General features: G+C 42.3%; 2 protein-coding genes across 18 annotated transcripts; one reads left to right on the top strand and one right to left on the bottom strand.

The window, feature by feature from the left end:
• The first annotated feature begins 114,213 nt into the window (after positions 1-114,213).
• LNX1 (ligand of numb-protein X 1) lies at positions 114,214-220,359 on the top strand. Of its 9 annotated transcripts, XM_066995864.1 has the most exons (14): positions 114,214-114,390; positions 142,696-142,838; positions 152,881-153,033; positions 156,967-157,444; positions 186,536-186,777; positions 188,381-188,536; positions 193,542-193,697; positions 197,188-197,390; positions 199,274-199,645; positions 204,492-204,626; positions 210,189-210,366; positions 211,731-211,947; positions 218,745-218,903; positions 219,662-220,359. In XM_066995864.1, the coding sequence occupies exons 4-14, from the start codon at positions 157,062-157,064 to the stop codon at positions 219,795-219,797; spliced, it is 2,337 nt and encodes a 778-aa protein (XP_066851965.1). In that variant the 5' UTR covers positions 114,214-114,390; positions 142,696-142,838; positions 152,881-153,033; positions 156,967-157,061; the 3' UTR covers positions 219,798-220,359. The 9 variants fall into 9 exon arrangements, with proteins under 9 accessions (XP_066851965.1, XP_066851967.1, XP_013028219.3 ...); XM_066995866.1 differs by lacking the exon at positions 152,881-153,033; XM_013172765.3 differs by lacking the exon at positions 114,214-114,390 and having other exon boundaries at positions 142,631-142,838.
• An 885-nt stretch (positions 220,360-221,244) lies between these two features.
• FIP1L1 (factor interacting with PAPOLA and CPSF1) lies at positions 221,245-274,419 on the bottom strand. 9 transcript variants are annotated; one of them, XM_066995870.1, is made up of 19 exons: positions 274,101-274,419; positions 273,430-273,469; positions 270,923-270,980; positions 268,082-268,185; positions 265,806-265,870; positions 264,677-264,784; positions 263,662-263,792; positions 263,307-263,375; positions 260,568-260,677; positions 258,033-258,140; positions 250,469-250,562; positions 249,276-249,429; positions 248,810-248,833; positions 244,058-244,084; positions 243,470-243,524; positions 241,663-241,718; positions 234,329-234,533; positions 222,284-222,421; positions 221,245-221,570 (listed from the first exon to the last, which is right to left on the bottom strand). In XM_066995870.1, the coding sequence occupies exons 1-19, from the start codon at positions 274,180-274,182 to the stop codon at positions 221,423-221,425; spliced, it is 1,776 nt and encodes a 591-aa protein (XP_066851971.1). In that variant the 5' UTR covers positions 274,183-274,419; the 3' UTR covers positions 221,245-221,422. The 9 variants fall into 9 exon arrangements, with proteins under 9 accessions (XP_066851971.1, XP_066851970.1, XP_066851972.1 ...); XM_066995869.1 differs by having other exon boundaries at positions 234,329-234,554; positions 274,101-274,418; XM_066995871.1 differs by lacking the exon at positions 248,810-248,833 and having other exon boundaries at positions 234,329-234,554; positions 274,101-274,418.
• Positions 274,420-274,839: the final 420 nt, after the last annotated feature.

The following is a 274,839-nucleotide window of genomic DNA, read 5'->3' as shown; positions in this document are numbered from 1 at the left end:
GTTTCAAAAGTTATGCCTGCTCATGACAAATGCAGTTTTCAGGTTTTGAAAGTAACATTCTTTTTATGATTTTCAGTCTGTGCTAAGAAAATCCTACAATACTTTGTCTTGCTATAGCTATAAACATGGAAGAATTTTGATCAAAGGAGACTATTTTAACAGCTGTCTTTCAAGGCAACATGTGCAGCTCTCTTGGCAGCTTCAGCTATTAAATTTTGAAGAAAACAGAAGTCTTTGCATGTCTAAGGTGTCAAAAATATTGATTGTATTGCCTTTCCTTAGTGCTTACTGGGATCTCAAAGCCATGGTCAGGTAATAAAAGAGCCCTGCAGCAGGAACTCTTAATTTAGTTCAAAGAGATCAGAATGATTCCCCCCATTTTTTTATTTTTTATTTTTTTAAGTATTCATAATCTACCTTCTCCAGTTATTTGTCAACAGAGGTAGAATTTTATTTTCTTGGTTAAGCATGGTCTGGGATTAGTTACGGGAGAAAAGGAAGGACTGTTGCTCTTTTTGCCAAAGCAGGGAAGAGGGACTCCCCTCCCATTACCTTTTCACAGCCAGGGAAATGAACACTTCCATTATGCTGGACAATGAGGAGCAGAAGTAGCAGGTGGCGACTGCTACTAATCAGGAAGTTAAGTAATAGCAGTACTTGAGCACTTTCTAAAGGATTACTGTTTAAGGGAAGATTTGTCCCCTATCTAGGCACCACTGGAAAGAAAACAGAGTGAGAAAGATGAAAAGGTGCCTATTAGTTACAGATTTTCCATCCCCTCCCCAGCTCCACCCCCCCACACACACACCCACGTACACACTCTGCCCACTGCCCTCCCTCCCCTGCCCCAAAGTGTTCAAATTACTCTAGCAGACATCCCGTAAACCCATAAGAATAGGTTCTCCACTTAATCCAGCCCCTGCTCCTTCTTCCCCACATAGAAGAAGGCCAGCCTTTGCCTACACACACTGGCTGGTGCCCCTGTGATCCGTTGCTTGGCTGACCAGAAAGAAAAAATTGGCACAATTTTTACACTACCTGTAACCACACTTTTTGGCACTGAAGGAACAGAAAGCTATTATTGACATTTTTAGTCCAGAAATTACATATTATCTGACAGATACCCATAAAGAGGCCTAGATTTGCTGAAGAGGTGCAACCATATGTCCCAAACCCGTCTCTGCAAGGTGCCACTAGCTAGTATTTCACGTACCTTCTTGAATTTATCCACAGGTCACAGCTACCTCAAGTGTTTTGTGAGCTCTTTTTGGGGGGTGTCTTTTTAGACTACACTCAGTGGGGCTGAGGTTTTTAATTCTTGGATCAATACAGGGCCATTCCTTCATGTCATGAACTGCACTTTTTCGGGTCACACCTCTGGACTAATGCAATTTCTACAAATCAGGTATGACCCCTGGGCCTGGCTGTACTGCCAGCATGTACTGCAAGCACAAAAGACTATCCTGAAGATCACCAAGTACAGAGCCCTCTACATTAGCCGCAGCTCCTCCAGGACAAAACCCTTTTAAAAATACTGTTTGCTCCAGCCATTTTAGTACCACTGTTTGCTTTCTTATGTGTTGACATGGTGGCTTAGCTTCCTCACAACATTTTTGTCTCAAAGATCATTATTTTCTTTTCCAAGAGTCCTATGAACAGACTGATTGTACTTCATCAATTTTAAATTTTGACCGTCTGCCAATTGCTTTCACATCTAAAGCCAATCAAAATTAAGAAGATTCAGAAAACAGTAAAAGAGGAGCACATCCACTTCAAAAAAGGTTACCCAACTGTTAGTTGCTGTTGTTTCATTTTGTCTCGGGCTTTATAATGATGGCTTTCAGCATCTTGGCTCCACTCACGGGTCCTGGTTTAAGACCCAGCTCTGTGCCCACCCTTCCCTGGGGCAGAGGCACACAAGCAGGCTGCTGTGCGGCTCCGCATTTGCATTCGGTCCCGCGCTGACTCCAGATTCCCCTCTTATGAACAATTGCCAAGATGCCTTTTGCATTTGTATGTGGGGACTTCACTTTCACAGCTGCTGATTATTGTAAATAACATGACTTAGAAATGCCATAGAAGGGCTGTAGATTTTAACAGATGTCTAATTTTGCTTGATTTAATTGACTAAAGGTAAGCCTGATGGTTGGTTACAGATATGTCATGATCAAGACTCTAACCTAGTTGCATGCCAGAGAACAAATGAATACACATAATAACTAAGGCTGAATGTTGCTTAGCTTCTCAGGATGGAAATTATTCATGCTGTAACACTATTGACATCTTCATCAACAGATCCCATAAGGATTTGTTTTATGAAGTTTTTCACCTAATAATTAGAAACTTCACCAGAAATCCTAAGAAAAAATGTGAAATCCCACAGTTGTATCTCAGGTTTTCAGGCTGTGCTGCTTTTCTGACCTCAGAGCCTACACCCTGTGAATGGGTGTAGGTGAGGCCATCACCTGCATGAACAGACCTGCCAGCCTCTGTGGTTATTGGGAAACGTCGTACATGTAGGAGGTGTGAGCAGGAGGCTTCCCAATTGACAGTGACACACGAATTTCTCTGCTGGTCCATACTGGTACTCTACAGAGAATCTGAATGATGAATGCTTCACTGCAGTGACTTGTAGCTGTTATTTGTTGTCCAAACTAAAACAAAGACGTTTAAAGCTTTGATTTTGTACACACCCTGTTAAATATCCAGCATTTCAGTACTGTACATTTGAGACCAAAACTTTAGGAAAATATTGTTTCTTTGATGGCTTAAAGAGTTACTTTCCCCTTCCTATCAATGGTTTGAAAAGTATTCTTGCTGCTGAGTTAAAAAAACAAATGGCAAAATGGAGTTTCTACTTCTGTGATTGTAAGATAGGCTTTTGCCATATTCTTCGCATTGAATAGAAGAATTTGTCCACAGACAAAAGACTAACATTACTATCAGTTTACTAATCAACAGTGCTAGTAATGCCATTATTGCAGTAATCAAACCACACAAAATCATGAAGTTCATTTTTGGGGCCAGAGGCAATAAAAAGTGAATAAGGGAACCAGGTTCACTCTGCGCTCCATGTGTGTGGGTAGAGGCAAGGTAAAAGGAAAGCTCGGAGTCAAGCCCAGCTCTGATAAATCAAGTTTTGTACATGGAAGGTGGACATGCATGCCAGAAGAGTGGAATCAAAGTGGAGAACTACTTTTCAGAAACTGGCTTATGCCATAAGACTGAATCTACGTCCCTTAGGGGAGGAAAGAAGAATTGCATCCTGCTGCTTTACTTCTGCCAGACTTTGAATGACAAATGTTGCTCAGAGCAGGTGCCAGTGTCCAGAGAAGGATTTCCAGGCTGTGAGCCTCAGCCTCAGAGAGGGGAGGTGAACTCAAGCTGCACGGAAGTGCTGGTGCCGCAGAGAGGGCTGAGTTGCAACCACACTCCTCCCTCTAGTATTCCAGTGTTTCTGCCTGGTCAGAGTGCTGGCGGCTGCAAGTCCCATTCAGGTACTCTTAACTCTCCCTTTACAACGTGTTAGATTATTTTCAGCAGGAACTATGGTGTCTAACTCAGGAATTTGATTCTGGAAAGCATAAGCTAGAAGTTATGAGTGTCAATGAAGAATATAATCCTTGTGGTTCAGGCCATAAGCCAAGGTAGATGTACTGTGACTGTGCATGGTTTGTTCTAGGAAACCAGGCTAACTCCCCTATTTTTTCTTAGTGTTGACATTTCTTAAAAGAGAAATATGGGAAGAGTACAAAATACCTTGAAAATTGAACAGTGTATGTCTTTAGTTACAGTTTAATTTTCAGCAGAATAAATGAAATGTGAATGATCCCGAAGTATCTCTTAAGTATTTTTGTTTACATATTTAAACTGGTAGTTTGTGTGGTGCTGTCTTGAAGTGCTGAGGTGAAAAGATGACTAAAGTTATAAAGTGTTTAAGACAGAATTATATAGGTTTCAGAAACACGCAGAAGGAGACCTCTGGATTTCATAGAATTAATGGACCTCTACTGGGGGTAAAGATGACTTTCTTTCTTTTCCTGAAGCATTGGGTTACAATGATCAGATTTTGTATAGAAAAAGCAGAACAGGCTAGAGGAACAGAAAGGTTGGGTTTGTTTTCTTTGGAAGAGTCAGTTTTAGCCTGCCTCTGACAGAAAATGACGTGGTTGTTTGGGCTCTCATTCACTTATGTCACTGTTGGGGTTCTGTACTTTCACCCTCCCAGGAGAGCTCTTTCCTTCTTTTCCCTATTGTCATCTCTCTGGCTGTTGATAGTGTCTTTAGGAAGGTCTCATTAAGCACAATAACATTATTTAGAAAAAAAGGATAGCGGTGAAGTAGCAATTGCAGCAAAAATCAAATCTGAATCTGTGATGTTCCAAGGATAGCAGGGTTCTTTCCTAATTGCACTGCCAAGCTAACCACTAAGATATAGCTTTTAAGTTTTAAATGTGGGGCTGCTTTGAATCAATATTCCATATATCCTTGTTAAAGGATGTTTTGCAATGCTTTCTGGGAAAGACCAGCACTTAACCTCCAAACTAGCTATAAAAATATTAATTGTAACTATATGAGAAACCTTAGCTTGTTTTTACCATTGTGTGAAGTACAAAATATAAATTTAGATATGATTTAGGTGTTTATGAGTACATCACATCCGATGGTGATGTATGATATAGTGGGAGGCAAGCTGTCATTAGCATCCACACATTAAGAAAAAAAACGTGTGAATCCTCCACCTACAACCTTAATTGAACTTAAAGGTTACTAGCCTGCATAGACCACCAGCATTATCTAAAGAAGAAAAAAGAAACAAATGTTTAAGCCATTGAGCATCCCACCCACACTTCCACTCATTAGTTCCACTCTGCCTGTACTAACACTGCAGTTGTGCGCTGCAACCATCTGGCTTCCCCCAGACAGACATGTGGGCAGCTTATCTTCAAAGATGAATACCGGCTTTTAGCAACAGCACTAACAGCTGTATCAAGCCAAAGAATGGAAAATAGATCTCCTAAGTTCATCTTCTTCCATAAAGGACTGAATGACCCACGTTTGGCAGTGCCGTTTTAAATGAAGACACTTGGTCAGATTTGCATGTACTTCCCTGTCTCTTTGTAGAATGTACTATACAGATGATTTTAGTTAAAGAGCATCAATTATAGAGTGCATCTATAGGACATACTAGCAGATGAATATTCTTTCCTTGCCTAGTGGAAATGAGGAATCCTCTGTGGAGATAAAAGTTGGGAAAGTTACCATTACAGTCCATATGATCTTTAGCTTTGTCTTCCTAGTAAGCACTACATAATTACTGTGAGATGTTTGCAACTACCTTTGGAGATGTCTCCTTTAACTCTTGCAATATTAAGAAAATAGTTTTGGATGGAAAAGTAGAATTTCATTTTCAAATCAATGCCATACATCCCATTCAGGTATTGCATTGCTTCCTAAATTACTCAGTATCTTTAATTCCTGCTTACCTATTGCGAAACTAATGCGTTCCAGAAAGGATAGAGTTACTTGAGCATCTGAATTCCTACAGGGAGCATGAGGGTGAAGTACTATTTAATTGTTTTGACTCTACAAATGATGCAAAACCAAGTACATGGAGGAAGGACTTATACATTGGGAAGTATGCTGCTTCATTCATCACTCTAAGAATGGATCGTGAATCATGCACACAAACTGAGATTTGATTCTTTCTGTCTCTTGGCCATGATATTATTTTTCCCCATTTGTTTTATTTGAAACAGGAAATTACTTGTCTTCTCCCTTAAGAGAGCACCTTCATGTCATCTGCTTTGTTAAATGACTCTTTAAGATTAATTCTCCTTGTGAAAGCGTATCTACGGTAAAGATGCTGAATGCATACTTACCACTAGTGGAGAATAAGGGGCATGCAGACTTGTCCACAAACTTTTCATGAAATAAAAGGGAAAAATGCTTTTCATTTTTCAAAGGGGAATTGAACTGTTATCTACATATAAGTGACTGTGGTCTCGTATGGTCCTGAATGGATCATAGTACTGGGAGCTTGCAGTGGTTTTACAGTTACTTGGTCAGCTACCCTACACAAGTGTACATACAAATGTATAAATGTTCTCTGTATAAAAGATATTTCCAGTGACAAACTTGCAAATAGGTCTTTTTTCAGGCAAGGTCACTCCCTGCACCTAACCAAGAGGCAGAAAGACGAGAAGAACATCCATAATACTTTGCTAAGCAATTCCTTTCATCTTAATGCATTGCCTTTCTTCTAAGCTCCATTATTGACAATACACATGGCAACTACAGATATATGGTAGTGTACTGGGAAGATAAAGGGCAGGTAGAAAAAAATTCCTCTGATCTTTTCTTATCCCTACATCTGCAGGGTGCCCTGGAAGAAGCAGATGAAATAAACAAAATATGCAGATCCACCTCCAGAGTGACTTTCTGCAGGCGTGACTATCACCAGGCCCTGCTGGTGTTTCCCAAAGAAACCACAGCTAGCACACACATCCAAATTCAGTCTTCTGCCATGATAACACACTTTTTCTTTTCTTCTTCCAGCAGACACCCCCAGCATATAAGTAACTAGCCACAGACAGATAGTCCAACTGTCACACTGACAGCTTAAAACCTCCAACCTTCTCCCCTATCACTCGTCTTCCCACTGCCCCCAAACCCACTACTGGCAAAGCCATAATTATCTCCCTGAAGGTGATAAGGTGGAAATACCTTGGTTCTGAGTGCCACTTCTTTCACAGAGAACAGGATGGGATTCTTCACGTCTGCAGAAGATATTGAAGATACAGGCTAAGGTGTATATGCTAATTAGCATTTGCTAATTAGCAATTAGACACACATGGCACATTCATTTAGGAGGTTAACTTGCAAACTTTCTTATCAGCTCAACTTGCTTTAGCAAGCTTTTGGTCACAATGTAGAGACAGCAAAGAAGAAGCAATTGAATCTGAATAAATTCTGAAGAAATAAAAAATAATAATAATAAAAAAAAATTGAATAAGTAAGAATCTGAATAAAACAGTACTAACTACTGCCTGGTAGTCAATATGGTTTAAGTTGCATAAAATGTGAGTTGGAAGATTGAGGAGTCGGAAGCTAGAATTGCCTATATGGCCATAATTTGGCCTCCAAGTGCATAGCTGCAATGGTGTCCTCTCATGGCTTACAGCTGCGTACTGTTAACTTTCTCTTTCACCCTTGCTCAGAACACTTCTAAAAATACTTTAAGCTGTTTAGTGTGAAATCTTTTTTCGTGTCAGGACTCTAGAGTAGAAGTAAAATCCAGTATTTGAGGCAATATTCAGTACCTTTAACTATAAGACTATCTTTCTCTTGCACGAACTCACTTGACAGCCACTTGTATGGAGTTCTGCTGCACTGCTAGGAAGTGCATCCCACGTACCGAGGGAGGCCAGGGTCCTGTGGATCCTAAATATCAAAACCAAGAGCAGAAAAGGGCAGTTTTGTGGAAGACAAATAAGCAATGCTCAATCAAAAATACAAAGGATCAGAGGAATTCAGAAAGGTGCTTTCAAGACCTGGTTGCTTCCTTTTGTGAATTAACCTAAAGGTGTTTGATATACTCAATTTTCATGGCATTGACGGGATGGAGCTTACCATGGGTTCACATACCACAGCAGGATCAATCGACAGCTAGCCCTACCAGTTCGAAAAATGAATGCTGATAGTGAACTGCAACAAGCTTATTAAGAAATTCCAATATGGGAAGAAGGATGTTCTTCTTTTAGACTATCAGAAGTCTTTTGTCTGTGGGATCTTTTTATTAATTTACTTATTTATTTATTTCCCCTTTCTTAATACTTCTATGTACTGGTATGTCTGCTTTGGAGAAGAGAAGGGCAAGGGCATATTCCCAAATGAAAAGTGTTCGTGCAGGAAGTTCCAAAATGGCTTACACACAAGTATTTTTTCTTAAATAATGAATAGTGAGAAAACTTGTATTGACTTTAAGTGGTTACGGTCACTTTTCCATGTGTGGACTTATCTGGTCTTGGGAAGGAATAATTTCTGAAGAAATTCTAAGTAGCTTGTGACTATAATTTTTTTGCTCTTTAGCCCTTTTTATCCAAAACAGAACACAAAATTGATATTGAACTCCTGTCATTTGTTGCACTGATCTATCAATACCTTTTTTGTACCAGAAGCTTTTCCAGGAGCAGCACTTGTGCAAGCTGAAGCGTTTCTGGAAATGACAACTGCCTGATTTTGTACTTTGGTCCAGAAGTGCTCTAACTGGCAGTGTGGGCAGGTGTCTTACTGCCTGAAAAAACGTTATCACCTGCCTTTAGGATGCCACCTTTTCAGCTTTCCCTGAGAGCATGCATTGATTTTCCCCAAATAATTGTGAACATGGTCTGGTAGCATCGTTAGTCACTGTGTGTGAACTTGCTGCTTTTCAATTACAAGTGTGGTACTTAAAGGGATAAAGGAAAATGAATTCTTGAATTCTTCATAGGTAAATTACAGTTGTTTTTTTTTTTTTTTTTTAAATGAAAGAACTCTGTGAAAGAAATGCTTTCAATTCTGGGTCATATAAACATAACAACAAGGTCATTTATAAAAGTCAGTGTATACATGATGTTACTTTCACTGCAAAATACACAACATTATTTAGCACTCAAGTTTCTTTTTCAGTTGATTATTTTTAAAGACTCTACCCAGTTTAAGGTAGTAAAAATTACTATTCAAAGTATGCTCTAATGGTCTTTTTTTTTTTTTTTTTACACTCTTTGAAACTTTACCCAACGAGTGTCAGTACTGCAAAAAGTAGTGATTATATACTACTCTTACCTATAAGCATAAGGTAAAGTAATCCACACAGATCGCTAGTGCAACTTGTCACCTACTGTCCATGCATCTGCGTGAATTGCACAGCTTGAAGTAAAAGGCTTCCTTTCTCCAGACTTGTGCCTCTGTGTATGTCAGGCAAAGTCACCACTGGGGAGAAAAGGGAATTAATCTCCAATATCAAAACATGAGCAGTTGTGCTCTCAAGCACAGTACGCATCTGAGCAGTGAGTAATTCTTAAGTAAACCCCTACTTGGGAATATTACAGACAAAGGCCTTTCAAAAAAAAAAAAAAAAAAGAACAAACAAACCAAAAAACAACAAAAAGGCCTGTGCAAATGTACTCAGATTCTTCTATTTTTGAAATAAAGTACTTCCATGTGTGTCAAGAGAACCATTTCTAGGTGGACCTCCTGAAGCTATTCCAGTATAATTCACTTCCAACTTATATAATACATTAAAAATATCTCATCTGCTAGTCTATGTCCAAACTGACCCAGCACTGCATATTGAGGACTGCTTTATAAGGAAAACTTGGTTGAGCAAAGAGAAACAGATGTTTCCTGCCTAGTAGCATGAAGCAAGTTAGTGTGTTGGAAAGCCATCTACAGCTAATGGAAGGACATCCAGGATTGCAGTTGCCATGATTTTTTCTCCCTAAGCAGCTTCAGAACTAAAGATTTTGATTTTTAGCAGCTTTAGAAGGGAACCAGCATCCATTTTAGATGCAATTGCAAAAGCAGATTGAGAGGGAGAGATGAGGGTCACTGGATGAGGAAGCAGCAGTGAGTGACTCCGAGTAGAGGAGGGCGTTGGTGCTGGTTATGGTCAGTCCCTGGGGATGCCACCTCACCAGAAAGCAGCATCAGTCTCTTGTCAGGGATCTAAGCAGTGCACTGGCTGCTGCTCTAACAGCATCACCACAGCTTTCCTACCTTGAGCTTATAATTTGAATAAGGTTCAGTCCACTTATGTATAATACAGGTTAAAATCTGAGTTTTCCACTTGCACAGGGAGTGCCATGGGTGCCTGTTTATATTCACTCTCCAGCATCTCAGGCTGCACAGAAGAAAATGCACCATTCCTCGGAAAACAGAAAACGTCCATGAGGCAACAAGACATGGAGCTGCGTGGTTGTTCTGGAGGGGGAAAAGGCTTGCACCTACTTTTATGACTATTTCTGTATTTTACCGCATGAATAATTTCAGAAAGGTGATCCTCTACTTATCATAGAAATTGCTGATTTACTTAAGTAAATATATATATGTATATATATATATTTGCATTTTATTTCTTTTCCAGAAGGAAATTTTACTCCAGGTAACTTCTGTGACAGAACAGGGCAGAGGAGTAATGGGTTCAGAACAGTAAGTCCTGGCTTCTTCAGCAGTACTGTATGCAAACACAGTGACTCCTGCAAGCTGGAGCTCTCACCTGGAGGAATCGTACAGGAGGCTGATGGCTGGAAATCAAAAAAATTAATGGAAAGTTAGTGGGCAGATTAGCACCCTGTAATCACTACTTGAGCTGATTTCTAATGAGTTTGGGATTTCTGTCAATCTTCTCTTCCCACAAGGCTTCCTGGGAGAGACTTTACAAAATGAAACCAAGGAAGGAAAAAAAAATACTGAAAACCTAGGTGTGTGAGGGCTTTATGTAATGACTGATGGTATGACTTGCAATTACACTTTGAAAATGGTCAAAAGAAAAACAGTGGCTTTGTGGTAATGTCTCTGTACAGAATAAGAAGTAATCTAGTATGACTATTCTGTATTATTTTATTGGGTCTTTCATTTTTATAATGTGTGCAGTCCGTTATTACTTTCATCAGTTTGTGGTCATTTATTGTTTTAAGAGTTGAGTATTAGGTACCTGGTGAAATTGTGCAATGTAACTGTATTACATTGAAACTAAGTGTGATTTAGGAACAAAAATAGTATTTTTTGTTTTTACCTGTGAACAGTGAAGTGCATTTGCTTTAGTTGTGCTACACTGCATAAAGAAGGAGAGGTTACAGTCGGGAAATTGCTTAGAAGGGTTAAGAGACTGTGAAAATGCTATTTTTAGACTCAAGTTTTCTGTTTTTTCAATATTTTGTCTGGGCAAGAAAACTGGAAATGAATTGAACGTTAGGGATTCATGAAGAGAAGAGACTGCTTGTAACATCCTAATGGGACTGATGAAGTATCATGAATTGCTACCAATTATTTCACTTGCTAGACTTTCCAGGGAAGGCCAATACATGTGAATGGACTTTTAATGGGCTGCAGCTCTCTGCTGTGTTCCCCCTTGTGTGCATATGACCCCAAGGCCTCCCACCCCTGAAGCAGGGAGATGGTTCCCTCTGAGTTAGCTGATCCGTGCAACCCCAGAATCGTGTTCTCTGGCAGATTTCTCTTTTCAAATATTACATAAAATAGGTGAGAGCAGATGAGGCATCTTCCAGGTTAAGGAGTAAATTGGGGATTTAGGGGTGCAGGTGGAGTGATAAGAAAACACAGACCTTTATTTCTAGGCCTGGCTTTTCAGTAGTGCAGTGAGCTACTGGATCCAGTAGGCAGCAGTTCTTAATTTAGGACAACAATAGTAAGTTTGAAATGATGCAAATATAACAAAAAAAATCTTGTAGCTAACAAATGCTTAAAGGAAAACAAGGGAAAGAATTATCTGTTGTCTTCCATTTCCAAACATTAAAATATTACTGTGATTGCACAACTACTTGTTTTCAAAACAGCCCTGTGTGCTGTCACACTAGATCCATCACAGTCTGCTTTCTGCTTCTGGTTTTATTCAAGTCAGTGACTGAATGGACATCAGTGGCTTCTGCTGGGGAAAGCTTGAAGGTTCTTGTATTAGGTTGAAATGCACTCTGCTTTCCCCTACAGTTTTATTCTTAGGGGTTCCTGAGGTACGTAACGTCAGTGTGGACAACGTATCTACTGTCCTGACAGGTCAGTGCTGGCTACGCTTTAAGAGGCATCCTTTCTCCACCACAGGCAGGGTAACTCCAGTGCCCTCTCTAAGCTGTTCTCTGCTCCTGTTTCCTAGGATGGGGCAGCTCTACTTCAGTAACTTCAGACCTTATTTCTGTCTTCTGATTCCTGAAAATTCTTAAAGCATTTGTCACTTCTACCTATAAGTCTGCTGAGAAGTTAATACTAAAATACAGATGGGATTCATTTATCTTAAGTTTTCCAGTGCCTCTTCTTCTAACGCATTTGCCTTGGCCTCGTGAGTACATGCATATCCAGAAGAAAATACTCCCAGACTGATCTCTTCTGGACTGCCTAACCGCCAGTGCACACTGAGGCTTGTTACATTACTTCTCAGCAAGCAGTGCAGCAGCTTTATTACAAGCTCATTGTTTTTCGAGGGGAGATGCATCATCCGTCCTGGTGATTCAGCAGAAACCTTACAGCCTCTCGCTATTGCTGCTGGTGCATTTATGTGGAGGTGGGGATGCGAGCCTGATTCCAGCTGTGAGTGGTGGCAGCGGTCCCCACAGTGGGCAGGGGGCTCCCAGGGGATGGGTGGGGTTGATGCCTGGAGCAGGGCTCAGCTGCCCTCCAGCCATCCCCACCCAGGCTGGGGCATGAGGGGGTGGCATTGGGCACCACCCAGCCCAGCACGCCCTGGGGAAACTGGTGGAGAAACTCTTCCAGCAGCTCGTGGGAGAGTGCCTGTGAAGAAAAAAAAAAGAAAATAAAAAAAAGAACAAAAAAACCTTTGCCTTTTGAAGGGTATTGGGGAAGGAAATTAATGTTTTACAGTACACAGAGCACAGGAAATCGTTAAGTTGTGTGCACCACCTGCATTATGTATCTCTAGAGCCATAAGGGTTCTGGTCACTTAAAATGATATTGATCCTGCATTATTTAGGAGCAATTTGTGCATGCAACTGAGAGCATTACGTTTATGGCAGCTCTATAAGTCTTTCAACAGATTACTGCAATTAAACGGAAACTACTGCCACTTAATATAGTCTCGAAACTGCAAAATTATTCCAATACTTATCATAATTACGATGATATTAAGTCATTCTGGTTTGTTTTTGTTTCTTTGTAAATGAGATTTAAGCACTGTGTCCCATGAAGATGGCACGTCTAACTGCGTGACTACCAGGTGCATGGATTCTGTTTGTGTGCTAATCCCTCGCTGGCTCTGAGCTGCTTGGCAGCCAAACATTTCCTGGTGTGCACTGTAATAACAGGCAGCTGTCCTGCCATTTCCAACAAAAAATGGGATGATGTGGTATACCATCTCTGCTTTCTCCTAGACCTGCTTCTTACAGATCGCCAAGCTGACTCAAGCAACTGCTCCTAGCAGAGGATGCTGCTTGTGGAGAACCAGGATGGACTTTAGGGAACAAATTTACAAACTATCTGCTGCAGAAGAGGCAGTGTGCACACTTTGCAATGTAAACACTTGCAAGGAGTCAGTGTATTTGTATGGAAAAATAACAGTTAAATTGTTGGAGATGGGTTGTTTATTCAATCCTGCTGAATTTTTCCACCAACTTCTATCTGTGAGAAGGCTCTGTGAGATAACAACACGCCCTTCTGGATTCTGACTCTCCTTCTCTATCTCAGTCTTCTTCTCACCCTGGGGATTGAAAATGAAGGCGATGAGGTGTTGGGTTTTCTGGATATCATGTGGCTTAGTTTCTTGCTAGAGTCCTTTTTGTCCACAATGGAAGTTACTCCTAATGCCCACGGTGGCACAGAGCCCTCTGTGCTGGTACAAGTTTCACCTGTCATCATTCTGCCTTGAACTCTCCTCTCCTTGACCCTCCCGTGTGAAGTTGGAGGTGCCCAGAGTTAATTAGAGCAGTTTAAATCTTTGATATGTCTGGATGTTAAGTGTTATGAGGAGACAGCGTTTCAGAGGGCTAAGTAGTGTGAAGTTAGCCATCATCTAAAGTTAGCCATTTGTTGTTGCATGGAATCAGTCCTTTGATTTATGGGTTTTAAGTAGCTAATCCTGATTACAAAATCCCTTCACAAATAAATCCTTTCATTAAAAAAGTCTCTGTATCTCTCTTTTCATCCACAGACACAAGCAAAAGGCTTGTAAGCAAAGAAAGTATGATTTACTTGCAAAGCATGTGTTTCCACATCCCAGTCCATCTAGCTTTTATATCTCTCTTTAAATTTAGCTATATTCTTCTGGTCTGAAGTGAGGTCATGTTGCAACATCCCCTGGGCTGTACCGTCCGACTTTTGCAAAGCTATGTCCAAGTCCAGCTTGCCTCTAGGGCAGCAGTATAACAACTGACTTCCTTAGACTGCATGAGGCTAAATTACTGCTTTAACTATCCTTGGAGCTTTTGGATGGAAACCATCTGATAAACTATTGCACACTGATTAACCTTACATCAGCTCTTTCGATACTTGCATGTTTATCAGTTCACTGCCCTTCTCTGTGCAATGTGTAGGACAGTGCTCACTGTCATCACAAGTTGTAGTGGTGCGATACCTGAAGCACTGATGTTAGCTTTTTAGGTGTTCAGCAGCAAAACAATTCTGCTTTGGAGATGAAGGCCTATCTTCATACGGAATTAACTTGTCTTTCCCTAACATAGACTTTGTCCTAGAAAGTTAAGAAAATATGAAGGGATGTAGGATTCTTTCAACCAAAGACCTATTTTTCTTTTCCATACTTCATGTCTTCCAATATTAATTAACTAACACTAAAGGGTTTTTGTTTGTTTGTTTGCTTGTTTCAAACAAAACAAAAGTTTGTGAGCATACCTGTGGGCAGGATACAATTCATAAGAGGGACGGGATGGGATTTAGGCCAGATCTGATAAACGGGCGGAGAAGGGAAGCAGAGCTGACTTGCCAGCTACTGAAGTCCTCAGAGTTGATTTAATCCTGATGTCAGGCACTCTTTCGAATGTGGGCAAACAGCCCATAATGTAAACTCTGGGGATGAAGCTGAAATTGGTGGTCACTTGCATGTCTTGCGGCATGAAAGCAAACTTGTGGTTAAAGCTTCTGTCAAGGGATTAGGAAGGTCTAAAGTTGAAAGCAATGATCTTCTAGGAAAAAAAAAACAACAAGCCTGCTCTTAGTAGAAAGCATGTGTAGCTGCTCTGCTAAGAACTGGCAGTGCATATAGTCACCTCTTAATAAATGGGTCAGAGCCTGGGGTGGTGTGACATGACCCTCCTGACTTCAGTGCAGGAATACCAATTTATTTATACTTCCTGAAGGCACAGTCCGTTGCATACCCTCCTGGTGTGGGCTGGGGGGAGGTTTAATCTTTCTAATACATACTTTCATATTAAGCTGCCCTCTCTAGCAGTATCCTTGTCTGTTCAGACACTGGAAGACAGCCTAAGTCATTTCTGGATAGGAAAGGAGTCTGATAGTAGCTCTCTGGTTCCCAAAGAGAACAGCAGTGGGGTAGTGAGATCTTGCTGCCCCCAAAGCTGGGACATATTGCCTCTTCCCATCATGTGGACAGTCCTTGAGTTCTGTTTGTGTTTGCATGTGGCTCAGTTGTGAAGTTGAAAGTCATTTAAGAGTGTGTTTCCATTTTGTTTTGTCAAGAGCTTAGAATAGTTGAGATACAACTTAGGAAGAAATGTATGAAACTGTCAGAGCTTTGGTGTATGGACAAATCCAGGCCATGTAGATCCTAGGTAATTCAAACTTGCATGCTTCTCTCGGGTCAGTAGAAGACCTGCTTAATACTGTGGCCTGGAACCTCTCTGTGCACCAAGCCTGCTTGTGTGTGAAATGGAGGCTCTGGTCCTCAGCTCTGCAGTTTAAATTTCCTGGAGACCTCAAACCAAAATACATGATATTGCCATTACCAATTTCCTTGCTTTGGGGGACAAGCCAGGAGCAGCTCAGATGGACTTCTCAGGTATTTCTTCTCAGCAGAGGAGATGACAGCAGTAGTGATGGTGGTTTTGAGACTAGGAAAGGTAGAATGAGGATTTCTTTGCCTTTTAGTGTCTTGTGGTAATTCACACAGAAGTTGGTCAAGAGTTGCCTTGGTAAAATGTTTTTAGTATCCTATCAAACTACACAGGAAGAGTGCATATGCCTATTAATTTGTTCATACCATGTTCTGCAGCTCTTACGAAATAATAAACATATTTTATCTTGCTTGCACAACTTCCAATGGGAAAGTTAGATCTGAATAAACTCTAATGCACTAAAACAAATGGATCTCATTCCAAATATCCCAGCCAAGCTTCCTTAGAAGCAATTATCTTTCTTCTTACCATAGCTTTTTCTAGACTACCCCTGCAAAACATGAGCTGTGTAATGCAGTGTTCCCTCAGTGCCTTTTCCCCAGATGAAATTCAAATGTTTTGACATCAGCTGAGTCTCACAGCTGTAAGAGGAGGCAGAGATAAAATTAGATGACTTCACCTACCATTACAGAAGACAGCTTTCCATTGTGTATCAGAACTTTGCGTGAGTGTTGTGAGCAGTTGTGATACTGACACCATAAAACTCCCCTACCAAAGCATTTTCTTGAAGTTGAAATTCATCCAGAACAGAAAATAGCCCGGTGCCCTAATGAAGACCATGCTACAGCCTTCAGCAGTCGATGGGTTAAGCAGCAGTCTAAAGGTTGGACATTCACCTGCAATGAAAGTGTCATCTGCCATTGCAGAGGGTTACTTGGTACTGGTGCAGAGGGAGGAATGCTTATCTAGGGAATTTTCTGTGTTTAGCAGTGCCCAAAAGCCTCTGGGGGATGTTTTATCCAGCAGCGCCCTGTTTAGCTTGCGGGTGCTGAGATCATTGCAACAACAACCCTGAAATTCTGGCGGGCAGCACTTGCTGGTGGTCTCTCTTGAACTGGCTTGTCTCCCTGCTTCCAGCTGTTGACTGCATTAGAGACGATTGAAAATTTATGGACGCTTTCCAAATATTACTTATCCGTGTAAGACACTGTTCTGGTTGCCAAAAAGATGTGCTGGGATCATGAATAAATAGAGATACGATCTGTGCAAATGTGACGGGAGATCTCCACAAACCGGGGGTTTTTATTAAGACATTGTCTACACCCTATAAAACGTTAGTGAATACCCATATTATAACATAGACAGGGATATTAATGTCCTGTATTGGAGGGGTGCTGGTAGATAATATACAGAATTGATTGGCTCGACATTGCTGTTTGGTGTTGTTGGTTCTCACCTGTTTTTATGATTCACCTTGTGGATTATCCAGTTATGAGGATGCTCTTTAGCAGAACTGCTCAAAAGCCCTCTTGACCAAATATGATACTTCTGTCAGTGTTTTCCCTAATGCACAAGTCATTTTGCCTCCTTACAATAAACAAAAGAACATGCATATATATATACATATTTTTTGTTTACCGGGCTTCATGAAGTCTGAAGTTGAAGTTGTGAAGTCAGGAAGTTTCGAAATGATCTTGCATTTTGATTCAAGCCCACTCTGAAAACAGACAAACCTCTTTGCAGGGTCTAAGAAGGATACAGACCTACCCCTTTCTGTCTAACAGGTTCAGGGATCCCTTTTCCCAGGCTTTAGATTTCTGCTTGTCAAGTATCTGAGTATGGGAGAAGGGGCATCACCTTTGAAGTCTTTGTGAGGTATCAGTTCTGATGTGGACCCTCTATAGTTTTCTAGGAAGGTGGCTTTGGTCGTTTCAAGTACTGTCTTGTTACCCTATCTAAATTGCCACTTGCCAGTTGATGGAAGCCAGAAATAACACTTAACTGAGTAAAGCTGCTGGAGAGGTGTTTCACAGAAGTATCTGCCTGATTTCCCAGTTTTCCTGCTATTCCTTTCTAATTAGCTGGTTTCGGCATCAAAAGCAGCATGAAACCACAGAGCCTAACTTATCTGCCCATGTGACCCCAAATGCATACAGCTTTCTGGCATCTGGCGCTGGGACTCCTAGGCTGGCTGATAGTGACTTAAAAATGGCAGGAACAAAAGAGTACGTCATGAGAGAAGGATGGGCCTTCTAGCTGACTTCTGGTCCTTCAACCCTGCACCTTTCAATAAGGGTAAGGGAGTGCAGAATAAAGAAAATGGGAGAGGGAAACTGTGCAGGATGGGATGCTTCCCTGGATCACCCAGTATTTAGTTCTCCAGATGCAGAACTACATGAGTTATACTGATTTAAGGTAGTCAGAGATGCTCTTTCCCTTTTTACATTATTGAACTGAGAACCAACAAGCTACATCTATGTAATACCAATTCTAATGCTGGTTATTAAATGTTATAAATGTTCAAAATGGTTACAGTATGTTTTGTGCAAACCCAAAGTACTTTAAAGCAAGCTAGCTGAGCTATTTCATCTAAACTTCCCTGCATGGGTAAGTCCTGTGATCTTTAACCACAGCTTCTGAGGGCCAGTTGTGTTCAAAAGCATGTGCTGCAACCCAGTCTGAGGCTCTGGTTGATGGTGATGGAGCTCTGTGTAGAGGGCTGATAAGATATGGATGTCTTGTCTCCCTGCTTTCCATCTAAGAGCAGGTGGTGAAGAATGTTTAAGGCTACAGATAGCATTTGATTTTCCCAGCTGCTTCACAGCAGGAGAAGAACGGAGCAAAGGTGTATCACATCTACTCAGCACTGCTGCTGAAGTAATAATGTCCCCAGGAGTTCCTAAACAGGTGAACCTATCTGAGACAGGCCTAGACACAGCACTGGTGTAGGAGTCTTGTGAACTTCCACCTGGGTGGAAAAAAATATCCAGTAAGTTTTTACAAGCTTTGTGTAATGTTTGATATGAGTGTTCTGCACAACTTTAATATTGCTGTACCCCCCCAATTACCTGAGATGACCAACGAGTCCACTGAGGAACACAAAAATCACATGTATGGCTCTAGATTACATCACCCCACCAACAGAGTAGAAGCTGAGATCTGGATCTGAACATAGGAGCTGTCATGTCAAGTCTCTGTTGCTTTCATCATTCAGTTGGCTGAATTGGCCCCTTAATTAACCGTATGCTATATACAGCATGTGTGCATATGTATGTCACCGGGGAGAAAGTGGAAAGAATGAATTGCATTTCCATCTCAATTAATTTTGCTGGTAAGCCTGATATAATCCCCTGAAATTCAGGATCTAAGGAACAGTGAGGATTGTATCAACATCCAGAGTAACAGGTAATTTTGCTGTTATAATGAAATCTGACTATTGAAATAAAGTCTCAAAACAGTACTGAACTATTTATTAAATAATATCTATCCCCTAATGATGAATTCATTTTCAGTTAATAACAAGTCTTTGTGAAGTGTAATGAAAAATACAGTGCCATGCATAGTAAACTGGCCTCTGTTTTCTTTGACAGCACGCCAATTCCTCAGCTGCAGTACTACCATACTATTCATTTCCATAAAGAGCTCTTTCGAAAGCATTATTAAACAGCAGGAAGGAATGGTGTATGACAGCTTCATTAGTCACTAGGAGCCAAACCTGGCCACTTTCTGCTGGGAATTATTAGCACATTCCAAAACATCCCTGGGTTGATGGCATCAAAAGAACATTTTTTTTCCCCAAATTTCTGGGTTGTGGCCAAGTCTCAGTTTGAAAATCCTGGAATGGCAGTTGAGCTATCAGATCATCTCTGGGCTAGGTTAGGCTCTGTTTGTGATGAGAACATGGACTCTTCAGTCATAAGAGTCCAGAAATATTTGCAATCAGTGATTTGAAATACACAGACACAGCAAGTTCTTTTGTATACCTGCAGAATATGATCTTCCTGGAACAGCAAACACCCCATCACTGCATCCCCTAAGTGCCAGATACGGAACTTTCAGACCTTTTTGCACATTTGTGTTGTGTTCACAAAAGGTGCATCCAGCAGGCAGGGTGCTCTGATTTCTAAGGATGCTCATGGTCTCATTGAGGACAGTAAAAGTGAGATTTGGAGCTAACATAGTATTTCAGGCTCTACGTGACTTGCCTGAGATCAATTGTATTTCAAGTGAGAAAATTCTGAATCTTGCTTTAACAGGAGCTTAAGCTTCCAGGATAAACATGACATGCAGAATCAAGCTTTTGCATAAATCTATTGCATGATTTATTGCTCTTTTGAAAATATCCCGGGCTCTTTATTAAGTGAATTAATTATTTAAAGGAAAGGAGAGTGAACTGTCTAAAAAAAAGAGCAGAGTGAATTGTCTAAAGAAAAGTAGAGTGAACAAAGCCTGTGAAAATCCTGATGTGGCATGAAAGCTATAGCTAGCTTTGATTCAAAGAGAACACCACCTAAAAGCTAATTCTCTGGTACTGAGTCTTCACTGAACAATGAAGTCCAGAGACTGATGGAAGTCATATTAAAAACACTGTATACAAAGAAGTATTTTACTGTCCAGCTGTTTTTAATTTCCTATATATTAGTAGAAATAAAATTATCCCTTAATACATAGCTATATATGCTTTTCTACCCACATGGAACCTTCTGCAAATATTTTGCAGGTAACGCCATTCACAATTAACAGTGAGCCAACGAATGCTTGGTGCTTGAGTGATGACTTAAAGTATACTTGCAAGCTTAGCCAAGCCCCTGGTGTGACTAAGCCAACTGCATCGAGAGGAGGTTGTGTAAGAGCATGCCTCCGCATGCTTTTGGAAATCCTGGCTGTTGTTATCTCTGTCTCTGTGATTCTCCTGCGTGTACGGTTAGGTGGGCTCGAGCCCAAGCAGCAGATTGCCTTGGAGTCCCTGGAGGCAGCAGCTCTTGCTGAGCTCCCCTTGCAGCGTACACTGGGCCATTGTATTTGTACAAGTGCATTAACTTCAGCTTCCATATCGCCTGGTGCCAGAAACAGCTGAGATCCTTCAAAGTGGGGAAGATCACAGGAGGCAATTTTCCTCCAAGTTTTTTTTCTTTTTTTCCTTTCACATATTTGGTGTGAAAGTCAGTTCTCATGATGCTTGGGGGCTCCTCCTTGTTCGTGCTATCACAGTGACAGCCTTGAAGTTAACGTGCGTTGGACCACAAGCCTGGTAAGGGGTTTACTGGTAACAATAGCAGCAAAGCCGCAACTGAAAAGCTGTGGGCTTAATCTACAGGATTAACACAAACAAGATGTCCTTGAGCAGGATAGGTTTACAGCCGTCTAGCAGGAGTCATGTTCGCTGAGAACAGAAAACAAAACCTTTACAGCCCATGACTGGGAAGACGGAGCAGAGCAGACCCCCAGGGTGACAGTCAGCAGTGGGCTACCAGCTCTCCCTGACACTGATCCAAACCAACAGCTCTCCTTTGGTACAGCTCAGGTCTTCACGTGTGTGATCCTATGATGAGGATGTGATTCCTTGCTGACCTGTTTTGTGGCTCTGCTCAACCCATAAGGGGATCTCCCCCTTGCTGAAAGTCAGACAGGGCAGGAGGAGCTGCATTTTCTCCATCTTCTCTGTAGGACATTCCTCTCACTTGGCCCTTGCTCCCTGTCAGGGCACAAAGCAGTGGAAGTGCCCTGGGGAGGTGAACCTTGCAGGGATGAGAGGAAGGGAAGGAAGCCCTGTTGAATGGATTTGCCCTCAGTGGAAATATTCTGCTATCAAGCAGTAGAGGGCTGGAGGAGAAGGTGATGCCCACTTCCGAAGGCTGCCTATTAACTCCATCTCCCTCTGCAACTTCCACTTCCACATGGACACTCTAGCAACAGCAGCACATTTCTTCCCACACCTCATATTCATTTCTTCCGTTATGACTCTGCAGTTCATTTGTTCACTGGATTTCTACTTGTAAATCTATTTGCTCTGCCTTGCCCATTTGTTCTTGGTGTTGGGCTTTACTGAAAGGCCTCTCTAAACATAACGGGGATCCAAGAGGGGGAAGAATGTTTGATATTTTTGTCCAGTTTCCAAAGCTACCACTTACAGTGAACTCATCTAAAAAGCTGGTTTAAAAGTATCAGAACCTTTTCTAATCCTCTCCGATAAAGATACCATCTATTGTTGAAATTATTCATTGAATCTCTGCAGACTTAGAAAATTGTCTTGATTTATACTTTCAAGTCTGTCTAGGCATCCAAGAAGACTAAGAAGTCCTTATTTACGAAAAGTTAGAAGATTTCTTTTGAGGTAAAAGGAATCCCTAGCACACTTGAAATAAGCAGATTAATGCCCTCCAAAAAACAATTATTTTAACAAATGAAGAATTAATTAGATAATTATCCTTCACCAGTGGGAGGAACTATGCTTATTAGGGAAGGCAATTTTTCCTGAGATAGGAGGATTTACAGCAGCTTCCCCAGTAGCTGCTTTCTGCAAGAATCCAAAAGGAAAATGATGTGTGTACAAAATGTAATCCTAGCCCTGAAGTTGTAGTGGACTCAGTGCCTACATGCCACAGCTTTGCAGGTGTGATGGCTAAATTAAATTTCACAGCATTCCCTTGGGATGGTGCTGAGGGGAAAATCTAGGCCTGGAGATTTGGAGCTAAATCCCTCTGAATAATTTTTAAAGCATATTGGTGGGACTCTGGAGAATAGTGAAATGAAGCAGCACTGAATCAGAGGGTAAGGAGGGCATACCTATATAAAGAGGAAAGACGCAGGAGACCAAGTTAGCAGGTGACTTTGGTGATGTTAGGGAAAAGATTATTTGCTTTGGAAAGATTAGGGAAAATATTGTTTGCTGTGGTAACGGTAGGGAAAAGATTCTTCATTTCCTAGGGCTGTGGATAAAGGCAGATGGAACTGTGGCAGGCGAAGGTGCGGCAGTGGGCTTCCACTAAGTATTTTACACATTTCTGCTTCAGAAACTGTTTGTCATAGAGATCAGAAGAATCTGTATGATCTTTTGAAAATGCCTTTGATACTGTAAATATAACTCAACTGCTTGTACAATAATATAGTAAATTACAGAGCAATTCTGGCTTCTGTCATCATTGTGCATTATGTTCTCCTTACATTTACACCTCTCTTTCCAACATAGCATTTACAGTCTATCTGCATCACTTGAGTCTCACATGAGTAGTGTAAAATTGTGCTTGTGAAGAGAGTTGTCAGAGTATTTCATTGACAAGACCCCAATAGACATAGGTGCAGTTCTTCTAGACTTCAGTAAGAAGACCATAGATTAGACCAATTAAAGACATTTCTTAAAGAAATGTCAAGAAACAAAGAAGCCCTGGCTGAGAAGGATCTGACTTCATCCCAGATATCTGGCAATATAATTTAGAGCTGGGCTTATGAAAGAAAGAAGTGCTAATTCTATGAAGGATTTCTTCCCCCAGCCTCTGAACGTACATAGGTTGAGTTTGGGCTCAGAATAATTTCTGATGAAGAATTTTCCTGATTTTCATTTAGTAACATATAACACATTACCTGGCATACTGCCCTATTAACTAGCCTACTGGCTGAGGTGCCATAAATGCATCTCGCTATCATGTTAAAACAGCTATGAACAAATTTGGGACATGCTAATTGCTAAAATAAACATGTTAGCTCTGAAAAACAGCTTTGAAGCTCTGTCATCCCCTCACTTGTATTTTAAGACAGTCAGTACTTGTCTATGAGCACTTTATCTAGGTTGCTGCTTCACTAGCTTTACATGTTCTGGACATGGTTGCATTAGAGCCAGCCCCAAACTCTTTCACATCTCCATCTCACAGCTCAAAATGCTGATGAGTTACTGAATTAGTTGTCTGTGGGGACAGCCTATGTACACCACAGCCATCCCTGTGTTTGGGCTTGTAAGGCTGGCTGGGCTAGATAGAGCCCTGTGGAGCCACCTAAAAGTTTGAGTCCTTCTCCAATGCCCATATTACATAGATGTTTTCTAGTATGTGGAGCAGAAAAACCCTACTCTTCTGCACTGTGTAGTTGATAATTTCTGAAAGATTTCATCTCCATAAGTTTTAAAATTAACCAACTATGCAAAGATACCTAAGATACCTATTTACGTTGTCTTAGGAAGAGATTGAAGCCAGTACAGTAGCATCCAGTTAACAGTGTAGAAAATGAAGACTCAAGCACAGTGCATTAAAGACTTTGCTTCCAGTAAGTTCTGCTAGTGCTTCACATGATCTTTCTAAGTGGAGAATGATGGATACATAATTTGAAGTGTAGGTCCAGTACCTACGTACAAGGATGAGCTCTTCAAGGCAGGAATGGTTTCTTAAGCCAAAATGACCTCTCAAATGAGACTGCAAGGCTACTGTGCAGATGGGTGCCAGCTGTCTGCTCCTCAGCTGGCAAATGCTGACTGCATTTCAGGAGCTGAATGTTGCTCTCATGCGGTTAGTTTCTTCCCTGGCAGAAGAGTGCTGCTGTGTAGTTTGAATTTACACAATGAGAAGAATAATGGGAACTACAAAACCAACAGTCAGGAGCTCCGTTTCCCTCTCTCAGCTCAGTTCCTAGCATCGGACATTGCACTGCAGCAAAAAAGTCATCCTGGTGGAGTTCAGGAGATGTCCCAAGTTGTTCCACTCTGAAAGTTTTCTTTCCTCTCAGCCCAGGAATCACTGGTGTAAGGTCGGTGACTGGGGAGACGGTGTGGTGAGGTCTGTGTAGTCAGCTTCATTCGGGGACCCGAGACAACCCTGTGCAGCTTCAGGTGGCTGAAGATGCTACGCTCCCATTGCAGCCTTGCTTGTCAGAGGGACCTCCTGAACTCCACACCCCTTGCACAACATATTGGATCACTAAAGTGCTTGTGATCTATGTAAGTTCTTTTTTAACCTTTTTAAACAAAGATGCATACACCTTCATCTCTATCTCCTCACTCTTATGCTTCATATTTTGGCTATTTATTGCACAGTTTAAGTATTTGCTTTAAAGAAAATGTAATTCAATGTCTCCCCAAAGATTTGCTGTTCCCCATAAACATTGCCTAGAAACATCTGCTTCCCTCATATGGATCTCATAATTTGTGCCTTGGATTTCATCCAGTGCTCTGTGGAAAAGTGATGCCTTCCAGAGACAGAAACCTGATTATGAGAAACCTCATGGACAATAGTGAGTGTCTTTGTTGTAACTGATGTTAAAGAGAGGGAGAGAAGCAGGGACTGGAGAAGCATTTTTTATGAAATGTTTCTTGCGGAGACTTGCCACACTCTGTCTTCAGACAGACACAGAGCGGTAGTTTCATGACTGTGCTGCCTCTGCCTCTCTGGGATTTTGACCCTTCCAAATCCAACAACATCTGACAGACACACAGCATCTTGAAGATAACCATGCTCTTGAAGTTTCACCAAAGCTGGTGACTGGATAAAGAAAAGAGCCTTTTCATTCTGAGTGCCCTGACTGTGGCATGAAATTGTTAAACACCAGAAAATCTATGCAGCAGAAATAGCTTGGGAATAAAAAAAAATAATAATAATAATTAAACAAGCTTTAACCAGTCAAAAAATAGAAAACTGCAGGGCATGAGGCTTTTTCAGTTCCAGTGTTGGGGAAGTAATTGGAAATAAAGCACCTACAGACTCCAAGTGGCCTGAAGAACAGCTCATGCTAAGCCCTGTACGAGGCAGGAGCTGTGCAGACAGCAAGAGATAGGAACGAAGCATTTCCTCTTTATCTCCCTCCTCCCTTCCCATGGCTGTGGAATACATTTCCTTGTGCAAAGCAGTGGTCCAAGAAGGAGGTGGAAGAAGCCTTGCTCCTCCACTCCCCTTGCCTTGCACCGGCAGATTGTATGTGGGAAGGGTAATGCATTCATTAACGGCCTATGTACTTTCAGGGCACAACCGTTTTCATTAGGCCTTGTCCTTGGTAAAGCACAGCAGACTAGTGAGGAAAGACAGTTTAGTTAAAGTAAAGCAGATGAGGAAGAAGGAATAAGTAATGGCAGCAAATGATGAAGGTAGGAACTTGCCAGAAAAGGCAGGAATATAAAGTTCCTATCAGACGTTCTTTACACATATCCTGCACACCTAGCCATTTATCTTTGCAAATAAAGCTGGTGAAGATGATACCTGCTACATGTAGCTGTTAGGATTAGAGCATCTGCCCAGGGATGCCTGAAATGCCTGCAAATCCCTGCTCCAGGACAAAAAAAAAAAAAAAAGTGTCTGGGCTGGAATGCGAACATTTTATGCTACTGTGATTGAAATCTACGCAACAAAGAGCCAAAATTAGTTGGGCCAAATTTGCAATTGCTCAAGTATTTTATTGGCTTCAGCTCGGCCTTTAGTTTTTCTCTATGCTTGTTGTGGAGCTCGGGATAAATAACTGATCTGTGCTCTATTGTATTGCCCTTCTAACCATATCGCAAGACTGAAGAGTTGAGCCGGGCTGTTCTGATGGGAAGAGGAACTTTACTTATGTTTCATGTACTGCCAAACCCTTTGACAAATAAGAAGAAACAATTCAAGGTTATTACCATGGTCTGCACAGAAAAGGCTTTACCTCTGCTCTGAGTAGTGCTGTCAGTTCACCCGGCTGTACGTTCGCTTGTGACATCCTACACTTCTTGGCTTTTGGTAGCTGTCCACACCCTTCCCTTGTGTTTGTTGTAATCTGTTACATATGTCGGTTTGTTTTTGTACGCATCCTGACCTCAAGCAAGAGCAGGAAAATCTCTCTTTGGGAATAGTCGCGATGAGGTACATGTCCTTTATATCAGTGCTCACGTTCCTTGGTTATTTGGTTTGGGCTCACCTCCCTGTACACACGTTTTGGTCTTGCCAGGCCTTTGTTTTTTTCTTCTTGTATTTTGCCCAGACCTACTCATAGGCAGAGACATCCTTCTTAAGCAGTATGTTTTGGATGCTCCCCCACAATGGTATATCCAAATAACATAGGCCTTTCATAAGTGTGTCTGCATAAACTGTCCACTTAAAATTGCTGGGGTTGAGGCCTCAGCACTGTGCAAACCAGGATGATGACAAAGGTAGCCATTGCATCTTGGCTGAGTGAAAAAAAACAGCTTCATTTCATCACTGTCTTTAAAACATTTACCTTTATCATAGTGCCTTATTTCTAACCCTTCATCTTCTCATCTCCTCCCTCACCTGTGAAGAAACCTCAATCTCCTCTTGGAGCCACCCTCAAAAAACCATAATGCAAGAGGCTCATTGCTCACAAAGGCTGATTGCTGAAAGAGTTGCTGCTCCATCTCTCCAACCCTTGGTCCTTCCAGGAAGCCCCAAAGAAGTGTTCAGGTATCAGCCCCAGCTGAACAGCACAGCCCTGAGAGCACAACCAATAACGCCTTAGCTTGGGATCTTCTGGCTCCGACTCTGCTCTACGGGGAACGGAGCTGCCAAGTTCCAGTCAGAGAGTGGAGAGAGGTCAATATTTATGGGGTCTGAGCATTGTTTTATGTCACAGGAAGAAAAATAGAGTAGATTATGGTCACCAGTCTGCTTTTGCTGCACAAGAAGCATCACTAATGGTGGAGTCCAGCAAAGATCTTGTTTGTTTACAACATAGCTCCCAGCCCTTTTCATTTCTGGGAAATAGGTGTCTGCTGCTATTTAGTCAAACGTTCACCAAATGTCACACTTAGAAAAGAAAGAAAACAAACAAAAAAAAAACCAACAAGAACCAAAACAAAATAGGAATACAACTTGCAGCCTGCCTCTTCAAATACAAGTTGGGCTGAGGTAAAGCACTTGCTGGGAGAGCAGCCATCTCTGGGTGGGGTTGTTTTGGAGGAGGGAGTTTAAATAGGCATGGGCTGGATGAGGCAACTGCTGCAGTTTGCCTGAAATCTGAACGATGTTTTTAAAATTCACCTCCTCCCTTGGAGATTGGGGTTGTCATCTGTCTCTGCTAAGCAAACACGTCTAAGCCCAAAATCCAGCCTGACGTTCATGCCTGAATGGCCTGCTGGAGGTAGCGACTGCCAGTTACATGCCAATCCATTTCCAGGGGTTTGGACCATGCATCTATCAGGAGCCCCCTCCTTTTCTCACTGAAATTCAACCCAAAACCTGTTGCCAGGAGGGAACGGGCTCTGGATTTGCCATTGGATGCTGTGCCAGCTGCTGCTGCTGGGTTCTGCAAGCAGAGTGGCCGGGTTGGCAAAACCCAACAAGTGCTCCTCTTCTCACTCACCTGTCCTTCTCATCAATATTTAAAATTTTTTATTTTTCCCAGAATTGAAGAGGAACCAGGTGGGAAATACACGGAATCACTGCTCCCGGACTGCCCTCTCTTGGGTAGCAGCGGCGGTGTTGTGCCTTCCTAAAGTCAGCCAGCAGCAGACCCAGGAGGTTTCCTCACCAAGGCCTGGCACAGCGGTGATGCTGAGCACTGGCTGAGCTCATCCCATCCCTGCTGGGATGCTGCCAGGGGTGGAGCTTGAGTCCTGGTCCCGGCCAAGCACCCAGAAGGGGACACGCTGATGCACGTGTGCTCACAGGAGTGGTCAGGGTACATGGAGCATCCCATGCAGCTGAGCTGCTAACGTGCCACGTGGAACAGGGTCGAGCAACACAGTTCTTGTGGTTTGATCTTTGTTGGTGTAACAAACCCGCTGCGCCGAGCCCAGGCAAGGTAAAGCACAGGGAACATACTCAGACAACAATACATTGAAACAGGCACGTTTTAGTTGGGCAACCCAGGGGTGGTTAGGGAAGAGGGGAGCCCTGTATATTTCTTCATTTTTTAGTAATTAAACCTTATAAACAATCATTTTTTTGCCCATCTCCACTTTAGAAAGAGGGGGGAAAAAGCCCGCCAGCTCAGCACAAAAAGGTGACTTTTAGAGATTCACCATTTGTTTGGAAGAGAAGGCAAAGGGATCTTGTTTGCTTGCTTTTGTTTTGTTTTGTTTTGTTTTTTGGTAAGAGCATTGCTCAATATCTAATCTGCAGAACACATAACTTCTGTTTCCTGTGTTATGAAATTCTGGAAACAGCCCTGAGTTTTAAGGAAACTAAGCACACTTCTGCAGGGAAGATGCAGCAAAAGAGCTCCCTCTCTTGTCCATTCTATGTTTTGGCCATTTTTCTGAAGTGTTAGAGGATCAGGTTAAAGCCAGGGTGAAACTGGCATTCAATTACATTGGATTGAGAGTTTATCTGGAGTATTCTGCTTTATGTCAGTTTAACTCAAATGTTTGGAAAAAGATGAGCAGCAAGCATTGGCATTCAACACCCAGCGGAAAAAAAAAATAAAAAAAATCCAACTGTTTCTGATAAAGTACTAAAATATTAGTTCTGAAATAGGTCCTTAAAACACAGTGGGAGATATAGTCTTTTGTGATATCTATAAAATATTCAACAAAACATGGTTGTGATTATAATTCTCTCATCAGCTTTCTTTACCAGTAAAACTAAATTACATCGGGTAAAAATAAAAATATCTCTTTAACCCTCATTTTCAGAATCAGATAGGTTAGGGCTAAATCTAATCATGACGTAAGTCCTAAGAAAAGGTATTTTTGCAGGAGTTATAAAGCCCCATCTATTTCTAATGGTTCATTACTGTGTAAAGGTCAAAAGAAATAATTTGTGAAAAATCACTTCTTCAAGGTACCTCTAACAAGTTTGTATATATTAAATATGCCTTTCTGGGCACAACTGTAATAAGCATTGCATGCTCAGTGTTAAAAGCTCCACTTAATTTGTGCCATACCTTGTAAAGTCAAGTTACTACATTTGTGTGCTCAGTTTTCCAATCAAAATTCTCCATTTAATAGGGAAATGGTTATACTAGGAGGGCAGTTAATGGTACAATGCTACTTCTAAACTGTAAATGTTCACTATGTTTGGAATATGTTTTCTCTTATGGAACACATTTTCACCCTAGATTTAATGTCCTGATTAACTGCATCACCAGTTTTATGACTTTAGTTTAAATCTTTTCTTCTGAAATAAATGGATGATTTTCTTAGAACCTTGCATATGAAAGCTCTGCGGAAAAACATTCATGTCCTAGGAGCAGCCAAGTGATTTTTGTTGACAATTCATCTGACCTGACAAAGCAATTGCAGCCTTGTGACAGCCTTGTGACTTCTGCCCTACAACAAGACAGAAGCCAAGTAGTGTACAAATCTTTTTTTTTTCTTTTTTTTTTTTTTTTTTTCTGTAACCTCCACGCAGCACTACCTAAAGGTTCCTATAGATTTCCCCCAATGTCTCTTCTCTCAAGGACAGGCTTGTGTTGTGAAGACATTTAACAGTTACAGCTTAGACTGAAATCTGCCAGTCTTATCAAGAGTGAGGATACTGACTTTGCAGAAGGGGCTGAATGACTGTGAGCACCATTAAATGGATCCCTAGTACTCAAGATAAATGATGTTGCTTTAAAACAGTGGGCAGAAAGGTCTTCAAAGTCTGAGACAGGGATTAATTAAAGAAGAAAAACAGATCTTCCACCCAGATTGGTTTCTTGCTTTTTTTAAAGAAACATCTCACTTAAATGAAAATCTGATTATTCTGTGAAAAAGCTAATTTGACTAACTCCTTTAAAAAGACTATTCAGTTTCTTGTTACTTCAGTAAGACCAGGCATGACATTTTCTTCTGTGTATTACATATTTCATTCAGCCTTTTCATCCTATAAACACAGATTTTTAAGATGGTGCTTCTACACAGTTTTCAAATCAAGTGGTGAGATCTGTTACCTTGGTTTTAAGTGTTATGAAGGCTTTTTTTATTGATGAGATCCGGAGGAGTATGACCTGGGAAACTGTGTGTATGTTAGGAAAAAAAAAAAATCTTGCTTTAGTAAACACAGAGTAGGCAGAGGTAGCAAAACACAGGTCTTTCCTAGAAAGAAAAACACTTCAGCTTTGCAATGAAAACAGTATGAACTTGCTGTGCTTGTTTTCAAAATTCCTAAAGATGTTTAATTTGATCTTTTCTGATTAAGACCTCAATAATTCTTTATGTTTCCTAAGTGGGTTGTAACATAATGAAGATATACAACAGATAAGAAATAAATTACAGAAAACAGCTTGATTTGAATGCGTTAGGTCCTCCACAGAGGAATCAAAACTCCAGGTGAACAGGACCACATCTCCTCCTCCTGGCAATGAGCTGTGTTGGGTGAACCATTCCTGCTAGAGGTCTTTTGGGGATGATGAGCATCCTTCCTTGAACATTTCTGCCTCTCCTTTCCACCCGCTTTCTTCCCCTGAAGGTGAGTGCAGGAACATGTTTGGGCCAACCCCAGCCAGGCATGGAGGTGCCCCAAGCCCCAAGTGCTGCCTCCTGAGAAAGGTGAGGGGTGGCCGGGAAAGGGTGGCTTCCTTCCAGGAAACTCGCTTTTACTCCAGCAGATACCGTAGCTGTTTTGAAAGCAAGCCTAGCACATGGCAGCTGGCCCTGCCAGGCTGCTGGCTACTGTTTTCTACAACATTAACATGCTGCTGTCCTGCTGATGAACTGGGTAAAAATAATATTAAAATTAAAACTGATATCTATTTAAACAAGATGAAAGAAAGAGAGAAAGAGAGAAAGAGAGAGAGAGAGAGAGAGAGAGAGAGAAAGAAAGAAAAAGAAAGAAAGAGAAGGAAAGAGAGAGAAAGAAAGAGAGAAGGAAAGAGAGAGAAAGAGAGAAAGAGAAAGAAAGAGAGAGAAAGAGAGAGAGAAAGAAAGAGAAAGAAAAAGAAAGAAAGAAAGAAAGAAAGAGAGAAAGAAAGGAAGGAAGGAAGGAAGGAAGGAAGGAAGGAAGGAAGGAAGGAAGGAAGGAAGGAAGGAAGGAAGGAAGGAAGGAAGGAAGGAAGGAAGGAAAAAAGAAAGAAAGAAAGAAAGAAAGAAAGAAAGAAAGAAAGAAAGAAAGAAAGAAAGAAAGAAAGAAAGAAAGAAAGAAAGAAAGAAAGAAAGAAAGAAAGAAAGAAAGAAAGAAAAAAAGAAATCTTGTTTAGCTGTCCTTCATTCAGAAACCCAGAATCAGTCAGGCTTAACTGCTCAGTCTCTGGTGGCACCAGAATGGTTTGGGTGGCACCAGGATGGTTTTGGTGGCATTGTGCTTTGGTCTCTGAACACTTTCTTCTTTCCATTTCAACCTCCATGAGCTGCTATGTAAATAAACAAGACGTACAAGGCTGCGCTGTCTCTTTCCAGAGGTGATGCTGTGCATGGGGCAGACACGCCTTTTACTGAAAACTCCTCTGAACAGCCAGCAGCCATCTGACAAAACAGGTTTCCCAGCCTGGCTTTGAACTTAATGTCAACAGATGGAAAACTGTGGGAAAGGGGCTCTCTGCATCCGAGACCCCCAGCCCCTGACGGCCTTTGCTGCATGCAACCCACAGCTAATGGCATGGGAGATTTCTGAGAACATCACACAGGTTTCAAAGCATTTCGATGTGGATTTCCATCTTGACGCTTTTCAATTTTTCCATACTCATGTGTTCTTAAGCAATTGTAGGAGAAATTCAGAAATAAACAAATGACAAGGCACTTGGGCTGAAGCAATCAGGGGTTGTGTTAGTTGTGAGTTAGCTCAAAATCAGCTCAAACAACCATGTTTTCTTTTTTGTTTTTTAAACCTAAAGAAAGCCAGCTCACAACTTTAAAGGCTGTAATCCATATAATAAAACACAGGGTGGTTGAGGCAGATTCAGCAGCATCTGATGAAAAGTCCCCCACCATCCAGAGTGCACTGTAATGGATGCTATCAGGTGGTGAACTCTAATTTACAGGGCCATATGCTTTACAAGGAATGCAGATAGGTTCCTCTTATCTCTGTTTGTCATCACTCTTATCCTTCATTTCACTGCTTGCAAAGAAAAACACTCTGAATTTTTAGCGTCCTCTGGTGAGCCACTGCCATTTTTTATTTCTTGTGTTGTCTTTTCCTCCCCGGAGTTTTCTACCCCCAAATCTCTGAGTTTCAGTGTTGTTTTGTTTTAGAGAGCAGCAAGATAGTTTTTTACACTGCGAGGTGGTACCATGCAATTGTCTCTTTATAACTGCCTAGCAGGCTTGTCACCTGCTGCCAACATCTGAAGACAGGAGCTTAGAAAAGATGGCACAATAAAGAGCACAAGCCCATAAAACCACACTTAATGATTTGTCATGGTTTTCCGCATCCTGTTAAAAATGGGCCATTTTCTCCCTCAGTCTGAGAGCTGCTCTGTTTCCTGCATGCATTTCCAAAACATCGCATTGGTTCCATGTGCGAACCCATTGTTAGTACCCGGCGTGGACAGTGGAGGAGAGGAGGTGATCCCCAGTCCCTGTCCCCGTGGGTGCGAGGACCCCGTGGTGATTTGCTCTCAAGCACCCCCACCATGATGCAGAGCTGGGGATGAGGACTGTGCTGCACCTCGATCACAAGCCATTTGCTGTTTAATGTGTGAATAGAAAACCAAAGAGTTTTGGTGCTCTCTCCTTTCAGGAGGGCCAGGTCTTAGTGACTCCATTTTGCCCTCTGGTCCCCCCAGCCAAAATCCGTGCACATGGCTTGCTGTTACACAGAGGAGGAGGCTCTGCTTTTCAGCACCGTAAACCTCAATATACCCAGGACAAGGAACTAGCAGCTTGTTAGTGCATATACATTTGGTAAAAACCCTACGGTAAGTACAGGGCAAAGAGCCTGTCCCTGGGGACAGCCCAGCTCAGATGCACGGGGGCAATATTGCACAACCTGCAGTGACCCTTGAGCAGCAGAGAGAGGACACAAGGAGCTTTCTGTGCCCAGGCAAACAGGCTGAACAGAATAGCAGCTCTCTGTATGGCCTCGCTCAGAGCAACACTGGGGGCTCTGCAGGCAGTGGAGGAGCCAGCAAGGAGGAGAGAGACCTTCCTCAGGCTGATTTGGTCTTGTGCAGGTGGGCAGCACAAAAGGACACAGCAAAGCCACTCAAGGGGCTGGCTTTGTCCAGATTCCCAAAACTTTTCTTTGCACAAGATTGAGGAAGTGTATTTAATGTTGATTTTAGCTTAGGTTTCATTTAATTCTGAATTCATTTTTTTTTGTTATTCAACCGCATTTTTGCCCTTCATATTGTGATGGTGCCTCCCTCCTGTAGGGAAAGCAGCCCAGAAGCCACAGCTGCCTAGCACAGAGGAGGAATTGCAGCTCGCCCTTGCACTACTGCAAAACTCCCATAAAGCACGCTTGTTCTGCAAAATGAGGAAAGGAGATGGATGTTGCTCTCTGTAACACTGCCTGACTTTCTGGTATTGTAGCTCAGACAGTTTTATAACGTCAGGAGAGTCACACTGTAGGGACTCATGGCAAATGGGCTGTTCTATGAGCCTTGTGGGAAAAGATTGATAGCTGGAGCAGCTGTTTTGACACATCTCAGAGTTTCGTCTCCCGTGTGCTTTTAGTAGTGCAGGACGCGTGATTTCCCTCATTATGTGGTGGCTCGGAGGCTCTGCACCCCGAGCTGCTTTCAGTACACAGCTCAGGTACTGACCTCGGCTCTGGTTGTGCCTGAGCCAGCTCCTGGGGCTGGATTGCTGCAAAACTCAGAGATGGGGAACAGGGGTCTGGGGGCAGGAGAAAAACTGTTAAAAGGAGAGAAAATGCCTATAAGAAAACAATCACAAGGTAGTTGGAGAAGCTGGGATTCCTGTGCTAGAAAAAGATTTATTTTTATCAGCCTCTCTGAGGTCCAGTTGCATAAGAAGAAAGTGGTAAAGAAACTAGACTCATGTTTTTTATACCAAACAGAAGTGCCTTTCCTCTTCAATAACATGCAAAAGGCATGCAGTTTGTCTGTGTGAGGTGGATGGATCACCCTGCAGGAGCACAGAACCGCAGCGTTTGCAGCTGCACTGAGCAAGGGCACGCTCACAACTGCTCAGCACATGCGGTGCTGCCCAGTACAGGGGCTGGTGAGGTGGGCAAGGTGCAGGCACCCCCAGGACACTTATCAATACTCCACAAGTCTCACGTCTGGTCCTCTAGCTTTGCTTTCTTCTCATGGTCAGGTCTCTAGACCTCACCACTGATGGACAGGTCCCACCTAGGGACACCACCTCACATCTCAACCTTTGCCTCGCCAGTGCAGTGAGCAGACCATAGGCGTCCTTCCTTTGGTCTCTGCAGATTTTGATCCCAGGACCTCTCCCAGCTCCTTCCCTGTTTCTATTCTTGTCTTTATCCAAGTGCCTGCATCCTGGTTGCCATTCCCACCGTCAGCCTTTCCTTTGCAGGCTCTGCTGTAGGTAGATGTCCAGGCAATGTGGCCAGGGAGCACAGGAGGCGACTGGACTGTGGCAAAACAAAGGGCTGACACATTGCAAAATGCCACTGCAAAAAGGTTCCCTGCAGCGAGTGCAGTGGCCTGGAACGGCCTCGGCCCCAGGGCTCAGGGCTTGCTTTTCTGTGCCATGTTGACTTAGCTTTGTAAGGAGCCCATCTTGAGCACATCTGAGCATCCCCGTGGAGTTGTCTCTTTGTTAACTGTGTTATCAATTAAAACCTCACTGTAATCCAAAGAACCTTTCTGGCTACCCTTCCTGGCACACTTTAAATTAGAAATGGCTATTACCCATCCTAGCCTGCTACTTCTGCTGCTGCAGAAGATATCTGAAGTTTTTCTCCCCAGCTCGGAGCCCGTTTTTGCTGGTTTTCCAGTCCCAGATAGGCAAGCAGCAGCTTACCTGCATTAACTCAAAGCTGGCCATCAGGGAACCACAGCCTTTGGGTTTTGTCACAGCCCTGTCCTGTATAAAACAGAAACAACAACACCCCAGTAGATGTTTTTTTTTCCCCATAATGGAACATTTTGGAAGCCAGTCAGGGGAAGCCTTCCCTTTAGCAGAGATAAACTGGCTTCTGGTGATTTCAGCAGAGCTGCTGAGTTTGGAGAATTTATTTCCATTGTATTACTTAATTCAATTTATTTGTGCTGGGTAAATGTACTTTTGCTTTACTTCTAGCTTATGTTTGCACATCCTGATAGAGAGATGAGGTCTGGCTTCTGCGGAAGAAGGAAAACTCCCCTGTTCTTTGCGAGCTGATGTTCATTCATCTCCTTGCCCTCGGTGCATTTTTCTGCCGAGATCCCCACTCCGAGCTCATTACAAGCCCCATCTCCCTCCCCTCCAGGCCCCAGCAAATGCCTCCCACCAGCCCCACAGTCTGACCTCGGACCTTGGTCGCTCTCCCCATCTGAACTGAGCTGTGGATCCTGGCAAGGAGCCGGGCACTCAGGCAAGGGGTGAGACAGGCAGTAATCTCCTATTGCGATTCCCACTCCCCCTACGACACATGGTGGCTGCAATACGAGGTCCCCTCAGCTACATGGGCTCACGCTTCCTGATAGAACTATATTTTTGTAAACTTACCCCAAATCAAGGGCCAAAGTGCTTCTGTACCAGTCTGTAACAACACAGAGATGCGATGTCAGGTTTTGGCACAGAATTGAGAAATTGTAGGAGAGCAGGGAGGGACCGGGGAGATCAAGGGTTTGGGAAACAAGAAACAACAAGTCTAAGTGCAACTGAGACAGCCAATTATGTTTTAACCCAAACCATAGCTTTTACCAGTCACCTTTACTGCTTTCAAGCACGCATTTTCACTTCTGACTATAAATCAGTCCTACTCAATAACCAGCAGTTTCACCCCCCAAAAACTGGCCAGTGTGTGGTAGAATACAAATAGCAGTTGGGGAAGGGATGATATTAAAGCACATTAATGAAAGCTGACATGTTTTGGATATCTGGAAACAGTGACCTACTGGTGATCTCCTGCTCTTTCAGTAATTGTAATTGACAGGCTGCTGCATTTGCAATAATATAGGAATACCAGAGAAAAAGTAATCAGAAAGATGTTTTGCAGGAAGGTTTCAGGAAGAATTGTCTCCAGACACTTTCTTCTCCGAGAGTTTGAGTAAGCAACACTATTTCTATGTTCTTGTGAAAGTTATACATCCCAAAGGCTAAAGGATCTTTGAGATTTATGATGAAAGGGCAGTGACTGGCTTCAGGGAATGGTATTTTATACTTCTGGAGTATTTTACCCACTCATCTTGGCCTTTGGCACTAAGAGACTTACTACTGTAATTAATACATCTTGTCAGCCCTCAGTTGCTGAAAAATCTGATCTTTCCTTTTCCAAATAGAAGTACAAATCTAATTGCAAAACAAGGTCTGAGTGAGTGAACAGATTAGTTATCCACAAAGAATGCTCTGAACTCTAGAAATCAGCTTGGTTACCCCGAGTGTTGACGCTGAACTCTAATGATGTTCTCACAGACTACTACTAGCTATTTCTTCACTGATTTTACAAACAGCTATCCACTACCCCAAGATTAGGGGCAGCTTTATTACATGTGGAAAAAGTCAGCATAGTGTCTGCCTTTGGGCTTTTTCCCTCCCTTCCTCCACTCTGATTCATAGTTCTGGGAAACAACCTACAAGTAAATATATCTGATGTAACATTTTTTTCTTTTTCCTTTTTACTTTTTTTTTTTTACTTTTTTTCCCTCTTTTTTTTTTTTTTCCTGAACATTGTCATTAATTAATGAAATAGGCATCTTGGTCAGATGTTAAAATGAAGACCCCACTATGGCCATGTCTCTGTGTGCTCCTGACCTGTGCAAGCAGATGACTGGCATTTGTAATTTGGGCAGCAGCATACACGTGCCCGGTGGTTGCCTCCTTGGTGGCATCAGTGCAGAAATGTCAGAGGAATGGATACAGATGAACAAATTAGCTGGGCATGTTCAAGCATATGTCATTGGTTATACAATATAGATTTTGAAACACCTACCTACTGCTTAGATAGAACTGGGACAGAAAGTCTCCTGGGTAAAACTGGGCTTTGCCCAAATGCCAGTTCATCTGCTGAAATCTTTTACAAGTACACTTCAGGTTAGATTTTCTGGGAAAAGGCAGTGTTCCTATTATGCAGGGTAATTTTCAGTACAGCCCCCAGCAGAGGCAGAGGTCACTCTAGTTTCCTCCTCTCCTGGTGACTTCAAATCTCACAACTGCTATTCCTCCAGTGGGAAAAGCAAGCAGACTTGCTATCACTCTCCAGACAGCAGCTGATACACTGCTATAACATACAACTGCATCAAAACAAAGGAACCAAGAAGCTCAGCTGGGAGTCTGAGCACAGCAGGACTCAGTCTCAAGGAGAAACCCAAGAGTGCACCAGAAGAAACCCAGGTGCATCCACTGGGAGACAGCCAGTCTTCCCCGACAGGTTCCTATTTGGGTACAAGTTCCTCAAATTCTGCAATGAGATTGAAGGTGGATAAAAGAACTGAAGATTTCCCGACTGATAGTTTTATTCTGTATCACTTTTCCCTCTACTGGAAAAGTAAATACTGCCTAGGAGCTCACAAAGGTATTTGACTGTGGATGCTACTTGAACGAAGAACTGTCTCACACTGGAATTTATGGATCAGCACAAAACGCTGTTAAATATAAAACACACTGTACATGTACATCTACATACGTACACCGGCTCTTTTAAATTACAAGCTCATTTTGAGCCAAACTTTGAAAGGGATTTTGAAAAAGAAAAAAAAAAGAAGTGAAAATACAGCTATCAACGATGCAGCCAAAATTGGTGTTCCTAATAATCATCTCAACAGCAGACTTGATTTATGTTCTGTTTAAAAGTTGTTTCATATCTGGATAGAAATCATTCTCAAAGGGCAATCCTTTAAAACTCTTGCAGCCTGCCCAGTAGCTTTGCAGCAGGTATGGTGTCCAGGATGGAACAACTCATGTCCATAAATCAACTGTAATTTGGGAGTGACTAGTATCTTGCAGTCGATTTGGCATTAGTTCATCCTCTTACCAAAATTCTACATGCTTTCAAGTTTTTCTGATCACTCTGCACAGCTAAGCTCAGTTTTGCTGAATAATAGTTATGGATTTCAGCAGTGTTATTTTCTCCCCGCTGTCTGTAAAGAAGACAATCCCCAGACTAGGGCCAATGCTCACTCTTTTCACTGGCAGCTCCAGCTTTAAAGAAAATATCAACATTTCGTTTGAAGGCCGTTGTGATATTTCCTTCATGAAGTGTGTGTAATCTAGATATCCTTTCCCTTCAGGGAACCTGAGGACAATAATTTCTGGTGAATGTTTGGTTTTCCAGTGTTTCTGAATGGTAGTGAACCATTAGGATTTTGCTACTAGTTTTCTTCCGCACTTTTTCTAGCCTCTTCCATAATGCTCCCATATAGGTTTATCTCCTTAGAAATTTTCCACTTTCTTGGTTTTCCTTATGACTGCTGTAATTTGCTCCAACTTCACTGCCCCTCAGAGGCCAGTTTGGGATTACCACAATAACTTGCTTGTTGCTGTGTGGAACCACTTTGACGAGGCTTCCCCAGAAAATTTCTGCTTTGCATCTGTTTGCTATTGCTGCTGAATTATTATTATTAATTTATTATTATTATTACATTTTTGTATGGAGGAGCCACAGCAAAATCCTTTGAAATATGGGCTCTGATCTTTAGAAGTAAACTGGGGGGAGGGAAGGCAGAAGGATGAGAAAGATCCATTAACTTCATCTAAGATGAATTAACAGCAATGAATTTAGCTCCTTCGGTTCTTGTTTGTTTGCCTAAGCTTCATTAAGTCAAATAGGCCAAAGCTATCTTTCCAGCAGGAAAATTTTGGCAACATAATTAATTCAAGGCATGTGGCATTTCCTGTTAAAATGGCAAGCATTCATCATACTGAGGAGACTGATGTGTTTATGTCCACTTGGGGTTGATGCTGAGATAATTTTCCTAGCATACCACCCTGCAGATCTCTCCAGTTTGAATTCTTCCTCTGTAGCCAACTCCGGTTCTTCACGCTGACCCTCAGTCTCTCCAAAATCTTCTGTCAAACCCATTGTTTCTGCCTCTTCCTACTCTTTTTTGGGGCACTGGTGACTCCTATGGAAGGTGGCTTCAGCTTGCCTGGCTCCCCGTGCCCCAAGGAGGAGCAGTGGAGCTGCTGGGCCACCTCCCCTTTCTGTGCTCACAACATCTGAGCAGGGCAGGGAGCCTGGAGCGCTGACATCCCATGACCTTGCCGATGTTTCCTGTTGGGTCAGCCAGGAAATTGCAGCAAAAGAGGTGTAGGAGCAAGGGGACAGATAATGAGAAACAGGGAGGAGAGAGCTTTGGAGGCTTTAAAGGAACAAAAGCTATGCCTACATGGCTGGGTGCAAGCCAGCTCCAGACGTGCAGGCTCATTAGTACAAGACTGTTAAACAACTGCTCAACAACAACAACATTCGAATTAAAAAAAAATAATAATAAAATCAAAAGAAGCCCTTCTTGGCAGCAGGGTTCTTCAGAGAGGGGTGCCATGCATCCCGAGAAAAATTCCTGGCAGCTCTCTGCATCAGACTATGCAGATCCACCTGGGGATGGAGAAAGGCTTGAATGTGAATAAAAACAGTATCTTAAAAATTCTTATGTGGTTTGGTCGCACTTGGATTCCTCCATCAGAGTTTAGTCTGATCTGGCTCTTTGGAGGCAGTTGCAGCTCCCACAGTGCTATCTGGGAGACAGAGGCTCACGTTTCTTTTTCTAAGTGCTACAGCAGAAACTGAGCGGCTCCCTCAGAGAACATGTCTGTTCACAAATGCTTGTGTTTCAGAGATTAGACATCAATTGAAGAGTGAAATGGTTTTCTGGCTTGTCAAAGGTCCAGCAGGTTAGACTTTAACTTAGCAGAAAATGCTCAAATTAGATGTGACAGAAACACAAGAAGCCCACGGTATGGCCTTGTCTTGTTGCTACACTGAAATTAGGTGAACAAATCTGGTTGATGATGGCTTTAGAAAAGTAAACGCAGCATCTAGATTTGACAGCTATGAGGTTGAACTGATAGATATGGTGATTTTTGTTGGCACACATCTGAAAAATAGAATTACATTGTGTTTAATCAAGGGAACCTAGTCCGGGATAAGCCTTGGATCCCTCCTCTACATGAAAAACAGCCCTTAGACCAAAGGAAGTTCTGCATAATGTTATTTAGTCTGCAGAAACCACTAACTGTGTTGCAGGGCCCTGATGAAGTCACTGCTCAGAGACCATTAGGAGATAGCGTACGATTGATGCGATATGCTTTGCTTTAGTTGGGAGAAGTGCTGCTGGCAAGTAATCCAGTGGTCAGGTCCAGGGTGCACATACAAAAATTACCAACAAACTAAGGTCCAGCACGTGCATAAAAACAAAGTTTTCTGCCACTCTAAGTTATATATATAATATATATATATATTTTTTTTTTGAGCAGTCTAACCCCGCTCTATGTTTTCTGACATCTCTAATGTGTGTTACAACAGCAGATTTGTCTGAAAGGGCAAGTCTCCAAAAGACCAGTTTGAAATTAAAGAAAATATGTCTTCTGGCCTCCTATCAAACTTTAATATGCTCTTTCAATGACAAGCAAATGCCTCTGACACTGACACTAGTGGCCAAGGAAGAAGTGGATCGTCTGCATGGGTTATAAAGATTGTATTTCCTGTGTGAAAGGAGCTGTCATGGAAGGAAAATGACTGAAATGGGTATCCTGAGTCTTAACACATTATTTGATGGGTGAGACTTTGTAATTTAGTGCCACAGTTCCCCCCACACCCACTCAAATTCATTAAGCAAATTAAAACAAGAACGTCAGGCTGCTCACATGGTACCAGGCACGGCAGCTATAAAACCGCGTGGGACAAGTGAGGAGTGGGAGCATGGTACGTAAGTGCCATTCATTGCCTGTTGCAGGTTGAATTTGTGTGGAAACTTTTGTTTTGTGTGATTTGGAACAGATCTGAGCCTTGAAGATGGAAGATTTGGACCAAAAGACAAGTCTTTCCTTTATCTCGTTGTAATTAACTGCAGGTGGTTTCTGCTAACATAATGCAGATTTATCTTTTTTTTTTTTTGGAGGCAGTGTAGCTATCACATTTTTAGGAAAAGTCAGAAGAAAAAAAGTAATAAAAGTAATTGTTTTCTTATTATGGCAGATCACATCTTTCTGCCTGAATTCTTGGCTGTTTCTCCTTTCTGTTGATAACTGTCTGACGGATGAGCTGAATGTTACATGGAACAAAATTGAACTGGTGAAGTCCTGGGCTAGCATCAGCAGAACTGCGTCTTGTCTATCAGAATGAAAATGGGTGTTTCTACCAGTGCATGCTTGTCTCTCTCAGTGCCAGTAAATCAGTCTCATTGAATCCTCTTACTCAGTCTTACTCTGTGTTTTGCTAAGAGAAAGATTTTTTGAATGATTTCTTACCTCTTGCTTCTTGGCTGTGTCAGCTACAAAGCGCTACAACCCTGACACATTTCTTTTTCTTCTCTCTCTTTTACATCAGCATAAATCAGGATGGCTCACTGGAGAAGGCAGTATAAAGTTGCTGGGACAAAGCTGGGGCTATTTTTCTTATTCCACGGCGGCCGAGAGCAGACACTTAATACCGTGTTGCTTGAATACTGCTTGTAACCATATTCCTCTCTGGAAACTGCATCCTTCATAAGGGAGCCCTCCGCTCTGGATATTTGGCTCTTTCTGGTCCCCTCAGTCTCTGAAGAGAGAAAGGGTCTCAAAGACCATTGGAGTGAACAAGAGATGCAATTAGCTGAAACAGGGTAAATCTGTGCAGGCTTTGTGTGACTTGGGGTGTGAGGGTAACAGGCATGGCATGGCTCTGCAGTGAAGGCTGAGGGGAGCTGATGGTGAGGAATTCACATCAGAGAGGGAGAGCTTATGCCACTATGCTCAATGCTTATCCTGGATGGAGAATCCCACAACACTATTCTCCACTTGTGCTGGTTTGAGTGTCCTATGCCAAACAGCAAACAGTAGCGAGAGATGTTAGGAGCTCTCTGAATCCTTTTTGTCTTGCAAGCAGCCACCACTTGCATGTTTCCATTACAACTGCAAAAAAGGATGAAATCTGAAACTGCTCCCCTACCCTGGTTTTCAAGGAAACATCAGGCTCTGGCAAGTTTGGACACCTGCAGCAATTGACTTCTTTCCAGCACAAGTCCATAGGCATTCAGTTTCCCAGCAAGTCATTTGCTCCTAGGGAAGAGGCACCAGAGAAGGGGGCAAATGGAGGGAAAGTGAGAGAAGACAATACAGGTGTGAAACATTTGCAACAGGAAAACGCTGTGCAAGCTATGGTTAGGGAGAAAGAAGGAAAGAAATAGAGCATGCAAGACAAGGTGTATATCTGAGATAGCTACAGCTGACAGTTTCAGTACTGGCTGATATCTGTGGGAACCGAGAGGTGAGTGGGAAGAGGTGCTAGTGTGTTAAGGACACTATGATGGCATGGAGAGCCTCAGGGATGCAGGGTGAGTAAATGGCTGAGGCAGATCACACCACCTTTTCCTTCAGCTCCCCAAAGCAAGAAACAAAACTGAGAGGACTAGGCATATCAGTATAAATTCCTGTCATGGAATTTTGGGAGAAACTCCAGGACAATCCTTCTAACATAACCAGGGTGAAATTTTGGCCAAAGCTGTAGGAGGTGTTAGGAGACTGCTGCAATGCCCTAATGGGCAGTGGGTCATTTCATTTAGTACCTGCCAAGGTGTTCCCCCTTGCTTAACATGGCTTTAAATGCAGATGTGACTGGTGTATAAGAAGAGTTTCCAGCTGTTTGATTTTTCTTTTATGTGCTTGTGTTTAGTTTTGAGATTTTTGACCTGATTTCATACATTTAAAATCAACTTCCAAAGCATTTTAGACCAAACGTTCCTGACGATCGTGATTTGTTGTTTTTGTCTATTTCAAGAACCTACATCCTTAAATTAATTTCTAAAAAGAAATTCATTTGAAGACACCAACTGAAAACACTGAGTTTCCTTCAGGTCAGATTCATTTTGAACAGCTGAGCTTTCAGCAATGGTTGTTAGGTGACGTTATTTAATTTTTCTTTGGTTTAAAGCTGAAGCCAAGAAACTCTTGGCTTATCTGGCATGACAGAATGGAAATCAATAAAGGGCATAAGAAAGCAGATGATCTAGTCCCCAGGCAATATTGTAATATACCACATGGGTTGGAATAATATATATGCATGTATACACACAAAATGCATTATAATCACTTAATACCATGTGTATACATGGATTTGTAAATTTGTAGCTGTTAATGACAACAAATTAGACACATAAGTCTCTGTCCATAGAATGTGTTAGAAAGGAAAGACTCACAAAAAGAGAATTTAAAAGTGGATAAATATGGCAAAACAAAGATTTAACTCACAGTATTTGCAGAAAATCTTTAAGCTGTTTGAGGACTATAGTTGCACGCTTTGCAATGGACTTGATTTCTCATGAAGTAGAAGTAATTCAGCCTTCCTGCCTGCACTAATTCACACAAATATGATTTGTGCTTGAAATTTGTAGTGTATTAATGGATTTTAAGTGGTTCCAGCAATTCCATTAAAAGAGGATGGAATAAATAAGTGAGCAGTTTGCCAAAGGTGGAGACGCCACAGTTGTGAAACCAGCTAGTGGTTTATGTCAAACACAGTCATTTAAAAAATATAGTGGTGAATTAAAGTAAAAGTGACTTAAAGATTAGGTATTCTACAAAGTGTTGCTCTAAACGAAGACAGGGGTATGAGCAGGAACATCTGGATGAAATAAACCCCCGTCTGAGAACTAAAGTAAAATAACATTGCTTATTTGAACAATTTCTGTGCTAGGAAGTAGAACCTAACACCAAGACTCTTTGGAAGAGGGACAAAAAGTTGACAATTTGATACCAAATTTTCAGCAGCTTTAGTGTCCATCTTGAATCAGAGGCTTTTACCATTTGCTTACGACACGCCCAGCCCCTGACCACCCTGCCTGCTTTGCTGTCTTGGGGGTGTAAAGTCAACAGAAGGAGATGTAAAGCCGCGGAAAAGAGCAAGGGTGGCACAGCGCTTAATTGCAAATGTATTGCCAGATAATCCCTTCTTTGTAACTCCTCTGCCTTCACCTGAAGCCACATGGGGACTGAAGCTCTGCGTGTGCTCCTGCTCATGAGAAAACACATGTAACAGCCAAGTCTGGGTTTTCCTTTTGTTCGGTGTCTTACTGCTAGTGCTAGCCTGGTGTTAGTCAATACAGAGGTCCCCCAAACAGAGAGATTTTTTTATTCATAAGATCTCTTGTCTTGCACATGATAATTTTTTTCCTTTGGCCAGCTCATTCCTCATTAACCTACCAGGGTATTATATACACCAGGGTTTATTTAGATGATCTTTCAAGTGTGCTTCCTGTTTATAGAGTAATTAGCCACATGCACCAAACAAAACACGAGGCCAAGGAGTGGCGGATACCCTGCTAACAGGAAGCACCTTCCTGTAAATAGCGGTGGTGTTCCAGGCTGTCCAGCAACTGCATCTTCCCTCAGGATGTGACCAGCTTCGAAATCCATGTTTAGAAACAGAAGCATTTCTACTGTTAACAGCATTAAGCAAAATGAGAGATGGTCAAGTCTGAATTCAGATAAATAAAAAGGTGAAGTCTGAACTGGGGTATAGATGTTTTGCTTTGGGTTGCTTGGGTTTTTGGGAGAGTTGAACATTACTTTGCCTGATGGAGTGAAATAATTTCAGCTTGATAATATTTGTTTTGATCATATGAATGACCTTCAAGTGTGCACAGAGGAGAATAATGCAGATGACAGAGCAGACTCCTGTGATGCAGGGAATGTGTTGTTATGCTTGCTAAGCCAACTATGATTCCTAGGACACCTATTAATGGGGTGATTATATCTGTTGTTATTACTATATTTGTGCCATTATTTAAGGACACATATGGACACCAGAACAGATACGTCACCAGCATAAAGTCTTGGCAGATTGCTTTCTGAAAATGAAAGTGTCAGCATGTGCAAAAAGGCTTGTCAAATTAAAAAGAGAAGACAAATTTGTTATTTTTTTAAGGGAGGTTTTTTTTTTTCAAAAAAAAAATTTGGCAGTAAACGTTGATTTAAAATGAAGCTGCGAGTTTCTGGAAAACCCTTCAGATTTTATGGTGCTGCCTAGTACTAGAGGTTGAAAGGTTTGTTTCTGCCTCCAAAAGGGACCTTGGTGGTCCCTCAGTAGGCGACAGCTGCCTCTGACCTCCCATGGGCCCAGGCCCGCATATGGTGCACTGATCTCCTCCGTCCACAAACAGACAACAAAGATGATCTAGAAGCTCCTTGGCGAACAAAATTAAACACTACAGGTCAAATGGAAATCAATTACAAGCTGTGCAGAAGACTGTGGAAGTCAACACCAGTTCTCACCCATGAACTGGGATGGAGGCAACCAAATGTTAGGTCAGCCCAGGTCACGCCGTGGCTTTGGTGTCCATTTTTCACTCGATATAGGGAAGGGAACTCTAAACATCTGAGGCAGTGGGTGAAGTTAATGGATGACTCAGGCATACTGATGGATCCAGTGCTAAATGCATTGTGCCAGTACAAATAAATAAAATTATTCAAGGAAAAAGAAAACAACAACAACAACAAAACCACCAACTTTTCTTGTAGTAAACACAAACACAGTCACATCCATCTAAACAAAATTTGCTAATTCTTGCATTTAAATCTTTGTCTCTAAGTTATGTATGAAATCCATTTATCGTCATCTGCCTAATGATGTTAAAATGTTTTCAGTTCCGAGGTTTCCTTAACATTTAAATGAACAAAGAAAATTTTCATCCACAGTCCTAACAATTGGCAAGACTTTCCAGAAAAGCACCTAAGTGAAATAGAAGCCCCAAACCTGTTCACTTGTGTTTCTGTATAACATCGTGCTTTGAAATGGCCTATGAAATATCTTCAGATATTATTTAACCCCACTAATCTTTAAAAAACAGTCCTGAGCCAAGAGAGTATCAGTGCTTTGATTTAAAATGACACCAGGCAATCACTTATGTTACATGACTATAATGTGTACTAAAGTATCCTGCATGAAGAAATACATTTTTAGTGTATCTTGTGGTTATTGCAGATCTTGGCACCATGGAGCTCCTTTCAGCCTGATTTGGTAACCAAAAATGCAGGGTATTGCAGGATGGGGCAGTTGTACAATGGTGCTGATGGACATGGATGTCTTTGCCACAGGCCTTTTTATTTCTAAAGCACGTACAAGAGTCCTGCAAGCACATGTGGGATAAAGCAGCCCAAACTTCACCAAGGACCTGACCAAAAAAAAATAAAAAAATAAAAAAAATAAAAATGTTTGTTCCTACCAAAGCCTTTCTGGCTTTGAGTGACTTCAACCTCTTTCTCTGTGCTTTTCTTTACATTTCCTGCTACTTTTTGATCTTGGTTTCTAACAAACCTACCCTCACACAAAACCAAGCTCAGCATAGCCCTGTCACGCTGTTCATCCCATTCCCGAGCCTATGTGAGGCATGGTACCTAATTCTGGTTCAGGTGGTGATGAATTCCTGCATCCTGAAGTCTCTGGGCTTTGCAGTTTGTGAACCTGTAAGGAGGCTGCCTATCAACTGGTCTATAGTAGTAGGCATACCCAGATTAAAATCATTTTAGTGTGTGTCGCACAGTTGATGATATGTGTGCACTTCTGGACTGCCTTGCTCTGATTGGCATTTTGGGACAAGAGCTTTACTTCTTGTGCCTGTTACAGAGGTGAGTACTTAAAGCATTTTAAAGCATTTAGCCAACAGTGATAACTTTGCAATGGTGAGTTTGCTGGGTCTGCCTGTGATTTGGGTGTTCTGGGGCTGCTGAACATTTTCCAGCAACATTGCATCAGGTTTCTCTCTTCCATGGAACATGGGATGAACACAAAATGTAATTTCAGTCTATGCAAAATGAAAAGCAATAACACTAGTAATTCTGAACATCTCTGCTACATTTATTTGAAGGAAAACTTATCTTTCTCATAATTATTGTACGTGCACAAGACTGTGGTATGTCATGTAAGTCTTCCCCTGGCCAGGAGCCGCAGAGGGAAAAGTTAATCTATATAAAATAAAATTTATAGCAGAATCTGAAAAGATGAAGACAGGGGTATGTCCCAAGGAGAATCTGGGTCAGGGCATTAAATATTTTCCCTTGAAGCCAGGGGTATGGCTTAAATGCATGCTGGGATCTGTAGTCTCCATTAATAGGTGACTGCTGCTGCCTGCAACAAGTCTTGACTGTGGAGTTTTATGGCCTGCATCTGGCTTACAGCTCATACCTTTAACATCCTCCAGGGAGCTGATAGTCTCATTTTTGTTCTTAGCACATAAGAACAAAATTAAAATGAAAATCTAAAATGCAAACCTATTTTTCAAACCATGTGAAGGTCAAGGAAATAACCTCTTCTGCAAAAACATCAGGGAAGCACATACAGAAAAGCAGCTATCACAAATAAAAGCAAACAGCTATTATAACACACTAGCAATTGCCTTTTAGAACTGGATAGTGAGCATGGAGAAGTTGAAAATGTTCTTTCAAATGACTTTTAACTGCAAAGGATATGATATTGCACTGGGCAGGATATTCTAGCAGGTGGGTCCTACTGCCCTCTGCTTACACGTGTTTTCCATAGGAAGTCCATGCAATGAACTGCTCTCTACATTTCTGTTTTTAAAAGTGAACGTCTAAAAGAAAATTCTGTCACAGCTCTGCCATCACAAGGGGTGTAATGGCAGTGGCTGGGAGAAGTGCAGCATCCAGAGCAGAAATGCTGACGGGCTCCCAAGAGTCCTTGGGTGTCCTTCCCACCAGTCCCACCACAAGGTGCAGGCTTTGGCCACCAGATCCCATTTGCAGGGGGACTCATTTTTGTTCATTCTGTCTGATGCAGGGTTTTACTATATGTTAGCAATGCCCCCACATCCTCCTGAAGGCTTCTGAGCACTGCAAAAGGAAATGATTTTCCCTGCCACAGGATGAGCCCTGGCACCTACTTCCTTGCACAAGGGAGCCAAGGAAAGAAGGATGAGCAAAACTGAGTGAGGACAGAGACATTTCTGCCAGCAGCTCCTCCATCCTCCCCCAGAAGCAGCTGCCGCCCCATGCACCCTGCCCTGCCCCTGCTGATGTCTTCAGCATCAGCAACAGAACCAGCAAAAAGTCTGCTCTGCCTGGAGCCAGAACCGGTTTGGGGGCTGCTGGTGGCCACCCACCTGTGAGGGTGTTTGAGAGGAGAACTGCAGCCTCTCCCCCTACCCATAGGCCAGGAGAAGTCTGATCTAACTGTTCAGCTCATGTAGAGGAGCAATGATAATCTCATTATACACAAAATGAACTGCAGCCCAGTGACTCAAAACCCAGGTCTTTGTTGCAGCACTTGGCAGTGTGCTTCTGTGTTTTGATGATGCACGCATAGACTGCAGATCAAAAGCAATTCTAGGTCACTTTACCTATAAGATTATTGAGGTTTCCTGCTAAATCACTGAGAACAGTGAAAATTTCAAGTGTTTTTATCAAACTTGCACAGTCAGCACACAGCAAAATTAGAAGGTATGTCAACTTTGGTTTGAGTACCTCAAAGAAACCAAAATGCTTAAAAAACAAACAGTTAAACAAAAGTCAACTTATAAATGTCTTGAAAAGTCCCAGAGACCTTCCAATCTGTCTGCTGACACCTTCTCCCTGTCTCTGACCCTCCTAAATCAAAGCATTTATCTAAAGTACAAAAGTTGACAGTTTGCATTTAATAAGAGTTGCTTGTCTTGTCAGTCTGCAGAAGTCTTGTTCCTGCTGGCTGTTTCCTTGATGATGTGTTACAGCAATGCAATAGCCAACAGTACTTACAGAAATAGATGCAAAAAAATGGTTTGATTAATTTTAAATATGTTCATTCCTGAACAGAAAATGTAGGTTACAGGAGAAAAAGAGGGGAGGGTTGTTAGGAGATGGTCTGTGTTTCAGCTAACAGAAGTTATGTTTTAGGGGAATGATTGTTTTTGCTGATAACACACCATAGTAAAAAAAAAAGGCCACATTTTGTTTATCAACATTTTCTAGGGATTTCTATTTAACAATACTTTCGTAACGGTTTCTGATTCCTCTATTCACAGTTCTGCCCAGTCAGTATAGTGAAACGTCTTTTACACTTGCAAACATCAGAAATATATCCTCATGTAATTACTAGCTGCTTTTGCATCTCTGAAGTTTTGCAAACTTCAACTTCAGTCCTGTGTACTTGCACATGGGAGTACTTTATCCATATGCTTTAAGTAAAGCATTTGCCTACTTTCGTACAATACAAATTGGCATCACATTGCAGTTTTGAGAAATATTTGTCTGCTTGCATGTTGTATACCATGCCCTCTTTGTAAGGTAATAAGAGCTGAGAAGTCAGCATCTAGCACTGAGCACCCTGTCTTCTGTCACAGAGCAGCTGCCTGTTATGTTTTAAGGATACTGAAATTAGCTGGTTGTACTTAGTTCTCCCTTTGTTTAGAAAAAAGATCTTTTTCGATATACTGTAGAATACACATCAGATGGAGGCAGTTGGAGTTAATCCTAAACAATATTCATTTGTTTACAAGCATTTGCTGTTCCCTGGACTGGAAGGGGGCTGTGGAGCCTTCCCGGTGACCACCGATGGCTACATCCTCTGAAACAACCTCTGAAGCTGTAGGTTACTTCAGGGCTGTAGACCCCACTCCACAGACTGGAGAGGAAAACCAGTATGTTGTGGGGACTGGTTGGGGCACCAAGCAAGGCCAGCTAGCATGGAGAGAGCAGCATGCTGATCAGCTATGGGTCCTGCTGCCGCCAAGTGGGCCCAGGCCCAGCAATGGGAACAGGAGAGTCGGGGAAGCGTGGATAGAGACATGGCATGGAAAGCCTACACAGAGTGATGTGGCAAGAGGAGAAACTAGATGGTGGCTGAGGGTGTTTGTATCTGGTCCACAAGTGCAATTCCTGGGTTCATTTGTACCAATGCTGTTCATGGAGGACTCTGGAAATGCCCTCACCAAACCTCAGTCTGGTTCAGAAGAAGCACAATAGAGGTGTGCCCACCTCTATTACTCAAGACTTCATGGGTATCTTCTCTTGTCCAGCTCACTGGTACTTTTTGAAACTTTATTTCCATCAAATATAGATGACAATAGAGCTAATACTCCTTCATTGTTCCAGGCTGTGTGAATAGCTTTTGATCTATGTACTGGGAACCTCAATCACATATTTTTATTCAGTATAAACTCGGTTCTGAAGTCTTCTTGATTAGAAGCAATGTGTTTTAAATACTGATTTTCTTTATTTTATGGACTACACTTTTCAAAACAAATGCTCTTTATGAAACTATAAAGAAGTAGGATCCAATATTTTAAACACTTATCTTACTGCTGTTACTTTAAAAGGACTGCAGTAATATATATGACTTTTAAAAAATGTTTCTGAAGTGGGGTTCGGGCCTGTAAATTGAGTTCAAGTTCAGAAGATTATGCCGGAGGTGCACGAAAAAGCCCTGAAGTAAGTATTTTAAAGAAACTTATGATTTAAAACTGAAATAAACATTGTACTGAAAAACTAAGTATGCAGACCATGACATGAGGCTTAGGAAAACGCAGCTGAGCTTCTGTTGACAGAAGTGGAAGGCGGCTTACCTAGTGCTCCTCTCCCCAAGGATGCCTGTGGGAGGCCCAGCTCATGAATCTCCTTGTTGGACAGTGCTGAGTCCTGACCTACGTATGGCTGCAGTGATTCTCTGGACAGTTTGGAAACTCATGACCCTTTGTTTGCAAAAGACATTTTTAAATAGCAGCGTTTGGACTCCACAGCTGATCTGTGCCTCGGTGTGGAAAAGCATTTCTTTAGTTCATTTTTCTCTTAAGAAACTCCATTCCAAGCCAGCAACATCATCTTCTGGTCCTGGTTAAGGCATCAGGCGAGGGAGTCAGGCTTTTACATTCAAGCTTATGCAAACATGCACACCCCTACGCACCCTGTTGTCTTTTTTTACAAGGCGAGTGAGGGTCACCCAAAGCTTCAGCGGGGGAAGTTCAGAGCCTTAGTCCTGGCACTGACTGGAGTTTAAGCAGGAGGAGTAACGGAGCTGTGATTTAGCTGCCTGAGGCATTAGCAGTTTATTAGGTGTATTTGTGGAGCAGATGAGAGCTTGGGCTTTTTGGTACTTGGCCTGGCATGTGAGGTGGACAGTATCCTGGTTTGTGCAGATCCACGTCAGTGCCTGCTTGAGTTAACAACTGCCTGACTTTAAAGAGCTTGGAGAAGTCAGGTTGTGAGATACCACATTGCACTTGTGAGTCCTGAAACCAGCAGTGCTGGTGAGGCTGAGGGTGGCATCCAGCAGAGCTCCTCCCCGGAGGAGATGTGTCCGAGCAGCCCCAGCCGCCCACTGCTGTTCTCAGGCGGATTTCTGGGCCTAGCCTCAAAATGGTGCTGCCTGGGCTGAACCCACCTAAACCACACTGAACAGCCCCAAAACGGAGGCTCAGCTCCAGGGGGAAAGTGGGGGTTTCCTCTGGTAGCAGAAAGCTGTGTTAGCAGTCTCTGTTTCAGGCTGCGGTGGGAGGGAGTCTGTGAAAATTGCCTGCATCAACTGGTCACCATGCCCTTGGGACCACTATTTTTTCTTTTATCCTTTTCCATAACTGATCAAACGAAAAGTTTTACTAGTATAGTTTATAGTAATCCTGAGCTCCCTGACTCAGGGCTACTTTGAGTAACTCCTGGAACAAGCAGCCAGCCCTCTGAAGTCCCCAAGGCAGGGAGGTGACAACCAGCTCTGCCGTATCATCGCTTCTCCGCTGTTTTTTCACAGGGAGATGCAGACGGCTGTGCTTAGCGAGGTGGTTCCCATCACAAAAGCTGCCCTGTCAGGACACCAGATTTCTATTTGCAGTTCACCCATGATGGCAGAAACAGTTCAGCCAGAGAGTACAGATTGGACCAACTTTGCTTTTAGCTTTATTTCCAAAACAACCTAATCCTTTTTATATGCATATATATGTGTATATACATTATAAAGTTTATACTATATATAATATCTATAACACATATATTGCATGCATACAATATTTTAAAAATATATACTATATATGTATATATAGTATGTTATCTCCACTGATGATCTTACTGAACAGTCAGTTATAGCCTTTCATGATACATAATGTTACTCAGGATATTGCTGGCGAGGCAGTGACCTGGGGTTGGTCTTAAAATCAGATTTTTCATTAATAATCAGCACATATTTGATATGGACAGCATTAGGCTATGCAGTGTCTGTTTGAAACACATTGTTCTGGTTGCTTGCCAGATTGCTGAATGTATTGTTCATCTTGTATCTCTGTACCAAGTTTTTATGCAGTACTCGACTCCAGAGCAGCAAGTTTTAACAGGACACAGAGCCTTCTACTCTTTCTGCTTCCCTCCACAACTCCAACTGCAATACACTCTATTTAATTTACTGTAACTACTTTTCTGTTAACTGACCATGTATAATCCACGGGAACCGTAACAATGACCTGTGCGTTAAAATGAGAGTAATGGAGTATCCCCCCGACACAGAGTCAGCCCACCTTGAAAGCCCTGACATTACCACTACCCCACTGGATTAGAGGAGATGTGGTTTATATTAGTGACCTGAAGAAGGTTCATGCCCTCTGGGAGAAGGCTGTTCCCTGCAATGGCAGTGTGATTAATGGTTTATTTACAGCACTGACATCAAGGCTGTCAGGACTCTTCATCAGTCTTTGATGTAAAACACACTAAGAGGCCCTAGGTTCTTATCTGCGCAGAGAGGAGAAATCAGAAATGAATGAATTCAGAATTTAGTGTGGCCACAGCTGTTTTATTAATATTTTCCACAGTGACAACAACAGAAGAAAATCACAAGCTCATTTCTACTTCACTGGCCTTACTGGTAAGATAGAGGGACCACAGAGAGACCATGCCCTTCTTTTGGGGAAAACAGCGTGTGTGACAGAGCTCGGGAGTGCTGGTGACAGGTAATGTGGTGAGAACATGCAGATGCTTACGTCAAATCCACAGGATATTTCAAGGGGTAAGTGCTTCAGTTCTGCACAAACCACAAAGCAGGACGAATTTTCATGTCTTGTGTGAATTTGAGCTTAGACAGATATTTTTAGTGATTACTGTCCAGTACTCAGCACTACTGTGTAAAGACATTTCCAATTTTTAAAACTTCGCTATTTTGGAAAAGGCTTCCCACTCCCAAAAATTTCCAATGTTTTCTTGCTGAGCTGAGTAAGCACAGTCTGACTTTTGTGAAAACCTCCACAGATCTGTGTGCTGGCAAACCCCACGCAACCCGCTGTTCTCATGGGCCGGCAGATTAGCAAGATAACGCGGAGGCAGTGTCAGCCCTTTCCCTCAGCCTGCTGACAGGAACTGGCTTCCTGATGTCCAGCACATTTGCATGGGTCCCCAACTTCTCCCCTTCCCCATCCAACACCTGTGGTGCAGGAAGCTTGCGGTACAAATTGTGAATCGGGGCATTATGCAGTATTAGGACTCCGGTACTTTGGTTCTGCCTTGCTTTCACAGGGGACTTAAAAATGACTAAGATGCCTGAGGAGTTCTCCAGGACCCATTTGAAATAATAACTGGATGGAAACCAGTTACTGATTCTGAGCCAGATAAGACTGAAAATAATGCTAAGGGGGAAAGAAAACTATTTTGGAGAGCCCAAACTTCCCCCAAATTTCCCTCTGTCAAGAGCTCTGGTGCTTGTGTTATCAGCATGCTCCAACCCCCTTGGCTTTGCGTGGGCTCCTCGTTATTTCCTGGTGCCTGAACAGCACGACCCTATGAGATTGCTCTTCTGTGTATGACAGCCTGGCAGGCTGTGCTTCTTCTTACTGGGCAAAGATTTGCTGATAGTGATCTGTGACTTGCAGGAATACGCCTGTGAATTAAACTGTTGATCTCAACAGAGCTCTGGTTTGTTCAGAACCCTGTAACAGGCTTGCTTGGCAGAGTTGGCTTCTGAAAGCTTGTGTTACTGGGGCCCACTCTCTCCTTGGCTTCTTACAGAGTGCTGGATGGAAATTAGTGTATGCAATGAGGACCACCCAAAGCAGATGATTTCCATTAGAACTAAATGAGTCCTCAAATGCAAGAGTGTAGGATGTACGTGCGATGGAACCCGGAGATTTCTCAACAGCAGGTGTTACTTACGGAAAGTAAAAAGCCCCAGGATGTAGTAGTAACAAACCACCCAAAGAAAGCAATCAGGAAAAAAATACAGAAGCAAATTAAAGTTTGCACACAATGAAAACAGAGCTAAACAAAGCTGCACTTCCCTGTCCTAACTTTAATCCTCTAAAAGGCCTTTAGACATTGCGGTAGATGGCTGCTAGCCCACATGTGAAGATCCTAACTACAATTAGGCAAATGATTGTAATTAACAGTCTGGTTGATTTTATTTCCTGAAAGCACAAATTGCAAGCACTTTGCATATTCATTATTTGACATTTCTTCCAAGTTTCTTAGGGGAATAATTCTCAGCTCTGGACTATGAGCTAATTTTTCATTCCCAACATTTGACCTTTTTGCTGTTGCTGACTGAAATAGACTTTTCTTTCTTGGTTGGATGCCCCTTAATTAGCCAACAGCTTGTATGGGGAAGATGATATCTGAATGTAAACCCTTAGATGCCCAGCTCTGGCTAACTAAGAAAGCTGTGCAATAGTAAAACTTCTGCTAGAATACTGCTAAAGAGTACATACACACAGTGATGCACATATACAAGAGAAAAAAAAAAAGAAACAAACAAACAAAGAAAACAAACAAAAGAACACCCTCAACTTCTGATGTGAAAATTGCACAAACAAAAAAAAGTCACATACTTTTTTGCAGAAAGATGCAGCATTCTTTTCCAATGTTAGCCCCCAAAGCTGTAGAATTTCCATGGCATGTATTTCCATTTGTGTACAGTTATGTGCATTGAACCTAAAACAAGAAAAAAAAATATATATACAGAAAACAAGCCTTTGTTGATGACTTTCCCTGTTTCTTTCTACCCCCCTTCCATGGAAGATTCTAGGTAATAGAAGTTTATGTGGCTGATGAGTCACAACCAACAATCATTATATTCAATACACAGTATATATATATTTTGGTGTTTTCCAGCTCCCAGGGAAAGTTGCATCATTTTCTCATTCTAAAACTTTCCCATACCACTCCCTTTATAAAATCTGTTATAGGGCTTTTAGCCATTTTGTGGTCAAGGCTCTGTCCCCTGTGCAGCATGCTAGCCCCAAAATATGCTTCAGTAAACTTGGAACAAAGTTGGCCTATCCTCAGAAGCCCCTATTCCTTTTCTTCTCTCCCTCTCCAGTATCCATATGAGAATTCAAATGTAACTATTAAATGCTGCAGAGCTTGCTGTTGGTGATGAGCAGCTGCAGTGAAGAAATCAGGAAGGGAAACCTGGATTTTCTGGCACCCATCTTGGGAAAACACCCAGGTCTGCAGCCTGGTCTTCACCCACCGCTCTCATCTGCCTGGTGCTACCTGAGGCTCATCTCTGGGTCCCCTCCGAGCCAGGCAGAGAGGTTCTGGTGATCCTCCACCGCCTGCATGCCCACCTGCTGGAGGGGACATCCGCAGCCTGAGTTACTCAGGGGGCTGTCTCCTAGGGTATTTCAGTTGAACCATGCTGGGTGAGAACCCACAGAGCTAGCTGCAGGTGGGGGGGTCTGTCTTTCGAGTGCAGGGAGAGGGCATCTAGAGCTGCTCCAGGCTGCTGATGGTCAGATTAGGCTAAGGAGCAACTAATTTCTGTCAGACTCCTTCCTGCCTGCAGTGCTGTGGTGGGAGATAGAGACTGTCCTCCCAGGACAAAACTCCCAGAGAAAGAGATGTTGTCTTTGCACATCTGAGGTGGTCAGCAGCCAGTGGGTTAAGATACAGCTTTGCCACAAGCTCTGTTTTAGGTACGACTCAAGAAATCATTAGCAGATGAATCATATCTGCTTCCCAGATCCCCTCATTGGGGAAAACACAGCCCTGCCAGCCCCCTGCCTTGACACACAGGAGGACCTACCGGTCTGCTGGTCCTCCTCGCCACCCTGGGGCCAGCTCCTCACCCACCCTGCCTGTGCAATGAGGAGCAGGGGCCGGAGACCATTTCACCCATTGGCATAGGTCAATGGCATGGACCACAGCCTGTTTCCAAAGCCTAGCTTCTGCAGCAGCAGCTGCTGCTTGCGCAAGTTGCTTTGCCGGTGCTCTCCTTCAGGCAGCATGTTGAATTTATGCTCTGTACATTGTGTCCAGAATCTAATATTGCTTCTTGAGTCTGATTTATCCTGCTTTGTATTGCAGAGAGTTCTTGCTGTGGTATATATTACAGGGCCTGACAGTCGTTACATTGTATGTAGCAGTTCTTCAGGTGCCAAATTTTTCCAGTTTAACACACAGCAGATGTGCTCACAGTCTTTACGGAGCTGTTTTAAAAACAGCTACAGTCAATCTATTTTCATAGCTGGCTGGTTAACTAATAGGTCCTTCTTTAAGGGTGAGTGTTTTCATAACTAGCCCCAGGAATGGCTCATCATTTTTTTTCAGTGTTCCATCTACGGAGCATGTCATTAATGGCTGATAAAATCCACTCCCAGATTAATTTGTTTTTGCCATTTGTCCTTCCAAAATTTTTGCATCCAACTGTACTGATTCATTTTTGCAAGAAGGTATTGCAACTTTTTAGTTCCATGAGTGTTTCTGTTATCAAATGCCTATGTGTTTGGATGAGGTGTCTGAAACACAGCTAAATGAAAACCTAAATGGATATATAATGCTGACAAACTGAAAAGCAGAGCAGCTGCAATACTCAAGGCGCAATATCCCAGAAGAGTCATAACAGGCATCTGCTGAAGAGCCTGAGTGTAGAGCTGGTATAATGCTGCTCCAACACGGCTAAAGACAGAACTCCCATTGACTTAGCTGGGAACAGCATCAAAGACAAGCAATAACTTTTGATACTGAAGTGAATGGGAACCCTCTTGCACTGGGGGCAACAAGAAATGACAGCCTACTGTGTTACTGTGTATGCAGATTTGTTTGACAAGAAGGGAGTGTGAGAGGTGTTCAGCCTTGTTCCCTGTTCACAGAAAAAAGCAGTGCTGACACTGGAGCTTGTACGATACTTAGGAGCTGTTTCTGTTGCTGTCAAAGTAGAAACACAACAATGTTAGCTAAATTAATGTCTTCTTTCTTACACACCAGATTGCAGCAGTGATTATCTACAATGAGGGTCTGTTCTGAATCAGGATACAGGAATGGTTATTCTGTTAGGAGGTGATAATCATAGAATAATGTCCTCCCCATTGGCTTGCTTGGGTATCATTGCCTGTTCTGAGGCTGGATCTGTAGGTCTCAGTTAACTTTTGGCTCCTTGGTGCGGTGTTGGGGGCTGTCGCATAATCCTTCCATGGAGGGCAGTGTGCCTCTTGCAATATTTAGCCATAAAAAATTGTGTTACTCTGCCCAGAAAGACAGAACAGTTGACTGTGCTGCGTGTAGCACAGACAAAGAAACGGTTGCTTGTTCTGTCTTGAAGAAGCCACCAAAAATCAGAACCATAGAGAAACCTGGGCAACTTGAGCAAGACCTGGGAGGTGTACAGGGAGCCTAAAGCCATGAAGACAATCTCCAAAGGCCCCCTTAGCTGCTATTCCAACCTGGAGCCACACAAATACCACAAGGCCTCCCTGCTTCCTAGACTGTCCACGTGCTTAGGGCTCCCACTCATTGCCAGGAACACCCAGCTCACTGCTTTGGAGCCTTGGCTGGACTCAGACCCAGAACTAGATGCTCCTATGCTGAAGTCTGTGGGGGTACTGAGCATGCTGAGGCTTGTGGTGGGCACCCGACATCTGCGAGACCTGTATCGAGCTCTCTTCTCAGCGTCAAGGCACTCAGACCCACTGGTCTCAGCAGTGGAGTAAGGCCCCAGAACACCAGTACAGCCCCTTACATCAGTAAGCTGATGTAAGAAGGGGTGCTGGCCTGCTCCTGGCTTGCTCTGCCACTAATACCCAATTCAGCTGGGCAAGCACAGAAGTGAGCTTGGCTCTGGTGAGAACAAGTGTGTCAGAGGGAGTTTGCAGTGCTGTAGCAGGCATGTCGTGGGCAGCACTGTGGCACAGTCTGAAGAGGAAGCCTCGCTGTCCAACACACGATCCTGGGCCCTGTTCTGGTGGCACAGGACTGGAAGTCACCAGCTTTCAACAGTCACCTATTAGGATACCTAATTCATTGTTGGGTCCTGCCCTCTATCTTCTCATGTTTTTGTTCGTGTTTATTTGTGTCACAAGTTTAAATTTAAAATCAGTGTTGCTAGTGCAAGGCACCGAAATGCCGATATTGCTCAAGGGAGCTGGGATTACTGGCAAGGGTGAAGTGTAAAGTACGGCTGAAGGAACAACATTTCAGCATAACATGTTAGCAAGCCCTGAGTCAGCACAGACGTAACACTGTAATCAAGAACATTGCACGCTTACTTCAGTGTGATTAATATCAATCATCTGTTCTTTGTTAAATAGCTAGATCCTTGATAATATGAAATTTCCTGAAGTTATATTTGGAAATCCCATCCACGTCCCAAGAATTTACCTGCTGGCTCTTCACCTGGTGTGGCAACAGCAATGGCTTTTGCACCAGGGTGTCCAGCAAGAAGGCTGATCCGGGCTGGACACTCAGGAAATCCCAGAGGTGAATCAGATCTGCAAATTAATCACTTTTTAATTTAGCTCAGATCTACAGACCATGTGTGAGATAAAGTAATGCCTGAGATATTAACAGTGCTCCCAGTTGTGCTGAACTTTAAAAGGAACCTCTTAGCCGTATGCAGATTAGGCCTTGGTCTTTGACATGGAAACAATTACTGCCTGAATGTGGTCTCTTTTTCACTGTCATCCTGAATTGGCCTTGCCTCTTAGCAAACTAATGCATGTCGAAAAGATTAATGGATTAAACATGGCCAGGGATAAGCCTATTACACTAAAGCCCTTTAAAATCAATCCATAGCTTGTAAAGGAAGAGATCACCTGAAACACAAGCCGCAGGGAGTATCTGCATGGTGCCGCGTCCATCCCAACACCGTAGTCGCTCTCGTAGGCACAACTAGTGGCACTAGGCTCCAAGTGTCACAGCAAAAGCTGAGCACTGGGGCCAGGGTGAGCATCTTGCTGCCTTGTCACAGCCCTACCCCATGTGGCTGGTTGTAGCACGCCAGAGAGTTGGATGCAAGCAAATTGCCTAAATGAATGCCTCCAAACTTCTACCTTTAAACCAAAACGGGAGGATTTGTTCTTGCATGACTTTCCTAGACTGTGTTTCCCTGCACTTCTCAGAGGTTTCTTTTGCAATTCGTGGTCTGGGCTCCAGCCCTGAAGCGACTGCCCCCGAGGATCATGCTGGTGTCATCTTCCACTCCGCCTGCCCCATGGAGCCTGACGCTTCCCTGCAGCTCCGGGATGTCTCTTTCAGCATTTTCTCAAGAGGTTTTGAAGAATGTTTCACAAACAATTGGCCTAGCATGCCAGAAGGAAGAAGGAAAAAAAAAAAAGGAAAAAAAAAAAAAAGCCATCTTGTTTATCTATGCTCCAAAATATTTACCACAACTGGTCATGTTAAAATATAGTTTATACAGCATTAGAATAGTTTATTCAATAATTTAAAGGTTATCGTTAGAGATTTTAAAAGATTCACTTTTTAAAAGATTTAAAAAGATTAAAAGATAACATTTTTTTTATTTTTTTTTTTTAGATAACTATTTTATATATAGAAGTGTAAATGAAGAGAAGGACAAGAGAGCCTGACCCTTGCAGCAGGGCCTTTGGTAAAGAGAAAGAGACCACTTTTTTGAGTCTAGGGCTGGCACTATTTTCAGGCTCAAAAGCACACCCTGTGCCTTTGAAGACCTACATCTGCAGCCTCCATACACTGGAAGTGGCACAAAAAGGGCTCAGCAGAGACCTGATAACTATGCAGCTGACTTTGCTTGTGTTGATGGTGAAGCCGAAGGGACTGCTTACACAGCAGGCTGCTGCTCCACTGTTTGCAGCTACAACAAGGTAGCTGAGGCTGCTTGTCTTCACTTTTATGCTACCTGTTAAACTTGCAATGATGGATAAGCCTTATAAAAAGTCTGATAACCTTCTCTACAGTTTGGCAAGTCAACAGCACTTAACCCAACACAACAAGATTTCCTCAGATCAAACTCTTCTTTTGTCCTCAAGCTTGCAAGACCTGCCTCTACCTAAGACTGCAAGTATTTAAGAAAGAGGGTTTATCTTCCATGGGGAATATAATGTTGAACCCAAATGGATGCAGCCTGAGCAAACACTATGCTCAGCCCATTCCCAAATTACATGTTTGGGTTGCAGTTACGTGGCTGCAGAATAGAGTCGTTGATCTCCTGTAGCATGATGATCCTATGCTAGCTGAAGATCTTTTGGTATTGGGAAGCCAGATGAACAGATTAGTTGCAAATAAGATGCAGACCAAGGTAAAGTCTTCCTGGGAAAATCACTTCAAAGTCAAAGGCAAATTAAAAGAGCCCAACAAGCAGGCCAAATAAAATGAAGTGAAAATCACTGATCCTAGCAGGAAATACAGAACATTTTGGGAAAGTACAGAAGGCCTTCGCAACCTTGGACAACATTTAACTAAAGTGACAAATGATTTTGACTGTCTCTGACTTTATATTTTCAGATGTAGGAAGGTTGTTTTTTAGAGGTGCTTTTCCATTCTTTTCAGAAAAATTATATCTGTTGAAGGCATGTCAGGTGATGAAATCCTCAAACTGAAAAAAATGAAAATGCTTCCAATATAGAAACTGCAACTATTTAAATAAATAATATTACAATTTATACTAAAAAAAAATAAAAAAATAAAAAAGAAAGAACCTTGTTCTTTCAGACAGTATTTACATTGTATAGATTTGACTGATGAACTAGAATCTGATTGATGGTCCAGAAATGCTCACCATATGTCCCTTCTCTGTAATCCAGGAGACTGGATAAACATACTATGCTTTCTTGAAATGAAAAAAAGATTTTGTAAGAGTGTAGTATATAAAACATATCACTTTGTGAATATAAGACATTTTATCTCTGTAGATATTCTTATCTTTATAAGCACAATGCTTCTTTTCATTTAGTTAGCTACAAATAGGAAAATTTGTTTGCTCCATTTCAGCCACATTTGTGTTTAGGTTCTTAAGGAAAAACAGTGCTTTCTTCTTGCCTGAAAATGTTTTTCTGTCCTCCTTTTCCCTTAATTTTTTCAGGATGAACTTCATGATGCAAATTATATTGACAATTTTAATTTACTGTAAAAAAAAAAAAAAAAAAAAAACAGAAATGTTTTGTCTTACTGCAAAAGCAGTGTAAAAGTTTATACACCATTGGGAGCACATAGGGACTCTGAAGGGTGTAAGGTCATTTGTTAGATTTTTTTAAAATCCATTCTCTCTTCATTTCAAATGACCACTGGAATGTCATGAGCATTTGGAAATCACTGCTTTTGCCTTGAAGGTATGTTGAATCTTTGCTGTGGCGAATGACCATAGAGCTTTAAAATCTAACTGACCATCAACATTTCCAGATGTGCAAGTAAGACTCGACTTCTTTCTCAAAGCTCCTTTTCAACACACAGTCAGCCAGCAGCGCAGTTCAGAACATATGGAAAAGGCACCAAGCGTCTGACCTTCTGCTGGAAGAGACCTTTACTTGAGATTTGTCCAGTGTGTATCTTACATAGAAACTAGTGCTAAGTATACAAAGCAAAACCACATTTTTGGCTTTAGTGAAACAAGTTGCAGCCCCTGACACTCCAAAAGAATGCAGGCTACAGAAAAAGGAAGAAAAAAATTAATGCATCCAAAGTAAAAGAAATCCAACATGCTTAAATACAAACCATCTGAAGTGTTGTATTTAAATTAAAGTATCAAGGGAATGATTTGCCTTGGTAGACACGATCTTTCTGTTTAAATGGTCTTGTGTGAGGCATCAGATAATCCTCTTGCTGCATGTACATCTACCGTAATACTGATTTTTCTGATTTTTAATTATCATTGAATAGAAAACTAAAGGGAATATTATTTATTTCTGAGAATAGAGAGCCTTCATACAAATTAAGAATGTGAAGTGGTGTGCATTATAAATATTTATTCTGTTACACGTGTAATGCAACTGCTAATACCATATTTCCTCTTTCAAAACAAAAGTCTTTTGTTCTCTTTGTTTCTTTTTTGCCTCTCCATATAACAGAGCAATATACCTTTAAATGAGGAAAATTCCCAAAGTAACAAGCAAACAAAAACCTAAAGCTTGATTTAGTGTTGTAGTGCTATGGCAGTAAATGAGGACTCAGGAAATGTCCTATTCCAAATGCATAGCCAATAACAGAGACTTAAGGCACTGTTATAAAATATAAACTATTCACCAATTCTTCCCTGGGCTGTATTCCAGGGAAACTGTATTCTGCTTTGCTGAATTCTAGGACTGACAGAAATGTAAATAGAGTAAACGTCTATAGTGGAAGAAGATTTTGCTTTTCCACATCAAAATTGTCTCACAGAATGTAAAATATAAGACTGGATAATACCTTTTTTTTTTTTTTTTTGCCAAACCCCAGGTATGATAAATGTATCCTCTCAAAAGAGCATTTTAGCCCTTATTGTTTTGAAACTGCAGTAGCGGAACTGGTAATTGTAAGAATTACATTTTATGAACAGTACAGGATGCTTAGCTAGTTAGGTTGCTTTCGTTTTCCTGCCAAGTATGATCCCTGTATCACTCCAAGTGTTGCTTGCTTCTTCAGTGTGTGACATGCAATTTCAATTTATTTTGAGGCATAAGCTGGCTCCAGAGGAGCCAAGGATCTAAAATCTGGTTACAGTTACCCACGGTTATCTCTCTTATTGCCAGTAAAATGCTGTGGATCCTGCCACAGGCTCAGCATTTTGGAGATGTTTGGAACAAATGTATTTAAAAATATAAGCTATTTTTACACTGGAAAAAGGGTGTAAAAAGAACCTTTTATGTTAGTTTAACTGGATCAGTTTATAGGACTTGTCATTTGGCAACATCAGTTTCTTCTTGTAGAGAAATCCTCCACTTGGCATTAGACCACGTTAAAATGTGTCTTTCTATCATGGAAGTTATGCTTATATATTTTTGTCTCATTTTGAGAAATTCATTATCTGATGGATGAAAATGCGAGATCATTCAAATATAATGGCTGAAAGATGGCTCATCCATAATAGTTACTGCCTTGCCATTTTAATGTTTGAGCCACTCCAAATTCCAGGACATCTTGTAAAACCCCCTCAGATGTTTTAGATCTTCAGCTATGTACAGAGAAACCTCTTTGCCGAAGCCCTCCCTTTATCTTCAAGACACCAGCTCAGGCAGGAGTTGATTTCCTCCTTTGCCTAGTCCCAGTTCAGTACAGGGTTTGTCCTTGAAGAACAGCTCCTTGTCTGAGGCACGAGGAACAATTGACAATAGCTGTATCCTGAGGGCACCTGGAGAGGGGTACCAGGATGCAGCTGTAGCCACAGGGTATGGGCAAGAAGCGCTCATGCACGAAGAGCAGACCAGAAAGCAAGAAAGGGCCAGAGAAAATCCAGGGGGACTTCAGCTGCCAGGAGCAGCAAAACAGGAATGAGTTAGGATGAATTTAAAGAAGCTGAAAGTGAGAGGTAGAGAGAAATTTAGGGCTGTTATATAGGCTGCTGAGTCCATTCATAGCTAGGGAAGGGATGCAGTGAGAGTTGTTCCAGGCAGCTTTTAACTGTACAACAAAAAGTTACAAAATGTTTTAGGAAAAGGTGTTGCCCAGGGGTGTTTTCTGATGATACTTCAGGGGGATGGCAAGATATAATGCCAGGTCTTCATGCAGATAGACCTCACGCTGCAAAAATCTGTCTGAAATTGATCCTTTCATCACAATTCGTTGGCTACTTGGATGACTTCTCCTCACGCTTGAAAAATGAAGAGGAAGTAAAAATAGCAATATGCCACGGAAACCATCAGGGACTGCTTATATGTGTCCAAAAGAAAATGTATGGCCTCTGGAACCATTTTGTATCTGCTGAAGACATTAGGGTGGTGGAGAGAGAGTTCTTGGACAAGAAGAGGTTCAGGTCCTTGGCCACAAAGCCCAGCATTGGCTAGCAAGTAACACTGACCAGCTCCAAAGGGCTTCCCAGCTAGTCCTTTGTGTTTGAAAAGATCATTGCTCTGACATGAGGCCTGTTTGGTATCACTACTTGCCGGCATTGACATGTTCCTTGTCAATATTTTTAGGAATTCAGCTCCTGGCCAGCTAGTGCAAGAGCCTGATGTTGGAAGGAAGCCCGTAATGGAAAAAAGCCCATGGGTTTACACAGAAACAAGCTGATATGTGAATGAGAAAATATATATCAGCCTTGGCAGGACCCATTATTATTGAAATATCCTATCTTTTCCCCAACCACAGGGTGGTTTATGCCCAGCAGTAAGAAGATAATTGAAGAGTGGAAGGATTAGAAGTGATTTGGTTTGGACAGTACAATCCATGGAGCCTTTTTACTGTCATTACTACCATTATGTGTGTGCAGGAAATTCTCTGGGGGAATAAGCAAGGCCTGAGGTTGCACCATATCAGAAAGTACTCACGTGGAGTTTTGCCTTGATCTGTCCTGACAACCAGTTTATGCCCTTAGGCCTGCATGGACAGGACTGAAGCATGAATGGGGGTGCCAGGTGAAAGGGATGGGATTCAGCTTCCAAAGTCAGATGTCTCCAATCTAACCAGGCTACGAAAGGGCCCTGGTATTCCTCACTCATGCACGTCAGTGGCCTTCCTTGTAGTTGTCATAGAGAGACCCTGCATTCCCCTTTTCCTCTAGAAAGAGGCACAGGCCACAAAACTCTTTACTCCTGCTCCATGAAGCCAGGAGAGTGGAGTCCCATTGTCCAGGCAGCTGCAGCATACCCTCAGATTTACTAGTGTTAATTGAAGGTAGGACTAAGAATGGTCCTTTAGTCCATTCAGAGAGAGTTTAGGTCCCTTCTCAACTGCATTTTCTCAACTCACAGATAAACAGAAACAAGAAGGTGTCCTTTTTTTTTTTTTTCTTCTCCCTCTCTTATGATTCTGAGTTGTATGAGTGGGTGCTATGAGTCAGGCCAGTGCAGATAGGAGACATCCACACTCAGCTTTGATCACGTTATCATTTTTTGCTAACAAATGCATTCCTTACTGGCTCTGACACTAATCAGTTAGCTGGTTTAATTTGTATTTTTTGACTTAAAGTCTTCAAAATGCTGTTTATCTTAAATAAGGCTCTGATCTTGTTTTTCTGGACCTGTCAAGCCATTTCCTCCAGTCATACCCCAAATCTCCCACAGCATTTTCTCCTTTGGTGTGGGGTCATGTGGCTCAGTGGGAGATAGCATGTGCTCCTCTTTTGAGCTCTGCCTTCAGCTGTGCTCTTGCGATGCAAGATAACTGTCATTTCTGTCATGGTGTCCACATCTGGAAATGGAAAAAAAAAAATGAAGTTGCCTCTTCTTGTAAAGCACTTTGAGCTCTCTGATGTCTCTCTGCAAAAGAATGGCCTCCAAGCTCTGATTGGAGCTCCACAAAAGCAGATGTCTAATAATCCTAATGTTTGCAAAATTCTTCCCATTTTTACAACAAACAGCCACATTTATTGTAACTGTTTGCTAGGATGTTGCCACAAGAGAGTCTCTGCCCTTTAATTTAGTGCTGAGACCATCAAAAACTCTGCACATTCCTTCTGATTACTCTTTTTGCTTCACACTCCCTTCATTTTTTATTTTTTGAGAACATGAAAAGAAGTCAATGAGTGCCTGCCTGAAAAAGGGATTAGTGACTGTGGATTGCTGGGTTCAAGCCTAAGCAAGCAGGCAAAGAGGAGGACCATCTGTTGACCTACATACAATTGGTTCCCATTGGAAACAGTGGTGGTGTTTGCTGAGGTGGGTTTTGAGAATGGGTTCAGGAAGCATGTTTTGATAGCCAGGTATGCCACACCTTTTCAGTAAAGCTCTGATGCCCACCTTACAGAAGTCCTGGGAGGATGCAATGTGTGTAATTAATTCTTTCTATCAACAGACTTGTATTATACATGACCTACAAAGGCACAATGAATTCCTTTATTATTTTGCTGGCCCTTCTCGCTCTGAAGGTGCTATGGTAGCTAACAATAAATAACAGCTTTCTACTTTGTTTGCTAAAGAACAATAACAGCAACAACAACAACACCTGATTTTAAGGTTTAATAATAGTTACTAACAATTTTGTAGAACACAGATTAGATGCTTAATATTGGGATTATAAATGGATCTTTCTGGAATTCATATCTAGGAACCTAAATATTAATTTCGGAGATTAACTTTTGCCACCAGCAAGTGAAAATAATGCTCCTGTGTTTCCATGTATGTTGCTCTCTGGAACATTTCAAAAACACGTGCTTTACATCCCCAAAATGTCAATGTGCACTTTCTGTGCAATCTGAAGATACGTCATCCATCATGAAAACAGGGTTTTGTGGAATTACTTAGAAAGAAAGACGCTTATGTGTCCATATCACATGACTTTTAAAGACTTTTTAATATAACTAAGAGCTAAGTGTGGGTAAAGTCTTGCCACTTACTATTCAAAAAGGCAGGAAATTCACAAGTAACACACAATATATACTTGGTCGACTGCAAGTTTCTGCCATCATTTGAAACCTTTATGTAGCATGCTTTTCACTTTCTGAGTACTAGGCTTCCAGGCGATGAAAGTTTTCTAAACAAAAAAATAATAATAATCAGCGTTTTCAAAGCTGAGGCATGCTTTGGTTCAAAGCTCTCTCAGGCATGATGATGGTCCATCATGTAGGAGCAACACACATCTATGCAGGCTTATCTTTCCCCAAAGTCAATAATATTGCCTCAAAGTCAATAATATTGCAAAACCAACAAACAAAAAACACATTAAATAATACGTGTTACTTAAAAGGTTTCTTTTTGACAGCCAGAGCCAAACATGTTTCAGAAAAAGTCTTTCGGTCTTTTGAATCCCAAACCATGGGATCTGAGAGTCCCAGAGCAGCACACATTTCATGTAAGGAGAATGACATCTAACTCTTTAAATGTGCTGTGGGAAAAATGTCATTAATTTTATTTGTAATTTGTAATTCTGCATTTGTAGGTGCTGTTGCTATTAGGGAAACTAAGGCAGAAAAGCATGTTTAAAAAGCAGCAGTATCAGCAATGTCCTGTTAGTTTCCTCCCTAGTTGTTTTCTGCTGTAATTGTGGCAGCACAGCAGGGTGGGAGGGGAGTTTGAAATATTTTGAAAGGACTGGTTAAATTTTAAAAGACCGATTTTATTGCACAATAAAGGAAATCTTTATTTATCTCTAGGATTTCACTTTTTTTTTTCCATCATCAAGTGCCTTTTGTATTCCTCACTCTCCCAAAGCCCCATCACAATACATTAAAGAATTTTGTTGAAGCAAACTGCTTGCCATTGCTCGTATTTGGGTTCGAGTTTTCTTAGGCACCTCAGAGTAAACACACAAAGGACAGGAATTCTGTGGTGATGATCTTTAAGACATCTCCCTGGCTCTCCATGGGTGCCAGCTGGGTGCTGGGCTGCCTGCACAGTGCATGGGAAAGTTGGAATTTATATGGAGGGATTGACAGTGTTGAGTACCAAGAGATGCTGAGAAGAGGAAAAGGGTTTTAACTCTACTTCTGTGTGTTACCCTCGTCTTAAAATGAATTAATCCCAAACCATCCTTAGGAGTTAAACAACTGAAGATGCTTAAAGGCAGCCAGGACATAAAGTAATTTGAAAGTTGGACAGAAGAAGTATCAAGATTGTTTTTTTATTCAGGATCGGTGATGATGCTTAAATTTTTAATGATATAAAAAATGCTTCAATGTCTTTATCTTCTTTTAAAAGCAGTGGCAGGCTATCTTTGCATCTCCTGAGAACAATGACGTGCTCTTCAGTTTGTTGGTTACCAAGGGGATGCAAAAAAACACAGTTAAGAACATTAAGAGTATTCAGCTTTGTTTCCTACAGAAACAAGGCAAAAGGATCAGTCTGCCAGATCCTGTCCCAGTAATTTTCAATCCACAGACCATTTCTTACCGTGTTAGCAGACGACATGTTTCACAACTTGCTCCCGCATGTTCTGTGAAAACCTGGGAAATAGGTACGGAAAGGGGAAGCAGGACACAGATGTGGTTTCATCTAACCCACTGGTATAGCTCTGGTTGATTTGCAGTAGAGGTTCCTTGAAGAGCTGTCTGTAGGGACCCTAATACTAGTAGCTGTTAAACAGTCCTGATGTCAGAACTCAAGAGCCAAGGCTTGCTTCAGGCAGATAGCTAACAGAGCGGGCTTTTGCAGTGCATTACCATCACATAACATTCTGATTACAAAGCACTGCTATAGCATATCTAGCTAGACGGTTAGTAAGTGACTTAAGAAATGGCCGGCTGACAGATCTCAAAATGTGGTCATTGAAAGGGAATTGTAACTAAATAGGCTGGGGATTGTTGTGTGGTACCGCAGAGACCAGTGTTAAATACACTGCTATCTAGTGAGGTCATTAACGGCCTTCAGGAAAAAATTAAATTTCTGCTGACAAAAGTTTTGCTAAGATTATCGTATTCAGTCTCACAACATGATCACAAGTGGAGAAGAATCACCCTCATTGGCAACTTTTTAAGAGCAGGTTAAACTAGGTCTGCTGGGGATGGTCAGGTAGTCCTTCTTCAGTGTACCATGCAGGGGGATAGACTAAATAATTTTTTGAGGTCCATGCAAGGGCTACGTGTCTGTTGGCTTGCAGGCCTGGACCATAAAGCAGCTATGTTAGACTTATGATCTATGACTCAGATTTTCTCAGAAAGTTCTGTCATTTTGATAGCTCAAGAAGTACAAACATCCAAAAGTAAAAAACCATCCATGAGTCTGATACAGGTAAAAGCCATCATTCATGCTTAGTTTTTGTAGCCATAAAAGAAAGATGTGAATTCTTCATAACCAGTGGGTATTTATTCTAAATGATGTTTTCCCTTAAGCTGTCAAATGGGAAATTATCCAAAGAACTAAAGAAAAATACAAATATTCTTTCATTTTGTATTTTTAAGCAACACCATTCAGTAAACTGTTACCAAGTCAGATCATCTTCTCACAGAGACAAAATGTATACAACCTAGTGAAAGCAATTCTGCCAAACCTGGCAATTTCTTAATGCACAAACCATCATTGATCAGTGTTTGGAGATGGGGTGGTCTTCCATAGGGCAAGAAATGAGCTCTGCATTCCTAGTCTGACTCCAAAGTGTTGTGTTTACCCTGCTGTTGTTTTGTAGTAGGGCAGCACTACTAAACAGCACAGTTTATAAATCCTTATGCACTGGTGTTTTTGGCTACAACTATTCAGAAAGGCATGGTCTGGGCATTTCCATTACTTGGATCACCATTGCCAGACTTGTATCTGATGGGATCTTGGCCCTGGTTACAGATGGGTCCCTTTCTTGGCCACCCATATCTGGAAGAAGGCTTTTTGGCAATCATGGTATGTTTGCCCATCCAGCTCTACAGAGGAGTCAGAAAGCCTGTGAATTGCTCTCAAGGTCTAGATAGGGAGTCTTTTAGTTGGTGGTAGGGATTTAGGTTTTGCTTGCAGGCAAAAAGCTGTTCTCTTCTCTGAGCCAAGCAGTGGAAGGGAACGAGCCCCCAGAACAGAAGAAGACTTTCAGGTGGGTCTAGCCCTGGGGCTGGTCTCCTGGCTCAGGGCAGGACATGTGCAAAGGGAAAGTGGGCTCCCACTTTGGGGCCTGCATGGCTTGATGCAAAAGGAGCAACTGAGAATCAGCCTTTTCTCAGCAAATAATTTTACAGGAAAATCCAAGGTGGCCGTAGTCTGGCTCATCTAGGGGGGGGCATGTGGCTGAAAGTCTATGGCATATGTGGGAATCACTTTTCAATGACTGACTCATTGCTAACACCTTCTTGGAATAATCACACACTGCAGCATTGGGCTGCTCCCATAGTACAGGAGAAACGAAAGTGGCTCAGGAGTAAGTTGCGAGTGTGGGTGAGCTCAAGGTGTCGGAGGAAGGTGAGTCCCTGAACTAGGGCTCTAGAGAGAAATGAATGTCCATTCCCTCACCTCCAGAGCATCCCTTATGGTGTCTCATAACTCTGTCCTATACAACAACCAGATGACACTGCTAGATAGAAATCACGAGTCATCGAACCCTAGTAAAATGCATATGTTGCACAGCTGTGCTCTGAGCCAGCCACTTTCTTATCAGGGCTGTATCAGATGCTCTGCAAGCATGAAGATGCAGCTGCTTGCTCTCCCTGCTCACATGGGTACATTTCCCACTCGGGGTACAGGGATTATGTGTCTCATCAGGTCCAGACAGGCTCAGTGGCCTGACAATTCAAGAAGGAATCTTGGACGAGCAAAAGCAATGTGTTACTTCAGTGTTAACACAGGAACATAGGAAAGTCATTGAACTCTTGCAGGGAATGGCTTCAACACCGCTGTTGTACTGCATGATATTTAAAGTCTGCTTTGAAGATAAAGCTTAGTTCTTTTTTTTTTCTTTTTTTTTTTCTTTTTTTTTTTTTCCCAGAACCAGATGTTCAGAGAGCAATGGGGTATTATCCCCTAACAGCAAAGAATTTTCTTGTTGGTTGTTTTTCTTTTCTTCTTCTTCTTCTTTTTTTTTTTTTTTTCCTTTTTCTTTTTTCTTTTTTAAAGCCTGATATTTACATCAAAACTTAATCAGGAGAAATATTAGAAGAATGTCATTAAGTTTGTAAAATGAAACACTAAAGAAATACCAGGAGCCAAACTTCAGAGCACTCTTAATACATCTCCATTGAGAGTATGATGAAATGGTAGTGCTTAACCACATGAATGTAAAAACCTCTCTCCTCCTTGTTTGGAGTGAATGGTTCTTTCTCCAATAATATTATAAGTTCTTCTTGTTCAGTACATATCCCTCTGTATTATGTATTGCATGGTATGTAAGGACTGCTTTGAAGATAAAACTTATTTTTTCCCAGCTTATTCGGGCACTTGTCATAAGGGTCACTTGGTGTTTCAAGTATTACCAAAGTTATTATTGTGATGCTGTATTGAAATAAATGTTCTTTATGATGACCTCGTACAGAGGAAGTCAGCCAAAGGAAGGCAAATGTCAAAAAATTAGGGGAAGGTCTTCTGGCATCGGGGTCTTCTCCATGAATGCTCATGCAACGCGGCAAACAAGCAACTCAGTAGCCCAAAGAAACTCAGATCAGGTACTTCAAAGAGAAAGAATATGCAATAGTTGACCAATGAAGAGTTTAGTTCAGCTAATCTGGTATTATCCAGGAAGAAATGGATAGTAATGTTGGTTTGCTGGCTGATGTTCAAACAAACAAACAAACAAACAAACAAAAGAAAAACAAACAAACAAAAAACAAGCAACTTTTTTCACCTGCAGTTGCCTGCCTCATCTTCTGAACTGAATGATTTTCTGCGGAACCTGGATTAACCAAACAGTTTAATTCTGTTTCTGCCTATTGTTTTTCTACAGCCATTCTTTTGTTTGCATTGAATATGGTAAGGGACTGTATATTAAAAAAAAAAAAAAAAAAAGCTATATACTCATGTAATTGCAAGGTGGTATCCTGACAAACAGGCACAAAGGGAATTGCTTTAGTCTTGTAGAGACAGCCTCACTTCACACCTTTGCTGACGTTGCCAGACTTAAAGAACTTAGCCTTACAAGTACTGCTCTTTAAATTTTGGTCTTTATTTGTTCCTGTGTATAACCCCCGCAGTGTGCTTTTAAGAGAATAGTCCTACCCCCGAAGGTTTTGTAACACAGCATCCTACCGGTGTTTATTTGGTACCTGCGCTGTGCCTGAGGCCTTAGAAATTATTACACAGCTCTCTGCCACTTTAAGTAACTTAGCTAGTGGCCACCAGTAATTGCTGCCATCCACAGGGACCTGAGCAAGGGTGGAGGGAGAGGCCATCCGTCACGGCTCCTTGCAGCAGAGGGATGGAGACGCACCGGTGAGCTGGGCTCTGCCCAGCCTCAGGACAGGGAGATGCTCAGGTAAGCAGTGCTGTTGTACCTGGGTGTTTCTCCTGTTTGTGCCTCTGTTATTTCTGTACTTTTGGCCCCGAAAAAGGTCTGTGGAGCACATTTCATGTGTGTGCTCCTGGGTGTTGCTTGGTTTCCACACAAGTGATGTGCCCAAGGCAAAGCTTGCCCGATGCACACAGTATTTCTGGGGGCTTGGGAGAATCCTGCTCTGAAACACAGCTGACATGCTGGGCATGTCCCAAATGCGATTTCTCTGAGAGTCTTAAATCAGCCAAATCACGGCACCAAAAAGCTGATATAAAAACTACTTCCCTACACCCAAATCCAAGCCCCTCCTTCAAAGCAAGAGGCTTGAGTGTTTTTCCATGAAAATCTTGCTAGTGCATGGTATTTCTTTTAATGTGGGTGCAAAAATGCTTTTCTCTCCCTCAGGCTTTGTTCTCAGAAGTGGCTGAAATATTTGGGCGCAAACTTTTCAAAACTGCGTTTGAAGCAGATTTTGGGCTTGGTTTCCCTCAGCCCCACTGCTGGTGTTTGTTGTTACTGTCTTAAAGGTGAAAACGGGCAACTGCAATAGGATTGGGAAAGGATTGGGAAAAGTTAAAGACAGGTCAGGCTAATCGTGCAGTCTGTCCTCTATATACACAAAGAACTTAAGGTGTTTATATTTCCCAAAACAGTGCTTGACAGCATAAAGCATTTTCATGCAATCCTGTATCTGTGAAATCTACCATAAGTGCTTTTATAGAATGATTTAATGTCAATAACAGTTCCATTTAGTGGCAAAAATATTTATATGTTGCGATTGTAACAAGCTTTGGGGATAGCTGAGAAAGGGCGGTGGGCAGGAGAGGCGAGATCAGATTTTGCCCTGCAAGCACAGCAGGGGAAATGGGCTGCCATTAGGCCCCTGAATTTCGGGAAGGAAGGACCTTTTTTCCAGCCCAGTGTGGCAGTTTGTAGAAAAGAGTCTGACAGAGTAGCCCAGGAGAGGTGGAAAGCCCCAGCTCTATGAAGGTGTGCTCATAGCTTTACCCCAGGAGGCGGTGATGGCACTGCACTCCCTTCAGCGAAGGCACGGCGAGCAAGGCTCAAATCAGCCGAGCCGTGCAGCAGCTCCACTGACTCACGGCTCAGGACCTAAAAGGCTGGAGGCTTGGACTGGGAACACCACCTTAATTTGAAAGGAAGATGCCTTCTAATTTGAAGTGATGGCGAGCATCATAATTTTTCAAGGAAGATGTAATGAAGTAGCTAACGCTGCACTGCAGCATACCTAGTCTGTGCCTTCTCTCCAATGCTTTTTTTTCATCATTCTGTCAACAGGATGCATTTTGTGGCTGCTTTTCATTTACACATACAAAAGGGCAGTTTATACTCTCTGCATAGGACTGTCCCAACTCAATAGTGTTTTTTGCATGCAAAAAGATTTGGATAGTAAATAACTGAATATGTTCATACTAGGTAGCAAAAAAAAAAAAAGAAAAAAAAAGAAACATATTGTTTTCCCTGCTGGATTTCATTTAGCTGGTCACAGTGTCACAGGGGACTAATTCTGCCATTTTCTGGAGGCCCAGTTGCATTATTGTTGTGTGTGTCAGTCTGGTCTTATCGGTTGAATATGGCATCCTGTCACATAACATGAAATGATGTGACTACTAAGGTCTGACTGGGTGCTCTGGGAACCCTGAGCTGAGATGTCAGTTTTAATGCACCTACAAGGAGCTTTGGAGTGTATTTTGTTCATCCTCACCACTCCCTGTGTTTAGTATGCTAGGAAGATCCTGTTCTTGCTGCGATTGTTCTGGAAAATGGTTCATTTATTCACTGCCCATAACGTGGGCCACATCTCCTGAATTGTTATGTTCAGAGGGAAAAAACACCTTCTGAAGATATCAGCATCTTCTTTAAGTAGGCAAAGAGATATCCTGAATCTTTTTCTTTAGAGTGTCTTTTGCATTTGCCTTTTATGCAAGATTTCAACTATTAAAGTCCTGACTTTGCTGGCCCTGATTCATGGCCAGGGTCGACCCAAGTTTCTTCCTGGAGGCCTCGGCTTCCCCAAGACCAAAGGTTGGGAGACCTCTGCCTCCATGCCAGATAGCACATCTCCCCCAGTGCTAATGGGGAAGGTTAATATTAAGCAGGAATGTACAAGCAGCTCCCGTGTGAGCCATGGCTAGAGGCCCATGATAAAAGACATAACAGGCTGCAGGTCAGCTGAAGCTGCCAACAAACTTCCTGAGCAGGAAGAAAACACTTAGAGCTGTCAAAGCACTTAAAGGTGTGATCCCGCTCTGGGGGCTGGGATCCTTTTCTTTTTCACTTTTTATTTCATCTAGTTTCAGGGAGTTCAAGCTGCCAACTGTAGGTTCCTCTTGTACTTCTAATCTGAGCAGAGACTAGAATTTTTGAGGATGGAGGTTGCAGTGTGACCGAGAAGCGATGGCAGCGGGATGGGCTGTGCTGGTCTCAGCCCCAGGGCCAACTCTCTCTTGCTCCCAAGTTGGGCCAAGTCTCCTGAACCCTGTTCAGCCTCACTGCTGCAGGACTGAAAACTTGGTTTTCAGATTGAGAGCCTGCTCAACTAAGACTGAAATTTATAAAAATCAGGAATTATACTACATTATCTTATAGTCCCCATCCCTGGAGGTATTTAAGAGATATGTGGACTTGGCACTAAATGACATGGTTTAGTGGTAAGACTGAGTAGGTCAGGTTGATGGTTGGACTTGATGATCTTGGAGGTCTTTTCCAACCTAGATGATTCTACGATTCTTTCTTTCCTTGTTATATTTGATTTACTTCCCGTGTTTGAATTGCTGTAGGGGATATCTTGGCTCCACTGATTTTTGAGTACTGTCCACTGCAGTAATACCAAGATATTGCCATTTGGGTGTAGGTATTCTAAAGTTTTGTTCGGACAGACATTGTGTTCATAAGTTTTCCTATTTCTACATGTCTTAAAACAGGAAGAAAGGAAACATTTACACTTTTTTTTTTTTTTTAATAGGAAAAAGTGATGGCAAAACCAAATCTTGGCAGGAGAAGTAAGGATAGGTGTGTGAGCTAAAATTTCTTTTAGCTCTCTTTATATTGGCTGCTTGTCAAGCTGACTTGTTTCCATTTACAGTTGAGTCTGGTGCTGGAAATTTATATGTATATGTATGTTTATATATGTAGGTACACAGACACACACGTATTTTTTCACAAACATTATGCTCTCGCTGTGAAGATATCCTCAGTAGAAAACAAAAATACAGCTGCAGCAGACTCTAGTAGACAGTGTAGTGGAGGATGGTTGTTTTGTTTTTGTCACACACAACGTTGGATTGTGCCTCTGAGTGCTGAACAGACTTGTTGGGTCCATTTGTATTTAATCTTCTTTGTATTTGCTGTATTTGTTATATACCAAGGAAAATGTAAAAGCACATTAAGATAAGCATTCAGTACACGAGGAAAAACAGCAGCTAAAACAGTTCTTCCTGAAATCGTCCAGGTCTGTCTCTGGAGATATTTCACTCTGAGCCATATGTCTAAGACTCGTTGCCTCCTGAGGAAGGAGGTCCTGGGGTGAGCTGGGCCCATCTGGTGCCCTCCTGCTGCTCTCACCAGCTCTGGGCACCAGAGCCCTGCTGTCCCAGGCACTTGGGGAAACAAAGGAGGTGTTGATTGTCCTTCAGAGCATTTTTTTTGATGGGAGCTCAGCCATATCAAACTGTTGTGTGGGTACTTTCACTGACTCTTCCAGGTAAAGTTCCTCACTAAGCCCTTCCTTGCCTGAGGGGGCAATTAAATGAGTTTGGAAGTTAGGTGAAAACTGGAATATTGCAATGAAAAGCAGAACAATTACATTGATTTTGTACTTTCTGTTCTAGCAGCATTTTGCTGTACCAGGCTGAAAGTCAGTCTCTTTTTCGGTCTCAGTTCCCCTGCACAGTAGAAACAGCACCTGTAACCCTTATGGTACACTGAGGTCTTTGGACCAAAAGTCCTCAATCAATGAAGGAGTTCATGCAAATATAGCTCTCCTGCCTGCGTGGGACGTAACTGCTGGTAACTACTCACATTTCCAATACTTTGCATGCATAGTTATGGATCCTCGTACTTTGCCAAGCCTCCTAAAATGAGGAATTTGACGTTTAGAAGCTTTAAATGTTTCCTGAAAGGGAAGTCTGAACTGTGTGGACTACAATATTTAAAATTCAAATTCAGCTCTTGTTCTGTCCAAGAAAATCTTCCAGCCAAAGCACTGCTGCAGTATCATTGGACAGATCAGCAAATAAACAACACCATGGAAGCCTCTGATGATAAAAGGTGCAGAAGATCAGCATTTCTGAATGGTCCAGAAACTGTTCAGAAATTAATTTTGTTGGGAGAAAAGTTTTTTTTTTCTTCTTTCCTTTTTTTTCCTAATAAGCCATAAACAGTAAAATAAGAGCCAAAATTTGTTATTTATATAACAACAATTTATATATTTATTTCACCATCTATTTCAAAGACCTGAACTGCTTGTGATGGAGTGTGTGAGGCAGGTCTGTGCTAGGAGACAAGTCATCACAGCTCTGTGCCACTGGTGAGTGACAGAGGTGGCTCTGGTCCCACTCAGCTGTTGCAGCCTGCCTGGGACCTCAGGTGTTCTCCATGGTTCAACAACAAAATGTCCTGTGTGCTGGTGAGGACAAAAAGCCACCATCTGGAGAGTTAATGAACTGGAGAGGGAAGGAACAACACTGTACATAGAGACAGCATTTGTTAGCGCAGTGCAAGTACTGGTGTTTATAACACACATGATAGATATGAAGCATCTTTTGTGCCTGTTCCTATACTGTAAATGACTGCCCACTTAGCCTTGGCCTATTAGTCTAACAAGGATACTTTAACGACTTTTTCAGCTCTGTTTCTTTTGTGATGATGTTGGCAAGGCACCCCAGGATGTGTGCCTGGCCCCTCCAGACTCCTTGCTGCTGCTCCCCAGGGCACCTCCTTTTGCCAGCAGCTAGCTACAAGGTCATGTTCCCTGCTGTCAGATGCTGTCGGATTGGCCATTTTGATCCACATCTGCAGTTTCTGGGCTGGACAACAGACACTTGGGACAACGAAGAATTCTTCTTCTAGACCTAAAATAGGTTGTGTCACTGGCCCAGATGTGGAGTTTGAGTTGCAGAGGGAAGATCACCCCATCGAGCACCCCATCTCCCTGCTCATTGCAGTGGCCTCTGCAAAGCCGTGGGTCAGGTTGGTGTTTGCTTTGACACCTTGTGGTAGGACAGTCTGGCTTAGAAGCCACAGGTCTTAGTGACCATCCCCAGCAGGAGGGGTCCTTCAGCATCCTGCCCTGGGGTCTGGAAGGTGAGAGAGAAGTACAAGGTGCTCCTGAGAGCCCAGACGGTGCAAGCCCAAGCTATTGATGCTTGCTGTATCTCTGAAGCTGGCTGGAGAGATAGGATATTAAAACTACAAAGGGTCCTTTCTTATCTGCAGAATAATTTGCAAAGGCACACCAACATGTAAGCTCAATCTGCATGAAGAAGTTTTCAGTAATTAGCCTTGAAAGCTTTATGATTGCTTGGCTTGATTTTCAGCCTTTCATCTATCTACATGGAAACAACAGCCTAATCTGTGTCCTCTGTTTTCCTTTTGCTAATAGGAAGAAGCCAAAGAGCATACCTATCAAAAATATGAGCAAAAAGAGGGAGGGCAGAGGAGAGAAAAGATTTATTTTAAGTGCTGTTGTTTATTTCTGTCCCCACAGAGGTGCGTGGGACTCCCAAGATTAACTGTGATCCATCACGGTAGCTCAGCGACTTTTGGGTTCTGCCAGTCTCTGAATTCAGAGGGGACCCAGGGTGCTGGGGTTGCTGAAATCAAGGGTTGCATCCCTCTGTGTATGTGGCATCACACTATCTCTGGGGCTCTTGTGTTAAATTACGTCAGTGCAGCCAACAATAAAGTCCCTTAAGGTCCCTTAATATGTCTGCATATTAACTGTCATTAGCCTGTGAAGGGAATGGAAAAGAGGGACGGAAGGAGCTAATCTCATCTCATCTCTACAGCGTATGAACAAAATCTTCATGCTGTTGGCTGTGCCTTTGAGTGTCTGCCTTGCCAAAGTCTATTGCCAGCTCAGCTGTAGCATACAATCTGCCAGAGGGCAACAGCTATTCAGGTATCTCCGAGTTTGGGAATAATTGCTGTTCCCACTCATCCAATAGCTTGCCCTGTTATCTACAGCATATGGTATGGCACCACAATAGGATGCTTAATTCAGCTTTAATGCGACTTCAGTGGAAGGTCATGGATCTATTTTTGAACATCCTGCTAAGTCACACTACACTGAAAATTGGACTGTGTGTGGAGGCACAGACACATATAATCACAGCAAGGCTCTCAGTGTTCCTCTGGTGTTCCTTAGACCGGGTTACATTGAATTTGGCTCGGCTAGTTGGAAAATTTTCAGCATTCATTTAAGTTAAGTTTCCTGTAACTTCTCTTAAACTTGTTGCAGTCTCAAAATCCTTGTTCTAGAACTGTCCACCCCCAGTATGATTTTTTTCCTCTTATGGTACAGTATTACTGTACTGTGTAGAGCAACAAGCTAAAAAAAAAATAATAAAAATAATAAAGTTACCAGAATATAAAACTAGATTTCAAGAGACTTTATTATTCTATCTAATGCTTAATATTTGTGAGCTATATCTAAAAGCGCAGAATGCTGCAAATGTTTTATTCTAAATATTTACTAATTACATAAAATGAATTCTACTAACTACAGATAAATACACAATATATCTCACCTATATAAGCAGTGGTACAAAAAATGATGCTAATCTGGAAAGAAATACACTTGGACTAGAAAAATAACACACATCTAGATGTGTTGGTCATCCAGAAAGCATCCTCTCCTTCCTGTTTTGAAGATAGTTTCATACTTCCTGTGAGTAGTTGAGTTATTATTTTTAGTTAGGACAGAAAATTGGTTTCCCTCAACGCTCTGAAAGTTAAACATCTGCCTCAGTAAGTTAGAACAGGTGATAATGTGTTTTCTAGGCTCGTACTAATCCACTGATATTAAGTGGAAGTATATAATGTATCTACAGCAAGTCTGACACCTCTGCTTTGGCCAGCATAAGGACAGAGTCAGGTTTTCAGCCTCTTCAAAAAAAAAATAAATAAATAAAATACTGTGTCTTAAGTTAATTATTCAAAAATGCAGGAGCCTTTCCTGGGTGCAAGAATGTGAAACCCGTCGTGAGTCAGACCTGATCTTGTATGGTTCAGTTTGTGAGAGCAATTAGATGACACAAGCTGAACTGCCATTCCATTAAGTCCTGGAAGAAGGGGAGGAGATATTATCATCCAAGACCAGGACCTGGCTTTTGCTCTGGAAACGTTCCCAAAATGCTAACCTAACTTCTGGAGAAATGTAGCTGGAAGAGTAGATGTGAATATAAGCCTCTGAAAGACGTTGTGGCATGAGCTCTGGGGCTGTGACTGCCAGCAGTTGTCATCCTCTGAGAAAGCAATCCCCTCACTTGCAAAGCGACCTTGGTGGAAGGATTGCTTGCTGAGACTTCCAAAGCTATGTCAAAACACCATTTCCATTTCCCGGTCTTCTAGAATGGATTCTAATGAGCTCCTGCTCTCCCTCAATAATTTTTCTTTGGCAAGCACTTTTCCAGGAATCATGTCTATCTGCTTGGAGTACCACCTCTGTACTTGAATAAGAAAACTGGAACCCAGCACTCAAGCCTCTGAAGGTGGACTATTTCCCCCAAACCCATTTATGCCTCAGATCTGAATCAAGGATTTACGTCCCCAGTCTGCAATCACGCAAAACTTCATTTTTTAACCCCAGTCTCTGCACTACTCACAGAGGCTTGGACGGGAGGACTTTGTGCAGGCTGGGACAGAGGCTTTCAGAACATTGTATGCATAAAAATTGTGGTCTTTTCGGGGAAGTAGCGATCAGCCCCGTCCCACTGCTGAGAAGAAATGGATTGCCACGGTTTGTTCCAGTCTGTTTTGTGTTTTCTATTTAACTCGCTGCCTCTCTGAGGCCAGGACAGGACAGTCTGTGTCCGTGCCAGGCACCGTGGCTCCTGCCCCCAGCCACGATGCAGGAAGGCCAGCGGGATCACAGACGGCGCAGATGGCCGGGCTCCAAGGTGCGCATTTCCTGCGAGAGCGCTCAGCTGGGAGTGCTGAAAACCAGCTGGAAAACCAGGTTAGTGTTTGGATTACGCAGTGGAGTCCGGCATGAGGCTTCTTCACTGGGGCCTGGGCTGCAAAGAGGAGTCAGGAGGAGTTCAGCAGCATGAGCGGCTGATCCCTCCGCCCTGACAAACTGCTGCTCCTTCGCAGGAGGTTTTTTGATTTATTTATTTATTTAGAGCATGTGTATGTAGATTTCTCTTCCTCCTGTTCCTCTTATTAGTAGATCTGTGCTGGCACTTTCTGGAGCCCCACGTCAACATGGAGACCAGCTCAGGCAACACGTAGCAGCTGGAGAGGTGTCAGCCTGCTATAGCGGCACTCCAAAAACATCACCTCCTGCAGAACATAGACAGTACAAGCACCCTGCATGGTGCCAAGCAGGAAAACCGCCTTCCTGCCACAATGAGGGAATGGGCAACTCCTGGAGGCAGAGGATTTTCTAGGCCTGAAACATCCCCAGAGCCCAAGGGGCCTGGTGTTTAGAAACACGGCTTTAGGGCCGTTTTAACTTCGGTTGACTGTTCCCACCAGTGTTTCTGAGGAAAATACATTTTGTGATGCAGATCAATCACAGAATCACAGCATGGCTGATTGGAAGGGGCCTCTGGAGGTCCCCTGGTCCTACCCCTGGTTGCTCAAGCAGGACCACCTAAAGCAGGCCGCCCAGCTAAGTGAGAGACTGAAGGGGGTAAGTGGTCGCCACTGCTGTTCGGCTGCCAGGGCCGGAGAAGGCAAACGCCTGGTTTAACAAAATGCTCATCACTGTGTGAGAGAGGCCTCCTTGCTCTGCTTCCTCTCAGAGAAGGCTTTCTGTCCAGCTGTTGAGGCAGTACAGCTGTGCCACCTACATATCTTGGCTGCTCCTCTCTGGTGCCTGTTCTGCAAGACATTTACTTCTGCCTTGCACAAAACAAAAGTCTGCAGATGTTGAAAACACTCTGTTGAAATATGACCTGTCAGGTTTAAGCTATAAAATATCTCAGCCTCGGTGACATGCTGCTCTAATTCCATAGCTGTTTATTGCTTAAAACGAATTCTTACTTGAATTAAAAAATTCAAAAAATTAGGACAGAATGGATAAGAGATGTTGATTTATACTCAACGGGCTGTCTAAGGTTTTCTTAAAATCCTCTCATTTTGGGTGTGAGAAAGAGACAAACACTATCTCAGCTTTTTCAGTCTTCTTAAATTCGACCATCAACATTGCCAAAGCCAGAACACCACCATAAAATTTGGGTTTCTCTAATAGATTTTTTTAACTTGAAGGGCTATTTTGTATCATCTTCTGTTACATGCTCACAGAAGGCCGGGATGTTCGTTGTGCAAATAACAATGACTTTCCTAGGGAGCAGCTCGTGTCTGAGCAGGCTGCCCCAAAGGTTGCAGCTGAGGCTGGCCCAGGTGGCTCTGCCACGCTGCGACGTGATGCAGCAGAGGGCTGCCCACCTCTTCCCTTCTGCTTTCCTTCCCTCCTGGGTGTGGATGAGGAAACTTCAGCATTAGTTATTCATTCAGGATTATGGAATAAAAATACATTAAAAAAAAAAAAAGGGGAGAGAGAGAGAGAATCTGTGGCCCCTTTCCAGCACAGTGCATGGCAATTGAACCTACTCTGGTTTTGCAGGCTTTTGTACTGGTACCTCTCTGCTGTGGTGGCTAGCATGAGTATAAGTATCTCTGACAGCTCTGAGGGAGAGAGAACATCTTTCTTAGGTAACCGGAAATAATGGATTAAGTTGTGAAGCGTTTTCATTTTAAACAACATCATTCGGTCAAGGTGGGATGTTTGCTTGCAGGCAGGATACTTCAGTACCTTTTGTAATTTGTGGTTAAAATATTCTCCTTAGACTACCTTTTCCACTCATCTAGCTTACATAAATATTTGACTTGAACAGATACCACTATTAATCTGTTTAGAATGTTGCTATACTGTTTACACAGAGAGGAAAGCTGTAAGCCTGCTTGTCCAAATAGTTTTAAGCAAGGGCAATGCTGCTTTTTAGCACCTGGCATAAATATTTGGAAAAATATATAAATCCCAGATAACCTTGTCTCTCTCTTAGATATATTTACTGCTTCCTAAAACCTTTTCCCAAAAGGTCTTCTTATTTTTTGGTGTTCTTTTGGAAAGAGCTTGATTTTTCTCTGTGAATTGTATTTGTACATCATGCGTGTTCCTAACCAATGTTGTGATTTTATGAATTAAAATGTTTGTCTACCCAGGTTTGTACAGACAACATGATCTAGTAAAATACAGGCTTGAAAGTGTCTACTATGTGAGTTATAACATGCATATTTGAACAGATCATTTCAGAATAACACAATAAGCTCTCTGATGTTCTTTATGTCCCAGCTTTCCTCTTATATCCATTTGAATTACCTTATTCCTTTGAAGGTTTGCTATAAGAGAGATTGCATTTAAATAATAAAGAAACTTAGCACTACTGCAGTATGCTGGAGATTTACTTTGAATCTGTTATGTATTTAGCTGAGGTATGTCTAAACCATTTTTTTTCTTAAGATTTTTTCCATTATCAATGATTTTTATTTGTAATATCTCCTAGATGAAATATAAGTGATTTCACATAGAAAGAAAACAAAAACAAAACCAAACAAAACAAAACAAAACTTGCTGTGTTCTTTAAACAGTTAATGCTCATTTTTTCCAGCCACAAGCAAAAAAAAAAAAAAAAAAGGAGAGAGAGGAAAAAAAAAAAGATAATCTAGAATATTTCATTAAAAATAATAAAAATAAAAAAATAAATAGGGGACATAAACCACTGGCTCCCCTGGAACCAGTGCCAGAGCTCTTCCTACTAGCAATGGTAGCAGAGTGAGGACTTCCCTCCTGGTTCTGCAGAGCATCAGCAGCAGCTTCATAGCTGAAGTTAGTTAAGTTTGCACTCAGTTTAAAGCAATGTTTAGGTATTTTCTGTTAGACATCTAAATGACCTTCTTCAGCACGTCAGTAATGCTGATAAATTTCAGTTCAGGGGCTGAAGGCCAGATTCTGTGATGAAGTAACTGCCTCTGGAGGAGAAAACTTTTTTGTTGGCTACACTCTTCAAGTGAAGGACAGGTACATTGCACTTGGTAGGACGCCTCCTTCTTCCAGATGATCTGGTTTCAAGAGTCAGGTCTTAAGCAGTGGGGTTTTAGCCCAAATACAGCATTTAAAAGTCCATTGATCTTTTGTTTCAAAGATATTAATTCTATCCTTAAAGTTTTACCTCTTAGACATGGTGGTGGAGAAAAGAAATAGGCAAATTAGTCAGTATTTCATTGAAAATACAGTAGGAGGACTTGGCATGCAGATGATTATGTATGTCTCTTGACGGGACAGCGGCAAGCAGAGTTTTCTAGGAGATGGCATGTGCCATGCAAACCTCCAGTTTTATAGAAGCCAGAGGTGAAACTGTGGCCCCATTGGGTTTGCCTCTCTTTCTTTTGATGGGGATTGCTTTAGAGGCTAGCATTTTCAAGAGCCCTTTGCCTGCGGTAGGCTCTAGGTGATGCACACAGAGCAAGGGGGAGCTGAGTGCCTTAGGGACACGAGCATGCTTCATGCAGGGAGACTTCTATACAAACTACTAACAACAGATATGAGACAAATTATATTGATGAAATGTTTTCCCAGCTTCAATTAAAGTTTCAGTGATCTGCTCTTTTTCCATATTTTTTTTTAAAAAGAACGCATTGCATTTACACAATCTTTCTTTGCGTTTTAGAGATCAGTTGAAGTGAGCATGACCTTTTGTACTAGTTGTTCAGCCTTTCAGAAAACATTAGCTGCCTGGTTTTAAAAATGTGGGACTGTTGTATCACAGTAATAAATCTGCAAATCGATGAAGACTGTAGCCAATCACTGGAGGCAATGTGTATTACAAATGATGTTACTAACAAGGGCAAACTCATCTTATAAGCAAAGACCTAAATATTGAATTGAAAACTGTAGTTAAAAAAATAGGAATATGGAATTTCTTAGCAAAATTTCCACCTCCCTGTGTCTCACTTGTCTTCAGGACAGAAACACGGGGGAATAGGAGGACTTGACCCAGAGGAGGTCTGGGGAAGATGGGATCTGCCTTTCGGGGGCTTCATGGGCACTGAAGGGGAAAGGAAAGCAGTTCGGTGAGGGAGGAGAAGGGAGGTCAGGATGAGCAGTGGGTGGGGGAACTAGGGATGTTTGAAGACAGAAGCTTTAGGGAGGCCTGAAGGCAAGTTAGGAACCAAAGACTGCAATAATGGAAGAAAGCTTCAAATATATTTAGACAGCTGCTACTACAACTGCACATACAAACCAGATATATCAAGTTAGATCAGACCTACTCATAGCGATGTGCACAAATATTACCCAGAAATTCCAGTCCCTTACCTTCAGAATCCATGGACCTGAGGAAATTTGGGGAATTGTCCCAAATACCATACATGCAGGAAATGAATCTTCGTACACAAGCAAAAATGATGAAGGGGCACACCTTTCCTAAAGAAGTCAGAGGAGGAAGAGGTAACAAAATTTGAGAGGTACTTCAATACAGTGAAAGCAGTAAGTGTGCTCATATTTACATGCTATGCTCATAGTGTCATGTTATAATTTCTTAGTTCACAGAAATAGATTTCTCTCCAGTCAGCTTTCTTATATGCAGAAACACCACTAAGTTGTGTTTAATTACAGCACAAAGATTAAAAAATGATTTGTTCTTCTTGAACTGGTGCTCTGTAAAGTGTTCAAAGTGCCTGTAACCCCTACTGTATATCACAGAGCAAAGAAATTGCATCCCATCCCCAGGAAGCTTGCCAGAACCCTCTTTTCTGCATTGTCTCTGAGTCAGGAAATCTAAACATGTATTCTAGTTTGTCAAACTTCCCAAAGTGCTGCTATGTATTTTGGGGCATGGTGAGACTCTGTTTATACCTCCATCAGCCGTGAGCGTGAGAGCACTGTAAGAAGAAAGGAAAAATAATAATGGGAAAGAAGATCAGAAGTAAGATGTTTCCCATTGGAAACTGCAAGTTTTAGTGCACAGGCTGTCTGATTTCAAAGCTGGGAGCCCATCCTCAGCTATTACTTGTAGCCAGATGCCTATAAAAGCTGACAGTGAATGAAATGGGTGCAATGGTGTGGTCAAAACTTTTTGGAGAGAGTGAGAGGCAAGGAAGTTAGGGATAGAAAAAGAAGGTGTGGAGGATGCAAAAAAGGAATCTGTATGTGGTGGCATGGAGAAATAATATGAATTTGTTTAGGTGTTAACAAAGAGTGCTTAGAGAAAGGAAGTGTAAGGACAGACGTCCAGGAGTTAATGCATTTCACTTGACTTTAAAATGGTTATAGATTTTCCTTCCCATAAGCCTCTAATTCTGCCGAAATAAAATGCACTTTTGATGGGTAGTTTTTGAGTTGAACAAAGAAGGATGAACAACATGCTTTGAGTGTTTACTTGATTCTCTACTTGTCAGGAGCCATTGGGCTACGATCTTCTTTGACACTATTACAGACTATCACCCACAGAATCACACAGGAGGGCTGAGGTTGGCAGGGACCTCTGGAGCCCACCTGGTCCAACGCCTGCTCAAGCAGGGTCACTCAGCAGGTTGCCCAAGACCGTTTACTGGTGGCTTTTGAAGGCCTCCGAGGGGAAGACTACAACCTCTCTGCACCTTAGCAGCAGGGTAGTCACCATCTGACTTGCTTTTTACTATCCTCCAGAGAGTTTCCCCTGTGTTTTCTGTTGGTCTTCCCATTCATTGCAGCACACTTTGCTTTTGTCCCTGTTGGGCTGAGGATTGTCTGCTGTGGCCTGTCTGCAAGGAGAGGACTTGGGAAATGGTGGCCAGCAGAAGCTCTTCAGGGAAACGTAGACCAGGATGTGCATAGCACAGTCCTCTCTTGGCATAGTCTTTGTCATCAGCAGTGTGTTGATGTTGACTTACGGTAGGAGTTGTGATTCAGGGTTCATGATTCAGGGTTCACTGTTCTGCAGAGAAGTGCATGCATCACAGAGAGAGGGGCTGGGACTTTGACTCTGCTTCAGCTCCTTTCCTCCAACAGAGCCCTGCAAGGAGGAGGCAGAAAGAAATTTGTGTTTGAAACAGATGAGTCCAAGCTGCAGTGTCATAGCAGGAGAGGTTTTGTAAAATGCACAGCCTAAGCCCTACGTGCTGCAGAATAATCCAGGCTCTGCTGCTATTGCTGAAGGAGTTTCCTTCCTGACCTAAAATGCCTGTGCTTCCAGGACAGGCTCTGACTTTTACGGCCCCAGACGGAACAAAAAATGGTTGTTTTTGGATTCAGCTCATCAAAACCACAGACAGAAACACTGTGCTATGCGGCAGTCAACTCTTTCCATGAACAGGCGAGGGAATGCACTGGATTAGATGCTTTGCGGTTATGTTACTTAGATATGCTGTCCTGAACTTGTGTATGTAACAAAAGTCATGGTAGAGACTATGAGACAAAACTTAATACAGCCTCTACAATATGACCCTCCTACTGGAATTCTGGAAATAATGAAAGAAGAAAGAATGACTTGTTTCTTACTGACTATTAACACATCCATTTCTGGACAGATTTTCATTCTTGCATTAACATAAAACTTAACAGTCTCCCCAAAGCAGGGAGGATGACAGGAAGACTAAACGACTAGGGACTGGGGGAATGGCTGAATGCTGTGGAACTGGAGTTTCTCCAGGTCTCTTGAGCTGTTTCTGGTTTTGCAACACTGGTTAGTTTGCAAAGCATTTTTCTGTAATTTAAACCTATGTGTTTTCATGGATGACTCATTTTAGGAAACAGTGTTCTGGCTAAAGGCAAATCTGTGCTATGTGCTTAAGAGTCCTTCTCATCAGAAAAAGTTGTGGGATTTTCAGAAAAAAAGTTAGGGTCTATATTTCTGTGCTGTCTTGTCAAATATTGTGCCTGATAAAGATATGTGTTTCTATTAAAATTTAAGCTTCAAACACGGTTAGTTTGAACAGACTTTTGTTGGGCAATTAAGGTAAGAGTACGACAGCCCTCACCAAGAGCAAGAACACGCCATCTCTGTGGGGGTTAGTGAAACTTCACAAAATGAAAACAGGTAACAGATTAGGAGGTAAACAACACCAAAAACACTAAAAGAAAGTTTTGAAACAAAATGTGTATTCAGAAAGCATTTTTCTTGGAACAGGCTTCTTGTACTAAACGTACAGTCTGCAGCCTGGATCCAAACAGAGAAGAAAGAGTGCATTCCAGCCTTGCTGTGAGTGTTGGTGTAAGAATCAGCTGGATAACCTCTCAGCATTGCAAACAGCTGATTAACAGTCAGAAAAACTGATATTTTATCAAGCTGTTATTGCGACAGAGTAAAGAGATAAGTTTATGGTCTCTCCTTCTTGGTTCACACATAACAGTTAATATTGATAGTTTTACAAAATGGCCACTCTCCGTGAAGACCTTAGAAATACTATATTACATGGAAATTTTCACAGATCTGTAAATTTACAGTGTCTCTATATTGACAAAACTACTCTAATGCTGCTGACATTCCTGCTTTCTGATGGAATGGGATTTTTCTTTCCACAGAAACAAGGCAATTGTCTGGATGATAAAACAATTTCAAAAGTCCAGTGTCATTGGCACAAAAAAACAAAAACAAAAACAAAAACAAAAACAAAAAACAGCCATCTGCAACTGATCAGAAATCAGCCTGTAAGGAAATTGGCCCAAAATGGCTGGTCAACATCTTTGCAGGCTGTATTATGCATCATAGTGGAAGTAGGAGAAGTGGTGAGAATGCTAAAGAGGAAGCAAAAATAAGAGCAACATAGCTAATGAGATGCTGTGGCGTGAATCCACTGAGCCCCTGCTTGCCAGGACAGCAAGAGCTTCTAACTTGTTTTCAGTGCTATAAATTTGTTGCGTTTTCATTTCTCAGTGATTCTTTTCCTTTTTTTTCCTTTTTTTTTGTTTCTTTTCTGTTTCATTCTCACCTTAATAGCAGGATTGCTTACTAACCCCTTGTTGGCTCCCTTCATATTTTCCTTTCCTGTTTAAGATCTCCTCTTCCTTTATTTTCTCGAGCACTTTCAAATATTTACCACTAGGTGCAGAACCAGATGTGCAGCACCTGTACTCTTCCACTAAACACAGATTTCCAAGAAATTTGCTCTTTTGGTGCCCTAATCCATCAGGGCCAGAGTATGCTTAGCTTTTTAGGTAATTGTAGTGATATAAAAACTGACTTAGGATGTCTTTACCATTTGCTGGGGCCTGCAAAATGGCTTGATTAAGCTATTACTGTTGTGAAAAATAAATTATTGATCACTCATATTTCAGATATGGAATTGGAAGGCAACCTTTATCTTTAGAGGACCTACATATTTTTCCATGTGAAAACTTAATAGATGTCCCTTTGTTTAGTAACTAAAACTGCAGTAAGGGTAAATGAAAAATACCATTTCGTGTTATGGCAAAATTCACATAAGATATGAGTATATGAGAGTTACCATTTGTATAAGGATGTGGACCATAGTAAATATTGATTTTTTTTTTTTTTAATAATTTTAAATGTTCTAAATTTGTAGGAATTTGATGTAGAAATTTTGTGGTTTTAAATGAGCGCTTTCTTTCTGGTTGGATGTGACGAAGTACGGGTTGCCATGTATAGTTTTTGTACACCCAGAGATTGCCATTCTGCGTAACAGCCCCACCATGGCCAAAGGGAAAAAAACGTTTCCCCCACCCCAGGAACACAGTGTGCTGCTTTTCTCACCACAGCTTTTTTAGGTGGCAGGTAGCCAGCTTTGGGCCGGCTGTTTCCAGATAGGAACCCGACAATGTCTTGGAGGTTGCTGCCAGTTAGATATCCCCACAGTCCATCACTGGGACATGATACGGGTGATATCACAGTGAGTGTAACACTACTGGCTGGAGGAAATACTGACCCTGTGATGTGACACTATTCAGCTTTGAAACCCTGATCCAGATGCTGTGCTTGTGCCAGTAAAAAAATAATAAAAAAAAAAGCTTCCATTTTCCTGCCAGCATTCCTGGCTGTCAGATACTTCAGACGGCAGGAGTCTGGAGTCCCATTTTGTGTGTGCTTTATAGCTCCTCCAGGGTTTGAGGTGTTCTGAAGTGCTTTTTACTTCACACCTCAGCTTTCTATCACTGTGTTTGCTTCCCCGTGTGCAGATGTGTATTCCCTCCTTCAGAGTAATACTGCTTTCAGTTCCCTCAGTTCTTCGAATTTGTGGTTCAAGCATTTCTTTATCAAGCAAGAGGCCACCTCTGGTCCAGGTTCCTGAACCAGAGGTGATGGGGAGAAGACATCAGGAAAGCATCTCCCTGCAGGTGTTATGTTCTTGTGCTGCTGCCTGCTCACCTCCTGAGGGGCAGAAGCAGGGTGCTGAGCAGGATGCTCAGTCTGACCCCATTTGGCTGCCTCTGTATGTGACTTGGGGGTTAGTCATTTTGTTTCCAGTCAGAGCTCATGTAAGAGCCAGCTTGCTCCTTGCAGATGCGTCGTTTCGCCACACTGAAACACAACCACCAGCACTGCTGTGTCTCCACAGGACCTCCAGAAAAAGGTGAGGGACATCCAGCTTGCAAAGGGCATCGAGGTTCCCTGCCAAGCACAGCGAGGATACAGTTTGGTTAGGCATTCGAGCCTCCATTTTTGGTTTCACTTTTTTCAGCAGGAACATTATTTTTGCTGATAACCTCTCATCTGGGCAGAAATCTCGGCGTGACTCTCCCCAGGCTGATTGATGACTTCCTGAGGCTGGTGTTGCAAGGCAGGCTGCTGAATGCTGCTTCCTCCAGGGGCTCAGCCAAAGCCGTTTGGGGCTGCAAATGGATTGCATACGCAGGCAGCTCAGGAGCTGCAGTATGCTAACATTTTATGGCTGTTTTTTTCCTTCTCATTATGCCTAATAGTAGTCATCCAGGTGCTGTGGGCTTTCCCTCCCCGGTCATATTGGTGGCATGAACTTGCTAAGAACCATCTATCTGACAACCATATTACAAGGATAAAAAGTTGCTACTTCGGTATTTTTTATATTTCAACGTGGTTGCACCCCTCCAGAAGCATTAGCGAGCGTACTGCCACAAAAGTATTTGCTTCCAACTTTAATTTGGCCGATTTCCAAGCTGCATCTGCTCCGTGCTTTTAGAGCGATGGCAAAGCTGGAAGTTCACGTGTGTGATAAGGATCTGTATGCGCAGACCTAATCAAGATTTCTTCTAGAACAAACTGTGGATGGAGATCATGCTGACCTCTCCAACCAGTCATCCAAAAAGCATGTCCATGAATTCAAGTCATTTATTAGTCTTGGCTTTTATTTTATTGTTTTTTATGTTGCTCACCATGAAATTTTCTCTTGCTACACATGAGATCCTGCTGGGGCTTTTGGTAGCTCTGCTCCCCTTCTGTTCCCGACTGACTCAAATATGCTGTTTGTTTTGTTCCACAAATGTGAATCCCTTTTTGTTGACAGAGGTTTTTGTAGTATACAGATTCCTATATTCACCATCTTGATCTGGATTCTGTGCTCTTACTCATCCCTGCCTGTTAGTGTTATCTCCTGCTCTTTAGAAAAACAATTTTAGCTTTTATTTCCTGTCAGATCAACTTCCAGCCCAATTTACTGCCTCTGTCAAAAGTCTCCGAGACGCTACTGTCTAAGTGTCTTGAGCTATAGTATAAATAGATCTTGCACTTTGTTTATAAGCGCTCATTTTTGCATAGATCATAGAAAAAAAAAAAAAAAAAAAAAAAGCAAAAACACAAAAACACACCCCCACACAAAAAAACAGAACTATAAGGGCACTTTGAAAAAGCAGCCTCATTTAGGCCACCACGTGTTTATTCAATAGCTTAGGCTGCTTCTGGACTGTATGATAAATAAATATGCGATTGAATCAGATTTACTGCTTCTCCCATGAGCTGATAAAGGATGTAGCGAGGCAGAGCAGCAAGTCCTGTGCAGCCCTTGTTTGAGCAGCCCTGCTCACAGAAAGGATGCTTATTCCTTCCCAGAGGCAGGGCAGGGCTGATCCCTGCACCCTGGGCCGGCGGGGAGCGTGACCCCAGATGCCAACTCCCACGGATGGCGTGCGTGCGTGTGCATGCGTGTGCATGCGTGTGTGTGTGTATGCAACAACCCCCCCCCGGCCAAATTCCCACCTCCCCGCACACAGGGCATGCATTTCATCACGGGCGCAGATTGCTTCCAGATGAGCGGAGGCCATCAGGGAGGAGCGCCTGCTTGCAGAGGTGCCGCTGTTAGGAAAGGGCTCGCTGCTTGTGCAGCCTTGCCGCGGGCCTGCTGAGCCCAGTCGGGGTGCAGGAACAAAAGGGGGGGCGAGAGGCAGAGAGCTCCCCTCTCCGAGGGTTGTCCCTTCGCAGTAGCCCACAGCCTGCACGATGCAAAGGTGGCCACAGAGGTGTCCACCTTCCTTGCCTGCTTTGCGGGGATGGAGGAGAGTGGATCCAGGGATGGTTTTCTGGGTGGGCCTGTGTTTTTATTACCACCAGGGGGCTGCCATCTGCTGGCAATTATACCTGTTTTTTTTTCAGATTTATTTACTGAAATGCACTTCAACAGCCTTCCAGGGGTACCCCGAGAGGAAAAAGCTGCCCGTCGCAGCAGCGGGTGGAGGCAGGGCTCCTTGACCAAGACGTGGGGCAAGGGGCAGCCGTGGCGGTGGCGTGTCCACGGAGCGGGCTCCGGGGGTTGCGGGGTGTCACCAGTCAGTGAGTCAGCGGAGTCGCGTTGCTGCAAAAAAAGCAAACATCCCACTGCCTTGTGTAAACAGGCGCAGAGCCTGCGAGAGATGTGAAGTAATCCTTCCGTCCTTGCGATAATGCCTGGGCTGGAGTACGGCGGAAGACATGCTTCGAGAGGGTCTGCAGGAACTGGAGCGAGCCCAGAGGGCAGCGGCAGGACAGGTCGTGTTCCCCACAGCCTGTGGTCCGTGAAGGGAGGCTGGATGAATTGAGCTTAGTGTTGTCTGAGAAGGGCGATGGTATGGGACCAGGCTGAAGCTTTAAGGGATGCATAAATGCTGCTGGGGCCAGGCTGTCCACCTCGGCATCGGTAGAGAGGATACAGACTAATGGATTTTAATTTCAGCCAAGAAAATGCAGGTTAAACACTGGGAAGAGCTTCCTCTCCAGAGAGGGGGAAATGGCTGTCCAGAATGAACTCTCGGATAAGGCTGAGAAGTCACCAGTTGAGTGCCATCATGGGTCAGGAGCAGCATGGGGTTGTCTGCTCCTGCTTTTGAGCAAGGGGGGAACTGGAGACCTCTTGGGATGCTTCCAGCTGCGTAAGCCACATCTCCATGCAGGGTTTCCATGCATGGCAGGACCTGGTCCAAACACATACCACTGCTCCCCATGCTTGAAGGGTGCTGTCAGGGACTTGAACCAATACATGATCTGTTCTCCTCTGTTCCCACTCCTGCCTTTCCTGCCCTTCCCCAGGCAATGGGATGCTGCCACAGCATCCATCGCCCACCCTGCTCGCCTAAGACACCCTCATCCTCTGCACTGACCACCTGGCAGGAAAGCAGCAGCCTGACATGGAGATTTCTTGGAGAATCCTTGAGATTTCTTCATGTCCATTCAGCTTCTAGCTGTACCGAGTTCAACTTTTCAACATAGATTTTGCTCTTTTTAAGGGAGCTGATGTATTACATTAGATCTAAAAGTGAAACTGTGCTGCTTATAGTTTTATTACAGATTTATTCTTGGGCAAAGCTAGACATTACAAAAGGTTCAAAACAAATGAGGTGAGGTCAGTGTTGAGATTCCAATTTGTTTCTTTTTCCCCTTTGAGACGTACTATGCATGGCATTTTAATGACTCCAGTTAATAATCCCATTTTTGGTCTGTGTTTTGTTTTCATTCAGAAACACAAAAATGTTAAAATGTGTCATTTAAAGCAGTTTTGTAGAAGTATAAACCATGTCCATCTACTTTAGGGCTTGGGAAGTTAAGAACTTCCATATGTCATGCTGCGATCCTGAGTTAGAGTACAATATATGTGTTCTCAGCATGGAGAAACAGTGAGGCATTAGAGTTAATGTCTTTGAGAATACAGCATGTGATTCAGGTGGACTGCTCAGTCAAAACCTAAAAGTATTCTTGGCAAGGCTCTAATAAGCATGAAGGTTTCAGGTTAGAGCTGCTGCAAGCATCAGAAGACAACAAATTCCATTCATTTGTCTTGAATGTCCCAGAAGGAGCATTGGCACAAAACTTTATCCTTTTGGGTTTTGTTTTTATTTTTCAATTGTATTTGGTAATTAGTTTCCATTTAGGCTGTCTATGGCACTGAATAACCTGTGGTGGTAATCCCATAGGGTTTGGAAAAAAAGTTTTACATGGAAGTTTTAAATGCCCCTCTAAAGAGGATAGTTGAAGGGCAGCTGCAATAGTTCTTGGTATCTAAATTAATGGATTTGTATTAAATGCAAACACAATCCATAAGAGTTAAATGTTGGAAAATATAGCCCTAATATGTTTTTCAGAAAAGAAGCACATGCTGCTAACGGCACCTCCCAGCAAACTGGGGATTTGCAGAAATCTTGCATCAGTTTGCTGAGGCCCTCTCTGAGGAAGTTTCCCTCAGCAAGAGTAGAAGTGAATTTATTTTATGATGTCCAGAAATAATGTTCAGAATCAGAGCAGCACTTCTGAGCATAAGTTCATGGACTTTGAAAGAAACAGATCTGCTGCTTGGATGTGTGCTTTCCTATAAAAAGTATTTTCACACAAACAATTCTTTGATAAATATACTGTCAAGGCTGTTGATTTAAGTGTTTCTTTATTTTAAAAAGTATGTCCTTTGTGTGGCAGTTTTTTCTTTCAGAAAAAAAAAGAAAAAAAAAGAAAAAAAAATAATCTTATATCCAGAATCCCTATTTATTTATTCATTTGGCAAATGGTTAAAGCATTGGACTCAGGCATAAACTTTTAGGCTACAAAGATGCCACAAATGCTTACTGGAATTTTTGTTGTGTTTCCCTGGAAAAGATGGTCTTCAGCAGATCTTTGCTTTGTGTGGTGCCTCATGGGACTACCATGAGGAGCTGTCTTCCTTCACAAAGAGAAGAAAATGTACTGAAGAAAATGTAGCATGAGGATTCTGGCTTTTCTCCAAATCCTAACCAATATGCAAGGACGACAGCACTACTATCCTTGTGCAATTCACATTCAAAATATTTGTAATTTCTTCAATTGCAAAAAATAAAATAGCTATTTTGGTTGCAAAGTTTAAAGGGTAGAAGAAGGAAAAAATAACTCTTCTGATGAGTTCTGATATAAATTATTGAACTATATTTAATTAATATTTTATTTTGCTGCTGCTGCTTTATTGCCAGCCCAGAGCAGGTGCTCACAAGTTTCTCTCTTACTGATTTCTTAAGCATCATCCATTTTTTTCATATCACTTGTCTCTTTTTTTCCCCTCAGAAGGAACTGTCCTATAACAGCAACATAGATAATTCTAAAATATTTTTTACCTAACTATATCTTTGTTTAATTTGTAAAATTTCAGTTTCTTTTAAATACAAGAAGAACAACGAATGACAATTTTAAAAGCAAAATAACTATTTCTCAGCAGGCAGCTAAGAGCTTGTTTTGGGCAGCACAATAATAATAACGCATTATTTTGTGTGGTTTTGATTTGTCTGGATCAGGTGACCTTTCTACAGCTGCTTATTATTATTATTAGTAGTAGTAATAATATATATTTTTTCCTTCTCATCTGGTCTATTCTTTGTGAGAAAAGATTGTTTTCCTTTGGTTCATGACTTTGAAAAGTTATCCTGCAGTCAGACATCCTAAGGATGGCACGGTAAATAAAATCAGTGGGTCAGATCGATGAGGTGTTGCACTACCCTTCTGACCCACCCAGTGTTATTGTGTTTTGAGGAGTGCTCACAAACATGGGTCAGCACAAAAATTTTGTGCAGATTTGAAAGCAAACAAACAAAACAAACAAAGAAACAAAGACCTAAAATCTTTCATTTTATGTTCAAGGAAGCTGAGATGTAGTTCAGGGAAGGGTTCCGTCCCGGTCAAGGCCATCCGTGGTGCGAACACTGTGAAGGCCCTCCCTCTGCATACATGTGAGTGACCTGGATTAAACCTCTGAGCTGAACTGGGATTGTGGGAGAGCAAATTATGACTCTGCAGGTGGCTTCTCAGCTTCTGCTATCTCCATAAGTTAGAAAAGTTTCTGAAAACATTCCAAATTTCAAATAGGAAAGCCAGAAATAGGGACTTCCAGGAAAGACAAATCCCTGGTTTAGTACACTAAGGTCGCTGACCCCCCGGTGCCATGAAGCACCACTGCCAGGGGACTGTGCTGGAGAGCTGTTGGTGACCCGTTGATCCCTGATCATGGCACCAAGATATCTCAGCAACCTTGGGCAAAGCCTTAGCCTTCACTCAAATACTTTCTTATCCAGAGTTCATCCACTTTTGACAATGAACATTGCTATTTTCTTTTTTTTTTTTTTCATCTCTTCAGAAAACGCCATTCATGAAATATCCATGAAGAGCTCTGTTAAAATATTAACACCTGGAGAAACGTGGGGCTCATTTGCACAGACAGGCTATGAGTCTGGGACAGGCTCCTGAGCTGGCTCACAGCTTCAGCTCACTGCAGGATCATGTCACCCCCACACAGGAGGATTTTTTCTGAACTTCAGACCCATCTCTTTCTTTACACCGTTGTTTATCTTCAGTGCTGGATGCAGAGCAGTGGCGATAAATCACTGAAATCACTGGTATTTTGTAATTATATCAGGGCATCCTTGCTGCACGATGTACTTACATCTTGCGAATAGCTAATCGCTGCTCAAACTGACAGCAGGTCAAAAGTGCACAGCAGCCATCCCAGGGCTTTAAAAATAAATAAATAGGCGATTCTGTTGACTCTGGTGTGGAGAAATGCACATCTGAACTCCCCGATGTGTGCAGGAGGTGTTTCTTATCTTACCAGAAGGAAAATTTTGGACGAACTTCCTGTGGTGACGCATCTCCCATCAGAGCTTAGCAGATAATAACAGGGAAGGAGGCTGTGACTTGGGATTAGTGCCATACGTGTAGGGTCCTGTCTCGGTGGGACTTGTTGCATTAGTGATGCAGCGAAAAACTTCAGCAGCCCGGAGCAAGAAACACTGCAATACTCAAATCTCAGTGAGAAGAAAAAGAAGAAAAAAATGAGGAAAGCAATCTTTTTACACTGGATATTTATTTCTCTCTGTGGATAGGTGTCACAAAGCAAGCAGAGCAGCAAGAAAGCAGCAAACAAGTGTAAAGATGGGGAGAGGCAGGTGGTGCAAGCAAGAGAGGAGGAAGCCAAATCTAGTCCCAAGGCTCTGCAATGGCTTTGAGAGTGGCCACGAAGCAGTGGCCCTGCAGATGAGCTCCCCAGATTTGCAGTGCAATGGGTCCTTCGTGGGCTATGGGGAGGTGAGGGCTCTTCTCAGCAGCCTCTGCTCCCAGCTTTGAAGGCTGGGTGCAACCAGAGCAGCCCATAAAGCAGCAAGTGGGTGGGAGTAGGAGGCTGTAAGGAGCCATTAACTGCTGGAAATGGGTTGAGTCAGAAAATAATGAAATGCCATAATGAGAGACAGCCAAAACTCCCAGGAAGTAGGAGCGTGGTAAAAAATGTGGGCGCTTCCTCTGAAGAAAAGCAGTGAAAGGCTCGCTGCCTTCGATAGGAAGGAAAACATACTTCACCGAGGTGGTGGTTAGGTTATGCAGCAGGTCTTTTCCACCTCTGATTCCTGACATCAAACAGCCAGGCACGTTGAGTATAATTAAACATACCAGCAGGCACCACTTACCCCAGGGCGTGCCTTGGCTGCTCTGCTCTCAGCAGCGTGATGCAATTGCCTCCATTAGGCACAGCTCTGTGAGCACGAGCATCACTGACTCATCAGGGGTTGTCTACCTGTCCGGCCACTCACAGGCTCAATTAAACAGTCACAGAGCAAAACACGGGGCCGATTGGCACTGCGGCGTGCCATGGCAGCCTGACGCATGGAATCGCTGTGAATAAGCTGGGAAAGGTGCCTGGCCAGGACCATGGGGTGTGTGGTGGCATCTTCCTGTGTCTGCACATCAAGAGCTGGCGCTAGATGTTGCTCCAGCACTTCAGTGGCAAAATCAGGCTTAGGACAAAAACATTGTTTTCTCTATTAAAAAAAAAAAAAAAATAAAGAAAAAAAAGAAAGAAAAAAAGAGAGAGTGGAAGTGTTGATGTGTGCTATATACAGTCCTCTTTAAAAGTCTGATCTCTGTTTTCTCTGCATTCAGTGCTGGTCTTTATCAGCATCATTTTTAATGCTGCACACTTGGACTGATGCATGGCAAAGATCCCCAGAGCAATGTAGGGGATGGTGTTAAGACTCTTGCCTAATACTTGAGACGCCTTGGTTTTATTCCCTGCTCTGATGGTCTAATCCCAGATTCATCCCAGCTAAATTTAGGCACTTAGCAGCTCTGCCTGATGTAGCAGATTTTCTTCCTTTCCGGAGGAGGCAGGGATGATGCTGGGCTGTGGTCCCTCTGTGCCTCTGGGGACGGGGCTGAGGAGCTCAGGGAAGGACTGGGAGCATAAAAAAAGACTGGAGAAGAAGAGGCACCACTCCCTGGCACTGAAGTGGAGGACTACCCATCAGGTAAAAGCCATCGGTTTTCATCTCCAAAGTAGGAGAAGTAGACCTTATGTCGGAAGGAAAGTGTTAAGGGTTGCCAGGCATGGTGATGCTACAGGAACAGGGAGCAGGGCAGGGAACTTCTATTAGAGACCAGCTCGAGTCTCTTTCTTCATGTGTCAGTGCTGTGTACCAAGTGACTCTGCAGGATTTGAACAGTGATAGACTTTCCTTATGGACTTGTCACTCCAAAACCTGGTGTCTCCCTAACCGTTTAAAAGCAAGGTGACAGGCAAGCCACTGTCTTTCTCTCGACCTCTGGAAGAGATTGGGAGGATAGGGTGAGCTGTGAAGAGGGAAAAGAAGTGTTTACAAAGATGCCAGCAACAGCACTGCACATTAGCATACACTTGCAAGTACCCTCATGAAAGAGAATAAATGGTAAATTGGCAGATGTCGTGACAACTACTTTTCACAGGTGCATGTGAGGGTTAGAGCAGCTATGGGATTTCAGGGACTGTCGTATGTGGCTACTTGTCATCATCAGGCTATGTAGAGGAGAAATCACTGGATTCCTGTAAGTAAACGTTAATGTAATGCAGCTGACTTCTTTTTTTCTCCTTTTTTTTTCTTTTTTCATTCTGGAGTGCACACCAAGTATGTTATTACATGACTGTGGTAAAGAGCAGTGGACTCTTAATGACTATAACAAATTCATCCTTACAAAAGCTCTATGAGTAGTAGCATTATTATTAATGTTGGCAAAAGTCTTCAAAGGTGAAGCATGCAGTAAATGCAAGGTGTTTACATTAGCATTCCAGGCATTTGATAATGAACAGCTCCGCAGGGACACGCTCGCTCCCACCACCTCCTCTGGAGCGTGTCACAGTACAGATGGGGAATGGACAAAGTCTCCCATTGATCCTGAGGCTGAATTTTAGGAAACTTTGGCCCTGAAATGTAGCTTTGTTTTGGCTGTTGATGCTGCTGGTGTCCTCCATTTCTGCAATAGGAAGCCTGGGGTTTGCAATGCATCTTATCATTCATCTTGTAGTGGACTTTGGGTTTACTAAGCAAAATAGCTTTATGGAAAACAAATTACAGGAAGGTGTCTCTTTCCTGAAAAGCTGTCGTTCCAAATAGGAAAGACTAAAAGGAAAGATGTGCAAAAGAGTGGAAAAATTAAACATGCCTGGCATCTTCATTTGGCAGACCTGGAATCCAGAAACCTTGCCAGAAGGCTGGCTGTCTTCTTCTCACACTGTCACCATTCTGTTTCTCTACATTTTCTTTTTTTTTAACCATTTGGTAATTTCTTTCCCATTCCAGTGATGAGTTGCCTAAAAGTCTGCCTGTTGGCTTGAGAGTAAAACCAGATTCAGAAGAAAGTTTAGACTTAGTGACACAGCGTGTGAAACTTCCCACTAGCCCTGTCCCTGTGGCAGCTGATGAAGTTTCCATCCCAGGGGAGAGCTGTGCTTTGAGCAGCCACAGGAGGTGTTGCCAAGTTCCTGAATTTCAGCGTTTTCCCCTGAAGGCCAAACCAGACACATCTTCCTTCAGACTGACAGGTAGGGCAGGCATCCTGCTAGTCAGTGCCAGCTGCTGTCCAGTCACCCCACCAGGCAGCCGCATCCTGAACACTTCACAGGGCTTTGACTTGGTCACTTAATTGGGGAGAGGTGTGGGTTAAAATTAACCCTAACATTCCTAAGCCTGCCTGCGATTTTTGAAATAAAGACGCCTTGGGGAGCTCTGTGTTGTGGATGTTGAGATTAGTCCTGGAACAGAGGAAGCAGGGGGTAGGGGGCAAACACCTGAGAAATCCCTCTTCAATAGCAGTGAGTCCGCATGGTTTTGAGTGAGTTGTCGTATTTGTAATGATTCTGAACAGGTCACTCTGCTGTCCTTGTCCCTGCTGTGGGACGGGAGTTCCCTAAATCTTTTCTTAAAGCTGGGAGAAAATAGGTTGCCTAGGCCTGGGGTGAACTGCTGAGAAAACCTTGATGGGTTGCAGGTGGGAGCAGATGTCTTCTTTCATCAGGGCATCTGCTGGCCCAGGTGGGCTGGTGTGCTCCTCCTCAGCCCCTGCTCTGCCAACCTGCAGGAAACAAACACACCAGGACCTATGAAAAGCAACCTGAAAACACAGTAAGGGTATTTCTGCTTTGTTTATGTACTCAGGAGCTCCCAAGGTGGTCAGAAGTGCTGATGGGGAAGTTTGGACGTGATTCAAGGGGAGCTCAGGGAGTTTCAGTCCAGGGTGAGAATGGCACCAGAGCAGAGAAGGGTCAGCCTGTGAGCAAAGGTGTGTGCTGAAAAACTCCGAGCAAGACCTCAGCTTCTGAAAAATGGAGGCAAGCGGAGGATTATAAGCGTTTCCGTGGGAAACAATGCCCTCCAGCTCTGACACGTGCTCTGTGACATATAATGGGCTGGTAGCTCACCAAGCTCTGTGGAATGTTCTCCATCACCAGGGGCTTTTGAAACCACGAGCTGATTTTTCACTAAAAGAGATGTATATAGTTCAAATAGGTATTAATTCAGGGATGTCCTCTGGCCTGTGCAATGAAAGATATCAAGCTACATAGTTGTGTTAGTCCTTCTTTTGATTCATAAATATATTAACATTTTTTCCAAATACCATGTTTGCTGGACATTTTTTACAGATCAAAAAAGATGTTCCACACGATATTAAAGATTTCTTTCTGTGATCATATAAGAAAGAAGCTTACACAGATTTTTGAATGGGGAATGCATTTTTTGTAAAATACAGCTAGCACCCTTCCCAGTTTGTGAACTGGTTTTCAATTTCAGATACTTAATAAGAGGAATCTTTGGTTATATTTTGGGTAGAATTCATAGATTACAAACTTATTGTGATCCATTTTATTGCAGCAAGATTCTTTCCAGAAATGTTATACTATGTGTTGCTGTTTTGTGACTGGGACATGTGGTAACTCTACTTCAAGAACTAGTCAATGCCAGATTCCACAATACATTTCTACGTTGTCATCCATATAAAGGAAAATCAGAAACATCTGTCCTTTTCTTCTTTTTTTTTATTCATTAAAAAGAAATGTTACAAGCACAAACTAGTATATGTAGTAGAAGTTGGTGCACAATAGTAGAATAAAGACAGTCATGTGGAAATGTATTATGGGGTTTATTAATCAAAAAGACAAATCATTAACCATTATTTACTAGTAATAAACATTGATGTTTAATAATTTGCAACTTTTTAGGAGTCATCATGGCTCATTTTGTGACCATGTGTCTATGTGGAAGGTTATAATCAGTTTCCAGTTACTGAAATCAGTTGCAAAAATTGAACTGAAGGTAGAAGAATATTTTTACCTTTCCAGAACATTGTAGCTGTGTTTTTAAGTATTCACTCCAATGTGTTTGTAATTATTCACTCCAATCGCATATTTTAGAAATTCTTTTTCTTTATGTTTATACTTACTGTGTGTCATTCTTCGGAATCAGCTTGGGCCAGGTATCTGTTTGCCAGGACACATACTTCCCTCCTGTCCATATCTGTCATACCATAGACAGTTGCAGCCAGTGAGAGCAGCTTCAGCATTATTGTAGAGAAAACTGTTTCAGGACCTAAAAGATAAAATTGGAACGATATTAACATTTGATTAACTAAGGAAAATCTAATGCATTTTGCTTGAGGAACAGCAGACAGGACAAGCTGCTTTTTGGACCTTTTTGACACAAATTTTCAATGAGCTTGTAAGCCCTCCTCTGAATGAAGTTGCTGTCACTTTTACCATGCTGGGGTATGTCAGCTCTGTGGGGAAATTTTAGCAGTGTTCTTACCATGGGTACTTGGAAAACATCCCTTTATGTCTCAATTTTCTGTATTCCTATAGATTAGGAATAATCTCTCCCTCTCTCTCTCACCCTTCATAATTCATATGAGATCACTTGCCCTGAGTGTTGCAGTTCTTTATTTTTGGTAAACATCATGCATTTTTTGCAGACTCCGTTGTCTGATAATGTAACAAGAATATACCAGCAATATTTCTTTAGATTAATAAACCTCAGGACTGAAAGAGTTAGGGCCAAATGAAGTATTTTAGTTCAAACTTCTTCAATGAACCTAGGCAGCAGCTGAATATACTTCAGAAAGCATCATAGTAAATCATTTGTACTGGGGAAAGATAGGATATAGTTTTAAAAGCCTTCATATTGCCTTAAAAAATCAACAAAATATTTTATAACTAAGAATGACTTTGTTTCACATTTGGACATGAATATTCCACCTTTGTGACTGAAAATTTTGTAGTTTGCTGAAATTTTGAAAAATAACTTTATTTTTTAACCAGAACTGCCAACATACCAGATAGTCAGCCATTTGCATCACTCTTTGGCCTAATATCTATATAATTGTCAAAATTATAAGAAAGTATATAATTGCAATGATGCCAAAATGTATTTTATGTCTTGTTACCAGTTTTGCCCAAGTTGGGTTTGTCCTCTCTGATACTTGTTCCCATGGGATTTTTTCATGACCTTTCTGCCCTTGCATATGCTCCTGTAACTAAAGTGTAGGACACAGTGCTACAGGCTTTTGTAAAAACCAAAAAGGTGATGTTAATCAAAAAGTATTAGTCAGATTCAACAGAGAAAAGGTGCACTGGTGCCCATCAGACAACAGTGTACGTGCAGCTGCTAGCTCAGAAAATCCATAAGCCACAGCTTGCTTATGGGGAATTTCCACTTTATATATGTTCTGTCCCGACCCTATTGCTCCATGCTCAGGTGCCCTCTACTTGGCGGTGTGTGGAGATTGCCCAAGGTGGCGTGGCATTTCCTTCACTCTTATAGCAATTTTTGTTGTCACTGATCATGACAGGAACAGACAAATAGAAACTGAGCAGTTTTAGCAGTTTCATGAAGACCAAACAAGACAGGAATGCCAAGAGTATGCAAGCTTTATTTTTTTTATCAATGCAGTCTTTATGGTGTTGGAACAGTTGTGCCTTTGTTCGGGTAGTGCTGTTTTTTGGAAGATGAGTGACTAAGAGACCATTGATTTTTTTCCCTTTTTCCCCAAATCTCATATGTGTCCTTTGCCTGGCATGTGTATCTCTGAAGTGTAAAAATAGTGCACTACTTTGCTTTTTGCATATTCGAAGAGCAAAAAGGGAGCTAGGGAAGAAAAAATACTGGGATATAGCTAGATTTATCCCAAGGCCCAGCAAGTGAGGCTATTCCTAAATGATGTCAGGGAGGCTCAGTGCTCAGTTTCAAAGCCTCCAACTATGAGACACATGTTGACAAAGGATGAGGTGATTTCCAGGTAGCAGGTAGCAACTGCTGTGAGAGCAATGGTGACAGGAGTGTTGGTGGTGGAAACAGTCTCTGCACAGGTTGTTACCACCACTGTGCTTGGTAGACATCTGCAGTAGGTCCCACGGGGAGAAAGAGAAGGGGAGGTGGAAGAAAGCAGTGAATGACTGCCACTCTGCTCTGTTTGGTCATGTCTTTTTTTGTTGTTGTTGTTTTTTTGTTGTTGTTCAGTTCAACTTTCAGTAGTAACAGCCCAGACTTTGCAAGACAAATTGCTTATTGTTTCTCTCCTGTAATCCACTACGGGATTTCTGATTGGGAATACGCAGCCTGACTTTCTGAAATGTGCATTGTGCATCCAGGCTTTGGCTGTGACGGACTCGAGTTCTGAGTCACATATAACATGGGGAGGGAGGGAAAGCAGTGGGGCTTGACATAAAAATTAGTAAGTTTTGTTTAAGGGCAGACAGAGATTGTTACATAGCCTTGATAAAAACGTGAATGATATAGTTCACCATGAAGGAGCATGCAAAAGATGAGCATGCCACTGAATGGATGCAGCACTGGGAGCAGGGGACTGTGGGTGTGATTTTGAAGGAAAAGCTTTGGAAATTGTTGTCCATCATGAGTTACATGTGAGCCAATGGTGCTGTGTTGCTGTGGTCTGCACGTCCAGGAGAATAGTCTGTGATATAAGGTGCTCTTTGAGTTTAGTCTGGGATTTAGAAAATATGACTTCCACATATTGCCAGTATTAATACCTTAAGAAAAACTTTCTTGTGTTCAAGTATTAGTTTAAAGAAATAAAAATATGACTGGAAATTTCCTTTAGAAAAAAAATCTATCTCAAGTTTATATGGCCACATAGTGAGAAGAAGCATGGCATCTTTAGAAAGACCCAAATTGAAAGGTATCTTTTTGTATGCAGTAAAGAAATTAACTGAATTGAATTTGATCAGGTAGGATTTATTCAAGCAGTTGTTACAAAACTTTGCATGAATATAAACACATCACATTTATGAAAAAAAAAAAAAGAAAAAAAAAAGATAAAATGTATTTCAGCTTGGATATTGTTCAAGATCTGGTCTATACCCATGGAAGCGGGTGGGTGGCCTGACTGTCAGAGGCCTAAAATGCAGGGTCAGCAAAGGTGATCTACATTATTTTAAATCATTGCACATGCAGTGTGGAAATTTATTTCAGAATTCTTTATACCATAATGAAAGACAAAAATTTAGTTCTGGTTGTTTCAATTTCAGCATAATATTTTACTGGTTGTGGTATCACTTTAAAGCTCAGCCAGTGGCTTTAATTCATCACATGAAAGCTGACTAATCTTTATGTATATTTGTGATTATTGTAGCAGGCATACAATAACTTTGTGTTTAATAACAATCTGTTCCTTTATTTATTTTATTTAAAGATAGGCTGAATCTTGCAGGCCAGGTTTGAGTAACAATAAAAGCCTTTGCAGTTCTCATGCATATCCAGTATCTTACAGAAACACAGAAAAGGTACAGGAGGGAGACACAACCATGTGCAGACTCGCAGAAGTAAACAAACCTTAGAATTTTTACCTGAGAACTAAAAGAAAAACTGTCATGCTTCTGGCTTATCATTCAAAAGATTGAGTGAAATTTCCTGGAAATCCATAAGAGAAGCCTCCCAAATGGGGAAACGTAAGAAGAGAAAAGGGGAGAGTAAGAAAAAAAACAACATGAGTTAACAGAGATCTCTTGAGCAGTTGACATAGACATGAGGTCCTGAATGAATTCAGACCTGGTGCCCGAGGAATATAAAGCCAGATTGTGCAAGGTGCTTCTGAAAATAAGGTTACTTCTTTCCTCTCCAAAATCACTTGGCACCTTCCACACTGGCTGAAATCCTGCCAGTTTTTCTCTCTTTCTTTCTTTCCTTTGTGATTACTGTATCTACTTCCCCAAACTTGAATGAATCAAGGAGAGATGTCTTGGTGACCAAATCTCATGCAGCTTTCTTATTACCTATTTAAATGTGGCCAGAGGAGGGAAGGGAGTAGGATTTGCATTCAGCAAATGAGCTCAAGCTCACAAGCCCTTATTTTACTCCTTCTTTATTTGGAGCTGCGTAAGAAGGGTGATTTATTTGCAAATGAATTACTTTAATAATAGGTTTTGAGTTGCACAGAACATGGACTATCTTGACCCCATTTCTGCAGCTGTAAAAGTAAGAGCGTGGGTGTGGTTGCTGGTAGCCGTCCAGGATGATACAGTTCAAGGGGGTGGATAAAATAACATTTACACTTACAGTAACTGCTTAAAAATGTAATTGAATTCTGCCAAATCCTTCATGTTCGTTCGGGGAATCCAGCTCTTTAGGGCTGCCAATACTTGACTCTTCTTACCCTCATTTGCTGCAAGTTCTCTCTTCCTCCCAGATGCATCTTGCTGCAATAACCTCCTCGCGGACTGCGAGGTTCCTCCAGCTTTGCTCTGCAAGTGGTGGGATGCTCCTAGCCCGTCACTCTGCCTGAGCAAGCAGGGGCTCAGCCTGGCCCATAAGACTCAGCAGGGAGGAGGAACGAAATCCCAGAGGCAGTGTTCCACTTACAGCTCTGTTTGTGCTGCAGCAAGGGCTCCTAGGCCAGCAAGGGCAGGCGACTGTTGGATCCTTGAGGAAGCATGTGGTGGAGAAGGCAGAGACCTGGAAGCCTGTGCTCGTCCTGAGCTTGAATTGCAGAAGTGCTCCCAAGCAATGGTAGCCATGGGTACCAGGCACCCTGTCTGACAGAGACCTAAGATGAGGTCTTGACCACTTTGCAGTCTCACAGCTGCCTTTTAAAAGTAGCCAAGTGCTGATTAAAATAGCCTGGTCATCCCAGCTGGAATAAGTACTCTTGGTCTCCCTGTGTCCTTCCTATGACAGCACCCAGTTTGAGGACACAGGGTGGTTGATTCACAGGGACCATTGAACCATCTGTCTGCCCTGCTTACCTTAGGACATCATACTTCATCCTCTTTGGCTATAATATGTTCTTTCAGGTCAGCACATAGTGTTGAATACACAGGAGATTTGGTGTCAACTCTTTGGTGCCTCATTCATGTGGCTAATTACCTTCACTCAGCTAAATAAATAAATAAATAAAAATTAAGCTTTCTACTTTGAATTTGGCAAGGATTTTCAGACTTAAAATCTGGCAGTACTTCACTGCAGTGACAAGATTTGTGATCTTGTCCTTTTTTCTGTTAGCTTCCCATACCTAACAAATTTGGAATATTTCACTGATTTCAAGCAAATTTGGAAGCTGTTAGAAGTCTCAGGGAAGAAAGTTCCTACAAGCTGATGAAAAACTTGACCTGGGTAGAGGAGAGAGACTCAGAGCAGGGAGAGCTCAGACATTACACTCTCTGTTCAGAAACACAGACTATTTGCAGCGACTGCCATTTCATGTCTAACACAGGGGTCATAAGGGTCATAAGAGACATTGAGACTAGGGGGAGATTTTCTGTGGTTTTGTTTCCCTCAAGACCCTTTCCAGAAATAAATAAATAAATAAAAATCTGTTGTTCGTGGAACATTTTCTTTTTTTTTTATAAATTAAATTGGTTTTAATTCTTTAAACTTTTTCATCAATGGCATTTTCTTCTGCCCTGATGTCCTCTGTGTCTTTCTTGTCTTTCTTTGTTATCTTCTCCAGATTTTTCAGCACCTAAAGTATAAGTATCAGGTTGTAGGTAGAAATCTATTACTGACCTTAACAGTGCCATATTCACATCCTTACTTTCTCTTCTCTTCAAAACCATCTGGCTTATCTTGCTTCAGCTTTGAAATGTGAGTGTTTCTTGTCATGAACCGCAACTCATCTCTGTAGCTGATAATTGCTAATCTAGTGCCTACCCTGTCCTGCAGACTGAGGTTGGGTTTTCAGTTTCCATAGGCATGCTTGGCACTCATCACGCTATCCCTGGTATCTCATATGGGGTTGTCCAGATCATTCTGTATGACCACCAAGATCTTCTTAGTTAGTACTGAAATTAACTTTTAGTCATCTATAGCCTCAACTGACAATTATTTTGTATTTGCTTCTACTAATGTAAAATACTATGGTACATCATTTCAACGGGGCACACAAAGCACCCTGATATAGAGAGAGCTTTCTCCCTTTGGAAAGTAAAAAAAAAATATACACTGGATCATATACAAGAGATGTCAGCTACATCACTGATGAACTGTTTATATGATAGCACTGCAGACAGAATAATAACCTTTTGGAAGAAATCTGTTTGGTTTCCGCAATCTAGTGATCTTCAATAATTCTGTAGTGAGAAAGAAGGTGGTGACTTGCCTGAGGTCCTGCATAGAAAATATGGTCATGGCTGTCCTCAGAAATGCAGATTTTACAATCATATAGCTTTACATTTAATTTCATTTTGAATTGCATTTCCTTTATCAGAAGAATATTCTTTAAAAACTGTGTAGATAAGAAAATCCTCACAGAACAAACTTATATTGTTTTTTCCTTTAAAAGTCCTCAAGTTCCGCAGTTCTTGTGGGGAACTCAGGCAATCATTTTTAAAGGAAATTCATTATAAAAAATCTTCAACACCTTTTCATAGGGTATGAGTATTTTATCTTCAAAAGTTTTTATTAAATCCTTGACCGAATTTAAATGATTCAGACAATGAAACCCCATTCAGTATCAGCTTAGCATTTATAGAATCATGCATCCAAAAATCTGGAAGAGATTGAATAAACCATGCCCTGATCTTTAGTATTTGTAAGTGTGTTTGATCAGGCTGTTGAAGGAAACTTGAGATTATAAAATTGTTTAGACATTCAAATCAGTGAAAATTAATTGTGAGGAAATTTTCCTATGCCCATTCACCAAACAAATTCTATCCACAAAATTTGCCTAAGGTATCATTTGAAGCAAGCATTTACGAGTATATTGTTTTAATTAGGAGATGGCAGTTTCAAATACAACTTTTGAATCCAATCCAAGATTTTCAGTGTACACAAAGTATTTCCATAACAGACTTTTAAATATTTGAGCTTCAACTCTGGTTTGATGAGCTGTTCTAGTCTGGGGCTAGTAAACAAGTCTAGAACTTGCTGAATTTCTCCCAGCAGATAAATCATCATCCACTTACTTTTAACCTTGCCTGGATCCGTCAGTCTGTCCTGCAATCTTTATCTCCGGGATAGCAGACAACGCAGCCATTTCATGTGAACATGGAAGGATTTTCAGTTGTAGCAATAACATTAAAGTGAGCTTTTGGGGAAAAACCCTCCTCATAGCAATAAAAGGGGTCAACTTCCCTGCAGGTAAATTTTCCCAGCAGTATGCATTGATATATCACCTCTGCCGAATTTTAATAGGGATGGAGTGCCTGGTTTTGCATGTAGTAAAGATGTTTGATCTACATCCAGAACATGGATCTGTTTTTTTTAGCTTCCCAACATGCAACAGCTGTACAGGTAAGAGCAAAATAGTGTGTGCGTGGACACAGGGCAGCATGGAAATGCCAGCTTTTTTGATTACGTTGCCCGTGGATTTCAATGGTCAGAAAAGATTGTTTCCTCCAGATGGAACATTTTTCCAGTTGCTAAGAGGATATGTGGACATCTGAACATGAAATCATTCCTTGATGTGCTTGGCCTGTAACAATTTTTGCTATTCAGAGAGAGGAGTTTTTTATTTTTTTTCCATATTTTTGGTTGGTTTTGCTCATTTTAAAACTTCTTTTCTTCTTGTGTTCTTCTCTTGACTTCATCACCCCAACACATCTTAATATTTTCAGCTTAAATTATACTTTGCATTCAATACCACCTTTACCATAAAGAAAAAAGCTTTCTTAATGCTATACCAGACAAGATGTCTATTGGTTTTGAGAAGCTCTGTATTCCCCTGGACTTGCAGATTTTTTTATTTCAGAAGGGTCAAAAGAGGGTCTCATGTGCAAAAAACACCAGATGCGTTCCTGTGAGTATGGCAGATACATCTTGCATCTTTATCCACAAACATTTTTGAACAAAAACCTGCTAGGATGCCATCCTAGGAGCCACCAGCTCTCTCCCTCTAGTCAGGAGCTTCTGGTCCCTTCTGCTTTTCTTGGCACCCATACCAATACCTGAAGCCTATGTGCTATCCCTGAAGATGTTATGATGATGATCACTCCACCAAAATGCAGATGAGTTTTGATGCACAACAGGCTGGGAAAAAAAAAAAAAAAAAAGAGTCTAATGAGACAAATCCAATATCATATGTCTGGAGGTGGGTACCAAAGAGAGATGGAGAGGGAGGCAGGGAGGGAGGGAGGAAGGGGGTTATCTGAGCTGCAAGAAGAGCTGAGAAACCAAAGCTGACTCAGAAGTTACTGGCCGAGCCGCCTCCAAGTTTCACAGACTTTTTCGCAGCAGCAGTGGGCAGCAAGGCTGACCTTGCAAATTGTGCAAAGTCTCGTCTGAGCAGTGAGTCTTGCTGGCAGTGGAAGACACTGCTGGTTAGTCTTACTCTGGCTGACAGGATCACTGCTGCACTGACTTCTTGTAGTTGTAGCGAAGTCCTTTCATCCCAGTAAGATTAGCTCTCTGGTGGGCTGGGTTTCTCTTCTTGGTGTTCTTTGTGTGAACATCAGAAAGGTTTGCCCTTGGTTTTTCATTGCAGCACTGCCAGCCTGGTTGTTACACGGCACTTTTAAAGAGCTATTTAAAATCTCAGCTGACTAAAAAGGAGGGGGGGGGGAGGCCTGTTTCATATTTCCCCACACAAAATATTATGTTTATCCTTCACTAGATAAAAAAACATAAAATCTTTGTTTTAATGTGGGTTGATTCTAGCAGGGGAATTATTCGGATTTCCAAATTTACAAAGCATTCTTCCTGAGTGGTTAACTGTTCCCATATTTGTAAAAAATGGAGGGGAGAGGAAATTACCAAAGAGATTTTGAAAATTACCCTGGACATTAATGTTTTTTTTCTGTTTGTTTTTCTTGTTCTAATTCTAATAAAGGTTTCTCAAGTCACACTGCTGTGCCACTCTCTTCTAAATGTCTGCTTTGGAAATAAGAACAATGTTGGGAACAGTTGCATGGTGTTGGTCTGTTTTGCATTACAAAATGTTTTTTTATCATAAAGTTCTGAACCAGGTCTTTACCTTCATCATTAAACATGAAGGGATAGAAACTCAGCTGGCCTAACTTGGCTTAGCTCCATGAATTTCACTGCTGTGGACAAGTTAAAGACTTCACCCTTTGCAATAAGATTCCTCCTTACAAGATTTATTTGCTTTGGTTATGTAAATAATCCCTGAAATACAAAAATAATTGTATTGGTTCAGCCTCTGCTAACTCACGGGAGAAATCCAGCGCGAGGCAAGATGCAAAAGCCATCAGCGCCCCAGCCGCAGCAGTCTGCGAGGGGCAGGACAGCACCGTGCCATGTAGCTCTGGGATGGCTGTAAGCAAAGTTCAACATCTGCTGAAGGAATGTGCAGGTAATTTAAGCACAGGGCTCTGTCCCTAGCTCCTGGCCACCCCAGCAGAGGTAGTCTGCTGGCTAGGCGTAGTGGGGACCCCCGTGATGATTGCAGCGGTGGTGGTGCCTGGATCCGTCCAAAGCGTGCTGGTGCAGCAGCAGCAGGGTCATGTTGTGCATGGCCCCAAACCAAGGCAGCTTGCTCCTAGAAACATTCTGCTAGGAAAATCTACTGATTTATTTATGAGGTTATACCAACCAGCAATGCAGTGTTGGCTAAAAATAACCGAGGGCCAGCCTTGCAGGCTGGTGGCCATCACCTTGGTCATTTTGTCAGAGCTGGAGCTTGATTTTGATTCCTGCTCTGCAGCTCTATATGCTGAAGGAGTGCCATATTTTTAGAGAAATGAAAGTAGCAGAAGTCAAGGAGAGAAGCAATAAGTCCCTGAATACCTAGCTTGACATTTACTCATGCCATTAGGACCCTTCAGAAATCTCCCCTAAACTTTCTCATGCACTTACCCACACAGAAACCTGGGGTGCTCTTCTATATAGCACACTTCCCTTATGGGACCTATTAATTTACTGCTGGCTTCTGCAGGATATTTTTTTTTTGTCCTGTTCTATCTTTCTTTGAAACCCAGCCCAGCTGGGTTGCAGTAGCACCAAGAGTCCCAGCAGAGAGCTGTAGAGCAGTCCTGAGGAACTGGGGTCTCTGCTGAATGGCTGGAGGTGGTGCAGGCATGAAGTCCTGGAGCGAGTGGACAGATGCTCAGACTTTATAACAGAAAAGGAGAAAACATGAAAAGTCATTATTTGGGAAGTCTGGCAAACCTACTGTGAGGCTCTTTGGAAGGGATGAGGTGGTGGCTGCAGAGGTTGTTGTTCCATGAGCTAAACCAAGGAGGCAGGAAGCTCCCGTCAAATTGGTTTGTGGTAGAGTCCTCAAAGTGAGTTTCCACCTCATCCTGTCCTTTCCTAGCAAAGAAGAAAAATGTGCATCCTTTTAAGTGGTAATTTGGAAAAAATATAAGCAAAGTCTGTGTAAGCACGCACTGTAGAAGTGCTGCCTCTTTTTGGCTCGGGGTGTCTGTTTTTCTATGCATGGGCTTCTGCGCTGTCAGCAGGGGAAACACACCCTGCTCAGGATAAAATCCAGCCTGAAGTCAGAAAAAAAGGAAGGCAGTTTAGGAATGTACCCATCAATCTCAATGGCACGGTCATTCTGACACTTGATATGGAGATTTTCTGATACGTGCTGTAAATAATTCATGCTCAAAAGTGACTGCATAGGCTGGTAGTTCCAGCCACCAGCCAAGGTCTTCTACTTTTCTATAACTGTGGTCTTTCTCCAAGATACAGAAGTACTGTTTTTTCACAGCTAATATGTATGTATAACATATATAACTACATTTTTTGTTTGTTTGTTTTTTAAAGGTTTGTGGAAGTAGTTATATTCCTATATCAGGAAATGAACTACACTGGCATGGTCCGAACAGTGAGGTAGCCGTGCTTCTCTCATGCTCAGGGCAGCGCAGTGGGTGGGAGAAGCCCTTGTACCTGCGGGAAGAGCCCTGAGCAAGAGCTGGGCCAGGCTGGGGACCGGCATCAGGAAGGGGATCATTAGGTGACATCTGTAGGAGGCACTGGAGTCTATCTAATTCCACCTCATCATGCCTGATTTGCTGCTGCTCTCTTGTGCACGCAGTGGTGTGTTTTTCTGAGGAGCTTGGACTGCAGGCTTTTTCCTTCTTGGATTCCAATCTACCTGAGAGCAGCTCAAGCTTCCCTTTTTCAGATCCCAGGTCCTCTTCTCCTGCACCTCAAAGCACTGCACTTGCGTGCACAAGGTTGGCAATGGTATTTGCTTTCTTCCAACCTGCTAAGTGCAGAAACTTGTGGAATTACAACAGCTGAAAGAAGGAAACCAGGGCAGCACTGACACTGATGGGTATTCCTGTGAGCAAGGCCCATGGCTGCTACCTTACTTACTGTACCTGGCAGCACTTGGACAACTTTGCTTTCAAATTGCACGCTTGAGATTAACAGAAACTGTGTAAGTGCTCTGTGCAAGCTTAAAGCACCGCACCATATGGCGTGTGACAGGATTTAAAACCCAAGAGCTGCTTACCTTGTTCATGAGATACTTTTTAATTAGTGCATTGATTTTCTTTTTGCATTTCAGTGCTGGGTTTGTTTTTAAAAACGGCCCAAATATGGAACCCATTGACTAGATAAGCCAGAATCTGTTTGCAGTTGATGGAAGGAGGTAGTTGAAAGGGCTGGATTTTCTTCCTTTCATTACCAAGCTCTTTCAGATAAGGCAGTATCTTCTTAAAAGCTCTTTAAGTAAATAACCAAATAAGACATTTTAAATGAAGGACTTCATAGAAAATCTTGAGAGAGCCTTGTTCTCTTTCCTTTCAATTAACCCTGTAGAGTTCACCACAAAAGTAACCTGGTTTGATGTAGCTGCTCGGAGAACAAGGCACAGATGTGCAAGCACAGCCACTTCTCTCACGTATGCACGTGCAAACCCACAATCGCACAGGGAGTCTGCAGGCAAAAGAAGCCTGTTATGACAGTATAGGAGCACAGGTTTTTGGTCAGAGGACTCTCCACTTTTGATTCCTATGTGTCTTCTCTGTGGCTTAGGGAACTAGTTTCCCGGCTTATTTATATAAGGGACTTCAGTAAAGAGCTCACAAAATTAATTCAGACAATTTACTGCCTTGTTCTGCAGAACAAATGGACTCAATGGATTTTTATTTTAGCTCAAGCTCTTTTTCAAGTCTGACCAAATAGTTTGGGAATGTCGAGTTCTACGTATGAAACGTTGGTTGTGACCAATTAGAAGTGCATAATACTTTTTCTGTTCCTATTTTGGATGAACTTATTAACAGGGCAAGGGCAGTCTCGTAGGTCTCTGAATGTCTGGATGTCAGCATATATTAATTTGTAGTTCTCTCACATCACCATGACCATGGAAACATGGACTAAGTCTAGTCTGCACATTTCTTTTACCAACATTGTTTCATGACGAAGAATTCTACTGAAGATGCAGCTCTGAGGTCCTTATGTTAGCTTGGCTTCTTTTCCTTCTCCACACAGGGGTAAGTTCTACTGCTAAAAGCTTTATAACTGTGCCTACAATCTCTCAAGAGCTCTCTCTAATGGTCCATACAGCCTGGCACCCTATGTTCAGAAATGGGTAGTAATAAAGGGCATTGGAGGGGGTAAAACAATGGTGCATAGAGTACCACAAGGCACCTTCAAAAATCTCTCCAGGTTTGGGAATTCTGAGCCACAGGCTGCATATAAGCTGTTACCTCTAGGATCTATAGAAGACTAAAACTCTGTGGTTCTGATTAGTTAATATTTTGATCAAGGTGGGCTTTGGACCTTTTGGAGCGGTTGGAAATGTATTTCCTTGTGTTGAATTTAAGCCTTGCTGCCTGGTAATGTGATTGATTGATGTGTATTTCCTCTGTGTTAAGGAAAAGGGAATAATCATCCCCTGTTCCTTTTCCCTATGTCTTTCGTGCTTTGATAGACCTTCATTATGTCTCCTGTGCTGTCCTGGTATCTCTTGTAGCCTCCTTCAGGAAAAAGAAAAAGAAAATCTGAATATATACATAGACAAATGCAGTGAGAGAAAATTTTCTTCCTTAAATAATTTTTAATATTTCATACCGCCTCTGCAGAGCCCTGTGTTGACATTTTCTCCATGACCCTAACATCTTTTTTTTTTTCCTAAGAAGTGATGGCTACTTTAGAGCTTGTTACAGGCACAGTTAGGGTAATTTTCTCCCTCTGATTTCTCTGATCTTTTTTCCTGTTGATATTTGTGAATTTTCTGTCAACAGTTTAATAAATGTATTTGAGAAATTCATGATCTTCATTAAAAAGTTCTTGGTCTGCAGATTGTTGCAACTTTATGAGCAAAGATAATACAGAACATGTGTTGGATTAATTATGCAAACTACCCAATCGAGCTACAAATTGGCACATAATTTAGGACTGACTCAAGCACAATAGATTGCTAGTTGCATAATTTATGATGCTAGTGGAATTGTTTAATGCAGCTACTAACCACAGAGGGAGCATAGAGTTTAAACTCTCTTCTGACAAATCTGTGTGCACCTGAGAGAAATATGGTCTTTAAACAGCGCTAAAGAAACAGGACCTGGAATATTTGAATGTGTGTAGAGAGAAATCTTGTGGGGCATGGCTGTGTTGCTGAGCCATAATTGGCTCCAAATGCATAACATAGGGGAAAAAAAATCAGCTTCTAACTTTTAGCAAAATTTGTTTTTGTTTTTGTTTTTTTTTTTTTTCTCACATTTACACACAACAGTTTGAGCCCTAAATACAAAGTAATTTAAATGAATATCGACTATTGAACCATGGGTTTTTACATGTAGTTCTGCATACAGAGAAGCAGTTATTAGGCTGAGGAGCTGCGTGAAATAGTTGAAGCTGCACGCTTCACCGCCGCCAGGTTAATCTGTGCCACTCACCGTGCATGTGCAAGAATTCACCAGGCTTTGTTGCAAAAGTTATTGCAGTGACCTTGCAAGTAGCCAATTAACTCTACTTAAATACTTACTAATGGGCAGAGAACAAGCGTAGTGCAAACTAACGCTGAATCTTCAAATGCTGTTTTGCCAATAATTAGGCTCAGGGCTCCAAGCACTGACCTGCTGTTACAGTTTGCCTGAAAACCCTGACATTTTTTCCCTGACAAAGGTGCTATTGAATGTGGGGCTGTCATGGCAGAGCTGCAGTTGCATTCATCGACAGCATACCCGGGGGTAAGAGACTTGAATATGTACAAGGTGTAGAAAATACTTAATTTACTTGTTAAATCAGTTCCCTATGCTGTTTCACATCAGCACAATTTTTTGCCAGCTGCTACTGTAGATCCTGCTAAAGCTTCAGGGAAACGGTTTTGTTTTGCGCCTGTTTATACAGGTTGGATGTTAATTTTTGGCATGTTTCAGACAGTTCAGATAGAAATCCCTGGAAATGAGCAGGAAGGAGCCTGTGTGAGCTGACCTGAGCTAGTAGGTGAGCACAAGCTGCTCTTCTTCATCTTCTAAGTGCGGAAACAGAAACAACCCAGTGCTGCTTTCATTTATATGTCTAGCACCAGACCTAGGGAAAAAAAAAAAAAAGTTAAGCATTTTTAATCTTCCTTGGATAGGAGGTGTGTGCCCAGGCTTTCTGGTTCAATATATCACAGTAGGGGCAGGCTGTATGTAACACATATCTTTTCAAAGTTGTATGACCTGCTTTTCTGGCTGCCTATTTTGCTTTGCGTCTATGACGAGCGAAGGACAAACTTCCCTTAACGTGTGAAACCATCCCAAAATAGAGACACATTCATCTTCAAAGCCAATACAGAGAGCTGACACAGTTAGTCCATACATGCATGCAGCAATAAAAAGCCAAGAACAGAGACAAGAGGCTTAGACACAGTCGTGGTTGAGTTATTATTAGTTAAAGACTCCAAAATTTGGCTTAGAAATCTCTGCGCTACCAGCTTTCTGTGTTTGTGGGCAAATCATGTACTTTCCATGTAGCAAGTTCCTTCTTTGTAGAGAAAGGCTTTAATTTGCTTCCTTTTCTGTGCTTTCTTTTACTGTGTGTTTTCACATTGTTTGCATATAGTGACTGCTTAGAATAAATACATTTTATGTCAACACAAGCCTTGTGCTTAATTATATATGTAATCTAGTTGCCTAGACTGTGAAAAGCTTTCAGGAAAACGCATTGTGATATCATAACAGAAAAAATAAATACCTGTAAATTCTCAATTTTCCTATCATTTCCAGATGTTTCTTGATTTATATCTATGTAACCATTTTACTTGTAAAGTAGCCCAGAAAAGGTGGACAAGTACAATGTTCTCATCCTTGGTACTTACAGGCAAAAATAATTTCAACCAGTCAGTCAGGAACATGTTTGTCTTTCAGCATCTGAAACCAAACCCTTTCAAACAGATTACATGCCAAAGTTGCTCAGACATTGCTGCCAGGCTTTGAACCACTGGAGTTGGACCTTCATTTCTAAAACCTTCCCATTTTGGGGACGTTGTTCCAGTATGGACAGGCAAAGCTGGGAGCAGGATGCTCTTTGTCTCTCTTTAGAACCAGATGACCAGGAGGGAAACCTGCTTTCAAAAGCAAAAATTAGTGGAGATGAAAACTTTTTTGCCTCAGAGTGTGTTAACTGGCTCCCAAATCATTGTTTCAAATCTGCTCAGGAATAAAGACTCACTTAGCTTGGATTCACATACTTTAGCTCATTGTAAAGATAGCAGCTGTCTTTATTTAGCTTAAATTTAGTTGTGGATCCAAGCTAACCTGAATAGTGTTTGCAAGGTTGGATCCACCATTCTTCTGTAACTTAATCCACACCCTGTGCATCAGGAGAGCAACGCATCAAACACACCACCAGGGTGGCCTCATCTGCTTATTACCAATTAAATACCCCTGAAGTCTATTGAAAGAGTTACTATGATTTTTTTTTATTATTTTTTTCCCCTAAAAGATCGGATTGGAGGAAAAAATAAAAAACACAGGAAGAACATTTCACAAAAGCAATGTTCCATCCATGTGTTTGCATTTACTAACAAAAATAACATTTATGATGACAGTGACATAGATCCAATTGCAGAGGTTGGAAAATAGTTTACAAATAAATATTTGGTTTTGTTAAAAAAAAAAAAAGTTAGATTTCTGTTCAAGCTATTGTTCTAGGAAACTTTAAGAATAAATTAAAACTATTAAACACTTTCCCTTGTCTTTCAGTTTGTTAACATCATCTGAGAGGAATTCCAGCAGTCATTGTTTCTGAAAACTAAAAAATAAAGATAAAACATATTTGAAAATATTAAGATACCTTTTTTGCTTGATGAAAACTAACATTTATTTTAATTGAAATGTGATTAAAATTAATTATAATCTAATTAAAATTCATTAACTCGGGTAATTAAAATTTTGACTATATGCATCAATGCTTTACATGCATTGCGTGATGAATGAAAGACAAACGTGGCATTACAAAGAGATAACTCAATCCCCATGGTGTGTTGAAACAGCTCTGCAAGTGCATATGCAGACATTCGGTCAGGTCTAGCAGTAGCCTGTTGTGCTGACACAGAGCCCTCAGGTGTCTTGCTGTTGTGAATTGTCTCATTTTCAGCTGTTTTCCTGTCTGGGAGCATGTTCTGCAATGTCAAAGTAGCTTGCTGGGCCTGATCCACTCCCCCTCTACAGAGCTGCTTCTCCACAGGGGAGGCGATCAGCTTGGGTGGCCATGGGTGAGAAGGAAGAAGAGAAAAAGGAGACATAAGCTATGCGAACAAACACAATAAATGAGAGATAGTATGTTTTAGAAGAGTGTGCATTAAGGTGGAGAAGAAATGGACGTATCCAGCAGGCAGAAAGAGGCAGGGAGGGATGATCATGTCTCAGGGAGAGCCCCATATGCTCCAGATAGCCACCTCATGTAGTGCAGAGGACGGTCTGCCCCTCTGCAGCTGTGGGGTCGATTCAGGAGTGGCCCTGGTAGGCTCCAGGGGAAGCTACAGCCAGCTGTGCTCCGCCTGGGAGAGGAGCACTGCGACATGATGTAAGGGCCCTGCGGGCGAGCGCGGTAACCAGCAAACACGGGAGATTCCTCAGGGCTCCTGTTGTTGACAGGTCTAGCTAGAGCATAAGGGAATGTGTTGTTATTCCAGGAAGCCTTAATGATTTTAGCAGTTGGCTTCCAAGGAACCTGTTTTTTTTTTTCAATTTTTTTATTTTTCTGCATAATAATTGCAGCTTTCCTGGGACGTTATGAATACATTAGATATGCTTTGATAAATTGTTTAAGGTTTGATTTAAGCTGTCTTTCTTTTTACTCTAGTGTGATCCATTGCTTAATTCCAAATATTCCACTTTCCCATAGCAATTAGAAGATTTTTGTGTAGCATCTGTGTAATCTTATGCAAGTGCCTAGAGCCAGACTGCTAAGTCTGCTCCGTTTCCTCTAAACAAAGGTTTCTTCCTGTGGAGAAAGGAACTGCTTTTGCTTTCACTGTGGATAAGAAAGGTGGGGGGAGATACACATCAACATGTATACATCCCATTTACACATAATGCTATATAAAACGTGTGTTCCTGAATATATGATAAAAGAACATGTGTATATTGCCAGATACTTGAAGTCTGGGTATAAATTCTGTTTTCCTTCATGTGTTTTTGTGGTGTGTCATATGTGTCTGCGGTAGATACAGTCATAGAATTGGCCCAGCCTGTACTTTGTGTTGTTGTCACACCGATGTTTTTTCGGCATTTCTTGCAAATGTTCCAGGCTAGCTCTGAAATTCGGGGAAATTTGTTATGGTAGATTGCTCTTAGTGTTAGCATTTTCAGGTCCCAAATAAACCTCAGCAGCATGTTCCTGAACATCAGGAAACACTTTGGCTGTGTGGGTGACAGAGCCCTGGCACAGGCAGCCCAGAGAGGCTGTGGAGTGTCCTCCTCGGAGGTCTTTAGAAGCCACCTGGACGTGGTGCTGGGCAGCCAGCTCTGGGTGGCCGTGCTGGAGCAGGCGTGGGACCAGGTGGGCTCCAGAGGCCCTGCCAGCCTCAGCCATCCTGTGGTTCTGTGATTCTGTTCCAAATCAGAGCTGTTTTCGGCCTGCTCCCATTTAGAAAGACTTAACGAACTCCTACTTTTCAAGCACATCTGTCATTCCCATAAAAAGCACTAAGTAAAGGAATGAAAATTGTTTTCTAGGAAGAGTTGAATCCTCAAAATACTTCTGTCTGTTGCTATATCTCCTGTGCTGTTGTTGCCTGGGTTTGATTTGCTTAGGACTAATGGCAGGCCTTCCAACACGATGATTATTCATGTGGAAGTCGCTGCTGCTTTCAGTCTAGCAGAGCTGTGCCGGGCAATTCCTAGGGCCTGGTGTAAGCTTCTTCCTACTAACTTTTTAATTATCTTAGCAAGGCATGCCGTGCATTTAATCTAGCTCAGCCATCCGCTTGGATGACTCACAAAGTTGAATTTGCTGAATTGGAAAGGAATGCGAAGCACCCAGATGACATTGGCACTGCGCAGTGCTGGGGGAAGAGCTCCAATGCAACAGGAAACCAGTCCATCTGGTGCTTTTCATCTTGGTCTGCAAATAAGCTCCATGGTCTCACTGCCCGTGCCTGTTCGTATGAACCTGCAGCCCTCAAATCCCTATCCTGGCTGTGTCAGTGCAGTCATGCCCCGTTGAGGCCTATACATAAAGTTTGCAGAGCGAGTGGGAATGGTCTGACGCAGATCAGAATGAGCCATGCTGCCCCGTGGCAGACTGAGCCAAAGGTCTGCTTTCCCCATATACAAGAAAAAGTAAGCAATGATGGGTTGGCAATATTTGCCTTAGGCCAGTGTTGTGCGGCCTGTCGTTTGCAGGCCCTGGCTGATCCACAGGACAAAGGAATGTGATAACTGACTTGATGGCACCAAAACAACCTGCCCTCTGGTTATGGCAATGGGAACACAGCTTTGAGATGGACACTGCCAGTCAGGAAAGTGTGCAAGTAATAATTAAAAGAACAGTTTTGCAAACCGGCCATTTTACTTCCTTAGTGCTAAGAACACTGTTTCACTCCTGCTCTGCCAGCCCCTGAACAATATGGGATACAAGAAGGACATTGGCCTCTCTTCCCATCCCCGGTGTTGGGTTGTCCTTTGATTTTAAAATGGCCGAGAAACACTGCTTTTAAGCATTCAGCCAGCTAGCAGGGAGTGATCCTGCTGGAAATGTGACGCACAATCAGGTTTTGAAAATATACAGGCTGAGAGCTGGTTGTGACCAGCTGATACATGTAAGAGAGCATTACCGTTTGCTGTTTTTAAGTAGTGTTTGATCAAAACAGGCTTGCTAACACTTTTGGGTTCATGGCTGTGGCAAAGACTGATAGAGGTGGCCGGCTGTTATGGGGAGCCATTCCCCGCTATCGTTAGCAGTGCTGCTTTCAGCAGTGCTTGCATAAATCCCATCTCCTCCACGCAGTATCTAGTCAGCTGGTGGTGTTTCAAAGGAGAGCACAAATCTTCTGGCAGGTGTGGGGCAGCAGTGGGGGACCACAGGGAGAGCTGGGGCTGGAAAGGGCTCCTCTCCCCGGGTCAGCACCAGGGCTGCTCTGCAGCTGGAAAAATGCGAGGGTAAGTCCAAGTCAGAGAGCGCTGAGAGGGATTCTGTTTTCCAGCTTTTTCTAACCAAAACCCCAAATATTTCTACTTGGAGAACTTTAAAGCAAAATAGAGGAAGAGGTATGTGAGTGTGTGCTCTTCGGTGAGTGGTGGAGCCGCTAAGGGACTTGCCCAGGTCTCCTGTCACTACCTAACTCAAGGAGGAGGCAGTCAGGAGGCCCTCAGTCTCTCCTCTTGAAGTTCTTCCACTTTGTATAAACAATTAACATTTACTAGAAGAGGGGCTGGTGCTCAGGAAGTCTCATCTCTCAGATGACGACCCGCCAGGCTACTGATTCATACACACACGTGTGCTCTCTCTCAATGAATAGTTAATGTTTTATTAAAAGTGGAATGGGTCCAAGGGGATGATTCAAATCTCCTCCCTGGATCCAATGCTTGGCTTTCAGCAAATATGCTTTTTGTTCCATCAGAAATGTCATTGCTTTTACACAGCTCCTTCTTCTTCCCTTCATCTAAATGCCCTTCTTTGTTCCAGTTGATTTTTGTTTTGTTACTGGCCCAGACCCTGCCCTCTTCTTTGCTCCTTGACCCTGTGAGTAGGAGATCTATGGCTCCATTATATTTGAGATCAGCTGAATCTGTGGAAGGGCAGAAGGTACGTTTCCTTCTGAGCTGAGCTGGGGAGGGCAATGTTGTTCCCGTCTCCACGCCACCTCCCAGAGTATTTGGGGCAGATTCACACTCGCCAAGTCTGCTGTCACTTAACACTTCCCAGAAGCCTGTTTTGGAAATCAGAAGTTGCAGGGTGCCTTCATCCCTTGACTGGACAATTTTTTAATCACCACTGTCTGCCTCTCTTGGGGTGGCTTCGCAGCTGGGGATAGCAGTTCCCCAGAGAGAAACAGAAGCTGAAGACAAGCAAATAACCTCTTCCCTGTGGAATATAACCCCAGCCTAAACCTGAACCTAACCTGCCCCCAGGGCAGGTGAGGCTTGCAATCCCCGCATGCAAGACATTAGGGATTTCCAACTACTTTTCATGACTGTAAGCTGTAATTCAGGCTGTAAGGCTTCAACCTGAGGTTTTGAGAATGTTTCTCTGCCCACATAGTGCCATGAATATACATGCTGCTGCACATCATGCCTGAATCTCCGGGGTGGATGTGGATGGAGAAAGTGGACCTAGTGCTGAAACAGCTGAAGAAGACATGGTTGTTCCTGCATTGGCTGTTGGCTAGACTAGTTGGGTCAGCCACAACTTGGAGGACAATTAATGGCCACCCTTGGCTGATAGTAAGATCAGTGGCTAAGCAGCGCTTATAGGACTGGTCAATGACTGAAATTCAGATGCAGCCATAAAGGTTATTCATTAAGCCTCTGCTTTTATTCACTCACTCTTTCTTTCAGCCAACATATTCCCTTCTAGCCAGCCTCTCCGACCCTGAAGAGCTCTCATCTGCTTTACTTCCACGTGGTGATAGGAGAGCTGCGTAAAACAATTGTAAAAACACCCACATTAACTGGCTCCTTGTCTAACCAAGCCCCATCTGTTGCAACCCCTAGTGATCGCATTGCTACCCGAGACTCATTAAACCATTCCATATGGGAAGCCTTGCCATGTACATAACCTTGCCCACAACAAAGCCTAGTGAAGGAACTGTGATGTTAGGAAAAACAATACAAATCAAGACAACGGTTAACATATTGGGAGAACATGTATGCAGTCTGCCAGTTGTAAATTGTAAATTCCAGTTGCCCACCGTGTGGCGGGGAGAGAGGAATGTGAGCAATGCCAGCACACATGCTCACATCTCAGACCAACTGCTTTGACTCCTCTCAGTGCAATGGTGTTTGCATGTTACCTGCTGTTCTTTGTGTGAAGCAAGTTGATTTTCACGATTCAAAATAATGTAAGTCTGTACATTTCTTACATAGCTTTACAAACCTGGGGTGCCTGCAGCCTCCTGTGCATGGCTTTGCAAATTGATTTCAAGTCTAGACTTCATATGGGTGATCTTTTTTCTTTTTCTCCTTTTTTAAGAGCACAGTCATTAGCTCCTTAAAGTGCTTTCTGTGTTTTGTTGTTGTTTCCCCACACGTACACACTGTCTGAGCTCTGTGTCTTGGCTCCCTGTATAAAATCCCTCTTGCAAGAAAGGCTCCAACACACCCTAATACATTTCCCATTATTACATATGGTTTACTTTTATCCCATGTAGCATTTGAACTAACTTGGGTGGTGCAAAAAAAAAAAAAAAAATTCAGCTAACTCTATCCAAGCTGTTTTAGGCTAACTTTCGCCATGGTAGGGTGAAAAAAAAATAGAATATGTAATTACATTGAGATTTATTGCTTGGTTAAGGGGCAGGATCTCACAGGAAACGCAGTAAGAAGGAAAAGTCATTCCACTTTTGAAAACCATAGCCAATGTTCCCTCCAAAACTCGCTGGCTGCCATTTGCCTTCTGTTTTGCCAATGTTTTTATTAGTTACTTTGTAAAGGTGCCAAAGACACGAAGGAACCTGGATTTTTTTATTCCAAGTGTGATTTAAGTCTCTCCTAGGTGTGATGGTTGTGTAAAGATTATGAAAATCCAAGCAATGCCACCTCAAAGTCTGCTTTGGGATAGGGAAATCATAGCCTAGTAGCCCCCAGCTAAGGAAACAGATGTCAAAGCTATATCACCCTCATCAGAGAGGTTACACTTGGTCTCTCTGAGGAAGCGTGGACAAGCAACCAAACTGAAAGAAGCTGTGATGATTTTCTGGTGTAAATCTGTGCCTTACCACCTTGCTGGCACTGTGCTAAACACAGCCCGTGTGCGGTTTCTGCAGATCTGGTTCCTAATGCTGCTTGGCTGCCTTGAAAAAGTTCTCGGAGTGGAGGTGCACAGCCTGCCTTCTGCTGGCCTCCTGGCATGTGTCTGCTTGGGATACAGCCGGTGGTCCTGCCAGTGAAATGATGGGTTGACATCCGGTCCCTTTCTAGACTCATCCTATCTTTTCCTAATAATCTCACCTCCTTGTGGAGCCTACTATATCCAGGCAAACTGAAACAATTCTGCCACCAGCAGGGTATAAACTTTCCCATTTTCATTAAAGGCTTAGAAAGTAACTAAAAAAAAAAACTGGGGAAATATTCTGGGAAGCTGACATTTTCCATGCGCAGACTGAATACAAGACTTCCCCTTCAGTAACTGAAATGCAGTCAGACAGATTAGCTGTGGCTCCTTCGGGCTCTCCACTGATGGCGTGAGCTGGGGGTTGGAGAGGAAGATGTCCTCTGCATCAGCTCAGGTGACTACGGTGGATGTATAATCTGCAGCTGCTTGCAGGATGCTTCCTTGTCCCAGAAATCTCTTCTGGATTTTCTCAATTTAGAGACTTTTCAAGTAGCAGACACTTTAGGGCTTTTTTTCTGCAGAAAGTTGAAAGAAACATCATTTGCGGTCTTTCCGCTCTTAAGATTTTTTCCGTGTTTTTCCAGATCTGGGCTGCTCTTGGCATTTTCTTTCCTGTTGTAACTGTCACACTTAAACTCTTTTTTTATCTTTGTTAATGACTACATTTTTATGAGCCTGTGGGACATGTTCCATGAGCACTTTACTTTTCCTTCTGAACGTGTGGTAGCTTGGTTTCAACAGACTGTCTGTGGCAAGCCAAGATATTCTGAAGTGGATTTTTCCTGTGTTTCATGACAGCAGTGAACAGGCAAATCAAAAAGTCTGGGCTTGAAGCAAATCAGACACTTTTTAGAGAAAAAGATTCTCACTTAATTAATTTTATCCTCTGAAGCAAGGAAATGACAGAGAAGTTTTGTCAATTGTATTTTGCCTGGCAGATGAAGGAAATTGTGGTCGCTGCTGCAGTCCTTACTCTGTGTGGATTTACTTCTGCAGGAAGGAGAGGGAGCTTGGAGGTCTGTCCATGTCCCATACCAACTGTGGTGTGAGCAGCTCCTGTATGGCTGAAGATTTGGTTTGGGGTTTTCCCTCCAATACCTAAAAGAGACAATTAGAAAAATCTGAGGCATCATTGACTTTGTGGCCAGCTGTATGGCTGCAACTCCTGCCCGTGTACCTGCTTCTAAAGGACTGCAATCTGCTAAGCTGGAGAGCTCTCTCCATCTCTCCAGGCAGCAAGCAGCAGCCTCTGGCCCTGCTTCAACCGAGATGAGATCAAAGTTCCACCAGCTGGATGAGAGGACGGATGACAGGATCGTTGCTGACCCTCTCCATTCTTAGGGAAGCATCTTCTCATTTTCTGTTGGAGTAACGCTGGCCAGTGGTCCTGTTTCAGCAGCTCCAGGACCTCATCCAGAGTGTGGGACCTCTTCCTCGGGCCGCAGCTGCAGGGAGGGAGGAAGCGTAGGTTGAGCAAGAGCTAGGGACAGTCATTGTTTAGTTAAACCAGGCTGCTACGCACATCAGAACACAACAGATCTTCCTGTAACCAGAGAGAGAAGGACAAAAACGAACCCCAAATTATTATTACAGCAATCACCGCACAGGTAAAGAGTACCTGGTAAGCTGTCATCCTGGTTGTTAGATCAACCAAAACACAGCCTGTTACTGTCTTGAGTTGAGTTAGAAAACTGTTTAATTTTGTATTTTTGCTTTTATTTTTTTGTTGGGAATCTCAAAGGGACTATTTTAAAAAGGATTTTGGCAATAGTGAAGATAAAATGACAGAAATAATTAATCTCCACTTGAATTGCCTCTTTTTGACATTGAACTAGCACTCTGTGAAAAAGTGATTTAAAAACAGTAGACAAAGGAAGATGAAATAAACACAGACAGAAAAAATAACATGACAAAGTGTAAAGTAGTTACACTACCAAGTTTGCCCTTTAAAAATGAAAACCAAACCAACAAACAAAACCCTCCATTAAAAAAAAGCAAGAACACACTTTGTCGTGTTTTTAAGAAGTAAGTCTCAATAGTTTCTGAAACAATGTTTCAATTATCTATGATTTATTTTCTGCTGTTACGCACTTTCTTTTTCCATGATTGTTGTGCTATATCCTTTAATTGCATTCTAATGATATTTCAGCCCGGGTTTTGAGCCTGCGGCTCTGTTGCCACCTCCCACCCGTGGTGTGAAGGACACGGTGAGGCCACGCAGCATGTTCTGGTTAGACACTGAGATCTTTTCTCAGTAAGTAATGCTGGCCTTGAGAAGGGTATTTGTGAAATGAAGTTTAAGAGAGCAGTTTTCATTCATAAGGCCATTATGTCTTTTAAAGAAGGCATTTACAGGCATTTTTCCCCTTGTTTCCTATCAACATTTTTTACATGAAGAAGCTAAATGGGTTTGCTGCCCACCACTCTCCTCTCAAAACCCTCATAAATGAGCAGGAACAGGCATTGTAGTTCCAGCTGGCCGGTAAATGGAGTGTGAAAAGAAGTTTTACCTTTCTATTTTAAAACAGAGCAGAGCTTTAAATTGCCATACACAGAAAGATTACAGGCATTAAAAGAGTAAAATAACATATATTCTGTGTAGCAGATGGCAGGAGATGAATATTTCAGTCTTTCACAGTTTTTGATCCATTTTCCTCAAGTGTTTCATATCGCTCCACTGAGATACCTTAATTGCTATAGGACACCCTCTCTCAGCAAAGATTTCCAAGAGTATTGCCAGTTTGCAACATTGGGAAAGACAATACTTCAGCAAAGTGAATACAACATCCTTAAAACAAAACCCATCTTTTCATTTTAAGACTTTTTGTAGAGGAGTCTAATTATACTCCATCAAATGAATAAAATTATGGTAAGGTGAGACAATTCTGAAATTATATATAGTCTTGGGCGTGAGAAATGCTACAGATTTGCGTGACCATGGTTATCAGCTGAAAATGCTTGCTGGTTCAAGTTACCTCGAGATGGTCCAAGTTGAGCGAGTGAAAAGACAGGAGGGTGGCAGGGAGTGGGAAATGAGAGTACCCACCTCTGCGTGTGTGAGGTCGGGAGCTCCAGACTGGTCCCTCCAATCCCTGCTGACACACCACTGGTAGGCTTGCGGTAATACCGCGGGCATAAAGAAACTCATTGTTGCATGTGTTTAATAAGATAAAGGAAAGGAAAAAAAAAATAATAATTTAGGAGTGACCTGAATTTACTCCATGTTTCAGTGGAGCTCTCCCTTTTTTTTTTTTTTTGTTCTTTTGTAAAATGTTGTTGAACTCTTGTAATATTCAGCCTTAATTTTCTCCACAGATACAGTAAAGAAACTCAGAAATACATAGGGTAAACTACTCCTTCTGCGTATGAAAGATTGTCAGATTTCTGCAGTCACCTTTCCAACATTAGTTTTGAAACAGGTGGCTGCTGCTCCAGATGTGGCTAAATGAGGATAGGAGGGGATAATCTTGTTTTATGGGAGCCCTCACAAGCTCCTGTAAGACAAAAAAAAAAAAAGAAAAAAAAAGAAAAAAAAAAAAAGGCCTCTTTAGGATGAGTAGTCCAGAGCTTTTCTGCTTGTATTGAGAAGAAAGCACTGTAAACATTTGATGTGCAGATCTCTCACTTGATGATTTTATGGAGGACAGTTCTGGCCAAGAGCCAAGACAATTCTCATTGTGATCACTGCAAAGTGTCGGGCAGGCCCTAAATTAAAGTGGAACAAACTGGAATTTATTTTTCAGAAAAAAAAAAAAAAAAAAAAAAAGAAAACAAAGCAAACAAACAAACAATCAAAACCAGAAATTCCCACAAAAACTCATCAATTCCATCACATCAGGTATTTATTTGCTCTAAGTCCCAGAGAGAAACCTCTCTAATGCCACCAGGAATTCAGTCCCCCCATAAGGTAACTACTTAGTCATGGTGCAGAAAGGACTTCGAGTAGAGAGGTACCAGGCATGTCCTTTGTGATGGTAAAGGAAACAACAATCTGGAGCCTGCTGCTGTCAGTAAAACCCTGCAATTCAGACTCTGCTGTCCTTTTAGGGTTTCGCAGGCTGTAAAGGGAACTGCTCACTAGCTCTCCATCTGGAGAGAGGATGCTGCTCTAGCAGCTTGTACTTGAAGGATGCATGTTGCGAGGGGAGACAGAAGACTGCAGTATGAAATGATCAGATACCCAAACTGAACCTGTAAAATATACAATTTCCTGAAACATAAAGCTAATTAAACAGAAACTTCGCAGCAGCTCTATGATTCTTAATTTCAGATTGCAGTGCTACTAGTCACAATGTTTATCTTTCATATCTCTAACTTCCCTATAAATCTGGTGCCACTACAAATCACAGATTGGCATTATTTATCATAGCACAGATTCCACAGTCCTCCTAACCTGGGTCATAATCAATTTTTCTAAAGTCTTTTTAAATATTAGGGATAAAATTGTCTTACTCGCTCATTGCATCTTTACCATCTCCCTCAGTGTCAGTGTTCCTTTCATATTGCCTACACTTCTGGTTTCACAGGAGATTGTTTTCGCAGGAGGTTAGGTTTTACCTCCCTCCCAGGTGTGCATTTGTTTGATATGTGTGACAGCACAGCTCTTCAACTTGCAATGCTTAAACTTGTGCAGACACAACTTTTGCTGTAAAACCAAACCCACAATACTTAGCACAAGTGTGCCATTTCCTCCTTTCAGGCCACGATATGAACCTGGTCTTTCATAGGCTACAACTGGAAACCTGTGGGAGTTTCAATAGGAGAAATTTTTGTGAAGTTACGTGTCCATTGCAGGTGGCACTGCCATAGCTCAGGGAATTTACTGTTTTCATCTCCCCCCAACTCTTCTAGTCCATGTGCAAAGGCCAGGCAAGGTTATTCCCTGGCATAACCCTGAACATGAAGAAAGACACCTGATTAATGGATGTGCACATGCAGGACTCCGTGGAGATGTGCCCAGTTAGCATGCATGCTGCTGTCAGTAAGGAGCCTTCTGGAGGACAGGATGCACAGCCGTGCTCAAGCACACCACGCACCAAGCCTGAAGACATCCCTGTGGCACTCAGCCCTAAGGCAGGCGTGCGAACGGCACCTGTCTTGCTTTCTGTGCTGACATCTCGTTATGGAAGCAGAACAAAGCATTGTTCATGGATGTGAATGTTGTGGTTGTTAGAGCACTTGTTTTGGCAGCCAGGAAGACATCCATGTGCAGAACTAGGAGAGCTCGCTCCCGTCGTAGGCAGCACGTGAGGAGTACAAGCAGATATGTGGTCACGGACTGCATGAGGGTGATGGAACAGAGACCACGGCCTCTAGCTGAGATGTCCCAGAATATCTGAGACATCTGTATGGAGCTGGCAGAAGCCACGCAGGAACTACAGGAGGTCTCTGATGCAATGGAGGCCAGGCGTCTTGAGCACTCCAGTGTCTGAAAGGGCATGGGAAGCCCGGCAGCTGAGTTGTTCCCCTAAGCTGGGAGGCTATGGTGAAAATGTGATCCAGTCTCTGGCAATTTTTTTTTTTTGGTAGATAATCAATATTTTTTAACAGGAACACAACTCAGCTTGAATTGGGTATTATTTCAACATTTTTGGTTGCCTTTCTGCCTTTTGTTGTGGACAGAAATGGCTCTGTTCAGTAGTTACTGAGTCATCGTCTGTGAGAGGACATTTGAGCTCTCTTGGACTATTTTAATGCCTCAGTAACAATGCAGATGTCGCAAACCAAGGCTTCCTGCAGCATGCTGTTGTGAACTCAGAATGAGGGGATTTGCCTAGCTGATTTGCAGCAGGACTGTGCGCCCAGCTCGTTTAAAGACTGTGGCTCCTTTGTCCCCTCAGGAATGGCCATTTGGTTTCTGCAGGGGAGGATGAATAGATAGATGGTCCTGGTTCTCCCTTAAATTCACAGAGAAGGAAGCACACAGGCAGCACCGATGGCCTCTTGGAGGCAGCTCACGAAGCATGGATGGCAGCTGCTGCTTGCAGCCGCTCCTGCTCGCTGTCTCTCCTTCCACTTCCTCCTCCTTTTCCTCATAAACATGACAAAGGGCACTGCTCTGCCACAGCAGGAACATCTGTAGGCAGGACACTCCTGCAGAAATGTCACTGCAGGGGCCGGGGAAGGAAGGGGAGGGGATGCTTGGTTTGACACTGATTCTGTGTTGTTTTTCAGGGATTTTGGGGAAGAATGTTGTGTCTGATTTTGTGGATTGTCAAAATGAAGCCAGATGGCAGCGGATTAAGTGTAATACTGCCTTGTTGTTCTTAGGTTCACGACTGTGCTTCCCCTGGAGAAAGAGAGCCCTCCCCACGCTGCAGCCCCAGCCCCATGCATCCCCGGCCACCGCATGCCCCTTCCCATGGGTTCCCAAAAACCCTGCCCTGAAGGGGGGGAAGAGGGCAAGCTTTATTTTGGTGAGGGCCGCTAGTTGGAAACTGCTTATGGAAGGTTTTTCATGCCTAGGTTACTCACCAAGAGCCTGTTTGCCATGCTCCGCATCCAACAAAACACGGGTATTTTGCAACTGGAGTGATGAGTTTGCTTGCTTAAGTGAAGCTGCCGACTGAGCAGCAGAGCCAGCGAAGCCTGGTTTCTTACAGATTTGTGTCTGGTAGCTGGATTTCCTGATGTTTAGAAAGGCGTGAGTTCAATGGAAGTGTTTCCCATGAGGCGTTCAAGTATTTCAAGCCCTTTGTTGATTCTTTGCTATCTAATAAGGGACGTATTTATGCCTCAACCTCCCTCTCCATGTGAACACTTAATGGGGTCTCTTTTCTTTATTCTGATGGGAACATAATATCTTTGCAACTGTTATCCTTTGTCAAAGGTAGGGCACTCGAAACAGCCACAGGGCTCCGAAGATGCAGCGGGGTGCAGAGAGGCAGGCACTGACAGAGAAAGGTGTGATCACCTCAACTTTGTTTCCCCAGGAAATTGGGTGAAGGATAAATTATTAATTAAAGAGAAGGTGTGTTTAAACTTATGATGCTGATTATCATCCAGTCTCTTAATTAGAAGTAGACAGGCTGACAAATTTCCTTTAAAAGGGCTATTCTTTCCTTCACCACCTCCCCCGGCACAAACACCTTCTTCTTTCCAAGGTAGCCTCTGTAGGTGCAGGCCAGTGAATTTCCACCCAGCCTATGAAAATGCCAGCAAAAAATGCTCTGCATTTCTCCTCTCAGACTGCATCATCCTTTCAAGCATAAGCTTAATACTTTCTATTTAACTTACTCCTCTATGATCTTTCACTGCAACTTCAGATTAAAATAGTGAATTTTATTTTGTAAGAAGTCTGCACTTCTTCATGTAGACCAGCAAATGCCTGCTCCAAGTCTGTGATACAGTCCTTGAGCCTGGGAAGCATTCTGACAAAAACCTGATGCCTTGGTAATTGACGAAAAAACAGAATCCAAGTCAGTTTTGCTGCTTTGTTGTGCTCTGTCCCATTCTTCCCTAGGATAATTTCTCAGCTGTTCAGAGGTTTCTTTGAAACCATTATCTGTGCTCCATAAGTGTTCAGAGCTTTTTAGCCTTCTTTAACAAATCACTGTCCCCTAGCTTCACGAAGAGTCACCCTCTCTGGGACGACTTTCATAAAGCTGGGTGCGGACCCATCAGTTTGAGTTGTTCTGCGTTTTCTTGTGCAGAGAGGATCTCGTTCAGATGCTTAGCTTGCAGATTCTTTGATGTGCAGACTGTCTGCATAGCTTGCACAGCACAGTGTGCCCTGACAGTGGTCGACAAAAGAAACCATGGGGGGAGGAGGCTGGAATTAGGACAGTATTTGTTTTTATGGTGTATGTTGTTATAGTTTACAATATAGATAGCCGTAAGCTAGTCAAGATTTAATAAGTCATGACAATTTTATAGAGACTGGCTGTTACCAAGATACTCAGAAAGACTGGGATTTCCTAATCTTCGTTTCAGTGACTTCAGAGATGATTTTTTCCTGATTCTTGAGGAGATACCCTAGTGGTATAAAGGAAATTTTTCAAAGAACTGGAGTCCTCGTACTCAGCTTGTAACCTCTGCATTTCACCTTCTGCCTTGGTGGTCTAGCGGGGGCGGCCCAAACATCAATTCAAAACGTACTTTCATGTCCCTCGCACTACGGTGCGCAATCCGGAAGGTATAAATTAGAAATGTTCAAGTATTCCACTAATGTGTTTAGTTTATTTTAAGCGGAAAAGTTACTAATGACATATTTTCTGCTAAGCAGAAGTAAGTTTGGATGTGCTTATGTTTTTGTTTATTCTCAGAAGTATTTTTCATTTATAGTGTGAACTTCTCCCCCTCAAATTCTTCTTCTGTTTTTCTTTACTGTATCCTGTTGTAATATTCCCTTTGGAAGGTCTTTTATAGAGTATTTTTTTACAGATTCTAAAAACTTCCTTCCTGGCATTTGCATTCTCTCTTCAGATGTCAAAATCAAAGATAATGGCCCATTGCTGGTGTTTTGGGAAGGGAGGGGCATGCAGGGGAGTTTGCAGTCCCCACACACTCAGCCAGTCGATGCACTTCACGTGTGGTGTGAGGGACTCACTGTGTCCCAACAGTAGCGCACTGTTAGCCAGGACAAGGAGGAGACATTGAAATTCAAGGCAAGCATTTTGAAAATCGTCAGTATTTTCTGACCCGTTTCCCCCCGCACAAAGCCGACAGATCTCCCAAGGAACTTTGTGAAGATGGTACAAATCTCAGCACGAATGGCGATTTTGTCTGCAAGGCATGAATATAGACTTGTTCTGTCGGCAGCAGGGATACGTGTCAGCGATGCTCTGAACAACTGCTTCAGCCTGAAGCCTTTGATGGATAATAGCAACCCCATTCATATACATTTTGCAAAGTATCTCCTAAAGCATAAGCTCCTAGCACCTGGCAAAGCAGCAAGAGGGAAGGTTGGTGGCGTTAAGCACCAGCACATCCACGCTTAACCCTGGAGATTCGGGTCCAACTCCTGCAGTCATATCGTAAAAAAAACAGTTTGGTGACTTCAGTAGCCCACATCTGGAATGTTTTGGTCTGTATGTATGTGGTCTGTAGAGGCTTGAAACTGCAACAGGAAAATGTTATTGTGTCAATGTTATCAGCTGAGATTCAAGTAGCTAAGTGTTTGTAGAAGTGCTCTCAAAACAAGTTTCTGCACTGTATTCCTGGATCAGACTCTTTTTTTTCTACCATTTTGGCAGTTAAAGAGATTCAATACAGATTCTCCAGGTATAACTACACTGGAAAATAATATTTGCCAGAGACGTTATCGGGCACTGAAAGCTAAGCTTAAGGTTTTGCAGTGTCAGATGAGTCTGATCTGCAGTTTGCTGAAGAGCTTTCTGTGTCGTTTCTGCAGGCTGTAATACACAGAAAGGGGAAGTGCACTGTGACATTGAACCGGTCATACGAGGTCTGTAAGTCAGCTAAATGCACGTTTGTAAATTCTTTTGAGCATTTTTGATGGATTTGCCACTTCTAAGGCATTTCATGGTACAATGCTTGAAAAACAAATGTTTTCTAAAGGAGTTCTTATTTTAAATGATACTTAACCATTCACATTCTGGACTGCAAAAAAAATTTTTTTGAAAAATAATTTTAATAGTAAATATTTCCATTCAAATTTCATTCAGCTTTTTGATGAATTTTATACACACATACTCATTATAAATATTATATATTATACATTTATATATCCATTTGTTATGGCTTTTGAAAACATGCAAGATCTGAGTTCTTTGGCATGGAAAACAAATATAGTTAAACAAACTGGTCCATGAGCACCAAAGCTAAAGAATCCTGTTTTGCTGTAGATTCAAGAGTGCTGTGAGCTCCAAAGGAAGATTTTCCTGCTGTTTGTACATACAACTTCATTTCTATGTCAGGAATGGGGGCTCAGCATTTTAGTAACATTGTGGGTAAGAGCTTTCTCCCAGTTGAAAATGCTATCCATCTTTCATCTCCACCTGCTTGCCTGCTTTCACCAAACTTGTTTAAATGCTGTTGAAAGCCCTTCTCATCTGTCAGAAGTGGTTGAAATCATTCCCCGAATTCAGAAGTCATTGTGGGTTCTGGGAGGCTGACAGATACACACACACAGTTACATGAGCTGCTGGAAACTTAAAATATGCATTCTGTGCTGCAGTTAGGGCAGAAGTCCATGAACAGCTAGGGCTTGTGCTATGTGGGGAAGGTCAGCAAACCAGATCCTCTTCCATCTTCAGTTTATAAACCGTTGGGTTTCCAAATAGATCAGTTTAGGATAAAGCAGCACTTATTCATTTTACATTTGGATTACATCTCTGAGCTATATCTCGTCCCTCGTCATCATCTCCCAGTTTGCAATGGATGGGCATTGCTAAGAAAGTTCTCTGCGTGTATCTGTAACACATTATGCACTCCATTTGTCCACATGTAAATATTTCTGTGTCTCCTTACAGCTTCTGCTTCCGATCCAATCTATACTTTACACATTGCACTCTCCTGTGGATAAATGAGTTACCAATTTAAGCAATTTGCATGTAAATGGAATTGTTCTGCGATCGGTACTTAAATCATTCAGTAAAACAAAGGTTATTTGCAAGATGTGTGCTAGCCTTTGCTAAGCTTGCTGGGTCAGCAACCCTCCAAGCAATAGCATGTTCAGACAGAAGGGGCTGGGCTGCTCAACAACTGGTGCGTTGAAAACATCTCACCTTCTTCAAAGTGACCCCTTCCTGCCTGCTCTGCTCCCCCAGCTGATGCCTTTTGTTGTTGGTTTTATGTGGGTATACTGGAACTTACGGTGAGTATGACCAAAGGAATGCTTGTGTAGCTGAAAGCCCATCATTTTTACGGTTAGAGCAATTAGTCTAATAAAAGAAACATCCTTCCACACAGGGAGAAGATCTAAGATCCTCTCTAAGATCAGAGCGTTCATTACATCCTGACTCTAGTTTATATATTTTAAGGTTGCTATGGTATACATGGAAAGTAAGCACGGAAAGAGAGCCCCGTTTTCATTTAGCTAAATTGCACAGGCTTTAAACACTTTAGGTACAATCTAGTGTTCAATGAAGTCAGTGTGGGCTGAGGGAAACATGCTTCCCCAAAGGGTTTTTTCCCTTGTTCTCTTACAAAAAGGCAGGGAGCAGCGTGGTGACCAGGCACAGCTTGATGGCCATGGGCACTCATGCAGCCCTGTTTGCTCCTAGAAAGGCTCTGCAGACCTTCATCGTCTGAGCTGTGTGAGGAAAGCAGCTGTCAGCCATGTGCAGATGTTAATGCATTTCTTCCCCCTGTGCTAAACACATCTGTGCCTCTTGAGAGAGTTTCCATCACTGGAAAAGGCCAGAGCTGAGTCCTGTGACTGGAAGGTATTGCAAGTTTCTGTAGGCCACAGGTCCTTGATAATTCGTGCCTGCGTGCTGTAAGTGGAGTCCTTGCACGGGAATTTAAAATTGCATTTGCTGAATTATGCTGCAAAGCCACCTGCAAAAACAGAACTTCCCAACACAGAAAGAAGGATGCTGAATGCCATTATTTAAATAGCAGTGCAGATAAAGTGTCCCAGCCTGTGTCAGCATCCCACGGGTCAACACAAAATATCTCTGTTGGTTTTGGACCGACTACTTGCCGTGGAGCAAAAACGTGCGCTGGCTTGTAACTTATTCAGTACTAAATGAGGGAGAGATTGAATAGGTGTGGCAGAGGACAAAAATCTTGACTACTAGGAACTGCCACAGCTGTATTTAAAGTAACAACACGCAGAAGGGGGCTAAGAAAGTAAATGTGGTTTGAATTCACCATGTCAGGAACAAATTAAATCAGTGTGGTAAAGGATCCAAAGAGAAATGCATTTGGAATTGCTTATATGCTGAAGCTGGGAGTCTGGGTAATAAGTAAGAGGAACTGGAATTTCTCAGTAATGAAGATAAATTCAACATAATTGTCTCATCAGGTTTCAGAACCAGAGGGGCCAGAATGTGAGAATATTGAATAAGCTGTTTAAGAAGGCTAAGGGAGATAAAAGAAACAGTATGAAATGAATGACTTTTTGTATGACCCAGTGGCTTATATCTGCCTGACTTAGAATCAGGAAGTGCAGGATCTTAAAAATACAGTGCAATATGCTGATTATCACAGCCCAGGTGCAAGTAGGGGTGGGAGGTTGTGATATTATAAGTCACTGAATTGAACCTGAAGACAGGATTAACTACTACCACTTGTAGGAAAGAAAACTGTGCAATTATGGGGAACTTTATTTTGGAGATTTGATGAAGATTTCATTTGTCTGTCTGTAAAACATCACTAGAATAGCCTTAAATACCAGATGATTGTTCTATAAAACAAACGGTGTCTAACCTGGCATGGAAGAATTCAACTTTTGGACAGGCTGATGATAGATGTTGTTAAGAGAACATATGTGGCAAAAGAAGATGAAGTAGAAATGTGTTTACACGTGTACAAATGTGTTTAAATAGGTAAATGTTTGTTTATGCATATCTGTACATGTGGGTGTGTACGTATTTGTACACATCTACAGATGTATATGGGGGTATGAATATATACAGTACTTAAAGTGTATGGCCATATATTGGAAAAAAAGAGCTAGAAAAGGAGAGATAGATATCAGTTGATATTTGTATGTTATTAGGTATGAAAGTTACTAGCAAAGACTAGAAGAAAATCTATTCTTGGCAAGTAAAAGCTGTTCTGAAAGAGTAATGTTACACAAGGAAAAAAAATGTAGCAGTGATGTAGGCCCAGCAAGGGTTGAAGGTGTTAAAACTGTTCTTAAGAAATGCTTGGATGGCTGAAAAGTTCATTACAGATTTCTGGTTTACATTTGGAAAGAAACAAGATGATGTACGTATATCATGTGAGGATGATTAATTATTTTCCAGCCCATCAGCAATTAAGAGAAAACTAAGAGAATGTCAGATAAATCTACTTCGGGATAACAACTTTGAACCAGTAGACATTGTATAATCTGCAGACATGCAGCCTAAAAAAAAATAAAATAAAATTCTGAGGAATTGTCTGACCCACTGATGTTAATTTTTAATAAATTTGGGGGTGTTTGAGAAATCTGCTAAGACTGAAAACATGCTCATGTTTTGCCGATATTCTAATGGAATAAACAGGATAATTCCGATAACAGCAGGGCAGTTAGCCTAGCTTCACTTCCAGGAAAATAATAGACAAGCTTATATTGGAATTTAAGTAACAAAGAACAGGAATATTATTAGTGGCAGCCAATGATGTTTTTATTGGATACAGGTCTTGTCAGGTAAACTTGGCTTGCTTTTTTTTTAATGTAAAATTACCTGTTTGGTTAGTAAAGTAACTGTATAAGCACAACAGATCTTGAAAGGTGTTCAGCTTGACATCTCTGAATATTTTACTCCAAAATGAACCATTTTGCATCCTTGCATAAGCATATGTCAAGCAGCTGAGAACTGGTGTATCAAAAGCAAAAATATATGGGGTCATTAGAGCAAGTGTAATGCACGTACTGGTACCAGATGCAGACACTGGGTGGGAAGAGACCTTTCAGCCAGCTAGGAAATGTGATTGATGTGTGATTGACGTGTGATTGACGTGTGGTTGATGACGACAACCTGAAGCAGTGTCATCAAATTAGCAATAACTTATCCATGTGTTTTTACAAGCACAAAGGATTAATTCTCAGAACAAACTACTGAAGAGACCAGCAGACTCCCCACCTTTCTGGTCTTCAAACCAGGATGGCATACTCTTCTAGAAAGACTCCTGATGGGGCTAACCCTGAGGCAGTGGGATCCATACAAGGTGCAGAGCAGGGGACAGGCAGCCTGTGACATGTAAGAAGGTGGGCAAGATGACCTCCTTCTCTGTTCTACTCGAACTCTAGGAACAGCTCCTACAAACCTTTCTGGGAAAGTCAATGCAAGGATGGACTGTGCATGCTATGTATCTGAACATGCTTTTAGTATAGATGCTTTATCTTAAATGATTCATTTGTTGTCTATAACAAAGTATGGGAGAATAGGTGAGATGCAATTTTGTGCCAGAGACTTCTTTCGTAATTCCATGTGAGCAAGTCACTTAACTTCTGTGCCTCGGTTTGCCCCCTCATAGAAAGTGAACCTGTTGCTTTCCTCTGTCCTTCCCTCCATGTCTGGTGGTAGAGAAACCTTCAGAAGGTACTCTATGCAAACACGTTCTTCTGAAAAAAAAGCACAGGTAATCTGAAAACTGGGGGCTGATGTTTCTAATGGATCAGAGTGCTTCCATCTCACAGAAGGCATTCACACTACTTAGGTCAGCAGTCCACCCGTGCCGTGAACTTTGACAAGATAAATGTAATTGTCCCGGGATTGGTTATGCAATGAGCTTGCTTTGCAATTTAACTAATGAATGTGCTGAGAGACCAGATTAATCTTTTAACTTCAGCAATTTCTCCCAGGGGAGAACATACAGAGCCCGGCTATCTGTAATAGTATCCCCTCACAGCAGCCAGAGTGATTTTGCCACTTGAACATTTGTGTTGCTTATGTATGTACAGCTCTTGTTTTCACAGATTTTTTGAAGGAGGTGGAAGGACCGGGGGCTTCACTTGAGATCACACAGCTGGGTCTGCAGGCTTTCGCAATCATGGCCCATGCTGATGGATGCTATGTGAGCTCTTTGATGGGATTATTTTAACTGCTGGTATGGCTGGGCTTTGTCCAGTCGTGCCATGCTCAGTTCTGTGCTCTCTCAGCCTAGGACAGCTGTTCATTTCAGAAAACAGTAGTTCTAAGTCTGATGCTATTACTTGTTCACTAACTGAGGACAAAAGATAATTTTAATCCTACGGTCTTAATTACTTCATTATGTTAATGTTCTCCTTCCCAGGAGTCTTCAATAAAATTTAAAGGTGCAGGATACAGAAGAGACAGTAGATTTCTATGACAAGTGAACCATGACTTCCCAGAGTAACATATAATGTGTAAGATCCTTGCCATCTGTGATTTGCACCATGTAGGTCAACTTTGGAAGTCAACATCCAATTTAAACTGTCACACTGTAGAGGACTGCTAGCTTAACATCAGTGATTAATGACTGCAGAGTCCATAGTCTCATTTCCAAGCAGACTGTCAATGGCACTCAGTAATCCCAAGAGAGTCCATAGTACAAGCACTTGGCAATCTTTCCCTTCATGTTTTGTGATCCAATTCACAGTGCTGATTTTCCACAAAGAGGAAATGAGGACAAGACTGGACATGGAAACACTGGCCTTCATTCTGGAGTCATTTCTAAACCTGATTTTTTGCCCCTGTGGATGGTTCCTGTCCTCTGGTATGCCTCTACACACCAAGGCATAGATTTGGTGCAATCCCATGTGAGCACACTGGATCAGATGCCACTACATGTGCCCATGTCAGATGTGGATGTGACCTGCCATCATGTACTGTAGGGAGGCCAGCTTCAGCCCAAGGGACCCCGTTTCCTCCTGACTAGTCTGTCCCTACCGCCCTGAACTCCTGATGCCCTGTCGCATGACATCCTCCTGGTCCCCATGCCACCGTCCATCCATGGAGGTCGTGTTTTGCCATTGTGGGGACACCACAGAGATGTTCAATGGCACTGGGGATTCCTTGTGCACTTAAAAAAGACAAACGCAGCTCAGCCCTGTGCCAGATCTGTAGGAACAGGGAAGGAAGGTGCACTGGAGACTGGTCTTTTATATCCTGTTTGCAAGCCATCCACTGGCTGGCCCAGAGCAGGGGCTAGAAGAGGGGTCAGCAGCATCTGCTATGTGCTCCAGTATCATGGCGCTTCAGAGGGTGATGTCCGTGGAAGGCAGCAAGTGTGAAGGAAACAGGGGATCTTTTCAGAGCCTGACACAGAAGGTATCCATTACAATATTATCATCTAACATTTGATTATGACAATTTTCCAATGCACGCTTGCACAACACGTACTGCAGTGTACACTGAAATCACTCAGCTGAAGTAAATAAATGAGTAAGCCTAATACAATAGAGTTTATGGCATGTTGTTCTCCTGGAAATAATTTCAGCAGCAGTGAAGTACGGAATATCTGCAACTGGAAAGGCCTGTCCTTACGCCCATTTTTGCATGGGTTAAGACAAGCTGCTCAGATTTGTTTTAAAATACCACAAAGCAAAATGTTTGCTTCTTTTTCATCTGCAGTGTATGAAGCTGTACCAGGGAATAAGAAATTTACAATGTTGGCCAGATCTGCCAGACACTGCTCTTATTTTGATGCAAAAGAATGAATCATATTAGGAAATACTCCCAATTTTTTATGTTGTTGATGAAGAAGCTGTAACAGAGCATTTAGCCAGCTACAGGCAAAGGAGAGAATCTTTACATTATGTAGTAAACCACCTGTAGCTGAGAGGAGATCCTTCCCAGAGGCTGAAAGGCATATTCATCAGAGGACCTTCCACCTAAAAGTGCAGCTCACTAGCGCTTTGGTTCAGAGCCAACACATAAGTCACCTCCTGGGGAAACAACTTGCCTGGTATGTGGTAGGAAGCATTAATGCCATCTTCTAGAGTAATGACTTTGGAGAGGAATGGGTGCCCAAAAGGGCTGTATGGGGGAGCAGGGGAGAGCCTTTATTTGAACCAGAAGCTTAGAGAGTATGGGAAAGAAAATAGGAGAGCATGTTGAGAGATGGGAAAGACCATTTAAGCAATCCAGCAACTCTGGCATGAGAACAAATGAGTTTGAGCTGGCCCTTGGTCTGGAAACTTAGCAAAGCCTCCCAGCAGTGGGAGGGGGCGAAAATTTGGCTAGTTTCTAAAATGGAAATGAAGTCTGAAACTGAGAGTGTCTGATGTGGTCAACCTGTGACAGCAAGGCGCTGGGCCTTCTGATCAAGGCGATCAGCCTAGAAGAGACCTCCCACGTGAGGAAGGATTTAAACACATGCCTTGCTCTGTGGGGATGGATTTGCTAATGTTTAAGCTTCTGTAGCTTCAGGATATTTTTTAACAGTAGGTTGCATGTGCATAGTTCAATCTTGCAGACGGCTGACACATGGAGCTTGGGTACCTGGCCTTGTGACTGCTGTGGGCATCTGGCCCCATGAGGGCCATGTCACTTCGCGTTGCACCCATCACAGGGCAGGAGCAGCAGCACTTCTACACAGTGCCCCAGCTCCAGCTCCGTGCTGCTGCCCAAACCTGGACTGAGCACCACTGGGCTGGCTCTGCAGGGACCCATCCCATATCTCCTCGAGCAGCCTCGTGCAGAGGTGCTGTGCTGGGCAGGAAAGGCAAACGTGACTGCAAGCAAGCGTTCGTCAGGCTAAGAGCATGACTGTCATGCTCGCTGGTGGGACTTGACAGTTCCCTTGATGATTTCTTAAAATAAATATTTAACAAGGGATTTTATAATCACAAGTAGCAAGCATGCTTTTAAAATATTTGAAGGGAAACAAACTTGCATAGAATGAATTGGAGGCCAAGACCCGGTAGCCATAGATGTTTATATCAGAGGCTAGGGATTTCCTTCTGTCTTTTCAGCACACACTGTGGTTGCCTCCTGCAAGTCCATCTCCAAAGGTGTCTTGCTTCCTGAGTAACACTTCCTTTCTTAGGGTAAAATGCTTACGATGGCTGAAGTCATTGCATTTATCAGTGATTCATGTAGCTGGGAGATCAGTGCTTCTTTTCATCCACTGGAAATATTGCATTTTTGATCCCACTACCATCATAAGTAACATTCATACTCAGTTGCTCATAACCAGGTATCTGTACACCACCATCTTATCCCTTCCTTAGGTAGTTTTTCCCTTGAAAATCAGACTTTAAGAGGCTTTAAGATAGTCTTAAGATAGTCTTTTTTTCCCAGTGTTCAGAAACTTAGCAGAGCTTGTATTTCCAGCAGCTGATTCCCTAGTTTACAAACTGCTCTCACATGGTTCACTGCTTCATCACTGACTCCAAATGTGCAGGAGCAAGGTGAAGATCCAGCTTGCAAAGCATGAGGGTGGGCCCTGGGTTAGAGCTCTTCCTGCTCCAAGGGGAAAGCCAAAATGAATCTTTTGACTTGAAGCAACTTTTAAGACAGATCACTGGGCTCTATTAAATGTGAACCGAGTTGATTGTATGGCTGCAAGAAGAAAAGAAACTCAAGGCAAAGCCAAACTGAAAATGGACTTTGGTATATGCCGGAAAGAAAAGCAAAAGCTTCAAATTACATTGTTCTCTGAGCAGCCTGCACATGCTTATCTTGCCTCCAGGAGAAATAATTGGGAGGGTGTGGTTCTCTAAACCTTGAATTGCTCAGGTTTATGCAATTCAGCTTTTCTTGTTGCCTCCTTTGATGCCACAGGCTTCCCCGTGAGACACGGCCGGCCGCCGCTCTCCTCCTGGAGGGAGCGGGCTGAGCGGGATGCGGCACCGCTGCCCTGCCACCCCTGCCACAGCCCCGTGACCCAGCACCAGCGGGACTCTGCCAGCAGCCCAGCCAGACCCGTGAGTTTAAAGACTTGCATTGCTTTCTGTGCTGTTCTCTCTTTCAGCCTACCGGTTGCTCCAGGGGAGCAAACGTGCAAGGACATTCTCAGGCAAACCAAGCAGCCCCCTTTGGGCAGCGGGGAGTGGGTCTGCTTCTCAGCCTGCATACTGGGAAGTGCCACACAGCAAGGCAGAGACACGTTTTATTGCCTCTGCCATCAGTGATTCACTGTGCCCATAACGTAACGCAGGGATGAAATTATCTTGCCTGTATGTTGCTGCATTTCTTGGTAGCTGGTGTTAGGATGCTGCTTACTGGTGCGCTAGATCGCCATGCCTAATTCATTACCTCTTTCTTAGCTAGATGTGTTTGGTTTTCTGTCTTCCTTTTGCTAAGAAGCTGTGTCTTCAGGAAAATATGTTAAAATCTAACTGATTACCCATGGAGAGGTGCTGTTTGCAGTGCAGAAGCTTTACCCCAGTGTTTTATACAGCCTCTGGAAACCCATTTCTCCCACAGGTTAAACTCCAAGAAGTCTCTCTGAAGCCATGGGAGGCAAACCAAGGCTAAATTTAGCTTAGTATCTTTAGCTTACGTTCTTCTTCACTTATTTAAACTTATAATCAGTTCTTAGCTCAAGTTGTCTTGTCATTCAGTACTGATATATGCAGTGGTTGAAAAACTGTATATATGTGTGAATATATGTAATTTCTGACAAGTTTCCTTTCTACGGATGAACCTGATCATTTCTGTGAAAGCATAATGCATGCACAGACATGCCAACAAAGAGTCCAGGGCTGCCCTGAGGATACATGGATGTCTTCGCACCCTGAAGATATACTTGAAGTAATTGGCAGACTAGACTGAGTGCATAAATCAGTAGGACTCATTCAAACGTTTAGAGCTAAGCACATTTTGAGGTGTTTTTAATGAATAAGGATGGACTGCTTGCATCATGTGCATGGGTGCTTTGATGTTTATCAAGGAAAATGAAAAACCAGGAAAGACAGACTTTATGATGCCTTTATGATAGGCAAAATAGACTGATAATTCATGCTTTCCCCAAATGCCCAACACTAGGAAAGGGTTCCTTCACCTGCAGGAAAGGCAGAAATACCTTAGGTGACTGTACTGGGAACCACACGATGTGGCTGTTTTCCCCCAGTCTCCTATAGAAATAGAGCAGAGCACAAAATCCCTGTTCATCCCGCCCTCCAAAGGGCTTTTTGTTTGCTCATTCAAGTTCAAGCAGAACACATCAAGGCAGCTCTACCACTTTATCAAAGCAGCACTGCCTATTACCTTCTGTTGTTAGAAAAACAAAGGGCTTTTCTTTTTTTTTTTTAACTGACACTGATTTAAAAAAAAAGGAAAAAAAAAAAAAAGCTAGGATTCACCATCAGGCATTTGGAAAAATTGTTGCCTTGCAAGGAGTGGTATCCTCAGTACTCCAATCCACTTTCCTGACACTGAAAACTCCTCTTAAGAAAGCAATCTGTTACTAATTTACTATTTTATGCTCTTCCACCCTAAACCTCAGAGGCCATGTATATTTTCCAAAAATATAAATTGAATCAATCTGGAGAAACTTGTCTCTTTATTATCTCTTTCTTGCCACCTGAAAATAGTCTTCCTCCCGCTGCTAATGTCTTTTATTTGTCTGTGGTCCTGTACAAGTGTCCTCCCCACCTCTCACGAGTTGTTTTTTGGAAGGATGTTCCAAGCCCATGTGTTTGAGCGTTAGCTGCATCAGGCCTTCATTGTAGCACAGACTTGGAAAGAAGAATGTCCCTGGCTCCGGGTTGTGATTGTCTATCAGAATTGAATTGTCTTCTGGAAGAGGTTTGAAGGGGCTGGCATCTTCCCCCAGCAAAACTTTTCTTTTGCAAATGCAAATAAATCTTGCTCACAGGATGAGATGACAGATTAGCCTCATTTCGCTGCAAACCAGGAAATCAGGCAACATTATTTCCAGCAGGAAGGTAAATTACTGAAGGTTTTCCAGATGTGAAGGGTCTCCTCCAAGCTGGCTGCTGTAGGGCTGCTGCCAGGTATTTCTGGAGCTGTTGCTCCTGCCTCTGCAGCCTAGCCTGCCTGGCTTGCAGAGGCAGAGGGAGGGCTGCAGCTGATTTTGATGGACTGTTTCTTGTGGCCAAAGCTTTTTGGGGATTTAAGGAGTCCCCTCTCTGGTTAAAATGGTCAGATTCTGGCATCATGCAAGACTGCCTGGCTTTGCACTTGTCTGGGATGCATCCCTCTTCCACTGAAATTTTTGCTCTTAGAAACTGGGATGTGCAAAGGTGCAGCTGATTTTCCCCAGGCTTTCCCCAAAGTCTCAAGCCGAGTCTTTAAAAAGGTCATTACAGGAATCATATGACTCGAGGGAACTGAACATAGAAGCAGAAACTTTCACCTTTGGTAAAGTTCAGGGAACAGTTAGTAGGCAGCTCCGGTCAGGTGCAACTGCCTCTGACTGCATGCTATTGCTGTCCCTCTGAATAAACATCAATTAGCCCTTGACAAGGAAATCAATGAGCCCTGAAACTTCCTAGCTGCCTGGCAGCCCCTGGCAGCACTCTCCTTGGCCCTTGGGTTTTACTTTAACTTACCTTCAGCATCCTTCTTAAAACAAGGAGTCTTAAAATGATGTTTTGCATGTGTCAGCAATTTCTTACTAAGGGATGGCAGCTACTTCTCTGCCTGGACTGATAAATCTTTTCAGAAAGTGGCTTTTCAGAATACAGGTAAATTTTGATCTGATTTTGGATGTTATTCTCGTTCACTTTTTGCTTTCCTTTCCTACAGATACATGGTATAGGTACCATTGAGACACTGATTTTAAAAAATGTGGGTGATGTTGCTGTTTTATTTGCTGTTCTCCTTCAGAGATGGTTTGTGCTTGTAGCTCTTTGTGCTATATATCGAGCAGTACCAGTCGACACAGGATTTCGCAAGCAGAGCTTAGTGCTGGAAAGCAACTTGTAGCATAGCTTTGGCTTTTCATAGCTTCAGTCTGAGGAGTCAGCTAATCATACTACTGCTATTTAGGAAATAACATAGTTTACATGCAGGCAAAAAAAAAAGGGTCTGAGGCACTGAAATAGCTATGACTTGTAGAAGGAATTTGAAATAATAACCAAAAAAAACCTTGCCTGCGTGCATGCAGCAGATCACATCTGAGCGCGTGGCACGCACCAGCAGGAAGCAGGACACTCTGAGCATGTAATTCCTAATTGGGTTCTCATCAGGGCAGTAATCAGCACACAAATAGTCTCCACACCCACCAGACTGGTTCTGGAAGCAGATCTTAATTCAGCTGCAGACTTAGCTATCATCCCCCGGCTGGTGTCACTCTCATGTCCTGGCTGACAAAACTTCACAAGCCTCTTCATTTTAAAGAGAATGTTACGATGCCATCAGCAGCACACGCATGTTAATTAGCAGTGGACTTTACGGCGGAGTTCCCACCAAGCCCAATTAAAACAGTGATGAATCAAGCCCGGTGAGTAGTGCTGTGCTCAGGGGTGTTGTTTCCCAGCACTGGGCACAGGAGGCAGAACCAGGCTCTGGAGGACATGTTTTGGTAGCTGAGAGCCCAGTCACTTGTAATAAACAGAATTTATTTGCTGAGACATGTGTTGGACAGGGATCTTAGTCATTATCCTCCTTCATGCCAAAAATTGCCCTGGAACAGCAACTGTTTCACAACCCTAGCTGGAGAGCTGCTCCCCCTGCCCAGATACCTCGTGTTTCCCCAGTCCTTCCCATGTGGGATCCAGTTATATGCCTCAATGCACAGCTTGCTCCCAAAGGGGTAGCAGGCTCCATCTGCATGGGCACTGTCAGCACCACTTAATAAGAGAGATAAATGAGTGAAAGACAGTAAGCTATTTGTTCAAGACCCAAAAATCTACCAGCGTTAGGACAAGAGAACAGATAAACCTCAGTAGCTGGGCTGCTGGGCTCAGCCTTTTCATCATGCAATACATTTACCTATTTCAAGCAGTGCATTACTCTTAAATGCAAAATTCAGCACTGTGCATTGCAGCACTTGCAACCTCATCTGAACTTCTTCCCCCTGAAATTTCTGTTTCCAGCTGCATATTTTGCGTCTGCCCATTATTTAAGGGGCTATCTCTGGGACATGTCACTTTCCTAAGTTGTTGACATCCACTTGTTGACTACCCTACTTGGGTAGTCAACAGGTTTTTAGTTTGTTTGTTTGTGTTTTTTTTTTTTTTTTGGTAGATTCAAGTGGTGGAAGGATGAAAAAAAAAAAGAGATACAGATATAATTTATGTTATGGACATTTTCACATTTACAGGTTTGTATCTTAAATTATAGATATAAGTACTATAGTTAGAGGCAACATAAGTAGAACTACAACACAGACGATTATATCCTTACAGGTGCCTGTTCATAAAGTAGAAGATGCAGTCCAATGACAAATCTGAGGGATTTCCCTTAGATCACAACTAAGAGCATCCCTGTGGCCACATCACTACATGAAGACGTGCCAGAGGCTGGGCATTACCACGGGAGCCCAGCCCTGCAACCTGGGAGCAGCCAGCTGCCCCTTCCCTGCTCACCCAGCCGTGCTATGGGCTGATCCTAAAAAAAGGTTCCCACAGGGTGTTGTGAGAACTCATTAAGTAGTTTGTAAAGCATTAAGGGACTCCTGGATCAGAGGAGCAGCTCTAAAGGCACAGGGTAATTAAAGAAGCGCTTGCTTTATTATACGTTATTAGCAGGGTTATCCATCATCTGTTCAGCACTTTGTAGTTACTAAATGTTATCTCATGGTCACACGCGAGAAGACACTGCTTAGTCTGAGGGTGGCAGGCACTGTGGCTGTGGGAGGAAGGGCTGGGTGTCCTCGGCTGGGGATGCCCTCCCTTGCAAACTTGCTGGATGATTTGGAGATGGGGCTGACTTTTGGAGGCAGTTTTGCTCCATGTTTGCCCTGAGGTGGAAACTTGGGCTTCTGAATTACTTATCTGCACAGGCCTGAGCATTTTGCACATGCCTGAACTGCTGAGAGTGGTTCAATTAGTAGATACAGTGGCAGAACATGTCTCTGCAGGCTACAGGGAACATACAGAGACCCAGGGGACATTGGCCTGGATTTATTCCACCCCATTTCAGGCATAACATAGGAGTCACTCTCTCTGGCACACAGAGACATGTTCATCCCAGTTAGCACCCTCCCTTAAGTGTGCTTGAAGTTAATGAGCATCAATATAGGTAAATGTCCCCTTTCCCATTGCTCTCCCCCATGAGCCCATCTGCCTGCCTCACCTCCCTGCCTCACCCCCCGCTGTGCAGCAGGATTGTGCCCCACCATGCCAGGAGAGGAATGAGAGGAGAGATTAAGGCTTATTATGAAGCTGTATTAAGTTAAGACTTTCACTTTTCCATGCATTTTGCTGTGTGATAAGTTTGTGTTGGCTGAGTTACTCTCATATCACAAAGCCATGAGTGAGTTGGACAGGTCATTCTTCATTGTTACCGACAGAAATAATCATACAGCAAAAACGCAATGGATTTTGTGCCACAAAAGAGATAAAAACTACTTTAAAGCCTTTTAGAAGGTGCTGTGTTTGCCTTTATTTATTTATTTGTTTTATAACCGCTCTTCATCCCACAGATGGGGAAGTCAATGAGATTGCTTACTTGCTGTCTAAACACCCATTATTTTCAAAGCATGGGAAGTAAAACACTTTAACCAGGACAAGCAGGACTTCTCTGAGACTAAATGGGCACTGCATGGCAACCAGGGTACCAGCCTCCAGCCATGCCTTCCACCCACCCCAAGCACAATCACACCCTTTCCCCCATTGCCCCTGCCTCTTACCCCATAGCCCCTTACCCCTTAGCCCTTACACATGAGCAGCAGCTTGCAGTAGAGTTGAGGGTCCTTTTCCCCCTGACAGACCAGGTCACAGGGAGGTTTCCTGTGCTCTTTCAGCTGGGCCAGCCTGGAGTATAAAAGGAAGGGCATGTAGTGCAGGAGGTGGCATCTTGCTCTTCTTGAAGAGGCTGGGTATAGTTGGCCTTAGGAATGTTGCAAAAAAGTTCATTAGCTGATTAGAAAGCCATAAAAAAAAAGGCATACCTAGAAAGAAAGCTTTTTTGTTTAGGTAGATACCTCTATTAGAGGTATGGGCCTTCAGAGTGCCTGGGCTGTCGTGCGTGGTAAAGTATGAAAGGTCAAATAGGGGAAGGGAGAAAGAATGAGGTTTTGGGATTGCATATCAGGGGTTCTGTGGGCAAATGAATTAGTGACCACTGTTCCCCTGTGGCTTTGTCTAATATGATGTAACTCCAACATTAGTTTTTCTTGAGGGCTGGGTATGCAAAATTCCCTTGTCCTTCTTGTCATACTCTGGTATCCAGTATGATTTGTGTTCGTTCTACAGCCTTTTTTTTTGTGGGAACATTGCTTCTTTTCTCTGTCCTACCCAGACAACTATTCTCAAGGCAATGGTGATAATTTGAATGGTGATAATGTGTAGGGAGGCTTCTGCCATTCTGTCAGATCTGGCTGAACCTGAAAAATAGATCCAAAAGATATTGGGGAGCAAAAGCGAGATTGAACAAGCAGACTCAAAGAGAGAGAGAGAGAAAAAGTGCAGAACCTCCCTATTTCTTTAGGAAACACGGTAGTAGCAATGTAATTGCCCATGGGATTAACAGCAGTTAACATCATGGAGTTAACACCAAATTCACACAGAAGGTGCAGAGGTACAAAGGTAATGCATTTTATTCCAAATTTTGCACTGTATTTTGTGATTGCAAGGTGTTATGTCTAATTGTCATGATATATCCCGTGTGGGTCCATACACACCAGGGGATGGGCTGTCTGGCTTGAGGAGCGCTTTGCTGGAGCACCCCATAGCTCAGGAGTGGTCTGCAGACCCACATTTCCTTGACCTGAAGCAGAGGAGGAGCATGGGCAGGTGGGTGTCCCCCATCACAGAGACACATCTGGGGCAGGAACCAGGGATGAGCACCCTTGCACAGTTCGCATGGATCGTTGTACCAACTCCTTGCTACCAGCACCTCCAAAGACAGCTGGGGCATGTGGTTATTCAGCCACACAGGTACAGTTTTATCATTAGGTCAAATGCCTGAAAGCAAGCTTGTGGTATTTGTGAGACTATCTTGCCAAAGCCAGCTGGAGCAATCAGCCAAATCAGAGCGGTAATGCACCTTTTGTTACATAACTAGCAGTACAATTTTATAATTTAGGATGTGAAATGCCGATGGCATTTATTATGTCAATTAGGATGAGCACATGTTTAGGAAGCACTTTAGGAGTCAATCATAATTGCTCGCATAGTCTTGCTTCGACTTCCTTTGGGTAGGCAGAACGTGTGTGCCCGAGAGGCAGTTACCCACAGCCCGTCAGTTCTGCTACAGCTCCCCTTTGTACGTGGAGCCTGAGCTTGTAGCATAAAGAGCTGGTCCCAGCCTGGGTTTACCAAACTTCAAAACAAGCAAGGAACTGAAATTATTGCCTCCACCAACACACAACTACCTGAGACATGCTAGCAACGAGTCTTCTCTGAAGTACTACCAAGGTAAGCTCATTCATAGGATGCGTTCCTTGTAGTTTGGGAAGGATAACCTGCTGACACACGCTGCCTTACTCAAACCTTCCTTTTACTCAATCCTTGTCCAGCTGTTCCTAATATTCTTAAGTTACTTCTGGGCTGAAATTTTTCATTTCAACATGCTGAGTAAAGTTTTGTATCTGTGAAATTGCCAGAAAGAGCAACTCAGGTTTGTGTGGGTGTGCGAGAGACAGAGAGACAAAAAGGCAGAATATATTTCCATACATTCCGAAGAGAAGTTTCAGATTCGTAATTCCACAAAAAAAAAAAAAAAAAACTTTTTCCAACATTGGTTTATTCTGTAAATTCCAGCATGAGCCACAGAGAAAACTGTCTTTTCAAACAATCTGGTTCTGGTTTTTGAAGTTATTGTGCATGCAGGCACAGTATGACATTCCTGTTAGGTTTCACAGCTTGAGCTACAACTTAAAAAGTGGTGGTTATTCACCTACTGCACTGTGCCCTTGGATTTTTGTATTCAGTTTGAAATGACTTTCATCGCTGAAAGCTTTGCAAAGTGCTTTGATGGTTATAATCTCTGAGAAGGACTTTTTGACTAATAATAACTTTGAAAAATCAACTGTGTAAGAGGAGAGGTTTTGGAGTTCCTGTTGGTTGTCTCAGAGACAGTCTGTGCTGATGTGCCGAACAATTACAATTATTTTCCTCTAAGAGCCATCTCTAACAGTCTTTCCTATAATCTCAAATTCTTACCTGGTAAATCAGTACCAGATCTCTGACTCATCTCCAGCTACTGACTTTTTACCTGGAGGTATGCATCTCACCTCTGCCCATAACAAATCTTCGCTGGAGATGGTTTGCTACTCATTACACATCAGGCAGGGAGAAAATGTTGTGACTTTGCTATAGGTAAAAGAGATTTAAAAACAAGGGAGAGAGGGGGAAAAAGAGGAAGATAATAATACATGTATTATTACAGTAACTTTTCTAGGAACAAAGTTACAAATCCAGGCAGGCTGATTCACCCCATTGGTCTTAACTGCAGCTATGCCAATGATAGTGCAAATTGTTATATGAGATTCTCTATCCAGACCTTTGGAATGTGAGTTACTGTCTGTTTGCATGGAAAATACTGTATAGTACATATTACTGAAGGATGGACACTGTTTGATGTTTTCCACAATGTTTATCTACTATTTTGAAACAAAAAGGCTCCCCGATGGCCTCCAAAATAAGTACTACTTTCCACAGTGAAGTCAGTGTAACCTATAAAACTCTTCAGTTGAGGAAACGCAATTGGTGGCACAAAACACAGTAACTGGGAGGCCTGCTAGCAAGAAGGTGGTTTGATGAAAGATAATGAATTACAACAGCATTAAAATTTCTCTAACTAAAGGCAGGTAGTTTTACATGAGCATCCAACCTGCCGCCTTGTTATAAAACCCTGAATGAGAAATAGGCGCAGTGATTTTGCAGCCTGGATTCTCATATGAGTAGCAAGGGCTAGGCTCTCTGGCATGTTGCCGCAGCTAATCCTGCGTAACCTGGGAGCTCTGAACTTTTGCTGGAGGGCAAAGGAGGATCTCAGGTCCCTCCTGGCTCTGATCCCCAGTGTAGGTGAGCCACTAGATGGGGACAAGCCCCACAGCTTCTGACCTGCCTGGGCTCAGCCACTAACAGCTGGGCTGAGGTGTCATTAAGGAGTTAACTCTATTATGGGGAAAAGTGCAGTGTTATGTGGCTCCTTTTCATCATTAAGAAGCAAGAAGTCCACCTCAGGAATCTCAGCAAAATGGCCTGAGTATTAAGAAAATGAGGTGCTTGCACCTTTGGAGTGGTTTCCTTATCAGCCTGCAGAGCAGCCCATCTGGCCATACAGTGTCATGCTGACAGCTTGTTACTCTCCTGTAGGAGATAACACCCCATGCTGGGGTAAGAACAGCAGGATAACTTTGTTGTCATGGTCTAGCTCATGAGAGTACGGCAGCTGTCAGTAATACCTCTGCCTCCTACAGCATGATGTGAGTAAGACAGGGCACGAAAAGGAAACCTCTTTTAATCAGTGGATATAGTATTTGTGCATGTGCAGACAGTACAAAAATAGAGCAGGAGCATTAATATGCGTCACTTAATTACACACACATATTAAAAGAATAAACACCCTAATATTTGGCGATCTTGCTGTGCCATTCATATTCCCTTCCCACACTGGCTGCCCTTTCGCTTGACTCAGAGGATTTTGCTATCCCCAAGCCATGTTGCTTGAGCTACTGGAGCTAAACCCCCTACCTGTTTTGCATCTTACCTCTGTTTTGTAGCGATGCCTGCTCACTGCCTCGTCTTCCACCATTCCAGATACGAGCCAGTTGCTGCCCTTGCAGGCTCTGTGTTAGTGTTTCTCTGGCCTTTAGGTGCCTGTTTATCCCTCCCTGTGCTAGCTGCTTCCTCGCTGCCTTTCATCACTCCGTTCTTTCTCTTTCAGCCCTGCTTACTCATCTCGCAGAAGCTTCTTCCTCCTTGCACCATGCTACTTCCCCGTGCAGCCCCCCCGGCTGCTGGGTTAATGTTTGACGGGGCGGCTGATGGAGCTGGTGCAGCTCAGGAGCCTGCTTCTCGCTGCCCTGGTGCTCTGAGGGTAAGTCCAGATTTAAGCCTTAGCTTGCTTATACCTGCCTCATGGGAATGGGACAACTTCAGGCTTGTCAGCACAAGTGGATGAAAGGCATTCTCTGTTCTCACTCTCTGCATTTACTGCCCATGCTTTTTGTCTGTGTTTCTTTTGCTGTTCTCCTAAACACTTCTTGTGGCTGTAAATTCCTGAGTGCTGAAGACCCGTAAGATGCAAACTCCTTCAACCTGGCACAGTGTGTTGGGTAAGTTTTTAAAAGGTGTGTGACCACGATGTTGGCTTTCACTGTGGTCACTGGGAGTTGCCCTGATGGGAAGAAAACAGGGATTTGAGTCGCTGAAAACCTCTGTCACGACAGTGAAGCAATAAATGCTGATATCGTCTTCTTGGGCACAGCACCAACACCTCTAAAAGCTCCTGCTGCCAATCACCCACACACTCTCTGCATACATTTCTCTGTCTGTAAGCTGAGGTGATGTCCTCACCCTGCTGAGGCTGCCGATGGTGTCGACACTGACACAGACACCCCCTCGGCCCCCGCACCCCCCTTCCCTTCTTATCCTTCCCCAAACATGGACCTTGAAGAAGACACTTCCAACCAGGTAATAATTGTTGTTTTTTTTCACTTAGCTATGGTGTACCATCCACCTGTATGGGGTTCCTTTCTCAACGTGTGTTGCTTTATTCATAGTTAATGGAAGATCAGCAGATCGGCTTTAAATCCTCTTTTCCTTCTCTTCTGCATAGCTCAAGAACAAACATTAGCACAGCTAAACACCAAGGCTTTAAGCTTCCTAAAAGGACATTAAATTAATTATGTAGCTTTGTTATGACAATGCATAAATGTTTTAAACACAAACGACTGCAATATATTGCAAGCAACTTCTGCCTCTGGCCAAATTTGTGTAACACCTCCATTTGGCACCCTCCGTGCTAACTCTTTTGGTGGTATAGTTGCCTCCCAAAGGCTGACAGTGATTATTTCATTGCTTGTGTACAGTAATTTGAGAAGGTTCTTCATGGGTGAACACTGACCAGATTAGCCGGAAGAGGCTGATAGATTTTTTCCTTTTGAATTGAAAGGAACTTATGTTATTATGTAGTCTAAAATTTCTAAATTGCACAGGCCATAGGACTTGAATTAAGTCTCCTAAAAGTTCGACGCCTGTTATTAATCAACATGGATGTTTTTGTTTCTCTGAGCCGCAGCAAGTATTTGTAATTTATGTACACCTTGTAAAATTCAGGTACAGTTCCCAACACCTGCTCTTTCTCATTAGTGACACATTATCAGCGTGTCAGGTCCATAATGAGTATCTGTAAGGTGGCCAGGAGGGTCTGGAAACTTTGAAGGACGTAACATAGGGCAGGACTTGTGCAGCTTTCTTCTTGTCCCTGTTGCTTTGACAGTCACAGTAACTCTCTCTAACACTGTAATGCAGCAGATGATCAGCAGCTCTGGAGTCTCTGCTTGTGAATCCTCTTTAAAGGGCAAATGTGTTGGGTCTCCCCTCATTTCACCAGGTGTGAGGCATCTCAGATACACATTGTTTTGCCAAGACTTAAAAACCAATGCACGGAAACCTCTCTTGACTTGCTGCTGATGCTGTGTGGAAAGCCGTGTTGTGTTTCGTCCCTGCCTGTGCCTGCATTCTTCCTCCACGCCCCACATGCCAAGCGAAACACTGGCAGGTCCCCACAGATAAGTTTTAAATACCCAGAGAAACAGGTAATAAATGCAGCCTTAAAGAGCCAAGAAATCAGGGGCCTGTCACCCTCCTGAACCTAGGATCTCCCAGCTAAGATGCTCAGGCCACAAGGCCGTGTCTTTGCTGCTGCTTTTCCAGAGTAAGCACACGAGGCCTGTTGTGCAGTATAGCCTACATATGGTTTGGATTTTGTGCTCTGTTAGAAGAAATATTCCACCTTGCTGCATGCCGGCAATGCCATGGATATTTCAGGGATGGCTCTGTCACTCAAGACCACTAGATGCAAAGTGGCAGCGACCAGAGCCCCTGCGTTACCTGAGGTAGCAAACCCCTGCCAAATTTCCCAGCCATTTTAACTACTGCATTGTTAGGAATAGGCTGGATCTAATTCCGTGTCTGCTAAAGCCCATGCTGACCTTCTTTTTGTGTGTGGCAGTAGATCCAGGTGTGTCTTCTGATAGTAAGAAAGAATGAAGTTCATAAAGCAGTGCTATTTTCATCATGTTCAATTGATTTTTACTTCATTTTACTGCTGCTCTCGAACCCACAAACTGCATATTGCCATTCTCGCAAGTGGTGAGAGGTTGTGACTGGCTTGTTACTTCTCAAACAACTCTTTGTGTCTTCTCTCTTATTGGAGCTTGCCAGTACTTTATCTACAGCGATACCTTTTGTCTTTTTCTTGATTCATTTTGCCACGTGTCACCTTAATAAAGCCAACTAATATAGTTTTTAATTCCTATATTAAGACAGAAGGTATATTTGTTTTCTGCACTACATAAAGATGTCATTTTCTTCACAAAGTTCTCTACATAAAGTTCTGATTAATATTTTTACAAAGGGGAATATTTGCTACAGTGTAGAGTATTTTAAATATTTGCAGGAATTCAAATATGTGATGATTTTAATTCAAATGAAGCTACTGCTAAGCAGGAGACAGAGTGTATGCAGACCTTAGTCTTGCAAGCAAAAAAATGCTATTATACAGCCACTTAGCATAATAGCTATATAAGAATAGGATCTAGCAAAGCATTGAAGTGAATGTTTGACATTCAAGCATCTGGATAGAGTTAGTGGGGCTATCATTTTACCTATATGTCAGAAAAACCCTGCCATGTTGATGTTTAATTTCTCAGGTTTAGAGCCCACAAGCTTTACATAAAAATAAGGTTTGTTTTCATTTTAAATGAAAATGTGCTCTGTCATAGTCAGATTTTTTTTATATTCTTTCCCTCATTTGCCCTCAAACGTGAGTGTCTGAGGCTGACAAATTGTCTCAGCAAATTAAGTCAAGCTGGAAGCAAGGGTACAGTGCTATGTTAGAGCAGCAAATAAGATTTACATTTTCAAGCAAGAGTAGTAATTAGGCCATTGCATATTTTATGTCTTCGTGTTTATTTTCAAAGAGATAGATCAAAATAAGCATAGATGTAATGAGACGTAAGTAAGTGCTTCAACAGGCAGTCAGGGTTCATCAAGTAAAAGCTACAAATTACTGCTCGGTTTTGCTGCCACCCACAGTGTTTACATCTTTGAAATACCAGCAGGCAGGTGCCCTGGCCAGAGCTTGCTCATCAGCGCTGTAGTAAGAGAAATAGTACAAATCTAGGGCTGTAACACAAATTATTAAGTGAACAGGCTTAATTTTTGTTCAGTGGTTTTGAAGATCAGACAGACCCATCACTGCTGTGTAAGAGGATGGTCTGGAGGGTCCCAGGCTCTAAATCTGTATCCTGCGTCTGTGTGCACAATGTCTGTGTGCTCATGTGGGCTAGGCCTAGGTGCTGCTTTCCCCCTCTGCCCCGAGCAGGTGGCTTGGGCAGTAATCATTATTCTTACCCATGTTTCTGCACAATATTGCCGTGTTTGCCTATGCATGATGCTGCTTTTCCAGCAGAAGTAATGTGACCACTATAAAAAAGTCATGTGATGGGTCTCATAGTTATATGCTAATTTAAGGTTTTCAAACCTTACATGCCAGTAGTATTCTCGCTGTTCTGATGTCTTTCTTTACAGTGAGAGTAGTTTTGTCAGTTGAGCTAGACCTAGAAGCTAAAAAGTTCACTGGAGTTCACAATCTATTACTTTTCTCTTCTTTGCTTAACCCTCCCATCCCGAAGATGCAATGCTTCCCTAAAAACTCCCAGAGTACTTTATATCCAGGTACATACCATAAATACACTAAGAAAAAACAATCCAGAACATAATTGTTTGGCTTTCTTCCCCACAGATCTGATGGCACGCAGGCCTTGCTGCTGCTCTCACGAATAGAAACCAGGTTGGGTGCTTCTGTCTGCCCTCTTCTGAATTGCACCAGTTCCGAGTATGAGCCAGAAAGAAGAAATGGAGGAGAGGTCCCCGCCGCTCTGTGCCACCTGCGGCCAGGCACATTTACCAGAGGAAAACCACTTGTACAGCTACACGGAAGAAGTCGATGACGATCTGATCTGCCACATCTGCCTACAACCTTTGCTTCAGCCGCTAGACACGCTCTGCGGTCACACCTTTTGCACGGCCTGCCTTACGAACTTCCTCTTGGAAAAGGACTTCTGCCCCATGGACCGCAAGCTCGTGGTTCTCCAGAGCTGCAGGAAGTCCAGCATCCTTGTGAATAACCTCCTGGACAAGCTAATGGTTAGCTGCCCTTTCACAGAACACTGCTCAGAGGTTGTGCAGCGCGGTCATCTCGAACAGCATTTCCAAACCCAGTAAGTTTTGACTGAGAGGTGGTGGGTTTTTTTAATTGCTCTGTCTTTTACTTATGGAGAGGAAAAAGTATCTGCAAGTAATGCTGATTAAAATAGACTTAATGTAAAGAAAGATTTATCAATTTCAGTCCCTGTGAGCACCTATGCTATTATGAGTTTAGAGCTGAATTTCTATTTGACAATATCTCACTCTTTTTTTAAAATCAAATCCACTCCAGGTACTCCATGCTCTTGTTAGCAGTTCTGAGTGGATACCTTGTGGTTAGCTGCATAATGGAAGCGTATATTTAGTCATCCGAAGAGATCTGCCAGTTTGGGGAAGCTGAGCTACCATGAATATTTTAGTGGTACATTACGGCTTTTGTAATTGCCCTTTCTTCAATCCATTTTTGAATCGCAAATGACCTACATGTGAAGTAGAGCAGAAAATATTCCAGTTTGGTCTTTGGAGCCACGGGCTCCTTCCTTCCAGGTGAGCACCGGCCCTCCACAGGCACCAGGGGCCTTGCACAGGCCCGGCCTCCCCAGCATGGCATGGGGGAGCAACGCTCACCGTGCTAACCTCCCCAGGGGCCAGGACACCCTCTCTGAAGGAGAAACAACCCCTGGGAGCAGCTTGGTTCCTTTGCAGGGGGAGAACTGATGGTGAATGATGCTCTATTTGACGGGGAAAAGCACGTGTCTTGCGTCTTCGGCCTTCCTTGCAGCAGGCAGGAGTGACGAGGCACCTCCAGGGCTTTGATTTCCGACTGCTTTGGTGTAGCCCAGATAACAGCATCTTGAATCCGAGGAGAGCTGGGGTGTAAGACATGCCCTTTTCTATGGCCTTTATCTGTTGTTCAGTGAAATGATTTCCCCTCTGGACCGCAGGTGCGACTTATGCTCCTAGGTGAGGAATTTATTCAACTTATTCACTGCTTATGTCATGGTTTAAAAAGTCGATCATTTTGCATCTCTAAAACTCAAAAAAAAAAAAAAAGAAAGAAGAAAAAAAAAAACAGAAAAAGGTGGTGGCAGCTGTGCTCCACAAGATTAGTTTTCTGCTTCTAGAAGAAGAAATTAGCAAAGTTCCCCGTGATTTTCTGCCTTTGTTCAGTAATTCTCTGACATGCCACAAATACAAATCTCAAAAGCAATGCAGGTAAAGGGACTGACAGTCTGCTGTGAGCTGCTGTCACAGGGATTATGTTGCTCTACAGATTGCAAAGATAAAATCTTCAACCCCTAGTGCAAATACCTTCCATTGTGATATATATGGCTGACTTTAATAGATTTTAGATCGTTCTTTTTGACTTCACTTTTTCTTGAGATGACAGATCCATGACCATAAAATTAATTAGAAAAAATATGCAGAAACAAAGAAAGGGACATTTTGTTTTCTACACAGAAGCCACACAACCAGCATAATTCCTGGCTTCTAGTGTTGGACATGTACAAGTCTCTCCAGTGGCTTGGTTTCTCCTTCTCTTAAATAAAGGCGCCCTTCAGAAACATGCCTAGCAGAATTGCACTGTTGTGATTGGTGTTTTAATCCTGTAAAAGTCCAGCAAGTTTTATTCGAATGATTATCACCAAATGTCAATGGCCTGGCAGGATCTCTGAGTTCCTGACGAGGCCTGGGCCCTACCAAGGCATGTTCAGGAACACATCTCCACAGCCTCTTTCTGCATCTCCTCCCCTGTGCCAGGCTCTCCCCACTAACTCCCAGCCTTGAAAACCCAGAGCAGAACTGTGGTCTCCATGGCCATTAAATCCTAAAGCCTTAAGGTAGTGCACGACAAGGTGGTGTTACACAGCTTCTTCTGTGCCACCCATGACCATATTTTCCATATTCAGGACAGTTTGGAGGGCTGAGTTACCTTAAGGCTAGAGGGCAGAGGCATATAAATAATAGGGTACATTTGCTGCTGAGGGTTTCACTAAAAAACATGAGTCTTTATTGTTTAAGCCAGTTGAAGGTTTCCCAGGGTCATGCCCTCACTGGCATTCCCACCTAAAAGAATTAGGAGGGACCCATAAAGGAGATTTTTGAAACCTTATGTTTGCAGAAACAGTGCAGTACATTTCGTTTTTAATGTAGCATTTGTTAATAATCACCAAAGATATTTTATGCTTCTGCCTAATTCGATTCAAAGAGGAGCAGAGAAGCATTTCTTGCCACCCCACTCCCAGCTCACGGCGGTGCAGGAGAGGAGAAGGGCACTGTGCTCTTCAGGCACCAGCTGCAGCAAGCCCAGGCACAGTGCAGGCTGAGCTGATGGGGTTCTCCTAGCAGTGATGAATCAGTAGACAAAGTGTCTGAATTTGCTGATTAGAAACAAATAAACAAATAATATTACAGTAACAACAGCCTGGTGCCTTTGGATAGAATGTCTCAGATGCTGGCTGAAAAAAATCTCGGCTGAGCACGATCTGTGTTTCCAGTGAAAAAATCAGACTCTGTTAGAGTCACCAGTGCAGTCGGCAGTCCCCGTGTTTCTTGCACAAATCAGTCTCAGATCAATCCTGGTTCTCAGAGAGAAAATGAAAGCTTGCCCTGTTCAGGGGTGGGGTCGCTGATGGGATGAGGTGAGCTTGCTGGTTTTTATGCTTTGTAATTGAAGAGAGGACTTGAATTTTTTTAAATCTCCAGTTACCACAGAGTAGACCACTGAAAGCATCCTTATTTAAAATGTTTGCTCTTGCATCCTGAGAGAGAGAGAGAGGGAGAGAAGAGACATGCCCTTGGCTTACTACATGATTTATGTTTGCACAGAACCGTCTGACTGGATGTTGAGAATTCAGACCGCGATGCAAGCAGCCAGCAGTTGGCTGCAATCCTTTGTGGTGTTTTACTTTAAAAAGGTGTGGTCTTCTGCTGTAGCTCACTTCCAAACTCCACGGGGGGCACGTTTCCCCCGTGTCAGGCGGCTACACCCTTCCGTGATGCAGTTCAGCTCGTAACCCATCTGCTCGTGGGCAGTGATGTAAACGTACCAGCTGGCTCCAAAGAACCACTCTGAATCCTGCAGGAGGCAGGTCTCTTCCCCGAGCATCGCTCTGCTCTGCAGCATAAGTCACTGTCTCGCCAACCATGCTGTGCTGTCCCTAAACCCTCACATCTCCCCATCTGAGAGTCAGAACGAGTAATCCTCTTACAGGTCAATGATTTTGCAGCGTAGCCTCATTTGTGGGATTTAAGCTCGATTCATAACGTGCTCCCGTTGCGTTGAAATGGAAAGGCTCGCTTAGAAGGGGCTTGGCTGGCACGACAGCTTCGCGGTGCGTGTCCCACCAGCACAGAGCGAGTGGGAAGGAGGAAACCTAGCAGCAGTGCCAGCCCTGCACTGGGAATGAAGGCTCTCCTGTTACTGGTCCTACCTTGGCTAAGCCCTGCAAACTACATAGACAATGTGGGCAACCTGCACCTCCTGTACTCGGAGCTGTGAGTACGCGCAGTCGCGCTGTCCTCGTGCTCTCTGTCTGTCTGTCTCACCTGAGCGGCGGGGATGTTCTCACCATTGTGGGGGTCTGTCTGTCTGTCTGTCTGTGCCTGGGCGTATGTGCGAAGGAAATATCACAGCATCTTGCCAATAGTCTGAAAGAAGGCTGCGAAGCAGCTGCTTCACATCCCAAGGGCTAATAATAGTAATACGTCCCCCTTGCTTTCTGCTCCCAAAGCGTGGCAGTAGCTAGGGTGTACTGAGTGAAAGAGGTTTTTTTGCCTTATGAACGTGCTCTGCTGTGCTGGTGTTTCCAGGGGTTGTTGGGTTTGTTTTTTTTTCCATTTCTGAATCTCTGTTTCTTCTGTACTTGCCAAGAATAGCTTTGCCTGGGAGCTGGGCATAGAGGAGGGCATGGTGCTGGGCACCCCTGGTAGAGCTCTCACCATGTGTACATGCATAATGCTCTGTGTGTAAATCTGCATGCCTGTAGCAAAACACTGAGAAGCCTTTCACCAGAAATAATTCACTGGAGACAGGAAAGAAATTTCCTGTATTTGTGCTTTTCCCACAGCAGAATGTTATTTTCTCTAGTTTAAATGTAGCAATGCATGCATATATCTACAAAAAATATCTTAAAAATAATTCCCAAACCCCACAGCTGATCTTTCCAATCCATAAAAGAAATATTCTGTGGTATCATCTCTAACTGACACTAGTTTAATCTGTGCTTGAATGTTATTGTAATGGTTAATGGGGCCTTTATGAATAGAAATATATATTTGCTCCAGTATGTTTTAATCAGTCATGTTTTGTTTGTGATTTAAGAAATTATACGTTCTGAGATCTTCCTTGAGATAATGAATTAAATGGCTAATTCTGCTCAAAAGTCAGAAATGACTGTGCTACGTCTACAGTGGGAATGTTTCAGTAAGAGTTGTGATTAGTATCAATGAGACTAATTTCCAGATGATTTGGTCTCTGCCATTACACAAAAAAACAGGGTTTTGCAGAAATGGGAAGTCCCCTTTTGAAGTGTTCGTGTGATATGCATGGCAGCTATTAATAATTTAGTCATTCTTTGTACAACTGCTCAGGATTTCTGTATGCCATGGGTGTTTTCAAACATTTAGTAAATCTGGTTTTGAGGGTTGCAGCTATGCCCTCAGTTTAATTAACTGGCATTTTGTTAAAGAATGTTAATTAAAAAATAGAGTAAAATAAAATAAACCAGTGAAGCCAAGCAGGCTACAGGAGCAATCAAGCTCAAACAGAGCAGATGAACACTTATAATGGAAACAATGGCATCTGGGACATCTAGTTTCCAGGAAAACAAACTGATGAGATTAATCAGAGCACAGGCGCACGCACAGCTTCCTTGCTTTTCTTGGGGAATTCAGGTTCACTGACTCTCCCAGGATAAAGGGCTGTGATGCACAGTAGCTATTCAGCTCTTATTTATTTAGCCTTCTAACCCACAGAGGTGCTGTTCTCATGGATGTAGGCAGTCGGTCTTAATTGGGCGGGTGTGGGCTCGGGCTTGGACGTGCATCTTTGGGTGTCAGCAATGGGAGGTGGCACGTCCCCGGACCAGTGCCAGCCCTGGGTGCTGCCCCATGCCCTGCTCACCGCCCCATCGCCAGCCAGGGCAGCGGGCAGCAGGATTCGCTGGGGCTGGCATAGCCCAAAAGGGCGCCACGTGGTTTGAGCTCGTTTCAGGAATCTCTCCTCCTCCGCGTGGACTCTGGATGCTGCACAAGGCGCTGATCGGTGGGACGGACACAGGGTGCTCTAATAGCAGTGGTTGAGAGAGAAAGATGGACACAGTTTCCAGTCCTGTTTAATCAATGTATACAGATGTTAGGACCTACAGGTTGTTACTTTGGCTAATCAGGCACTCACATACAGGATATTTTCCATGCCAAGTTTTGTGAGACAGCGTGGGCACCATCATCCAGGACATGGGGACACAGCTTTGCTGTCCCAGTCCTTTTAAAATGCCCTGAAGCCTGCAGAGGCACATCCGTAAATCCCTCCCCACAGGCAGCCAAAAAAACCCCACCATATGTAGCTTATCTGATGGCTTTCCCCACTGCTCAAAGCCAGACCATAGCAAGCAGAAAACCTTTTTTTCATTATCCTACTCTCTTTGCGTGCTGGCCAGCACAAATACTGGCCTTGGTCAGGACTCATTATTTGGCTGGCTGGCAGCCACCAGAGATACCAGCCAGGGGAGGGGGCAGCAGGGTTGCGAGCAGCCTGGGAAGAGATTTGGAAAGGTGGGGGATGTGGTTGTCATCACCAGCATCAGGGCAAGAGGCAGAATAAGGGTGCTGGGTTCGCATCACCTTCCCTCTCATACAGCCCCTCTCTTTTACCATGTTCAAACAGAGGCTAGATTATTTGTGTTGTGCTGTGGGCGTTTGCTTTGGTTCGAGGGTATTTAGCTCCCTAAGTGCAAAACAGGTGGTTTGGGGAATAGGGACTACAGCATAGCCCTAAGCCTGGCAGGAGATGAAGGCTCTGGAATTCGTTTAAGAAAGAAAAAGGCTATTTGAGGAGAGTTGGATAGGAGAAATGAAGTTGGGGAAAGGCTGTGTCAGACCCTTGCATTTCAGCTGTGTGCCATGCAGGGAGAAAGAGGTGTGTGTGTGTGTGTGCACTTGGTGGGACAGGTGTGGAGCGCTGATAACTGCAGGTATGCTCAGCAAGCAAATAACGTGTCTCCTGACACTGTTGCCCACACGAGAAGCACTTCCCTGGCCATCGTCTGTTGTGCCTCCTTTGCCCCCAGCACAGATGTCTCTCTGGTCCTCACTCTGTACCAAGCTGTTAATAGCAGCCCTGGGCAAGCCAGGGTGCTCCCTCCTGTGGGATAGTCCGTGGCAACACCTGGCAGAAGGACATGAGAAATCTGTGTGTTTTTGTCCCCTCCTGAAGTCCTGAAGGAGGATGTGGGATGTAGCCACACCAGCCCAACAGCTCTTGGTATCCGTGGGGTCTGCAAGACCCTCCAGATCCATGGCACTGCCCAGGGTCTACGTCTTCTCCTTTATGTCCCTGTAAAGCAGCCTCAGCAGATACAAATTCTCTTTCTTATCTATATAAATAAAATTGAGGGAAAGGAGGATGCGAGAGCAGGCAGTGAGTGACCTCACCTTGTCCATCCGAGGACCTCTGCCACATGGACAGCATGGGGTGGTGTCCAACCTAATCCCCCTCAGCACGTGGCCCTGCTGACCGAGTGGCCGCCTGGGCAGCGTGCTCAGCACAGGTCCTGCGCCAGAGAGCCCGTGGCAGCTGTGCTTGCCATTCTCCGAGGATTAAACAGACCCTGGCTTGACTCAGGGCTGCTAATACACTGGCTGGAGGCACCCCACTAATTTAAATCAAGACTTTTATTTTAAATCTGTTGTTAGAGCAGAAGACACAACCTAACTGCTACACCCACATGCAAAAAAAAAAAAAATCCTTCTTTTGTGTCTTACTGCTCTTGGGTTTTACATGAAGCAGTCAAAGGAATCCCACCAAGTTAACGGGATCAAGTTTCCCCATATAACTTTTATATGATAACGGCTCTCCTACATTTCAAAACAGCACTTTGGCTGGAAGAAACAGTAAAATTTAGTTTCTCTGTTCATCCAATTTAAGAAGAGGCACGAGTGCCAGCTGTCTTCTAGTGTCCTTGGGCATGTCTGGTTTTTGGTAAGCACGATGTAGCTCAAGCCATTAGGTGAAAGAGGAATTCCACAGTGAAAAACAAGAGAGGAAAATTATGGTATCTTTTAGAAGGTTGCTTTCAGTTCAGCTAATCCCCTCAAGGCTCCTCAGGTTTGAAGTCAGAGTAATACTGCATTTACAGAAATGGCCAGAGCAACATTTAAGTACTGACCTTAGAAAATCCTCCCACACGTGGCAGCTTTGCAAAGCCCAGTGGGGAAAGGTGGGTCTGGCTTCAAGCCTGCACTCGGGAACTTAGGGAAGGCAGGGTACCTTGGTCAGCTGGGCTGTGTGTGTTGCGTGCAGTATTTGGGGCAAAAATGGTAAGGCTGGGACACCTCATGCTTGTGTGCTAGTCCTCTGCGAAAGCCACGTGCTGCCCTCCTTACTCAATGCAGATCTGAGCGTGTGAAAATCTGTGCCAGAGCTAAGCCGTGAGGTTAATTAAAACTGAAAGTGCTGGTAAGGAATGCTTAAAGTGAATGGAAACATTCTTGAATGAAAATGTAAATGAAACGTCTGCAATATCTGCATTAAACAGACAGGACAAAGCACATTTAGATGAAATGTGAAGAGTCCTTTCCAGTAGAGCTGACTGCCCCTGAGGAAAAGGGGGCAAAACCTGCTGTACTGTTCTTAAAAGATGGAAGGAGCTGTAGTCCAGACTCATGGCGTTGAGGCACCCAGTATGAATTTGTCTAGATACATCAGGTGCTGTATTCAGGAGTATTTGATACAGACTACGCTGCTGGCATAGGAGAAAAAGCAGTTGCCTCTGTTGAGCGTGACTACTTGAGTCCAAAGACAAGCTCCAGAAACCAAACCTTCTTTGAAAGCTTTAAGAATTGGTTGGTTCTGCCTGAGAATTTTGTGTGCAATGGAAGTTGGCCTTCCAGTAATGCTTTGAGAAAGGTCGTGCTTTATTCCTTACGCACATGCATGAAGCTCACCTTTCCTCCTCCGCAGCCACCTACACACACCTGAGAAGAGAATTAGACCTTGCACTCTGCTGGCACGTTTTCTTATGGCTGGAGCCTTCTCACACCTTTGGAAAAGCCTGATGCTGGCCAGTGTCAGTCCCAACAAATGAGCTTCATTGCCAAAAATAAAACCTGTGCCAGCCAGTAAAGTGAAACCATGCCAAGGTGAAAAGGCAGCGCAATAATTATCGTTGGCAGAAAAGTTTCTTTTCATGAATGAATTATGCCTCAGTTATGTCTGAATTTTGTGTAGGCTGCTCGAAAGAAGTGTGCTTACACTCTTTGCCTATGTAAAACGGGAGCACACTTGGGGCAAACCTTATTATCCCTCTCTGAGACCGGTTGGGAACAGGCATCCCACTTTCAGATGGGGCCAGAACAGGGAAAGCACTGGGGCAGGAAGGGGCAGGGTGAAGGGAGTTGCAAGAGGTCGGTGGTTGCACACAGGCAGCGGACACTCGTTTCTCTTCTGTCATTAAGCCACCCTGGCCGTATGCTGCAAGTTTGGCCGACCTCCACATCTCTCTGACAATTAACCTAGTTTAGCACTGGCACTGGCAGCATGACAAGGATATTTTTCCTTGAGCTATTTCTCTGACAAATCTGGCAGAACTGGGCTGCCCTGTAACGCAAGGATAAATGCCAGTCTTGCAGAGCTCTAGTGCCCATTGTAGATTAAATCCTGCTCTGAATACTGGTCCAGGGATCAGCTACAGCACAGTAGAGAAGCAAACTTGTAGGTTTGAGGGTCTTGTCTTATTTGTATTTATTTTTTTAATATTCTTGACCTGTGGGGGAAATCTGCTTTCAAGGTTCCAGTCAACAGAGCAGCATTTTGTGACCTTCTCCATGAGCAGAGCCATTGCTCAGGAACTAGAATTGATTTTCTGCATCTTGGCATGTGACTGCATGTCCAGACTGGCCCCCTTCAACACTGTAGTGACCAGGTGGATGAGGATGCCAGCAACACAGGACACAGAAACACAGATTTTATACTGACATCACTGACAGTACTGGACTCAGAGCACAGACAGTGGGTGTCAGCATAGATGGCTGCTTGGGGCTTCATATTTTAAAAGGAGGGTCCAGCCTTTTCCCTCTGTGTTGGACTGGTACCTCAGGAGAGGTATCTGTTAGTAAACGATGTTTCATATCATGACTAAAACCCCACTGTCACTGAAGGATTCCTGGCTTGGAGCTGAATCCTCTTTTGGGATTAAGAATGTGAATTTCGTTTTACATCACCCCTAGGCCTTGGCAAAGTTGCAGTTGACGAAGACTGAATATATTCAGTGAATCCTTAGACTATCTCTAGAATATGTTTTATGCATTCATATGATTTATTAATTGACAACAGATTCTGAATACAGATTGAAGCAAGTTCAGGAGCAACCTAGTGAAATGACTGGAGATTACAACAGATGCTGTACAACTTTTACACACACATGCAAAAAAAAACAAACAAAAAAAAACCAGTAGATTGTCTGTAACTTCAACATATTTTACAACATATCCTCCCAATATGAGGTAAAAGAGGCTGACTGTAACAGTGAAGAAGTCAAGCTGTATTTCCAAGAAGTTCTTTTCTCCTTTCTTCTGAATTTCTGTTGGCAACACTATCAAACTTTATCGATAAAGTCTTGCGTTTCTCAGCACTCTAGACAAGCAAACAGATTTGTGAGGATCACACATAACAATGACCCTATCTGCCCTGGTTTTCATTCTCTCTTCTTTCTGTTAAGATCATGGACACTTGAGTGATGAGGAAATAATCACCATTGACTCCTCTGTCCTTGAGGAGTTGTCCTGCTCCATGACACTGCTGTGATACATGGAGATAAGTTAAGAGAAGAAATTTGGAGTTGCTAGAGCAATGTTGATCTTTTAGTTGCTCTTTCTCACTTTTATTTGCATTTACTCACCAATTATTTTCTACCTAGGTAATGTAAAATAAACAATTAAAAATGTCTTTAGTGGTATACATTTCAGGTAAAAAATTCAGTCATCAATGTATTACTGTAGGATTTTTTCTCTCTTGCTCTACTGAAGTCACATTGGCAGGAAACAAGAGTTTTAGGCCAGCAAGTCATTTTATGTTCACATATTGGGAAACTTACACCTCTCTATATATTGCGCATTGCAGTCCTATCATTCACTAGACAGTGTGTAATATATTCTTAATGTAGAATTTCAATAATTTAGTAACCTCTTAAACAGAGAAAGAGGGGAGTATGACCTGCTCTGAGGATCATATTTTCCTGTCTCTTCTGCAGACCTTAGAGAACTGATAAGATTAGTAGACTGATGTCCTTGTTATGGTTAGTGTTTTATTAAGAACAGCCAGTACTAATTTTGAAAGCATAATTAAGGGTATTTTCTTTTCTCCTCTCATATGTGATAAGCACTACTCTTACATATTATTCTTAACATTCAGCTAGCACTGATGAAGTCCTGCTGTTCTTTTACCTTCCTTCCCATGTAAAACAAGTAACGGAGTGGTTTCAAAAGAGCATCCGCAGAGGCCTCTTCACTTGTAGATTTTATAAGTCAGTAGTACAAAAGGCCAGAAAACATCCCATGTGGAGCAGGCTTTTACAGCGAGGAGGTGGGCATGATTAACCGAATCTGTGCTGGAAGACCACTGGAAGCAGAGAATACTCTCTACTACTACTACTATATGAGGAAGTGTAGGCCGATATGGATGAGCAAGGCTGTTTTGCTCAATATGTACAAGCATCTCCTGCCAAGAGACTGAATTACAGTCAGAAGTAAGTGCTCTCTATGAAGAGCACATGTTGCAACACCGTCCTTCTCCAAACAGGTTTTACAGTGGGAACATGAATCCCAAGAGGTGGTCAGGACTTGACTCACTAGCTCCAAAGGATCCAGGCCACCAGTTCTAGTTTGAAGATTTGGCACATCTCTCCTGGTTTGTCTTTACATCAGGAAGATGACACTGCAGGAGAAAGGCTGAATACAAATTCTGTCCCAAATGCAGTGTGTACACGCTGGTGCTTTTGTCACTGGGATCGGTTGCAGGGGTGAGCACAGTTGAAAGCACCTGTTGCTGTTACTTCGCCCCAACCCAGACCATGATGGAAGCATTTATACCAGTAATATTAGCTGAATCAATATAGAAATCCTGAGGAGATTCTGCCCATGGTGCCTGCTGTGTCTTGTGAGTCAAAAGTATGGACATACAAATGTGCTTTCCTCAGTGCCATGTCTGTGAACTTTTCTTGGTGTCCATTTTAAAAAGTCCCACATTTACATTTTGCATATCTTGATGAATTTTAGTGGACTGAGTGCGCACCATTTCTAGCAAGCCTCCTGCTTCCAGTTTCTTCCCTCGGAGGGGATTGAATTCCAGCACATTCTTGTTTTATCCTTCCGAGACATGAGTGTAATGAAGTTGGACAGTAATGGTTGCTGCATTTCACTTTTTTTCTGCTCTGTCCCCAGTGGTCTAAGCATTTGTAGGTTTGAAGGCACTTACAGTTATGGTCTTTGAGTTCAAAATAAATCAGAAGAGAACAGACCAAAACAGGACAGAGCATTTAGTAAGATATATAGTATACATATAAACTTGCACTTAATATGTTGAGCTGACAAAGCAAATAAATGCAAAGTTTTGCAGACTTGCCTTTTTTGTAATCTAGGCTTGAATAATAGTAACATGACCCAAGTGAGCAAAAGAAATTTATAATGGGAGGCCAAGAACAAGTAACCGTCTTCTACAACTAATGAACTGTAATCCATACCAGAGATTTCCAAAATGCATTTGTTCCTCTTCCACCTACCTCCCAGCAGAATCAGCCTGTCTTCCTTCCTCTTTTCCTTCCCTTTCTTCAGCAGATGCTTAGTTATATCCCTCATACTTTTGCTAACTCAGCACTGGAGAGAGGGAAATAGCTGCATTCTTAGGAAGAAGATGCATTTCACAGACTTGTGATAGTCTCCTTGCTTTTTGTTAAGGTCTGCTAATTGTTGTTCAGATCTTTCTGTGCTTCACATAGCCCCTGCTTTTCAATGTCCCCAGCAAATAGAGGTTGACAACCAATGCAAAAAATACCATAGTGATTTTGTGCCCTGTGGTGCTTTACAACACCAAGAGAACTCACAGCTGACAGCATGAAGGTTTTTTGTCTGTGATGAGAGCTTGGTTTGCCTGCATGTCGGGTAAAAATAACAGTTTGATCTTAAATAGGTGTTCATCTTTTTGCAGTGTTACATAAACTCTCTTGGCACCACCTGACAAGTGTGAATTGGCTGCATCTGCCCTATATATGTTTTGAGAGAAAATGCAGGTTTGCAGCCCTTTATATTTGAGTCTTTTGGTTCCTTAGACATGACTTGTAATGCTTGCCAGTCTCTGTCATCACCAGTATCGGGCTGTGCTTTGATTTTGTTAACCATTTTTCACCTGACTGCTCCTGTCTACCCTAAATCTTTCTCTTTCCTTTGCTACCTCTAAATTCATGTTTTCTTTACACCTTTGCTCTTTGCCTCTCCCACAACCTAGCAATGAACTGTTTGGCAGAGCAGTAACCACGGATCAAGGTCAGCAAGGAAGTATGGCTTTAAACACTGCATTGTATGATGGCAACACCTATCTCCTGCCTGGTGGAGGGAAGAGAAGCAGAGACCATGAGAAAGCAATTGAGCTGGTTTAAAAATTTAAGACTATCTTGGATACAGGCTCTATTGTAACCACTACAATAAATACACAGAGTCAAATAAGGTCAAATAAGGACAGATGTTGCTGGCCCTGGATTTAACTGTGTCAGGTGAATAGAGATCACCCATCCATAACCTCAAAGTCACTTGACGAGTTCAGGGTATCAGTCCATGGAGAGACAGTTCTTCCTGGGCTGCCCTAGCCCTGTCCTCCTCGTTGAGGTGATGGTGAGGCCCTATCCGCTCTGTTCTGTCGTCTCCAATCTCCTGATGCCTGTGAAGGGGCTATTCTCTTGATGGTGCTGTCTTGTTCAAGAAGAATAAGAAGGAAAGGGAAAGAGAGAAAAGGGCTGATTGGACCAGCCAAGGACTTGTGTGGCCAAATGCAATGGTGCTGAGCATTCTGAGCCATGTGTCTTCTGTCTCCTCGCACTATTTCAACACTGCAAAACTCTGAGCTGGTTATGCTTCTTATTTTAAATTTATGGATTAATGTATGAGTAAACTGTGAATTCAAGCTGTGGAGCTTAACGTCAGGAAAACGTGGATCTGAAGGCTCAAAACAAAGAAAGCTTTATGGATTGACCAGGTTTGGTGACACACTCTTTATGTTAACTCCACTTCAACAGTTCTGGTGAACTTTAAACATTTACCTGTTAGACTAAACATAGGTTAAGCCAGGCTGTGAAATAACTCAACTGTAGAGCTGACATCTGATCAAAATCTTATCTACTGATCTTCTGCCTAGCTGAATTACCACCTGGACCAAATTCCTTAAAACAGTTGCACACTGTCCTTCAGAAACCGCTAAAAACAATGAAAATAAAGTAAGTCAAGGAAATAGGGATTGTAATATGGTCCAGTTCCTCTTACCTAGTTAATTTGTTTGGTTCGAAGACCACATTTCTCGTTGTTACACTATCTGTTATTTCAGTAGTCAGAGTAGTCAGGTAGAGGAACCTATGGAGGATGGAAGAAGTGAAAAGAGCAGTACCAACACGCTTGGATTAGTTCTTTACAGATATTATTCCATTGACCATTGACTTCATTGACAAATGACTCCTGACTTTCATTGGAATGAACTAGGAAGAATGAGGTTTTGTGTACATGGAGAAACATTTATTTTTTACATACCTAGGGAGATATGGAGTAGTAGAGATCCAATTATATATGTACATTTCTGGGGAGGAGTGGGTGGGTGGAGGAGCTTCTAACCACTCTGATTCACACTACACTGTTTTTAACAGAAACAACATGTTTAAAAAAACAACATCCCTTGAGGATCTGTGGGTGAACGAGTTGAAACAATACAAATAAAATGTCATGGGCTCCAGCTTCTGCAATCTCTATGACAAAAAGATCTCCAAAAAAAACACCCTGTGTGGGGGCTTCATCAAACCTCAGACTCCACTTTCCTGTCCCTTATGACAATGGTAGCTGCATGACAACAGATCTTACAAAATTGTGACTTTCCTCCTGCTTTTTTTTGCTTGTTTGTCTTTGTTTGTTTGTTTATTTGTTGTTGAAATTTATCTTCCAGGATTGGCAGACACAAACTCCAGAAAGTCCCTTTTAAAGAGGATGTTTTCAGGAGAGTAGCAGGACTGACGATAAAATAGTGACCCGTATGACCTCTGCATGGTCAGGTCTGCAGCTAAAGCTCAAGAGTGGGGGAAGGTTCCCTGTTTGTCTCCAGACTTGAGCCTGTTCCTTGTAAGAGTCATCCACATCACAACAGAAGGCTTCAAGGGGCTTAGGGTTAAGGTTAAGGAGTGGGAATATGTAGCTAAAGGCTAGCCATGGATCCCAGATCTCTCTCCCCACACCAATGGCTGTACATAGAAATGGGGATGAAGCAGTAATTGTTTTTGCATCTCTGTTTCACCGTGATGTCCCAGGCAGAAGGAAGCAGAGTGCTTCTGTTGGTTGTAGGGAATTGATATCTCAACGTTTGGGTCTTCATTCTAAAAGCTTCTGTGAGTTTTTGGGTATTTGTTTTTTTGTTTGTTTGTTTTCCCCCTCCTTCTCTTTCTGGCAGTGCTGGAGAGTGGGATTTGTCTGGCACCATATGACACTCCTCCCTCCCTCTGTCCCTATCCTCCCCCTAACTTGGGGAGCCCTGGGTACTGAGGAAGCCAGGAGGCAGCCCCAGGCCTGCCCAAGAGCCACTGTGGCTCCAACCTACCATAGTACAAAGAGCAAAAGAAGAAAAGGAGACTCTGGAAAGGGCACTGAGGAGAGGGGAGGATAACAGCCACTTCCCTGGCAGGGGGACTGTAGGCAGCACAGCTGTTCTTTTTGGAAATGTCAGAGAGGAAGAAGAAAGTGTCAAGGGAGTTGTCATCAGCAGAGAGCAATATAGGTGTCTTCAAAACAGTGCTTCGCACAGTCATAATCCTTTCTTGAAAAGGAAAAGGAAGCCTGGGTCTGACTAACTTTACAAATAATGAACACCACTTTAAAAACAGACAGGTAAATCATAAAATCACTTAGGATCCAATTTCTCTCTGATGAATGAGAGTACAGGCGTGGCTTTGTGCAGTCTGCAGCAAAACCAGCAAAATGATGTCCCTGGGCTCTGCAGCACCTTCATGGTGCAAAACGTGACCTCAGAGACTTTTTGAAATCCTCCTAGTGTATGCTCATGTAGTGAGCCATGGCAGCTCCTTCTTTCAAGAAAATGCCATCTTCTCACCGATCCTGAACCTGCACGAGACACAGCTGGCCAAGTGACCCACCTTTCAGTGACTTGGGTTCTTTTATTAAGGATGCAGCCAGGAAAGTCTGCCTACTAATCAGGAGACCTCTTTTTCCCTCTTCAGTTTATTAGAACATTGTTGTTTAAATTATACTTTAAACATTCTAATTAACAGAAAACAAATTATCAAAGGAAAACAAACAAACAAACAAACAAATAGATCCGTTTGTCCCCCAGTAGCAAAATGATCTCTTGACTCACTTCCCTGTGTTACTTATGACCATGAGCATGAATCTCTTGCCTCAGTGTGCCTGATTCTTCGTGGGTTGTAGAATGGGCAGACCTGAAAACAAGACATAATTGTGCTGATACCATGATTGTACACAAACACTGTCTAGTGTGAAGAAAAGAGGTCTGGATGCAGAGTCTGGAGTTACAGGGTGCAGGGGCATATGGAAATGAACGTCTAAAATGGGCACCTAGAGGTCCAACAGTTTCTACTTGGTGTCCTAAAAAATGTGGGCAGAGAAGAAAGGGCAGATGTTCTCCTGCAGAGATGCTCTGAGCACACAAGAAAGTTGATCTATAATAAAGCCCATAAGCTGAAGTTGATCCATAATAAAGTGACCGTGTTGCTCTTACTCTAGGGCAGCTTCTCTAGTGAATGCTCTTATTTCAAAAGAGGGATGTCTCCAGGGAAGCTATTCTGGGATGTGTGTTTCTACACTTATAATTTACATAGTGTGGCTAAGGTATTATTCCACAACCACTACAGCAGTCATGTATCTCCCTCCTGCAGACAACCCCTTAGTAAGCAGCACCATCTCTGGAGGCCTATGTGGTTGACCTTCGTGGAACAGCTTATCTTCAGTTTTGGAAGGTCTCCTTAATGCCCATGTCAAAGTACTCAGCAAACCCTCCTGCAGGATGCTGTGACATCTTTAAGTATCTTTTAAGGAAATAAGAAAATAATTAGCTGTGAGGCTGTTGTTTTGTTTACAGTCACTAAATTGTTAGGTATTTCTTTCTCTTTCTTCCTCCTCCTCTTCCCTGTATATTGCACCCTTATAAACACACTGTGCTGAGTGCTGAGCATCTGGCTTTGCCCTTTCAGGCACAGCCTGTGTTTCACAGACATTTAAGGAGTTCTTCAGCCTTCAGAAGGTACAACCAGATAACGATAGGTAAACCCCCAAACACTGGTCTGAGGCACTGCAAAAAATACTAAAACGAAGAGCAATGTCTCAGTTGCTAGTATACACAAATATATTACTGATTCTGTTTAGTCTGTCTAGGTCAACATTTCTTTTTATCCTTGATGTTCATGTCAGTGTGGGGGTGGATATTTTGCAACCGGAGCAAATTTGATTATTGTAGCTGTAAGATTATTCTGTGTTACAGAGCTGGTCAGTTTGGCTGGATTAGCCATCTGCATTGACAGGCTGCTGGGGTAATATCTGCATGAAGTGAATAGAATTCAGTTTATATGTGTCTGGGTGCCAACAAGTCCGATGCCCCCAGCATGCACCCGTCTGCCAGCGATGTAGATGTCCAGCTGGAGATCCTGGCTGTGGGTGATAGCCTGGGTCACCTTGAGTCATGACGCAGGTAGTGTGTCGCTGTGAAAACGAGCAGGCGATGAGGCACAGCACGAGCGCGCTGCTGGAGTTCAGGCTGCCAGCTCCCTTCTCCAGGACCAGGGTCACCTCACTTGGAAGAAGGCAGGCTGTAATTATCCCCCTTTGGAGCCCATAATGAACTGACATCACTTCCTACGCCACCTTGGTTTCCCTTCAGGGGGGCCGTCATCACAGCTAACGAGACCCAAGCCTCCTCGACCTGTGACGTTAACAAAATCACAGCCTGCGCTGGAACGGCCTCGGGCTCAGAGGCTGGCTGAGTCACCGCAATGCCACAGCCTGTCACAGAGCGCTCACAGCTTGGATCCGCTTCAAGGCAGCCTCTCGCATTGCAGCCCGGGCCCTTTTTGTAGGAGCAGCAAGGTCAAGCAGGTTGTACCCTCTCTTAGGACAGCAGGGGCAAGGCCACCATCCTGGATCGCCCAGGGGAATACGACTGCAGCTCATGCTCAAGGTTCAGCTCTCCAAACCTGCTGCCCAGGTTTGCCCAGGGTGTTCTAGGTGCCCAGCTGCACGCATGAGGTTTATATTTTAATTTCTAAAGCAAAAATAGTTATTAGGGCTTCAATACTGGAATGCATGGCTGCAACAGCATAAAGGGGAGAAGGAAATAGCAGCTTCCTAAAGACCATTTTGGGATTTTTATTCTATTTTCTGTGTTTTAACAGAACGAGTATATAAGTTAACGTGTTTTGTAATAGGACAGTGTAAAATAACTGCCTCTTAGCCTGAGTATTTCTTAAGATAATTGAATAGTAATAATGAAAATAAAATGAATGAAAACCATGCAAAAATAGCATGCCATCTGAGAGAGCAGAAATGACAAGGAAAACTTGAAGAAACCTATGGTATCTGCAAGCTAATGAATACAATGAAGCAGCAGTCTTATCAGCTTGGGCTAAAAGCAAGATATGGTGCAGAAATGATTTTCTCCTTCTCTTAGTTGCCTTGGGCAGGGAATCCATTTTGTGTTGTTGGCAGTATGGTACCCACTTATGAAGGCAACTTCTGTCATTAAAGAAGTCCAGGGTTGTATCCCTGCTCCCACCATAGCTTATGCATTATCTCTGTTGATTCACCACTTTCACCCTGGTGGTCTAAGAAAAGAAGACAGGTTTTTTTGGAGAGGTTCTCAGACTGTTTTCATGCTTCAAGGGTCACTGCTTCAGCTTCAGACCAAAGAAAAGCTCTTGTGCCTGGATGGTATTGTCAGTTTTTCCCCAAGATACTGGCAGGACTAACAGAGGACAGTGCCTTTTCTTGCAAACCTCTCCCAGCTTCAACGAAAGAAGCCACAGCAACCTTTGAAGCAGGATTTCCCCTCCCCAGGCACCTGTTTCCCATTTGGTGATAGCGTCGGGCTCCTTCTTGCTCAGTCCACCTCTGTGAATCCGTCCTTCTTGCTGCACCTGGGCTGGGTTTCAAGAGGAGGAGCAGAGACCAGTCTTACCCAAACCTGTGTTTTAGTGCTGAAAGCACTCCCAAAAACTGAGGAGTGAGGGCTTGAGCTCTCTCAGCCTTCCTTGCCAAGCAGGTGCTAACAGTGGTCCCTGAACAACAGGAGGGAAACTGCACCACTGCATCATCGCATGGTTTCCTTGTTAGTGAGTACAGCGCTGCCTGTGCATGTGGAGAGAAGGCTGAGTGGACTGGGCTTTTTTCAGATTTGGCTGAAGGAATTCAAGTTTCAAGTATTTCTGATAATTGTGTTACGAATAGTGATTTGAGAAAATTATTTTTTCATAATTTTACAGCACCATATTGTGAGCATTTCCTACCACGTGAGCTTTCAGAGGATTGTAAACAACATTCCAGCCATACTTGTAGTGTGGCCGGATACGGACTTTCTGGAGTCTTTAAATGCTTTTACAGTGTGTGTTTACTTTAATGGAAGGGTGAAGTATCTCACTGAAACATCTCAACATCTCATATTCACCTCAGTGAAACCATAAAGCCACAAGCAGTAAGGACTTTTGCATGCCCGTTGGGTTTGGGAATTTTTGTTCTGAAAACCGGCTCCTAACTTCCCTTTGGTCCATCTTCTTCCAGCCTTACTTGCAAAGGGGAGGACTGCAGAGGCAGGGTGAGCAGAAGTCAGGATGATGGTTCTCTAGTATGAGATAAGCAAAATGTACTGCTGGCTATGTTATCCTCACAGAAACTTCATGTAACGAGATATTCAGTCAACAGTGTGACTTATGTACTTCTTATGCCACTGTCAAAACCTGTTTTGGTTGAAATCCTGGAAACTGAGCTGTGATACAACAGGAAATGCTTTCCCCACCCCTACAAGGAGACCGTGTTTTTTTTAGGGTTTTATGTAAGGTGATTCACGAGTCACATGCAGTTCACTTCTTACAGGAATGACTCCAAGTCCTTACTGAATATCAGACACTGAATTTGATAAGAGGGGAAAGTTACTTTTTTAAAATGGAAAACATTTGTGACATCTTACGACGCATTTTGTGATGGCAAAGATGTTTGTTCAGCATTCAGATGGGCACCTGACAGGTGTTTTTTCTACTTCTGAGAAGGCACGTTAAGACCTCCTTTTTCTGACCTTCCCCAAGAGGAAGCAAATTTCAGAGAACAATGTTTACCAAGATGTGTTAGTGATGTAATTTAGATATCCATGCTGACCTGAAAGGAACCTTATGTGATTTTCAGGTCGCTGAGAGGCAAGTGCCACCACAGCCAGACCTGTGGGTCACCCTTCATAGCATGTTCTGTCAATAAGAAGGTATAAAGACAGCAATCATTACTTACTGACTGCAGCCTCATTGTTTCTTGTAACTTCAAATTCCAGTGGAGACAACATTAGCAAATCCAATCCTTGGATAGAAACCACTTTGAAACTGATTGCAGTGTTCACCTTTTGTTATTTTACATCTAGAATCTTATCTGCATGTATCACTGCTTTGTGCCAACAGAAGCCTCAGTCCTGCTTGCTTGTTGAGTCTGTGGCATAGCAGATATTGTAATTAGTTATATACTAAAAAAAAGAAATGCGTGTTAAGTATACGTAAATGCAAAATGTCTGTCTGGGAGGCACTTCTGTCTGTATTTGAAAGAACTGAGCTACACTGATCTTGTTGTTCCCATATCATCAACCCTGTTAAAGAACCAAAATCCCTGGTCCCATTGCGAGCATATTTTTCTCACTGCATCATAAACTTTTTATAGTATAGGTGGGGATAATAGGAGGTGAAGACAATGCAGAGATGCTAAGTTCCAGGAGACTAGTTATACCTGTTGAATATAAACCAGTGATCAAAACACTAAATAAACATGAAAAACACATGAATCAACAGAACCGGTGTTTATTCTTGGCATTAATTATATGGGTGTCCATATAGTTTGAAAAACACAACGTAGAGGATTGTATTATGAGTATTGCAGTGCCTTAAGAATCTCTTTGGCTTTACACTTGTCATTTTTATCCCAGACAACTTGATTGCAGAAGCATTAGCATTTCTTTTGAAACTTCATACAAATATTCTTATTTCTCCAGGCTCATTTTTCTAAATCAGGTAGATATTCAATGATCCTTCTGCATTCTCATTGTGTATCGTCTCAATTCCTACCGTAAAAAGATTTTATTACTTTATTAGTACAAGGCAAAATCGGTGGTCAGGATTTCCTGCAGAATACCAGTGCCACTCTTTGAGCAGCCTTGGGTTAGACATGAAGCTGACAGCTGCTGATGGCAAGAGTTATGTTACGTTCCACGTACCCAGCTAACACCCCTCGCGTGAGATTGCTCCCTCGTGCGTGCCATCTGTAGGTAAAAAAAGGTACAGGTATTGATAGGCAACTAGGTTTTCCACAAATATATCTCTTGAGGTTGTTTCGAGTTTATATTTTTCACTTCATTTTCACACAATGTTCCAGTTTTACCCTTCTTAAGAGCAGGGGAAGGCTGAGGTTTCTTAAGAGTTTTGCATAGAAAACAGTGCAATTCTGCAAGGTGGTGAAAGCACCTGATAAAGTTTTAATCGAGCTCCTCCAGCTTTGCTGAAGTCGAGGATTTTTAGGAACTTTAGGATTTTAGTACAACCCTTGAACAGGATTAATGATGTGTTGTAAGATGTTGAATGCTAAAAGCACTAGAAGCCATTGGCAAGGTTTCCAGGCTCTTACTGTCTCAAAAATGCTGTTTCCATTATGCTGTGTCTTATTTTCCCTTTCATTTTGCTCTCAATGTCCCACCCATGTACTGATAGGTTCCTTGCTGTGCTGATACCAGAGCACCTGCAAGGAGCTGTAGGTAGTATGATACTCCTCTGTTTCCCTGGTTTGCATCAGCTGGTGTAAGCAGCGTGCATAAAATATGTTTAATATTGTTAGATTACTCTTGGAGAACTTTGGTATTTAATTGAGGAAGTTCAGTATAAATAAATACTGCAGTTCTTTTGCATCACACGAGACCACTGCGGTTCTTGCTTGCTGCTGGCCAGAAACTTCCCTGTGACCAAAAAATGTTTGTTTACGGTAATCTAGGAGCAAACAATAACTAATAGGCTGACTGCTGTCTTTCACGATGGTGAATTCCTCATTTTTTATTGTTCACGGTCTACTTGTGTTCTACCTTTAAAAGCAGCACAGGAGCTACAGCAGTGCCTGGGCTGCATACCAGCAGTGCAAGCAGGCTGCTGCTGATCTTGTGTGCTCACAGAGCACTCCTGGCTTGGGCATGGGCGGGGAAGGGGCAACAGAAGGCTAAGGCACAAATTAAATTGTAAATATTAGCTTCTGTGAAGTAGCAGTTGTGTTAGGCAAGACGCACGAGCTACGCTAACCCCTGAAAGAAGCCAGCATTTCCAGCCCGTGTGCTGACTTGCCCATCTAAGCTGTTGCTAGCAGTTTACAGCTCCATTTCCCTATGTGTAACACAGCTGCGATTTTCTGAAATGGCTTAAGACTAGAATTTGAAACAGTGCTTGAGTCTTGAAGAGAAATCAGGATGGTTGTAGTTTCAAAATCATCAGCGACAGAGTAATGGCCTGGGAGAGGTGTCAGGGGAGAGAGAGATCATAATCTGGACCAACAGTTTATACACAGCCCCAATGACAATGGGGATCATTGCACAACTATCCCAGCCATGATTTTTGCCCACAATTGCAGGCAACTTGTCTTGTTTACCTATTCCTTCCAATTCCCTGTTCCCATGACAGGGGTTAGTGGGCCTTCCTACATATTTCATAATAGAAGTTAACGTTGGTGGTTGAAATGCAACTTTTTGCTTTTTAAAGAAAAGGAGTTGAAAATAAGCTTAAACATGACCATATGTTACATGACACTTTGGTAGCATGTACACGAAATTCAATCTTTACAATTCACTTAAGAATAAAACTGTGTTCCAAGTTCTTTCAGCTGCCCTGAAAACTAGTAGGAAATCTGGAGGCTCTTCCCTCAGCATAAACAGTCACATTTAAAATGGGAATTTGGTTCCTGCTGCAGAGAGCAGAGTGCTTGTTTAATTTGTGTCTGGCTTTGGCTGTCTGTTCCCCGTGTAGCTTTGGGAACTGTGGGAATTGAACTCTCATCTCTTCTTCCATTCTTCATCGACACAAGACTCTTTAAGGAGACTGTACCAAAATCTCTAGCCTTCCCTGCTCCTCATCCTCTGCAACTAAACCTTAGGAATGGGGGCACATCCTTGTAGCTGATGGCAAACATAGGCATTATAAACAACGCTCAGTATGTTTTCTTCATACTCTCAGAAAAGCTTTTTATTAATCTGTGGGAACTACAGGTAAAGAGTCATTTGTCTCGTGGTACACCCAGATTCATACAGAGTAGCTGACGTGGAAGAGTAAATATACAGCTCTGCCTGCACACGTTCCTTATATAACATAAAAATATATTTTGTTTGACAGCATCATAGTGCAAGAGCATTGTGAAAATGACAGCCCTTCCCTGGGGTCAGATCTTTACGGATAGGACACAGCACAACGTTAGGCTTCACTAGTAAGGTAGTTTCAGAGTTTGTTGAATTATGATGGCTCCATTAAAACAAAAAGCATGAAAAAAAAAAACACACTAGGAAACTGTAACAGGTATGATATGCGAAGTTAAACTGAAATAATAGATATTTGAAAGGTTTTTCCTTTCTTGTGGGAAAGTAGTTAAGCTAAATAGCTTTAGCTTAAAGAAATAAATGTTATGAGGATCTTTATAAATATTTATAGAGTAGTAATGCAGAAATATAGAACCACTAAATCTGCTATGTGTTTATACTCTAGCAAAGGTCTCCGGTTGACAATAGAGAGGGAATAATATGAGAACATCTCTCTGACAGCCAGACAGAGAAGCCATTTGCCTCATATGAGCTTCTGTCATGGTTATCACCGTGCTGACATGGAGAAGAGCCATGTTTATGGAAGCGTAGGACAGAATAGCTCATCCTCAACCTGCTGGAGGCTATGGGGATCGAGTCGCCAATACATGCCTCCTTTCCAGCCAGCCCTGATTGCCCTGCAAGTGCCCCAGGTGTCAGGAACTGGTCTGTGAAAGGCTTTTGTTTATATGGTTATTGACACATTGAAGTGAAAGAGCAATAGTAATCGGGACAATTTCTCACTTAAGTTAGGTGGAAAATGAGCATTTTTTCCCCAAGCAAATGGCAAGCCTCTGGCACTGCGATGCAGGAGGCCATGAGAGAGCACAACCAAGTGCACAAGTGCCAGGGCAGAGAGCACACAGCACCGCAGCGGTGAGCATCTGGAAGTGTTGCTGGCATTATTATGCAATTCAGGTGCAGCTGCAGGAAACAGTCTGTATCTAGTTATGTGCTTAGAAATGTTCTTTGGAACCTTACTTTTAGTGAGTATTGGTTGGAAATGGTAACCCAGGAGTTTAAGCATTGCTTTTTAGACTGTTCATCCCCTTCCTTATTGAGAAAGGTTTAGTGTAGGCAGGACCTTCTTGGCCATACCTGGTGGTCACAGTAGCCTGAGGAATGCTTCTGACATGAAACAATCCTTTACAAAAGGCAGAAAAGGCAAATCCATTAAAATAAAATTAATGTACTTATTTATGAAGCTTTTCTCATATGCAGAGTTCACACAGTGGTTAATCCTTGCAAGAATGCAGAAGTATCAAGGAAAAAGGGTTGTTTCACCACACTGTACTGCTAATCCCTCATTTCCAGCAGTGATTTTTATATATAGCAAGGAGAGAAATTTGGTATTCAGGACCAGGATTCACGAGAGACAGATTTCTGAGCAGGGATGATACAGCATCGTTGGATGCAAGGAGCAGCAGGGTTTTAGTCACCTTCCTATTGGAGATGTTGATGGCCTCTTAGGCACTGGTACAGTTGGTCTGGAAAGGAGATTATACATTTGCAATCTTTTAGCTTAGATCCATGTGTAACTCTGGAGTTGGCTGGAGTTTATGTACCTCATTGCCCTTTCATTTTTGATTCCAGTTCCTGGTGCACTGTTGGCATCAGAAGACTTGCCGTGAGTTCTGCCTGCGAACTGACCAAGTCTGCTCGCTCGCTTAGGCTGGAGTTTTAGAAGGTTTTAGAGTTTGGGCATCTGACCCAAAATCCATACAACTGGTGTTCGGGTTGCGTTTGGACTGCAGTCACTGCTGGTACACACACTGCACAGTTGGCCCCTGTGGGGCAGGAATTGCCAGCACCTCTTTTCCCAGGAAAGGCAGGAGTTTGTCACCAGATCCACGTTGCAAGGTCTCAAAAGAGAGGCTATCAGCACCAGGTTATCCAAGATGCTCCTTGCTCATGGCCCTCAGTGTCCCCATCAGCCCTTCCAGCAGATCATTTCAGGGTACCAGAGCAGTTGGGGAGGGCTGTGTGATGCAGTCGTGGTGTGATGCACATTGTTGGTACTTCTGATCCAGGGTTGTGTCAAGCCCAAATTACAGAAGGACAAGACTGCTTGCAGCGAGGGCATAGCTGAAACATGCTTGTCTGCCCTAATCAGGGCTTAGCTTCGGATCAGCGATGACAGCCCATTATGCAGTATTTTCTTCTGCTGGGCAATTGTGAGTGCTTTGTATACATTATTCTTAATTGCACTCAGACAATGTGTCTGCCTCCGCTGCGCTAAAACAAAACAGTACCAAAATATGAGCGGGCTGGAAGCAAGGTCAGGCAAGCACGGCGGGAGCTGGGCAGGGAGCGCCGCTTCTCTGTTTGCCTGTGCCAGAGCCAGCTCTCCAGCTCTGGCTGGCTTCCCAATATGCTCCCCAGAGCCACTGCCTTTCCCTGCCTGGGCAGTCAGGTGTGAGCTGGGGCAGCCTGAGAAGTGACGCAGACAGAAAGCAGCACGTTTGTAAAAGAGAAAATATGTTATATTTTTTTCCCCTGTTATTTTCATTCATTTATATCACTAGAAGTGAAAAATCAATACGGTTCCCCTTGTTTATGTTTTGTCTTTATGCTTTGCTCCCGTGTCAGCCTGGGTAATGGAAATCCTTGCGGTCAGCTTCACTTTCAGGCCCTCCCTGCTCTGCTGTGTGAGTTGGGAACGCTGCAAGGGAAAGGCATCTTTGTTTTGAAACCACTGCTTTCGTTTAAATTTGCAAATAACGTGGAAATTTTTCTGTTGGCTGTGAGTTTAACTGAAGCTCGTTTTTACAAGCATTAGGACCAAGTTAAGGCAGACATGTGGTTTTGGATCCCTTCGCTCCAGCACTTGGGATGTGCTACCACTGGAGATGGGATCGCAAAACCCCCCTGCATGCAGAGCAGGGCACAGGCACGGCAATGCTGCTGCCTGCCTTGGAGCTGGACAGGTCTGCAGCCCCGGGTGAAGGTTCAGCAGCCACCATGGCCTTCCAAGAAAGCTCACGTGAGGTTTTGTGGATTTAGGACCAGAAGGGAGCTATTATGCTGAAGCTGGTTCGGCCTGGGTTTTATTGGAGGTCATGGACAGAGAGTGAGTGGAGTCATGGCTCCACTCCGCCTGGAATTTGCTGCCGCAGCAGGGGGAAACAAGTCCTTCCCCGTGCAGAGGACAACCATCGCGCAGCCAAGATTTCATACAGTGTGCTGCTGCTTGAAAAAAGAGGTCATGCAAACAGGAAACAAAAACAAAGAGTCTGAATTTCCCATGCATACCTAGTGACACTACTTTAAAGGTATAAGCTGTGCAACACACATTTTTCATGTCTGTTTTTCTCTCTCACTTTTGGACTTCAATTCGTTTTGATATCATATGGCTGCATGGAGTTATTCTCTGTCCAGAGCAACTGAGAAGCAACATAAATCTGCAGTTCACCTTGGCCACCAGACAGCGTTGGGTTCACTTTACGACTGGCCCATGTTAATCAGGTATCCTGCTCGGATTTCCATCCCTCTCTTCCAGCTGTAAATCAGGCAGCTGATTAATAATCATAGCGAGGGAGATAATTAGTACTGGCATGTAGCTGTTTTATGGATCTCTCTTTTCTGGGAGCCAAAGCCAACCATATGGAAAAATGTAGCTGAGACACTATAAATATGATTCCACTTAGACAGTTGTCTCTTTCTGTTTTCTGTTATCACAGCAGTGTCAGCACAGGGAAAACAATGAAAGTGAAAAGATGCTGTTGCAGATTTTATTACAAGTTTGAGGAGTTTTTTTCATTCTTCAAGGACACAGTGTTAATCTGAAGAAAGAGGGCTTGCTTTGTGCTCATTTATTCTGCCACAATTATTTAAGAAATAGATTCAGTGCTTATGCTTGAAGTGCTTAGGTTCTCTTTTAACTATTTCTAACAGAATTAGAAAGATACGCCTTGTGCTTTGTGCCGTGATAAGTTGTCTTCTCCAATAAGCCACATCTTAAACTTTGTCAGCCCTCTCTGCATTCAAAGTCTTCTGCTCCTTGCATTTGGACTGCTGCTGCTAAATGTAGTGCAGTCAGCAGCAGCAAGAAAGGATTTCACAGAAAGTGAAGGCTTCAGCAGCACCATGCAGATGGACACCAGCAGCAGCTGAATCCTTGCAGGTGGAAATTTTTGTGCAGAGCCTCTTCTGATCTTCATGCTAATCTTCATACAACCCAACAACAACGGCAAAAGATCTGCCTTTGAGGACCCATTCAGTGGGCTGGTGCCCTAACATAGGCCACTGAAAATTTACTGGCAAAGAAAATAAATGGGGAATAGGAATATCTCTTACTTTATTCTGAATCTTTGCAGGATCTCTGTAAGGCAAAGTCTGTTTTTGAAGAACAGCAAACAGTTCACCCCAAAGCCATTTTCTTGTGTTTGTTTTGTTGCGGTAGAAGCAAGAAAGTCAGACCTCTTTCATGGGAGAAGGAATAGGAAAATGCCTGCTAAGGTGGAGGCAGGAGAGCTCCTCCCTTCCTTTTTGCATTATTCTTGCAGCCTTGTCTTTGAATAGGTGCCCCAAATGTTTTCTTGTAGGTCTTTTGAAATAGTTGAGAAACCATCTCTTCCACAAAAGAGTATTTTCTTTTGAGACTTATCTTTTTGCTTGTTAAAGGGTTTAGAAATAACTTCTGTCTCTGCCATTCCCATCCAAAGATTAAAGCATGTACGCAACTCAAACAGCTGCATCAGTGTGATACAACATGTTTTTGTTTTTTCCTTTATAAGAGAGAATATTTCAAAAGTGGTATGAGGTAAGTGATGGTAAATCATAATTTAGTGCTAAAAAAAAGTTTTTAATTAAATCCTCTCTTAAAAAGCCAATATTGTAAGAGAAATGAAACTGCTGCTCCAAAGCTGACACAGAGAGCTCTGTGACTCGTCCTCTTCTCATCTTTCTGTCCCAGGAACCGCTTCCATAAATCATTTCTCTCCCAAGGCCTCTGCTCAGCATACTACTCTTTTTTCTGACACTTAACCCACTAGCGCTGTGTACTGTATGTATTATGCATTGCCTTTTGTGCCTGCTGTATATTACGAAGAGCTTTCAGTCCCCAAGGGTTTCTGCATCTATTTCTGTGAGTTCATCCTGCAGGGCACTTTTATGAAAGTCATCAGTTTGCTTTTGCTAGGAAGAAAGGGATAATTGTAACAGCAAGTAGGCCAAGCTCATTAGATCATGATTAAAAGGCTGATTCTTTTTTAATGCAGTGAATGAGGTTCTAGTGGGTGAGCACAGGGTAGAAGTGGCACTGGAGATAAGTCACAGGTGCTGTCTCCTTGGGCCACTCTGTCTCTTCGGTATTTTATAGCTTTAATTAAGTACTGAACCACGCAGAGCACAATGACCTTTAATTTTCTTGAAGTGACTTTCCTTGGGAAGTCTTGATAAAGAAATGCCACGCGTGGTCCCACACCTGCCATCTGGGATGATCCCAGAGCAGACAGGTGGGGTCACAAGTCATGTGTTTCTGGGAGCACGGGCATCTCTCCACCAGAAATGGAGGATTTTGTCACTGCCGAGTCAGGATATAGGAGCTGGATTTTAATCTTGAATTATTTTACAGATGGCCTTGAGCTCCCCAGACCAGGAAAATTGGAGGGGGGATGAAGGAGCGTGGTGCTGGACTCATGGTGCCACCGCCCTTGTAGGCTGGTCAAGGAACAGGCCAGGGTCAGGTGCCTTTTATTTCACCAGCAGAAATAAAGAAGCTGTCAGGCCCCACCCAGCTCTCTTTCATTAACCAGAGGCAAGGGGGAAATTACAGGCTGTAGCCCTGGTGTAACGAGCCACTTGCTATCCCTGTCCTTTTGGCCCCACAGTAACTAATTATACATGGGACTACAGGTGAGGCTGCAGCTTTCTTTCTTCCCTTGACCAGCAGTAGACTTTCCATGAAAATCCAGCTAATTTAGAGGACAGCTTCCCTTCTTTTTCATTGTATAACGTGACAGGATGGGCGATTTTCCCTGCTGGTCAGTGCCCATATCTCCTCATCCCCTGTGACACTCGCAGTTAGCGCTTCGAGTGACCCTGCTAACTGCGGTAAGCAGGCAACACTGAGTGCAATTCGTCCTCACATCTCCCTCCCCTCCCTTCTGCTCAGGTGCAAAGGGGCATCCCACTACGGCCTTACCAAGGAGCGGAAGAGGCGTTCCCAGGACTGCTCCCCGGACCACGGCTCCAGCCTCACGGTCGCCGCCCTGGGCCCCGAGCTCTCGGCAGCTGCGGCCATCGCCTTAATGACGGACGAGCCAGGGCTGGTGAACCCAGCTTTCAGCCCCACCTCGGAGGACAGCCAGTCGGGCAGCAGCCCCAGAGACCTGCACCGCAGCAACCGGAGCAGGAGTAAGGATGCAGGATAAGGGTTTCGGGGCCTGGTGGCCTCTCCCAGCACTCGTTTTCTGTGAAATACATGTTGTTGGAAGGTTTAAAAAATAAGAAAAGAAAAAGTGACAGTGAACGCTTTAATTTTACATGGCTTGTCAAAATGTACGTTCAGTGACCCAATGTATTTGAGGTGAAAAACAAATTTTCTTGCCCAGGGGCAGCATCAGTCTGAAGACTTGCTGCATGCAGGCAAAGTGCAAGTCTTAAAAAAGATTATTTAGACAAGTTGGCTCGGTTGGAAGAGAAGTGGCATGTGTGATATATCAGGGACACAATGCAACCGTGTAATGGCTTCACCAAAACGCAGTGGCCCAAGTAACTCCCATAGACCATGTGATGGGCACCTACCCAAAAACCCGTTGGGAACTGTGTTTGGCAGTTTCCAAGTATTTTCAGGAGAACAAACTTTAAGAAGCACCTGAGAGCCTGGGGAGTGTTTGCTAGCCTCCCAGAGCAGTGCATTTCGGAGGTCCTGCTGAAATACCCACAGGCAGAGACAAGATGCACCAGGAGATCTTGCCTTAATTCTTTACCTTATGTCAAAGTACATGGCTCTGATGAGACCTGACCAAAGTTTGATTTGGAAGTGTTAACAGTGAGATCAAATCTCGTATTTGAGGTCTCTGAAGCCAAAATTGTGTTGCACAAAACTTGTGTTGCACAAACCTTGTGTTGCACCAGCTCTGTGCTGGGATGAAGGATGGTGAAAGTTTAGAAGAGCAGCACTATCCCCTTGTGCACATGGAGCGAGAGAGAGAGATGGAAAGGGAATGAGCAAGAACACCAGGATGAAATTAAATCTCACCAGTTTTATTGAGTTTAGAGGCCACAGTCTGGTTTGAGGGAATGTTGTGTTATTAGATTACAATGTTTGGCTAACATGCAGAGCTCAAAGAGACAGAACAGTAACAGCCATGAAGATATCTTCAGCAGGATGGAAAGGAAAGAGAAATGTTTTGAAATGATTATGACTTTTTTTTTTTTTTTAGTCTTGTCTTACCCACGTTAGAAGATGTGACTTGGTCCCACCTGATGATCTTTGAGTTTTTGACATCAAACTGCTAGCTGTTTTTGGCAGCTTTGGAGGCACTGCAGGGTTTTGAGGCAGTAGTGGGTTTTTATTCAAGAATAGTTTTCAACAACGACTTCCAGATTTTTATTTTTATTTTATTTTTTGTCAAACTTATATGGCTTGGCAAGGGCAGTGTTTCTTCCTTTTATATGCATTTTTCACTGGATTGCAGTTGATTCTGCCTTGATCAAGGCTTATTCTCTCCCAGGCTACCATGCACACACACTTGCAGGTACAGATTTATGTGGGCAGCTGGCAACGCAGACAGGGGAGGTGGCAGTCTTAGGGTGTGGGACAGCGGTAGAATAATTGCACCTGGATTCAGGTGGATGCAATCTTGGAGAATCAGCTGGAGTCAGATGAAACACTGAAGTGCAAAAAGCCTTGTCATTGCTGTCATGCTCTGTCGTATGCCAATGGATGCGGAGATGATGTGGTTTTTGCATGGTGCTGCTGAAATGTATTGATTCATTTTTCCTGCTGTTGCAGCCCGTCACTTTGAACGCTCCACTATAAGAAGCAGATCTTTTAAAAAAATAAACAAGGCATTCAGTGTTCTTCGAAGGACTAAAAGTGGAAGCGTGGTTTCCAACCAGGCTGACCGAGAAAGGGAGGCTGTTGGGAACTCTGCTGCTGGAGAGGAAGGTAATGCTTTGTTCTCCTTGTGTTATCACTTAAAATGGGGCAGGGGACCCTGTACATGTGGAAACTGGCTGACTGTGATTGACATGTCTTTCATGTACTGGGGTGCACATGATTTAAAAAGAAAAAAAAGCAGAAAACCCAACCTTTCTGTATTTTCTTCCTTTAAAAAAGCTGTTAGTGAATGGCAGGGAAGAAGAAAGCTGGAGCTGGGGGACCTCATGTAGGGCTATGGTGGTAACTGCCCGCATGCTACAGCCAACCCAGTACCTAAGGCATGGGACCCACGCGTCTGTGTCCTATTACTGGAGCTGTCATTGATTTGCTCTATCATTTTGTTTAAGAGGTTTCGCCAGCATGTGTCTGTTTTCCCTCTAAAGTAAATGGATCACAGTGATCACACAGTATGGGAATCTCAGGTGTTTCTGCTAACGTTTATGAAGCACTGGAGATTCCCAGTGGAAGGACAGTACGAAAATGTAAAACATTGTAATTATTCCTGGACTTCTGTAGGATCTTCAGTGGACAATTTGTATTGCCTCAGCCAGGCAGGTGATGAAGTAAGACTGTTCTGCTCTTAGACAGTGGAAGAGGCAAGTTTCTCTGACGTATGTCAAGGATGTGGGGTCTGGCAGGCAGTAACACGTAGCGTTTGGTGTTCTCGAATCAATAAGCAAATGTTACTAATTGCTTTGGACCGTAATTATGAAGCCAGCATTAGCATTCATACACCAAGAGGAAGTGATGATAGAGTAGGAATCATCATCTTAATCAAGGTCTTGACTGAGTTCATTATTCCTTTGCTTGATGCCTCAGCACCTCACCTCTCTCCCCAGATAAAACGTCCAGGGTAAAGCCTCTAAGAAGGCAGTGGATCCAAATTCCCTTTACTCTGTGTATCATGCTGTCATTGAAACACACAGAAAATAAGGACAAAATGCTGCCAAATGCTGTGTTTGGGCATGGAAATTGTATGACTGCTTTCTACCTAGGCTTATAGTTGACATCGCTAATAGTTCCACTGAAAGTTTGGTTTCATTTCTAGAGACCACAGGGGTGATGTGGATGCCAATAACACCTAGCTCGGTCCAGATGGTAGCAGAAAGAGGTGTGAGGATGATATTGGTCTTAACATTTCCAGCAGAATGAAAAGCACTGTTATCTCCTTTATAAGGGATATAGAATGGGGCCCCAGAGTGGTGATCTCTCTGTTGAGATTATCATTCTGTACTCGATTCTGTTTGTGGTGTCATTCTTCTGCACCAAGCATGGCTGTAAACTTCCAAATACGTCCTACCACACTGGAAAAACCAGGTAGACGTGTAATTATTTAATGAGCAGTTACTCTTATGCATGAGATCACAGAAGCTCGGTACCCAAATGACAGTATTAATTACACATGCAAAGAATGCATTTTGATTATGTTGTTCTGGAATTTGGTCTTTAAAAAATATGCAAGCAAGTTGCTTGCAGCAATATAAATACAACTTTAACAAGAATTTCTCTTCAGTCCTTCGCAACAGGTTCTTTGTGCAATGGCATCTCAAAGGCACTCTCTTTTTGTTGGAAGAGGAAAGGAATATACTTCTTTCTGTTGCAGTTATCATCGTCCTGCCAGCTGAGTGCTGGGAAAAAGCAGCCCCATGTGTCTATCTTCCCGTTTCTGCTCCACTCTCCCAGGAGCTGGGGTCCTCCCATGGGTGGTGGGAGGTCCCCATGCTGGGTGTGAGAGCACCAGTTCCCGCTGCTGCCTCGCCCCACGGTTCCCAGGTTCGTGGCTGACAGCACACCCTGGCCGTGTTTCTTGCTCCAGGGAATCAGACAGTGCCTATCCTCCTCTCTGTTGGCTCATCTCCTCACCAGGTTTAGTCCTGGGCAGAATAAAGCTGAGATTGCACCATCCTGACAGTGGGGATCAAATGAAATAACCCCTTCTTGCTGGTATAAAACCCACTTCTTGATAAACGAGCTGTCAGATCAGCTGCCAACGCTCAATGGTCTCTGCTTACACCTCGTATAGGCTGTCTGTCCCCCATTTTCAGAATCCCCTCATCTTAGTTCACGTCTCCACTTAATATGTTTTGACTTAATATGTTTTTCAAAAGAGCTCTGAGAGCAAAAACCGTAGGGCGTACCTATGTGTTGGCCCCAGCATCAGCAGCACAGGTGGATTTCTGCTGCCACATCACTTTTTTGCCTACTGCAGTGTGTGTAGGTGCCTCCAATCGGAAGCTGATATCTCTGCTGGGCCAGTGCTCGATTGCAGTGTGACTGTGGGGGGGTGTAGGACAAAATCATCATTCCTGATGTGGGAGGAATGGTGTCCAAATAACCATGACTGTGCTTAACTTAAATGCCGAATGCAGAACTGGGTTTGGAAAACTCCTTTGCTACCCAGGAACACTGAACAATATATGTAATGGCAACTGTATTTCTATTTACAGCAGAAGAATAGTTACAGCCTAATGCTGACTTATTACTGCAGGTGATAGCAGTCCTTTAACGTGAAAATGACTTCATGTTTTCCATTTGCAGCATGTGGTTTGGTTTGTTTAAGCAATTTTGGGTACACGCAGTTTGGATTTAAATGATACAGGCTTTATTTTTTCCACTGTTTTAACATTTTAGTGATATTTTCAGTAGAAATCATTTGTTGTCCAAAACAAAGAAAATGTAAAAAATTGAATGAAAAGTGCTAACAGTGAAAAGAAAATGTTTTGGAGAAGGAGGTGTTAAGATTTTCTCATCTTTAATAATTTGGTCATTTGAAAATGACTCAGGCAAAGAAGCATTTGTCTGCGGTGTGGCATCCAAGCTTGAGACATTTACCTGAGAGTAATCTCACCAATAGCTCTCAGAGTTACACTAGATGATCTCTGAAAGTCCCTTCCAACTGAACTGTTCTGTTCCATTCTGCATGTTCATAGCTCTCCAGGTCTGAAGTAGAAGTTAGGGAAGTGTAAAGGAGATCATTTCATTCTGAGAAGTGAGAGACTGCGACAGGGACATCCTTCCGGCAGTGATGCATTTAAGACGTGATAACTTTTGACTGGATCTACTAGTGTAAATGACCTTGGCCAGCCACTTAAATGATAAAATATCTCCGAGCAAAGACTGCTCTGGTTTTGCTATGCTTATTTGTATCACTGTGCTCTTAGTTTGGCATCGCACTCTTTAAATTCACTTCCAAGAAAGACTATATATACTCTTTACTCAAACTGATCTACAGGCATAAGTTGTAAACCAGCTAGCTGGTTAGGAGGAAGGAACTGGGGAATGCAATTGCAAAAACCTCTATACAATTTTACAGTAAAAGAGAGCCACACTGCTGTTTTTTGAAAACATTCATTAGTTCCATTTTGCAGTCCAACCATTGTAAAATAAATTGAATTTATGATTGCTTGAGGATGTCAAATGCTGTTCAAAGTCAAACTAATTCTTCATAGTCTCATGGTTGATGCAGAGCTACCATCTGTTATTGCTTTGCTGCAGTCAAGACCCAGGCAGCCCTGGCAGGCAGTGGTAGGCTCACAGAACAGCTTCTGCTGTTACCTGGGTGCACCTCGTGCCTGCTGTTCAGCCTGGGTCCTGTTGTATTTTGTGTGTGTATATATGCATATATGTATATATATGCATGCATAAGATAGATATTATAAATACTTATGTGGTTTGGAAAGGTACATGAAGAAAAAGAAGGTAAGTGAAATGCAGAAGGCTCTAGGTACCAGTGTCTTTTTCAGCCATTTCATTGCAATAAGTCTCCTAAAGTGCAGAAAGAAAAGCAGCTAACGTGGTCCAAGGACAAGACAGCATCCTGACTTTCCTCCCAGGAAGGCTGCACCCTGCAGAAATGCTGCACTGTTCCTGTTTTCCCCAAGTTTGGTTCAGTTTCAGTTCCAATTTCCCCAAAACAGCTGTTGGAAGTACTGCACAACCAGCTGAAAGCACTCTGCTCTAGGTTGAAGAGCCAGGCAATCTCCAAATGAAAAAGATTGGCTCTGTAGCATTTCCTCCATTGCCGACAGATAAACTGATAAACTTCACCTGCTGTAGATAAAACACCCACAGCTCTGGAGACACATTCAACTCCACAGCAGTTTCATTTTAGTACTTTCGGTAAGAGGAATGCCCAGGAGGATGGAAAGGCATTACAGCTGGCATTGCCTTCTACCTGCCCCCTGCATCGGACCAGCATCCCTGGAGAATTAATGGAAGGGACTAAATCAAAGGTTGCTCTTTCCAGGATGATGGCAAGCCACTGGGAGAATGAAATGCTGAATGGAAATCAATTGGAAAGGAAGAGTTTCAGAACCAAGCCCCACACCTGTGCAAGTGACGTTCACAGACAAGTATTTTCCAAGGACAGGTTATGCAAGTTTCATTTAAATTCTGGTGACCAGATGCCAGGACACAGGAGGGTGTCCCTGCAGAGAGCCTGATTTGCGGAGGTGGGCTGCAGGCATGCGAAGTTCTGCCGACTTCAGCTAGCACCTCCATCAGTCAGACCTTCTGGTCTAAGCAAGAGACACAAACTGTGTTTACACAGTGAGCTTTGATTAATCTGGACACAGGCGTCACAGCAAACAGTATGCAGTGCTTTGTACTGTGCAGTGCTTTGTCAGACTGGATGCTGGGGATGGAGGCAGAAGTTGTTCTGGTGGCAGCACTGCCAGCAGGAGCACAGTGCACGCGGTATTCAGCTGAAACCCAAGCCCTTAAGGAACTCTACCATTAAGTGCTGTAAACTGTGGGGATGAAATATTAAGCAGACTTAAAAGCTCATATTACAGACTTGTGGTGAACATAGTAAAGAGTGCTCGGTGTCCCGCGTTGTACCAGTCAAGCAGAGTTTAACGTGTAAAGCTAGCCTCTCCTATGCTATTTGTTACTGTCATGGGACCTGTGGAAATATTAATAAAATTGCACGCTGGTATAAGGCAAATATTACTTGAGGAATAAGCACAGACAATATTTCTGAATGCAGATGACATTTTGTTATTATTGACAGATTCAGAATGCTCCATACCATTCCCGGTGACAAAAACACAACACTTGGTGGGAAAACCTGCAAGAATCACCAAAAACAAGACAGAAAGTTTACTGCTTTCTAGACTCAGCAGCTCTTCGATATTTAAGGACTGGAAATATAAAATGGTAAAGAAAGGTATGCAATATTCCAGGGTTTTCCTGCTCTGGAAAACCTGTTAAAGCAAATAGAGAACTTTACCTTAGAGTGTAAGGGATGGAAAATGGAGTGTGTACAAACCAATGCTCCAGCCCCACAACGGGCTGCATATGTGTGAATAGTACAAGCCCTCAGCCCGCTGAGAGCCCCTTAAATTTGGTGGGGCCTGCTGAGGTCCCATTCACTGTGTGCAACCAGGTGCTGGAGCAGGACCCAATTCTTCTGGGTACAGTACACACATTACAAAATTTCAGGTCAAAGTTTTCCAGGCACATCGTCATCTTTAAAGAGGCAAGGTAGGTTTTGATGAAACCACACAATGTACAGTTTGGTGAAAAGGTGATCACAAGTTTTCTTATTCCAAAAATATGTATTGGTGTATTTTATACATTTAATTTGTCAAACATTAATTTTTCAAAATAAGCAGTTGCCTTTTGCTTATGACAGTCTAGGTTGGTGATAATGTAAATATCGATGTATATGTCTGGGGTGGAAATGAGTGGCAAATCTTTAATGAATAGAGCGAAAATTAAGTGATCATCCAGTTATTTTGGTTGCTTGGCCCATCCGAGGAGAAAATGGTGCAATTTATTAATTATATTCAATAAAGAACACAAACAAATCAAACAAAGATATGAGGTAAGGCAGTATATCTTATGAAAAGAGAAAGCTGGTGACTTGCACACTGGCAAGAAAAAAGCAGTAGGAAGATTTGTTTTGCTGTAGACTACACTCTTGAGAAGGAAATTAGTTATTAAAAATTCTTTCAAAGCATCTGCATAAAGTCCTATTGAAAGTCAGCCAAGTGCCACTGCAAGATTTAATAAACCAGTAAAAGCATTGCTCAAGAAGCAAAGAAACTTACATCAGTTCATATCTTGTGTAGGGTCTGTTCACTGCCACAGTGCTCTGATTTTTTTCTGGGGTAATTAGAGACTGCTATAGTGTGAAAGTATTAACAGCTGGTTCAGTCCACAGCTCTCCATGGTCAACAAATGTGATGGATAATTCCTGTAGAAAAAGTTTTCAGATTGAGATACGGGAGAATGAGCGTTCAAGTCAAAAAAATGAAGTTTGTTAGGACCTGAGGTGAATCATCATGCAAAGGGAAACAAAGAACTGCTTTGGTAGTTTGCAAAATATATGGAAATATTTATTTTTGCATTTCCATGCAGAGAAGAATAGTGGGGCATCCAGACTATCCTTTGTATTGTTACAAATGTATACCCTCATAGTCACCCTGAGAGTGTAAATGTGCACGCTTATTCTGATGTGGGGACCCTCTCTTTGCCAATTTTTGAAGAATGCTTGTGTCTCTAATTTTAAACACCTCACTTAGATGCTAGTTAATTGGCTGTTTCTTCTTACTTAGCAGTGGAGGAAGTTAAGCACCTCCTTTGGGTGTCCATGTTCTATATAGAATGACAGAGTGACTTGATCCCCAGATTAGGCATTTGGGTTAGAGGCCCATGTGAATCCACCCTTGGGGCTGGAGAGAACCAAACAAGCTACAAACTGGACAAGTAATGTCCAGAAAATGGAGGAGTTGGGGGAAAATATTGTGCCTTCCTTTCTGGAAAATTTAATTTGCGTGCAAAACTGAAGTAGACTAGTACAGGCACAGAAGTTGTTACAAGAGTATAAATTAAATGGATGCTTGGAAATTAGGCTGAGTAAGGCTGTGTAATTATCTAGATAGATTTTTATTAGCTGTCAACTCTTTATAAAACCACAAAGTCAAAGTCTATGCAACCAGTAGGTGCTTTTCACAGACGTGGAGGAAGACAGCTTCCCGCCCTGAAGAGCGTATGGTCAAAGAAGCGGTAAGGGGTGTGATGTGGTGCTTTTTAATGTTTTTTTTTTCCTACTCTTTCTTTCCCCTTGATCTCTCCCATATCCTTTTGGTGTATTTCTGTTTTGTTGCCTGGTAATTCTGTAGTAGATAATATTTATTCTATCTCAGATACTGCTCTATTATTTTTCATTTAACGTTTTCTGTTTGATTGCTGTCTGGTAGCAATCACTGTATTTTCATTTTTAAAAAGGGTTATTGAAAAAAATATTAGCACTTAGTTTTTCGACTTACAGGTTTTTCATATAGGCTCTGGCTTGGACCCTCCTAGCAAAAATTCAAAAACTTTCTCTCATGTATGGAGGGCTCAAGACAGTTGAATGTTGCCACACTTGTACTAGATAACTCACCGGTGCTTTTACTTGAGCTTCACTTGAAGTTGAACGTGGATTAAAATTGTGACTTGCCTTAGAGGAAAGAGTATTAGCGACATGCTGTGCAAACAAACATGACAGCTTGAAAGTAGGGTTTGGAAGAGGATACCCTCCTCTGGCACATTACAAATAAATAAAAGGACCCCCTCACACCATTAGTCCCTCTTTCCCACACCCAGATTGCCAGGGCCATCAGAGATCCTCCTTTGGCAGCTGAGCGGTTGGCATCATTCCCTTCTACCCCACAGCTTCATAAAACATGAAAAAAAAAAAACAGGGAAAATGTTGCTCTTCTTCCAAGTGAGTTGACTGTTACTAAAAGCAGAGGTGCTCATCCTCATCAGTTCAGCAAGGCGTTAACGTGTTTGGGTTAGGCATAGGACCAGGCCTGTGGAAATACCACCCCATCACGGTGGGGTCTAGGTGTATTTATTCAAGACCAGAGAGATCTGCAGTTACATTTCCCCAGGCCATGGACAATGATGTGGAAATGTCACCTCCTGTGTTAATGGTAGCAGATGCATGCTCATTTGAAGTTCCTTTTCTCAATCAGGTTTTAGGATAAGCCTGTGGTAGATGTGATAGAGTTGGTTGGCCAGCAGCAGCAATTTTGCTTGTGTGTATACACTTTGGAGATCTATCAGATCTTCTGAGAACTTTCCCTCCCTGTATGTATTGTGGTTTTCATACAGACCCCTTGCAGTAACAGCCAGTTATTGCTACTTCCAGAATTCAATAGTGGTGAAAGGAGAGAAGTCTGATAGGGAAAACTACTGTTTGCTTTGGTTGCCCAAGACATCTTGCCGTTCTGTTAGCCGGAGGTTTAAAAAAAAAAACAACAAAACAAACAAAAACAAAAACTTCATGAGATGTCACAAGCCAAGCACTCTGGTGACGAAGAATGTATTTTGTTCCTTTAAAATATATATTTTTTATAGTGTAACTGTTTTTGTTGTTTTATTCTTTTATTAATCACGTATCATCTATCTGGATTACATCAAAGGCTTGAAGCTGTGTTTTGTGGAGAAAAAAGGAAGTTTGAATGTATTAACTAAAAAATAAATAAATCCCTTCAAGTCCACTAAGCAAACATATGCATCCTTTTCTCCCTACTTAGTACAAATCACATCCATGCGTAAAACTTAGTTTAGGTTAATGGACAGGTGCTTGAAGTAGTACAGTACATGGTTTAATGAAGCAAAGCTGTGATGTCAAATAAATACCTTACAACGTGCATTTCCAGGTTTTCCCAGATTGTATCACCTGATTCCAGATGGTGAAATTACCTGCATTAAGATCAACCGAACCGATCCCAATGAGAACCTGGCCATTAGGATTGTGGGGGGCAGCGAGACTCCTTTGGTTCACATCATTATACAGCATATTTATCACGATGGAGTAATTGCCAGAGATGGAAGATTGCTGCCCGGAGACATGATACTAAAGGTACAGTACTATGGAGGTACAAGAGAATAGTAATAATAAAGGTATAAGCTTTTTGTCCTGTTTCTACTGAGCTGTGGGCTTAGATCTCCCATAGTGTGGTTTCCATTGCCTTAAATCCCACTTACACCAGAACAGCTGATAGGGGCCTGATCTGGGTTATGTCCTGTCTGTGTCAGCACCACACGGTGTGAGACCCTGCCTGCTCTGAGCTGCAAGTGTTGCCCCATCACAGTCACAGGTGAAAGCTCTAGGAACAAACTTGAACAGCATTCAGGCATTAGCTGTTGGCTGCTACTTCTGCTCCCATTTCTATAGAAATGTGTAACAGATGAACAAGAATTAGGCCAGATGGTTAAAAAGCATGTATCTTGTGAGCTGTGGCTTCAGCAATAGCTTTTGAATGAGAACAGTACTCTCAGCTGCCCCATTGACTCGGAGCTCTGCAAGGATGCTAAATTATATTCATGGTCCTTGGAAGAAAAGAGTGATAACAGAAAATGCCTGTTTCTTTCTTTACTTGCTCTGAAGGTTTGATGATGTATATAGTTGGAGTGCACAGGCATACTTAAAGTGCAGCTCACGCAGGTACACCTCAAGCAGCTTAAACCAGCTAGCTCAAGTATTGCTGACAGCATGGCTAAAGATGGCTGTGTTTTTTTTCCAAATGACTCAGCACAGGTTTCCAAATTACAGGTAAACATTAGAGCGGACTGCTCTGTTCATTGAAGGCTGATGCTGCCATGGGTGCATGAGTGTTAACCAGGTGGTGCCTCTCAAGGGGGCTTCTTGTCCAGTTGCCAGAGCAGAGCAGCTGAGCTACAGCACCACTGGGCTGCCCAGGGATCCACCGAGGAGCCCTGGCCATTTCAGTTCCACGCTCACGTCACATGTAGTACCCAATCTGAAGTTAGTTCAGCTGCATCAAAAGAGGTGCAGTCCCCTGCCAGACCACAGTGGGGACAGCCCTGCCACGACCACACAGGCGGCTTGCAAAAACAAAGCTGCCTGGAGCACTTCTGTCTGTGTTGGGGAACACTGCCACTGCACTTCGGAAACATTTCTTAATATTTAAGGAGTTCAACCTGAGCAACGTGAAACTACATGGAAATAACTTGTGTGAGTCAAGTTTTCCAGCAGTCTTGCAACTGGTTTTCATTGAGTGGTGATAACGTGCAATGACCAGTCACCCTTATACATGCAGGCATGACAGGACTGGCTGGAAGCTCTCTTTTTTTTTTCTTTTTTTTTTTTTGGAGCTAAAATAAAGAAGAGGCAGTTTTGTGGTTTTACTGCTGTCACAGTTAAACCTTACCTGGAAAACATTGAGAAGCATAAAAAGCCTGATTCTCCAGTGTGATATACCAGCACAAATGCTAGCTAAATATCCAGGACATTTGACCTTGTACTTGAGACTCTTTTCTCTATTTTAATTAGAGATTCATTACCGGGGCACAATTTTTTTTGCTGTAACTAAAACAGTTGGGAGAATGAAGTAGAGAAAATACAGGAAAGTGGTGGGAGTGAAAGGAAAGGCTGGCAAGGTGATTTGAAATCAGAAGCTAGTGGAATAAAACCAAGATATATGAAAGGATATTGGAGCTTGGGGGAGCACAATAATAAAGCTGAAAAATAACAGTTATGTCTGGAGACTATCAGAGAGGGGGGGGGGGGGGGGGGGGGGGGGAAGCAGAAAGTGTCTGTACAGTGCGTCCTTTCCTTGGGGAAGACTGCTCTGCAGCACAAACTTGGCCTCCCACACCAGGCAGTTTGAAGCAGCGCACGTCACCTTGTGTGAAGACATCTGTGTAAATAGGCCGGCCGCCTCCTTTGCCAATTCAGATTAGAAGGCCTTTATGCTGATGACTTACGGCTCTCCCTTCCAGGTGAACGGCATGGACATCAAAAACGTGCCTCACAACTACGCCCTGTCGATCCTGAAGCAGCCCTGCCACGTGCTGCGGCTCACCGTGCTCAGGGAGCAGAGGTACCGGTGCCGAAACAGCGGGCTCGCTCTCGAGGCCCACTGCAACAGGGACGACAGCTTCCACGTCGTCCTGAACAAGAGCAGCCCGGATGAGCAGCTGGGCATAAAGCTGGTCCGCAAGGCCGACGAGCCCGGGGTGTTTATCTTCAACCTGCTGGAGGGAGGCGTGGCGGCCCGTGACGGGCAGCTGCAGGAGAACGACCGCGTGCTGGCCATCAACGGGCACGACCATCGGTACGGCAGCCCGGAGAGCGCGGCCCACCTGATACAGGTCTGTCGACGAGGCTTTGGGAACAATTTCTGAGCCTGGCGAGAGCCAAGCGGTGTGTTTTTGTTATCTTTTGCAAAATTAACGGGTGTGCGTTTCGGGGAGGGAAGGAGATGTGCCAGGCTCAGGTGGGAATTTACGCCTGTGAAATCTCCCTGGTGCCCCTGTGGGTACAGGGGTGAACGTGGCCATGTGCCATCTCCCAGGGATGCCTTCTGCAATCAGCTCACCCAGGGGGCTTTGTTGTAATGAAAAGGCCAGTGTAAATCCCTACATACTCTCTATCAGCAAAGAGTGCCTTCTGCCAAAAGGCAAACCAGCCTGCGGCCCAAGCTGGGTCCTGAGCCCCTCCAGGTCAGATGGGAGCAAACCAGAGCAGGTTAATGCAACCGATGGCATGTTTTGGGAAGAGCATCATCACTGTGTAGGTGCTTCTTGCCTACATCCAGTATATGGGAATCCAGATGTTTTGCAAAAAAAAAAAAATTGACGTGTTTCCATATTTTTTATAAATCTATTTAGACTCACATGGAAAACTATAAAGGGGTGCCTCTGTGATGTGCTTAACAGTCTTACTACAAAAGTGTCGCTGTGCCTTTCTCAGCTACAGAATCAGTCAGCTTCTGCATAATTTCCCTTTCAGAAATATTTTCATTGGATTTATTTCTTTACAGCCTACCTTTAAAAAACAAAAACAAACAAACAAACAAAAAAAAAACTTCAACACAAAAAGCAAAGCCAAGAATATTTTTATTTCTTATTTATAGCAGTTGTTGTTATTGTGCAACTTTTCACTTCATTTGGAGGGATGCAGAGTGTTCACATGTTGAAGAATTTCATGTGCCTCAATAGCACAATGTCAAATCAGGCTGGATGCTCCCCATTTCAGAGAGGTATCATCAGGGCAACACAAGCCTGGCTGGAAGAAACATTCATATCAATGTATTTTGTGGAAAGGATTTTTCCTTTAGCACAGGTTCACAGACGGCTGTAACTAAATTTAATCAAAAAGTGTATGGCATAGGTATGGACAAAACCATTAGCTCATACACATGCTGGGAGCAGGGGCTCCTAATCATCCTCAGGCAAGCAGGCGTGTCCTGTCTGGGCAACAAAACTGCAACCCTGTGCATAACACCAGTTGTTGAAATGTTGGTCCAGCATCTTTCTGGATTACGTTACATAGATCACTAAGTGGGAGCAGAAGGTGGTGGGGGTGGGGGATGAGAGGGGTGCTAAATTCTGCAAGGGGGAGAAAGCCTGGAAAGAAAACCTTTCTGAAAAATTGGTATTCTTGGAACAGTTCTTTATGGCTACAAAACAAGGCAACAGTGCTTCAAAAAACACATGCAGCGTAGACATGAAATGGAAAGAATGACTTAACGAGACCATTCACACACAAGTGTTTAAAAACACTACTAAAGCTCTTATTGGGTTCCAAAGAGTGGATGTTATTTATAATAATGCTTGAAATGCACACCAGTCTCTGGGAATTTAAACAGCATGCCCATCAAAGGGGAGCCTCAGGTTTCCAAACAGCAAGGATTACATTGCACTGATGTGAGCTCTATGAATCACTTTTGTCTAATGCAAGATTCCCAGAACCTGTGTCTTTTTTGTCATGTTTTTTCATCAATTATCATTTGCCTTTCCTGTTTCCATGTTATGCCAGAGAAAAGCCGTTACACTGAGGCCACAAATGTTTTGCATTTGCTTCTTACACGACATGGTCTTTTTTGTCCTCTCATTTCTTGACAGTACCCTGTCTGTGGAGATCTCGGTGTGTGTCATTCACAGCACATTAAGGTCTTCAAATTAACAGTGCTGGAAGCTTCAAATATGAAATCAGTTTCCTTAAAAGCAGAATGAACCTTCTCTGATATGATAAAAGGTGGTGGTGGCTTATTACGCCGAGCATAGCTGAGAGAACATCAGATTTCTGCAGACTCTGATTAGTTTTGACTTCTAAATAGTGATTAATTGAGAAAAATCTGATCGTTCAGGCCTGTAGCAATTATACATTAGCACAGGCAAAACAGCTGATAATCAGGAGGTTAGGTGTCTGGGTGTTTATACGCTCAGTCACAAGAACCGAAATGAAGAAAACGTGTAAGTGTTAATTGGGAGCGTGCACACATCGTAACGCCGGGGAGCTCGCTACTTCCCATTTGCTGCGTCATCTTTAGTCACAGCCTTGTGTCAGAGGCAGCATTTTTAATCTAAAGGTGTTTCTGTGCAGCCTCTCCATGCCAGTGGCCCTGCCGGCCACTGTTGTGCTTGGATACATGCATCTCCAGGGGAGGTCACAGTGCAGGTACCTGGAGATCTTCTCAGGCTGCATTACCTAAACTAGGGAAAGAGCTCCCAAAAGCAGAAGCAGAATCAGGCTGGTGCAAAAGAGGCCTCTGGAGGTTTCCAAGCCAAAGCTTTGCAGAGCATTCCCCACTTTGAGCTTGATTTGCTTTGGCTGTAACATGAATTTTAATTCTAGTGGGCTGCTTCTGCTATTACCTGTATACGGGATCAAAACAAACCTTATTTCTTTAATTCTTGCTTCAGCATAAAGAGCAGAGTTGGAATTGCGGGGAAAAAAACAAGCAGTAAAAGGCAAGGAGGGAGAGAGATCAGGATGAAGCAGCAATTAATATCCCGATCAGTAGAAATGTTAATGGGTTTGTATATGGAAGTATGTAAATACAAAAGCTAGTGGTCTTGTTTGGATAACTTTTTAAAACACTCCGGACTTCTGAGAAATTACTCAACTTGACTGACCTGGAGACAAATGTGACATTGCAATAGAGACTGTGCTGAACTTTTGCTAGTCGGTCTACGGGGAATTAATCACATTTACAACCTCCCTCTAAATAACCAATTTTGAGACTAACCATGTGGCAGCAGATGAGTTTTAAACAGAAGTTGCGTAAGTTGAAGTTGTTTGTTTTAAAGAAAACTGTATTTTCATGGGGGTCATATGCCCTTAGGAGGTTTAGTCTTGTATTGTTCAGTTATATTTCAGCCATCCTACAAACTAGGAACTAGGGTGGTTTCATTTCTCCCAAGATATATCAGTCAACTTTTGGGTACCAGATGACTACCCAAGAATACTGGTCTCAGAGTTCAGGATTTGATGTTATGTAATAATAAACCTGGTAAAAATACCTAGCAAGTTATTTTTTGATATATGCTCATGTACCAAATGATGAAGCTGTGGAGATTTTATTTGCTGGTGGAAAAACCTATCGTCCCCCAAAGTACTGGCAAGGTAACAAACAAATATGATATATTGTTTTCCTGACAAATAGCATGGGCTGAACACGTAAACTTCAGGCTTGAAGATTGGGAGAGGTAGTTTTTTTTTTCTTTTTAAACTGTAGTGACATTTTCAAAAGCGCTTTTAATAATTCTCAGCTAGTACTACTGAATACAGCCTCAGAAAAGGCAAACTGAACTATAAAAATGAAAATCCCAGGGGCCTCCTCTAGCTTCTGTTAATTGTCTGTGGGAGATTTGATTTCAATAGCATAACTGGAGCTGGGCTTGGTTTCCAGCTGCTTGTTCAATGCCAGCTTTCCTTGGAGCTTCTCTCCAGCGAGCAGGGGAACAGCGCTAGCAAGCATCTCTGGGAGTCTGATGCCCCAGGGGCTCTGGAGATTTTTTCAGGGGTCTCCACGTTAGATACTGAGCTGTTCCTTGGAAATGAACTGCAAGCAAGCAGACAGGAGTCCCTCTAGAGACCAGTTTTTAAGAGCCCCTCCTACCTGCCACAGCACTATGGTCCCTAGCCTGGATAGAGGAAGATGAGGATGAATTTTTTATCTTCTGGGTAGGCTCCTATAGCTTTGGGGCCTTCAGCTCGGTTTGTTGGTTTGCCCTTATGACAGATACCTGATTTACCACACTGAATTCCACTCCTTCTCAGCTTGGTTGCTGCACCGTTGTCTCGAATAGATTTATGTGCACCTCTCCGAGGGGAGAGTTAAGCCTTCTAGTGACACAGATGACCTCACAAGTGCTGGTTCAACAACAGAAAATCACCTGTACACAGAATTAACACGGCCAACATAAGGCATACACACAGCACCTGAAAGCAACAAGCAAACAAAACTCACTGGAGGCTTTGCAGCATCTCCTAGACATGCAAGTACTGTGACTCTGCTGTGCAGAAGTATTTTGAGCTCTGATTTCGGGTTAATTGTTTTTGCAGTTGCTGTTCCTAAAGTGAGAGTTTTGGCTACTGTCCCACCCCAAATTCCGTTACTCTGCAGGCTTCTTTGTGTCTGCTCACTCTCTCTCTCTGTGCTCTGGCACGGTGGGATTTTACCTCTCCAAATGGTGCCACATCCCTTTCTTTAAGCTGCCTTACATCTGTCATGCTTGCTGCAGGCAGGTGGGCTCAGCTGCATCATTTATCCCCCACTTTCACCAGCCGAAGCTGGAGCCCATCCCTTGTTATAGCACTAGCTTCAGGGAGCAGCAGCTCCCGGTGTCTGTTTCTCTCCTGTGGCAGGCAGGTTGCTGCTCTGTGCTGGTGCACACAGGTGGGCACAAGGACTGCTCAGTGACCCCACCACCATGGGTGGGATCACTAGCTGCAGCCAGATTTGGGGCAGACAGGAATTTTCAGAGTTAACACCAGATTTTCAAGTTTTAAGTAGCTGGCAGTAAATTTTTATGGATTTTATTAACCTGAACTGATGCTACTGCTTTATGTCACTGCGACCACGTGAGAGGGAAATCCCAACCAAGCTTAAATGGGATCTGTGTTTTGTGAGCCGTCCCCGGTTGATTTACCCGGGATTATCGTGGCAGAGCAGTGGGATTGGGATTCACCCTGTGCCTCCTCCCGCAGGCCAGCGAGAAGCAGGTTCACTTCGTGGTGTCGCGGCAGACCCGGCAGCAGCCCCCGGACATCCTGCAGGAGACGGGCTGGAGTTACGGCAGCAGCCCCCAGCCCTGTCCTGCTGAGAGGAACAACCCCTGCAAGGTGAGGGCACATCCATCCTTCTGTCCATGGGAAAGGGGGACCTGGTGGGCCGCTGGGGTTTTGGAGACCCGCAGTGATGTTTCTGGATCTTGTCACTGCAGGGAGATGCACTCCAATGAAAATAACAGGTTTGTCTGAGGTTTCTCCATCTGGAGCAAAGCCTGCAGGCTAAAAGCTTTCATAGATCAATCTGAGATTCCTATAAATCCTATTCCTTTCAAGCTTCTTGAAAGTTACAGTTATTATTAGTCTGTTGCTTATTTCCGAAGATACCCGTGCTATGACCCAGCTCTAAAGCTGCAGCTGGGAGGTCCTCTCTCTGGCCATGGCAAGTGCAGCAAGTTTCTGGTGGGTTTGGTCACCAAACATGCTGGTTTGGGAGGCTTGTGCTTGACTGTGCCACTGCTGTATGGCCCCAGGGGACATCATCTTTACAGCAGAAAAACAGCAGGAGCGACCTCCCCTGGGAGCACCTGGGGATCCAGGTCTTGTCCTTGGGCTGAGGAGGACAGGGACAGAAGAGTGTGGTCCTGGTCCAGGAAATGTCAGCCTAGGACAGAGGGGATTTAGGAGCTTTCTTCAGTGTTTTAAAAACTTGTCTGCATTGAGAAAAGTGAATCTGAATCAACTACACTCATAATTTTAAGTAGGACTACTGCCACTTCAACCAGATTAAGCTGTTGCATGGAGGTGCTTGTGATGAATGAAAGTGGCTTTTATTTAACACCACGGGTAATCACAGCAGATTAACCATATTTTTACCGCATGTAAGAATATCCATGCAGGAGCTGAGTTTCCTTATTTCACTAAATTTCAGTCATATGCCTGGTTAATTTACGTTAATCACTCTGAGTGTCACCATTATGCAAAACCCTCATGAGCTGGTCTACACCAAGGGGGTATGAGCAAGGAAGACAGCCAGGGCTGGATTAAATCCATCCTGCCTGATGGGCAGCCAGAAGTGTCCTTAAAGAGACTTTTGGACTGAACCAGCTGTCAGACTGGGCGTGCAGCTGTCAGCCAGGAGAAAAACCTCGCTCTGCATTTCACAAAAGCTTAAAGACGCCCATTCTCTGCAGGTTTCCTTTTGCTTTCTCTCTGTTGTTTATTTGTTTGTTTTAACTATATCTATTTGGTGGTTTTTATGTGTAATATATATATATATCAGTGTGTCTTTATTGTTAGTTTTGAGACTTCATGGAAAAACAATCACAGCCCTTGGTAAGGATTAACAGGGGTTAAACCATAGAGCAGAGCTGGTGCTGGGTAGCTGCTAGCCAGTAGCAAATAGTGCCCAACTAATCATGCATCTGCAAAACATTACTTCCTAATGAAGTAATGATTTCCTTAGGGAGATATGTGTAGGACAGCAATTAGCTCATGATGCTGCTATATGATTTCTAGTGATGCTTGGAGCACCTGCTAGCTCCACCACAGAGATCTGATTAATTGATACCACGTGTGATTATTTGGCAACACGGCTTGTTTTCCATACACTGCCCCAGATCCCCATTTTCTCTTCCTGTACTAAGAGGTATTGGATGAAAATTGGTAAATTCGGTGTTATTTGGGGGATCGGTGAGATTGAAAGGCCACTGTTGACCTTGCAACTGTCCCCCTGAGGCTAATGAATCATCTTTTGAAGAAAAGGTTGTGGCTTTTAGGGGGATTTCCAGTTTGCCACAAGACATACACGCTCCATAAGCAAGTAAGCGGGCAACCTGCTGTGGGTTTCTGCCCAGTGCCACAATTTGGGCACTTTCCAGGGAAGATCAGAGACAGAAAAGAAAACTCTGAGCTGTTACCATCTCGCTTTAGGTCTGTGTGTGGGCACTGGAGAGCTTATATCAGAGAAGATGCTCTGGCAATAGATCAGTAGATCAGTACAGCCAGTGGTCATGATTTCCTTCAGGCCCTGTAGCATTTTGGGCTGATGCAATCGCTACTGGAGTGTTATTTGCCCTTTTATAGGATACAAGCATGTCAGTTTGAATATCTCCAGCTTTTTTTTTTGCTGAAGGTTTAACTGAACATCATTTGCAATTCAAGATTTTTAAACTCCAAGCTTTGGCAGACTTAAAATGTTATTTTTGTTTTTAATAGGCATTAGAGCAGGAGTAATGCTTGCAGGCCTAGGGTCTGCACAGTGTCCTAACACAGCACGTGCTCTTGCTCAAACACAAGGTAGCACTCACTACAGTCAGGGGAGTTTGCTATGTGTGTGTGGTTTGGTGAATCTGCTGCCATCAGTGGGACAGCTTTATTACGTGTGGTTGATAGACAGATTGCTAACTGACTTGGATTCCGAGTAATTTTAATTGTGTTTCCCCCCGCCCCTGACCCTCCCTTAGGAGGTGGCATTAGCAGGTCAGGAATCCTCTCTTTGAGGGAAGCAGCTCTCCTGTGCACAAACGTGGGCTGCAAGCTCCTCACAAGCCATAGCTGCCTTTGGTGCCAAGAATAAACTTCCCACAGCCGCTTTGTTCAGACGATGGCTCAGGAATCGTTTTTGGCCAAGCCGTTGCCCTCCCCACAACCTGCCTCCATCTGGAAGGAGCGAGGAGGCGGCTCCCTTTCAGGCCAATGCCAATGGCAATGGGCCACGCAGCCAAGAGCAGAGAGAGGAGGACAGTTTGTAATGGCCACGTCCTTCTGTAGTGGCAGTGATGGGGGCTGTATGGCGTGCCGGGAGACTGCTCCCATACGGGACCTCGTTAAGCTGTTCTCTGGTGTGCAGGGATACGGGACGTCCAGCCCAAATTGTTGTGGCTGCTGCCTGGATTCAGAAAAAAAGATATCAGAAATGCTTGCTTGTGTAGCAGAGGTTGTTGAGCAGGGCTGTAATGCAGAAATCGGCCAGATTTGGTTTCTTTGAAGTCAGTGGGAGTTTTGCCATTAATTAACTAACACTTATTTTTAATTGGAGCTGTTTTCTTGCTCCTTTTTGACAAATTGCCAAGCATTTAAATGAGTCCATTGCCCTGTTGCTTGAGCAGACAATGTTCTGTGACCATCCAGGCAGGTTAGCCTTCAGGTGAAATGCATCTTCCAAACAGACGCAGCCACATCCTTTGCCTGCAAGGCACACATCGTGGCTTTGATGTTGTGATAATCTGCTGTAAATGTTTATTTTACAGTAAACATACCCCCCAAAAAAAAGAAAATGTAAAAAGGAGAAGATGAACTGTTATGTTTTTCTTCTGACCTCTGAGTTCATTTCAGAATGACAGAGGAGGACAATTGTTTGGGAGAGAATGCACTGAAATGCAGTCACTGATAAACACTGCCTTTTAACTGGCTTACTCATTATCAGCAGTACCTCCAAGAGAGCTCTACGTGTGTTTACTGAAAAAGGCTTTACTTTACTTTCATCATGGCCTTCGTCTCAGCCAAGTTGCCCTAACTCCTTTCTATCTGCAGTCATGTAAAAAATGACATGCAGAAGAGTCACTTCAAAGGAAAACTGATCTTGCATGTTTCAGCATACAACTACATGTACTTATATAATTTTTCACTGAAATATAACAGGAAAATTTGTCAGCACCACTTTGAAAGCTGCTTGTCTCTGCACTGATTCCTCAAAAATAGAGCCTTAGCTGATTTATCAGCCAGTGTTTTGGGAGTCAGAGACATGACGGACATAGTAAAAGTAACAGGATTGCTCCAAATGCTCAGGGTTGCAAGCTTACTTACAACTCCATATTTTCTTACAAAATTTCATACCCACATATTTGTGAAAATTAGTGGTGCCCCTATCCCACATGCTGCAGAAAGTGCCTGCTTCTTGGTGGAAAGGCATTCCTTTTCTAGAGGAAAAAGGACAATGTTTTGCACAAACATGGATGAAACGTTACTTTTAGTTTGCACAAAGTTAGAGCTATCAAGTTTAAAACCTGTAAGCCTTGAAGATGAATGTGATCTTCTGAAGGATTAAGATGACCTGAACTAGGACATTTAAGTTCTCTAAAAGAGAATGTTGTAAAGCCTTCAGAAACGTTTAGGTTCGGTTGCAAGCCATAAACCCAATTACTCTGACACTGTGCCAGTGCTCTGCAGGTGGTATGTCCAGACAACTGTATCAATTTGCTTTTTGTCCCACTGACTAAGACAAGATCTTTTTTCATGGAATTCTTTGCCTTTTTGTTCCTGAAGCTCTGTGGCTTCCCTGAAAATTAAGCTGTTCCAGTACTATATATAAGAAGCCCTCCATGTATCTGTCCCCACACCACATAATTCCCATTGACACTGTTCTTTTCTTCCTTCCTATTCCCATAAAAGCCTCTTAGTGCTGTCTTCCTTCCTTCCCCATAGTCACAGTGGGAGAAGCCGTGGGCTTTCTTGCTCCTCTTTCTGCACTGCTGGCCCAGGAACCGAGGTAGACTGTCTTTGTGGGATCTCAGATTGCTTAGAAGAGATTAATGTGGCTTTAAATGAGATTTATAGATCCTTTTTGCATACTGTAAATGTGAGGTCACGCTTGTGAATGAGAGGGGGGCAGGGGGTTACATTTGAAATGTATTTAGCAGCATGTCTATTCTAGCTCCAAGATGGTTTCTGCGAGAGGGACTAGGATCTTCAGGAGCTGGTGCCAGGAGCACAGCTTATGAAATGCCTAAACAAGCCAAAGCAATTAACATTTAAATCCAGATTTTGTGGAGACAAATCCTTGTCTCTCAAGCTCTTCTGCTAGAAATGGATGTGTTGTAAAGGTACCATTCAGTGCACAGGCTGTGCTGAAGCTGTGTTCCCGGTGCATCCCAAGGTTACCCGTGAGTTTGCTTCACCCTTGCTCAGAGACTAGCTCGCGTGGCCAGTGGTGTGTGTGTGTGTAACACCACTCTCCATTTGGAGGCAGGAGCAAGAGGATGACTGCCCTCAGACAGCAGAGGTGGCTGTCATGGAGTGACCTTTGAAGCACAAGGACTAGGAAGAGCACCCTGGAAGCTGTGTCTTCACTCTGTAAACGTCTTTCTCACTGAAATACATATACTTCTACCATGTTCTAGTCAATATGCCCCTTATACAGAAACACAGAAATTTGGAAGAGTAGATGAAGACTGTCTTCTCATCTGTCCCAAGACCTTTATTGCTTTAACCCAGGTGTACCGTTTCTCATAACTACACAGGTGATGTTCAGATTGCAAGCAGGAAGATAAAGATGATAAACTGATAGTTAAAGATATGATGGTGACATATACTGGTAATCTTAGTATCAAGAACATTTTTTTCTTCTTTTTTTCCTTTTGGAAAATTGTATTCCTTATCTACATTTCAAAGACCTACTCCTGCTTCTCTTGGTCTCATTGCTAAACTGCTTCTGAGTTCAGTAGGAGCTGTGCCTGACTAAGGTATGGGTTATTTTGGCTACACTTCTGACTCCACAGAGCCTAAGCCCTGGGAGAGTTATGCCAGCCACCCAGACAGATATGGCAGGCAGTTGTAAAGTGCTTTGGTGTTCCCTCAGTACTTCCCGATGAATATTTGCTTCAGTAGAAAATGCCTAAGCTGTCAGGGAGGTCCCCATGCCCACTGTGTGTGTTTGTTTTGTTTTCCCCATCACAGAGCACCCTTCATGCTGTCACCTGCCATGAGAAGGTGGTGGCTGTCCGGAAGGATCACACGGAGTCGCTGGGAATGACAGTAGCAGGCGGAGCAACCAACCGGGAATGGGATTTGCCTATCTATGTGATAAGCGTTGAACCGGGAGGAGTTATCAGCAGAGACAGCAGGATAAAAACAGGTAAAAGCCTGCTTTAATTCAAAGGCTTGCTTTGAAAAACAGGGGGATAGTACAAAAGCATCACACCCGGACACCTTCAGCTGTCCCAGAGATTTCTCTTAGGAGATGACAGATTAGAGGGTCTCAAGTTAGCTACTAGAAAAGCTATTATACACAGCAGTAACCATCTCTGTGAAGGGAATATAAACATATTGTGGTAGGAAACAAAATCATGTTTCACAGGAAAATGGGCTTGCACCACCATCTCCTAACTACTGAAATCTTTGTTATGCAACTTTCATAGTGTTGTGGTTTTGGTGTTGTTTGTTTTGTTTTGTGTAAATTTTTGAGTTTGTTGCCATATCATTTATGGGTTTTAAAAGATATAAAGGAGCAGAATTCCCATCACACATGAAGCAATGTTAATGCCTTGTGGCTCAATATCATGTCCAGAAACATTGTCTTCATACCTTCATTTGGCTCTTGATGTAACACAGCGTGTGGAGACACTGATAGCTTCTCCTCCTCCATGTGAATAAGTCACTGAAGTAAGATGAGGAGCACATTTTATCAGCATTTTTTTCAGGAACTGGTAGAGAGCAGGGGAATGGTGAAAGATCCCACTGTTCTCGGAAGCTATGTCGCCAAGAGCCTGCACTCAGCTTCACCCAAGTCACTGACCAGAAGCTGGAGAAACTTCCTGAGTGCATAAAAGGTTTTTTTGCCCTGCTCCTCAAAGCACCGAGGCAGTTGAAACTGGGGCAGAAAAAGTCTGGCCCAGCCCCTTGAGCCTGTAGCAGCATGCATATGGATATCCCCCTCGCAGGAGCTACAGTTTCTAATCCAAACACGTATGACACGGCAACAGGAGCAAACCAGCAGCTTTTCCCCTCTCCTCCTGCTGAGAAATAACTGCCTCTCAGTGGGTTGCATTTTCCAAAAAAATATATATATTCATCATGAGGCAGACACCCAGCATGGAAAATTCAGCCTGGTTAATTTGATAAAATTAGAAACAAATGAATACGTGATGTTATAACAGCACCATAAGCCTCCAGGGTTTTGAGCAGCCTTTAGACTGTTGCCTGCCTCATCACAGCAGACCACGAGGAGAGGTTAATGTTCACTTCGAGATGCTGGGATGACCAGTGAGCATGGTCCAAGGTCTGAGGAGGATGCAGATGGGGTGCAGCAAGAGCACCCTGGCTTTAGAGTGGGGTGTCCCCCTGCAAGGACAGTCACAGCACATACAGTCAGTGGATTAGACTATGCCATCAACAGTCTCATCAGGCAGCAAGATCTTGGCTCTGGATTTTTCTTGTTATTGCTGGGGATGTGTCTTAGAAACCTTTCCAGAGTGTTTTTAATCACCCGTTTCATCACAGGTGACATCCTCCTGAACGTGAACGGGATCGACCTGACGGGGGTCAGCCGGACGGATGCCGTTGCCCTGCTGAAAAACACCAGCTCCTCGGTGGTGCTCAAAGCCCTGGAGATGAGGGCGTGTGATGGCCAGGAGGAGAGCGGCCGCCGCCTGCCCCCCGAGGCCGCCGAGAGCAGCGAGTGGTCACCTTCCTGGGTGATGTGGCTGGGGCTGCCCCGGTGAGTCCAGCAGCCCCGTCCTCCCCCTGAAGGGGAGTGGGAGGAAAGATTTATGTTTTCTGGCAGTCCTTCTCCCTTTTGGCTTGATTCATTGCACTGACATCTTAATTAAATCCAGGCTCTGTCACAGTCTTTCCTCTAAATACCTCCCTTTTGTAAGTGGGTATGTGTACATGGAAAAATAGACATGCAGATCCTCTTGCAAGGGAGGGAAGTATCCTGAATTGTTCCAGTCCTGAAAACTTATCTGGCACATAGGGAGTGAAAGGAAAAGCTTATATGGATACAGGATCTTGTTAAACCGGGGCCTTGGCTCGACCACCCTGCAGAAGGCAGAGCTGCCCCTGCTGCTGCTCCCTAGCTGCACAGCCCTTAATTCTCCTTCGCCAAATGCTGCTCAATTGTTCGACTTTACCCAGAAGTTACAGAGTGCGTGCAGTTGGCCAGTATCTCCAAATCACCTCTCTTCACCCCACCCCCGACTGAAAGGAGTACATTTGTCACATCCAGGAAGCAGCTGTGTTGTTGTTTCAGTAGGGATAATGAAAGCCACATCACATGTGGTGAACTTCTCTCCCGCTTGGTGCACGCAGCAGATACCTGCAGCTTCAGCGACATTTTGTGAGGTGTTAACTGAGGATGTGCTCTGAGTCTGTGGATACACAAAGCTAGCATCACTCTGGTGGGGAACTGCCTTCCCCAGCCTCAAGGAAAGAAGAATTCAGCCTGCTAGCTATTTTCACCCATATTCCTAAAGCCAGTATTGTCTCAGAAAATCTCTTTTTCTTCCATGAAGAAAACAGTCTGCAAAATAGGTGGGCTTTTGCTTACAGGCACAGATTCAGGACATGTCCTCGTTCCCTGCACTCGCAGGGCAGGTTAGATGCTCTTCCTCCTTCCGGCCTGAGCCATTTTGAGCTTCTTCACCTTGCAGCAAGGTCTGCTGTCATGGACAAACGTGCCTCACACAAACGTGTTTTGGGGCCTGGTCTGGAGCTAACAACTGTAACACGTGCTCAAGTGCTGCACGAGCAGGATGACTGTGTGTCTGACCACCACGAATGAGAGGTTCTTCCTCCAACGGAGAGGCCTAGGTTTTGATTTCTGTGAAAAAGCAGTGAACTGATGGCCCATAGCTTGCAACCCCAGGCAATGGTGAACTCTCTCCTAGCGTCCCTTCAGAAAGGCAGGCCTAGTGAGGTCCCCATTCCTGCTTGCTGCTTTTGCGCTCCTGTGTGTGACAACACGAAGGCAGGGGTAACGTTCCCAGCAGAGAGGAAGCAAGCAGACTAGGCCTCGTGGATGCTGAATTCTGCAGTGCTGAGTCTTGCCTTCAGTCACCACCCATTGCTAGATGGGCATAAGCAATTGCACCCTGCCTATGCCGCGTGTAACCACAACTTTGCTCTGCTGTACAGACAACCTGAGCTGCCTGATCTTCATCTCCTACCCAGAGCCACCCAAAGGACGTATTTCCTCAGTGAGGTGACTGAGATGTATGACACAACTCCACAATGCTGCAGACTTGCACCCAGTTTTCTCATCCCTCAGTACAGCTTTGAAGTGTGACAGCAAAAGGGTGGCATTTTTTTTTTCCCCATTTAAAAGCAGTATCTAAGCTCGCCGTATCCCCCTCTTCCACGCCTGCATGTGTGAAGCCATTCCCACCCACTCAGTCTGAAGGAAAATTAGCCCCAATGTCAGCAAGTCTGAGAACAGGAAGCTGATTGTAATCGTATCCCCAGCTGCGACGCCAGGCACAGTGCGGCCCTTCTCTGCCAGGCCCAAGCAGGGGATTAATATGCCAGGCCAACACGCGGGTCCGACCGCCAGACTGAGACAGGGACCAAAACTGATCAGACGTGACAGCGACAAAGGTGTGCTTCATCCTTGGTAGTAGCTAGTTGGTTTACACAGGGCACGAGGATCAGATCTGGATTTGCTCATTGCATACAATCAGAGCCTTCATTCTTCCCCCAGCGTGAATGCTCTTACCCTCGTACTCTTATACTGGTCCTCCAGGGCCCACACCAGACATCTGGAAGTCCTTCAGCAAGTTCCCTCACTAGAACGTGTGTCATATTAACTCATTTCCCCCCAGTCTGAGCATTTAACCTTTTCCTATCAGTCCTTGAGTTTGCTTTTGGCAAGGATCACAGCCCAATAGATCTCAAGGTATTTCCAGAAGTCTCACAGTTTTTTTTTTCCAGGCTGCTACAGAAAGTGATTCTCTGTCCACATACACTTCAGACAGGTCTGTCTTGGTAAAGGTTAAGGTGCTTCAGTTAAGGTTGCCTTGTGCGCAACTGTGGGGCAGGAAGGCTGATGATTCACCTATCTTAATTAAAACCACGATGATGACAGTAAAACCATCCCAACTTCCAGAGGGACTGCTCCAAGGTGCCTGAGTCTAAGAACAATCAATACAGCTAGGCTGTAGGAAAGGCTATCACTACATAGGGTCACGTAAGGTACTTGGGAAGATGGATGGGGTACACCTACATAAGAAAAACTGAACAAGTAGCAAAGGCAAGATTTCTTCCGTGTTCAAAAAACAGAGTTTTGATGAAAATCTCGTAAAGCACGGTCCTATAAGATGTGTTGTCTGAGATAAGCTAAACACTAGAGGATACCTACAGACCTCCTTCCACAGCTGATGAAGTGGCTGCTATTGATTGATTAAAGAAAGGTAGCTTCCTTACTTTGGAGGCTGGCATACTGTAAATGCCTAGCTCTGTACTAGTAGCCTGTTTCCCAGGGGTTGAACACATATTACAGCGATGGACATAGACAAGAGGCACACAGTTTTAGGGAATTATATTTCTGAATCAAGTCAGTAGCAGCAGAATCATCTAGGCAGGTTATGGGACTCCTCGTACCAAAGCTCAAAGCCTTAGAAAAGCTGTCTTGCACAATTTCACGTTTGTGGAACTCACTTGAATTTCAGTGCTCTTACAATTGGCCCTGGTTAGTTTTCTATGGTTTGATAGTACATAAACAACTCTTCTGTTCTTTCTGTAGTACAATCCAGTGCAGGGTGGTTATAAAATAGACGCACATGTGCATCTGACATCTGTCAAAACTTGGACTGCACAGGCGCAGGGGGGCTGCGGGCTGAGAGGCGGTAGGAAACAGTGATGCAGAAACTTAAGCATTCCAGCCTGGAGCCTTATTTCAGGGTAGCTAATTTAATTGTTTGTTGTTGAGGAAGACAGGTCTCGTTTATTGTTGGAGGGAAATGTTGTTAAGCATGCACAAAGAAAATAATGCGTAGCAGCTGGTGAAAAGCATTTCCCCAGCCCTGTGATGTTTCTTCTACTCTAGCTTGTTTTCCCGCTCTCCTTTCTCTCTCCTCATGTTTCCTTCCCCCAGCTAGCACTTAAAAATACTTTATAGATCATCCTGTCATAACATTTACAAACATTAGTACTTCACATGAGTGCTTTTGTTCATCTGCAAAGTGAGATGAGAAAGACAGGGGTAGGCCGGAGTCGTTCTGCAGACCAGGGGTAGAACTGGATCTAAAACGTGGACTGGGAGGGAAACTCCCCCAAATTTACTCCGTCCCAGCTCTGATGGGACTAATTCTCACACATCTCTCCAGTCCTCTGCCAGATACTGTATCAGGGCAGGAGGGGAAGCATCACGGGTTTGAAGCCTGTTATTGCTGAAGTCACGTTGGCTTTGACTCCCAGAGCGTGAGGCTACTTACCCTTCATGAAGGGAAGGAAGGAACTGTGCATTTAACTACTTGTAAATAGGCAATTTCAAACTTCTTGTGCAACAGTAATTGCTGCTCGGCTGTAGTATTCCTTCAGATAGGACCCTGTGTCTAGACACTGCTTATCCTCAAGGCTTGAATCTGTGACAAGTTCACACATAAATTACTCCTCGTCCTCGGCTTTCTGACTGCTGGAATACTTACAGATAGTGGCAGAAGGCCGCAAGCTGCTTTGTTCCAAGACAGAAGATGGTTTGCTTTGGACCACTCCCAGTGTAGTGGGTTATGGCAGTTATCTGGGTCAAAACACACAGACTGGGGAGGTTCATTACCACAGAAAAATAATCTACTCAAGCACACTAAGCATCTTTGGATGACGCAAGTACTGTTTCATTTTCTCTCTGTGGCACTTTTGAGCTTGTCTTGATTACTACACAGCTGTAAAGAGCCAAATGAAATACCTCTCTTCTGGCTGCTCTTTGCCCGGGCAGACCAGGCATCCCTGCTTGCATACAAACTACTGGAGCAAGCAGGAACAGCCTGATACGTAGCCTGGCATTGCACATGCCTGGCTCCCAGCATCCCTTCCACATTTCCAGCAGCATTAATGCGTAGCTCATGTATGAGCTCATGTCAATCTCCAGCTATGCCCAAGGTGATGGGTTGGTCCTGACACACTGCCCAACACCCCTGGCTGACTGGGGAGAAAATAGGAAGAACGAGAGGAAGAACTTGTGGGTCAAAATAAAGCCAGGGAAATCACTCACCAACTACTGACGTGGGCAAAACAGACTTGGGGAGTTAAATTTAAAATATGTAATTACCAATTTAGGTATTAGGATCCAAAGATGACAGAGTTGTAAACCCTTAGGGAAAGCAGCTTTCCTCCTGCTTCCTGGTCTCTGCTGTCCTTGCTGTCAATGCAGCCTACAGCCAGCCCCTTCGGTCAGGCAATGGGTGGCACAGGGGGTCGGGGTCAGGACATGGGGGTCCATCCCCAGAACAAAACAGCTGTGCTGATGACAGCTATGCTGATAAGGTGGTTTCAGGTCTCTTTTCAGGTGAGTGGGAGTAATTTCCTGGTCTGGCTTCGGCAGGTCCCCGCGGAGCTGCAAAGTAGGAACATCACCAGATGATCAGAGGAACACTCAGTGTTGTACTGGCAATGAATTCCAAGGTTAATCAAGATACTGGAGCTAGATGTACCCCATTCATCCTAAAAGAAATTAAAGTTTTATGTTCTGTAACATCAGAACATCACTTTCTGATTCAGTTTACGGTGCAAGGGCAATGGGCAACTGAAACACAACCATCATATTAAGAGAAAAGTATTTTGGGGCTTGGTAATTAGGTACACCACAGAACAATGATAATGCTAGTAAGCCATGTCTATTTTAGTTAAATCTAGCATGCTCTTTGAAAAAAAAGCATGCATTTATGCCTTCCAGACTGATGGAGACCATGTAGCTAATGAAGTTACAGAAGGTTGTACAGGATGCATGTAAGCCTCCTCTTCACTGTATTTTCTTCTCATGTCTTCACCTGCTTGACTATTTGCTTCCTATGGCATCAGAATTTAGTTTATCACCTTTCAATTTTGGTCATGTCCTCTTATAATGCGGGGCAGCAGAGCCCTCTGCCCTGCAAAACCAACACTAGGTAATAGCACTACCGGCTGAATCCTGGCATTGCTTGGTCATGACCTTGGTAAGTACCATCAAACACAGAGGTCTTAAGTGATTTTGCACATTTTAAAAGTCCACAGATGGTAAAGTAATAATGCCTGGCTGCTGAGGAAAGAAACAAACGTCACCTGTTTCTTACATTAGCAGCCAGTGAGTGCTTGTTCAAGTATTATATACCTACCATCCTGGCAGCAGGTGAATATTAGTAGGTCCCGAGGGACTAATCGAGTATTACTATAAAATTCTGCTCTGAAACAGAGCAAAAGTATTATTTGACAAAATGTAAAAATGTTAGACACATTGGTCTTTAAGATAAGGTTATTAATCCTTCTCCAGAAGGGTCAGCTGTTTCTCAGAAACCTGAGGAGTTCCTGAACAGAGCTCAGAGCAGTTGCTTGCTGAAGGCCAGCCCGACACTTCAGATTTGGAACAGTGAAAGGGTTTTCAGGCTTTTCAGTCATTCCTGGGCAAACAGATAACAATGAGTGGGTTAAGTATTAAGGACCGAAAATACTGTTGCTCTGTAACTAATGAAATTATATATTTTTTTTCTGGTTGGTTAGGGAAAAAAAATAAACAGATGTTCAAAGTACTCAGAGCCATATGCGAACTGTAGGAGTCTAATTACAATACTACTCTCATTTTCTCATATTTGTTGTTTCAGATAAGCTTTGAATTAACATAACTTACAATATCCTAAATGTAAAAGACAAAAGGCAGGAGAGGCAGATTTCACCTTACTTACCATAAAATACCGCTAATTGTTAGAGTGAGGACAAGCTATCCTCTCAACAGCAGACTCACTCCAAAGCACAGACTGAAGCGCACAGGCTTCTCTCATCTTCCATGCTGCAACTTACCATGCTACTTGGCAAGAACAGCTCAGGATTCCTACTTCCAGGGGTATTCTTGCTTGAGTGACCGCTGAGATTTCTGTAATTCTGGTGCAATGCATTGGCCTTGAAATTTTTGTTTTAGATTTGACATGCACCACAGTCCTAGATGCCTGGCTACTTTTGACACGATTAAACACAACACATACAAGGCTCTTATCCAGAAGATAAAACAAGGCAAATGAAATATAGTTTCTGGAACTACAGCTTACAAATACTAAATGCAGTCTCAGTTAAAGTGTTTTTCTTTGTCACTTTCATGTAAATATTTTAAAACCAAGATTAGCTAGTAATTCTACTTCTAGCGTAACTGGCTGTAGAAAGCAGCATTACAAAAAAAAAAAAAGGAAACTGTAGGTGTTTACTACTGTGGGGCTTTGGTGTTATTTTATATCTCTGAAACACTCTACGAGCATATTAAGAAGCAGATGCATCATTAATGATTCATCCAAATTCAAAGTTAACCAAAAGACATTTAATTAGAATGGTTTCTTTCAGGTATTTGTACAGCTGCAAAGAAATCATATTACGAAGAAACACATCCGGAAGTCTTGGCTTCAGCATCGTAGGAGGCTATGAAGAACACACTGGGAACAAACCATTCTTTATCAAATCCATTGTTGGGGGAACACCAGCATATAATGATGGAAGAATTAGGTAATGATAACTGTCTAATAAGTAGCAGCAATCAAGTAAGGCTTTCATCTAGATATATTTTTAAACAAAAAATAAAGCTTACTTGAACACATTGTAAGTGGGGAAAAAAGGAATCACAGATAATTAGGAAGACAAGCATGCTTCATATTAGTGCATTCAAAATTTATAGCGAGCTCAATGCAGTACAGAATTAAGCTCTGTAAATAGGACACAAGTGTCCTGAACTTCAACAGATTTACTTTCATTGTAGAATATTTTTAGATGTCTAACAGTCACTAGTGTAAGTAAAAAGATACGTCAGTTTGAACTATTTCTGGGGTAGTGAAAAGAAATCTTCCCTATGTCCCCAGTTCAAAAGAAACAAAACAAACAAACAAAAAACAACCCAAACCCAACTTCCCTGCAAACACCAATGTAATTTAAGAGAGTAAAATGCAGGATGGAGGAAATGTATCAAGTCTTAAAAATATTTTGTTTAGAATACAGCTCATTCACATCTGAAAGAACTATATCCTATTTTCCTTCAAATATGTCTAATTAATTATAGTTACAAAGAAAAGGAGGGAAAACACAGGGAAAAGCGTGAACGCCAAACTATTTTCACCTGTTCTATTCCCTCATTTATGAACTGTGGTGAGCCGAGAAGGAATAGCGAAATGCTCACTTATACCCCTTCCCCACAACTTAAGGGCACGCTTTGTCATTTGCCAATAAGTCACCTTGTTGAATTTTCTCCTATTTACCTTTGTTTTTTTCAGATGCGGTGATATCCTCCTTGCTGTCAATGGCAGGAACACATCAGGAATGATGCATGCCTGCTTGGCGAGGATGCTCAAAGAACTGAAAGGAAAAATTACTCTCACAATTGTTTCCTGGCCTGGCACTTTTTTATAAAATGAGTCTTCACAGAGAATACAAGAAATTTAACAAAGAAAGAAAAAAAAAACCAGATGTCGGCCACGTTTGCTTTTTGGGGGGTCAAATGCGTGTTTATAACGAAAAGGTTTGGGAAATTTCAACCTGCATGTCAAGAAAAGTCGAGTTAAGGCAAAGCAAGGAGACATCAGAGAATCACTTCAGAGTGATTTAAGCTACAGACTTCGTTCCTTCCCCATGTTCTCAATTTTTTTGTGTTTTGCTTTTTTTATATATATATATATATATTTAATGCATTATAATAATCATGGAATTTAGGGAGCAGCAACTCCTGCTCACTCACTTTATTTTGATTTATAAAAAGAAATCTTCGAATAATTTATGGAAAAATTCCTTGCAGTTTTTCCAATTGCAAAAATCAGGTGAAGATTTTTATCCAGCACACGAATAGCACTTTGATTATGTGTACTTTCTCATGGTCAGCATGAAGCTGGTATTTTCAAGACTTTCAAGTACTGTTTGTTAGTCTGTAAAACTGTGAACTACATTTCTAAAATTATTAAAAATAACTGTAACTGTGTATTTGTACAGACATTATTTTCATCCAAAACCAAACAAACTGGTCTCCCTGTTAGCTTCTGACTAATACTATTAAGTCAAGGATTTCTATATAGAATATAGAATGAATAAATTCATATAGAATTATCATTTTCAAATAACTACACTGCACCCTACTAATATCATCAAGCACCCTGATGAGGCAGTGTAATTTCTGCAGGACTGCCATGCCAATCTCACAACACTGTGCTAGAAAGAGGAAATCTGAAAGTGATGACGGACTTGTTACTTTTTTCTTAAAATAGTTCTTCGCCTTTCCCTGCAAATTACCCTTCAGTCTTATTTTTTCTCAAAAGCTAGCAGTGTGAGGAGGCTATGTTCGTTCACCTTTATCGTGTTAGTAACAGCTGTCCCCCAGAACAAAGACTAAAATGAACTTTCTCTTAAGCCCCTGAAAAGCAGCAGGGATGATTATCCAGCTTAAGTCTTCCTTATGCACCCACACAAACCAGACATAATTACCAAGTGTGTGATCACCACACTCAGTGTTCCATTGGACTAAGAACAGTCAGCACCTTTCCCCCCTCCCCTAATTTTTTCATTACACTTTAGTATGAAGTTCTTGAGGAGTCTGCAATTTCTGCCTGTCCCTGCAGTAAAGGATGACCTTTTCAAATATGACCTCCAAAAGCTATGTTAAACTCACACTGTTCCAGATGTTGGTGCATAATAAAGTGAATGCACACTGCTTCTAAAGCCAGCAAAAGAATGACCTTCCCACTGGCTTATGGAAAAAGGAGACAATTTAATACTAAGAGTTTAATCCCTACATATGTTGAAAGAGCATAAGCCTCTAGATGCAAGATATTTTCTCGACGTTTCTTATAAGACAAAGTCAGTCCAGGAATCTTAACATGAAAAATTTATTCTTTTATTTTCAAAAAAACCAACCAAGTAACCTTCGATTTCATACTAACAGAACAAGACTAAGAGCAAATTATTTTAATACCCAGAAAAATAATAAGATTTATAGTAATCTATTTCCGGCACTAATATATATGCAAATAGGCAAAAACCACACAAGCCTATTCGACAGCGGCAGCTTCAGTGTTTTCCTGTTCAGGAGCAGGTTCACTGCTGGCTTCTTTTCCTTCTTTGCTTCTTTTAGATTTTTTGTGTTTGTGCCTTCTGTGGCTGTCCCCTTCTTCACTGTCATGGCGACGTCTGCTGTTACTAAATAAAAAGAGGGAAAATACACCTCAAGCAATTGCATGAAACTTCAGGCCCCGTATAATTACACGGTACAGAAAACCTGCCTTTGCATTCGTATTTGAAAACAGGCACCTGCTTCTGTTCTGTTCCATATAGTAGCTGGATCAAACTGAATTTTTCATGTGATGGTACGTACCTCTACACATCCCCCATTTTTTACTGAGATTTTTGAGTAACTTTCCACATTTGTAACCCGTATTCTAACAGCAGTATTATTAGCAATGTCACATCACTACTAGCATCCTTAGGATTTAACATTCTTACTGATCCCCTTCCCCTGAATTAACCTTTATTTCTAATTGAAAAAGTTGAACCTTTTCTGCAGAGTGAACATAAGGGTTATTTTACTTACTTTGTAAGAATCATTAAATTCTTGTGTTAATGCTGCTGAACATCAGCTTCCCTCTGCCTCTTTCTGACCCACCACTTTACCCTTCTTTCCCCAAATTCACTTCTGCTCACTCGCTAAGACTGTCACGTACATCAATCAATATGCAGTTACCCCAGGCCAACACTGCTTTTTGTCTGTCCACATTTGATATGGCAGACTTGTTCCAAGTAGTACATCTAAGTGTTTACAGCCTTTCCACGAAACTCCAGTTTGTTTGGGGTTCTTCTAAAAATTTATTTTTTTAAGCTGGTAAAAGTCTTTCGTATCCTATTAAAAATCAAACCTTCGAGATGACTTGTGTCTAGTCTCTTCTTTCTCTCTGTGTCTTCTCTCTCTATGTCGGTCATCTTTCTCTCTGCTTGTTCTATGGCGGTCATAGCCTCTTTCTGCGTAGTCTCTATATCTGTATCGTTCTTCATCGCTGATTAAAAGAAGATGGTCTTTTCAGGACAGTAACACTAAACAGTATATATACGTATATATTTAAAAATAAATTCTCACACGCTCTTGAAATAAATGACATACATCTTAAAGTTGCTTCTGGGTTTCTACACAAAACCCACAACGTATGTTAAAGGTATACTAAAGCTCTTTACCTTAACCATAGAAGTCTAGTATACGATATCATTTGGAAAAGGGATTGTTTGATAAAAACGGAAGGCAAGAAGAATGCAACAGTGTCCCACTAAATTTATACTGGAGTTATCAAGAAGTTAGCTTAAACCCGTATCTGAATAAAGTACAATCCTATGTAAACTTCAGTAATGTCTTCAGGTTAGTGTGTGTAATGCTGAACACTTACCAGCCTACCTTTTGACTACTACAAGCCAATTCAGTAAATTAAATTCTATTTTTGGTACCACTGATCTATTTCCTTATATCTGCTTCAAGAAAGGAAACACTAGGTGCAAAGAAATGGACAGTAAAATATGCTGTGCTTTGGGTGGCTTTTTACATTAACTTCTCTACAATGCCAATGCTGTCCTCCACTCCCCTCTGGGATTACTGCCCTGTGCTGCCCTGCCACAACGCTAGTAAGAAAATTAGATACTACAGGCTATACAAGAATTTCAAGTCTTTAATTCAGAATCTATTTTCATATTTTGTCTTGTTAAAAAGGACAGTTCTAAGAGTTTAGTGAAATTTAAAAAATAAAAAAAGAGCAGTAACGGTTGTTAGCTAACACCACTCACGCTCTGCATTAGCACAGCATGAAAAGGCACGCTTGATCTTTTCTCTACCAAGAAAATGCTACCCAGATATAGTACCCAAATGGAATTTAGCAACCAAACTTCAATAAAAATTAACTAAGACTTCATGTAATATTTAAATAGTTGCAGTAACAGTGGTTTGGAAGATCCTTACCAAGTCCTAAAGAAAGATAGAACATAACCAGGCTGAGGTAGTGTCCTGGTTCCAGTTAGGACAGAGTTAAGTAGCTCATAGTAGCTGGTAGGGTGCTATGTTTTGGATTAGGATGAGAAGAGCGCTGATAACATGCTGATGTTTTAATTGTTGCAGAGCAGTGTTTACACCGGGCCAAGGACTTTTCGGCTTCTTGCTCTGTCCTGCCAGCGAGCAGGCTGGGGGTGCAGCAGGAGCTGGGAGGGGACAGACCCAGGACAGCTGACCCAAACTGGCCAAAGGGGTATTCCATACCATCTGACGTCATGCTAAACAATATATAGGGGTGGCTGGCCGGGGTGGGGGGGCCGGCTGCTCGGGAATAGGCTGGGCATCGGTCAGCGGGTGGTGAGCAATTGCATTGTGCATCACTTGTTTCTTACACATTATTATTGTTAATACTATTATCATTATCACTATTATTATTATTATTGTTATTATTATTTTCCTGTCTTAATAAACTGTCTTTATCTCAACTCACAGGCTTCACTTTCCCGTTTCTCTCCCCCCATCCCAGAGAGGGAGGGGGGAGGGTGAGCGAACGGCTGTGTGGTGTTTAGCTGCCAGCCGGGTTAAACCACAACAGTCTTTTTGGCGCCCAACGTGGGGCCCGAAGGGTTGAGATATCGACAAATCTGACCAGAGTGTGTTAAACTAAAATTGGTATAAGTATTGGACCTGCTTAATAGTTGCTAGTCACGATGTTGATTGCCTTAATCTCCAGTCTGCTGTACCTGTATTCCAAATTGAGTTTTATGGTGCGTTACTTTCTGTATGTGCTCCCTGTTGCACTGTTTATCCTTTCCGGGCCCTGGTTTAAGATTGTTATGGTACTGTGCGGTGTAACAATGGCTTATGAAATGATGAAATATCTGGTCACGACTTTAACCTGGTATTTGTACTCAGCACTGACGTCGACTCTATACTTTGGAACCCATATCTCGGAAACTATTAGCAATTACACCTATTGCCTGTTTTCGTTAGGGAGCCAATCTGTGAAGGGGACAGGGGAAGACATGTTTCCCTACCTGTTCACTCTCCCTTTCTCCTTCACCACCACCCTCTTATCCCCCGAGTTAGTTACGGTGGTTCTCCGAGATGTTGAATATCCTTGGGATACTCAGACCAGCCTGCTCTTGTTGTTATGTCTCCTGAATGCGCTTCAGATTTTGTGGAGGGTTAAACAACTACTTAGGAATCTCATCCGGAGATCTGTCTTGAGGCGGGATAGTTGCGAGTGGCAGGGAGTGTGGGAGGATATGGGCAGGTTTCTAGAGCAGTGGTCACCTCCAGTGTTTTGGACATTCACCCCTGAACAACTGCAAAATCCTAAAAAGCTGGCAGAATGCTTGAAAAAAAGGTGTCATGACTCTGGCAGTTCCAAAGTGACACAAATCACTGTAGCGTGCTGGGGTCTGGCTTGTGCCTATCGAGCTGCAATTGATGTTATTAGCAACCTAGCTCCAGCTCCTGCAGCCGCTCCAGCTGCAGCTCCTGCAGCCGCTCCAGTTCCAGCTCCTGCAGCTACTCCAGCTCCAGCTCCTGCAGCCGCTCCAGTTCCAGCTCCTGCAGCCGCTCCAGTTCCAGCTCCTGCAGCCGCTCCAGTTCCAGCTCCTGCAGCCGCTCCAGCTGCAGCTCCTGCAGCCGCTCCAGTTCCAGCTCCTGCAGCTACTCCAGCTCCAGCTCCTGCAGCCGCTCCAGTTCCAGCTCCTGCAGCTACTCCAGCTCCAGCTCCTGCAGCCGCTCCAGCTCCAGCTCCAGCTCCTGCAGCCGCTCCAGTTCCAGCTCCTGCAGCTACTCCAGCTCCAGCTCCTGCAGCCGCTCCAGCTCCTGCAGCCGCTCCAGTTCCAGCTCCTGCAGCTACTCCAGCTCCTGCAGCCGCTCCAGCTCCTGCAGCCGCTCCAGTTCCAGCTCCTGCAGCTACTCCAGCTCCAGCTCCTGCAGCCGTTCCAGTTCCAGCTCCTGCAGCCGCTCCAGCTCCTGCAGCCGCTCCAGCTCCTGCAGCCGCTCCAGCTCCAGCTCCTGCAGCCGCTCCAGCTCCAGCTCCTGCAGCTACTCCAGCTCCAGCTCCTGCAGCCGCTCCAGCTCCTGCAGCTGCCCCAGCTCCTGCAGCTGCCCCAGCTCGTGCAGCTGCTCCCACTCCTGTGGCTGGGTCAGAGAAACGAGCTGTAGCAGTGCAAGTTGACCCCGCAGAGGGTATCCCAACCCCTGTGGCAGACCCTGTGTCTGGGTCAGAGAAACGAGCTGTAGCAGTGCAAGTTGACCCCGCAGAGCGTATTCCAAGCCCTGTGGCAGACCCTGTGTCTGGGTCAGAGAAACGAGCTGTAGCAGTGCAAGTTGACTCCGCAGAGGGTATTCCAACCCCTGTGGCAGACCCTGTGGCTGGGTCAGAGAAACGAGCTGTAGCAGTGCAAGTTGCCCCTGTAGACAAGGTGAAAAAATGGTATAGAGGCTCAGGTCGTTTAAAACGCAGACAGTCTTCTGCTAAGTCTGGGCGAAGTGAAGACGAGGCTGGGCCATCAAAGGTGCAGGAGACTGAAGATGAGGATGAGGATGGCGAAAAATCAACAGTAACTACCCGGACTCCATACCAGCCATCAAAGGTGCAGGAGACTGAAGATGAGGATGAGGATGTCGGAAAATCAACAGTAACTACCCGGACTCTACACCGGCCATCAAAGGTGCAGAAGACTGAAGATGAGGATGAGGATGTCGAAAAATCAACAGTAATTACCCGGACTCTATACCAGCGTGAGCTACGAGATGTGCGAAAAGATTTTGGTCGCTGTATAGGCGAGCAGCTTGTCACCTGGCTGCTCCGGTGCTGGGACACGGGAGCCAATTATGTGGAATTGGAGGGCAAGGAAGCCAGGCGGCTGGGATCCCTTGCTAGGGACGCATGCATTGACAAAGCAATTGGAGATGGAGCACAATCTCGCAGCCTCTGGAGGCGTCTCCTGTCAGCTGTGAAGGAAAGGTATCTCTTCAAGGAAGAACTTGTATGTTTACCAAGCAAATGGACCACCATGGAGAAGGGAATTCAGTACCTGAGGGAATTGGCCGTACGGGAAGTAATTTATAAGGACCTAGATGACGCACAAACATCCGCAGATCCAGATGCAGTCCAGTGTACACCACCCATGTGGCGGAAGTTTGTACGGAGTGCCCCATCATCATATGCCAACTCATTGGCAATACTAGCCTGGAAAACGGAGGAGAATCCCACAGTGAATGAAGTGACTAAAATACTCCGACAGTACGAAGGAAATCTCTCCTCTTCCCTAAAGGCCTGTGTCTCAGCTGTGGAGAAACTCTCTGAAGAGGTCCACCAACTTAAAGAGAATTTATCTTCCCCTCCACCTGAACGAACCAGTGTCCACCAGCTAAAAGAGAATGCTTTAGAGAAACTTTCTGAAAAGATCCACCAACTTGAAGAAAGATTATCTCCCCCTTCACCTGAACGAACCAGTGTCCACCAGCTAAAAGAGAATGCTTTGGAGAAACTTTCTGAAAAGATCCACCAACTTGAAGAAAGATTATCTTCCCCTTCACCTGAACGAACCAGTGTCCACCAGCTAAAAGAGAATGCTTTGGAGAAACTTTCTGAAAAGATCCACCAACTTGAAGAAAGATTATCTTCCCCTTCACCTGAACGAACTAGTGTCCACCAGCTAAAAGAGAATACCTTGGAGAAACTTTCTGAAGAGATCCACCAACTTAAAGAGAGTTTATTTTCCTCCCCACCTGTACAAACCAGTGTCTCAGCTATTAGGGGTAAACGTTCATCTATGCAAGGAAGACAATATGGTGGGCACACACACCGCGCCACCCTGTGGTTTTACCTACGTGACCATGGAGAGGACATGAGAAAATGGGATGGAAAATCTACTGCGACCCTAGAGGCACGGGTACGTGAATTGCAAAGGAAAACAATTGGGAAAAAGGAGTTCTCTGAAAGGTTTGCTGCTCCAACTTCCAGCAGGCAGTCCTTTAAACACAGAAATGAAGATTCTGACCAGGACTAGAGGGGCCCTGCCTCCAGCCAGGGGGAGGAAAGGGACAATCGAGTTTATTGGACTGTGTGGATTCGATGGCCTGGCACGTCAGACGCACAGAAGTATAAGGCTTTGGTAGACACCGGTGCACAATGTACTCTAATGCCATCAAGCTATAAAGGGCCAGAGCCCATCTGTATTTATGGTGTGACGGGGGGATCCCAGCAGTTAACTGTATTGGAGGCTGAAGTGAGTCTAACCGGTAATGAGTGGCAAAAGCACCGTATTGTGACTGGCCCAGATGCGCCGTGCATCCTTGGCATAGACTATCTTAGAAGAGGATATTTCAAGGACCCAAAAGGGTTCCGCTGGGCTTTTGGCATAGCTGCTTTGGAGACAGAGGACATTAAACAGTTGTCTACCTTGCCTGGTCTCTCAGAAGACCCTTCTGTTGTGGGGTTGCTGAGGGTTGAAGAACAGCAAGTGCCGATCGCTACCACAACTGTGCACCGGCGGCAATATCGCACCAACCGAGACTCCCTGAGTCCCATCCATAAGCTAATTCGTCAACTGGAGAGCCAAGGAGTGATCAGCAAGACTCATTCACCTTTTAATAGTCCCATATGGCCAGTGCGAAAGTCTAATGGTGAGTGGAGACTAACAGTGGACTATCGTGGCCTGAACGAAGTCACGCCACCACTGAGTGCTGCAGTGCCGGACATGCTAGAACTCCAGTATGAACTGGAATCAAAGGCAGCCAAGTGGTATGCCACAATTGATATCGCTAATGCATTTTTCTCCATCCCTCTAGCAGCACAGTGCAGGCCACAGTTTGCTTTCACTTGGAGGGGAGTCCAATATACTTGGAATCGGCTGCCCCAGGGGTGGAAACACAGCCCTACCATTTGCCATGGACTGATCCAGTCTGCGCTGGAGCAGGGGGAAGCTCCTGAACACCTGCAGTACATCGATGACATCATTGTGTGGGGTGACACTGCAGAAGAAGTTTTCGAGAAAGGGAAGAAAATAGTCCAAATCCTTCTGAAGGCCGGTTTTGCCATAAAACAGAATAAAGTTAAAGGACCTGCACGAGAGATCCAGTTTTTAGGAATAAAATGGCAAGATGGACGCCGTCAAATCCCAATGGATGTGATCAACAAAATAACAGCTATGTCTCCACCAACTAGCAAAAAAGAAACACAAACTTTCCTAGGTGTCGTGGGGTTTTGGAGAATGCATATTCCAAATTACAGTCTGATTGTAAACCCGCTCTACCAAGTAACCCGTAAGAAGAATGCTTTTGAATGGGGCCCTGAGCAACGACAAGCCTTTGAACAAATTAAGCAGGAAATAGTTCATGCAGTAGCCCTCGGGCCAGTCCGAACAGGACCAGATGTAAAGAATGTGCTCTACACCGCAGCCGGAGAGAATGGTCCCACCTGGAGCCTCTGGCAGAAAGAACCTGGGGAAACTCGAGGTCGACCCCTGGGGTTTTGGAGTCGGGGATACAGAGGATCTGAAGCCCGCTATACTCCAACTGAAAAGGAGATATTGGCAGCATATGAAGGAGTTCGATCTGCTTCGGAAGTGGTCGGTACTGAAGCGCAGCTCCTCCTGGCACCCCGACTGCCGGTACTAGGCTGGATGTTCAAAGGAAGGGTCCCCTCTACGCATCATGCAACTGATGCTACATGGAGCAAGTGGGTTGCACTGATTACTCAGCGGGCTCGAATAGGAAACCCCAGTCGCCCAGGAATCTTGGAGGTGATTATGGACTGGCCAGAAGGCAAATACTTTGGGATATCACCAGAGGAGGAGGTGGTTCGTGCTGAAGAAGCCCCCCTGTACAACAAGCTACCGGAAAATGAGAAGAAATATGCCTTGTTCACTGACGGGTCCTGTCGTATTGTGGGAAAGCATCGGAGATGGAAAGCTGCTGTATGGAGTCCTACACGACGAGTTGCAGAAGCTGCTGAGGGAGAAGGTGAATCGAGTCAGTTTGCAGAAGTAAAAGCCATTCAGCTGGCTTTAGATATTGCTGAACGAGAAAAGTGGCCAGTTCTCTATCTCTATACTGATTCATGGATGGTAGCAAATGCCCTGTGGGGGTGGTTACAGCAATGGAAGCAGAACAACTGGCAGCGCAGGGGCAAGCCCATCTGGGCTGCGGCATTGTGGCAAGATATTGCTGCCCGGGTAGAGAACCTAGTTGTAAAGGTACGCCATGTAGATGCTCATGTGCCCAAGAATCGGGCTACTGAAGAACACCAAAACAACCAGCAGGTGGATCAGGCTGCTAAGATTGAAGTGGCTCAGGTGGACCTGGACTGGCAACATAAAGGTGAATTATTTATAGCCCGATGGGCCCATGACACCTCAGGCCATCAAGGTAGAGATGCAACCTACAGATGGGCTCGTGATCGAGGGGTGGACCTGACCATGGACACTATAGCACAGGTTATTCATGACTGTGAAACATGTGCTGCAATCAAGCAAGCCAAACGGTCAAAACCTCTTTGGTATGGAGGACGATGGCTGAAATATAAATATGGAGAGGCCTGGCAGATTGATTACATCACACTCCCTCAAACCCGCAACGGCAAGCGCCACGTACTTACAATGGTGGAAGCAACCACCGGATGGCTGGAAACATATCCTGTGCCCCATGCCACCGCCCGGAACACTATCCTGGGCCTTGAAAAGCAAGTCTTATGGCGACATGGCACCCCAGAGAGAATTGAGTCAGACAACGGGACTCATTTCCGAAACAACCTTATAGACACTTGGGCCAAAGAACATGGTATTGAGTGGGTGTATCACATCCCCTATCATGCACCAGCCTCTGGAAAAGTTGAACGATACAATGGACTGTTGAAGACTACACTGAAAGCAATGGGTGCTGGGACATTCAAAAATTGGGATACACATTTGGCAAAGGCCACCTGGTTAGTCAATACCAGGGGATCTGCCAACCGAGCTGGACCTGCCCAATCAAACCTGTTACGCACTGTAGAAGGGGATAAAGTTCCTGTAGTGCACGTAAGAAACATGCTGGGTAAAACAGTCTGGGCTACTCCTGCCTCAGGAAAAGGCAAACCCATTCGTGGAATTGCTTTTGCTCAGGGACCTGGATGCACTTGGTGGGTAATGCAAAAGAATGGGGAGGTCCGGTGTGTACCTCAAGGGGATTTGATACTGGGTGAGAATAGCCCATGAGTTGAATTGTAGTATGTTAATTATTATATAATAATGTATGTCATCACTACCATGATTGCTATATATCATAGATGAAAATGGTGATTAATTAGAATGTATTGGACAGAGTGTAACCTGAGCATGACATAAATGGTATGGAATAAGGGGTGGATATCTGTCCTGGTTCCAGTTAGGACAGAGTTAAGTAGCTCATAGTAGCTGGTAGGGTGCTATGTTTTGGATTAGGATGAGAAGAGCGCTGATAACATGCTGATGTTTTAATTGTTGCAGAGCAGTGTTTACACCGGGCCAAGGACTTTTCGGCTTCTTGCTCTGTCCTGCCAGCGAGCAGGCTGGGGGTGCAGCAGGAGCTGGGAGGGGACAGACCCAGGACAGCTGACCCAAACTGGCCAAAGGGGTATTCCATACCATCTGACGTCATGCTAAACAATATATAGGGGTGGCTGGCCGGGGTGGGGGGGCCGGCTGCTCGGGAATAGGCTGGGCATCGGTCAGCGGGTGGTGAGCAATTGCATTGTGCATCACTTGTTTCTTACACATTATTATTGTTAATACTATTATCATTATCACTATTATTATTATTATTGTTATTATTATTTTCCTGTCTTAATAAACTGTCTTTATCTCAACTCACAGGCTTCACTTTCCCGTTTCTCTCCCCCCATCCCAGAGAGGGAGGGGGGAGGGTGAGCGAACGGCTGTGTGGTGTTTAGCTGCCAGCCGGGTTAAACCACAACAGGTAGCAATTAGAGCAACAATCTAGATACTATTAAGCTGACAAAAGCCAAGTGTTTCATGCTTTTCTTCATGTTTCTTTGCCAACATTTACCATAAAATGAAGTCTCTTCATGAGTCCTTGTGAGCAGCAGAACCTTTAAAGTTCTGCAGAACAAGTCAGACAGATCCTGCAAAGAGAACAGCTCACCTCTAGAGATTTCTCATGCCCTGCAGCAGTGAGGATTTAAACCAAAATGATTTTATCTGCCATAATTTGGACCTAGTGGCCATTTCCCAGGTAAGAACATTACATCAGTGATCATTATAGCGATGCATAAAAACCCAGAGAAGGGGGGGAGATGTCTGAAGCAACAGCACCGGTCTTTCTATGAAACTTTGTATAATTGTATCTTGAAGCAAAATTCAAGAATTGAAAATTAGCAATTTAGAATAGTGTAGAGAAGCATCAAATAAAACTCAAACTCCTGATTTTCTAGGAGACATTAAAAATATTCACATACCAAAATCAGGAAACTACAGCTATTGCTAAGGAACTCAAAGTTATGACTTAATGACTAAGTAACACGACTGCATTGATTAATGACTACATTAGTACAAAATCCTAACTGCACTTAAAACCACACATCTGAGAGCAAGCTAATCCTCAAAAGCACACTTGTGACAGACCACAGCACGGCCAAGGCTGGCAGGGCCCTCTGGAGGCCACCTGGTCCCAGCCCTGCTCCAGCAGGGCCACCCAGAGCTGGCTGCCCAGCACCACGTCCAGGCAGCTTCTGAAGATCTCCGAGGAGGACACTCCACAGCCTCTCTGGGCTGCCTGTGCCAGGGCTCCGTCTCCCACCCAGTTAAAAAGTTCTTCCACTTACACTTTTGTGATAGCGGCCCAGATGTCACTATCGTTTCTTAGATTTCACAGACCTCATAGCTAGTGCAGCTCACTGCATTTTGATGTTTATTGCGCACAGAGCGCTGAGTCCTGCTCAATTTGTAGTCCACCTGGACACCAAGTCCTTTCCTATAAAGCTTTTTTCTAGCCAAGCAGACCCTGGTCTGCTCTGCTGCACTGGGTTATTGGTTTTCCTGACCTCAGAAATACATTTTTAAATTACTAAAGAACCACCATAAAACAGTAAGCTATCAATCAAATGCTGAACTTTTCATTTTCAGTAGTAACCAACTGATGTGAAACTATCAAAACAGAAACAAAAACGTACTCTTTGCAGAAGGGATCACTGTCAGAAAACACAGCATTTTCTCAAGGGAACAGAGAATGAGATACACTGTGAAAATGCACAATTTCATCTGAGGACAGCAGGGCAAAGGTGGCAGAAAACACAGAAAACTGAAGGTTCATTTTTAAACCACATTTCAGTTATACTAACAGGGTAAAAATAATATCTTTTTTACAATTTTAAGAAATTCACTTTTTCTTTTAAATCTCGAGAAGAACTGCTAAAAACATATATGGCAATAATTTCTGAGCAATAAAATGCTAAAGACGATCCTTACTCCAAGTCTCACAACAGTATTGCTTAAGTTTAAACAAAGTCAATTTAAATAAAAGCAACGCATCCGTGCTGTCTCTAGAATAGCTCACGTTCTCTTCCTTCCTTGCAGCTTTTCTGAGTGCACAAAATTGAAAATAAACCTTTTTTAAAAAACAAAAAAAAAAAACACACAGTATGTCTGCATGTTCTGTCTTTCTTAAACTTCTCCCACCTTCTCTGTGATTCCCAACCCAACTTATGTGAGTTAAGGGCCTCCCATTTTCTTACACGGCCATGTGGCAACAGCTTTGCTACAGATGGTGGATAATTTAGTCACATAAAAAAGTCGAGGCCTGCTCTTCCCCCTCCTTTGCAGATAACTCTGGCAGCAGCACAGAGATTTCTCTAGGCCTGGAAGCTATTAAGGTTCATTTCAAGCACCCTTGAATGACCAGGCTCCTTTCTGGCCTTCAATCAAGCTGTCTGAGGAACAGATGTTTAGATTGGTCTTGAGTTCCCAAAAACTGACCCTGTAACACAGCACACGCATGCAGGAGAGGACATCACTGCAGTAATCTCGGCGTGTGCCTACATGGAAAAGCAGCTTTCTTGCGCCCAGTTTGGGTCTTTAGTTAACAACCACCATGCATAAAAGTCTCATCTCTCAGCTGAAGTCATGTCAGCTCCGGGCATTCTCATTCCCCACAGTATAAAGCCATTAGCAAAAACAGTCAGCCCAACAGCTAACGTATATTCCCCACAAAACTGAAACTTAACGAAAAACACTGAGAAAAGCAGTCTAGATGTTCACCCCCAAATACTGAGCAAAGTAAATATAGATAAGTCTATATCCAACACGGCAACGTGAACCTGTGGAGTCAATAGCAAGCTCAACATTAAACACTGTACATGTGCACATGAGCCACAGAACAGTTGCAGATTTTTTCTTTTTTAAGCAATTAGGATTGAAAGCCTGAAAAACAATAATTATCTGCCTGAAAGTGAACAAAAAAAGGTTCTTAACCTTAAAGTAAATTTTTAAAACAGCAGGAGCGATTATAATCCAGCTAGCGCTAATGACTAAACTACCCATCTTAACAGCTAAACCCATGAATTAAGGTACAATGCTGTACCACATTGCTCTCGGCACTTAAATGGCAACTAAGGTTCATTTAACACTTCCATGGATTTTTGTAGAACTGAGGTCAAAGAGAGCTGACTATGTCACCCATACACTGTATTTAAATCCCACCTTTAATCCATAAAACACTATAACCAGCTTGGACGTACACCGTAGTTTTGGCGCTTGTGTTTTATGTTTAGAAAATCAATTATAGTTTCCAACTGAAAAGTGGGGAGGGAAGGGGGCCACACCCTCTATTTCTTTGGAGTATACAGCTGGACACTAACCTTTAAGGCTGAAATATACCACATAATATGGACACAGTTAGGAGCAGAGTTACAGCATGCTTAAGGTGTTGCACCAACCTGTTGAACACGCTTGGAGTCGGACTGTGATCTCGGTCCCGTTCTCTGTCTCTGGTCCGTTCTCGGTCTCTGTCTCGGTCCCGGTCTCGGTCCCGATCCCGATCTCGAGATCGCTCCCTCTCCCGTTCCCGATCCTTCTCTCGCCGTGCATAGTAATCCCACTGTTTGCTGCTATCCATAAGACTAGACCATGAAGGAGCAGAACCTGCAAGGTGCGGAAAGGTGACTAAAGAAAAAGACGCTGGTATTAGAAAGAACAAAATCAGATACCGTAAGAAAATTGCAATACTACTTCATGCGTGAACACAGACGTTTGCTAGCCTCCTTCAATGACATTTTCCAAGCTTCCTCTTTCACATGGAAGTTAATTTTGCACAAACCCTGCATTTTTTCCATGATGCTAATAAAGGCCTCTGGCACTCATTTAAATACTCATTATGAAGATGCAAAGAACTGGGTTACACATCACAACACACGTCTAAATCCCTCTGCACTACATATACACATACATATATATTTTTCCTAAGGTTTGCTGATAGAATCTGATTTTATGCCATCAAATGGCTTTGTTTTGGGGGAACGATAAAAACAAACAAAAAAAATGCTTTTTGAAACTTAGTGGCTCTGAAAGCCTAGTTCAGAAAAACTGGGAAAAGGATACTTCCAACTTTCTCTTTAGATGTTATTATGTTTGTATGTTTTGTCCTTTAAGATCACTGTATTTTAAATATAACATTTTTGTTGCTCCTAATGTTCTCGTTCACTAATTCATATTGCACAGTGCGCTTTGCCACACTTTTCTGATTACAAAACGTAACCGTAACTTTAGAGGTCTCATCCATAAATTCATTCTGGGAAGAAGAAATAACACTCCTACTTATGCTTCGTAAGATACCATTTCCAAGGAATACTCAGCACAACCACTATTACTACTAAAACATAACAGTTTCAGAAAGTGACGTATATTGTTAAAAGATGATACACTGAAGAAGTGAAGAAGGAAGTCACAACACAACGCTGTCCCACAACCCTTCTTGTAACCAGGGCTGGGAGAAGGGACATGCTTCTCCACTGCTTCCTGCCAACTCAGCTGTACTAAACAGCTCCTCATCTTAATGCCCCAATTGTTCTGTCTTGCTCTTCCCCTCCAGAAGCCCCAAGGATACATCCTATTACTGAAAAATAAGGGCTGTAGTATTTAACTGGAAACAGCACTCTCTAGTGGGCTTAGAGTACAGAGGTCACAGATTCCCACTTTCTGCTTATCTGCTTTCCTGCCGAATGCTAATGCAGCCTTCCACAAATAGCCTGAGTTCCACTTCATTATCTATAACATGAGAACAATATTCGCTTGGCTCCACAGCGTTACAGAGACCTTAATAATACAATTAATGTAATCATCCGCTGAACAACGCCATCTGCATTACTGATGCTGTATTTAATTACTCCCAAGCTATAAAACCAATGGGTTCTCCGAACAGCTCTCCCCAGACTGCCTTGCCTACCACGGCTGGGGTATGCCTACCCAGCTAGCTTTGGCAGAAGCTTACAGCAGCGGTTTGCCAAGTGTCCAGAGGAGGAATACAAAAGACCTTTTGAGCAGGCAGCAGAGCAGGAAAAAAAACACTTCATTGTTAAAATACATTTGCAAAGAAAAGCATTATAATTCCTTTAAAAAAGCATTTTTATGAGGTTTTGCTTCTAGCAAAATGCTTGACACTGTTTCACTTCAGGGCTACAGAGAACATGAGGAGTTAACAGAAAAAAAAATACCCTAACACAACAGTTATGTTGTTCATTATATTGCCAAAACTGAAATTCTTCTAAGGAAAGCAGCCAGAAATAGCAAAAAAACAGCTGGACTTTAAAGACTGCTAATTTCCTTGACTTGCCACTATGTCAACAACATACGTATGCTCTACGAGGCTTGAATACACTGGCTGACAGAATATCCTGGTCTAAAGTATGAACTTCAACTTAACTTTAGATGTACCACAAAACAACTACTTTTTTTATTAAGGATAATATAAACTTCCATGATCGATTTGGGTTACTCCCTCACATCTGCAGTAATTCTCATCAGACAGAAGTATGTCACTTCCACCCCAATAACCTGAGATTTGATACTCTGAAAATACATTTTATATCTAGAAAAATTCATTTTATATCTAGATTTCCACCAGTAATTATTCGCAACACACAAGGATTTCAGGGAAGTATATTTTCTAACATAAATTGGTGTTCTGGGTTTACTACTTAGAATGAGGTAATTTGTCACTTTTAATATCTCTGTATGGATTCTTCTAATCACTTCCACAAAAAGAAATACAATTTTTTTCAACGCTCTGTTCAACATTTTTATCAATGATGTGGATGCAGGAGCGGAATGCATCCTCAGCAAGTTCACCGCTGATACTAAACCGGGAGGTGCTGTTGACTCTCTGGAGGGACGAGAGGCCTTGCAGATGGAGCCGGACAGACTGGAGCACTGGGCCATCAGCGACAGCCTGAAGGAAATGTTTCTTTACCATGAGGGTGGTCAAACACCAGAACAAGGTTTTCAGCAAGGTGGTTGATGCCCCATGCCGGTCAGTGTTCAAGAGATGCCTACATACTGCCCTCAGTGATACGCTTTAACTTTTGGTTAGCCCTGACGTTGGTCAGGCAGCTGGACCAGATGGTCTTTGTAGGTCCCTTCCAACTCAACTATTCTGCTCTAATTCTGAAGTTTAATTCTGATTTTATTTTTAAACCACAAAGAGAGGGAACTTGACACAGACAGTCAATAGTTTTGCAGACGGTTTAAAAATTTAAAGCTGCATGGTGTCACGTAAGAAAGTATTAACACATCTTTGTGCCTCAAAAAATACTGTCTCTGGAGCTGTTTCTGTAATGCTAAATTTGTTGCATGTTCACAATATACAAAGAATATTTAGAGCACAAATAAAAAAAATCTTCAGGAAAAAGTAAACAACCATTAGCAGTACAAGTTGCTTTACCAGCAGACCAAATGCAGTGCATCTATTGACAGATCAATGAAATTCAAAGATCTGATGGCAAAGGTAGCACTGATTCATGAAAGGATTTAAAAACAAACTGAAGAAACTGCATTTGATGCAGCAGAAGAGCACAAACACAAAAACTTGCAGCTGTAAGAATATACTTAGTATTATTATTTTACTACGCCGCATTCTTACTGAGCTTACAGTCCAGGGCAAAGACATGAAGCATGAGATTAGCAATTTTAATAGGCACAAGAAAGGTTAGAGCCTTAATCAAGACTGGTGTTTTTGCAGTGCGTTTCCTATACTCATCTTCCATCACAGTTCTGAAAAAGCCATCAAGCACACTGACTGGTAAAAAAGATAACAGGTTGGAGTGGAATCAAGCAGTAGATAAGCATCCTTAGCAATTCTGACATAAAATGATCAACTGTACCCTACTGCACCACTGAGCCCTTAATTTACCTAAGTTCTGACACAGTGAGAGCACTGGTAAAGTAGGGGAAAAAAATCATATGGGCTAGGGATCACGTAGTGAGACAGGGACTGTGAGGGAAAGTCTTCACTGAGAGCACACTTGCAACAGCAGCTATCTGCCACTCAGCCTCTAAAGATCCAGAGCTCTGTATGACAGACACAGTTTGAGACAGACAAGTTGCTTTGTAGAGCAGATAGGAAAGCTTTGGCTGCAGTAGGGGTGCCAGATACATTGGGAAGATAGGAGCAGCCAATGGCAGGAGGCACTCTCGTTGTTTTCACTATGGCAAAAATATCAGCTGAAACCAAGAAGAGAAAAAAAGCCAAGGATTTAAAGCTTGTCTAAATACAGCATTTTATGAAATATTCTGAAGTAGTAACTCCAGAGTATTACAGTGGAACAACTGTTCTATATGCTCATATCCTGAATTTTTCCTCCCAACATTAATTTGGGAATTACTAAGATATTGCTACTTCACTGAATATAGGAGGTAATACATTGTTTTCCGCAAGAGCCCCTAACTTTATAATTGTACTTCAGATATTTGGTGATATCACCTGCACAGTTCTGCCTTAGAACTTAACCACTTACCCCCATCAGAAGTTTTATAGAGGTAGAGGCCTAACAAGAAACAAAGATTATTTTTAGGAAGGTGAAAACTAGATCAAGAATGTGGTAGAGAAGGCAGTTATACTCTGAATTGTGAATTAACTGTTGACTTGGGCTGGTTTTTTTCCTACCTCCTGCCAAAGGCCCTAATGATGGTAGAGGTATCTTTTAATGTGAATTATAAGTTCAGCACGAACATACTGCTTGTTATGATAAGGACCACTAGAAGCATACAACATATTGCTGTAAGAATTTATTCCTTTATTCTCAGCAATATTATCTTTTTTTTCTCAATTACAATTAAACTTCTGAGTTCTACGAAACTAATTACTCAATAAAACAAGTGGCACTATAAAGCCACATTTCTCTTTGATTAACCTCTCACACGATTTGACTCCTTACACGTGTGGGGTATTTCAGGTTCTCATTTCAATTTGGAGATGTCACTGATAAGTCAGATGACTTCGGACTTTTAAAAACTTCTGTTTCTTTTCTCAACTTTTATAACCTTATGAGAAGGGATATGAAGAAAGATGCGAGAAGGAATGAAACTCATCTGCTAAGCAAAGTAAGTAAAAGCTCATGACCAGAATATCCAGATGTTTTATCACGTATTATTTAGATTTGCTGTTTTGTAGTTGGAAGTTAATTCAAGTACACCAAGATCCCTTGTTTACTCAGACGTGTTCCAGAAGCTGACAGCGCTACAAGTGCTGTGCAGATAGGAACTGTAAGACCAAATGACTGTAGTAAATCGGGAAACACAAAGGAAAGTAAGTTCAGACTAGATCAGTGTTAACTATCCTGTGGGAAACTGTGGTTTCGAATAACACCAGAATTTGTAACGTCAGCGGAACATTCTCATCTTTGCAAACAAGACTGAATGAGTTAAAACCTATTGTATCTATTTCTCTCTATTTTTCTGCAACAACTGAGATCAGCTGAGGAGCTCATTAACGGCCACTATGTATGAGCGTTAAGAAACCAGGGATGGCATGCTTTTATAACCAACTAATCACACAGCACAGTGATAAGGATCGTGTATATGGGTCTTAAAAAATGGAAATCAAACTCAGCACTAAGATTTGTGCATGGGTATAAATAAAAAAAAATACAGCAAGGCAAATGTTTTTTTTTTTTTTACTAGGTAGAGAAACCAAATACCTTCCACGTCATCACGCCTTTTTTTTTTTCCTATAGAAAATGCTTTAATGCTACATGATGAGGGGGAAGGGAGGAAAAGGAACTGACAGAAACCCTGACTTAAAGGTTTTTAAGAAATAGATTTAATCTCTGCGGAAAAATTCTTAAGTTAATTGCAATAATTTGAGAAAAAACTTGAACAAGAAAGACCGCATTGCATGCTACTCCTTAATTACCTTTTCTGCCTAATTTTACAATCAATATTCACATCTCTCATTCAGGAAACATGTCTAACTTGTCTCACTGGAAGAGCCAACAATACATCATACTTCAGATGAAAAAGAAGGAGAAAATATCAAAAAAAATTCTTAACACTGAAAAGAAAGCGAGGCATGTATGCCAATATTTTGATTAGATCACATCTGACTTCTATTATGGACCTTTGACTAATACCTCTTATCAGCTATGTTAAGGAAACAACAAAAAATACATTGGTTGCCCTCTCAGACCCACAAGTCCCTCTAACTCTCAGCCTTTTTCTCTTGTGCTGCTTGATCTCCATTAAGCATACAAAAGCAAACATCAGTTTTTAACCCTGCCAAAGAAACTTCACATTCTATGTCAGCATGATCATGATGACATTCATCTTTTGTATATAGATACTGAAACAATATAACCATGCCAACACCCTGAAGGCCAGCAAAGAAGTTAGAAATATTCTTGTGGCCCTGGCAGTAACTGACAGAATTACAAATTCTAACAAAAGAGATTCCAAAGTGAAAAACACAGCATATTAGATGAATATTAGATGCAATGTACATACTAATGACCGACCGTAAGACTCCTTTCCTGATGATACTCTGCATGACATTACTTGTTAAAACTTCAGCAAATTAGTCAACCAGGCTATGTTAGTTGTCTGCCTCAGCTTTACTTTTTGCTACGACTTCAGCAAAACACAGTTCAGTTATTGCTAAAAAAAAAATAGTTAGCATAAAGCAGCTGTTTGCTCACATCAGGAATTCTCGAAAAACATAACAAACTTCCATGCATGAATTTAAACACTTGGAAACTGATGAGGAACCCCTCGATGTCAACAAAGTATCATTTGTTACTCCAAAATCTGCTCCAGCTCCAAGAAACGACCAGCCATTCACAAAAAGTCATTTATATCCACGTATATCCTCTAAAGACTTCTCAGTATTTGGGAGCTACACTATCTGAACATTTGATCTGTGTTGAACGTTCTGCATCCTAGAACTGGACAGAACTTTCCCTACAAATTCTCCTTCCAGCAGCCAGAGTCTATAGGAACAAAGAGCAAGGAGGCAGAAAAATCATCAGGGAGAAAAGGCACCAGGCATGGGGCTGGATAGCAGATGCTCTGAAGGCAGAAGTAGCAACTGGCAACACGCTCACTTCACCTTTCGATTTAGGCTAGATGAGGAAGATTGTATTTTAGTATTTCAATCACTCTTTTGGCTCAAGAAGCAGAGCCATGTGCTGCATAACAGTATCTATAGCATAACAGTGCTACAGAACAGGAATTTCTATTTCAGTTCACTCTTACTATAAAACCAGAAGATGATGTTTTTCAACTTCATTTTTTTTCCTGTAACATTAAACAAAAAAGAAAAATTCACTTCTTCAAGAGGCTAGCTAAAGATTATAGTATCTTAGACAATTTTTCGAAGGAGAAGTATGTCACTCAGATTTTTCAGTTACTGGTGCTGCTGGTTAAAATTCTGACAATATCTCAAGATAGTACTTGCTCTCCTTCTTCTAAATCCTACCAGCTCTTGGGAAATTCTCCCTGACTTGTGGTCCATAGTAAGATGCATTATTTTTTAAATCTCAATTCTGCAAAATAAAAAAGCAGCATGTAAAGATATCCAGCATACAAGTAAGGAAAACGACAGTGTTAACAAGCAGCTGGTAAATTCACAACAGTTATCGATTAGGTAAAAATGGTGGGCAATGAGCTTTCAGAAGGAATTACTGAAAAGGACCTGTTTAGACTCTCAGCTGAAATCCTGGTAAGTATTTCAAACAATCTGATAGAGTGCTAATCAAAAATTTTCAAAGCCAGCAAATGTACTCACCACTGCCATATGAAAACGCACGAACAGAACGACTGTCATAGCCAGAGGAATGTCCACTGTAGAGAAGAAAATACATGTAAAATCCAGTTTTATTATTAAAGCTAATTCCATTGATAGATATATACTGTTATTATTATTTCACTGAATTCTTACCAACATACAGACTAAAACCAAGTATCTTTTATAAGTTGATTTAAGTCTTCCATTTTGAGCATTAAAGCAAGAAAGCAGTCTGCCAACAAACGTTACTTCGCTTTTTAATACCGGTGACAACAGCATTCTCTCACCTCTTCTTAAAATTAAAAAAAAATCAGTATCTTCAAAACAAGTATTAAACATGAACCGTTCTTCATATTTTCCATTGTATTTTCTTTTTCACATATCGTTCTGTATCTGTGCAGAGATAAGCGATCTCCAATTGTCTGAAAGTGCTCATTTGTGAATGAAGCCATTCTCACTCTTTCTTAAAAAAGTAGGTATGGAGCATATCTATGAACAGGTGGACTTCAAATGTGTAGTTCTATAAATAAAGTATTAAATTGACTACATATTTTCTACGCTGACTTCTCTCAGAGGTAGCCAACTCAAGTAGGTAAAAAACAGGAACGTTAAAATGGATGATATGTACACAGGACATAATTCAAACATACAATTCTTTGATGACTTTTAGCACTTCCTACATAGCTTGAATGAATTATCTTTGCTGTATTTAAATTGAACGTTATTTCTGTTCTTCAAGGCAGCGCAACATAAAGAAAGTCCGGGGTTAGTTTAGTTTAAAAGCAAAACAAATACAGTAATAATGAAAGGCCACTGCAACAGTGCAACACTTAAAGGTGTAAGATCTAGTTCCCATGTACTAAAATCAAGTGGATAAAAAAATCCACACAGTTTCAGAAACTATATAAATATTTACTTAAGTAAATACAATGACTACTGCTTAACTGTCAGAAGCAGCAGTCACTCACAACAACTGTCACTAGGAAATAATAAATTTACTTTCATGCACATCAAATGCATTGTTAGTTTTTTTCTAAATTAAATCAGATGAGGATTTTCTCTGAGATTTACCATCATCATCCTGTAGAGTATATGTTAACAGAATTTTCAATTTCAAAGGAACAGATGTGTGCACCTTCTTCCAGTGAAATCCAAAGGACTGGCAAGAGGCTTGCACCATCTTCTTAAGTGAGCTTTGTATATGACCTGGTTTTGGCCTACAGCAAAATATAAATATTTTGAGGGCTGTGCTGACCACTTTTTTGCTGTTGTTTTGGTTTGGTTTTGTTTTAAGATACATATATATATAACAGGTATTGAAAAAACACTATTAAGCCTATTAAATCTGAACATTTACAAGTAAAGCAGAAATAGAAATTTGGATTCTGTAGAACTCTGACATTCCCAGTAGCTTATGAGGGTGTGAATGTGTGGCCAAATTGTTTATTTACATTTATATAAAAGGATATGGTAGCTGTAAGATGAATTATGAGGTTCACCTAAATAACTCTTCAGACTACTAAGGACTACAATTGTTACCTTAACTTTGTTCTTAAGTCTTGGCACTGATACAGTATCATAACTCAATAAAGCTAGTAAGTGGTCAAGGAACCTACTTAAAACAACATTAAATGTCAAAGATGTGAGACTAGTAACACTTCTGGAAAAATACTGTAAAAATCGGAAACTGTCTCCCCACAGATAGACAGAACCCACTGGATAGTGTAAGAGTCCTTCCTGATATCTAATTTACTGCAGCTACAGAATACCAATATATTGCTTTGTAAGATTTCAAACAGATAATCACCTTTCTATCGTGGGTATGAGGGAAGGTGGAGGACCGCCAGGTGGTGGTGGGAAGCCTGTAGTAATTAATCGGGAAGAATGGGGGTGGTAGGAAAACATAAAAGAACTGGGTTAGGCATGCAATGGCCAACACATTTCAGAGAGCATAATGCAAATCATTATCACTTAATGTCTAAATTGGTTTATTTGGTAAAACAGGTATTTCCAGCTTAACGAAGGCAGAGTTCTAAGTATCAGCAGTTTAAATTAAATATGTCATTCTTAAAAAATACAAGAACTGAGAAGCATAGGAAAATTCCTAAGTAGCTACCAATACCTTATAAACAAAATCACAACTGTCTTATGCGTAACAGCAATAACAAATGGAAAGAGAAGAAAGAAGCAGACTTTCAAGAAACTGGCAGATAAATCCACTTGCCAAGAACATTTTCATACTTTTCTGCCTTGCATCAGAATAACTGAGCATACATCCACAAGTTTATAAACTTTTATCTACATATAACTAAAAGAAACTTGATAAATTGTACATCAAGGAAGGTGTTTTTTTTTTTTTTAACCCAGATGTGGAAAAAAATCGAAGCAAGTTTACCTGGTGGTGGTACTGTTATTGGTATACCTAAAAAGACAACAAATAATGTATCAGTTATAGTAAATGTTTATCATCTGTGGGTCTAAAATCAGACTGAGCTATCGCAGCATACATGATCAAGAGGAATAACTTATTTTCTGTGTTCTTGGATTAAGATTTCACATTAATACCTACCAATATGCTTTTATGCGAGCCTTGTGCAACTTGCCTTCTTACATTACTATTCTTAAGAATCTTATTTAATTGGAAACAAAAACAATGAAGAATGATGCTGTGTAAGAAGATCAGAAGTAAATCCATAACCCTAAAATGTTAAGTATCCAGAATGAAAGTAATGCTCCACAGAACATATCTGCTTCATTTTATATTCCATAACTAGATGAAAGGAAATGTAATCGGCCCCTGACCTTTAATAGCTTAGTATAGGAAATACAATGTCCACATGGACAAAATATTATGGCAACAAGAAACATTACAGACTTTTCAGTCAATGCCATGCCACACCGCAATTAATCATTCAGTTGCTACTTGGAGGGAAAAAAATGTTCAGTACTCTATTTTCTTGTAAATATCTGGGAAGGGAGCATCCCTTAATACATGCACATTCAAAAACTGTTATAACTCTGTTGGTTTTCTGCACATTTAAAGCTTCATTTCTAAAGCAGCAGTAGTTTGAATTTAATTTCACATGACTCCAGACCATCTTTTAGAACACTGCATTTTTTAAATGTAAATTTGTAAGAGGCCAGAAGAAACTATTGGTAGTTTGAGGTAAATCCCATTTATGCATACTTCAGTAAGTGAATTAGGCAATTACTGAAACATTACTGAAACAGAAGTAATAGTTAACCTTTCACAAAGTCCCAAACAAGTTGTCTCTTCCTTCTCAACTCTATCAAAAAACTCCATTTTGCATTAATTTGGATAAAACAGAAGCAGAGGAGCACTTCAAAGTGGTAAGTTGGCAGAGCAATATTAATCAAGAAACTCATAAAACAGTCGTGCTCTCTGAACTCTTTCAGTCCTTATTATCGAGAAAAAATTGAGAGCACTTTGATTCTACTAGGCACTACAAATCACCAACTGAAAAGAAAAAAATGTGTGTTTTTCTGACAGATCTAAACCTTTTCTCCTTCCTCCTTCCTTCTTCTGAAGGGCCAATTCCCTTTTCTAGAAGAGACCACTACTCCTCTTTAACCTCTCTCTGAATGAAAGAATATGCAAGCTGAGGAAGAGTAATCAATTTCACTGGTTTCTGGTGATTTCACTGACATGAATTCATATCAGCATTAGAGTATTAAACAAATTATGAAATAAAATTCTTGCCCAAACATGAAGGTATAAAACCTCATTTCTCAGCCAAAATTTAAACCAAGTGATAGTAAACCCCGAAAGCAAAACTTCTAAACCGCAGCAGCCATTAATTTGACCAGCACGCAAGATTTCCAGTGTGTACTACCATTGTTAAGAACACTGGAAATCACATAATAAAGAGTATGAAAAATCTACTTGAAAAATCTGAAAGAGGAAGACTGGGAACACAAACTGTTGCATAGCTTAAGAATTTTCTATTCATCTTTTTTGATTAACTGTCCATCTTAAAATACTCTTCATGAGCTTGCAGCATAGAACATATATTAAAAAAAAAGACAAAATTACTCCAGCAATCTTGAGAACACTGTTCTCAAAAAGTTCTCTCAAATTAATGAATTTATTAGCTATACCTTATGTTAAAAATATCTTTAAATTGCTGCATTAAAAACAGTATATTGTTAGCACTGAGGATGGCTCTTAGCAGCATGCACAGAACGGCCTGGATAGGCTTCAGCTAATACTCAGTACAGAGGATGAAAATCTGATTAAACAATTAATATATTCCTCAGAAATTCATCTTGGGCAGAAATACAAATAAAAATCTCAGCAAAAGATTTCAAGCCAAATGAAAAAATTCACTTGAGAGCCATTCGAACAAAGTTTAAAGAGACTAAATACAACTGGTATCCAGAGACTGGATGTCCAAATAATTTTAATGAATTGGTTAATTCAGAATATTATACTGAAGAAACATAAAGGCATTTTTTCCTCTAAAATTTTGATGAACTTTTTAAAAAATCTTGATTAACAGTTATATCATTTTAAGATGGAAGCTGATTTCCTCGATGCTATCAGAGTGAAGTGAACATTATCCTATATTCCAAGTTAGCAAGCATCACTATGAAGATCTAAAAGTCTTGTTTTTTTCCTTGCCTTTTTCACTACAGAAGAAGGTGACAGAAAACAATGAACAAAAAAAATCATGAACTTCAGGTAATGGAAAATTCTCCTTTGCCTTTTATTAATGCAGTGAAAACATATTTGAGGTATGAAAACATACTCGAATCATCAGCAGCCAATTAATTCTTTTTAGAAACAAGAAAAAAGACATCTTGAGTCACTTCTTGTGATGTAGGAACTATACTTGAGCATCAGTGTAAGAAAGAAGCTTAGCACAGATCACCTCCCTATGACGCACTGCACTGCAGTACCACAAAGATAAGCCTGGCCAAAACCTAAAGTATTCAGAGGTGCGTCAGGAGCAATCTAAATGGCATCAGCGCAGAATTTTACCTAACGTGCTCAGATTTGCTTTCAGGACACTCTATCCCAATCTACCAACTCAAGGCTGGTAAATATTTAGAGAACACCAAGTAGGTTTTACTAAAGGAAAGCAATGACACATGTGCTATGCTTGCTGAGTAAGGAATCAAGCATGATAATGCTGCCCTGACTTAACATTTTGCAAGTTAGCTGAACTGTGTAATAGCCCACAGCTACGTAGTACAACTCCACTCAGTAAAAACTTCTTTTGTCAGGCTAAACTAAGTCAAATTGTCTCTTATTCATCACAAGATAAAAGAGTACACTTAGACTATGGGCTGAGCAGCCGTACAGTTTAATTGCTAAGCTTTGGTGGAAGTCTAAGCAGTCAAACTTCCCAAAACTATGCAACACAAGTTTAATGCTTCACAGTAAGTTTTTCCTAATCTCAAAAATACATGTCACACAAAAATACGTCAACTGTATGCTTAAACCACAACACATAAAACAACATTTAAACTTGTTAAGCAGGCTGTTAAACAGAGGCATCCACATTCTTCTTTAGATTTACATTAATCCAACAACGCAACAAACCACGAAAACTAAAACCAACACATTGTTTGCAACAGCCACCGATCTCCTAGCAGTACTTGAGAATTTTCTGGCTTTGGCCATTTGAATAATTCCAGGACTCATTCCTCAAAGAAGATTTGAATCGCAAGAGTGAATGAATTCAGAACAAGAGACCTAACTTCAAAGGAAGATCCTTTTTCAAAGGGACTTTTGGAGGATGTTTTATATTTGGAATACTTAAATTTTCTGGCAAGTAGTCCCAGTTTAATATTCGGTAAGAGTGGGCTTTCTTCCCTCCTCCTCCACTGAACTTAGGAGGGATGGCAGATTCTATTTTAGGAACAGCTTTGAAGATAAAGAGCTGGCAACAGCACAATTAAAACACAGCCCTGAATAAACCAAATCCACAGCTCTTAATCGTTATTTTCAAATCCACTTGAGGCACGGAAGGATGTTGAAGGAGACTTTCTGAACAAGTGTATGTCATAAACCCGTCTGCAAACCACAAGACTAAAGCTAAACCTGCTTGCTAGATCTGTAACACGTGTGCATTTCTTTCACCTTTAGAAAGCTCAACAGGTGAGGGGTTTGATAAGAACAGTACAGCACAGCTCTATGACATTGCTGCACCAGGAGCATTTGTGGTAGGGGGTGAATCCTGTCTGGTTTTAAAACATATGCAGCTTTTCTGTGCTACAACTACAATTATAATAATAGTTACTTCCTAAAAACCTGCAAAGCATTCCATAATCAGAAAGTTTTAAATACAGTTTAATACTAGTTAGCATTAGGATTACATCCCTCTGCATTCTATCCCCTCAGCAATAAAGAAACTTCACAAAATTGCCAGAGCGGTAGCATATTCTCTCTTCAGATATCATATTTTTACATTTACACACAGTAACTCAGAACATTTTAAAATATTTCCCCCTTCTATACCCTAGGCTGCATCATTTTGTGCATAATGATCACTGATGAGAGCCAGAGCTTGACATGCAGCAGGAGTTAATAGTTTTTAGATCACCAGCAAGTGAACAAATCAACATATTCCATGGGAAAGGATTTAAATCCTATCGAGTCCCACACAAAATCATTGTACAGAAATAATATTGTTGCTTCTTTGCTTATACGTGAGAGAATTAACAAAGATGCTTTTAAAAGATTCCATAAGCAAATGAAAAAGCAAGAAAACGTTCAACAAGACTTCAGTACAAGTCAAGAAAAAACGCAAGGAACAAATGGAGAAAACAAGGAAAGGGGCTCCAAATGACATCACCTCTTATGTAACAAACCCTTCATTTTCCTACTCAGATACTTCCTGAAGTTTCTGCATCTATTTTGACTTTTCACTTTTTACTTTTTAACTTAAATTCCTTAACAGGACAACACTCAGGTAACTGCACAAGTAGCACAAATGCCCTTGATGCGCTCTCATTTTAGTAAGTATCAGTAAATTTCAAACATTTAACAATGAGCAGTTTTCAAAAAGCTTTGATTTCTCTAAGATTCACAGACCCAGAAAGCTGGATAAAAAGATCAAGTGCTGATTAGATCTTTAAGTGAAAAAAAAAAAAAAAGATGCAGCACAAATGCATTTCTTACCAGACTTCCAAGAATTCAGAGATACTGTGAGAGGAAATAGGAATTAAAGATTCCGTTGGTGTTTGGATCTTAAACATCAGAAAATCCAACTTTTGACACAAATTCTTGTTATGTCATGCTTTTAGTTCAAAGGTTTCCAGAATCATTTGCTAACACGTACCTCTCAATAGCATTAACAGTATTTGAATCACAGAAAAGAGCTTCTCACTTCAAACATTCTCAAGGACACAGAAGCCAACATTCAGTATTTAAGAAATTATTTACTACCTGTGGCTACTCTTACTGAGAAAGTAAAGACATCCATTTCCATTTCTGCCTTGCAGGTACATTCGTGAGGAGAGTACAACGCAAAATTCTGAAATTCTACACACGCAGTCAAATCTGCATGGCATGTGCTGTCTTTAATTCACTATCATCAAGCATCAGTCTCTCGTTTCCCATATTGCATGTGGTGCAGGATATTTACCTGGTGGGGGAATCAGAGGTGGAGCAGTACTGACAGTTGGAGGGGGTGGGAGGAAAGGAGGTGGTGGAAGGTGGGTAGGTGGAGCTCCTGGAGGGAAAAATGGAGGTGGCTTGGTAAAATTGTCTACTTCAGGATTAGATCGTTCTGAAAGAACCTGTAAAATATCAAACTATAGTTACAATTGCTATGTAAAAAGGGTAGAAGACAGGTTTCCTCTTTTTCCTACATCAGGAATATATTACTTATGCACCTAAAGGGCCATATTCAGACAGTTTAAATTCTACCTCAATCCCTGTGTTCAGTATCCCACACTTGCTAAGTACCTCTGAGGGCCACTAGGGTTCAATGAACATAGGATTTTAGAGGAAATATAGGCCATCTGAATATGGCCCAAACCATCTTAAATTTGTATGTAAAGCAAAATATTTCTTAAAAAATCAATATAAAAAGCATGAAAAAAATAAGATTTTAGGTGATTTAAAACACTGTGAGAAGCTCAGCTGCAAAACACACTGATGTGTTTTCAGTATAAGCACTAAAATCCATTATTATTTTCATTGTTTAACCTTAACCTAAGTTGGCATGGAAACGCAGCTAGAGCACCAAGCAAACTTGATTCTTCTCCACAGGTAGAGTCACAAGAGGAGAAAGTGTGTTTGACCTTAACACATGTAGTTGTTTTCTGAAGATAATCCAAGCCCATAATGACTAGTATTATAACTTATGGTAAAATACTACTATATACATTTAAAAAAAAAAAAAGCACAATCAACAATTTACTCCTTCAAAACATATGTCTAAAGGACTATTTCTTCAAATGTGTATCAAGAGACTTTCAGCATGTGTCTGGCAGGAATAGGGGAGGAATACATAGTCAATTTAAATATTTATCTTTATCACATAGTAAACAAAACTTTATCCCATGCGTATCTAGCAGAGACGGTGCTGTCTCCTGGATTGTAAGTCTGCAAGATTGCTTATTTCCTTCCAAGTACACTAAAACATTTATCTTTAGAAATATATCAGATGTTTCATCTTAATGTACTTCAATTAACCGCCATAACTTTCTTCCTGAAATTAAAACTACTTCTCTCTTTCTCATTTATACACATTGGAGCGTTTTAATCAGTAGCTAAGGTGAAAGCAAAAATGTCTTTTAGTCGAAGATAGTGTGCAAATCTGCAGTATAAAACCTGTATGTTGCTGTTTTCATTAGCACGCCGTCGTCCTTCCACCCTGCTGATAGTGATGGTCTGTCCAATCACATCTATTGTGCCAGATAATCGCCTGCAACACAGGACAAACCAGAATCAACAAGCAGAACTAGAAAGAAAGAGAAGACATTGTTACGGACTTCTCTTATTCTGAATGCCACAAGTTCCTTCTCCTGTACAAAACATAAAAGACTTTCTGAAGAACGTTAAATATGATAAATTTCATGAAATATGCAAGTGTGTAGAACAAAACAATGAAGCAAACACTCCTGTAGGATAAAGGATGACTGTCTCCGCATTCTCCTTCCATCCCCAATAAGAAAATAAATCTATACTTTTGTCAGTGATGAAAAAAAAACAAACAACAAACATAAGGAATAATACAGGGAGATCACCAAAAAACATCAGTAAGGAGAGAGTATATTAAACAGAACTTCTTAAAAATCTGAAGTAAAATAGTTAAAACTAATCATGAAAAATAAATTTTAAACTGCAGAAACCATACCAGAGGATTCCACGGAAGATCAAATGAAGGTAAGTTAGGAGGCAGAAATTAACATAAGCCAACTGTTCCATGCTTACTATAGATATTGCAGCACATATTGAAGAAAATCACCAGGCATCCCCCTCTTGTCTCGGAACATACAGTGTTGCATCAAATTCAAAGGAATGTTAGACCAGTCATATATACTTCTGCTCCTCAGATTTCCAAATGCAAAATGTCTCTCTACAAAGCATTTGCATAGCTAAATGCTATGTTCACCTTCATTAAAGAAACTGGCAACGAAGCAGTAGAAGACTCACCTCAGTCTCCCTTACAACCCAACCAGGCAACATGTGAACATAACACGCTGAGAAGACCTACCTTAGAAGTAGCTAGCAACGGGTTTTTAGAGAAGAAAGGAAGGAAAAGTAGCATACATATACAGACTTTCCCTCCCAGTTCCTGCCAATCAAAAATTTAGGGACTTCCTATGCAACCTGAGCACTGCGTTTAATAGTCCCTCATTAACTTGCATTTGCACAATCTCTTTTGAACAAACACACTTGTGCTTTTAACCTCCAGTGATGCAACCTGTTTCAGCTATTGTTTTTGTGTTTGGTGCCCTACAGTCCTTGTGCTAAAAAAAAAAAAAATCATCATCATAAAAATACCTGTTCTCTGGCAAAACAGCGTTCCTGGTGCCTCTGCTGCACCTCTTCACAGTCATCTCTTTCCCAAGATGAACTAATCCACACTTCTACTCATACACAAGTGACTCTAACTTTAATTATTTAGTTCTCTTTTTTGTGCACCTCTCCCACTTCTACTATAACCTTTCTGATATGATATAAACAGAACCACAGATAATATCCAGCTCTCAGTGCAACACAGCTTTATGTACTATTATAATCATTTTTCTCATTTTGTTCCCCACTGGTCATGATAACTACGATCCTGTTTGCTATTTTGGCTAACACTGGAAATTGAACTGACGTTTTGGGAAGTGGCAACAATAATTCCATGATCTCCTTCCCAACTGGTAATGTGTAATTAGAGCCTATGACTACAGATGATTAGGGCTGATTTCTCCAACTCCTTTCCCCCCTTCTTTTTTCTCTTATATTTATGAACCCTTATAGATTAATGATTTTCTCTAAAAATAGCTGAACTGCCTTTAAGTCACCTGCATTAATAAGAAAAAGAACAAGAGCTGATTCTGCTGAGAAAGACTACAGATGCTTCCTTAAAAATACATGTGTTGTCCTCTGTTAATTTTTTTTCCCCTATTTAAATGTAAATACATAAATAGACTCATGGGTTCAAACTTGCAGGAAAGAAAAGAAGCCTAAAATAAGTCATTGTGGTTCTTTCTAATAAAAAGAAGTAATTAATCTTAGTTAATATTATCAAAAATCCACTATTTTTTTCTTCCCTCAAGTTTTTCATCTGTCAAGTACTGTTTAAAAGCAAGCTAGCTGCATCTCTGCAAACAAGATGGATTCAAGCCTTGGTCTGCTGAACAAACTGTAGCACTAATAACTACAGAGGGCTAAATTTCTCCCCCAGTTTCATTTTTTTCTTCCAAATATATTTTAGAATTTCCAGATACACAAGTCAGATGACAACTACATCTTCTCCACTTCCTATCGATGCACATTTCACGTTTCTCAAAGTCACAGATGAGCTGACCGCTCCTCGGTGCTATTTCAATTTTCCCACACACATTCTCATTTCTGCTCAGTAGAGTTCACAGTATTTTATTATTCCAATGATGAAAATATCACAAACCAATAAAATAATTAATAGGCCAACTGTGACAAACAGAATTTTCTTTACGTATTGATGAGATCATACAGATTAATACGTGTATTTCTAACCTGATGTTTCACTCTCTTTTTTAAGGCTGTCATCAGAAATACTGATGTACAAAAATTAACTGCTCTGGTAAAGTAAGGATAAACTTCATAAAGGCCTGTTAATTCAGAAACTTTGTATTTGGTGCCACATTCTAAAAGAAAAGAAACCTAATTTGAAGTAGGAGAAAGGTGATTTTTTCTACGGACGCACTAAAAAGAGTAAAATATAGTATAGGGATGAAAAGATGATGGCAATCCTGCTCCACTAGGAATGCTGACCAACATGTCAAAAGCCTTCACACCAGAATCTTGTTTTCATCTTCACAGCAAGATTTTGAACACCTTGTGTCCATTTCCTGATCGAGAGCAAGCACTGTCTTACTTTATTTTTTTTTTTACAAAACGAAAATGCTACAGGAACAAACTCAGTAAGTCTTACCTTCCTCTTAAATTTTTGACTTTGTTTTCTTATGATAAACATTTTTGCACTGTCTATAAAGCAGTTATGGCTATAAAGGATCAGGAAAACCTTAAAGTTCTTATTTTATACAATCGTAACAATTGCTGCAGTAAATAGCAACATACAGACCATGTGAATCAAACTAAGGAAAATGGAATACAAAACTGTACTATGGAAAAGCACTATTTTACTACCAATTATAAAAACACTTTTAAGTAGAACTAAAAAGAAGTTGAGAGACAGAGAAGAAACCTGGAGTACTGGCATCAGTATGTCAGGAAATCTGCAGACATAAAATTATAGATTCTAAACCAGACCCTCTTGTCTGGTTTGTATGAAAGGCCATATACAATCCTTTAGTTAGTTTTCATTTGAAGAACTGCATCTTATTTAGAAAAAAACACATAAAAACACAATCTGGAATTTAAATGTTTACTGATAGAGTTCACGATGCCTGGTAAGTTATACCAATGAATGCTGGAGTTAATTTGTGAATTTTTGATGTAAATGTATCTCACTTCAGTTTCAAACCAGTCAACCTATTGAACTTATTTTTGTTAGACTGAAGCTGTTCCTACTACAAAATTCTTAACTCCCATTATGTACTCACGTAGTCTGTTAAGAGAGGTATCTTTAAGCCTGAAAGAGCATCTGAGTTCTTTACCACACAGCTGTCAACTGTGCCTTATTATTATTATTTTTGTATTTAACCTTTCAAAGTAGAATAAAAACATTAAACTGATGGTAAAGACACTAGGGCATTCCGTGGGACACAAGCACTACCATTTGAAGCATAATCAAGTCTCTCAAAATCTTGAATTAATCAGCCACTTGGGAACATTCTCAAATAAAGGATTATAGCTGCCAGACCAGAAAACAGTATGACAAAGATCTGAATGTCATCTCTTATGACTAAAACCTGGTTTCTGTGACAATGTGGAATCAGTATTTTGAAGATAGGAAGAATCTAAGGTATAGTTTTAACATACCTGTCTGCAGCCCCAAAACAATAAAAATCCAGAAACCTAGCTTTATAGAATTTAAAACTCTAATTTGTATACAGAAGCAATAATACCCATCTGCTTTGCAGCCCACAATTAATTTCTAAAAGAGGTTAAAAAACAGGATGCACTCAGGTCAACTCCATTAGAAAACAAGGTACAAAATTACACTTCTAACGGATGAGAGAAACAAAGGTACATCAGTGCCACACCTATAAAGAACATCACAGTAAAGAAAACTGACAATATTTATCAACGGCAAGACACAGAGCAAGATGAAAGACTGGGAAAAGCTTTTAGAAATTTTCAGAATAGAAATGCAAAGAAAGAAAGGAAAAATACTTCTAGTTTTTAGAAGAGATACTCCTGATTCTTTTTTTTTTTCTAGTAGTATAGTTGACTACTAAACAGATCAATGCAAATAGCTGGGAAAACAGCTGAAAGTTCCTTGGAAGACTGCACATTGAGGATGATCCAAATGCCCTGTCGGCAGTGCTCTGCAATATTTGGGTTTACAGCTCCTGGATTTCAAAGCAAGCTCATTAAGCACAAGAGTTTGGAGGAAAAAAGAGATCCAATAGTACAAGAGTCTGACAACACATCCGCAAATTACAGTGACGTACGCTATACAGCAGCCCCTCAAAGGATAACACAAGTTGAAGAAATTCTCTGATCCTAACGTCCCAGCCCAGAAATCAAGACTTCTGGATTGTTTCAACTTAAGTGCTGAAATAATCAACACCCGCTTTCCTAATCCTCCCCAGTTGCCGTTTTACATGGTAATCCAGCATGGCTGTACTTTGTCTGGATTGTTGTTTTAGTAACTAAATTGCAAATGCAGGTATTATAAAATAATTGCTAAACCAACCACGTTTCACTAAAACAAAATAAAAAAGGACAAGTGAAATTTTTGTAAAACAAGAAAACTGTCTCAGTCTTCAATCTGACCGCACATTTGGTTTCAGAGTTCTAAGACACTGTTTTTCCTCCAGCATCGATACATTATCTAATTATCTCAAACCTTACCCAAGAAAACTTCCATTTTACCTAGCTTTAGTCCCTTTTATATGTTAGATAAGTCTCTTCTAAAGCAAGAAGTCCCTTGGATGACTCACTGCTTGGCTTACTCCAGCGTTCTACAGGGCTTCCACTTGGTAGCAAGGTACTTCAAATTAAGATTCGCCCTGTCTTCCACTATTTGCACACTGTCAGCAGCTCCTGAATCAAGGCTGAAAACATGCAATGGACACCCAAGGAGGAGTGCTGGGCATTAAAGTAATATGTGCATCAACACCAACACTGCAACAGCATCAGACAAGAGTCTGATGAGTATGCCTATGCTCTACTCGTTCTCACTGAACTGGTGTTTTACAAATACACAGACACACGCTTCCTGATGTCCTTTGTTCTATCCAACAGCCAGAAGATTTCATTTCCTTAATGAGGCATGAGTTCAGGAATTTGCAGTCATACCGTGAAGTTGACAAATTCTCTATTTCCTAGACTGCAATAAGATTGCACGAGGTACGCTATTAGAAGAGCTTGAGATCCAATAAAAGAAGGCATATGCTCATTTGCAAATGGAGCAGACAACACCTCCGTCAAAAACTTCTATCTTCACTTACACAGAAGAGGCATCTGAAGCGTCCAGGATACAACAGCTGAGCAGCTTTTTAAGAGGGGCCAATATGAAGCCTTGGATCTTGACTAAGTCATAGCAAGCTGGCACGTGGGGAAATTTCAAAGACTGCTCAGCCAATTATTATCTGGCTTAATGATAAGAAGTTAAACAGGCACTATTAGGTTTGTCTCAGTGCTATCTGCAAAGAAAAGAAAGGACTTGGTTCGCCCCTTATACAACCAGGGCACCTGGGATACAGATGCAATCCCAATGGATACACCCGATCATAAAAGGCAATCCACACGTGTGGGACACACATGAACCCACAGCAGAGTTCACGCAAAGTACAGCTTAAAAGGGACATTCCAGCAACTCAGTGCATGATTTCACTCTAATTAACCAATGGTTATTTATGAGCTATTCACACTATGAAGACTGCCCTCCCTGGAGAATTAGTTCAGAAAGCTATCTCTTATGGCAAATGGAGCTTATATAGGTTTACAAAGCAAAAATAAATTGAGGGGGAAAAAAAGCAATTTTCTAAATATATAGCTTCAGAAATCAGTTATCTCCACCACATGTAAGGTAAAAAAAATGAACTGTATTTTGAAATAGCACTTTCTAGAATTCAAAAGAAGTCTAGCTACTGGATGCCACTTTTATTCACTAGACTACAGAACTAAGAATTATACTAGACTTTAGAAAACTTTCTATTTTCCTTCTTATCCTGTTTATGCAATTTGTTCTTTTATTTTCCTCCTCTTGAGGACACTCTCAACTTTTTTGAGCTTATTTACTACTGATGGATATAAAAAAGCAAACAAATTTAACACTATAAGCAAGATTTTGATTTTACATACAGAACAGACATTTCTACAAAATAATTCAGTATCTATTGGAATTTTCATCATTAATCTTGCAAGGCCAGCTCATGAAACAGAAGAAACCTGTATTTTTTCATAGTAATGACATATCACAAATCCATTTTCTATAAAAAAATCTGTTTAGAGAAAGGCCTAAGCACAGAGAACGCTGAAGAACTGGCTAATTTTTCTGAAAGCAAAATCCATCTACATGCAATGTACTCTTTAGCAGTAACCCAAAATAGCATAAATGGGAGTTAAAAAACCAACAGTATCTGACAGAACCAAGTTATATGATAGGGAGCTATTCTAGATATTACAGTAACGAGAAAATGCCAGTTTTTGCATCCAGCTTTTAAATGAAACTTCTACTTATTCCTCTGCTACTAAATAAATACTATCTTACAGACCCTGACAAATGATGTGAAGACAAGTACTGCTCTACAAAACAGCAAGGTATCTCAACGACCTGGCTAGTTAGGACAGTTTTGAAATATGTCAAATTCTCTTCACAATCCATAAAATGTTATATTCAAAAGAGATTCCTTCAGTTTTTAACCTTAACAGTGACCAAGCATAAAATAAATCTTAACTGCATCTAGTGAACAAGCATTCTATTTGATACTACGTTGTTTGCGTATGATGTGCATTTACTAAACCACTTCCACTATGCTCTAACTTCTCCTTCAGGGTTACACAACACTTAATGCAATTCAGCAGCCCTAACTACCAAAAAATCAAGGCAAGAGGTTCAAGTTTGATTCCTAAACAACCAATAACTCAGATTAAGACTGCGATTGTTTATAAACTCAAGCACAATTTCTCAGACTTTCACAGTGTGAACAACCACTGAATTTTTCTTTGAATAAAACAGTTAGGAAGCAATTCTAGCGAAGTAGTAGCTTTTATTTGCTGGTGAGCAATAATTCTATTTTGTAAAATGCAGCTTCCGTATTAGTAATGAATTATATACCTGATAGACCTTTGAGAAATTTTGAGGATGGGGGCCAAATTTAGATTGCTATCATATGGAAACATCTACTAAAATAAAAAAAAATGGACACAAAAATATTTTAATGCTTGTTTACAAACAAAAACAGCAAAAAACACTATCTGTCCTCTGACTTCCCACTAAAGGGAAATATGTGCTGCAATATCTGCGTGTTAAATTTTCCATGACATGATGTGGCAGCCCTGACTAGTAAGTGGGGAATTAAAATGCTAAATCAGGACCATGCCCTGATTATTTTTTTCTTACCTTAATTTGGGTGATTCAGCCCTCCTATATCGTTCCTGCCACTTTCCGATGCCTGAACTGGCTTTTCTGGAGGCAGTGCTTGTCTGTGACTGAGAAGAGGCGCTGTTTCTGGTGAGATAAATTGTCTAGGTCTTTCTTTTCTTGTCTATCTTTTCTGCTCTTTGAATTCCTCTTCTCCTCATTCCCAGCTCCTTATCAATTTCCACACCAACGTGACTATATCCACTTGCACCAGTTTTTCCCTCCCTTTCACCAAATATATCAACTACTGCTAGAAGCTGAGACATTTTACTGCTAGGTGAGAAATGCTTCTAGCGATTTCACAACAATGCTCTACTGCATGGCATAAAGGCAATTACTTTAAGTTATCATAGAGCTGAATTGTTGAAAAATTTCTGCCTACCTAAATAAGCTCTTTAAAGAAAACAATCCGATCCCATCAAACACTGCCTGGTTATAAAGAAATCAGTAATGCAGTTTTTATATACAGAAAACAGTAATTGTATTCTGGAGAAGTCACCTGAGTAGAAGTATATAATCCATATAATCTAACAGTCAAGACATACTCGCTGAGCTAGTCTTACACTTCTGAGCACATCATTTTCTTTCAAAATCTCTTCTGACCACTTGGTAAACACCATCTTCTTTACACAAGAACGTATCTTAATCTAATGCAGCCAAAACAGCAGATATCAAATATGGGAAGAAGTCAGCTTTGCCATTGTAACCACCTACAATTACAGTACTCAGGCTAAACGTAGTAAGATTGTCTATTCTAACCACTGGAATGCACAAATGATAGAACTGGAAATGTTCGTTTTGTTTCATCTTTAGCTATGCAACAGACCAAATTGATTTACTGGCTTTGCACTCTTAAAAGAAAGCAAAGGTTGGGAAACCTATACAAGGTAAACTCAGTTCCTGGAAGAAAACAAGACAAGCCTGACACTTCTGAGGAAAAATCTGACTAACAATCAGTACACTAAGTTTGAATCTCTAAAAAATCTGAAAGACTGTCGCTTAAACTCGGAATTGCTAGCTTCAGGCAGGAAAAAAAAAGTAGCAGATAAAGGTATGGTATAAAGATATCTATAGTAAGATATATTTATTCTAGCTAGAGCATATGACAAAGATTTTACTTTTGAAGTCTATACCGTGCACATGTATGACCCTAAAGTATTAAACTTTTTCACAATAAAAGCAAGTTTCACAGAATCACGGTTTACACAATGCATTCTTCCAAAAATTTAAGCTTAGCTGTATTTTAATATCCCAGTCAGAAACTACTTTCTAAAGTGTTCAGAGATTTCTCTGTCCAATAGTGAGATGCATCAAGAATGGAAATCCTCTAAGATCTGTACTAGATACAGACTTTGAATCATTTCCCTGTGAACACAACATGCAATTTTGAGAACTCCGTTATAAGAACACCACAAATTAGAAGCAATTCAGAAAAGAAAATTCAAAACATCATTACAGGATCAGTACAAAGTGTGGAAGACTTATACTGCTTCTCAGACAAAGAAAAAAAATTATAAAACTACTCAAATCTACTAAAAACCTAATAGGTCAGAAAAAAATTTAGGCCAGCTGGAGGGGAGTGAAAGGCAAATGCAAGCAAAAGGATCAAGTACGACTCCTCCCCACCAAGACAAACATATTTGGGTGTTAAACTGAATCAAAAAGGGTGGAATAAATAAACATGAGTGCCTGAGTTAGTCAAGATACTTATGGATGCTCCACTAAAAGCGAGTCACGGACACTAATCTTTAAATTGCTGAGAGCATACAACCTGCTCCACTTCCCTTGCCATGACGTACAATACAATGACTTTTAATTTACGCAAAAACAAAACTCCTAAATGAAATCACTTCATAAGTAAAGTAAAGCAGAAGCACGGATTCATTCTCAGCTAAGTGCCAGGTATCAAGTAGCAGCAGCTTACAATTAAGAACAGAACTTATTAAAGCCTGGGGCTGGGAGAAGGAGGAGAAGAAACTCTAGTAAAGAAATTATCCTCCCATTTCAAAGAAAGTGCAGTAAAATATGCAAATATGGAGAAGCTAAAGCTACCTTACAGGAAGAAGAATGGGTTCCAGGAATCCTTCCAATTGTTGAAGTAATAGTTGCCTAACGCAATTTTGGTTAACTGAAAAGGTGTGTTAGCTAATACCCAAAGCTACAGAGGAAAAGACACTAGCTGGAGACATTTTGTTGGCCGATCTCCTTCTACACAGACAACATGGTGTCATACATCAACATCTGGATTTTTATAGCTCCCTTGTAACTTGGTCCTGATGATCTTACCCCTCTCCTTCTACTTTCTATTTTCTGAACCGACAAAAAGGTAGCACGGCAATCCTGTGTAAAGGTGATTGAAAGCTAAAAGTGATTAGAATAGCTCGCTCTTCCTACCACTTCTACCTACTACAGAAACATATTCTGTCTTTTTCCTACAAAAATTATGAAGTTGAAATACACAGAAGTAACAGCATAAAAAGGGTTTTGGTCTCGAGTTACAGCTGTCTAACTGACCTGTTTGTTGGAATTCCTGATTTGAATAAGGCAGGAGGAGATGTGAAATCAGCTTTGGTCGACTGCACTGCCAACTCTTTCTCCAAATTTCCAGTTCTGCCCTGCTGTACCTTCAAAATAACGTTTTATCATTAGTTTGTTTGTTTTATTGTCAGTTTAACTCAGAAGTATAGTAGCCCCAACACTCAACACAGCACATAGCCAACACAAAAAGAAAGTCCAACCTTAATCAGATTTAAAAAGAACTAACACCTTTGCACAGCTAATAAAATACTATATCTTAAAAGACTATATAACTTAAGGACTGTATTTAGTATATATAAGAAGCAATGTGCCAGAGAACAATTTATTAGCAAAAATCATACAGTTTTAATATTTATTTTCAACTTATTTGATTTGGACGTGAACAACAGACCCAACTGATTTTCTTGGAGAATTTCCTGTATGAACAAAATAACATCTTAATTTTTAAAGAAGCAAAATGATTAAAAACAAAAACAAACCAACCCAACTCCATAATCTTAATGACAGAATTATCTACTACGTCTGCTACCCGACAGTAAACTATGAGACAAGAAAGCAAACCCATTCTGTCTGCTTTACTGACAAGATCATCTAGTAACTCCATAATTTCCCAGTCATACCAGGAATAGTCACCTCATGCTCTGGATTATGCCAACATTACAAGGTTTTCCATTAGTTTCAATTAAATACTCTAAAAGCATATTGCTCTGTCTGCAGTACTGCAAAATTCCATAGAGACATTATTAAAACTACGCAAGAGCTTTAGAGCAACTACTTCAAGTACTGTTTGTCTTCAACAGCACATCAAATATGAAAGAAAAACTTACATGGGTTAGCATTAAAGACAAGGCTGTACAGGCTAAGCTTTTACAGACACTCCTACTGACTGGATCAACCACACAGCCACAAATATTTTATTTATTTTTTAAATAAAGTGCCCTTCCAAGTGGAAACAAACGAACAAACAAAACTATTTTGAAGCTAGTAGCCAAAAATGTATTAATCGTTAAGACAACTAAAACCCCAACCTTTTAAACTTAAAAGTAACAGTCTTTTAACAACACTCACACACAGAAGTAATCCTGAAACCATAAAAGCATTTTGCATTTATTTAACTTGGATGTTTAGTTATCTAAAATCCCTGATATCTTAACAGTTTCATAAGTAGCAATAAATACTAATTACTGTATAGAGATCCAGTTAGATCATTCATGATATAACATCATATGGACTCTGTTCTCACAGCTTTTGTAGGCAAGCGAACTGCTAAGCTTTTGCAGGACCTCATTTCTAATCACAGACACCTCTGTAGCAAATCCACAAAAACACATAAGTATTTAAGATGCCTTAAAATTTGAATTAACTTCAGTATCCAGAAATATGAAAACCTTTTAATATTAAAATATCAGGTATGGTTCAAGTATTTACATGAAAAATATGTAAGATTTCTATTAATTAATGAGTAACTTGAAAATGTAGGAGATGGTCTTGTCAGTTACAGAAGATTCACCCAAACGATATGAGACTTCGTATTTCAGAAGAATAGAAATAATTATTAACAAAATACAAATTATATGCACATTCCTTGTAAAACGCATGACAAGCTCTTTTTTCAGCTCTTACAACACAATTATCCGTACTGTTTCATCACTGGACCTCCAGAAACTCCAGAGAGTCAATACTGAGAAAGAAATAGGGGAATCTTTGGTTTGGAATACTTATCCTTCTTCCTTCAGGACAGAAGTTCAAAAACATTTATTTGAGAGTACGTTCAGTCATCAGCCACAATGAAAAATCCTAACTCCCACTATCCAGCATTTCCACCATTCCATAACACTATTATTGCGACAAATGAGGAAGGCAAGTAGCCCCACAAGCTTCTGATCTGTTCTTGCTAAGATAAAGTTAAAATATCTGGATGCCCTCTAGTAGTATATGAGGGGAAACAACTGATACCAAAAATACCCGTCTGCAATTGAGACTTCTGTTACAGGAGTATACAGAACAAAGCAACAAACAGTTCCAAGTTAGTTTAATGAGAGTTCAGGAACAAAACTGTCTGCATACTGAACAAAACAAATAACCTCTGTATTTTAACTTTAGTGTCAAACAAAAGAGTATTTTAAAAAATAAGAAGTCGAAAGCAATGTTCAATTCTAAAGATAAATCCTGTCAAACAGATTTTTCTGCTCCCTGCAAATCAGCATTTCCTAATGGAAAGATGATATATATAACTTGATTTATGGTTATCTAATCTCAAAAGGACAACAGGAAAATACGAAAGATTGATTTCCACATCTCAGAGCTGCCAAGGATAAGTGTTACAAAACAAAATAAAAGCTACAAGGCCACAGGAAAAATAAACATGCTATAATCTACAAAGCTTCCCCAGCACATCTGTACAAATTCTTTAATCTGCACAAACAAATGCGCTACATCTAAAAATAATAAACCACCACATAAAGAAAAATTAGTTTCACTAGGAAATTTGTTAGTACACCAGGCCACTAACCCACATGCTTGCAGAAGGATGACGAACAAAGCAACACTTTTTACTCAGCATTTTGTGACATAAGCAGTAAGTCACCGATGTAAGATGAGAGTTTGAAATAATGGCTGCATCCTTTTCCGTTTTTCTTCTATCAGTCTGTGTTGGCATGGGAAGCAATACTCGACAAAAATGAGAGCAACCAACAAAAGTTTACTAAAATTCACCTTAAAAAGATGGTATCTGCCATCGAGAATCTCTGCACTTGGTGTTACTTCCATAGCATTGTCTTCAGCCTAAGTTAAATAACACATTGCCCATTAAGATACCATACAACTCTTAACTCATGGGCCACATTCTGAGTAATGGTACAGATGCGACCTAGCTGTAGCTAGACTGTGACACTACCCACACAGATTGCCAGAAAAACAACACAAGAACATTCTAGGCTTAGGGGTGGGCAGTCAGGTGCAAACTTTACAACAAAAGCACTGAACTGGGCAAAACAAGCTTATGACACACAAGCAGATTTACAGGGAAAAAAAGCGTGTAGAATACCACAAAAAAAGTTGTAGTAATTACCGTAATTTTATTTGTGGTTGAGGTAACTGGTAGAATTTCAAGACCCATTCGTATTCTCTTTTGTTTTTCACAGTAAGCTTTCCAGGTATCTTCATTGAACCCATAGTTGAAGTAATCAGAGAGATCAGCCCCTTTAAGTAGAAAAGCACAAGTTTTTATGACATTGCAAAATTCATCTTTTCTTTTTTCTCACCGAACACTTATCTCTATTTACAGAATCAAAATGGATTAGGTATTGATCCAAAGCCACGCTATTGAAATGTACACTGTATTTGACTCTTTGTTTCACTGACTCCTAATTTAATTTGATGCCATTAAGTACTTCTATTGTAAGAAGGATTAAACATAGTCAAACGTTCAAACCCCAGAATATTATCAAAGGCTCCTTTTTCTGTTCCATTCTGAAGACACTACTTGCATTGCCAATGTAGCATAAAAACACTAAAATAAACTATGCACAGCAGCAAGAGATACTGCCAATAGAAAAATAAACAGACAAGTCTGGCCATGATTTGAGACAACTGGACAATATACATGGGAGACTCATAGGAAGTCCATGCGGTACCAGCTCCTTCTTCAGCTTATGGATGTCTGTGTACGAACACAAAGAAGCGCAAGCTGTTATGTTTCGCTGCACTGCTTGCTCAAACCTGCTAAAACTATTTTCCTTTCTGCTTTATCTTCTGTAATATGGCACAGATCAAGAGCAGTAACACCCAGAGACATACAGATTCCCAAGGAGATTTCAGCATATACATGATTTTTTTTTTTTAAAGCCATGTCCTACAGTCTGTTTTTGCTGATGTATGTGTGGGATGCATACTAAGAAACATGGCACACCCACACACTGTGGTACAACACAAAGGCAACGGGTAACTTACCAGCTTTTTGTAAATCATATCGTACAGTACCTTCTAGCTGTAGGGTAAAAATTCCTACATGCAGTAAATAGGAATTATTATTAAAATAACCTTCTAAATACATACATATCAGCTAATATAAACTAGAGCATTACCTGGCTTTCTCCAAGGTTTATCTTCAAAAGAGTCTAAATCTACTTCCAGAAGTGGCACACCATTAATACTCCCTGGTGCATCTAGATCCACCCCTTTAACTTTTACACCTGTGAAGAGAAGTTAGAACTTTGTGTCACTGCTAAGAAGAGTTCTAACAGTTGTAACATTTGAAATAAAAATTAAAAGCCAGATTTATTTCAAACAAGAAGTTTCAGAAAGGAAGGTTATTCCGTTCATCTGAAACAACTGTATGCTTTCAGAACCTCCAATGTCCCTTATGCATCAAAATCACTCTTCATGCAAAGCCATACAGGCAACATTTAAGTAAGAAAACCTGAATTCAACAGGTGACTATTTAAAGAGTCCACTCATTAATAACCCTTTAAAATGAGTTTTAAGCACAGAAAGCTTTACTGTGGTCCCACAGTTAGAAGTGAACACATACTCTCCACCTTGAACTCCGATTTTGCATATTCCTGTAAACACACGTACCGCAACTTAAATTTATGAATTCGTGGATCGCAAGAATCACTTTTTTTACACCACCAGGAATACCTCTAACTCTGCTGCTCCTTTTACAGTTAGCCTATGCAAACTAGACAATTTACAGATGGATGATAAAAAGACTATGACAGGCTTCCTATGTATCAATTTTGATAGTTATCGTCAGCTTAATAATATTTATGCCATTAACCACGGATGATACACAAATAAATTTTTCAGGAGACAAAGACTAGAGAACTATTTGCATAACTACATTTACTTTAAATAATGGCAGTAAATGCCCGGAGAACCCAACTGTTTAAGATTGCCTGATTAAGAATAAATAATGAAAAAAAAAAATTATAATTGTCCACTCTCTGCAAAGAATGCTACTCAAGAGAGAAAAAAACACATACACAGAACAAGATTTCAGATGCACTTAATGAAAACAAAGCAATAAGCATTGAACAATTTAAGAACACTAAAAATTTTATATTTGTCTAAGTCTGTCCTCACACTAGAACATTCTGCAAGAATTCTCTAACTAAAAAAATACAGGCTAAACAAGCAAACACAGACACAGACTATGCATTGCTACTGATTTTTTTCGCATTTTTAGTAATAGCATGGTGTAAATTTTCTTACCAGAAGAAGATCCATAAGCTCGTCCTCCTGTCTTAATATTAAGATTCACAGGAGCTGCTCCGTAACTTAAAGAAATTAAGAAAACTGAATTAGACAGAGAAAACTGTAAACCAGAAGAAAATATAAAACAAGAATTAGCTAGATCCAGAAACAAACTGGACCCAGGCTCAATCACCATCCTGAATCTCTAGCTTTCCAAGCTGGTAACTGTAAAAGTAAAGAGATCAGCCTAGGAGCAAGAGAGAGTACCTTTCTATGCTCAGTAGCAACTTCTCCAACTAATAAACAGTTGTGAAGCAAGTCCCAGTCACTCTTCCTGAGTTGAAAGGGTAAAGACCTTGATAGAAACAAGAATGGACACGACCAGAAGAAGAGAAAAAGGAGAAACGAAATTCATTTAGGGATACAGATGACACTCTGGGGATTAGGGTAAAAACAAAAGAGAAGGTTTAGACAGATCCTTTGCTGCTTTCATTATTATTTCATTTAATCTGTACAAAAGTGGAAATACAAGCATTTCTTTAAGATGTCTGAAAGGCATTTTCAATGTGCTTCTAGCAATTATCTATCCATGCGACCAATATAAAAATATATGTAATTTTACTTTCAAAAATACTTGAGAGGTTTCCTCATAAAATGCACTCAAATCTAGACACTGAATTGATTAAACTACCTTGGGAATTACAATACTGTTCATTTGGAACAGTAAGAGCTAGCTTTCATTACCACTTAATGTGCAAAATAGCTTATCCTCATAGGTGGTATCAACCCATAAACATAACGAGATTAACATATAATTAGAAGGCAGTGTATAGTTTAGAGTTAGGATTTACAGTACCGTTTCCATGCAGTTTTTTTCATTCTACTTTATGCTACAGAAGTACAAAACTGACACAAAACATTTCTTTTTCTGATCTCCCATGCTGTATTTGTATATGATTTTCTTATTTTTTTTTTACGCAGTGGGTGACTACTGTAAGAAAAATAATTTAATCCTATGAAGGAACTTGCTGTAATGACATTAAGATGAACAGAAATGATGAGCTTGTTTTAGAAGACTGCCCCTTTCATGAATTTTCTGACCAGTTTGCCCAGAAGAGATTTTTAACAGAACAACTATTTAAATATAAAACTTTCTACTCGTATTAGATATTGGAGCATCTGCTAATTCTTTTCTGAATTAGTGAATTTGCTGATGCTCTTTCCATTAAGAATATAAATTTAGTTTTTCTTTAGTCTCACAAAATTTGAGGTCACTGCCTACACGACAGGCCTACTGCAAGTTATTGGAAACAGACAAAGAATCAAAAGAACTGCTATTTTTGACATCACTTTGATTTGCATAGTTACTTTAGGATATGATCTACCGAAAGTTTAAAAATATTATGTTTCAAAAATGAATGTATTACCTGAATTCCAAAGCTAAAAATACAGTAACATACGATTCAGGCCTACCTGCACACCTGTCTTCATTCTAATTAAATAAAGAAGACATCCTAGTAACTTTTAATAACCATAAGAACATTAGGATTGCCAAGACAAACAAGCAAACCACTTCCCTCATAACACCTCAGTGTAGCAAAGAATATTACTTAATTATTTTGGGTAAAATTAACACTCTTCAAAAGCGCTCAGTGAAAAACAAGCCTTTTATCAACAGCAGAAGGAACATGGAGCAATAGCAGTAGCAAAAAAAAATAATAATATTGTATGATACAAATCCCTAACCCATGATCTTGAGAATTCATCTCTAGAGACTAGCAGCTGCATCCTGAAGTACATTAAAATCTTATTTCAGAACATCAATAGGAATTGAAACTAGAGTTCTAATTAGAACTGCATCCTCAACAAATAGGACCAAGGACAAACGTTTCTAATGTTCTCTGTGCTTACCACTCTACCATTTGCAACAAAAACATCAATGTCACGAACAGGAATAGCTATGTTACCCAGCATTTTCAGCTAGGTAACATAGCTATTCCATAATAAAAAGACAACTCTCTAGTTTACAAATATTTAATGCAATTATTTCTCAAAATCTGAGAACAAAATTCAAAGGAAGAGTTGTATGAGTTAAGACACTTCATTGATTTTTTTACTTTTTGTTTGTTTGTTTGAGTCACTGTATCATTATAAACACTTTGTTAAAGAGCTGAAAAGAATACATTGAGGCTACCTATGCTTAAAATTTGAAATTGACAAGTATTAAAGAGCCTGAATTAATAATTAAATGTAATCTTTAAGGCTCCTCCAGTTAATATTTGCAAATAACTTACCTGTACTGTGGAGCTCCCGTTTTAATATCCCCTATGGTGACTTGAACATCATCTTCATCATCATCACTATCACTATCACTGTCATCCTCAGCCTCGGTCACCTTCTACAAAGGAAAAAGTCACTTAACTTGTTTAACTTGCAGTTAAAAAAATAATCCAGACAAAACTACCCCTTCTAGACATCCTTAACAGAAGAAAATTCTCCATTTCCTAGACCTCGGGATAGAGTACCATGAACAGAAAAGTTAAGCTCATCTGTTTAAAAGCTACAAATATTGGAAATATGTGGATCAGAACAGGAAAGTATCTTCAATATTAAGCTTTCGTTTCGGAAACATGACATTTCCTAAATAAGCATAAAACTGTTTCCACTATCTTAATACCTTTTTTCCCTCTACCTAGCTCATACACACCAGTTCTCCTGTTATCTCATCACTCAGGAAAGAGCTTAATTAAAGGTATGTGACACTAGCTTCTCGCTGTCCTCAATTATATATCCAGAGCAACTCAAATACTCTTGCTGCCCTTCTTCTCTCAACTTTTTACAGCTGAAGCAAAGCTTTTATGGCATGAGGGGAACAGAACTGCACACAGAATTCAGGGTGTGACCGAAATATGAAATTATGTAGTGAGAAAATTATATCTTCTGTTTTGTTTCCTAATCACTTTCGGCTACAGCCCAAAATTTGACTGCTTTTTAGACTCCAGACAAGTACTTAAATGACATTTTAATGGATCTTTTCCCATAGCTTAGCGGCTTTCTCATAAGCGGTAATGATCAGCTCAGAGACCATCAATGTACTCATAAAGCTGTTTTTCCTTCCACGAACATCGCTCTTCCTTTTCTGTACAGAATTCCAACAGCCATCTATTAACCACTCAGTTCTCCACAGATGGTCCTTGTTCTTACTATCTTGAGTAACTCTGTAACATCAGAAAACTCGTGGTCCCACAACTTAACCACCTTACCAAATAATTTATAAACACGTTGAACAGCACAGGCTATGCGCAACACTCCAGAGAATCACCAGTGGAGGTGACCTTCTGTCGCTGTGAAAATGGAACCTTTACTTCTACCCTCTATTTTCTCTCTTTTACTCAACAATTACCCATACTGGACTTTTGCTCATATCCTGTAGCTCATTAGTTTTCTTACAACAGTTTTCTTGTTGAGGAACTTCCTTCAAAGTTTTCTCATCAGGTAAATCACCCCTATCTACATCCTTGTTGAATCCTTCAGCAGGAGGCTAAACATACCAAAACCAAGTTGGTTCTGTCCAGGTAGCCTGCAGTTATCCACATGCAGCTGCGCTCTAGCTCTAATCTAACCATCTACTAACTTGCTTGGTACATGATTTGACAAAAATAAGCAGTTGCATGGAAGGTAAGTTGGAGTGCACTTCATCCTTGCTATACATTAATATAACTTACTTAACAATGAAGTGTCCAATCAAGGGAAAAAAAAATAAACCACGAATGCTTTAATCAGAATACATTTTCTGTAAATGACAGCTGAAGACAGAAGACAGTCTTTCAATGCCCCACTGCTGAGAAAAAGTTCTCCACTCCCTTACATGGCAGCCCACACAGTAGAGAGCCATTACAAACACATCAAACAGAAAATAAAGTTTTGTCTGGAGCATGTACCTTCTCAACCAAAGACAATTTCACTCTTAAACAATCATTTCTTAGTTCCCTCTGCACAAAACTACTGACTTTTTCTTATTCAAGCAACTTAAAAGCCATGTATTTCTTCTAGGTTACTGCTGACCCTTAATGTTCACTCTTTCCATTTTCTGATTTTACCATGATGTTCCCAGTTTGATGGAGACGTTCTAATGATATCCTAATAATGCTATTTTTTTATAGGTGAAAAATATGAAGATATGCAAGTATAAAAATAACCCTAAGGAAGGAAACTGAGCCAATGAGAACTTCCAGAAATATTTTAAAATTGCTACTGCCCACATACAGTATTAGGATCAACATGAAAAACCTTTGGTGCAATTGCAATAAAAAGCTCTTCAGTTTGAATATGCAGGTTTTTTCCTCAACTTTACGTAAGACTGAATATCTTTCATAGAGTATTTGTCCTACTGAAGACAAATACAGTTTAGAAAGAAGCCAGGCCTTGAAAATTGCACAAATATCACAATAAAGTTTTTTGCACCACTTAAGAGAATTATTGCAAGCTAAAGATCCCCATGAAGTACAATTAGGGGCTTTTATTCATAGGACAGACTTAAGTCATTCCCATTCACAGTAAACTGAGGCCTTTTATCAACTTTGCAACCATAAATCTCACTTCTTGGTCCTTTCTCTCATCATAAAAGTGTAAGACAGACTAACATACTGAACACTGAAGACTGCTACCAAACAAGTCTGCTATGTTGCAGCTAAAAGGCACTCATCATTCATCTTTCGATCCATATTTTCACACTATTCTGCAAATGTTTGTTATTCATCATGTTCAAAAAAGAAAAATGACCAGAGGATTTTATTTTCCTATCAGCGAGGAAAAATGAGGAGAGTATCACTTTCAAAAAGATGCCTTTGGGAGGAGACAACTGTCTCGAAGCACCAGTTTTAACCCCCCAAAAATGAAGTACCATTTAGTTATTTTCTGTAAGTTAGTTTCAAAAAGTGGACTGTAGCTGGAAATTGGATTTCCTAGCTTATTAGTTTATACAGAGTGTCTGCAGATAGTGTCAAACACCTTTCACAAAAAAAAAAGGTCCAAGGCATACACTAACTCATTTAATTGTAGGTCCCAGCCAAATTACAATTACGCATTAAATCAGAACAAATTGAAGCAGTATGTCAAATACACGTTTAAAATACCGTTTTCACAACGCCATTTTCTGCGGCTTCCTCTTCACTTCCAGGTGGGGGAGGAACACTTAAACAAAAACAAACAGGAAAAAAAATCAAACTAGTTATTTATTCACATGTTATTCCACACACCAACTAATGGTGAAAAAGCACTGATACATCATTCTGGAGAACAGAAAAAGTTCAACTTATCTTTTGCATTAATTTGAACAAAATTCTCAAAGAAAATAACTTTATATCTGCAGACTATCATTTGGGTCCCAGAAATCACATGAACTGGATGTTTATAGAATACTTCAGAGCAATATGGCACTATACCTGGATCCTCTTTTGAAATCAAAGTGAAATATTTCATAACGTGAAGGGAGAATAACAGGTGGTTTTTTTTTTCCCCTGCAGACTGACACTTTTCAAAGACATAATGGAAAAACACACTTAAATACCCATAGATAAGATAGTACTGAATCGAAATTTCAGCATCTGCACTGTAAGATTTTTTTCTACCAATAAGAATGGCTACAATTCAGTAATGAATTTGATTATATTTTAACTGGAGATTGAAATCTGTAAACATTTTAAAACTATTGGTTCATCTAAAATGACCAGCACTGTCAAATTCACACAAATGTGTTGTCTCACTAGATGCAAATGAGTTGTCTCACTAGACGCTTACCTACTGCTCTTTCTGACACAGCAATATTTTATTTTCCACAGTTCCTTTAACTCTGTTCAAACGTTGCATCACAAACAGCAGTGTAAGCAGGAAGACATTTAAAAACAATATTCTTTCACTGACAACATATTTTTGGACTCTGCAAAGGAGCGAGCAACTGACAGCTTTTATTAAAGATGAACTGGAAGGCGGAGAATGATTTTGATCCTACTATCTGTTGGCAAAATACCCACTCATGAATGAGTGTTACACCAAAACCCAGCCCAACCCGGACACAGCCCTGGGACTCAGGGTTAACCATGTAATTTCATCACCCATTAAGATGACAGACTAGCTAACAAACCTGAATAAAACCTCACTATTTTTATGTATGAAGAATGCCAAAACTGAGAGGCCAGAGACCAAACCTTTTAATAGGGAAACTGCTGCCATGCCTCCGGAATTCCAAACACAGCCCGTAAGAAACATAAGCCACAATTTATTCCTCTTTCCGGTCCTTAACTATGTACCCAGGCCAACGACCTAAACAGATTCTATTGACCAGAATCCAGAGTAAAACACCACTAAGGATCATTTTGTTTGCCATACAAATAATTTTCTTAAACAACAGTACTACTGACAAAAGGTGTAGTACTACTGCCCAAAGGTATCAGGTCAATAGAAGATAATGAAACACAACGAATCAATTCATATGGAATGGCTTCCAAATAAGGAGCAAGTTAAGTTATTCCTTATCCTAGAAAAGAGATGGTTCAGGGCAAACGCAACAGAGGTCTGAAATAAATTTTGAGTGACATGGAAAAGGGTGAACAGGAAACAATTCTGTTTCTTATACTACGGGAATAAATGGAAATCAAATACTGCATCTAGTAGCAGTTCCAAAATGGTATCATACACAGTCCATTAGTGGAAGGCATTACTGCAGTAATGTGCCTGTCAAAAATCTCCATCAGTTCAAAAAAAGCAACTGCGCAAGCTTATGGACACGAAGTCCAATGAGGGTTGCTAAGGCCAACAGTTCTCAGTGAAAAATCTCTGCTGACTCAGAAGGCATCTATATAAAATAACAATGTGTGTGTTCTTGAACTGGTTTCCCCTTTATTTACTTAATTTTAGCTTAATTTTACAATCTGCAGTTTCCATAGTTTATAAATTGTGAGACTTCTCTCAGTCAGTGTGAAATACCAACTCCCACTTCACTCAGTCCCTGTTACCAAATTCCACCAACCAACCTAGCTAGACTTTCAAAGGAGTATCTTTGTGCTTTTTCTCACACAGTTCCTCATAAATCAAGCAGGCTTCCCTAAATACTTTCAAAGCTTTTTCTAACTTTCTTTCAAAGACTCATTTACCAATCAAAAAAATGTGTTATGGGACCTGCATATCAAACTGGCCAGTAATCTCATTGCTTCCTTGTATCCTTTGTTTTATAAATATACTGAAAACCTTTTGGGGGAGACTTTTATTTTGGAGTCTTTTATTCTTAATTTGAAATCATGTAGAAACACACAATGATTATAGAAGTAAAAAAACTGATGGCATTTCATAAGGAAATGCTGATATCCACGTAGTATCCATGAAGTATCCATGTAGGACAACATCCACGCAGTTGAAAATTAAAAACACATTCATATTCAAGTATCACAATTTCCCAGGTAAAGTCATTTTACAGAAAAGCCGAGTCATTTCAGCAGACAAAACGTACTACCTTAGGGCTATTTTTAAAGACATCAGCGTGAGTGTTCAGGTACCATGGACTTTTAAAGCAGCTGGGAAGACGACTACTGCAAATACAACTTACGCGCAGCCACACCACAGGATTTCCAGTTGTGAAAATACTCACCTAGCTTTTTCTTCTTCTGGTCTCTCTGCTTCATTTTCATCTACGAGATGAAAGAAACACGTAAGACGTGAATAAAAGCCCAGAGTTACCACTGCAGCAGGTACCTTGCCATGCAGACCACTACGAACTTTTCAGTTACCACCCGGGACCGCACCAGACCCCCTCACAAGGTGTTACGGCACCACTCGGGCAGGTGGGCAGGCAGACCCCCCCCCCCGCCGTGCTCCACACTGACAGTTCCAACGCTGAGCTTAACTCCCAGCCTTGCCCGCTGTCTGAACGCACGGGGAGCCCCTGAAGTTGCAAACAAAGTTTACTCAGCCCACTTTCAGCCTGCCTCGCCACGGGAGCACAGACCCCCGGCGGGGGAGCCCTGGCGGCGCTCCACAGGTGCGCGGAGGCCCCAGCACGCCTCAGCCTTCGGGGCTGAGCCCCCCCGGGCCGGCAGGGCGGAGGGGCCGGCCGGGAGGAGGGGACTGAGCGGCCACGGGGACCCTTTTAAAGGGCGCTGAGGGGGAGCAGGGCCGCGCCGAGCCGTGGGCCGGCCTGGCGAGGCGGAGCACGCCGCGGCCTACCCTCCGTGGTGGCGGGGGGGCAGAGGGCCAGGCCGGCAGCGCGGGCCGGGGCCGGGGGCGCCGGGGACCGGGGACGGGGGTGCCGAGGGTCCGTACCGCCGTAGAGCCACTCTTCCTCCTCGTCCCCGGCGCCCCCGCCGAGGTCCGCCGCCAGCCGCTCCACCTCGCCGGTAGACATGGCCGCCGCCCGCGGGACGCGAGCGCCCGGGCCCGGTAGCGGCGGTGCGGCGGCGGCCTCCTCCTCGCCGCCCCCGGTGGGCAGCACGGCCGCGGGGGGCTGAGGCGGCGGCCGGGGAGCGCGAGCGAGGGCCGGGGCGGCGCGGCGCGGCCCTTCGTGCCGTCCCTGCCTTGCCTTCCCTTCCCCGCCGCCGCCGCCGCCTGCTCGGCGCTTCCCCTCCCCCGCCGAGTGAGTGACACGCACAGGAAGCGGGCCCGGCCCGGCCCCGCGGCGCCCTGGGCACGGGCACGCGGGGGGCGGCCCGGCGGCGCCCGGCCGGGCGGACTGCGCTGGGGAAGGCGCTGGGGACGGCCCGCAGCGCTCCTCACGGCTCGGGGAGGCCTTCCCGGGCCGGGCCCCGCCGCCGGCACTCACCTCGGTGCTGCCCGCCCGAGAGCCGCCCCGGCGGCCCCTCGCCTCCCGCTGCTCGCGGTGGTCGCCAGCCCCAGGCGCCCGCCTGGCTCCTCGGTGGGGATCACGGGCAGCCTGCCGGGGTCCTCGGGGACGTCCTCGCCCGGCTCCAGAAGAAGGACGTGGCCGAGCATCCTTACTTTGCAGTGTCTCGCTCCTACTAGCAGCTGCCGGGGGAGAGCGTAACCACAGGATAAACACACAGTG

Source organism: Anser cygnoides, chromosome 4, assembly GCF_040182565.1.
Source record: "Anser cygnoides isolate HZ-2024a breed goose chromosome 4, Taihu_goose_T2T_genome, whole genome shotgun sequence".
Classification (NCBI taxonomy): domain Eukaryota; kingdom Metazoa; phylum Chordata; class Aves; order Anseriformes; family Anatidae; genus Anser; species Anser cygnoides.
Note: the sequence above shows the minus strand (reverse complement) of the source record. Positions and strands in the feature narration are given on the sequence as shown.

Bases quoted from the DNA above. Each gene is read 5' to 3' on its own strand.
- LNX1 (XM_066995866.1), top strand. From the start codon at position 157,062: ATGAGCCAGAAAGAAGAAATGGAGGAGAGGTCCCCGCCGCTCTGTGCC. The intron at 193,698-197,187 runs GTATGCAATATT...GTGCATTTCCAG, and splicing joins ATATAAAATGGTAAAGAAAG to GTTTTCCCAGATTGTATCAC. The intron at 199,646-204,491 runs GTCTGTCGACGA...CTCCTCCCGCAG, and splicing joins GCGCGGCCCACCTGATACAG to GCCAGCGAGAAGCAGGTTCA.
- FIP1L1 (XM_066995869.1), bottom strand. From the start codon at position 274,182: ATGTCTACCGGCGAGGTGGAGCGGCTGGCGGCGGACCTCGGCGGGGGC. The intron at 265,871-268,081 runs GTAAGTTATTTG...AATTTCTTTAAG, and splicing joins ACGGGAGCTCCACAGTACAG to TTACGGAGCAGCTCCTGTGA. The intron at 260,678-263,306 runs GTGAATTTTAGT...GTTATTTTGAAG, and splicing joins GCAGATACCATCTTTTTAAG to GTACAGCAGGGCAGAACTGG.